The 288,358-nt window shown below is 45.0% G+C and overlaps 2 protein-coding genes and 1 long non-coding RNA gene across 11 annotated transcripts; 2 read left to right on the forward strand and 1 right to left on the reverse strand.

Moving 5' to 3' along the window:
- Window positions 1-18,220: 18,220 nt before the first annotated feature.
- On the forward strand, window positions 18,221-107,608 carry SLC45A3 (solute carrier family 45 member 3). Of its 3 annotated transcripts, none has more exons than XM_068269556.1 (5): window positions 18,221-18,384; window positions 90,058-90,348; window positions 93,290-94,102; window positions 94,293-94,558; window positions 98,355-107,608. In XM_068269556.1, exons 2-5 carry the CDS (start codon window positions 90,180-90,182, stop codon window positions 98,748-98,750), a joined length of 1,644 nt encoding a protein of 547 aa, XP_068125657.1. In that variant the 5' UTR covers window positions 18,221-18,384; window positions 90,058-90,179; the 3' UTR covers window positions 98,751-107,608. The 3 variants fall into 3 exon arrangements, with proteins under 3 accessions (XP_068125657.1, XP_068125658.1, XP_068125659.1); XM_068269557.1 differs by lacking the exon at window positions 18,221-18,384 and adding an exon at window positions 18,609-18,683; XM_068269558.1 differs by lacking the exon at window positions 18,221-18,384 and adding an exon at window positions 51,938-52,008.
- A 3,088-nt stretch (window positions 107,609-110,696) lies between these two features.
- LOC137546767 (Krueppel-like factor 15) lies at window positions 110,697-228,858 on the forward strand. 7 transcript variants are annotated; one of them, XM_068269561.1, is made up of 5 exons: window positions 110,703-110,775; window positions 141,304-141,547; window positions 143,908-143,948; window positions 224,591-225,639; window positions 228,466-228,858. In XM_068269561.1, exons 4-5 carry the CDS (start codon window positions 224,687-224,689, stop codon window positions 228,638-228,640), a joined length of 1,128 nt encoding a protein of 375 aa, XP_068125662.1. In that variant the 5' UTR covers window positions 110,703-110,775; window positions 141,304-141,547; window positions 143,908-143,948; window positions 224,591-224,686; the 3' UTR covers window positions 228,641-228,858. The 7 variants fall into 7 exon arrangements, with proteins under 7 accessions (XP_068125661.1, XP_068125662.1, XP_068125664.1 ...); XM_068269563.1 differs by lacking the exon at window positions 141,304-141,547; XM_068269559.1 differs by lacking the exons at window positions 141,304-141,547; window positions 143,908-143,948 and adding an exon at window positions 176,774-176,887.
- Window positions 228,859-237,420: 8,562 nt separating this feature from the next.
- LOC137546769 (uncharacterized) lies at window positions 237,421-245,720 on the reverse strand. Its single transcript, XR_011026361.1, has 3 exons — window positions 245,569-245,720; window positions 241,252-241,287; window positions 237,421-237,774 (listed from the first exon to the last, which is right to left on the reverse strand). It is a non-coding gene; the product is annotated as an uncharacterized lncRNA (long non-coding RNA).
- Between the last annotated feature and the right edge of the window lie 42,638 nt (window positions 245,721-288,358).

Raw genomic sequence — 288,358 nt, forward strand, 5'->3', positions numbered from 1 at the left:
CTGTGCGGATGGTGGAATAAAGGTAGAAGGTGGATTGAGGAACCCGCGTTGTGAAGATGTCCGGCGGCTGCAGTGGCAGAGGACGGCTACCGCAGGCAGGCCGTACCGGAACGCCAGAGACCCAACATGTTTCGCCGGTAGACTTCCGGCTTTCTCAAGGGGGCGTGTCAGTCATACTCATCAATGGGTGCACGCTTCCTATTCATACAGGTATTCGGCCAATCAGCTTTTATCGGTCACCCCGCCCAAACGCCCGCAAACAGCAGATGCCGTGCGAGCAGAAATGGGTAGGTGGCCAGACAGCGCTGGGCGGCGCATCAAATAAAGAAACAACGTATCAATAATAAACAAAGGTGGATGAGGCCTCCAAAATTTCGTCAAACCCAAACAAAGAGGAATGGGAAAGATGTTTATTAAAAAGAAAAATAAGGGTGACATAGAAACTATGTCACCTCCAGGGAAAGTTCCCTTCAACTATATAAATGAACACTCCGTGTATAAGAGCAGAGGCCAGTGGTGCATCCGGGGCCACAATGCTAGAGATGGAAAGAGAGGGGGAAAAAAGGGGAGTCAGGCTCCGGTCCCACACGGAGAAGAGGGCACAGTACAAGGGTGGCACCCCTCCGACAGAGCCGAGGGGAATGCCACACAACGCAGAGCGCAAGCGACCAAAACAACAGATTACTGAGGCAGGAAGGAGGCATAGCTCTGTGAGTCATTCAATCCCGGAGGAACAGTGGCCTTTAAGTCAAATATCCAGCGTGCCTCACGCTGGAGAACCAATCTGTCAAAATTCCCACCACGTATATTGGTGTGAATTCGATCCAGACCGATTACTCTCAGATCTTTATATCTACCCCCATGGACGGTCTTAAAGTGAGATGCAACTGGTGTCAGGGCTTCTAGTTTTTTACTTTTAATTTTGGTGATATGCTCATTGATACGTCTTCTAAGTTCCCTCTTGGTCTTGCCCACGTAGAAAGCCCCACATGGGCAGACCAAGAGGTAAACAACCAGGATAGTGTCACAATTCACGAAGTGGGAAAGGGTCCAGGACCTGCCATCAGGCAGTTCCACCACTCTTCCAACCTGCATGAACTGGCAGATAGTGCACCCTCCACATCTGTAGGTTCCAGTAACCTTGCAGTGTCTAGCCGTCTCTGTGGTGCCTGAGAAATGGCTATTAACGAGTAGGTCTCTCAAGGAGGGAGCCCTCCTACAAGAGACCATCGGAGAATCTGGGACCAAAGGACCTAATTTGGGATCATTTTTTAGGATGTACCAGTGACGCTTCAAAGCATCCATTATCAAGCCATGCTGGACGGTGAATCTGGTACAAAAGCGTACCTCGTTATTTGAGCGTTTGGAATGTTTTTGTGCCCCTATTAGGGCATCGCGGTCGGCGTGTGCTGCACGCTGATATGCTCGTCTCAGGTGGACATCACGATATCCCCTCTCCCTAAATCTGCGGCGTAGGTCCCTGGACTCCGTTTCAAATATTGCTTCCTCTGAGCAATTCCTACGCACCCTCAGATACTGTCCGGTGGGAACCCCCCTGACAGTATGCAAGGGGTGGAAGCTATCAGCTCTCAACAATGAATTGGTGGCCGTCTCCTTCCTATAAAGGGAAGTGGAGACGTAGCCACCAGCATCGATATAGATCCTCAGATCAAGAAAGGGGATAGACATGGTATCATCCTGAAACGTAAACCGTAGATTGTAATCATTATTGTTGAGACGACGTACAAATTCGACCAGCAGATCGCGCCCACCTGTCCAGAAAAGCAAGATGTCGTCGATGTACCTGTGCCACGACTCAATGTGGCACACGTACATCGACATGGACTCATCAGAGAAGATCTCACGTTCCCACACCCCCAGGTACAGGTTAGCATACGACGGGGCACAGGTGGTCCCCATCGCCGCGCCCTGCACCTGGAGGTAGTGGGTCCCATCAAAGACGAAAATGTTGTTAGAGAGTAAAAATTCCAACAATGACAACAAAAAACCGGTGTGAGCCGCACGCGAGATGCTCAATTCACTAAGAAAGGTGCCAGCGGCATTGATGCCTCGATCATGGGGGATACTCGAATAGAGGGCCTCCACGTCGAGGGCCACCAGTAATGTACCAACAGGGACCTGCAGACCGTTAACAATTTGAAGTAGGTGTAAAGTGTCTCTAACATACGATGGCAAAGTTTGTACATGCGGTTGTAAATGCCTGTCCAGATAAATACTGATTTTTTCCGTAAGTGAACCCCTGCCCGACACTATTGGGCGTCCAGGGGGTTTGGTTAACCGTTTATGTACCTTAGGTAAGGCATAAAATGTGGGGGTGATGGGTCTTGATACCTTTAAAAATTGACTAGTCTCCTCATTGATCACATTGCGATGTACTGCATCGTCAATAAGGGCTTCAAGGTCACCTTGGCATCTAGCGGCCCTCGACATGGGTACCCTCATGTAACATCGCCTATCCCCCAGGAGGTCCATACACATATCTCTGTAATCGGAATTGGTCATGACAACCACATTCCCCCCCTTTATCGGAGGGTTTGATTATCCACTCCTTTTGCTCTCTGAGCATATCAAGTGCCATAGCTTCCTGTTCGGACAAATTCGTCTTGAGGGGTGTCCCCACTCTGATCTTCAATAGATCCTCCTCAACAACCTGCATAAATGTCTTCAGACTTGGATTTAATGAGAATGGGGGAAACTTGACAGATCTATTCCTCAGACCCACGTCCGCCAGGTGCGGTAAATAGACAGGTGGAGCTGAACGTGCTCCCTCCGTCGTTTCCACACCGGGTAACGTGCGACTTTCAGGATTCATCTCCAATTCCTCAAGGATGGCGAGGGCTCGTAAATCGTCGTCCGTCCAGACCTCACCCGGGGGAACCGCTACGCGGTTCATTTCCTTGTTAGCAAACAAGGACTGTAGAAGAATCTTTCTGCCAAAGATATGAAAATCGGTGATAACCTCGAATCTGTCCATATTATGGGTCGGGCAAAAGCCCAGCCCCCTGGACAGAAGTGCGACCACCGTTGCAGGTAATTGGGTACCGGTTAGGTTGATAACCTGTAAAGGATTCAATTCCTGGGCAGAAACATCCCTTAAATCATGATCCATTTTCATATCCCCGGGTGAGTCTGTCCTAAAAAAGGAATAACAGAGGACGATGCAGAGTCCCCACCAACAGCGCCAGATCCCCGGGAGCCCCCCGAAACACCCGGCCCTTCTTCCTCCGGTGAAGTGCATGACTGACTATGTCTCCTCCTACTAGCCTGTTGAACAGGCTTCTTTTTCTTCTATTTCCTTTCTTTAGATCTGGATCTGGTGTTGTATCGCCCTGCACTGTTTTTGGCCGAGCCTGAACTTTGTGACTCCGCCCTACTTGACCCACTCACCGAGGAATCAGATTCCTCTGCTGCTGGCGGTTGTACTGGATCTTTAGCACCCGGTGGCCTAGGTCTACCAGGAAAAGGGCGTTTGATCCCCCACCTATAAGCAGTCCCAATTTTATATGCTGTCCTGTCCCTCAGAACTTTTTGATCACGAGCGACGACTAATTCCTTGTTAAATTTACTGATATGGCTCTCCAAATCAGAGCTGCGTTTTTTATACAGCGGATCTGCACTTAGATCCTTGAGGGACTCGGAAATGCGCACTATTTCACTTTCCGTAGATTCTAAATCTGATTCGTCAAGCTCATTCATGAGCGTTAGGCAAGTTTCCGCACAGGCCTCAAAATTTTGTTCCCACCTCTTTTTAAACTCGTCGTTTAAATTTTTCCTATGGGGGAACACCTAGAACCTAAGCCACAGAGGTGCAAAATGATCACTTAAATAAAGTTTATTATAACGGATATTCCACCAAATCCTGGACTTCTTCTCGTACAGTTTGGTGAGTTTACGAAAACCACTGTTTATTAATTGCTGTCCATCCCTTGAGCTCTGCGTCTTAGAACAGTCCCTCTCCACCTGCGAGACCAAAGCGTCCCACCGTAGCATTGTAACCTGGACCAATATGGATGCACCACTCCACTAAAAAGACAAGCTGATGGTCCCCTGGACTATGTGTCCAGATTAACCCTCAACAGCTGGGTATATATCCTCACGGGGACAAAGAGCTAGTCACAAATAATCACATATTGGGGTGTCTCCTCCAAAAATAAGAATCAAAGAATCATTAAGGATAAACTGGAGGAGGAGTACACTCCAAAAAACACAAGTATGCTAACTAGATTATAAACATATAAATTTTATTATTACATACCACAGTTAAAAAGGAAATGAATTCCACTAAAAGGTACTATGCCTGCAATGAGGTCGGCCGACCTTCAAACCCACCGCACACACCACACATCCTATCACACGCACCAGGGGTAATGAGTTGGAGTGATCACTCGATTGAAAGAACAGGAATTCCTGTGTCAAAGCTCACTACACCTTCAGTTCCTCTCAACAAAAATCAAAACAGTGTTCCTCATGGATAAGCACAGCCCCAGCAGTGATTAGTCGAGCAATGGCAATCCAAGCGATATAGCAGAAACAGGAGAGAGAGAGCAGGCTCCACTCGCAAGCCAGTTCAGAGTAACAGCATAAGCAGCATAATGCATGCATAGGAGTTGTGAACATACTCTACCGGCTCCACGGTGTCGGCGTCATGTAAATGTTCCAGCTTGACACACACGTGTATACTCCGGATAAACCAGGTAGAGCCGCTGTGGAACTGCCGGTGAAATGCCTCCTGGCCGATGGTACTGAGTTCGGGATTCGCCGTGCTGTGGCTTGAGATTGTATGAGTCCGACTGGTGCAGGTCCAAATATGCACGGTAAGGGGTCCACACTGTGCGGATGGTGGAATAAAGGTAGAAGGTGGATTGAGGAACCCGCGTTGTGAAGATGTCCGGCGGCTGCAGTGGCAGAGGACGGCTACCGCAGGCAGGCCGTACCGGAACGCCAGAGACCCGACATGTTTCGCCGGTAGACTTCCGGCTTTCTCAAGGGGGCGTGTCAGTCATACTCATCAATGGGTGCACGCTTCCTATTCATACAGGTATTCGGCCAATCAGCTTTTATCGGTCACCCCGCCCATACGCCCGCAAACAGCAGATGCCGTGCGAGCAGAAATGGGTAGGTGGCCAGACAGCGCTGGGCGGCGCATCAAATAAAGAAACAACGTATCAATAATAAACAAAGGTGGATGAGGCCTCCAAAATTTCGTCAAACCCAAACAAAGAGGAATGGGAAAGATGTTTATTAAAAAGAAAAATAAGGGTGACATAGAAACTATGTCACCTCCAGGGAAAGTTCCCTTCAACTATATAAATGAACACTCCGTGTATAAGAGCAGAGGCCAGTGGTGCATCCGGGGCCACAATGCTAGAGATGGAAAGAGAGGGGGAAAAAAGGGGAGCCAGGCTCCGGTCCCACACGGAGAAGAGGGCACAGTACAAGGGTGGCACCCCACCGACAGAGCCGAGGGGAATGCCACACAACGCAGAGCGCAAGCGACCAAAACAACAGATTACTGAGGCAGGAAGGAGGCATAGCTCTGTGAGTCATTCAATCCCGGAGGAACAGTGGCCTTTAAGTCAAATATCCAGCGTGCCTCACGCTGGAGAACCAATCTGTCAAAATCCCCACCACGTATATTGGTGTGAATTCGATCCAGACCGATTACTCTCAGATCTTTATATCTACCCCCATGGACGGTCTTAAAGTGAGATGCAACTGGTGTCAGGGCTTCTAGTTTTTTACTTTTAATTTTGGTGATATGCTCATTGATACGTCTTCTAAGTTCCCTCTTGGTCTTGCCCACGTAGAAAGCCCCACATGGGCAGACCAAGAGGTAAACAACCAGGATAGTGTCACAATTCACGAAGTGGGAAAGGGTCCAGGACCTGCCATCAGGCAGTTCTACCACTCTTCCAACCTGCATGAACTGGCAGATAGTGCACCTTCCACATCTGTAGGTTCCAGTAACCTTGCAGTGTCTAGCCGTCTCTGTGGTGCCTGAGAAATGGCTATTAACGAGTAGGTCTCTCAAGGAGGGAGCCCTCCTACAAGAGACCATCGGAGAATCTGGGACCAAAGGACCTAATTTGGGATCATTTTTTAGGATGTACCAGTGACGCTTCAAAGCATCCATTATCAAGCCATGCTGGACGGTGAATCTGGTACAAAAGCGTACCTCGTTATTTGAGCGTTTGGAATGTTTTTGTGCCCCTATTAGGGCATCGCGGTCGGCGTGTGCTGCACGCTGATATGCTCGTCTCAGGTGGACATCACGATATCCCCTCTCCCTAAATCTGCGGCGTAGGTCCCTGGACTCCGTTTCAAATATTGCTTCCTCTGAGCAATTCCTACGCACCCTCAGATACTGTCCGGTGGGAACCCCCCTGACAGTATGCAAGGGGTGGAAGCTATCAGCTCTCAACAATGAATTGGTGGCCGTCTCCTTCCTATAAAGGGAAGTGGAGACGTAGCCACCAGCATCGATAGAGATCCTCAGATCAAGAAAGGGGATAGACATGGTATCATCCTGAAACGTAAACCGTAGATTGTAATCATTATTGTTGAGACGACGTACAAATTCGACCAGCAGATCGCGCCCACCTGTCCAGAAAAGCAAGATGTCGTCGATGTACCTGTGCCACGACTCAATGTGGCACACGTACATCGACATGGACTCATCAGAGAAGATCTCACGTTCCCACACCCCCAGGTACAGGTTAGCATACGACGGGGCACAGGTGGTCCCCATCGCCGCGCCCTGCACCTGGAGGTAGTGGGTCCCATCAAAGACGAAAATGTTGTTAGAGAGTAAAAATTCCAACAATGACAACAAAAAACCGTTGTGAGCCGCACGCGAGATGCTCAATTCACTAAGAAAGGTGCCAGCGGCATTGATGCCTCGATCATGGGGGATACTCGAATAGAGGGCCTCCACGTCGAGGGCCACCAGTAATGTACCAACAGGGACCTGCAGACCGTTAACAACATTGTGTATGACCACTGTAAAGTGATTCTCAAGTATAAAAAAAAATTGCCCGCTTACTTCCCTTTGGCTTCTTCCAGCCCCCAAGTCTTCCTGGTCCCTTGCCATCATCCCGCACTCAGTCGTTCCTCCGCTGTCCGTCGACCACTGCACATGCGTGGTGCTGGCAACACATGTCCTCTGTCGCTCTCACGAGGCACATGCACGGTAGCAATTTTTGCTTACTTCGCAAGCGCAGAGTGCTCCTGGCCACAGGATCGCCATAGAAGACCCGCACCTTGGAGGGGGACACCGGAGGAATGACTGAGCGCGGGACCAGGAAGACTTCAGGGGGCTGGAAGAAGCCCCAAGTAAGTAAAGCTAGATTTCATTTCTTTCTTTTCTTTTTACTTTAGGTTTCCTTTAAGCAAAATTGGGGCAGATTCACTTTGAGACTGAAGTTTAAAATTGTGCTTGGTTTTCCCTATTGAGCAATTGAAAAAGGAAAAAACACAGAATTACCTCAGACTTTCTTTAAATACAAAACTTTATTTGGAAACTGACTTCTAAACACAGAAGTGTGGATTTCCTTAAAGAACAAGTGACACCCATGCTAACCTATAAATAAAAATTACATATAAATACTAGTTCTACTTGCATAACAGATGTATTGCACTGTCCATGTTATTATTCCTGTGAATTTTATAAAGGATAATACTATTCTCGGCAGTTTCCATCTTTGTTACCTATGACCTCCTGACATAATTTCCTCTCTCACTTTTTTTTTCCTCTTGCTAATTGTGTATTTGTTACCCGACCTCCTCCCAGAGTCTTCAGACACTCCCACTGAGTTCTATACTAGGAAGTGCACTGTCTTATGTCATTAGAAGGAGGGGGAACTAAATGGAGGAGGAAGAATATATTACAGATAAAAATACTCCTAGCATGTAACTGTTGGGCAATGGCAATTAAAGGGCCAGTGCTTCTAAGGTATGTGATAACTACAAACCATAACAGCAGAAAACGTTTTGAAAGTTTTGAATGCAGGATTAGCATCTCTATCACTTAATACACTCAGACCAGTTGCTGTTGAAATTTGATTTTTATGGTGACAATTCCACTTTAATAATAGGGTCCAAAAAAGGTCTATTGTGGTTAAGTCTCTTTGGAATAGTGATATATATTTCATATTAAGTAACACTCATTAAAATGTTTACAGTAAAAAAAATCATATTAATATACTTTTAGACTTGGCTGATATAGTTCATTATGTATGTTTATAAATGTCATCATGACCTTGCTTTTGTTATTTAGTAACAGGGAACATAAACTATGTTCACATCACCTATAAATATATGTATTACAAAAAAATAAAAATAAAATACTAACTTATAGAAAAGGTAAAAGAACAGAAAAAGAGTTAACTTAAAATAGTTATAGAAAAGTGAAAGTAGTCAGAAACTTTATTCCCAAACTTTAACACGCCTTGGAAACGCGTGCAGGTGGCAGATACGCACGACATCAGACATTGCATAGAGTGCAATGTCTGATGTTCACACTGCATGCGTTCCGGACCTGTGCGGTCCGGGAACGCATGCTGCACGTAGATTTTGCTAAAACGCGTGGCTGTCCCATTCACTTTTCAGTGATGGGATTAGCCACGCAACGCACACAAACGCGGATGGCCATGCGTTCGTACGCGTTGCGGTCCGCACGCGTTCCGCACGCATGGCCATCCACATTTGTGATCTGAACGGGCCCTAAGGGGCTTACAGTGGGCTACAACTGAGAATAAGCACACCGTTTCCAATTGGATCAAGAATTTATATATACTGTACTAGAATGACACTAATTATGGTATTGATACCAAGTTAAAGGCTCTCAAATTACAACTGACTGATCCTGAGTATTCACAATAACACTGGATAATAATTCACTAATCACTCAGTCATAGAGCCAGTATCTGATTATGCCAGTTTATGTACCGTATCATCCCTCTTAAATCACACAAAAACTCTTTACAAATAGATGGAAAAAGCTGAGATGTCATTGCTGGGACATACAGAAAAGAGTATTTCACTTTGTCATTTAAAGAGAAACTGTAACCAAGAATTGAACTTCATCCCAATCAGTAGCTGATACCCCCTTTCCCATGAGAAATCTTTTCCTTTTCTCAAACGGATCATCAGGGGGCGCTGTGTGGCTGATTTTGTGGTGAAACCCCTCCCACAGTGTGATGTCAGCGCCTCACAGCACTGAGGTACTGACATCACACTGTGGGAGCCTAGCATTGTGCACTAGCACAATGCACTAGCATTGTGGAGAAATAACAGCTGTTTCCAACTGCCAAAAAAGCAAGCAGCATCTCATTCCAGTGCCATCACCTTCCAGCAGTAAAAATGTCACCATGCGATAGATGTCTGAATGTAAATCAGGGAGAGGAAAGATTTACAATGAGCAAACAATGACTAAATCTATTATACATAATTATAGTAAAAATTAAGCACTTCTTTTATTACATTACTTTCACTGGAGTTCCTCTTTAACCACTTGACCACTAAAGGTTATGTTCCCTTATGTACCGACAGTTTTCACATTTCAGCCCCCCCCCCCCCCCCCCCCCATTCATTCGCCAATAACTTTATCACTACTTATCACACTTAAATGGGCTATGGGCCATTTACAATTCACTTTTTCACCTGAGTTTTCTCCTAGGAGATATTTTATCTTCAATTTAAATTAACTTCTTAGCACTTTGCAATGGAAAAAGTATCAAAAAAGTAGGTGAAAAAGTACTATCAAAATGCATTTATTTACAAGTTGTTAAATATCACCAAGAAAAAGACTCAGGTGAAAAAGTGAATTGCATTTGGCCCTATATCTTGTTTTTTGCCACCAGTTAGGGTTTTTATAGGTGATTTTTTTTTTACTAATTACTTCATTTTCTGTGCATTTTAAAGGGGAAAAAACTGAAAAAATACATGAATTATCCATCTTCAACCCCTATAGTTTTAAAATAAACAATGCTACTGTAGATAAATCCCACACATCTTATTTGCCTATTTGTCTTTGTTATCACAACATTGAAATGATGTTCCTAGTACAATGACGACAATACATTTGGAAATAAAGGTGTTTTTTTATTTTGTGTTGTTGGTTTTCTTATTGTACTCTATAAAAATAGTTACAAGCCCTAACTTAAAAAATAAACAATAACATACCCTTTATGTATTCTCTTTTAAATTCTGTCACTTTGGCTCTTTTTTTTTTTTTTTTTTGTGCGTGTGAAAATTGCCGTGCTAATTCTGTAATTCTGTATGTCTGGCTTGCCTAATCTGCTAAAAAAAAAAAAGATTGCATTGTGGATTTGCAGACAAATAACAGATTCCTTGCATACTAGGCAAATGTACACTGTTATGTTCCAATCAACAGAAAAATTATACTTCTGAGTGACTCTTCAGTCCATCAAGTCCCATCTTAGTTTAGTACAGTAACAGTGCTAACAGGAAAATTCAATTCCTTCTGAATTCGATGCATTGTAGTCTTCTTCTTGTAGGGGGGATATTAGATCTCACCTGTTCTTTTCAGGTGAAACCTGTTTAATAAAAATATAATAAAAATGGTCAATAACCACTTGTACAACAAGTTTACTAATGGTCAGTGGCTAAAATAGCTTTCTTTTCTGTAGTGAGTGACCTCTGTGCAGCTAAAATTAAATAGAACACTTCAGTTGTATACCTTTGATAAAGCTAAGATACTAAGCCAAAAGTATGTATGTTGTGACCCTCCTGGTAGGTGCTGATCATGGCTTTCTGCCCGCGAGGATGTATAATGGGCTGGAAAATATGTACTGACTGTGCAGGGTTATGACATTTTGTTCTTAAATACCATGCACACACGCATTTGCAGCAAGCAAAATGTGGAGAAATAAAGAGTTAATTTCCTTAGGTGATATACAGTATCGGTTACTCAACTCACCAGCACAAATCGTCTGCAGTACTCACAGTGGTGGAGACTTTGTGAGCTCTGCTCTGCTTAAAGTACACCTGTGAGTTTTAAAAAATAAAAAAAAAATCAGATACTTACCTTGGGTGGGGAAAGCCTCTGGATCCTAATAAGGCTTCCCCCGTCCTCCTCAGCCAGCCCGATCCAGCACTGACTCCCCTGAACAGTGCAGAGCAATTATATTTACATCGGCCTGCTTGCGCAGCCGCACTAGCAGCTTTTTGCTCGGGCTCTGGTGGAAATAGCTGAGCCTGAGTGAGTCCGTTTGCCTGTGCAGGACTGGCGACAATCGCCGATAAGTGGACTTTCCGGGCAGCTAGCACTGGATCCCCTCTGCTGAGGAAGATGAGGGAAGCATCTTTAGAATCCAGCAGCTTCCCCTTCCCGAGGGAAGAACCCCTAGGGGCACTTTTTTCCCTCATGTAAATTTTAAAGACTGGGTTCCACAACTACCTCAAGGTTAATGCACTTTCAATTACTGTGTTTAATATTTAATACAGATTTCATGGTATGTATATAGAGTGGGGTATGGTACTGTATTAGCTAAGCCTACTTTTAACATTGAGTCTCAAGCAACCAGAAAGCCCACTTATCTGGCATCAGCCAATGCCTGTCGGTGTCGGATAACTGAGACTCTGCTGTAGTATATTAACAGCTTCCTACATTTTCCTTATTGCATGCTAATCTAATGATGTCAATTGTCTTGTTCTTCTATTCAGTATACATGTAATGAAACACATCTTGTAATATTTATTTCCTGGGTTTTAATTAATTTAATAGTCTCGGCCTCCTTTGGAGGTTTTTACCAGTCTAGTTGTAGTCCCCTATAACAGGGCTTTTCAACCTTTTCACTAATTGTACCACTTTTATCGCCAGTACATTTTTAAGTACCACCACCAGTATTCCTGCACAGTAGAACGGACCCGATCGGGCTCGGTTGTTTCTAGAGCCACTTCTGCGTATGTGTGCATGTCGACAAGGAGCTCTTCAGGGGGTCCCAGCGCTGGATCCCTTCTACTGAGGAGGAAGGGGGAAGCCTCTTTAGGATCCAGAGCAATATAGGTAGCCTCCCACCACCACCAGAGAGCTGGGCAGTGACTCACAACACAATTTAGCCTCCCCTCACTCACTCTTCACTGTGCTGCTGCCCTTTGGAATAGTTCAGACCTCAGATCAGCAGTAACCCAGCTGCGGTAAAGAGACAGCCCGGCAAATGGTGCACGGTGATGGTGCGTATACATCAAATACAGGAAGTGGCCAGTAATATCTAGTCCAGGGGTAGGGAACCTATGGCTCGGGAGCCAGATGTGGCTCTTTTGATGGCTACATCTGGCTCACATACAAATCAGTAGGGGGCTGATTCACTAAGCTACACTGCTCAAGCAGCACAGCTTAGTGAGGCAGCGCAAGTACATTTTTCAAAGTAGGCACCCTACTGCTGTAGCATGCACTACTATCACTATTTACAAGTTTAAAATAAAAAAAATATAGAAATATTTCATCTTTACATTGATATTTAAAAAGTTTAGACCCTTAGGTAAATATTTACATGTTTGTTTTTTTTATTGTAATGTTTTTTTTTTTTATACTAAACATTTTATTTGGGTACTTTTGGGAGGGTGGGAGGTAAACAATAGATTTATAATGTAAATGTGTGTTAATTCTTGTTTTTTTTTTTTTCAGGTGTAGTATTACTTTTTGGCCACAAGATGGCGGCCATGAGTTTGTTTACATGACGTCACTCTAAGCGTACCACGAGCTTAGAGTGACGCATCGGGAAGGAGACGGCCAGAAAAAGCTCAGCTTCCGAGAGAAGCTGTCGCTTTTTCAGCGGGGGAGAGGAATCAGTGATCGGGCTCCATAGCCCGATACGTTGATTCCTTGGCTACCGAATCCGCGGCCGGGAGTGCGCGTGCACGCGCACGATCGGCCGCGGGGGCGCGCGGTAGCGCGCATGGTTCCTGGACGTAGAAACTACGTCCAGGAACCAAAATAGTACTAAAGAGAAAAGATACCCCTATACACAGCACCACTGCAGACCATATGTATCAATCAAAAAAATATTTTTATTAGACTATACTGCCCGTTCAGGAACCAAAATAGGTTAATCAATAAACTAGTTCACATTTAAATGTGAACCAGCGCTGCGTAATATGTCGGCGCTTTATATATAAATAAATGTGTTTTCACACGCAGAGAAAAAAAATGTCATCATGCAGATTAATTCTGCACATTGTGTGCATTTTCTCTATCAATTACTTTGTGAAAGTTGTGAAAAAAACTTGTGCGTTTTTATGCATTCAAATACACATGGTGTACAGAAAACGCATGCAGAAAAACGTGCACAGAAAATACACATTTACCATGTATATAGGTCAACTTTAAACCTTGGTCATCATTGTTGGCATATGCATATATAAAGAGGAACTCCAGTATAAATAATGTAATAAAAAAAGTGCTTCATTTTTACAATAATTATTTATAAATGATTTAGTCAGTGTTTGCCCATTGTAAAAGCTTTCCTCTCCCTGATTTACATTCTGACATTTATCATATGGTGACATTTTTACTACTGGGAGGTGATGTCAGTGGAAGGAGATGCTGCTTGTATTTTTGGCACTTGTAAACAGCTGTTATTTCCCACAATAAAACAAGGCTCCCACTGTGTGATGTCAGACCTATGGTCTTGACATCACACTGTGGGAGGGGTTTCACCACTATATCAGCCATACAGAACCCCCCAATGATCCGTTTGAGAAAAGGAAAATATTTCTCATGGGAAAGGGGATATCAGTTACTGATTGGGATGAAGTTCAATTCTTGGTTACGGTTTCTCTTTAAGATTACCGTCATAAACTAGCGGACTCCAATGCCTCAGTAAGTGCTCCCATTGGTGCAAATAAAATAAAAGTAAGAGAAAACATGAAAAGAAATTGAAATAAAACCAATGCAGCTCCACTCTTCCACCACTCCCCTCCTCCTGTTCAATATACAGTTTCTACGGGCTTCAAATCTGGTCTGTTCTAGCCTGCCTATTTTCAGGAATGCTTGCCAACCTATCTTGAACCATACAGGTAAATTAGCAGAGCAGTGCAGCTGAGTTTTTCCTGCTCCAGTGCTGCCTTGGTCCTCTCTACTATTTACAGAAGCAACGTACTATGCTGCAGCATACCTCTACTCCATTTGGCTCTGAATGCACATCACGTAAAGAGGGATAATCAGCCACAAAAATGTCATTTACCCAGTGCTCTGTGTTCATTGTACAGCCTGGAACCTCACCCTGCAGTGCAAACACTCCAATGTATTTAGAAATGTTTCTGCTGTAATAAAGCTTATCTCAGCCAGACTGTCTCTATTCTCACTATCGCCGAAGACAGTGAGAGAGGGAAGCTTGTTGTCTCCCCTACTACATTTCTGCTCCTCACTGATTGGCTGTTCAGTGTGAACAGAAATACAATCTATGCTGGCTGTGCTCACAAGCAAGCAGCTATGACAGAGATTCTAGGAGGAAAAAAAAAGAGTAAGTGAGGAAATTACATCAGTATTGGCTTCAGTGAGAGGGAACCAAGATGGCAAATTCTAGTAACAGAATTCTCTTTAATTACTATATAAATTTTACTTAGAAAGGAGAAGAGAAACGGGTACTGCTGCATAAAAGTCCCTTTATTGTGGCCGGGTTACACAGTGGTCTGCAGTGGGGGGAAGGGGTATGCCTGACAGCTGTTTCGCAGGTATATAACCTACTTCTTCAGAGGCTAAAATACATTTGCAAGACATTCCATATTTATAGAAAAAGCCATCACACTCACCATATCGTCGCAGCACCATAACCAGCTTGAAACGCATGCTAGCGCTCACCATTTCCTGTTCACGCCCCACTGCTTGTCTGCATAGCACGTGAGCGGCTCCAGCCAATCCGCGAGCTGCAAGTCTCCCTGCCTATCGGCTCACTGCTTAGTGCACGTCACTGGGGGACGATCTGTAGAGGAACCGGCAGCGTCAGATGGGTTGCCATAGAAACCAAGCTGCAACTCTAGTTGGCTACGCTGTGCGGATTAATCCCTTCATTCCTCCAGGAAAAGAGTACCTCCATAGATAGTGTTGGATATGCGGTATTCACCGCTAGTCCACTCACAATAGTCTTAGTCATTGGGACAATTCCATCTGGATGTCCGGGGCAATCCACATAATATAGGTGATCATTTGGCTGTACAAAAATGTATAAAAATACAAACATTAATACATCTTCCATGCTAAGCATATTACTGCATATTGCACAACATTATTGATCCAAAAAGGAAAAAAAAGGAAGTAATAGAAAGAAAAAGAGGAAAGTACATAAAAAGGACATACAACAAGAAGCAGTCATATTTACAGCTAAAGGAGAAGGAACGATATACATAGTTGCATTAATTATATTTGTTCAGGAAACAATGTAGTTCATTCCTGTCGTTCAATCCTAGCGGGCCACATGCTTTAGTGACCGAGATTATCCTCGCTTCCTGTTGTAGCAACATTTGTTCTCGGTTCCCTCCCCTCCGGAGCACTTCCACAGTGATAATGCCAGTGAATCTTAGGCAATTGGCGTTCCCATCATGCTTCTCCCTGACCCTAACGTGTCCCTAACGTAAAATTCACTGAAATCAAAACATGGACAGTACAATACATCTGTTATGTAAGTAGAGCAATTACTTATCTACATATAAATGTGTTGTTTTTTTCTTGGCATAGTATAGCTGATCCTGCTACTTTAAGAGGCATACAGCGCAGTTGTGGTGAACAGGAGAATGGACTGACCCAGCACTGAAGTGTATAACAGTTCTGCTGCAGTACTCTGTGGTATGGACAAGAAGGGCTCGTTCACACCTAGGGCGTTTTCGCCTATTTTTTAGCGCTGGCGATAAAAAAGCCCTAAAAACACTTGTGCAATGAATCCTTATGGGATAGCTCATATCAGCGCGTTTCGTCTGCTTTCCGCTCAGCAAAGCACTGCCTGTACCATTTTTAGGGCGAATCAATGACGCCAGCAATTTTTGATTTTTTGGGGCGTTTTTTTTCCTCCCTCCTGGCGCTTACCTGCGTGCTTCGATTTTGTATAAAGTGCTCTTGCAAGCGCTTTTGCAGAGCGATTCAGATTTTTCACTTCCTGACGTCAGTCGGGAAGTGAACTCTTTCACCCGAAAATTAAAGTACAATGTATTTATTCACGAAAGCACTGGGGAAATCACTATACAAAGCGCATTTTCAAGCGCTTTGCAATTTCCCTATACCTTCCATTGAGGCAAATCGCCCCAAAAATGGTACAGGCAACGCTTTGCTGAGCGGATTGGATCGGAAACGAACCGCCCAGATGTGAATACTCTCATAGGAAATCATTGCACAAGCGCTTTTAGGGTAATTTTGAAAATCGCCGGCGCTTAATATAACACAAAACATCCTAGGTGTAAACAAGCCCTGAGGGCTAGTTCACACTCTGTGCTTGGAGCGACGCTAACCCATGATTGCGTTCGGATCATGTTCGGATTTTAACTAAAATTTTGCGATTCTGCGTGATTTGCGCTTGTGATTTCCCCAGCGATCAGAGTGTGAACCAGTCCTATTAGTTATGGAGGGAGGGGAATGGTGTCTGCATTTGTGGTGTGTGTGTGTTGGTGGTATGTTTGTGTGTGTGTGTGTGTGTGTGTGTGTGTGTGTGTGTGTTGGGGGGTTGAGAAGTGAGAGGTATGACATTTTGTGGAGGATGGCTGTACTTGTTCACAGGGAATTGGTTTCCTAGGGAGCAGAATCCCAAGAAACTTTTCCATGGAGCCTGGGCCCAAGGTTTGTAGTTACACCTCTGCCCCAGTCATAGTCTACTACCCTTGCAATAGTCTAGGGACAATTTTGGAAAAAGACTGGGTGCAGATAGTGTGGCGGAGAAAAATCTAGTACTGCGAAGAAAGAGCGGTTGTTGCATTGGGGTACCAACTTACCTGCCTTGTAATCTTTTGGGGTGAGGGATGTGGCTTCAGCTGCCAATTGTCCTCCTTCCCAAAATGCCTCCTACAAGGTGGTGAGCGGGACTGTGGGAGGCCTGTTAGGCAATGTCCCTCTGACCACACTTCCTCTCACTCCTAGAGAAAGTGTGGTCAGAGTGACATGGTGGAAAAGTTGTGACTGATAGGCTATCGAGCTCCCAGGGCAATGGTGTATAAATTGTGCCCCTCCCCCAGTAGACTCAGCTCACTATTGCGATGCGGTAGCTAGAAGTGCCCCCCAGTTTTAGGTAGCCCCAAAATAACTAAGCAGAGGTGAACCCCCAGCCTGTATAAGTAGCCACAGGAGCCCCAGCATTAATTTGCCAGATGCAACCCCCCCCAGCAGTTGTCAGGGAGCCCACTTTGTACGTAACCAGGGAGCCCTAACTCCCATGTAGGTAGCCAGAGAGCCCCCATGTAGCCAGAGAGCCCCCTGTTTAGGTAGCCAAGGAGCTCCTCCGCCACCCTTTTAACCAGAGAGGACCCCTATATAGCCAGATACCCCATTAATACCCCATTAAGCCAGAGAACCCCTATAAAACCAGAGAGCCACCCATATAGCCAGAGAACCCCATTAAGCCAGAGAGCGAAGCAGGTGGTTTCGGTGCACGGCACTCACCAAAACCAGGTGCCCCATAGCAGCAATGTAATGCTGCACGGGGAGCGTAAGGGTAATTCGGGGCTCCGGCGGTTGGCAACCAATCGCATCATGTTTTTGTAAGCAGATTCTGTCAAATGCATCATTCAAAAAGCTTTGCAGCCACTGCGATTGCAATTTTCTAAAAATTGCTTTGCACCACTGTGTACAGTTCATCACAATTTTCATTATTTTCAAAAAGGCTTTGCGATTATAAAAATGCAGCGCAACGTAGCCAGTGTGCACAGACTTCTGCTGGAGACTCTGGAAGCGCCCCCCCCCCCCCCCCACCTCTGCCGCCATACCCCGGGAATGTCCTTGAGTGGTAACCGAAGTTAAAAAAAAATCTGGATATACAACTGAAAATAGCATAGTGCCAATATTTCAAGATATAACCACACATTTTTCCATACTGACAGGCCTCACCTGGCTGGAGCTGCATGCTACACTGCCTGTGCAAGGAAGTTTCTAAGCTTCGTGACAGACTGTCCACTGGAGACTGGTTTGTGGGGTGTGACCTGACTAACAGGAACAGCATGCATTCTAAGCTGGTGACATGGAATATGATTACTACTAGCTCTCTGCCTCCAAGCTCAGCCAGTGCTGTGAAGAGACATAACCCGTCCTACTACATGTGTAACTTGGCAAGAACTTAGTATGTGGGGGACTTGACTATCAGGGGGACGCTCTCCTGGGGAATTACAACTGGCAGCAAGCTCTGACGCCAGATCTACACATGCTGGGTAAGCCACACATCGCTTTATTTTACCTTTGCCTTTCAGCAGTACACAGTGCCATACATCGTACAGCAGCTCAGTGCAGTCATTATCATACTAGCACTCATGTGGCAGGTTAAACTTCTGGCAGTGACAGGCAGCCACAGTGACAGTCGCACCTCCGGGAGACAGGACAGCGGCAGCACACAGCGCAGGCGTCTCACTCACACATGTATAGTGTGGCAGGAGCAGATCTGCCTCGCAGGACACCTACAGGAAGCTGACACATACGAGGGCGACTTCCACAAGCCCATTAGTGAAACGAGGTGAGAAATGCTATACCTATAATATTAATACTGATCATCCGCATTCATCATTAGCCAAACTCGCGGCTTTGTTGCTCTATGTTGCCACTCTGGGGTCACTCTGATGGACAGTGCTAGAAACCCTGCTGTGTGTGATGCTGAGGAAGCTTAGCAGCGGATCAGCACCTCTGCACTGCACATCTGATACTGGAGACCTGGGATTATGTTCCATTCTTCAAATAATCAGATATCTGGCACAGCAGTCTCCTCTTCCTTGCAATTGAAGATTATTGGGCTGCTTGGTGGTGCTAAGCATGTCTGGTGAAATCTGAAACTGGAAGTACAAGTGAAGGCAACTTTGTTTCTTAAGTTTTGGATATGTTGAGGAAAACGTTTGAAATAGGTGTCAGTTTTTATTGATATATTTGTTCCCTTCGGTGAGATTATCTCTAGCCTCCTGTTCTAGATAGTTCCAATAGTGATAACATCTGTAATTTATACATTTAACAAAATGTTTGAAAGATACCAGCTAGAGAAGTATCAAAATCCTCCCACACTCCCTCACTGGCAAGCCAAATGATTGGAGGTTGAAGGCCCATACAGGTGTTGAATATTTATCACCCAATTCAATCATTGGTGCATGCGGCATATTGCTCTGGATTTATAAATCAGTGGCTTTCGGAAAGGCACGATACCTGTTTTTTTTTTATTTCTTATGCAGGAGTAACATGTGTATTAAATGGTAGTGCACAGCTTGGCTTACATTATTACGACAGAGCCCAATACATTGCAGAGCCAATGCGCAAATGTGAATGGGCCCATTGTGGCACTATTGCAGTATGCTGCTGTGCAATTATAACTGACGTAATAGTGCACCCCAACACACATAGGGGTCGATTTACTAAATCGAGATAACTGCTATCACAGCAGTTATCACGTGATCTGCCACGCGCAAACCTTTGCACGTTCAAAAGGTTACTCCGCGTGATAAGTGGAGGTTTGCGCGCGATCATGTGCGCTTTTCACGTGATCGCGCACAAACCTCCGCTTATCACGCGGAGTAACCTTTTGCAGATAGCAATTCACTAAAGCAGTTATGACGCTTTAGTGAATCGACCCCCTAGTGTGAATGCAGCCTTAAATAACATGGTGCTAGATTTTTACCTGACACAATTACAATTGATCATCGAAGGTGAAAAAAATATAGTATATTTAACTTATGAGGTAAATAGACAAGAGTGTATTCTTAAAGACAGTAGAATGACTTCTGCTTAGTAGGTTCTGCTAATTGTTAAGGGAGAACTCTAGATGAAAAAACAAACCAACCCCAAAACTCTGTTGAGAAAAAAACATCATACTATACCTCCCCTTCCCCAACCCCACACACAAAGGTTCCTTATGGTCTTGTTGTTCCTCCTCCCCTTTATTTCAATCCCATCTGCGTGTGAGTGTGTAATGGATGATCAATCACTATTCTTATGCATCTGATGTTCTTCAGTGGCCATTTACCCGGTGGCCATTAGCCAGTGGAACAAATGCCGTTAGAAGCAATTTTTCATGATTGTTCCAGGTGACAGTTTATCTCAAGTTTTTCCCAGATCAGAATACAAGTAAGTTGCATAAGTTGCTTGACTTTCTCCAGAGCATCCTATTATTTTCTATGGACTTGGCAGGACAAACAGGATATTTACTGCTGCAGTGACAGTTCGCTGAATAGAGTCAAAGGTCTCTGAAAGGGGGGCTCCTGTACTTACACTAGATCTTCTCTTTAAAGAACCATGTGAGGAAATTCTAGTGCATATAAATACCATTATATAGCAGTGGCCCTGTCAATTGAATCTTCTCCCATAGTATGTTCAGTGAGATGCTAATATTTTCACGTGGATGCAAAGTTTATGCATCTTGGAATCAAATGCAGCTCATTGGCATCTCAATGACCATCCTTAGTACATTTTTCTAAGAAAACACTCGCTCAAAGTGAAGTGTGGTCCGGTGTTAGTCGACGAGCAAACATGCAGACATAAGACCAACAAGTGTTGATTTGGGTAATACATTTAATGACTAATTGTACATGGTTTATTGCAGGTTTTCCAAACGTTAAGTTTCTCCTTCTGGCATTATACAGAACTGGGTCAGAAAGTTAAAGTTTCGAAATCTTGCATTCAAATGCTCAAAAACTGAAAAGAGGGGAAAAATGTTTTGGCAGTTTTTCAGAGCACTTTATAAGGGAATAATGTACTCTAAAATAAATTGCAATGACTAACCTAATTGAATGGACCGTTTTATTTAATGCATCCCAGATAACTCATTAAAATTCCAAAATGTCAGTTGACACCAGAACAGTAATTGTAAATAAAACTCCCAATGCTGCACATCTGATAAGTTCTGTAGAAAAGTTCCTGATATTGTAATGTACTTGTACTATGTTCACAGCAGTGCAGTATGGGAAATAATTTTGTGCAACCACTCCATCCAAAACTAAGAAGGGAAAAAAATGTGTTGGCAGAAATTGACCACAACAAAATACTCACATGTCTCTGGAATAGTAGTGGAATATTAGTGTTTCAAATATTAAAGCTTGCTCACTGTCATACTCCAGCTGGCACGGTTAACAAAACAGTGACGAGGATAATTTGGCTGCCTACATTCACCTCTATATTCTATTTCTCTCTATTTTTGCAGTACTAGTGCAGATTTTTTTCTCTGATCTTCCGGAATGAGAATTGTGAGTCACATGAAATGAATACTTAGGATGTATTTTTTCCACCTTCAGTAGCCTAAGCTTCTGTGTCCTGTAGTTAACCTATTATGCTCTGAAACATACAGTGTATATTGGGCTTTCTCCGAGGATTCCTTGAGCACATTGCAGGGGTTCCCTAGTGGGTCTCCCTCCAGTGTGACTGGCCCCAGTTGGTGGGGTGGAAAATACCTCCTTGCTTCCTCTATAAAAAGGGCTACATTGGGGATCACTATAATAAGGAGCGCAGTTATAAAAACAGTATGATAGGCAGTATAAAAAGAGCCCTATTATAGGGGCTCACTATAATTGTAGGAACTGTATGGGCTCATTTCCACTATAGCGAATCCGCATGCATTGTCAGCATGCGGATTCGCACAGCCATTACAAGTGGATGGGCCTGTTTACACTTGTGCGTTGTGCGGAGCGTTTTTGTTTTTCAGCAGAGCCGTCAGAATTCGCTTCCCGCACACTGCTAAGCGAATTGCATACAATGTATCTAATATGGAAATCGCATGTGATTTTGGCATGCGTTTTTACCCACGATTTCGCATGCGATTTCACATAGGAGGTGATGTGACATGGTTAAAATCGCCCACCTACTACCCTATGCGAAATCGCGGGAAAAAACGCATGCAAAATCGCACCCGCATGCGATTTCGTCTGCGGTGATTTCCCGGCGATTCCGCAACGCACAAGTGGAAATGCAGCCTAATAAGAAACACTGACACAGGCTACTATAATAAGGTGTATTATAGAGGAAGAACATTGAATTTTAAAGACTGCATCTCCTGCAAAATAAAATCCCCCCTCTCTCTCTCTGCTAATGCAGGGGTTCCCTGAGATCCAAAAATTATGTAAAGGGTTCCTCCAGGGTGAAAAGGTTAAAGGATACCCGAGGTAACATGACATGATGAAATAGACATGTGTATGTACAGTGTCAAACATACAAATAGCTAAGTTGTGTTCATTGTTCCTTTTTTTCTTTCTCTGACTGAAAGAGTTAAACATCAGGTATGTAAGTGGCAGTTCCTGTCTAAGTCAGGACTGGGTCAGACTATAGTGTGACCCTCACTGATAGGAAATTAGAACTATAAAATACTTTCCTAGCAGAAAATGGCTTCTGAGAGCAGGAAAGAGATAAAAAGGATCAATAGTTCATAGATTTTAGCTCTGGCATACTTCAATGAATGTGTCATTGAGCAAAAACAATAAAACAACAAAAACATAAAAAGTAGATTTAAATATAAAATAAATCCGTGGAATATCTTAAAAAGTCATTTTTAGGAGAAGGAGGATATTCTTTATTTCATTAGTTTATTTTCACCTCGGGTGCCCTTTAAGAAAGTGTGGCTTTATTTTAAAATATACTAGAAAATGATTCTCCATTGCCTAGATCAGTGTATTCTCAACATTGTTATTATGAAAGATGGTGTTTTTAGAATACCGCATTTTGTCAGTACCATCATCTCAAGAACCCTCAGCACACGTATATTTCTTTGCTTTCAACCCATTGAAAATGTATATTTCTAAGAGTACCCCATACTTTTGTATGAATGCTTTTAATTAACTTAAAGGTGGCCACTAACGGTCCAATTTCTAGCGAAAAATCGTTCGAGCGATCAGAAATTCTGATCGGATTGGTTGTAAATAATCTCCATTGGTGGACACAATCGATTATGAATGAGTGAAAAAAATGTTGTCCGAATGAATTTTCGTTGAATCAAAATTTGAATTTTCTTGTTGGTTGTGATAGGAAGCAAAGATTGGTTCGTTGATGGTGTAGTGAACAATATAAATATAAATATATATATATATATATATATATATATATATATATATATATATATATATATATATATATATATATATATAATATAATATAAATATATAAATATCACAATATTTCACTTCCGATCAGAATTTCTGATCACTCAAATGATTTTTCGCTAGAAATTGGACGGTTAGTGGCCAGCTTTAAGGCCCATATACTAATTTGTTTGTTTAAAATAGCGAATGTTTTAAAAATGTTTTATCTCACAATAAACTGTAATGAATTTAATGCAGTAAGTGCAAGTACTCTCTGAGCCCAACATAAGTACCCACTGGGCTAGTGTAGGTGTATGACGTTTTGTTCAGGTGGATACCAGCAAAATCTGTATCCTGCTAATTAAATATGTACATATGGAATGTTCACATAATTAAGTAGCAGGATGCAGAAAAAAAACAGATTAACGTTTCAGAGCTTCTGTTCAAGAACGACATGAATCAAGCCCAAATCCACCCGAACATCTATTCGGAGACTAATTTATGTGTATCTTGTGTCCAACTCATTCTATATATAAAATTGCCATGAAGGTGATGACATAATAATGCCCATGCTGCTGCCACCGCTATCTCTTCTGTGACCTGAAGGGAACTGTGGATTTTACACAAAATTAGAGTTGGGCCGAACGGCTCGCCTGCGAACGGTTCCATGCGAACTTCAGTGGTTCGCGTCCCGCAGGTGAACCTTTGCGGAAGTTCGGTTCGCCCCATAATGCACATGGAGGGTCAACTTTGACCCTCTACATCACAGTCAGCAGGCCCAGTGTAGCCAATTAGGCTACACTAGCCCCTGGAGCCCCACCCCCCTTATATAAGGCAGGCAGCGGCGGCCATTACGGTCACTCGTGTGCTGCCTGCGTTAGTGAGAGTAGGGCGAGCTGCTGCAGACTGTCTCTGAGGGAAAGATTAGTTAGGCTTAACTTGTTCCTGTCTGGCCACATACCTGTAAACCCACCACTGCATACCTGTGCTGTGAACCCACCACTGCATACCTGTGCTGTGAACCCACCACTGCATACCTGTGCTGTGAACCCACCACTGCATACCTGTGCTGTGAACCCACCACTGCATACCTGTGCTGTGAACCCACCACTGCATACCTGTGCTGTGAACCCACCACTGCATACCTGTTCAGTGAACCCACCACTGCATACCTGTGCTGTGAACCCACCACTGCATACCTGTTCAGTGAACCCGCCACTGCATACCTGTTCTGTTCAGTGGACCCGCCACTGTATACCTGTTCAGTGAACCCACCACTGCATACCTGTGCTGTGAACCCACCACTGCATACCTGTTCTGTGAACCCAACACTGCATACCTGTTCAGTGAACCCACCACTGCATACCTGTTGTGTTCAGTGAACCCGCCACTGCATACCTGTTCTGTGAACCCACCACTGCATACCTGTTCAGTGAACCCACCACTGCATACCTGTTCTGTTCAGTGAACCCGCCACTGTATACCTGTTCAGTGAACCCGCCACTGCATACCTGTTGTGTTCAGTGAACCCGCCACTGTATACCTGTACTGTTCAGTGAACCCGCCACTGCATACCTGTTCTGTGAACCCACCACTGCATACCTGTTCAGTGAACCCACCACTGCATACCTGTTCTGTTCAGTGAACCCGCACTGTATACCTGTTCAGTGAACCCGCCACTGCATACCTGTTGTGTTCAGTGAACCCGCCACTGTATACCTGTACTGTTTAGTGAACCCGCCACTGCATACCTGTTGTGTTCAGTGAACCCGCCACTGCATACCTGTTCTGTTCAGTGGACCCGCCACTGTATACCTGTTTAGTGAACCCGCCACTGCATACCTGTTGTGTTCAGTGAACCTGCCACTGCATACCTGTTCTGTGAACCCGCCACTGCATACCTGTTGTGTTCAGTGAACCCGCCACTGCATACCTGTTCTGTTCAGTGGACCCGCCACTGTATACCTGTTTAGTGAACCCGCCACTGCATACCTGTTGTGTTCAGTGAACCTGCCACTGCATACCTGTTCTGTGAACCCGCCACTGCATACCTGTTGTGTTCAGTGAACCCGCCACTGCATACCTGTTCTGTTCAGTGGACCCGCCACTGTATACCTGTTTAGTGAACCCGCCACTGCATACCTGTTGTGTTCAGTGAACCTGCCACTGCATACCTGTTCTGTGAACCTGCCACTGTATACCTGTTCTGTTCAGTGAACCCACCGCATCAGTGCGCATACCTGTGCAGTTAAATGAACCCACCTACCTACGTGAGTGCACGCAGTGTGATATACCACTCCGTGCATACCCGATATGGACAAAACAGGTAGAGGAAGAGGTAGTGCCAGAGCCAGAGGAAGGCCACCCGGCAGGTCTGCGCGAGGTCGTGTAAATGTAATTTCGTGTGGACCTGGCCCACAGTACAGTGCTCGGAAGAAGGCACGTCCCATCACGTCCCAAGATTGTCAGGACGTGGTTGAGTATTTAGCGACACAGAACACCTCATCTTGCTCAGCCACCAGCGCTACTACTAGCACCACTTCCGCTGCATTTGACACTTCGCAAGAATTATTTAGTGTTGAAATCACTGACGCACAGCCATTGTTGTTACAGCCAGATGAATTTTCACCAGCTCATATATTTGAGTTACCCGGCAACACTATGGATGTAACGTGTAAGGAGGATGAAGGACCTACTGATGGTGCATGTTTGGATTTGTCTGAGGCAAGCGAAGCTGGGCAGGATGATTACGATGATGACGATGATAGGGATCCTCTGTATGTTCCCAATAGAGGAAATGAAGAGGGGGACAGTTCAGAGGGGGAGTCAGAGAGTAGTAGGAGGAGAGAAGTTGCTGAAAGAAGCTGGGGCAGCTCTTCGTCAGAAACAGCTGGTGGCAGAGTCCGGCACCATGTATCGCCACCTATGTACAGCCAGCCAACTTGCCCTTCAGCATCAGCTGCTGAGGTCCCCATAGTGCCCACATCCCAGGGTGGCTCAGCGGTGTGGAAATTTTTTAATGTGTGTGCCTCAGATCGGACCAAAGCCATCTGTTCGCTCTGCCAACAAAAATTGAGCCGTGGAAAGGCCAACACTCACGTAGGGACAAGTGCCTTACGAAGGCACCTGGAGAAAAGGCACAAACAGCAATGGGATGGCCACCTGAGCAAAAGCAGCAGCAGCACACAAAAGCAAAGCCACCCTCCTTCTCCTTTTCCTCCTCCATCAGGTGCATTATCTGCTTCTGCCGCTTTCTCCCTTCCACCTTCACAGGCACCCTCCTCCACTCCGCCTCTGCCCTTGAGCGGTTCCTGCTCCTCTGCCCACAGCAGCAGTCAGGTGTCCGTGAAGGAAATGTTTGAGCGGAAGAAGCCAATTTCGGCCAGTCACCCCCTTGCCCGGCGTCTGACAGCTGGCGTGGCGGAACTGTTAGCTCGGCAGCTGTTACCATACCGGCTGGTGGACTCTGAGGCCTTCCGTAAATTTGTGGCCATCGGAACACCGCAGTGGAAGATGCCAAGCCGCACTTATTGTTTGAGAAAGGCCATACCCCAACTGCACCGTGAAGTTGAGAGGCAAGTGGTGTCATCTCTTGCGAAGAGCGTTGGGTCAAGGGTACACCTGACCACGGATGCCTGGTCTGCCAAGCACGGGCAGGGCCGCTACATTACGTACACAGCCCATTGGGTGAACCTGGTGGTGAACGATGGCAAGCAGGGCGCAGCGGACCAAATTGTGACACCTCCACGGCTTGCAGGCAGGCCTCCTGCCACCTCCTCTCCTCCTGCTACATGCTCTTCGCTGTCCTCCTCCTCCTTGGCTGAGTGGCAGTTCTCCTCTCCAGCTACACAGCCCCAGCTCCGCAGGGCCTATGCTGCATGCCAGGTAAGACGGTGTCACGCCATCTTAGACATGTCTTGTCTCAAAGCGGAGAGTCACACTGGAGCAGCTCTCCTGGCTGCTCTAAAGAAACAGGTGGATGAGTGGCTGACCCCGCACCACCTGGAGATAGGCAACGTGGTGTGCGACAACGGCAGCAATCTGCTTGCCGCTTTGCATATGGGGAAGCTGACACACATACCCTGCATGGCACATGTCATGAATCTAGTGGTTCAAAGATTTGTGGCAAACTACCCTGGCTTAGCGAATGTCCTGAAGCAGGCCAGGAAGTTCTGTGGGCATTTGAGGCGGTCTTACACAGCCATGGCACGCTTTGCGGAAATTCAGCGCAAAAACAACATGCCGGTGAGACGCCTCATTTGCGATAGCCCGACTCGCTGGAACTCGACCCTGCTCATGTTCTCCCGCCTGCTAGAACAGAAGAAAGCCGTGACCCACTACCTCTACAACTACAGTAGAATGAAACAGTCTGGGAAGATGGGGATGTTCTGGCCCGACAACTGGACACTGATGAAAAATGCATGCAGGCTCATGCGGCCGTTTGAGGAGGTGACCAACCTGGTGAGCCGCAGTGAGGGCACCATCAGCGACTTAATTCCCTACGCTTACTTCTTGGAGCGTGCTGTGCGTAGAGTGGCGGATGAAGCTGTGAATGAGCGTGACCAGGAACCGTTACGGCAGGAACAGGCATGGGACCAATTTTCATCAGACCCAGCTGTTTCCTCAACACCTGCGGCAGCACAGAGGGGGGAGGAGGAGGAAGAAGAGAAGTCGTGTGCAGAAGACGAGTCAGACTCAGAGGATGATGAGCAAGGTGTTTCTTTGGGGGAGGAGGAGGGGACAGCGGCAGGAGAACAACCGCAGCAGGCGTCGCAAGGGGCTTGTGCTGCTCAACCTTCCCGTGGTATTGTTCGCGGCTGGGGGGAGGAGGTTGACTTACCTGACGTCACTGAGGAAGAGCAAGAGGAGATGGAGGGTACTGGATCCGACTTTGTGCAGATGTCGTCTTTTATGCTGTCCTGCCTGTTGAGGGACCCCCGTATAAAAAACCTCAAGGGGAATGAGCTGTACTGGGTGGCCACACTACTAGACCCTCGGTACAGGCACAAAGTGGCGGACCTGTTACCAACTCACCGGAAGGTGGAAAGGATGCAGCACATGCAGAACCAGCTGTCAACTATGCTTTACAATGCCTTTAAGGGTGATGTGACAGCACAACGCCAGCAAGGTACCACTGCCACTAATCCTCCTCCCGTGTCCACGCAGTCAAAGACAGGACGCTCCAGCGATCTCATGGTGATGTCGGACATGCGGACGTTCTTTAGTCCAACGCCTCGTCGTAGCCCTTCCGGATCCACCCTCCACCAACGCCTGGAACGGCAGGTAGCCGACTACCTGGCCTTAAGTGTGGATGTAGACACTGCTGTGAACAGCGATGAGGAACCCTTGAACTACTGGGTGCGCAGGCTTGACCTGTGGCCAGAGCTGTCCCAATTTGCCATCCAACTTCTCTCCTGCCCTGCCGCAAGCGTCCTGTCAGAAAGGACCTTCAGCGCAGCTGGAGGCATTGTCACAGAGAAGAGAAGTCGCCTAAGTCACAAAAGTGTTAAGTACCTCACCTTTATCAAAATGAATGAGGCATGGATCCCGGAGGGCTGCTGCCCGCCCCAAGACTAAGTCAGTCCCCGCACACACAGCATCTCTGCCTGCACGCCGTGTGACTGGCTGCCTGGCCTGCCCCAAGAAGACTAAGTCGCTCCCAGTCCCTCCACACAGCATGTCTGCCTGCAGGCCGCTTGACTACCTTCTCCGCCACCACCAACAGGGTCCGGGACTCCAGGCGGATTGCTGAATTTTTTAGGCCGCTGCTAGCAGCGGCTGCTGTAATAATTTTTCTGGTGCGTGTACATGACTGCCTAATTTTTCTGGCTGCACTGCGGGCAGCTGCAACAACAAAAGAAAAGGCATGTACATGCGCCCATTCCCCTTCGTGATCATTACCTTGCCGTGGTGAAGGGGCTTGCGTATCACAATGAAGCAATGACCGGCGCCTAGATGAGTGTCTCGGGGGGCACACAAAAGATAATAAGGTCGTTGCTTCATTGTGGTCAGACCAAATTTGATCAGCTGGACAGTCACTGTTCTGTCATTCAGCTACATCAGCCAGGCGACCATATGGGCTGTAAAGCCACCAAAACCTGCACTCTTGCCATGGTGCGCACCAGTCCAGCACGGCCGTCACTACACAAACAGCTGTTTGCGGTGCGTTACACGGTGAGTTTGGTGTGTCAGTGTGAAGCAGTACCTTAATTACACTACCTGATTGATGTATACACATGCAAGATGTTTTAAAGCACTTTAGGCCTGTCATTTAGCATTCAATGTGATTTCTGCCCTTAAAACGCTGCTTTGCGTCAAATCCAGATTTTTCCTGGGGACTTTTGGCATGTATCCCACTCCGCCATGCCCCCCTCCAGGTGTTAGACCCCTTGAAACATCTTTTCCATCACTTTTGTGGCCAGCATAATTATTTTTTTTTTTTCAAAGTTCGCATCCCCATTGAAGTCTATTGCGGTTCGCGAACTTTAACGCGAACCGAACTTTCCGCGGAAGTTCGCGAACCAGGTTCGCGAACCTAAAATCGGAGGTTCGGCCCAACTCTACACAAAATACATTTCTTTAGGCCAAAGAGAGGTAGGATAACTTTGTGGGGCATAAGGAGTTGAGAGCTAGGTTTTATTTTGTTTGTTATGCCAGTAAATACAGTTTAAAACAGTTTTGTCAGTGTAAACATTAGAGAACAAATCTTGCTACAAATGTAGGGTTGAAATGAGCACATGCGTCAAGCCTATAGTAAAATACAAGAATAATAACCTTGTCGTACCTTTGATATACAGGATACGGAATAAGAACAATGTGAGTTTAGCTTCCAAGTGAAACATTAATTAACTTGATACAACAGCTAAATATATAGTAGAAATTGTTTAATTCAAAAGGAACTTCATTTGCTATATACAAGCACAAAGTTTACTTAAAGAGGGAGTTTACTGAACATAATTTAATGATTAAAATTGCTTATATTGCTTAAAATTAAATAAATATGGCAGCCACCATATACCTCTCACTTCAGTTGACCTTTAACCTCCCTGGCGGTGCATTTCTGTCTGGAATTATGACTCAAAAGCGGTACATTGTTTTCAAAAATTTTAGGCCTCCAATTCTCATAACTCACCAAAATATGGCAGAATAAAATCCTGGTAGACATTCTGCATATAAATAAAAGGCTAGAACACAAATTTGTTGAATTAATTACATTTATTAATGAACTTAAAAAAATTGTGAAACTGTACAAATAAGGCAGGCAGAGAGTAGTCAAAATCCAGGCAGTGGTCTGTGCAGGCGGCAGGCAGAGAGTAGTCAAAATTCAGGCAGTGGTTGGTGCAGGCGGCAGGCAGAGAGTAGTCAAAATCCAGGCAGAGGTCGGTGCAGGCTGTTATATTCTTTCTATATCACCTTGTGACTGTGAGATCACTTGACTCTCCACACAGCAAGCAGGAGATAGACTTTCTCAGGCTTCTTCAAGGTTTACGTTATTTATTCAAAAAACAGGAATACAGATAGACACAGTTCATCATATCCTAGCCACGCCAATCTTCATGTTGCGTTACAAGCTTCTTGATTAGACTTCCTGCTGAAGTCTAATCAGGTACCTTCTTCCTAACTACATTACACTAGACTACCTACAGTATGTACAGCATACATTATATGAGATTACTTATAGAATGAAAATAGAGGTTCCAGTCAGCCTTTAGGTCTAGTGGGAAGGTCAGAAGCAGAAGCAGAATGAGCTCTGATCGCCCACCTCGGTTTTAATACCGACTAGGAAAGAGTTAAATGTGACATTATATTCGCCCTCCCCTAGACCAGACTATTGGTTGGGCCACCTCGTGGTGTCATAATACCCACCCACTCGATTAATAGTCATTGAGGCATTTGACCTACATGCGGGAATGTGGATATTTACAAAACATGGCTGATGTTTATTGTTCTAGTGGCGGTACATGCCCAGGTCAGGGAGACCTGCGGCCTTGTCCATAGAACAGCTTCTTGGTATGTTCTAGTTCTGCTGACAGAACTGCAGATTTTCTCTCTAAGAGAAAATCCCCTTAAAGGGCAGGTCTGCTCATCAAGCCTTTTTGACTAACTCAGTCCAAATAACTGAGGCCTGCTTAAATTATAACAATCCCCCCTAAAAAGGCTTGACCCGCAGATCCCAGCTTCTGAACCCACCCGTACCTGGTTTCTTTTCTTTAGGTTTCACTTTTCGATGTTCGTGCTCACACAACTTCTCTGCTCTAGGCGGTTATCCCTGGAAGAGAGAGCAAGACCTCTTGGTCTTCCTGTAACCAGGCTCTCTGGGGAGAGTATAAGTCCCTCTATACCACATGCTCAGCATTTGCGTCACTTGCGTATCACTCACAAACTTGCATGACCACAGAAAAGTGAAACTTGTATGTTTGTTACTCAATGGAGCAGTGCCAGGTGCCTTCTAAAAGAGCGCCTTTATACAATCAACTCCATCACCGGTACTACTAAACCTATACCCGTAACCCTGTATATCCCTTAATTTGAAAATATTGGTTCATGAGATTGTTTATGAGGCACCAATCTCTCGACCGTGTTAATTTGTTTTACGTAATTTTAACACGCAACCTCACCTGGATCATGATGCCTAAAGTTGTCATCCCCATCCAGACGACCAGTGGATGTAGGAAGAACTTTTGAACTGCAGAGGCCCAGTCCGAGTGTCCCTGGAACATCACCGGAAACCTTTTCCACCAGGTCAGACTGGAACTCACCTGCTTATTTTTGTGTTCTACCTCGTTAAGATCACCTCTAACTTAGTGTACTGTTTGTTTAACCGTTGTAACAAAGTGTGGTCGTCTTGGATCAAACCCTGTTCCCCTTTGTCCCATGTCTTGTTATCTTTCAGGATGGGAACTTCACGTGAAACTTTGAACTTTAGAGTTCTCTTAACAATTTGAGAAACAGCGTCATCAAACCTGGATGACTGGATCCATATGGGATCTCCGCTCACCCAATATGTTTCCCTTGGAAACTCCCCCTTATCGGAACAATTATGAGAATATACCTTGAATGTATCATTAGACCTTATGTTAAAAAACCAAACCTTTCCTTCAGCCACCGGAACTATCGGTTGGGCTTCAGGGTGGATCTTTTGAATGGTAGTCTCGCATTCTGCGTTATTGAGCCTGCAGGCTTCTTCACTAAATTTGACTTGCCCCGGCAAACACAGGTACCTCTGTGAGAATTGCCTGCATGAGGACAACTCTACTCGTTTCACCTCCCCGTCTAGCACCCAAAAAGTTTGACCTCTCAGGTCATGGTGTAAGACATGTGTTGAGGTGGGAATTAAGGAAGTGGCGGTGCCTAAAGGAATGTTGCACCGTTTCCATTTGTTCACCCAAACATCTTGAAGCTTCCATGCACAAGATCCTTCTCCAGAAAAATCGATATACCTCCCCTTGTCCAATCTCAGTTGGACAGGATCTTTAAGCATCTCCCTGACAAAATATGTCCCCAACTGTCCTGATTGGACCTCCTCCCCCCTTATGTCCTGAGGCACACTATGTACCAGAGGTTGGGAAGACTGTACCCTCTGCAATCCTTCAATTAAGAGTACCTCTTCACTTACCAAACTAGCATGAGGATAAGCGGCTGCATATGGACTGTGTAATATCGTCCCCTGTGGTGACCCGTGGGGTGTGAATGGGGTTCCCTGTGTTGGCTTTCGCTCCCCCGGGACCGCTCTCCCCACCCTCTTGGTCACCTGGAAATGTGGCTTGATCTCGATTTTTACTTCTTGTTTCGAGAACCACAAACCCTCGGCTTTCCAGCCTTTACGTGTGTATAGTTGTTTCAGAGGCACTCTCTGTTGGTAGCTCCAGAGTGTGATGTTGTCCCCTGCGTCTCTCTGGTAGGAGAATTGACGCCTCCTGCTCGTTCCTCTCCCATCTGGAACCATCTCACTCTGCATAACCAAGACAGGGTACCCCTGAATCACACACTCCACCTTTTGCATGTACCCATTGTACTGCAATGTACCTTTTAACAAACCTTTGGATCGGTGCATCGATTCTTGGAGTGTGGCATTCAATAGCAGATTTACACTGCCATTCAATTCCCACTGCCCGCACACCTGACCTTTCAGACCTTTCACCCACATTGTGCCATGAAATGTGTTTTCTCCTGGCACAAGTGCTCTTTTCCTCCGTCCCTGCATGGTCCATCTGTGCCAAGCGGAGGGAGGTGTGAAAGGATTAGTACCTTTGTCACCAAACATTAACATGCTTGGGCCTTGCATTCTCATTAACCCCTTATTATACATGAGAATGTCCTCTCTTCGTTCTCCTAGGACGAAACGGCAACCTAGGATCACCATCAGCACGGTACTCTTCATTATAAAAGCACCACCTTGGGAAAGAAAAACATTAGCAATTTGCACTATGCTTTGCTCAGTCAGTTTTTTTAGACGTTTTCCGATCTCAGGAATCTCATGTTTTAGTCTCTTTCCGATCTCAGGAATCTCGTGTTTTAGTCTCTTTCCAATTTCAGGAATCTCGTGTTTTAGTCTCTTTCCAATTTCAGGAATCTCGTGTTTCTCCAAACTTAGATTGGCATCTGGAACCTTTCGCTTATCCGACTGACATCTCCATCTTTGCTGCCAGCACTGCAGCTGTCTCGAGTCCATATTGCCAAACTCCTGAAATCGAAATACAAACAAATCAATTCTTATTAATGATTTGGGATTCGCCCTGCGGCTTGTACTCTGTACACTTTAACTTGATCAATATATGCCGTAATTGATCTCGTTGCTTTATGGTTCTCATCTCATGAACTCTGTTTACTCTTTTTGGTAGATTGGAGTTAAACTTCACCCCCCTACCTCAGTACTATCCTCAGTACTTACCTGTTTAAAATATGCTCCCGCGGTCTTCACCTCTGGAAGCTCTCACCTCATTGCAGCTCCTTCCACATCCCCCCCTATCTGTCCATGCGCGGCCGTCGCATGCACAGATTACGGATGCCACACCTGTTGTTGCTTTGCAGGTGAGCCTGCAATGCTCTTACTCATTATCGCATTTACTTATCTAGAACTTCATCACGATACCTGCTCTGCTAGAAGCTCTGTGTGTTGTACCCTCTGATCAATGTTTGCCGTGCCACTACCTAAACTACAAAAAAATGACTGCCTCCCTGTAAGAAGGAGCACTTAACACTTAAACTACACAGGGTGCAGGGCTAAGCATACCAGCGTCACATGCCTGTATGCAGATCCCTGAATGCCCACGTGGTAGGTAGTCATATGGCAAACACCATACTGATACACTGTCCCTCTGTACATGGCAATTCTTTCATTTGTATAATTGCCCCATGAACTGCTGTCAGTTCTTGTTCTTTGTGCTACAATTGATAGGAGCTGGAAAAAACATATTTGACCAATCAGTGGACGAAAAAAAACGCACAAAAAACAGCCCCAGCCCAGCATAGACCTCTTAGTCAAGCTCTGGCCCTGTCCACGACAAAAAACGGAAAAAAACGTTACCGCTCTGCAGCAGCGGCGACGGAAACCCAGATTGGTCAACTCCCTTTTTTCCATCTCCGGCACCCCCTTGCTGCACTGTCCCCCCTTTTCTCTATTGGGAACTCATGCTGCAACACCCATTAAGGTGCCCCACTTACAGGAATAATCCCATAAGCAACTCAGTACAGACCCTTTCCTGATCTGCGCTGTTCCTTGTCTCCCTGCACCTAGCTGGGAAACAACTATCCGTGACCATGCCAGTCTCACAGCGACTGCTTGGTGCACGTATCCTGGCATTCCTTTTCATGGACCCAGGCTATGGGGAAATACTTTGAGATCCGAGACACTCAGTAGAATGTCTCTGTATTTCCACCCCCTCCCTTTTAGCTGCTCTGCCCGGAGCCGCGAGCACAGCCTGACGTGACGTGGATCCCCCAGCCCCTCCTCCCCCCTGCCATGACGTGTGGGAGCCATGACTCTTGGGGGCGGGCCCTCTCCACTGCCGCCATTTTGAGTACTGGACTGCCAGCTAAGATGGCTGCTATCAATCTCCCGTAGCAACCACTTAATCCTATACACATTAGGAAAGAAACAAAAGCAACAGAACAAACATGTTATGCATAGTTACACAGCATCTATACACAGTGCAGAAAATCAGCATTCCACCACATACATTCCTGGATGTCCGTAAAAACCTAAGGAGAAATCCCCCCCCCCCCCCGTCTCAGCTGCGATTCTAAATGCTATATGCCTTAGTATCACCCAGTGACGCGATGTGGAAATCTCTCTCTCTACATTCCAGACTTTTAACCCAGAACTACTAGTGCGCACTGTATAACTCTAAAACCACTTTAACTGTTACCATCCCAGCTAGAACTTCTTCTGAGACATTTATCAGCCGGAGCTCGCCACACAACCTAAAACAGATGCAGACATTGAAAAACATGTTAGCAGCACTGACTGGAAACGCGAGAAACTTGCAGAACATCTCACAAACAGAAAGAACGCGCCAGAGTACAGTCGCACTTCACCGATTATCTCAGCTGTAGCTATAACTTACTTTTACAGCGATCCAGAGGCATGGCTGTGCCTTCCTGTCTCCCCGAAGAAAAAAAAACATCCTTCTAAACCTCATGGCTCACACCTGTCTCACACTCGCTTTCCTCTTCTCTCCCCTTCCCTCTCCCCCTCATCCAATGCTAACAGACTGAACCACTGCTGGCTTCTCTCTGCCGCGGGGGACCCCCCCCCCCCCCCCACATCTGGCATCCTTCCCAGTCTCTGGACCGGGAGAGAAAAACAAAAACAAACCAGAGAAAAAAGAAAAAACGAAAGGAGAAAAAAAATAAAGCACGCAGCCTCCACGCTGCAATTAACACAGAATCTAACATATTAACAACTCCATTGTTATAACACCAAATACAACACAGATAACGCCATATAACAACGTAAATCATACATGCCTGATCTGCGGACTCTTCGCAATTCACCAGCTTCTCTGCAACTTCTCCGCGAAACTCAAATTGGACTCCGGAACGTCTGGGGGGGTGGGGGGCTCCCACATCCCCCCTAGCGGATCGATCTCTCGCAGCGAGTTGCCAGCTGGCCACAGAGGGTTCCGTCCGATCCAGGTTTAGGCTTGTAACTGTGTGCACATTCAGTTACCGTGTAACGTCCAAGAGTTTCGCCGCTGATTCCTCGAATTGCAGCCCGTGTGTGCTCGGCTCCCGCACACTCCCACACCGGCTTATCAGGTTGATAAGCTTTTCCAGTCCGCGTCTATTCCGCTTGTGTCGCTGTGGAATATCTTGAAACCTTCGGCCCCTGGCCCCTGTCTGCCTGTTTAGCTAGGCAGTGAAGGGTTTCAGCACCACTGTTTCCCGGGTTTCGGCACCACTGTTGTATTCTTTCTATATCACCTTGCTTCGACACCATTAACTTCTTACAGTTGCGTCTCACAGACTGTGAGATCACTTAACTCTCCACACAGCAAGCAGGAGATAGACTTTCTCAGGCTTCTTCAAGGTTTACGTTATTTATTCAAGAAACAGGAATACAGATAGACACAGTTCATCATATCCTAGCCACGCCAATCTTCGTGTTGCGTTACAAGCTTCTTGATTAGACTTCCTGCTGAAGTCTAATCAGGTACCTTCTTCCTAACTACGTTACACTAGACTACCTACAGTATGTACAGCATACATTATATGAGATTACATATAGAATGAAAATAGAGGTTCCAGTCAGCCTTTAGATCTAGTGGGAAGGTCAGAAGCAGAAGCAGAATGAGCTCTGATCGCCCACCTCGGTTTTAATACCGACTAGGAAAGAGTTAAATGTGACATCATATTCGCCCTCCCCTAGACCAGACTATTGGTTGGGCCACCTCGTGGTGTCATAATACCCACCCACTCGATTAATAGTCAATGAGGCATTTGACCTATATGCGGGAATGTGGATATTTACAAAACATGGCTGATGTTTATTGTTCTAGTGGCGGTACATGCCCAGGTCAGGGAGACCTGCGGCCTTGTCCATAGAACAGCTTCTTGGTATGTTCTAGTTCTGCTGACAGAACTGCAGATTTTCTCTCTAAGAGAAAATCCCCTTAAAGGGCAGGTCTGCTCATCAAGCCTTTTTGACTAACTCAGTCCAAATAACTGAGGCCTACTTAAATTATAACACAGGCAACAGTATATATACACACACACAGATATGTATATACATATGTGTATACATGTACAGTATATACATGTGTAAACATGTATATACATGTATATACATGTGTATACATGTATATACATGTGTATACATGTATATACATGTGTATACATATATATGTATATACATATAATAGGGCACATCTCTCTGGGTTTTTTTGCCCAGTGTCCACTTTAAAAATAAATCCCGCCCCCCGATGACGTCGCCGCTGGGTCCCCGGAACAAGAGCAGGGATAAGGGGATCCCAGCGGCCAGAGAAGCCGCAGCGAGCGGCATACAACTGGGGAGGGAGGCTGGAGTCGCGCTGAGCAGCGCCGATTGTGCGTGGGACTCCAGATCACTTGGATAACAATGGAATTCCTTACCCCGTCCTGAACTCGGGATTACCACTCTGAGCACATTTTTCCTACCCCGAGCTCAGGTCGGGGTTACCGCCAGGGAGGTTAAATAGAACCCGAGGCAGGTATTTGAAATCTTAAGAGACCACAGAGGCATATCCTGTGCATAATGACATGCCTCTGGGTCTCGCTATTGCCGCCTCTAGTCCCCCACCCCCGGGTCTCCTGTGCCCCCCTGTAAACAGCGCCCGGTTAGCGACAGTCTCCTTATTGCTGGCCGTCTATTTACCTTCTGTATGCCATTCAATGCGTGCTCCCCCACCTCTGACTCTGCCACTGCCCGCCTCCTGTGAGCTTCCTCCAATCTGAAGCTAAGCCGGGACCCAGGAAGTACCTCCCAGGTCACGGCTTAGCTTCCGATAATAACAAGGAAATGAGTCCTTGGGACTTTTCTGGCAACATACTAGACATCTGATTAAGATGTGGAGCTGCCAAAAAAAAATATTTATAAGTCACTTGCCAACAGCAAAAATATTATTTGTTCTTGATTAAGAAAATGGCTTTGCTCTGAAACAACAAGTATACAGCATGTTGCACAGGGATGCAAGAAAAACATTTCTCATTACCTCTCATTTGGTCATTCTGTTTTATCTTACTGATATCAGAGCATGAGTACCATTGTTAGTATTTTATATGTATAGACTTCTGTTCTCCCCCTACTATAGATATGCTGAGCAACCAGACTGGGCATTCCTGGGATTACTAGTATCTGCCATGTAGACATGCTGTATCCCCACAGATGGTGGGATCCTGTACAGATGCAAGGGGAAAAATATATTTAACTTCCTGCCTTGTTCAAACCAGGGCTGTGGAGTCGGAGTCGTGGAGTCAGAGTCGGAGCAATTTTGGGTGCCTGGAGTCGGAGTCGGGAAAAAATGCACCGACTCCTAATGAATTTGTAACTGTAATTAAAATAGAAAATATGATAAAATGTTCTATTTCTCAGATAATAGTCATTAAAAATAATGTATATATACAGTAATAGCTGTGCTCAGTCCACAAAAATGAAATAAACCAATCAAAATTAGTTACTTGAGCTGCTTCAATAAAGCAGTCCCCGTATTTTTAAAGTCAGATATACATATCTGATTGTGACTGTATATATGATATGTACACAGGAATCTCTTATATATACTAAATAACATCTATGCTGTAAGAATAAAGCCTGATGTGTAGCTGTGTCACTAATAGAGATGGTCAATGAGATGGAAATAATTCTGCATTGATGCTGATTTATGCAAATGTATGCACTCCCTTTGCTCATGAAATCAAATAATTTGATATGTTGTTAAAATTTGGTTTGGTGACTACAAATTAAAGGGTACCTGAGACAGATGAAAAGTAAAGTTTTTTTTATACATACCTGGGGCTTCCTCCAGCCCCCTTCAGGCCAATCAGTCCCTCACTGTCCTTCTCCACCACCTGGATCTTCTGCTATGAGTCCTGGTAATTCAGTCAGTCAGCGCAGTCCAGCCACATGCCGCTCCCACAGCCAGGAACATTCTGCACCTGCGCAATAGTGCTGCGCAGGTGTAGTACGCTTCCGGCGGCGGAGTGTGTGCATGCGCACTATGCCAGACTGGCTCAAGTACCTGGACTCATAGCAGAAGATGCAGGTGGCAGAGGAGGACAGCGAGGGACTGATTAGCCTGAAGGGGGCTGGAGGAAGCTCCAAGTATGTATAAAACTTTAATTTCATCTGTCTCAGGTTTACTTTGTTACACAGTAGTACTATACTCTACATATGCACTCCCCACAGAGCTGCAGGGAATCCACTGAGAATGTTGTGCACATTGAACAGAGAGGTGTTGTCTGTCACCCATAAACCTGGTTCAGATTGTGCATGAAGAATGTGTAATAGAGGAAGAATCTCCTCATTCCCCTGCAGAGCACCTGCACATCACTCTTACATGTACCCACACTTACATTGCCTAGGGCCTTATCCATGTTCAGATTGTGCATGAAGAATGTGTAATAGAGGAAGAATCGCCTCATTCACCTGCAGCGTACCTGCACATCACTCTTACATGTACCCACAGTTACATTGCCTAGGGCAGGGGTCGGCAACCCGCGGCTCCGGAGCCGCATGCGGCTCTTTTTCATCTTCGCCGCGGCTCCTAGGCGGCTCCGGTGTCAGTGGCTGTGGCGCGCGTGACGTGTGCTGTTGTCGCTGGCCGGCAGCCTGTCAGAGAGGCCGCCGGACCAGTGCAGTGCAGGGCTTCGGGCGGCCATTTTCCCGTAGCCCTGCAGGCATGACCTAGGAAGAGGATCGTGGGAGTTGCGCGATACAAGGTTGGGACCGGAGGGCGGGACAGGAGGAGATCGTGACAGGAGGTCTTCTGACTAGGTGAGTAAATGGGGTTTTTTTTCAGATCTTCTGAAGGATTGTGCATATGGGGGTCAGATCTGCTGAAGGATTGTGCATATGGGGGTCATATCTGCTAACGATTTGTGCATATGGGGGTCATATCTGCTAACGATTTGTGCATATGGGGTCATATCTGGTAACGATTTGTGCATATGGGGGTCATATCTGCTAACGATTTGTGCATATGGGGGTCATATCTGCTGAAGGATTGTGCATATGGGGGTCATATCTGCTAATGATTTGTGCATATGGGGGTCATATCTGCTAACGATTTGTGCATATGGGTTTCATATCTGCTAACGATTTGTGCATATGGGGGTCTAATCTGCTAACGATTTGTGCATATGGTTTTGCGGCTCCTAATTTTTTTCTCTTTTCGGAAACGGGTCCAAGTGGCTCTTTATGTCTTAAAGGTTGCAGACCCCTGGCCTAGGGCCTGATCCATGTTCAGATTGTACATGAATAATGTGTAATAGAGGAAGAATCCCCTCATTCCCCTGCAGAGTACCTGCACATCACTCTTACATACACCCACACTTACATTGCCTAGGGCCTGATAGATGTTCTTTGTTCCGGTATGTACCTTTTACAAGTACTCTTACCAAGGACTAGTTTTAGTCTAAAGGGAATAAATATAGTAGTCTACATATCCTTCTCACTTCAGTTGTCTTGTAAAATTCCTAAGCGTTGGCAGTTAAGAGACGAATTTCACGTTACATACTTTTAATCAACAAAATGTTAATATGCAAATTAGAGGAGTCGGAGTCGAGGAGTCGGAGTCGATGGAATCCTAAACTGAGGAGTCGGAGTTGGTGGATTTTTGGACCGACTCCACAGCCCTGGTTCAAACTAATAAACCAATGAGGCAGAGAGAGGAAGATTCTGGTTATTATAAACACCAAGCTATATCATTTTGCTTTTTTCCATCAAGTTTCCTATAAGTGCTATAGCAAATGCAGACTGAAGTTGGAAGAGGCATGCAGTGAAAAAAATAACTTCCTGTAGTAATCATATGTGGTTTACAGATTTTTGTATAAAAGTGGAGCTACCCTTTAAAATAAAGACCCATGTAAATGTTACTGGTAAAGCCTGAGGGTGCATACAAACATTAAATTTAGAATGGCCAATGATTGATCAATTTGACCACTTCCATGTATTAGAACCAACAGATTTTGAATACTAAGAATAGTTTGTGTAGCGGAGCTTTCATACCACATGGAAGTTAACAGTACAAGACAATGGTGGTTTACAGTTTATGGTGCGAACAAATCAATTACAGGTTTTTTCATAATGGTGGAAGATATGCATGCCCATTGCACAGCATTGTGAGACAAAAGGAAAAAGATAGCCCTGACCAATTGGCCGTACAGTCTAAAGGGTTAAGGGATAGTAAAATAGGCGAAGGGAAGCTGTGTATGAGGTGGTAAAGTGGTGGTCAGTTGCCAGGATGTCCTGAGAGGGAGAGTATGCTTGCCTGAAGAAGTGAGTTGTCAGGTTGCGCCTAAAAAGGGTAAGTGTGGGTGAGTGGTAGATGTGTTGAGGCATGGTGTCCCAGAACAGGGGAAAGGATCAAGAGAAGTTTTGGAGGTGGAAGTGAGAAGAGGTGACCAGGGAGAAAGACAGGAGAATATTGTTGGAGGATCAGAGATTGCATGTAGGATAGTATCTGGAAATAAGTTTATTTTGAATTGTATCCTTTGTGTAACTGGTAGCCAGTGAATGGACTGACAGAGGGGGATAGGGCTGGAGAAGCAGAGTTCATGCAGCAGAGTTCATGATAGACTGCAGCAGATGCAAATGGTTATCAGGTAGGCCACAGAGCAAAGAGCTGCAGTAGTTTAGATGTGAGATAATTAGAGCATGCCCAAGAAGTTTAGTAGCGTTCTGTGTGAGAAAAGGGCAGATGTAAGATATGTTTTTTTAGGTGGAGGCAACAAGAGGAGGACAGTTTGTCAATGTGGGGTTTAAAGGAGACACTCCTGTATTACACCTAGGCAGTGTGCCTGGGGGACAGGGGTGATTGAAGCACTATCAACAGAGATTGTGATGTTGGGCAGAGGCGTTGGTTTGTGGTGTGGATAAAAAAACAGTCGCTAATGCTGAAAATGCCTAAAGAGCTCACAACACAGTGGTGAGCTAACAAGATTAGCCACATAGTGGATATCATGTATGGCACCATATAAAGAACTGTGGCAAATGTTTTGGACATGAAAAAGTAGTCAGCAATTGGAGTTCTTTGAAAGTTGACTTTAGACCAGAAGAGGAAGCGAGAACATGCTTACTATGACTTTTAACCAAGAAAATAATTTTGAGGTTGTATCTCATCTCAAAGTAACAAAGCAAGGCCAGGATTTCTTCCGCCATGCAACAATGTTGCACTTAGAAACTCTCCATTTATAGCAGTAGAGTGTTGTACCGTTACAAGTTTTGAATAAGGATGATACCATTTCTTCTTGCATTTACTGGCCTTGTTTCCATCTGTGTGCTTCTGTCTGCTTTTCAGCAACATGTATCAATCTGTAACATTGATTTGCTGATAAAAAGTGGACAGAAGCGCATAGATGGAAACAAGGCTAGTAAATGCAGGAAGAAATGGTATCATTCTTATTCAAAACTTCTAGCTTTCACATAAATAAAGATGACATTTTGTCCGATGTGCAAAAATACTTCCCAGTGACAAACTTGATGCTTAAAATTTAGAACATAAAAGGTGAATCTTAATCCTGTTCAACAATGCAAATTAAAAGGTTCCTGACTCCTGAATTTATAATTACGTTACTTAAAGAGGCACTGGAGTGACATATGCCATAGTAGGAGAACAGAGGCGCCAAAAGGATAAAAGGAAGCTAAATGAGCTTAAAAACCAAATTCTTGGTAAATGGAGGAGGTAGTGGTGGACTTACCTCCTCCAAGTAGACACACAACGACTAGTTAAGACAGTCAATATATTTTATTTATGAACTCCAAATATGCAAAGACAGTCAATATATTTTATTAATGAACTCCAAATATGCAACGCGTTTCGCAGGTTTGATCCCGCTTCATCAGGCAATAACAACAGAGCAATAGCATATGTGGTCAGTAGAAGAGCCAGGCACCTCTGTCTTGGCTCTTCTACTGACCACATATGCTATTGCTCTGTTGTTATTGCCTGATGAAGCGGGATCAAACCTGCGAAACGCGTTGCATGTTTGGAGTTCATTAATAAAATATATTGACTGTCTTTACTACAGTCGTTGTGTGTCTACTTGGAGGAGGTAAGTCCACCACCTCCTCTATTTACCAAGAATTTGGTTTTTAAGCTCATTTAGCTTCCTTTTATCCTTTTGGCGCCTCTGTTCTCCTGCATAATATTGAGTCCACCCTGGGTGGAGAGTTGAACCCCCTTTTTCTCATCTACGGAGAGCGACTTCTTATTCCTGAGTGGGGTCGGGACAATCTCCCCACCTGCCTTTACAGTGGTTGCCTAATGGTAACCCTGGTTTGTGAGTATTAATATTTACTCTATCTAGTAACCATTTACCAGTACATATTACACTATTGGGGCTCTTGGTGTTCCTTGTTTTTATATGCTATAGTAGAATGTAGTAAATTATTCAGGATACCCACGTTTACATTAATTATCATGATTTCACCATCAGGAACACTTACTATATCTATATATTGCTGTATAATGTTATGTGTCCCTACCCTCCCAACTATGTCACAAACTAAACATTAGATATATAATATTCTCCTCCCAGATCATCTTGCGAGACCAGGTATTATTTCTACTGGCTTCAGAACTCTCAGTAGACAAACATTCCACAGAAATGCACCTGATAGCACTAAAGATGTTGCCACCTGTAATACATTTCAAGATGTAAATCAGGGAGAGGAAATGGTGAGGAACGGTTTTACAATGGGAAAACACTGACTAAATAATTTACTGCTGTAAATATAGTAAATTTTATTCATTACGTTATTTTCAGTATAATCCTTCTTTAAATTAAAAGTATACTTTAAAATAAGGTTATTTTGAAAAGAACTGTGAAATATCAAATAAAAACAAAACAATCATAAAATGTGTGAGGGATTTTAAACTAAATCTTTTGGTTTGCACAGCTATGTGCAGTAATGTATGAAATGGTAAACCTAAATACAATAGCTCTTTCAAGCCATTCCTTCAGTTAATGATCTTGATTGTGTACTGCATGCACTGTTGATTTCAATACAGCAAGACTTTTCAAACTGCTCTTGCATGTTCAAACGAATCCACACTGACTGCAATTTTCCCACAAATGTATGAAGAATTATCTGCAAACTTAAATATTGAGCAAGTCTTGGCAGCAAATAGGATGAGAGCGCACAGTGTCATAGAGGAAAGAGTTGCAGCAGCTTTCCATTCGCTTCAGTCAGCTTTTCAAGTCTTTGACTGGCTGGTTGTGTTTGCCAGGATCAGCCAATCACATACTAACAAAACTACTGACAACTGAGATTCAAATGGAAGATGTCATTCAGGATGGATACTTTGAGCATGACATCCAGAGTACTGTTTTGCAAACAATGTTTGGTTATGACGGTGGACGTGGGGGGATTTAGGGATTTATGTTTACACAGGACTTAAATATGTAAAATGTCAATTCACATATTTAATGCAAAAAAAGTGAACATATTTATAAAGATGGAATGAGGTCCATATGCTAGTGCTGTAAAGGATTGAATTGTTATGAAGGAATTACCGGTACCAATTTCTTCATAACAGGAATGAGGGAGTATTCTTCTTTTTGGTTGTATTATAATTTAATTTGTGGATCTCTAGTGCAAAGTGGAAGTTTGTTTGTCTTTGATATAAATATTTCTAGGTGCAATTGCTAACAGTTAAAGTTTTGCAAGCCTTTGGTACATGGTCTGATTGAATAAGTATACCATGCAGGTGCTAATGATTAACAAGATGGTATGGAGTTTACAATGCAATCATTATATCAAACAAAATCAGCTGTACGTTGGTCAGAGAACTCTAACAGCAGCAACAGCTCTCCTGAAAAGTTATTAGAAACCAAAACTCTGGCTGAACAAACACTCCTGATAATAGTTTAGCAATAAACATTTTAAAAGGTAATTTCTCTGTGTTTGTGCTGAATTAATGCTACACTGGCATTGCTGCTGTTTATACGTCAAGTTTACAATGTAACCTCTTAAATTGAAAATAAGAATATGAGACTCCAGTAAAGTTCTATTTACTATCACTACTAAACATACTTTATTATCACATAGGTTTATTTTCACTTCAGGTTAGCGTCAGGTTAGCTTTAAGGCATTTCCCAGTACAGTTTGTTGTTTTGATTATTCCAGTCCCCAAAAAACTGGGAAACAGAGAGCACAACAATTTCAGACCAGTGGCCCCAACCCCGACAATCATGAAGATCTTCTTGTCTTCCTGAAGGGTGCCACCGATGCTCTTTTTGACCAACACAATTCGCATACAGGGCGAATATGTCCGGCGAGGACACCAATAACGTCAGTCTGACGTACATCACGGAACACCTTGCCAGTTCCGATTCCTATGCCAGAATTCTGTCCCTGTTCTCCCTGTACACCAACAACTGTACCTCAACCACTGACTCCATTAAGGTCATTCAATTTGCAGATGACGCAATAATCATCTGCCTCATCAGCAGCAACAAAAAGCATGCTTACTGTAGCGAGATGGAGAGAATCTGCAACTGGTTCAGGGTCAATAAACTTTTCCTTAACACGGCAAAGATTGTCGAACTGATTGTGGATTTCAGGAAACACCCTTCCACCCTAAACCCAGTCCTCATTGGCAAGACCGAAGTCTCCAGGGTATCGTGCGGTCGGTTCATTGGTACAACCTTAAAGCGGAACTGTAGATTGCTAATAAACACAGTGTTTCACTTACCTGGGGCTTCCCCAAGCCCCCAGCAGCTGTCCTGTCCCGCGCCGCTCCTCAACAAGTCTCCATTCCCCCGCCGCCGCTCAGTCCCATACCTCGACTTGTAAGTCGATGCCAGTGCGGCTCTGGCCAAGCGTATCCTTCCTTTCATCGCGTTCCCCTCTGCAATAGCAGGGAACGCGAAGAAAGGATATGCGTGGCCAGAGCCGCCCAGGCGCAGTGGCCCGGCGGCGAAACCGAAACTAGCTGGCGGCGGGCGAACGGAGGCTCGTTGAGGAGCGGCATGGGAAAGGACGGCTGCTGGAGGCTTGGGGAATCCCCAGGGAGGTGAAACACTGTGTTTATTAGCAATCTACAGTTCCTCTTTAACTAACGACCTTAGATGGGGGCAGAGCACCACTAAAATTTAGAAGAGGGCACAGCAGAGGTTATTCTTTTTGCCAACTGAAAAAAATTCCCACGCGGCCTGCTGATCAGCTTTTAAATTGTTATTTTTGAATCCTCCCTCATCGTCTGGTATGCTGGGGCTACCGCAAGCGACAAATACAAACTCCATAGAGTAATTAGGGCTTTGGAAAAAATCATAGGCCCATCCCTGCCTCCTCTAGACCTCCTCCATAATGTCAGAATTAGAACGAGGGCCACCAGGATTTCGCACGACCCCACCCACCCAAGCAGTCAATTCTTTGAGCTCCTCCCATCAGGCCACCATTTCAGAGCTAACCCATCCAGAACCACCAGGCGCAGGAACACCTTCTTTCCCCAGGTGGTCCTCCTACTGAACTCTAGACCCCCCAGCCAGGTCATCCCTTCTGTGGCATTCAAGAGAGGGATTTACCCAGTAGTGACCCATTGTAATCACACTGACCACATACTTTTCCAAAAGTTCTCTTTTAAAATCAGGAAATAGGAATGCTTTTGTCTAAACATATATTCAGATGGTAAAATAAATTTGGACATTATTTTCCTACATTTAAAGAGACACTGAAGCGAAAAAAAATGATGATATTATGATTTGTATGTGTAGCACAGCTAAGAAATAAAACATTAAGATCAGATACATCAGTGTAATTGTTTCCAGTACAGGAAGAGAAACTCCAGTTGTTATCTCTAAGCAAACAAGCCATTAAGCTCTCCGACTAAGTTAGTCGTGGAGAGGGCTGTTATCTGACTTTTATTATTTCAACTGTTCCTGGACTATTTACTTTTCCTCTGCTAGAGGAGAGGTCATTACTTCACAGACTGCTCTGAAAGACTCATTTTGAATGCTGAGTGTTGTGTAATGTGCACATATTATAGAATGATGCAATGTTAGAAAAAACACTATATACCTGAAAATAAAAGTATGAGAATATTTTCTTTGCTGCTAATCTTCTAGTAATTATTCATAGTACACAACCAATTCACTATATCATATTTTTTTGTTCGCTTCAGTGTCTCTTTAAGAAGAATTTTCCAGAATTATAATACATTTTTTAAAACACATTTTATTAAGATATAAAAATTAGAGATCAGCAGGGCTGCCAGTCAACTGGTATTGTTTAAAAGGAGATGAATATGGCAGCCACCATATCCCTTTCACTTCAGGTTTCCTTTAAAAGGAAACGCTAGTTATTCCCTTCTGCTCTACCTCTGATCTTTGCTGCTGCTCTTCTCTGGATCCGTTGTCACCCAATGGCACCACAATAAAGATTCAGCTATGCTCTCTTCCAATATGGCTACTAGTCATGTCCCCTCTGGTACTTGACTTAATGGCAAGGTATGAGGTGTGGCTTTGATTGACAGCACAATTACCGACGTACCAGAGCAATGACCAGAAGAATTAGGAAAGACAGGTATTACTAGATGGAGGCCCTCAATGCAGACGTCACTGCTGGTGAGAGAGGATCTGGAAACAGAGAGGAGCAGCATCATAGGTTAAACTCCACTTAAAGTTTTATTTTAGTTGAGAATGGGTTGTTTCTGCCGTCAGTTATCCCAGTGAAATGAAGTCAGGTGGCAATACACAGTAAATACACAGAGACAGCAGTGGAAAACTTTTCCTGTACACACTGGCAGAGGTAAAAGAAGTGGAGAAACAAATGAGCAGATATCCAAAACCCTCTCTACTCTATCTTAATGTAAAAATGCTTTTTCTGGTGTTGTTCTCTTTGGCCTCTACTTTTAAAAAATATATGATTTGGGGGGAGTATTGTGAACATTTAAATCTGTAGCAATTAAATGTATGTGTGTTAAAATCTGAAAAACTGTCTCTGTGAAACAAAATGGTTAAATGGTCTCTAGCCACTTTAGGACCAAAGCAATTTTCACCTATCAAATGGTTAAATGGTCTCTAGCCACTTTAGGACCAAAGCAATTTTCACCTATCAACACTGCTCCCATTCATTAGCCAATAACTTAATTACTACTAATCACACCTAAATGATCTATATATTGTTTTTTTTTTTTCAGGACAAATTAGACTTTTAGTGTGTGATACTTTTGTGTAGTAAGTACCTTATTTTCAAAGCATTTAAAAGGGAAAAAAAATAGAAAAAACACACTATTTCTCCATTTGCATCCATTACTGCTTTACAATAAACAGTGCTAACTATAAGTTAAGCCCAAAAATGTTATTTGCTTATCCATCCTGGTTATAACGACGTTAAGATTATGTTCCTAGCATGATGTATGGTGACAATATTGTGTTTGGAAATAAAGGTGTGTTTTTCTGTTTTTCATTTTTTGCTTTCTCATTGTACACTATTGATGATTATAAGAACTTATTTGCAAAAAAATAATAGTAATATACCCTCATGGCATACATATTTTAACCAAGTTCCTAAGGTAACAATATATGTTTTTTTCTTTTATAGTCTGTCACTTTGTTTTCAATTTACAAGTCTTTTATGTTGGTACAGAATATGTGAAAATTGCCTTTGATTCAGTTTTTGACTAAAAAGAATACACAAGACATGGGCCTCAACCCTAAAACTTTCTAAACTCTATTCTACTACTTATCACGGTTAAAATGTTACCACATATGTCTCTTGTAGCTCTGCTAACATTTTTCAAGGTTTGATCATAATTTTGAAAATGACTTTTTTATGTTGGATTGAGTTTGTCCCTACCTACTTTTCATGTGACGTTGGTCCAAACTTTAAGACACACCAAAATGTATTCTACAACTCGTCACGGTTAAAATGTGCCTCATTTAGTGACAAACTGGTGGTGCACTCTCCACAACTACACTGTCAGTAGATATACATCCTGTGATTGTTAAAGAGGAACTCCAGTGAAAATAATGTAATAAAAAAAGTGCTTCATTTTTACAATAATTATGTATAAATGATTTAGTCAGTGTTTGCTCATTGTAAAATCTTTCCTCTCCCAGATTCACATTCTGACATGTATTACATGGTGACATTTTTACTGTGGGCAGGTTATGTAGCTGTTTCTAGCTGTTCTGGCTTTAACAGACAGCTGTATACAGCCATTTCCTGTCTGTGAACATTGTTACATTGTGGCAGTTTGCCCAGAGTACCGCGTACCAGAGCCTCTTGTGGGAGGGTTTTCAGCACAAAATCAGTCATACAGCGCCCCCTGATGGTCTGTTTGTGAAATGCAATAGATTTGTCATGTAAAAGGGGGTATCAGCTACTGATTGGGATAAAGTTAAATTCTTGGTCGGAGTTTCTCTTTAAGTGGTTAGAAATGAAATGGTTAAATTAGTCTGGGAGTTCAGTTAATTTTCTCGCTGGCAATAAGTTCACTGTGTACCTGATTAAAATGGCCGGTTATTTGTTGAGCTTTCCGGATATGCATAATTAAAACATTTTAATAACAGATCTGTTTACATGTGTTTTATTAGTTATAATTCACATATTAATGGGCTTTTGTTTAAAGTACATCAATCATCATTAATTAAAGGGCACCATCAGTGTTTTTTCCTCCTACAAGTGTTTTCCCTAGTGCCAGAATGTACTGTATAATGTATAAACAATTAACTTTTCACTATTGATCCTTTGTTCATCTAAAGGAGGTAGAAAACAGTAAACATTGGCACAATCGGTCAAAAACCCCTAAAAAAAATCCCTCACCACCTGGATATTTCTCAGGCACCCGCTGATGCTGCAGAGTATCCCCGCTGTCACCGCTGTCATCTTCCAGCAGCGCACTGCTCTCTACAAGCAAGTCCCCGCTGTCATCTTCCAGCAGCACCGTGCTGTCTACAAGCAAGTCCCCCGCTGTCATCTTCCAGCAGCACACTGCTCTCTACAAGCAAGTCCCCACTGTCATCTTCCAGCTGCGCACTGCTCTCTACAAGCAAGTCCCCGCTGTCATCTTCCAACAGTACACTGCTCTCTACAAGCAAGTCCCCGCTGTCATCTTCCAGCAGCGCACTGCTCTCTACAAGCAAGTCCCCGCTGTCATCTTCCAGCAGCGCACTGCTCTCTACAAGCAAGTCCCCGCTGTCATCTTCCAGCAGCGCATTGCTCTCTACAAGCAAGTCCCCGCTGTCATCTTCCAGCAGCGCACTGCTCTCTACAAGCAAGTCCCCGCTGTCATCTTCCAGCAGCGCACTGCTCTCTACAAGCAAGTCCCCGCTGTCATCTTCCAGCAGCGCACTGCTCTCTACAAGCAAGTCCCTGCTGTCATCTTCCAGCAGCGCACTGCTCTCTACAAGCAAGTCCCCGCTGTCATCTTCCAGCAGCGCACTGCTCTCTACAAGCAAGTCCCCGCTGTCATCTTCCAGCAGCGCACTGCTCTCTACAAGCAAGTCCCCACTGTCATCTTCCAGCGGCGCACTGCTCTCTACAAGCAAGTCCCCGCTGTCATCTTCCAGCGGCGCACTGCTCTCTACAAGCAAGTCCCTGCTGTCATCTTCCAGCAGCGCACTGCTCTCTACAAGCATGTCCCCGCTGTCATCTTCCAGCAGCGCACTGCTCTCTACAAGCAAGTCCCCGCTGTCATCTTCCAGCAGCGCACTGCTCTCTACAAGCAAGTCCCCGCTGTCATCTTCCAGCAGCGCACTGCTCTCTACAAGCAAGTCCCCGCTGTCATCTTCCAGCAGCGCACTGCTCTCTACAAGCAAGTCCCCGCTGTCATCTTCCAGCAGCGCACTGCTCTCTACAAGCAAGTCCCCGCTGTCATCTTCCAGCAGCGCACTGCTCTCTACAAGCAAGTCCCCGCTGTCATCTTCCAGCAGCGCACTGCTCTCTACAAGCAAGTCCCCGCTGTCATCTTCCAGCAGCGCACTGCTCTCTACAAGCAAGTCCCCGCTGTCATCTTCCAGCAGCGCACTGCTCTCTACAAGCAAGTCCCCGCTGTCATGCGGTTTAGAGTTTATTCCATGCTGCACATAGTGTCACTCTTTCCCATGCAGGTTCAGAACGGAGGCGGGCGGACATCACACACCGTGCTCCACGGTTGTGAGAGCCTCTGAGGGCAGAGCTCTGTATATGCAATCTATATGTGCGCTCATATTATCTGCGTTATTGCAAGGGTCATGGAACTGTGATGCAGCCTTTCAGAGCTTGATATATAACGCAGCAGCAGTGTCTATTTGTGCCGTTAGTCGCCCTTTATGATTGAAGTCCTGACGAGGACACATAAACATTGGAGTGACAATGGCCAATTTTGATTAGTGTGTGTGGCGTGGAAGGTTGTTTTACACAGCCGGCTGTGAGAGCGGGGGGCATGTTAGACACCGCCATAAGTATGTTTTTAAAGGGGATTTTTGTAGGTGTTTTTGACCGATTGTGCCAATAAAGTGATAATTGTTATCTGCAATCCTCATATTTTCAAGCTGTTTAAGATTAGGACTGATACAATTGTTTATCTCAGTTTATTTTCACTTCAGGTTTGCTTTAAAGTCCATCTCCAGGCACAGAAAAAAATATTGGTCTCTAGAGCTTTCTTTTGCTTTAAGGTATGAGAGTTCACGTTGATTGCCTTGTTTGGGTACACCACTTAAATTGTATGTTTATTTCTGTTCTTCACAATTTATCTTCACATCATTTTTCATAGTTTTATCCTCACTAGTCTCCAGATACCAACCCAATCGCAATCTCAGATCTGCACACAAGCTTCTTCTATCCTCTTCTACAATTACCTCCTCACATTCACGTGTACAAGACTTCTCACGTGCCTCACCCCTCCTCTGGAATGCCCTTCGACAACACATTCGCCACTCTCCCACCTTTGAAATTTTTAAACGCTCCCTCAAAACCCACCTTTTCCGACAAGCATATTCTCTAGCTTAGGCCATGCACCCACTAAATAACCTAATTGCGCACTGTCTGTACATATACTGTATACATCCCCACCTCTTGTTTCCACCCCATTCCTTTAGATTGTAAGCTCGCAAGGGCAGGGCTCTCATCCTTTTGTGTCATGGACTATTATTAATTTAATTGCTTGCACACTGTTAGACATTTATACATTTTAGTCATCATGTTAAATCAAATTGTAATCAGCAGTGCTGTATTTTGTATCAGTGTTCATATTTGATGTATATTATTGTCTGTATCATTATGTATCCCTTGTTTGTTTTCTTACATTGTACAGCGCCACGGAATATGTTGGTGCTTTATAAATTAATAATAATAATAATTCTCTACAACAGATGGACATAATCAAGGGACTGTTCAAAAACATTTTTTTTGTAATATTAATGAACAAAGCCCAGGTGATAGTAATCAGAGTTGTAATAGGATGCTCAGGAGCAGAGTATATTCTAATCTTACCGAACGGAATTAACTAAATAAGTATCTAGAGGGATTTGAAATATAAGCAAGTAGTTCTCCAGTTACACTCAGGTTTTACATGTTGGTCTGGTTCTTTAGAATAGGCAAGAAACTTTACACGACATACTGTGTTTTGTACATTATGTGTTTTAAATAAGGGAAATGAACAAGTCGTCCTTTCTGTGTCACTGTATTTAATGGCCATTTCCAGGATTTTTCTCACTAAGCCCTGTCCCCAATCCCAAAATACCTACTGGTATACATGGTTACATGGCACCAACACTGTACCCATTCTGATACATAAATATGTGGAACCAGTGCCTTTATAAATATAACCAGTTATCATCTGAAGGTCATCAAACTAAAAGCTCAACATTAACATTTCTCACATGTTTTAAGTCTCGCACACACTCTCAACAAAACTCCCTGATTGTCGCCTGACTTTAGTCTGTTTCAGACTGTTGGACTACAATCAGGCATGTGTACACGTGCAAATGACTTGACGAGCGACTGATAGCAGGCGGTTCAAACGATTTAACTGTCAGATCTATTCACACGACTGTTGGTCCGATATTGTGCAGTTGATGCGTGTGTAAAAGACGTTTAAACGACTAGTAAACTACTTGTTTTCAGTGTGTAGTCCGTCATTTTGCTTTCGTGCGCAGTATGTAAATGAGTTGGTCATTTATCTGTCTGGATGTGTGGACATAAAGGTCATGCAGTACGTCAGGTCGTGCAGTTCGTCAGCTCGTGTGGGTGGTCATGTGCGCGTTGTATGCTTGTTGAAGGTTTGTATGTAGCTTTAGGTTTTTCTGCTATGATTCATCTTTTTGTTTGTTTTACGTGCTTTTGTGTAGCTTGGAGTACTTTTATACCATTGGTTACACATTGTTATATGTTATCTTTGCTATATGTTTTTCTTTCTATATGTTTCTTTACTCTAGTAGTGTTTTAACCCCTTATACTACCCTTATAATGGCCTTTTATTGATGTATGGTTTGTATTATTAAAACTGATACTGGTACCAATTTTTTATTTTAAAATTTTTTGGTTGAAATTGGTGTAACCATGATACACACAAGTACTACTTCTGTATTGCCAAATGTGTGCTTATGACATTTGATAATATTTGAATGCTGTATATGTCCAGAGGATATCTGTCTGTTTTATGAACCAAATGCCAGACTGTGATATGTATTTTGATAGACCCTTTTGTATACTCATAAAACTCAGCTTATATTGGGTTGTATTCATGAAAGTCTGTTAAATTTTACATGGCACAGAAAGTACATGTAAAATGTAAGTGTTTAGTGTTAATAGCATTGGCGTAGTAGGCACCCAAGGCAAGGGTCACACTCTTTACAGGTGTGAAGTAGCAACATATGTGTTAAGTGTATAATGTGCATACACTATTTCCATAAGTCACGTACGCAGTTTACATAGCACTCATTTACGTTTGCATGCTCTATCAGTGTAACATGCCTTTTAATGGACTTTTGTGAGTACCCCCATTGTCTCTTGCCTTTGGTTTTCTTTCCTTTCTTCTTCCTCTGATGTTATTAGATGTTATTTGTTGAGGAGGACTTTTATACAATATGATCAGAGAAACAAACAATAAATGGGGTGGACTAGGAAGGGAGCCGCAGTTAAAAAGCAGATCTCATATGACTATGCTCACAAAGACTGCCAGATTACATCTGGCAATACAGACAGCACTACAGGGCGTATAGTACTAGTAGTAGACATAAGATAAGCAGGGCATCCAGGCAATCTGGCATGATTAAAAAAATATGACAGCCTCCATTTCTCTCCCAACCCAATGACCTCAATTCACTAACCTTAACTCTTGTCTTTAATAACTCTTCTGAGCTGTTTTAAGTTATCACCATGGTGATATAATTGTAATAACTGTAAAACAGCTCTGAAGAGTTATTAAAGACAGGAGTTAAGCTTAGTGAATTGAGGCCAATGTCCCTTAAAGAGACTCTGTAATCTTATTTCTTCTATCCTATAAGTTCCTATGCCTGTTCTAATGTGGTCTGTCGTACTGCAGCATTTTCTAGTTGCACTGTCTCTGTAATAAATCTTTTCTTCTCTCCTCTGTCGGCTCTGTCGGGCTGAGGCTGGAATGTGTGGAATGTGCAGCACTGCTTGTCATTGGCAGAAGCTTTACACACCCTCTCCAAGCTTTGCATGAGTCACACAGTAAGCTGTTCTCAGCGTATCATACTCCGGTTAGAAGCCATGTCATTTGTTTGTAAACACTGCCTAAAGCCCAAGCTACACGATACGATTCTTTGTACGATTCGATTACGATTCTATTTACGATCCGATTAAATCCAACATGTCCAATCGGGGTTCGATTCAATTCAATTCGATTTGCCATTGCAAAACAATGGCAAATCGAATCGAATCCCGATCGGACATGTCGGATTTAATTGGACCGTAAATAGAATCGTAATTGAATCGTACAAAGAATTGTATTGTGTAGATGGGGCTTTAAACTGTTAATTACAAGCCAGGATTGCAGCAGGGAGTGGCAGAAACAGCACAAAGGGGCCCAGGAGAACATAATGAATAGAATGGTATGCTTTTTATTGTAAGAATTTTAGAGTACAGATTCTCTTTAAAGCCCTGATTGACCACAGAATTTCTGCATACCTTCTGCACATTGTCTGGATTTGATAAATCTGTGTTTACTGGTTTTGGTACTGTGCAACATTGACTAGATCCCTTATATACCCACCAACTAATGTTATCACCAAATTAGAGTCAATGAAACTATGACAAATACATGAATTATCTGAAAAATGAAGTAATTCTTCTGCTAGTGACTCAAAAGAGCTCACAATCTAAGCTGTCTACTGCAGTCATATATCCCAATCATAGTCTAGATCCAACTCTGGGGGAAGCCTATTAACCTATCAGTATGTTCTTGGAATGTGGGAAGAATCTAGAATACTCAGAGAAATCCACATACAGTGATAAAATAAACACCATGGAGACAGTGACCTGGATGGGAATTAAATTTGGATTTTAGTGCTGCAAGACGAGACAAAGTCAGGGGCGTAGCAATAGACATAGCAGCCATAGCAACTGCTATGGAGCCCTGGAGAGGAAGGGGCCCAAGTGGTACTTGATGCGTTCACTTTGTTTCTCCACCCTCTGACTTTGTCTCACTGCCCATGGATTGTACATTGTATGGAAATGAAAATTTCCCAGTCAACTCACATCTATAGGTTTGGGGCTGGTGGCATTGCTCAAGAGTTCCTAGATCTGATGACCCCATAAACATTTTGCTATGAGGCCCCATAGTCTCTAGCTACGCCACTGGACAAAGTGCTCACTAAATCATTGTTTTCCTAACAGAACTGTCCATGTCAACTTTCCCACCTACTGTAGAAGGTAGGGGGGAGGTCACTAGCTTTCTCTGCATTTGTACCATGTCACATGTGTGAAACTGCTCTGCAACTTGTCATCATTAGAGACCAGTGAGATGCTAACATTTATTGAAGTATGTGTGTAGTTTAGAATGGGGTCAATCTAGATCAGCAGCAACTGCATTTTACTGACCTAGTTTCAAGCTGTTTGTAGTAAAGTGCAACAGTGTGTATCACCCTGAAAAATGAGCATCTCACTAATAATCTCTAGTCATGACTTATCTCTAGAGATAACATACCTGCATGAGTGGTAGAGGTTTCATACCCACTAAATAAGCAAATGGAGATTTTTAGCATCTCTGGCGAACATAATCGATGTTGGCAATTGCTCACAATGCAGGTCTATTGTTAGTTACACGTTACATCCTCTTGAGACCAGTATACATTCCTAGAAAGGGCCCATATGCAATTCACTTTTCCTCTGAGTTTTCTCCTGGAGATACATTTTCATCTTCTCTACAAAGTAACTTTACAGTACATTGCAGCTAAAAATGCACCCAAAAATGGGTAAAAAGGATATCAAACTTACTTTTGAGTATTATCTTGCTTGAATTTGAGTGTGAGAACTCATGTTAATCGATGGGCTAGTACACACTTAATATGTTGTTCGCGAGCAGAAAAAAAACTGACATTCTGCATGATGATTCTGCACATCTGGTCAGTTTTCTCTATTAACTACATCAGCTGCTGTGAAAAAACGCGCGCGTTTTCCTGCATAGAAACGCACTTGGTGTGCAGAAAAAGTATGCAGGAAAACGCGCGCAGAAAACTGAAAGACAAGTGTGTTCCCTGCCTAAATGAATAGGGACCATGGTGTGGTGAAAAGTCACAGCATGAGGTGGAAGATTTATTTCATTGACTTCATAATGTAGAGAAAAATTGTGAAGTTCAATAGAGATGTTGCTGGATTCTTAGGCCCCGTTCACACTTGAAATCACAAAACGCTAGGGATAACCGCTAGCGTTTTGCGGGAGTGATTTTTCCGCGATTATAATGGACAAAGTAGTGCTTTGGGAGCGATCGCGATTAGCGGTTCTATACATGCTAATCACGATCGCTCCAGAATTGCCACCAAAATGCATTTGCAATTATCACTAATTGCAAAACGCTGCCATAGGGTACAATAGGACTAGCGGTTTTAAAAACTGCTAGCGGTTTGCGGTTAGCAGGAATCGTGCGATTCCCGCTTAGGTGTGAACGAGCCCTTAGAAGTTAAAAGAAGTCAGTTGTTGATTGAAAAAAACAGGTCTTTTTAAACGGTAATGAGTTTTGGGTGGGCATCTTCCATAACTAAAAACTAGGGATGAGCGAGATCAATTTAGCAAAAAGCTAAATTATTCCCAAGTATGCGGGGGGCGCAGGCCATGCAGAGGGAGGTTAACTCACCTAAGCCGGCGCCTTTTGCCAGTGTACTCGACGCCGCTGTCCACCTTCTTCATACAGCCGTCTTTTAAATGCCAACTTTTGTGAAGGCGGAAGCATGAGATAGATGGAGAGCAGGCAGCGGCTTACAGTGCATCCAGAAAGTATTCACAGTGCATCACTTTTCCACATTTTGTTATGTTACAGCCTTACTCCAAAATGGATGAAATTATTTTTTACCTCAGAATTCTACACACAACACCCCATAATGACAATAACAATGTGAAAAGGCTTACTCAAGGTTTTGGCATATTTATTAAAAAGAAAAAAACTGAGAAATCACATGTACATAAGTATTCACAGCCTTTGCTCAATACTTTGTAGATGCACCTTTGGCAGCAATTATTGCCTGAAGTCTTTTTGAATATGATGCCACAAGCTTGGCACACCTATTCTTGGACAGTTTCGCCCATTCCTCTTTGCAGCACCTCTCAAGCGCCATCTCCAGAGATGTTCAATCAGATGTCTGCTGGACTTGCAATGCAATAATTGGCTTCAACCAGTCCCTGTAATTCTCCAAAAAGTTGGGTGACCTTACTATTAATTGATTCTCCTCCACTGCATGTAACCATTCTCCAGTCATTATACTGTATTGTTGTGGAGGCTGGAGTATAATAGGTACGGGAGCATCCACTCCAGCTCCACCTGCCTAAAACTGTCAGCGCAATGGGGACCAGCACAGATTTGCTGGAGCCATGGTTAGCAGAATAAGTCATTTGGACATGTGTTCAAGCCTGTAGATTATGAAAGTTTGCACACAGATTTTTTTTTCAACCTTACAACAGGTTTAATTAAAGTTTTGTATAAAGTACACTGCCTGTTTGTTTTAGCCATGAAATGATACTTCATATATGAGAGAAAGCAAAAGAAAACCGTCATTAGGGTATAACACACCTTCCCTGTGTCAACAGAGGGAGCTTTCAGGATGTAAATTCCTTTCTCTTTCTGTCCTTTCTTCTCTTTAACAGAAAACTTCTGTTAAACTGAAAAGATCCCTCCCTGTCTCACTTAGTACACAGATTCATCAGAATCATAATGCTCGGAACTCACGATGCAATTTCCCGCCCAATTGGCTGGAATCGAGCAATTATTTCCAACATGTCCGATCCGTTTTGGATCGAGAAAGGGATCGATTTTGAGAAATGATCACTGGAAAATCGATCCCTTTATCAGTCGGGAGCAGTTTAGACATGTACACATGCTACAACTTCCTGTCCGATCACCTGTCGTTCGGATGGGAAATTGCATTGTGTGTTCCCAGCATACAGTGGTGTGAAAAACTATTTGCCCCCTTCCTGATTTCTTATTCTTTTGCATGTTTGTCACACTTAAATGTTTCTGCTCATCAAAAACCGTTAACTATTAGTCAAAGATAACATAATTAAACACAAAATGCAGTTTTAAATGATGGTTTTTATTATTTAGTGAGAAAAAAAAACTCCAAATCTACATGGCCCTGTGTGAAAAAGTGATTGCCCCCCTTGTTAAAAAATAACTTAACTGTGGTTTATCACACCTGAGTTCAATTTCTGTAGTCACCCCCAGGCCTGATTACTGCCCCACCTGTTTCAATCAAGAAATCACTTAAATAGGAGCTATCTGACACAGAGAAGTAGACCAAAAGCACCTCAAAAGCTAGACATCATGCCAAGATCCAAAGAAATTCAGGAACAAATGAGAACAAAGTACTGCAATTGAGATCTATCGGTCTGGTAAAGGTTATAACGTCATTTTTAAAGCTTTAGGACTCCTGCGAACCACAGTGAGAGCCATTAGCCACAAATGGCAAAAACATGGAACAGTGATGAACCTTCCCAGGAGTGGCCGGCCGACCAAAATTACCCCAAGAGCGCAGAGAAAACTCATCCGAGAGGCCACAAAAGACCCCAGGATAACATCTAAAGAACTGCAGGCCTCACTTGCCTCAATTAAGGTCATTGTTCATGACTCCACCATAAGAAAGAGACTGGGCAAAAACGGTCTGCATGGCAGATATCCAAGGCGCAAACCACTTTTAAGCAAAAAGAACATTAAGGCTCGTCTCAATTTTGCTAAAAAAACATCTCAATGATTGGCAAGACTTTGGGGAAAATACCTTGTGGACCAACGAGACAAAAGTTGAACTTTTTGGAAGGTGCGTGTCCCGTTACATCTGGCCTAGAAGTAACACAGCATTTCAGCAAAAGAACATCATACCAACAGTAAAATATGGTGGTGGTAGTGTGATGGTCTGGGGTTGTTTTGCTGCTTCAGGACCTGGAAGGCTTGCTGTTATAGATGGAACCATGAATTCTACTGTCTACCAAAAAATCCTGAAGGAGAATGTCCGGCCATCTGTTTGTCAACTCAAGCTGAAGCGATCTTGGGTGCTGCAGCAGGACAATGACCCAAAACACACCAGCAAATCCACCTCTGAATGGCTGAAGAAAAACAAAATGAAGACTTTGGAGTAGCCTAGTCAAAGTCCTGACCTGAATCCTATTGAGATGTTGTGGCATGACCTTAAAAAGGCGGTTCATGCTAGAAAACCCTCAAATAAAGCTGAATTACAACAATTCTGCAAAGATGAGTGGGCCAAAATTCCTCCAGAGCACTGTAAAAGACTTGTTGCAAGTTATCGCAAACGCTTGATTGCAGTTATTGCTGCTAAGGGTGGCCCAACCAGTTATTAGGTTCAGGGGGCAATTTCTTTTTCACACAGGGCCGTGTAGGTTTTGAGTTATTTTTCTCACTAAATAATAAAAACCATCATATAAAACTGCATTTTGTGTTCAATTATGTTATCTTTGACTAATAGTTAACGGTTTTTGATGAGCAGAAACATTTAAGTGTGACAAACATGCAAAAGAATAAGAAATCAGGAAGGGGGCAAATAGTTTTTCACACCACTGTAAGGTGTTGGCTGTGTGGTACTCATCCTTCCTTGTAATGTTGGTGCTTGGGCATCTGAATGTTTGTGGCATGGTGGTTGTGTGCAGAATGATTAAGATACTCTGCTATTTTGTGATAACAACACTGTTTTGGAGCATCCCATCAATGTTAAATCCCCTTACTAACACCTAACCCTAACCTCCTCCCATAATGTTTGCCTCTCCTTCCTGATGCCTAACACTACCACCCCACTCCCAAACTCCTTCCTGATGTCTAACCCTAAACTCCTTGTTTAATATAAATCTTTTCCTCACACCTGCCTGAAAGGAAACCATAGACGTAAAACAATAAAGATTTTATAGTTACCCGGGGCTTCCTCCAGCCCCACAAGCATGTCTGAGTCCCTCGCCGTCCTCCTGCGGTCTGCTGTTCAGCTGGAATCGCAGACCTCCCACGCATGCACAGAGGAACCCAACTGACGTGACTGAACCAGTTACCAGGGCTGATTGCGGCTGAACAGCAGACCGCGGGAGGACGGCAAGGGACTCAGACACGCTTATGGGGCTGCTGGAAGCCCCTGGCACACTTTAACCTCTTACCTAGTGTTAACCCTTTCCTGAGCCAAACCCTAACCTTTCCATTGGCATTAGCTCCTTCTCGACACCTAATGTTACCTTCTAATGCTAACAACTAAAACTTAGCACTTCCTGCAGTTCTCTCACACTAACACCTTCACTGACATCAGGTAAATGCCAGGGAGCCTGAGGCTGTAGCAGTGGCAAGCCACGGACATTGGGGGTGTGTCGGGTGCCAGACAAGGTAGCAGCAAGTGGGTGCAGCCTATCTCACTGGGAGTGAAAGACAGCTCCACAGCACAAAACCTCACTCTCCATTGCCTGGCAGCTACGAGCAGCGCTTAGGCATATAACTATTACTTGCTTGAATGAGGCTTTCCTCGATTGGACATCGCTCAGGTGAAACCGTTAATTGAATTTAGCAATGTCAGATGATGAGAAGCTCACACACTGCAAGCTTGAATTGCATTTGGTCCATGTATTCACCAAGTGCACCTGTCTGTAGACATCTTTTCACTTTGACTCAGTGAGAGACATGAAAGACCACTGTGATGTATGCATCAGATTAATGTTCTGCAGCTAAATTAGTCTCTTCAGAATAGTGTATCTTCTTACTCGCTCACATCTGTTACCTGGAAATCTGTTGCATATCTAGTAGCTGTGAACTTTGCTTCATCAAACATGACGTCGATAAGGCATGAGAAAAATAGAGATGGGCGGGGAACATGAGTTCAATGAAAACATGGTCAAGCATCTAGATTTACATGTCAGGGATTATAAATAATTAGCAATTAATTTGGGCCTGTGCTGCATGGAAAGCTTTATGAGAGGAAACTCAAATATTATTTATAATCAAACAAACAATTTTTTTCTACAATTTTAATTTTGGATATTGTTATAGAAAAGTAAAGAGTTACGGCTATTGTTAAAGGCAGCATAAAAAATACAATTAAACATACATAACAGAGGGGCATGTTGACCTGGTCTGTTTCTTTCCCTGATCTGGGCTGCAACAGCACCAACACAAGACTGTGACAAATCTTTGGAATCTAAAGGCTGCAGCTTTATTTGTACAATTCATAAATCACTACAAACAATAATTAAGCATAATACTCTTTAGGTTAGATAGGGTTAGTGCAAATTACATCATAAAAGTCCCTGACAATGTCCCCCAATATTATGCAATCACAACAAAAAAAACACTGTATGCTACACAGAAGAACAAAAGAGATGTGTGCTCAGACCAGTCAACTCCTGACTAAATACTGGCTGCCTCAAGTCATCTGACTAATTAAAATGGCAAAGCGTATGCAAATTGCATTCGCCCACCAGAATATGCAGGATCTAACCTGTCCACCTAACTTCCTGCAGGAGTTGGCCCACGCAAAATTTTGCATCTCAACAGGGGTGCCGCGTGTAGTCCTCCTTGTACCCCCAAGAAATGAAGGGCAGCGCAGACACCCCCACAAGGCATCCACTGCCCGGGAGTGCTGCAACTGCCCCCCATGGGAGGGGGGAGCGGGAGAGCATGGCCAGCACCCCTCCAGACATGGCCTGTGCCCAGGGGGGACCACCCATGCTGCCCCCCCAAAGGATAGCTTCCCTACCTTTGCGAATTTACTTACCTGTGGTGCCATTTGCATGGTTTGGGAGCAAACACACCTAATGGTGAGGTGAGGGGGGGGGGGCGGGGCGCAGACAAGCCCCCCAAGCGCTGCCACCGCTGGGCAAGCCCATCCGCCCCCCGCCCCCCCCCCCCCACAACACCCCGTGAAGGAAGAAACACAATTGTATGCTACACAGAAGAAAAAAAGAGATGTGTGCTCAGACCAGTCAACTCCTGACTAAATACTGGCTGCCTCAAGTCATCTGACTAATTAAAATGGCAAAGCGTATGCAAATTGTATTCGCCCACCAGAATATGCAGGATCTAACCTGTCCACCTAACTTCCTGCAGGAGTTGGCCCACGCAAAATTTTGCATCTCAACAGGGGTGCCGCGTGTAGTCCTCCTTGTACCCCCAAGAAATGAAGGGCAGCGCAGACACCACCACAAGGCATCCACTGCCCGGGAGTGCTGCAACTGCCCCCCATGGGAGGGGGGAGCGAGAGAGCATGGCCAGCACCCCCCCAGACATGGCCTGTGCCCAGGGGGGACCACCCATGCTGCCCCCCCAAAGGATAGCTTCCCTACCTTTGCGAATTTACTTACCTGTGGTGCCATTTGCATGGTTTAGGAGCAAACACACCTAATGGTGAGGGGGGGGGGGGGGGGCGGGGCGCAGACAAGCCCCCCAAGCGCAGTACCAGCCTGTTTTCCTTGCTTGGTGGGAACACCAACTGCTTCCAAGCCGTGATGCGAGACCTTTTTGACCCATGCCCCCTCCCCTTCGCACCTTTACCTGGTTTGGCCTATCCAAACAGATTTGGCCCACAGACATGAATAGCATTTGCCACCTAAAACTTGGCAAAGCTATTCTTGGAGAAGATGTGATGTGGCCATATCGATGTGCCTAATTTTGGCATTATAAATAGGCCTCCAGCATTTTTTTTATTGTAAAAATGTAAGATAAGAATTTATATTTTGAGCATTCCTGTAATAGAAGAGTCCTCACTGCTAGAAACTTAAAGCGGATCCAAGATGAAAAACTAACTATAACAAGTAACTTGTCTATAGGTCTTATCTAAAGTTTAGATGGTTTACACAGCAAATCTAGCTGCAGTTTAAATAGAATATGATTATTTATTCCTGTTATACAATGACAGCAGCCATGTTGTTTGTAAACATTACACAGAGGCAGGCTTATCTGTATCTTGAGCCATCATCAGCCTAATCCCTTCTCCTCCTCCCTTCTCCCCTCTGCCTCTGAAATCAATGGCTAGTAACACTTCCCCCTGCTCCTGCCCAGACTGTGCTCCCATGAGCCCTTGCTACTGCCAAGGCTCTCTGAAAACCTGTGGCCGTGGCTTTTTTAGTTTATAGGAAATTAGAGTATTAAAACAAAAACAAAAAAGTATTTGGCTTGAGGAATGCCCTATAAACAATAGGAAAGGAACACAATTATGCAATGTGTAAAAATTCACCTCGGATCCACTTTAACATTTTATCAAGTATGACTTCTTCTTCCAGATTGTAGTTTTTTAACATGAAAAAGCACATATAGGTAAAAAGCTTTTTGCTTTAAACACGTACAGTATAACTTTGAGTGCCCTTTAAAAGAATCAAGTATACAGGAAAACATGCATGCTACGTTACAGCAGGCACCAAGAGGTGTTATGACCTACTTTTATGACCACACTCTGCTTTGTGTCCATGTGACCCTACAATTAATAAATGTAAATGTTGACCTTTCTTCTGGTGATTGTTTGTGTGGGTGCCTGTGACCCACATGACCATGCTACAACATTTAGTTGGTGATATTGCTATTTTGCATGAGGGCAGGGGACACTGTACAATTAGGAAGCTCATTTCTTCAAAGTAACTGTTGTTTTTTTGTATAAGTGTGTAGAGGTTTGTTTAACTATGCCCTGATGCACTGGGCTGAATGAAGTAACCTAAAACAATGAAACATTAAATGTCATTTAGTAACGCAAAATATTTTCAAGACTTTAAGGACAAGGATAGGATCAAGTTAACATGTATACTTGTAATAACTTGGGAAGCATATATTGCTGAGGAAGATTGACCCCAATGCATGAAACTTATGGGTTATCTCACCTTAGGCCTGATGCAGTATAATGCATAATAATAATCTTATGGTACGGAAAAAGGATTTGCAACCAGTCCCTCACATATCAGCATTCATTTTCTGCATGGGCATTAGATTTTTTAAATTCTATCTGTACCTTTAATTATTATGTCCCCCTTCAAATACCTTTAAGTTGGGTCAAACAACCCCCAAGGATCCCTCCCCTTATACTCATCAGGACCTCTGAAAGTTCCAACAATTATATCATGGTGTGGCTTCCACTCACGCCTGCTCCTGGAGGCAGACTGGAGTGTCACTGCAGAAACCCATCTTTCTGCTGTGTCATCTGGAAGGGGATGTCCAACTGGAAACATTTCATTTGGCCGCTGCACGACACGGAGAACTTGAACGCCGTGATAGGCCTTAATGTGAATTACGGCTATAGCAACGCTCACTGTGTAATTTGGGCACCAGCAATAACCGAAGCCTGAATTATGATTAAAATTGTGTCATTCTTGTGCCTGCAATAGCTGGAGCCCAGATTACATAAAGAAGTCTGGGACATTTGGGAATAGAGTTTCAGTACGGCAATATATGAAATAAGAACCATTAGTTCAGTGAGTGCTGTCACCCTCCGCCCAAATTTCCCCCGCCTTTTCACATGTACCCGTGGCTCTCACTCCCTTTGCTGCTGATTAAAAGGGAGGAATAGTTAGACCTCCCTCCAGTATACTGAGCAGTGAGATCAGCATTGATCAGAGCCATTGGGCAGCCTAGAACACCTTCAGGTCCATGGTACTGGGCTATGATTGTAGGAATGTTATTATTATTCCACTGTTGAGAACAATTTCTCCAATCACAGACCAATGGAAAGTCGCTATATATTAGTATGTGTAATAAAACAGAAGACCATTTGTAAAGAGTACTGGTTCATTCTGCAAAATGTTGAACTTTGTCTGCCTGTGCTCTGGCAGACAGATCATTTGTTCCTAACTGTAAGATTGGGAGTGCCCAGGACCTTTGCATTTCTTAAAGACTACCTCCAGTGTATTTTTAAATACAATGAAGAAGTGCGGAGCTCTGTGGCCATTCCAACCTGTGTTACCATGTCTTGCCCTTAGCTTAGTAGCCGTTGCCTGATAGGTGGCTGCCCAGCTGGGGGCATTAGAGGTGTGGAGGGGGTGTGCTAGGGCCATGTCCCTCTAATCTGAAAAAGTTGGAATGTATGCATCTGACGGTGTGTACAATGTCATTCAAACAACATCTTGTTATACTAGCTCCAAAACATGCATGCATATGTCGTGTAAAATTTCACTTCCGCATGTGCGTGCAGTATTTAAAAGGCTTTTAAAGCTGCAGGGCACTAAATTGTAAAAAAAATAGCCTAGTCACTTGGGGAGCCTGTCATCGTTAAGGGCCTGAGCCCACTAACACCGTTGTGCGCAGTTGTGTCCACTTTTCAGCAACACATCAATGTTACAGATGCCGAAAAGCGGACAGAAGCGGACACAACTGCATTAGTGGGCTCAGTGGTTAAATGATGTGTGTACAGACCCTAAGGGTACGCCCCTTTCCCAGTGTGTATCAGTTATTATTGTCTCCCTCTGTTAACCCTCCTGGCGGTTTGTCAAAATCCGCCAGGGGGCAGCAAAGCCATTTAAAAAAAAAATTCTTTCATGTAGCGAGACTGCGGCGCGACGGATAGCAGCGGATCGGCGGCAATTGGATTGCACACGCAGCTAGCAAAGTGCTAGCTGCGTGTAGCAAAAAAAAAATTATGCAAATCGGCACAGCGGGGCCTGAGCGGTGCCTTCCGGCGGCATAGCCCGAGCTCAGCTCGGGCTTACCGCCAGGAAGGTTAACAAAGATAAGCAACATGTTGAAAGTTAAGAGCTCTGCCAATTTATTATTCCTCAAACTAATTGTAAAACAAACGTTTGCCTTCTTAAAGAGAGTCTGAAGCCTTCTAAAAATGCTCTTTTTATTTCAGATTTATCTTGAGCAATATCAGCATAGCTAAAACATTGCATTCCTGCGGCAGAACAAAGTAATTAAACACCCCAAATACCGGGGTAAAATTCCACGACTTTCCAGTTTGTGGATTTTGCTGCCCAGGAAGGCAGAGCTTAGTGCTGTAGCTCTGCCTCCATTAGCATCAATCTCCGAGCGGATCTCCACCACTCCCCACCCCTCCCAGTGAAAGAAGACTGAGAGGGGCAGGGAGAGGCGGCGATCAGTGGGGATTGACGCGAGTAGAGGCAGAGCTACTGCACAAAGCTCTGCCTCTACCAGGAAGAGATCCCCACATTTTGCCCTGGGGATTTGGGGGTTTAATTACATTGTTGTAGCAGCATTTTAGCTATGCTGATATTGCTCAAGAAAACTGTCAAATAAAAAGAGCATGTTTAGAAGGCTTCAGACTCTCTTTAAAACATATTTGTGATTATTCAGGTTGGAGTGAGCATATGATGTTCACCATGAGCTTGCTGGGTAATCCGTTAAACTGATTGTATAATCTTTGCATCTGATAATCAAGCAGTCTGTTTATCTAGCTTTCTGTCTGACATTTACCCAAAAAAGTAGTTATAATGCTCAGGATTAAAAGGGTTTGAAAAGCATTCAAAAGTTTTATTGTTGATGTATTTTGATAAACAAGAAAAATGAGTAGGTATAAATCACAAATGCTATTGTTATTCAATGTCTAGTCCAATGAAACTTTGTGAAATTCTTTTGACATTAAGAATTGGCTGGATCACAGCAGGTTTTCCTTTCCACCTAATTACTTCTACCTGCAGTGTGAGGTAATCATATCCCTCAGCACAAGGCGATGCTTCACCTCCGCTCCTCGGTAAATATGAGATGTTTCATAGGTTATACATGAAGGAACAGAAGGCAAGATGTATTTCCCCTAGTTTAGAGTTTAGCTATAAATGTTCCCCAACCAGGAAGTCTTAGTAAAATATGTACCGTATATATTCCTCACAAAGCACATGATTACACATTTAAGGAAGGATACAATGTTGTGGTTAAATCCCTAGTCTGTGCAAGTTTTATAATTCAATTTCACAGAGATATAATCATATAAGAATGTGCATTTAAAATATTGTTAAAAGGCCCTGGAGGAGGGGGGGGGGGGGTATGAGAAATTAAAAGGGTGCTGCCACTGACAGCTTGCAGTTTAAACGTAACATTTTTTTTGTTTTATTTTTTTTGCTAAAAAATAATGTATTTTTGCTATATCATTTTGAATATACACTTTGTATTTTTGGGTATTTTCCATGAAAAAACATGCCTGAACTAGCTTTATGAGTCTTGGGTGACTATTGAATGTATTCATATACAATCTGTGCATTCAAAATATAACTAAAATCATTGTTCTGAACTCTCAAATGCTGACTAGACTGCACTGAAGTCAGCAGCGTTTCATCCAAACTTAGGGAACCTGATGTGGCTGAGGAAAGGCCTGTTTTACAGGCAATGCTGCTTCCTAAAATGCAGCCTAACTAGTAGTTTCTCAGGTGACCTATGACTTCAGGAACGTGTTAAAGGGAACGTACAGTGCAGTCTTTTATTTATTGCTTTAACACAGGCACACACAAAACAACTTTTCGGTTTTTTGTTGTTTTTTTTAAACTAAGAACACAAAGTAATAGAGATAAAAGTCAAATATTTTGGGTTCCACCTGATGATTTGGCTAGTAAATGTTTTAAACCAGAAAAAAAGTCTCAAATTACTGTTACAATGATGAAGTCTCAAATAATGCCAAAGCCATTGTCAGACTAGGGGCTTGATTCACAAAGCGGTGATAACTCAGTTATCACGCCTAAAAGACTTTAGGCGTGATAAGCTTTGCACTAGCAAAGTTATCACCGCTTTGTGCTCTAACTCGCGCGAAGCTACCGCGCGTACGTGCGCGCGCAAAGTCCCATAGGGCTTAATGGGAGCTTCGCGCGAAGCGCCGGGTGCTGCTTGCGCGCGCAAAACGTTGCGCGTGGAAAATTCGCGCGAGTTTCTTCTTATCATGCCTAAACTGAGTTTAGGCGTGATAAAGGGGTTTTCACTCGCGTGCAAACACTTTGCACCGCTTTGTGAATCAGGCCCTTAGTGTTTTTACCGATTACTAGGCCCACTGTTCACTATACAGCTATTCTTAAAGCGGACCTGAACTTAGAACTTCCTCTATGCTCAAAAACATACACATCAGCATAATAACCTTTAAAGAAAAACATTTCTTTGTTACAGCTGATAAAAATCCTGCAATACATCTTCAGTGTCTCTACTTCCTGATTTCATGGAAGTAGACATATTGTTAACATTCTGTGTTTACCAATTAGGTATCTGCCATGGCAGAGGAGATTCCTGAGCAGACACAGCTGAAGGTTCAAATTAAAACTTGTGTTTAGTCACAGGTGAGGGGGAATTAGACAGGCTAAACTCTCTAAATACATACAGGGTGCATTTCTCTATGTTTTTCTTCTGACCTGTGCAAGAGTTCAGGTCTGCTTTAACTTTCTAAAAGTGCCATAAAACAAATGCTTACATTTATTTTAAAATACTTTATTTTAATACAAATATGTTTGCTAGCGCTGGCCCACCCATATGCTTACTTACAAGCATATAACAAACGATTTCAGGTCAACAATCCCACATACAGGAGCTTCTTGACTGATCTGTCACTATGCAGAATGCTTGTATGCCCAGCAATCTCACATACAGGAGCTTCTTGACTGAGTTGTCACCATGCAGAAACATAAGATCTAAGATGGCGCCGGGTGCGGACGCCACGGCCACAGGGCTCCGGCCTTTTTTCTTCCTTCTTCCCTAATTCATCCCCACAGCTCTCACCAGCAACCTCTATCTGCGTGGTGAGATGCAGGGACCACAGGAGTGTGCGGCAGGCTACCATCGGCTGCCCGGGCTGCTCTGCTCTGCCGCGGGGACCGACTACAGGAGAGCACACCAGCTCGCAGGCACTGCAGACCTGGGCGAGAGGAGGGACGCGCGCTGACTCCACCAGCTCGGCCTCCGCATTCCGCGGGATGTGAAAGGGACCACTGTCGGCTTCCTCCACCACTGTCCCGGTCTGCAGCAGGCTGCCTGCCAGCCGGGAAACATCAGAGCCGAACGCCGCTGTCCCCCACGTGACCACCACCCACGTGCTTGCCAGCCTGAGGTCATCGGAGACCGCAGGACCAGGCACTGCGGGGCTCTTTGCCGCTGAGGAGATGCCCTCCTCCCGATGCTGCTGCTCGCAGGAGTTCCCGCACCATCGTCGCTCCTTCACCGTTGGCAGCTGCCACCCACGTGGTCCGGACAAAGATGGCTATTACCTCAGCATCGGGATCTCCGCCGTCGCCAGGGTTTGGAGCCAATGGAGCACACTGCAGGGCAGATCACAAGGACTCTACTGCCTAGGTGAGCCCCCCATGCTGGCTGCTCTCTCTGTCCTCTGGGCAAGCTGAACTTGCTGCCATTCCCTGCTCCACCACGCTGTTATCTGCTCCACCAAATCGGCCCGGGCTGCATGGCCCTATGCATGGCCCTTTGCAAACATCAGCCTCATGGCAGGGCCCGTGCACCCACCAGCTCCATCTCGCATCACTGCGGCAAGCCAGACAAACGGGATGCTTTCCAGCCACACCGCACTGCCCAAGGGGCCTCACTTTCATTGTTCTTCTTCCCTTTTCTCTCTCTAGCTATCCCCTCTCTCTTTCTCTATCCCCCCCAGCTTCCTCTCGACTTTCATGGACAACGGTAGCACCTGTCTAGTTGGGAGTGTGTCGCTGTGTAGCGTCCAGTGCCGAAAATGGCAGCGCTCATATCAGCTCTCAGGCTGCTCCTCCAGTCCCTCTTTTTTTTCTGTTCTTGCTATCAGTGTATGTCTTGCACTTGTATTACGTTAACTGTATGTGTATGCTGTAATGCTCTCTGTTTTTGTTTTTGTTTTGCTTTTATTGTTTATACGTATGTACCATGCTTAACTGTATACGACGCTCTGCTTAAGTGTACGCACAAACTGTAATGTTGTCCTATGTATTCTTGTCCCACGTCTACGTATGTACCATGCTTAACCGTGCTTTTCTTGTTTTTCATCAACGACCCTGTATACGCCAAAACCAATTCCGGGTACAATCCACCGTTGTACTTGGCGAAATAAATTCTGATTCTGATTCTGAGAATGCTTGTATGCCCAACAATCTCACATACAGGAGCTTCTTGACTGAGCCGAGCACTGTCACAATGCAGAATGCTTGTGTGTCCAACAATCTCACATACAGGAGCTTCTTGACTGAGCTGTCACCATGCAGAATGCTTGTATGCCCAACAATCTCACATACAGGAGCTTCTTGACTGAGCCAAGCACTGCCACCATGCAGAATGCTTGTATACCCAACAATCTCACATACAGGAGCTTCTTGACTGAGCTGTCACCATGCAGAATGCTTGTATGCCCAACAATCTCACATACAGGAGCTTCTTGACTGAGCCAAGCACTGCCACCATGCAGAATGCTTGTATACCCAACAATCTCACATACAGGAGCTTCTTGACTGAGCTGTCACCATGCAGAATGCTTGTATGCCCAACAATCTTGCATACAGGAGCTTCTTGACTGAGCCAAGCACTGCCACCATGCAGAATGCTTGTATACCCAACAATCTCACATACAGGAGCTTCTTGACTGAGCTGTCACCATGCAGAATGCTTGTATGCCCAACAATCTCACATACAGGAGCTTCTTGACTGAGCCAAGCACTGCCACCATGCAGAATGCTTGTATACCCAACAATCTCACATACAGGAGCTTCTTGACTGAGCTGTCACCATGCAGAATGCTTGTATGCCCAACAATCTCACATACAGGAGCTTCTTGACTGAGCCAAGCACTGCCACCATGCAGAATGCTTGTATACCCAACAATCTCACATACAGGAGCTTCTTGACTGAGCTGTCACCATGCAGAATGCTTGTATGCCCAACAATCTTGCATACAGTAGCTTCTTGACTGAGCCAAGCACTGTCACCATGCAGAATGCTTGTATGTCCAACAATCTCACATACAGGAGCTTCTTGACTGAGCCGAGCACTGTCACCACGCAGAATGCTTGTATGTCCAACAGGGATGCTCAAATTCGGATTCGGAAGATACCCGGATAGTTGCAATCCGGATATCTCCCAGTAATGCTGTGCGGGCTGGGCGGGGGGGGTCAAGCTTACCTCTCTGACGTCTTCTTCGCTCGTCCCTCGGCGCCTCCCATGATGCGGTCCACGCGGCGGTCACGTGACTACAAACACTTCCTCCTTCCGGGTTGAAGGAGGAAGCGTTTGTAGTCACGTGATGCGCGTGGACCGCATCGTGGGAGGCGCTGAGGGACAAGCGAAGAAGACGTCAGAGAGGTAAGCTTGACCCCCCCGCCCAGCCCGCACAGCATTACTGGGAGATATCCGGATTGCAACTATCCGGGTATCTTCCGAATCCGAATTTGAGCATCCCTAATGTCCAACAATCTCACATACAGGAGCTTCTTGACTGAGCCGAGCACTGTCACCATGCAGAATGCTTGTATGCCCAACAATCTCACATACAGGAGCTTCTTGACTGAGCCAAGCACTGTCACCATACAGAATGCTTGTATGCCCAACAATCTCACATACAGGAGCTTCTTGACTGAGCCAAGCACTGCCACCATACAGAATGCTTGTATGCCCAACAATCTCACATACAGGAGCTTCTTGACTGAGCCAAGCACTGCCACCATGCAGAATGCTTGTATGCCCAACAATCTCACATACAGGAGCTTCTTGACTGAGCCACGCACTGTCACCATGCAGAATGCTTGTATGTCCAACAATCTCACATACAGGAGCTTCTTGAAAGAGCCGAGCACTGTCACCATGCAGAATGCTTGTATGCCCAACAATCTCACATACAGGAGCTTCTTGACTGAGCCGAGCACTGTCACCATGCAGAATGCTTGTATGCCCAACAATCTCACATACAGGAGCTTCTTGATTGAGCCGAGCACTGTCACTATGCAGAATGCTTGTATGCCCAACAATCTCACATACAGGAGCTTCTTGACTGAGCCAAGCACTGCCACCATGCAGAATGCTTGTATGCCCAACAATCTCACATACAGGAGCTTCTTGACTGAGTCGAGCACTGTCACTATGCACAATGCTTGTATGCACAACAATCTCACATACAGGAGCTTCTTGACTGAGCCAAGCACTGCCACCATGCAGAATGCTTGTATGTCCAACAATCTCACATACAGGAGCTTCTTGACTGAGCCGAGCACTGTCACCATGCAGAATGCTTGTATGTCCAACAATCTCACATACAGGAGCTTCTTGACTGAGCCGAGCACTGTCACCATACAATATGCTTGTATGCCCAACAATCTCACATACAGGAGCTTCTTGACTGAGCCAAGCACTGCCACCATGCAGAATGCTTGTATGTCCAACAATCTCACACATAGAAGCTTCTTGACTGAGTCGAGCACTGTCACCATGCAGAATGCTTGTATGCCCAACAATCTCACATACAGGAGCTTCTTGACTGAGCCAAGCACTGTCACCATGCAGAATGCTTGTATGTCCAACAATCTCACATATAGGAGCTTCTTGACTGAGCCAAGCGCTGTCACCATGCAGAATGCTTGTATGTCCAACAATTTCACATACAGGAGCTTCTTGACTGAGCCGAGCACTGTCAACATGCAGAATGCTTGTATGTCCAACAATCTCACATATAGGAGCTTCTTGACTGAGCCGAGCACTGTCACCATGCAGAATGCTTGTATGTCTAACAATCTCACATACAGGAGCTTCTTGACTGAAAAAGCACTGTAACCAAACAGAATGCTTGTATGTCCAACAATCTCACATACAGGAGCTTTTTGAATGAGCCCAGCACTGTCACCATGCAGAATGCTTGTATGTCCAACAAACTCACATACTGGAGCTTCTTGACTGAGCTGTCACCATGCAGAATGCTTGTATACCCAACAATCTCACATACAGGAGCTTCTTGACTGAGCTAAGCACTGCCACCATGCAGAATGCTTGTATGCCCAACAATCTCACATACAGGAGCTTCTTGACTGAGCTGTTACCATGCAGAATGCTTGTATGCCCAACAATATCACATACAGGAGCTTCTTGTCTGAGCCGAGCACTGTCACTATGCAGAATTCTTGTATGCCCAACAATTTCACATACAGGAACTTCTTGACTGAGCCAAGCACTGTCACCATGCAGAATGCTTGTATGCCCAACAATCTCACATACAGGAGCTTCTTGACTGAGCCGAGCACTTTCACCACACAGAATGCTTGTATGCCCAACAATCTCACATACAGGAGCTTCTTGACTGAGCTGAGCACTGTCACCATGCAGAATGCTTGTATGTCCAAAAATCTCACATACAGGAGCTTCTTGACTGAGCTCAGCACTGTCACCATGCAGAATGCTTGTATGTCCAACAATCTCACATACAGGAGCTTCTTGACTGAGCCGAGCACTGTCATCATACAGAATGCTTGTATGTCCAACAATCTCACATACAGGAGCTTCTTGACTGAGCTGAGCACTGTCATCATGCAGAATGCTTGTATGTCCAACAATCTCACATACAGGAGCTTCTTGACTGAAAGAGCACTGTCACCAAACAGAATGCTTGTATGTCCAACAATCTCACATACAGGAGCTTCTTGACTGAGCTGAGCACTGTCACCATACAGAATGCTTGTATGTCCAACAATCTCACATACAGGAGCTTCATGACTGAGCTGAGCACTGTCGTCATGCAGAATGCTTGTATGTCCAACAATCTCACATACAGGAGCTTCTTGACTGAAAGAGCACTGTCACCAAACAGAATGCTTGTATGTCCAACAATCTCACATACAGGAGCTTCTTGACTGAGCCAAGCACTGTCATCATGCAGAATGCTTGTATGTCCAACAATCTCACATACAGGAGCTTCTTGACTGAAAGAGCACTGTCACCAAACAGAATGCTTGTATGTCCAACAATCTCACATACAGGAGCTTCTTGACTGAAAGAGCACTGTCACCAAACAGAATGCTTGTATGTCCAACAATCTCACATACAGGAGCTTCTTGACTGAGCTGAGCACTGTCATCATGCAGAATGCTTATATGTCCAACAATCTCACATACAGGAGCTTCTTGACTGAGCCGAGCACTGTCATCATGCAGAATGCTTGTATGTCCAACAATCTCACATACAGGAGCTTCTTGACTGAAAGAGCACTGTCACCAAACAGAATGCTTGTATGTCCAACAATCTCACATACAGGAGCTTCTTGACTGAGCCGAGCACTGTCACCATGCAGAATGCTTGTATGTCCAACAATCTAACATGCAGGAGCTTCTTGACTGAGCCAAGCACTGTCATCATGCAGAATGCTTGTATGTCCAACAATCTCACATACAGGAGCTTCTTGACTGAAAGAGCACTGTCACCAAATAGAATGCTTGTATGCCCAACAATCTCACATACAGGAGCTTCTTGACTGAGCCGAGCACTGTCACCATACAGAATGCTTGTATGTCCAACAATCTCACATACAGGAGCTTCTTGACTGAGCTGAGCACTGTCATCATGCAGAATGCTTGTATGTCCAACAATCTCACATACAGGCGCTTCTTGACTGAAAGAGCACTGTCACCAAACAGAATGCTTGTATGTCCAACAATCTCACATACAGGAGCTTCTTGACTGAGCCGAGCACTGTCACCATACAGAATGCTTGTATGTCCAACAATCTCACATACAGGAGCTTCTTGACTGAGGTGAGCACTGTCACAATGCAGAATGCTTGTGTGTCCAACAATCTCACATACAGGAGCTTCTTGACTGAGCTGAGCACTGTCACCATGCAGAATGCTTGTATGTCCAACAATCTCACATGCAGGAGCTTCTTGACTGAGCCAAGCACTGTCACCATGCAGAATGCTTGTATGTCCAACAATCTCACATACAGGAGCTTCTTGACTGAAAGAGCACTGTCACCAAATAGAATGCTTGTATGCCCAACAATCTCACATACAGGAGCTTCTTGACTGAGCCGAGCACTGTCACCATACAGAATGCTTGTATGTCCAACAATCTCACATACAGGAGCTTCTTGACTGAGCCAAGCACTGTCATCACGAGAATGCTTGTATGTCCAACAATCTCACATACAGGTACTTCTTGACTGAAAGAGCACTGTCACCAAACAGAATGCTTGTATGTCTAAAAATCTCACATACAGGAGCTTCTTGACTGAAAGAGCACTGTCACCAAACAGAATGCTTGTATGTCCAACAATCTCACATACAGGAGCTTCTTGACTGAGCTGAGCACTGTCATCATGCAGAATGCTTGTATGTCCAACAATCTCACATACAGGAGCTTCTTGACTGAAAGAGCACTGTCACCAAACAGAATGCTTGTATGTCCAACAATCTCACATACAGGAGCTTCCTGACTGAGCCGAGCACTGTCACCATACAGAATGCTTGTATGTCCAACAATCTCACATACAGGAGCTTCTTGACTGAGGTGAGCACTGTCATCATGCAGAATGCTTGTATGTCCAACAATCTCACATACAGGAGCTTCTTGACTGAAAGAGCACTGTCACCAAACAGAATGCTTGTATGTCCAACAATCTCACATACAGGAGCTTCTTGACTGAGCCGAGCACTGTCACCATGCAGAATGCTTGTATGCCCAACAATCTCACATACAGGAGCTTCTTGACTGAGCTGTCACCATGCAGAATGCTTGTATGTCCAACAATCTCACATATAGGAGCTTCTTGACTGAGCCGAGCACTGTCACCATGCAGAATGCTTGTATGTCCAACAATCTGACATGCAGGAGCTTCTTGACTGAGCCAAGCAGTGTCACCATGCAGAATGCTTGTATGTCCAACAATCTCACATATAGGAGCTTCTTGACTGAAAGAGCACTGTCACCAAACAGAATGCTTGTATGTCCAACAATCTTACATACAGGAGCTTCTTGAATGAAAGAGCACTGTCACCAAACAGAATGCTTGTATGTCCAACAATCTCACATACAGGAGCTTCTTGACTTAGCTGAGCACTGTCATCATGCAGAATGCTTGTATGTCCAACAATCTCACATACAGGAGCTTCTTGACTGAAAGAGCACTGTCACTAAACAGAATGCTTGTATGTCCAACAATCTCACATATAGGAGCTTCTTGACTGAGCTGAGCACTGTCATCATGCAGAATAATTGTGTGTCCAACAATTTCACATACAAGAGCTTCTTGACTGAGCCGAGCACTGTCACCATACAGAATGCTTGTATGTCCAACAATCTCACATACAGGAGCTTCTTGACTGAAAGAGCACTGTCACCAAACAGAATGCTTGTATGTCCAACAATCTCACATACAGGAGCTTCTTGACTGAGCCAAGCACTGTCATCATGCAGAATGCTTGTATGTCCAACAATCTCACATACAGGAGCTTCTTGACTGAAAGAGCACTGTCACCAAACAGAATGCTTGTATGTCCAACAATCTCACATACAGGAGCTTCTTGACTGAAAGAGCACTGTCACCAAACAGAATGCTTGTATGTCCAACAATCTCACATACAGGAGCTTCTTGACTGAGCTGAGCACTGTCATCATGCAGAATGCTTATATGCCCAACAATCTCATATACAGGAGCTTCTTGACTGAAAGAGCACTGTCACCAAACAGAAAGCTTGTATGTCCAACAATCTCACATACAGGAGCTTTTTGACTGAGGTGAGCACTGTCATCATGCAGAATGCTTGTATGTCCAACAATCTCACATACAGGAGCTTCTTGACTGAAAGAGCACTGTCACCAAACAGAATGCTTGTATGTCCAACAATCTCACATACAGGAGCTTCTTGACTGAGCCGAGCACTGTCACCATACAGAATGCGTGTATGTCCAACAATCTCACATACAGGAGCTTCTTGACTGAGCTGAGCACTGTCATCATGCAGAATGCTTGTATGTCCAACAATCTCACATACTGGAGCTTCTTGACTGAAAGAGCACTGTCACCAAACAGAATGCTTGTATGTCCAACAATCTCACATACAGGAGCTTCTTGACTGAGCCGAGCACTGTCATCATACAGAATGCTTGTATGTCCAACAATCTCACATACAGGAGCTTCTTGACTGAGCTGAGCACTGTCACAATGCAGAATGCTTGTGTGTCCAACAATCTCGCATACAGGAGCTTCTTGACTGAGCTGAGCACTGTCACCATGCAGAATGCTTGTATGTCCAACAATTTCACATATAGGAGCTTCTTGACTGAGCCGAGCACTGTCACCATGCAGAATGCTTGTATGTCCAACAATCTCACATGCAGGAGCTTCTTGACTGAGCCAAGCACTGTCACCATGCAGAATGCTTGTATGTCCAACAATCTCACATACAGGAGCATCTTGACTGAAAGAGCACTGTCACCAAATAGAATGCTTGTATGTCCAACAATCTCACATACAGGAGCTTCTTGACTGAGCCGAGCACTGTCACCATACAGAATGCTTGTATGTCCAACAATCTCACATACAGGAGCTTCTTGACTGAGCCAAGCACTGTCATCACGAGAATGCTTGTATGTCCAACAATCTCACATACAGGAGTTTCTTGACTGAAAGAGCACTGTCACCAAACAGAATGCTTGTATGTCCAACAATCTCACATACAGGAGCTTCTTGACTGAAAGAGCACTGTCACCAAACAGAATGCTTGTATGTCCAACAATCTCACATACAGGAGCTTCTTGACTGAGCTGAGCACTGTCATCATGCAGAATGCTTGTATGTCCAACAATCTCACATACAGGAGCTTCTTGACTGAGCTGTCACCACGCAGAATGCTTGTATGTCCAACAATCTCACATACAGGAGCTTCTTGACTGAAAGAGCACTGTCACCAAACAGAATGCTTGTATGTCCAACAATCTCACATACAGGAGCTTCCTGACTGAGCCGAGCACTGTCACCATACAGAATGCTTGTACGTCCAACAATCTCACATACAGGAGCTTCTTGACTGAGCTGAGCACTGTCATCATGCAGAATGCTTGTATGTCCAACAATTTCACATCCAGGAGCTTCTTGACTGAAAGAGCACTGTCACCAAACAGAATGCTTGTATGTCCAACAATCTCACATACAGGAGCTTCTTGACTGAACTGAGTACTGTCACCATACAGAAAGCTTGAATGCCCAACAATCTCACATACAGGAGCTTCTTGACTGAGCTGTCACCATGCAGAATGCTTGTATGTCCAACAATCTCACATGCAGGAGCTTCTTGACTGAGCCGAGCACTGTCACCATGCAGAATGCTTGCATGTCCAACAATCTCACATGCAGGAGCTTCTTGACTGAGCCGAGCACTGTCACCATGCAGAATGCTTGTATGTCCAAAAATCTCACATGCAGGAGCTTCTTGACTGAGCCAAGCACTGTCACCATGCAGAATGCTTGTATGTCCAACAATCTCACATATAGGAGCCGTTTGACTGAGCCGAGCACTGTTATCATGCAGAATACTTGTGTGTCCAACAATCTCACATACAGGAGCTTCTTGACTGAGCTGTCACCATGCAGAATGCTTGTATGCCCAACAATCTCACATACAGGAACTTCTTGACTGAGCCAAGCACTGCCACCATGCAGAATGCTTGTATGTCCAACAATCTCACATACAGGAGCTTCTTGACTGAGCCGAGCACTGTCACCATGCAAAATTCTTGTATGCCCAACAATCTCACATACAGGAGCTTCTTGACTGAGCCGAGCACTGTCACCATGCAGAATGCTTGTATGTCCAACAATCTCACATACAGGAGCTTCTTGACTGAGCCAAGCACTGCCACCATGCAGAATGATTGTATGCCCAACAATCTCACATACAGGAGCTTCTTGACTGAGCCGAGCACTGTCATCATGCAGAATGCTTGTATGTCCAACAATCTCACATACAGGAGTTTCTTGACTGAGAGAGCACTGTCACCAAACAGAATGCTTGTATGCCCAACAATCTCACATACAGGAGCTTCTTGACTGAGCCGAGCACTGTCATCATACAGAATGCTTGTATGTCCAACAATCTCACATACAGGAGCTTCTTGACTGAGCCGAGCACTGTCACCAAACAGAATGCTTGTATGTCCAACAATCTCACATACAGGAGCTTCTTGACTGAGAGAGCACTGTCACCAAACAGAATGCTTGTATGCCCAACAATCTCACATACAGGAGCTTCTTGACTGAGCCAAGCACTGTCACCATACAGAATGCTTGTATGTCCAACAATCTCACATACAGGAGCTTCTTGACTGAGCCGAGCACTGTCATCATACAGAATGCTTGTATGTCCAACAATCTCACATACAGGAGCTTCTTCCGTTTTGCGATTTTGAATAGTATATGCTGCAGTTTTTCTTTTGTCTTGATAGCATCCAGGAAAAATCGGAATCGCAAATCGGATTTGTAGTGTGCAGGGGACCTTAATGTTACCGTCTTGAGTAAATGATCGTATTTTTGATCAAATTCTTTAGGATTCTTTTACATTAAAACAGAGAAGCTTATGGGCCCAATCGATCGTGAATGATCGTAATATCTATCTTTTCTTTAAAGAAATGATTGTTCGGCTTGGCAGATTTTTTCATAAATGTGATCATAACTAGTGAAGATATTATTGCATGCTGCATTCATTAGTGGTATGGATTGATTAAATAAAATATTTTCTTCCAATCTGAATTATCTTATTTAAAATATTGATAGTTCACTAAAAATTGTTCTAATAATGGGCAACTTAAAGGACAACTGACATGAAAGACATATGGAGGTTGCCATATTCATTTCCTTTTAAACAATACCAGATGCCTGGTAGCCCTGCTGAACTATTTGGCTACGGTAGTGTCTGAGTCACACTAGGAACAAGAATGCAGCTAATCTTGTCAGATCTGACAATAAAGTCAGAAACATTTGATCTGATATATGCTTGTTCAGGGTATATTATTTGAGGCAGAGGATCAGCAGGAGAGACAGGCACCTGTATTGCTTAAAGGGAACTAAATATGGCCGCCTCCATATCCATCTCGCTTCAGTTGTCCTTTAAATGAGCAGAACAGTGAAAGAGAAAATTGTTGTTTATGTCTATGGTTACCTTTGGACAACACAGTTTGGAATAATGTTGGCAGGGGGGCTCTTGCAGTGGGAAGTTTTCTAATGATAATTTTGTATATGAATGTAGCAGAACTGTCTATGACATGAGGGCCTCATAAAGCTTGATGAACGCAGACCAAATACTGGCCATATCTTTTGTACAAAATCCACCTTTGTTCGTCAACTGGTAATTTACCTTCTCATAACTGTAAAAGTATTATGACGCATTGACATTTCCTGATAAGTTTTCCTACGCATGTCAGTATGACAGGGGTGTGCCTTACGAGTTTAGGGTAGGGAAGAGTTAAATAAACAGAGGTGGAGCAGTTCAAGTGCTACAGTCCGTGGAGGAACACAAATATACAACATTCTGACTTTTTGCATTGCGGTTTGAGTGATAAAGAATTCTGCAAACACAGTTATTTATATTGAGCTAAGTATATGACGAATCTGTGCTGTAGTCGTCAAACAGCCTCCTCTCCAGCTAAGAGCTAGCAGAAATGACCAGGACAAGTGTACCTGGAAGAGGAATGCAGAAATACCTGCTGCTCTTAAAGAATGGAGTAATGCACACTCCCCTTTCAGTTTCAGGTGCTTTGTCATATACACCCAAAGAAACTGGCAGATGACTTGCCTGAGCCTTTCTGTAGTGCATGGCCAGGAGTATATTGAAGCTAAGATAAGCTGTTGTAAACTCTGCAATCCTATGATCCAAAGTAACAAACTAATCATGCTAGACAAGATATTTACTTTTCTGTCATGCTGGAAAATCAATGTGATGTTTCTCAGTATTGAAAAGTGAAAAGTTTTTATACTTCTGAGCTGTTATTATTGCTTTTTCTTCATACAGATGAGAAAACAGCAGTAATATGTAATACAATGATATTATACTGTACATTTATTGGAACTGAAAGGTATATAGAGGGAGCCAGTGTTTCAACTGTACTCTGACTCCACCATCTGCCTCCTTCATCTTAGGGCTGGTTCACACTGCCAGAGCTTTTTAACCACTTGATGACCCACCCTTTACCCCCCCTTAAGGACCAGCGCTGGTTTGATTGATCTGTGCTGGGTGGGCTCTGCAGCCCCCAGCACAGATCAGGGTGCAGGCAGGGAGATCAGATTGCCCCCCTTTTTTTCCCCCTATGGGGATGATGTGCTGGGGGGGTCTGATCTCTCCTGCCTGCTGTGGGTGGCGGGGGGGGGGCACCTCAAAGCCCCCCTCCGCGGCGAAATTCCCCCTCCCTCTCCTACCTGCTGCCTCCCCCTGGTGTTCCGGGCTGCACAGGACGCTATCCGTCCTGTGCAGCCAGTGACAGGATGTGGTCTGTCACATGGCGGCGATCCCCGGCCGCTGATTGGCCGGGGATCGCCGATCTGCCTTACGGCGCTGCTGCGTAGCAGCGCCGTACAAATGTAAACAAAGCGGATTATTTCCGCTTGTGTTTACATCTAGCCTGCGAGCCGCCATCGGCGGCCCGCAGGCTATTCACAGAGCCCCCCGCCGTGATTTGACAGGAAGCAGCCGCTCGTACGAGCGGCTGCTTCCTGATTAATTAGGCTGCAGCTGGCGACGCAGTACTGCGTCGCTGGTCCTGCAGCTGCCACTTTGCCGACGCACGTTATGAGTGTGCGGTCGGCAAGTGGTTAAAGAGAGTCTGAAGCCAATTAAATTACCTCTTTTTCTAGTGCAGTTAACTTAAGCATTAAGATCAAAGCTGATTTGCTGTATTCCCATGGCAGAACGATGTATTTATCCCCCCAATATCCACGACTTTTCAGGTCATAGATTTGCTGCCCGGGAGAGGCAGAGTTTTGCTCTGTAGCTCTGCCTCCAGTTCAGTCAATCTCCGCCGATCTCCACCTCTCCCCGTCCTTCTCAGTGAAAGAAGACTGAGAGGGGCACGGAGAGGCGGAGATCGGTGGAGATTGACTGGAGCAGAGGCAAAGCTACTGCGCAAAGCTCTGCCTCTTCCAGGATGCTATCGCAGAATTTTGCAACTGGGATTTTGTGGGGGATAAATACCTCGTTCTGCCAGGGGAATGCAGCGAATCAGCTTTGATCTTAATGCTTAAGTTAACTGTACTAGAAAAATAGGTAGTTTAATTGGCTTCAGACTCTGTTTAAAGGAGTTCTTTCGCGAAAAAAGTAGGCAGTTAAAAAATGTGACAGATGACAGGTTTTGGGCCAGTTCATCTTTTTAAGGGGGGTTCTCAGGGCTTTCTTTGTTTTCAACAGCATTTCCTGAACAACAGTTGCAAAGTCTAACTGACATAATAGTGTGCAAGTGATTAGGGAGGCCGGCTGGTATCTTGCTATTTTGGCAGTTAAACTGTTGTTCAGGAAATGCTGTTGAAAACAAAGAAAGCCCTGAGAATCCCCCTTAAAAAGATGGACTGGCCCAAAACCTGTCATCTGTCACATTTTTTAACTGCCTACTTTTTTTGCGAAAGAACCCCTTTAAGTGCTAGTGATTTGAAAAGCTCTTGCTGATGTACTGCAATGGGTGATTTTTATAAAATCACATGGCTCAGCTGTGCACACACACATAGCATTACATTAGCAAGAGCTTTTCAAATCACAAGCGCTTAGAAAAAGCTCTTGCAGTGTATACCAGCCCTCAAAGTGAACCAAAGCTTGGGTACAGAAACAAATGCTTATCTAAGGAGTGGGAAGCCTCTGGATTCCATAGATGTTCCCTTTGGCGTCCTCCACCGCTTGCTGGGACCCTCCTGCTGATCAGGGTCGCACATTTTCACTGGCAAGGCAACTATAGTGGCAAAATTGGCTTTGGCTAAACACATTTATTTTTTTCACATAGTTTTTAGCACAGGTTTTTCATCTTGGCTATATTTGTGGCTGAGGTACAAAATCTTGACTGACCAATTTAGATTTTTTTGTCTACTTTTTATTTCCCCTGTGCTATAGCAGTAATATAATCTCTTTTTTTAACTGACCAATAATGTTTTCTAAGGTATTTCCTGCAAAAAAAAGTGGTAACTCTGTTATGTACAAGATAATAAGATTCAAGCTAAGGTTCATTTCTAGTTGGAAACAGCTGGAATAATTGGGTGGTTAAGTTACTATTAGAGTATATTTGTGTTGTCCTATGAAAGCTTTTTCTATTCCAAAATAGAATTAGCTTGAAAGTAATGTAAAACTTAACGTGGAACCCTGTGGTGACCGGGTGACTATGTGGCTAACTCTTATAGTGCAGCACTAGAGTTTGCATACTAGTCAGAACATACCGTAATCTGCATGCAGTTTGTATCTTCTTCACTTGTTTGCATGGGCTTCCTTCAGGAACTCCTTTTTATTCCTACTATACTGCTAGGTTTGGGGTAATTTCACATTGAATCAGTTGCAATGTGCATGCAGCAACGCAAAGGATTTCAAAAATAGTTTCTTCCAGCAAGACGCGCTTTGCAAGGCATGGTACCATTTGTAACACAGACGCAACGTGCGCGGTGTCTGGTAGTGCACTGCTCAGCTGGCATTGTGATTACGCAATCTGATGCACCAAGAGAGTAACACACAGATGTGAATGAACTCGTGGGGACATTGCAACACATTGCTGTGCAATTATACTGTAACTAGTGTTATAATGCAACACGGATGGTGTGAACTTCTCCCTCAGTATGTGTCCTAGGCTTTTATCTAATTCAGCCTTTCTCCTAAGTCTTCTCCTAGGCGATAATGTTTAATATTCTCTTTAAAATAACTTTTCAGCACTCTGTAATTTTAAAAGTACCAAAAGTAGGCAAAAAAGTGCTATGAAAATTATTTGTAATAGTATTTGCTTGCTTGGTGGTGGCTTAAAAAGTATTTCATTGATAAGGTGTTAAAATATCACCTAGGAGAAAACATTGCAGAAAAACATAGCCTCCCTAACAGTATTCCCGACCCAGGCTTGGGCTGCAAAAAACGAGCAAGCGGTAATCCCGAGTGTGGGTCGGGGCAACCGCCAGGCAGGTTACTGGGCAGAGCCCAGTGGAGCGGCACTTTATTCTTACTTTACTGGGACCCAACCAGTCTCCTCACAGACACATGACAACAGACGGTGATCATGCCATGGGGATAGAGTGCCACCCAAACGAAGAAATGCAGCGTTGGATCCTTGGGAGGTGAGAAATATGCAGAGGCTGCCTGAACTGATGGGGCCGGTTCTCTGGCAATCTAATTAGTTCTGAATTTAGTGTCTAAAAGCTAAAAAATGGCTTCTTTAGTCCCTAAAATCCAGAATTAAGCAGAATACCATGGAGGTTAAGTGAATATGGGTCCTAGACTGCTATGGGGGCATTGTATTGTGAGCCTCTCTGAGGTACAGTTAATTACATAAATTATTCACTGCACTAACAGTGCTGCAGTACAAATACATAATAACAATAGTAAATGCAGATAAAATGCTCTAGAATAGAAAATCTCCATAGTGTGTAACAGTATGGACTATGAAAAGTGGCTCAAAATAAAAAAGGTTGGGTACAGCAAAATAGCATGGATGTATAAAAGAATATGTGCTCAGACGTAGAGCAGAAGTAGCTACCAATCACTGTGACTTCAGATATGTGTTCACAAGACATTCTTGTACCAACACAGCTCTAATAATTTGTGTAATTTCAAAACTGCTTGCTCTTTTTTCACCTCTGTTTATGGGAAGTGAACTGAAAAATATGCACTGTAAGTGGTTTTGTACACAAATGTGAGCTAAAGTCACCCACACACAGACACGCACAGTAACTTCTTGATTCAACCTATGACAAGAGGTTAGAGCCGATTCATCCACTCGTATTTCTGAGATTTTTGTTCTGTTTCTGAAGTTGAACGCTGTGTATTAAAGCTTTTGCTTGAAAAATAACCTGAAGTTAGAAGAATATGGGACCATCTGGACCTTTTAAAATGAATGCGAAGGAAAACACCTCCGGGAGACTTGGGCGCAGGATACAGCCGATATACGGCTTATTCTGCTGCTGCACAAGTCCCTGCGGCGTTAAAGAGAACCTGTACTGAGTAAAATTATTTAAAATAAACACATGAGGTAACTTCAATTGAACATTACATAGTTATCTTGCCATCAGTTCCTCTCAGAAGCTCACCATTTTCTTTTGACAATGATCCCTTCCAGTTCTGACAACATTTTGTCAGAACTGAAATATATCAGTTGCTGTCAGTTACAGCTGAGAGGAGAGCTGATGTGTCCATGTTTCCCTATGGCTCAAGTAGCGATGTTACAGTTTAACTGTGTGCTGACCAGGAAGCTGTTATGGGGTAACGGCCATTTTCAAAATGGAGGACAGAGAATTCCCTTGATCACAGTGGGCAAACAGGACGCAGGAGAGGAGAAAGAGATTGAGGAGTAGACTACATGGGAGGTACGTATGACCTGTGTATGTTGCTTTTCACTTTTAATTTTCAGTTCAGGTTTTCTTTAAATACTATTCCCCCTCTAGGTCCACGTGGATGGTAGGGAATGATGTAAATTGGCTGCTAGCTAAGGGACTCTGTTTAGGGTGAAGAGGCAGAGGGGGAGAAATGGGCCCATGCAGAGGGCACTTTGGGGGGGGGGGTGAATTGGTTCACCTCTCCAGTATCCACTGAAGACACACGTACCCCAGCTTCCTCCTAGGCCTCCTGGTTTCCAGGGCTCCAGCTGCAATGCCTGGGGGTTATACCCAGAGCAACAAGGCTAGTGGCTGAATAATGGAAAAGGCTGCACAGGTTTGCAAGAATAAGCGCTGCCCTAGCAATAGCAAGCATTCAGACAGGTGCATGACCGGACTCTAGATTGGAGCGTAACTGGTAGCAACCGCAACTCACAGTCACGTCCACAGAAGCAGAGCAAGCAGGTTAACAATCAGTCACCAGCAAGCATCCACACAGGCAAAACTACAGGAGAGAACATAACTAATAGCAACTGCAGCCTATAGTTACATTCCCAGAAACTAGAGTAGCAGGAATACTACCAGTCACTAACATGGTGATGGCAGAATCCAAGCCATCAGGATAGTGGACTTCACTGACCCACCGCGGATGCAGCGAACGTCCATCAGGCATGGAAACAAGGCAATAAACAATAATACTGAAAAATAACAAACGGCTCAACTAACGGATAAATATATATTAGCAAGTCTGCATATATATTTATCAAGAAACTTGCTAAAGCACAAGTAATAAGGTTGCATAGAACTACAATAACAGATCTATACAGAGTAACAAAGTGCCCAGCGTACTGACCGCTATGTCGGGCGGGTTCTAAAATGGGAGGCAGACTTTTATGTGGACCTCAGCCAATCAGTGCAGGCATGCAAATTCCCACACAGCTGAATGGTAATCACTCAATCCTGAGCTGGTCTGATCTGCTAGCTGACTCTGAATGCAAAGGACTTTCATAAGAAATACATGCAGTATTATGTAACAACATGCATGTAGGAAATCCAGGGCTATCCGGCCGCAGCTCAGCTGCAGCAAGCAATAGTTGGAATGATGACAGCATCTTAAGCTGCCCTGAACTGCAGAGCGATCGCAAATGACAATGAGACTCATTGCGAATGCACAACCGAATGCAAGCAGACAAGTCAAAACTGCCCAGTTGCAGCTCCACTGTAAGCGACAGAACACGCTACAGAAGAGATCCTGACACCAGCACAGTCTGTGAGGCCCCTATCACACCTAAAAGAGCAAAACACCGGCTGCGGGAGTAATTTTTCCGCGATTAACGTGGAAAAATCACTGGACACTGCATCGATTTTTCCGCAATCAGGATTAGCGCTTCTATAGCACTACACGCGATTGCCGGGAAATCACCTGAAAATGGTGCAGGCTACACGTTTGCGTTTGGCGATTTGCATCAATCGCCGGTGATTTACGCAAATCACCCAAGTGAGAACAGGCCCATAGGGTATTATTGCACTAGCGCTTTAAAAAGCGCTAGCGCTTGAGAGTTTTGCCGAAATCACCTGCAAAACGCTCTAGTGTGAATGGGCTCTTAGCCTGTGATGCTTATGCAATGACAGCACTGGCAAAACAGAGGTAGAACACTTGGGAGGAAGAAGATGGGTCGTGTGGATCCTGGAGAGATTAGTTACGTCACCCCTCCGCTGTACACTCTAGTTAGTTGACCTCTCTCGCTGGTGGCCAGAGCCAAGCATCACTGACCAGATCACTCCTGTTACACACTACCAGTCACGTGTATCCACGGTCAGTGGAAAGCGGCCTTACACATGCTGAGTTGAGGTGCCAACCGACTGAGGCTTAGACCCGTGCCCACTCACAAACGAGATAACATTGCCAAAGTACCAGCATAGAGGCCCATCAAACTCACCACCAAGCCCAAGTATATTAGCAGCCATTTGCCCCCTTTATAGACCATCAATCAAGGCATGGTGAGGTATAAGGTTATACTAGCTCCACGCACAGTCTGTTGAGTTTGCGAGGTGCTTTGGCATAGATATCATATATATGTCCTGCATTCACCTTTTATTTCCGATGAACTTTGTTTGGCCAGGTGCCAGTTTCTCATACCAATATAGGATCGTGTCCTGTTGATTTCAACTTGTGTTGCATAACCATGTGGGATATCTGGAGGATACTTACCCCAGTTTCAACTTCATGTCTAAACATTGTTTCTTTGTCGGCCATACATTGTGCAGTTAACTGGATTGCAGAGACTTTATTAGGTTGTTTGGTGTCTGTGTGGTGATTAAAGGAGTGTTTATTGTTAAAAGCTGGCCAGCTACAGTATATACACCGAGGGCTCTGCTGCTTGCACAATTTTAATATGTTTTAATTGTGCTATATTAATACAGGTTTATACAGATTTGACAGTTATACAAGAGACCATATTGGGGTGCCCTCTCTGGCTACCTATAGTGGGAGTGAAGTGGCTGAGGTGGAAGATATGGGCCCATGAAGAGTGCACAGCGGAGCATTCATGTGGTCCTTTTTTAAGCTGCATACATTTGCCTAGAATTAGCATAAAAATGTGCATCAAACCAGAGTTATTTGCACCCCATTAACCATCCCATTCATGACATAAAAGATGATGATCTCCTTGTGAAGGAACTTTTGGTGATTGGTAGGTTGGAAAGGGCACTATTTCTAACATACAGTACTGGGTCTCTTCTAGATGTTCCTGCTGATTCTAACAGATAGTTAGAGACTTTTCCATGCACACAACAGGGATTGGAACAACTAGCTGATCAGTAGAATTCTTGGGAGTGATAAAATCTGGGTAATTCTCACCCAAGATACTCCTCAAACTGCAATAAACCACTACATTTTAGAATCAATGAGCTAAGGATCCTAACCTGAACACAGTTTACACACACACATATACACACACACACACACACACACACACACACACACACACACACACACACACCACACCACACCACACCACCCCCGACAAAAAAACAATGAAAAAAATCTTAAAACTCCTGCAGTATTGCACATTTTCTCAGACAGCAAAATGTGTTGTCTCTCATCAAAATGGACTCTGCACTGGACCTGCAGCAAATCCACAACAGAGACAATATATTGGTTGCCATAAATGCATGTTTTAGCAGGGATGGTTCTAAGTAAAATGGGGTCCTGGGCAAAAAATGAAAATAGGGCCCTTTATATTTTCATACTGTACTTTACTTGCAGTTCTGGCCTTTATAGTCCCTGACTTCTCAAAATATGTTTTGGGCCGTGGTCATTTGCCCAGTTCGACCCTATGCAAGCAGTAGCCCTGTCTGTGAATTAGCATAAGGCATATACTGTATATGAAAGGGTCCTAAACGAATGTGCTGAAAGCTACAAACCAGAAAAGCAAGGCACTTAATATTTGACAGTGACCAGAACACTGTTGTTTCAGGTTTGTGAATCCAGCCATAGTAAGGTTAGGTAAACATAACTAGCTTTTCCTCACTCATCTCAGTCCCCACTACTGAATGTCACTGTGGAGTTCTTCTTTAAGTATTGTAGGTGTCTGCACTGTCTTAGTAATACTCTATCTTCTATTTTCCAGGTGATGATGCCAATAATTAACATAGGCTATAATAAATCGTGCAGATTTGCAGTCTTGCGTTATGTGTGGGACAGAACCAGTGAAGATTTAAATTGTAACTCCTCCCGACTGTTGACGTCATAATGCAGAAAGCTGGATTTAGGGACCACTTGCAGAGTCCCAGAGCACAACTTATTTTGGTGAACTCCCTTACATGTGGCCTGGAGATTTGTTTGGCAGCTGCAATCACCTTTGTGCCGCCTTTGCTACTGGAGGCTGGAGTGAAGGAAGAGTTCATGACCATGGTGCTAGGTAGGTAAACCAGATATGCTATGCACAGCTAATATTTCACAATAAAACATCAAGCAGTTTAGGAGTGTATTTCCATGGGTGAAGGAAGAAGTGTGTGTATTGTCACTGCATATGGTCAATGAGATGCTAATAATGCTGGCTTGCATGGAAATGTAGTGCCCCTATGCATCCTCTGAAAATGAGCCTATGGGGTGTTTGCAATAAACGGTATTAAAGGGGCAGTAGGACGAAAAATTGTAACATTTAAAATATGTGCAAACATAGACAAATAAGAAGTATGTTTTTTCCAGAGTAAAATGAGCCATAAATTACTTCTCTCCTATGGTGCTGTCACTTACAGTAGGCAGTAGAAATCTGACATAAATGACAGGTTTTGGACCAGTCCATCTCTTCATAGGGGATTCTCAGCAAGGCTTTTATTCTTTATAAAGATATTCCCTAAAAAGGATTTATACAAAGATGCTGGCCAGCTTCCCTGCTCCCTACACAGTTTTTTGGCAACGGGACAGAGCAACTGCCATTCACTAAGTGCTTTTGAAAATAAATATATCCATGAGAATCCCCTATAAAGAGATGGACTAGTCCAAAACCTGTCACATCTGTCAGATTTCTACAACCTACTGTAAGTGACAGCAACATAGGAGAAAAGTAATTTATGGCTCATTTCACTCTGGAAAAAATGTACTTCTTATTTGTATATGTTTGTACATATTTTAAATTTTACAGTTTTTCGCCCTTTAATTTAAGCAGAATTACATGCGCAAAGCTTTATGCATGATGAGTAGAGCGTAATGCATTGCATGTAATATATTCCATTCTGTGCAACTCATTAGGCCTGATGCTATTCCAGGTGATAAGTAGCTTGCAGATGCGAGCTACTTATCACCTTGCCATCGCACGAGGATTACTGGCAAATCCTATTGCCAGTTTCACTCGTGCGATGGCCGACCGTTAAGGAGCATTACTCAGGCGAAAGCCTGAGCGATGCTCCCTATTACTGGGCGATGGGGAGCGAGGTTTACCCTGTGGTGCTGTCCATCAGCACCACGGCCTCGCTCCCCACACATGCGCACAACCCGCCGAACATCCGCCGCCATCTTCCGCCGCTGCATCTGGGGGTCTCCTTTAATAAGGAGACCCCCAGAGCTCCCCACCGGCCGCCGCTCGTCTCCGCAACCCCCCACAAAGCTACAAATTGCTTAAATTCCTTACCGCCGCTTTACACCCGTCGGCCGCCGCATCTCGCCGCAAGTCCCCGCTGTGTAATTACAGTGTACGAGTTACTGTAATTACACTCACTAATAACAGAGTCCCGGCAAAGCATCTTTGAATCAGCCGCCGGGGCTTCCCATTGGTTCACAGGCTGGACCAATGAAAATGGCTCAGCCTGTGAACCAATGGGGAGCCCCGGCGGCTGATTCAAAGATGCTTTGCCGGGACTCTGTTGTTAGTGAGTGTAATTACAGTAACTCGTACACTGTAATTACACAGCGGGGACTTGCGGCGAGATGCGGCGGCCGACGGGTGTAAAGCGGCGGTAAGGAATTTAAGCAATTTGTAGCTTTGTAACTTTGTGGGGGTTTGCGGAGACGAGCGGTGGCCAGCAGGGAGCTCTGGGGGTCTCCTTATTAAAGGAGACCCCCTAGATGCAGTGGCGATGTCGTGCGTCAGCATGTTTAGACCTGCTTTTAGCAGGTCTAAGCTAACGCTCATGTCTGCCAGGAAGCATCGCTTCCCGGAGGCATGCAAAGTGTAATAGGATAGGGTGTAAGGAACTTGCTGGGCGATAATATCGCCCAAGCGAGTTCTTTTAGCACCCTGCCTAGGGCTAAATGCAATTGGATCAGGAGACTTTATAGTCGCCTGATTATCGGACTCACCAGCGTTTAACACTGGCGAGTCTGATAATTGCATCAGGCCCATTATGCGTTAAGACTTAAAGGGAACCTAAACTGAGGAGGATATGGATTTTTCCTTTTAAAATAATACCAGTTGCCTGACTCTCCTGCTGATCCGGTGTCTCTAATACATTTAGCCACAGCCCCTCAACAAGCATGCAGATCAGGTGCTCTGACTGAAGTCAGACTGGATTAGCTGCATGCATGTTTCAGGTGTGTGATTCAGCCACTATTACAGCAAAAGAGATCAGCAGGACTGCCAGGCAACTGGTATTGTTTAAAAGGAAACATTCATATCCCTCTCAGTTCAGGTTCCCTTTAATGCACGTTATTCTGCTTCATGCAGTTTAGTGCATATGCTCCTAACTGTCTTATTGTCCAAACAAAGCCTCCGAGTTTCAATATGAGTGAATGGTTCACTCATCTGCTGCTTGAAAATGAAAAAGAGAATAACTTATGAGGCAATTCAAACTACTGAATAGGGCAGATGTCTGATACACCAAAAAGCTTGGTACACCAATTTTGATTGGCCAATCAGTGGTCAATTTTACCACTTCCATGTAGCATGAGGGCCAACAGATTTTAAATAGTATTAACAGATTGTGCAGGTAAGTTCTCATACTATATGGAAGTCGTAAAATTGGCCAATCCAAATTGGATGTGTGTACGCACCCTAAAGTTGCACACTAACAGTCCAATTTTCATCGAAGAATTGCCCATGCGATCAGATAAATGTAATCTGTTGGTGGGTTGTGAGGGCAAGTGAGTCATTTGGGAAACTTTGGCCAAGGCTTTCGTTTGGTTTAAAAAAGACATCGGACCATAAAATTCTACCAAAAACAATTACCGTATGAGGTGGCAAAGCAAAAATAATTCATAGGAAAATAATTTCGGTGTTTCTAGCACTTAATTTGGATTAATCCTTTAACTCAAATAATGTTAAATCCATTTCATAAGTTTGCTACACAGTTACAATATATTATTTATTTCATTTTTTTATTAGTGACTTGTGTTTGTGATGATCATCATTTTTTTCTTTACAGGTATTGGCCCTATTCTCGGTCTTTTATTTGTACACATAATTGGCTCGGCCAGTGATCGTTGGAACAGCAAATTTGGTCGGCGGCGGCCCTTCATCTGGCTTTTAAGTCTTGGAGTCTTGTTAAGTCTCATTATTATTCCATATGCCAGACATTTGGCCAGTTTGACAGGTCACCATCATGCAGGCTTGGAAGTGGCCTTCCTTGTGTTTGGCATTGGGCTTCTGGACTCTTGTGGACAGGTTTGTTTCACTCCTTTGGAAGCCCTGTTATCTGACCTTTTCCCAGAAGGAGAGGCCTGCAGGAAAGCATTCTCAGTGTATGCATTAACAGTTGGATTGGGTGCATGTGTTGGTTATTTATTACCCTCTGTGGACTGGAGTGGCAGCTGGCTGGCACGGCTGTTAGGACAAGAACAATGCCTTTTTTTACTTCTTATTATTATATTCTGTGGATGTGTCTTTGCAACATTCTTCGTTGTTGAAGAGGTCAGAATAAATTCTGGACCAATAGATATTACTTTGGAGCACACAGGATCGTGGAATTGCCTGAGGATGTGCCAATTTTCATCTCTGCCATCTAAGTTCTGGCGAATGGTTCTATTACTCAGAAGTGTACGTGCGTTGGGGTCACAATTCAGAACATTTTGTTATAGGGTGCCCATCACTCTGTGGCGTCTATTTCTTGCACAGCTATGTTCCTGGATGGCCCTTATGACATTTACACTATTTTACACTGACTTTGTTGGGGAAGGACTCTATCAAGGTGTGCCATTAGCTGAACCAGGAACAGAAGCCAGACTTCGATATGATGAAGGTAAATAACATTTTATGATGGATATAAAGAGAAGATGCCGCCACAAAGTACCTTTGTTGAACTCTGTTCTCATCCGTTTCTGCTTAAAGTGTTATTGCCTCATGTAAACATACAGTACATGTCAATCCCCCTTGCTTTGTTGCACTAGCTTACAATGTGTAATCATTTTTGTTTGTATATTATCTACTAGGAGTGAGGATGGGAAGCCTGGGCCTCTTTCTACAGTCTGTGACTTCAATAGCCCTTTCATGCTTTATGGATCAGTTGGTTAAGGCATTTGGAACACGATCTGTCTACCTGGCTGCCGTATGTTGCCTCCCTATTGCTGCTGTGATTTCCTGCTTCACCAGTAATGTTATAATGGTAACGGCATCAGCTGCTATTACAGGCATCCCATTCTCTGTGCTTCAGATCCTGCCATACACCCTCACATCACTGTATCACCATAACCGTCAGGTAAGTCAAACGAGTTCTTACACCGATCTCTACAGTAGTCTAATTTTACCTTTTAGGGATCAATATGAATTGACTTGCTTAGGAATCCTGAGGCCATACAAATTATACAGTGAGCAATACAACCTGTATGATCATCATTTGTTATGACAAGCCACAAGGAGCTAAGTGTACCTGAAGTGGATATAATATGCCTAAAACAAAGTATCCAGTAGCAAAGTGGCTATACTTTTAGTTTCAGTATCTGACTGCAGATCCTCATTAACCTTTTGGGAACCACGTGTAGTAAATCTTACTCTGCACTTGTGGCTGTCTAAGTCTTATGCGGCGTAGGACTTACGCCACCTGCCATTTCCACTCCCAACGCGATCGTGCACACCCGAAAGGGGAGATTAAGCTGTCATATGACAGCTGACATCTCCCCACAGTGATCAGGAGCCATCGCGATTAGCTCCTGATCATGTGATTACTACAATGGCCGGCAGATCGTAGTGATCACTATTGGCAGTGGCGGTCTGAGGGGAAGAAGGACGGGGATTCAACTTCCTGACGTTCCCCCGGCGATTGTCGCTCGCCTCTGCTCTGGCCGTCATCAAGCCACGACCCGGAACTTAACGGCAGTGCGAGCGAGGATGCTGGCCAGAGCGGAGTGGGCTAGAGCTGTTCATCAGTGGGGCCTGGAAGGAGAGTGAAGGCTGCTTACAATACGGCAGACACCAGGCTATACTGTGGATACCATGCCTAGCTAGGTATACTGGGGATATGGCTGCCTGACCCCCCCCCATATGCGCCCCCCCCGCATGTAAAATGGCCTGGTCCTTAAGGGGTGTTAGGCAGCCGGTTCCCAAAGGGTTATTATAGTAGAATAATCCCATCTGGCAAGTTCTGGAAAAACCTGTCTGATTACAGCACTCACCCAGGTTTGTATCTGTCAGTGCACTTGAGTATATATTGTGTTGTCATGGCATTAGTTGGGTGCTGGATGGTACCGGGGCATGAGATGGGCATCAGGTGGTGCCGTGGCGTGAGTTGGGAGCCAGTTGGTGTTGCTACTAAAAATATTGGTACTTTACATTACTGATATTTTACTATGCACTTACCATTCTCATTCGAACCCTCCTCTCATAGTTGCTAAAACCAACCCCCCCATCTAATACTTAACACTAACCCCCCTCCAGGTGCCTAACACTAACCTCCCACTTTTGTGCCCAAAACGACTGCTATTGTAGCCTATTGTCTACAACATAGACAATCGGCTCCAGTATTCCTCCCCTACCTAAAATCCAATCGGCTATTTCTGTAGCCAGTTACAAGGGCTACATTGGAGGCCCAACTCACTGTCTAGGCACCTGATTACAGATACTTTGTGCAGGCATCTATCGAATGCATGCCGATCCCCGCACCCAATTCACCCGATTTGTTCAACTTTGCCTGGAGCTTACTAGAGAACATTACTTCACTATACTCACTGAGATTGGCAAATGGATACCAGTGACTGCAAGTACAGTCACTTTACTATAGTGATAAACAGTGGCTAAGCAATAGAGGGTGCAGAGGTTGTGACCACATCGGGGCAGCTATGCTAGTAATGAACACCTCTATATGTGCTTTGCATAGTAGTAATCCTTAACTAACTGTTTCCTTACTCTGATTACACCTCTTTGATACTGCAGCTCTCCTTGATAGATTTTGGGGCTTCATATCAATCGAGTGCTTGAGGTCCCATGTAAAACTCTCACCAGGGCCCCAAGCTCCTTAGTTACGCCACTGGTGATAAACAAAACATTCAGTGAAATATTGTGCTTTGATTTAAGTATTTTACAGCATAAATTATAAAAAATAATTGTATTTATTTTTTATGAATATGGAATTCTCCTTTAAAGTGAACCTAAAGCCACAAAAAAAAAAAAAAAATGAGATGAACTCACCTGGGGCTTCCCTCCGCCCCCTGCAGCCGATCGGTGCCCTCGCAGCTCCGCTCCGATGCCTCTGCACCCGAAGGCATGGGAACGCGAGTGATTGTTTGCGTTCCCAGCCTGTATATCGCCCCCTATGCCGCTATTGCGGCCAGGAAGCTGAGCCCCTAAGGCAGCTATTTATTTTTGAGTTTTTGTTTTATTTTTATTTTGTTTTTTAATTTGGGGGGGGGGGTTTAGGGGGGGCTTTGGTAATGAAAGTCATTCATTTTATTAGTGTTGGTTAAGTATGTATGTGTCTGTAGGTGTAATTTTACTTTTTGGCCACAAGATGGCACTGGTGAGCATTTTCCGATATAGGAAATGTTCGCTTTTTTTTTTTGTACATTTAAATACTATGTGACGGCTTCCTGTTTTATGAATGGATGTTCGCGGTCACGTCCATTCACTCCAGGCATTGCGATTGGGTAGAGGACCGTTCGGTCCTCTTCCCCAATCGCTCATCGCGAAAACGGCGGCGGTTGCGGCGCGCACACGTGCGGAGCAGACATATTAAACATATTAAAACGTCATGTTGCCATTAACAGGGTAATGCATGACGTTTTAATGTTACAATGCCGTTAAATGGCTATAAAACACACCCTCTAACAATGTGACTTAAGCCTGGTACACACCATGCAATTTGCCATCAGATAGATGGGTCGATAGAAAATTTCCCGACTGATCCGATCGGATTTGAGATCATTTTTCTGATACATTTTCTGATAACTTCTATGCAAATCGATCAGAAAAATGATTGGAAATCAGATCTGACCTGTCGGAAATTATCTATTCGACCCATCTATCTGACGGGAAATTGCATGGTGTGTACCAGGCTTAAAAGATTGATATATATATATATATATATATATATATATATATATATATATATATATATATACATATATATATATATATATATATATATATATATATACACACACACAGAGGGAGATACTGGTTGCTTGGCAGTTGGAAATTATTTCCCACAATGCAACAAGGTTCACTGAAAGAAAACTGTCATGACTATGGTCATGACATCACATTGATGGAAGGGGTTTCACCACAATATCAGCCACACTAACCCGCTTGACGATCTATTTAACAAAAGGAAAATATTTGTTGTGGGAAAGGGGGTATCATCTACTGATTGGGATGAAGTATAATCCTTGGCTATAGTTCCTCTTTAAATAGTTTTACCTACTGTCTCACTTTTGCTGAATTTGATTTTGCCTTTGCCTTTTTCTTACTTTACTCTTTGATACCTTGTTTAGACTGTCTGATCACCTATCACTGGCTCCCACTTCATCTGACCCTGTCCTGCTCTACCTTCAGTTGCTGAATTCCGCTGCTCTAATCCCACTTACCTCTCCATTCCTTATTGGGCATTTATGGGGCTGCAAACAGTTATCTGTCAGCAGTGGAACATCCTTACCATGACAAGCCCTAGAGAAGACCTGAGAGATACTTAGACTCTGCACCTCAAATTACAGAGTACCAGTTACAGAGGCTGGCTCCTGTCCATACCCTCCAGGTGAGTTTCCCAGTGCCAGCTCCTGACATTTCCAGGCTAGAGCCAGCTCCTGACATTTCTATTGGTTGTGCATCTTCCCATTTCTAAAGTGCAGGAATGAGGTGTGGCATGTGACTCAGGTGTGGCATGTCATCAGTTAATAATGTAAAACTTACAAAATTGTATATTAAATAATAAATGGTTTAATTGGAAGCTTGGAATAAGCAATCATACTGTATATGCATAAAACAGCAAAATAACATTCCCCACTGTATAAAGAAAAAATTTAATAAGAAGTTTAAGGTACAAACATTTTTGTTTTGTCTAACAGGTGTTTCTCCCCAAATATAAGGACGTGGCAGAGGAGGAAATCCAAGAAAAAGAGAGAAAGCCTGGATTTGTGAAAGAGACACTGAACAGCAATAATGTGGCTCTGTTTCCATCACATTCTTCATCCTTGTGTCTTGGTCCTTCATGTGACGGGTCTATTACCACTGGGGAACCAACTGCACCAATCAATGGAATCTGTCTGGACATGGCCATCCTTGACAGTGCTTTCCTTCTGTCACAGGTGGTACCATCCCTTGCCATGGGTATTATTGTTCAAATAACACACACAGTCACAGCCTATGTTGCCTCAGCTGCAACATTTGGATTCATAGCTATATATTTCTCTAGTAAGGTAGTATTTGAGAAAAGCGATATGATGAAATCAACTCCTTTGTAACTGGACCACTGAAGGCGATTTAAGTTCCTTGATATATGAAATGTATAATATTTAAGGTGTAAATGAAGTTTAGAAATGTACTTGAAGGCCCTCTTTAAAGGGTAATCAGTGTTGTTTCAGAACATGGATATTTTACTTTTCACAACTTCTGTTGAATTATTGAGCCATTAGGAGTACTTCTGCAGATTTGACCCGTTGATTTTATGAAAAGCCCTTTTTCAGAGCTAACCAATGGGAAGCAAGGACACACCTTTGAAAATATTGCTTTTAACTTGGGCAGTAAGTGGAGAGGATGGCCGCATCTTCTTGGTGGTGCAGAAAAACTAGAATATTTCAATGCTTCAAGGACACCTTCAGAAGCTGAAATAACAGATCCTTCTAGCTACTTGTTGCTTGGGGTAATACAAAGATGCAGTTTACCTGGAAACTTTTATTCTCATTAAAAAGGGACTGTAGCTTTGAATGGTAAGTGTAAAGCCCTGAGGTACACAGTATTGTTCATGTTTCTATCACAGTTGCAATTTATAATGACAGTTTGGTGGATTCCTTATTCTGCTTTGAATATTTTTGGACAGTGTTGTCTATTTGCATTCAAGAATAAGGTAACACCACTCACAACTCAAAAACCATACAAATGGTTCAGCCAGACCAGCAGCATATATCACAGAAGGAAGTCCACTCACCAGGAAGTTCAATGCTGGGTACACACGATGAGATTTCCCGCTCGATTTGCGGATCGATTCGATTATTTCAAACATGTTCGATTGGATTTCGATCGTTTTTTCCGTCGATTTTGCATACCCATCATGAAAAAACTGATCGAAATCCAATCGAACATGTTTGAAATAATCGAATCGATCCGTTCGATCCCGGGAATCGAACGTGAAATCTCATCGTGTGTACCCAGCATAACAGTCTAATCTTTATTTTAAAAGGAACCTACAGTGAAAGTAATGTTCAGTTTAACTTACCTAGGGCCTTTTCCAGCCCTGTGTAGTCGTTCTGGTCCCTCGCTATCATTCAGCTCTGTTCCATTCAGCCACGTTGCCCCTCTGAAAGCTGGCCAACTGTGCATGCGCCAAACATAATATCATCAAAAAGTGGAAACCTTATGTGTGGTTTGTAAACTGCTGAGGGATGTTCTGTAGAGCTGTACAACCTGACAACACAAGCTAAACTCTACCAGTTAGAGAGTACATAGATGATGAGGAAGCCAAAATTATTTCTGCAAAGTGGGTGCTCAACCTTTTTTTAAATAACAATACTTGGCAATGTGTAGACTTTTGCATTATAAAAAATGCAAAGCCAATACAATGGGAAGTCATAACCATAATGTGACACTGTGCTTACTAAAATACTTATAAACATGCAAAGTTAATCCTTTCTTGGAAGACAACCTTGGCCCATATGCTATTAACTTTTCTCCTAGGAGATATTTTTTCATCTTCTGTACAAAGTAACTTTTCAGCGTTTTGCAATTGAAAAAGTACATGAGGAAACATCAAACTAATTTTAAGTATTTGCCAGCTTGATGATGGCTTTAATGTGTTTCATTGAGGACGGAGTTGTAAAAATATCTTCTAGCTGAAAACTCAGGAGGAAAGTTAATTGAATAAGGCCCTTGATGAGACACCATTCAAACCTAGCTAGACATCCTTCACCTACAGTTCAGTGTTACACCACAACTTACAGCCAATTCATTGGTCACTGTAAAAATATAACAGGAATTACATTTTATTTACATCCAATTGATTTTTAGTAGTTTTAAGAAGAATGGAGAAGGGTTTAGAACATGACATTCTCCCTTGTCTCCAGAACAAGGACCCAGATGAAATGATGAAATGTCCTTCAACTGCAGCACAGTCCACAATACAGACACTTCCTTTTGCTAGGTGAATAAAGGCTCACATGTAAATGTATATATATATCTTTTAGGTCTGTCTTAAGAAGTCTTAAGAAGTGAAAAAGTTATTACTGTATCAGTAACAACATTACTGTATACAGTGCTTTCCTATGGAGCCACAAATCACACATGCGTTTTTGTAAAAAAAAAATAATAATCTGATAATGCATTTTTTTATTTTGTTGAAAAGGAAGATTTATTAAGAAAGCGAAATGGAAAGGCATGAAAATTGCACTCAAAGCACAAAACAAAAAAACTTAAATAAGGGAAAGTAAATGTCAGAAATCCATGGTTTTCTGTACAGACAAGTGTGTTCCCAGCATAAGGGGTGAAAAGCCTCAAACTCAAAGGACTACTGACACATAAATTATCCCATACAACTGATCCGATCGTCTGCTGATTGAAAATGATCTCTGCTGCAGACTGATCGGTCAGTTAATCACAGATTGGGCAATCAATCATAATGATCGACTTTCCAAAAGATTGCCCATGGAGTGGCTTGTGTGTACAAGATTAAAGTGCTCTTATTATTTAGCATTTTAGAAAGAGATTTGAACGGATAAGTTGGTTCCTTTATATTTGATTTCTGATCTTTGTTCAAGTAGGATTACACATACGAAGAAAGGAAATCTAAAATTGCACTGACAGATGGACATGTTGGCTTACATTGCTATAACAAATTAATATTTCTTCAGATAATAACTGTAGCTTCTAGCTAAACATTTTTTTTGCTAATTTATCTAGTCATGATGGACTTTGTCAGTCTTCTGTGCACAGGGAATAATTTTTGTTATCTATTAATAATAACTGTGTTATACAGCTTGTTAGATACAGGAGAGTGGGGGCTTCTAGCAGCTCTGTATGATTTACAGTCTAGAAATCAAGGGACCTGCCATCAGACTCAGTGCCAAGGAGCATATTAGTATCCCAAGTTTCTCTCCATAGCAGGCTATGCATGGCAGCTGGGAGCGTTCTGTGCATTTCAGAAAGAACAGCGACCACACATGCGCAGAACGCTTATGGCCATGGCTGCCCTGCAGCACAACAGAGGGAGGACAAAGGAACTGAGTGGCCACTTAGATTATGGGGGCTTAGCTTTAGCTGAGGTGTGCTTTACACGGCTTATTAATAACAAGAGTAAATGATGGACTTACCATGCATTCACAATTATAAAATTCGCCATATTTTTAGTTTCAAGAGGTTTTTATTGACAATTAGTCAGTTTAACAAAATTCTTGTAATCAAAATACAGATAGAATCTGTTAACAGTCATCACTGAGAGAGACACAGAATGAAAAAGGATGTTGATACAGGGGTATAGTTCAACCAATATAGTGTTAGTACTTTACAACCTCACTTTCACAGTACACTACCCACATATACAGGAGTATCATCAAGGAGTAGAAGCCAGCGATCCTTATTCCACATTATCTTAAGAGATCTAAGGTTGCCATGTCTTCATCTACACCTCCATTGTAGCAATGATCATCATCAATAGGCTCTCAGATAGGATGATATCATTCACCATATTTTAAAGCACCTTAATCATTACAATTCTTCAATATATTATTAATCCATGCCATTCAAAAAAAATGTTTTCAGGTGTGTTTTTTTTCCAATGTTAAATGTGAGTTTTGTGACATTTGCTGTATTTTTATAGAGTACCAAATTTTAAAGCTCAGTTTAACCCAAAATTTTAACATGGCAAATTCTAAAAGCAACCATGTTCATTATTAATTTTAAGTGTTACATTTGGAACTGAAGTTTTCCACTTCAAGACCGTGTGCTAAGCTGTGTTTTGCTGCACCTGTGCACTGCCAATATAGCCTGGAGATTTATCCACTTTGTTAGTTTCGACTAAGCCCCTGGTTAACATTGTGCGATTCACCGCGATCGCGTCCGTGATTCGGCAGCCCAAATCTCATGATTTGCCGCGATTCAGATCGATTTGCGCTTGTGATTCCCGTTCAATAGAACGAGAATCACAGAGCAATCACCCCCAATTTGTGATTAAACCACATCGCAACCGCTGCAGTGTGAATGTATCCATAGGGATACATTGTAGCAGCACTTTGCTGATCGCCGGCGATCAGCAAAGCGCTGAAAAATCGCCTCAATGTGAACCAGCCCTTACAAATGCTCACCACCTACTTTCTGTGATCTGCAAATTCCTGCCTCATCATGCAGACACATGGCTTATAGTGTAATGCAGGAAATCTAGGAAATGTAGACTGTCTGCTGTTTTTCTTCCTACTTTGGGTGTCACATGGTCAGCTGGTTACACCTGATTGACCTGCCCAGCAGCTGTATCCAAAAGAGACGGGACAAGAGGGACAAGAACTGTACTGCACTGGGAAGCACATTTGTGCCATAAAACAAATATTCTGTCCTCCACTGTGGTTCTGTACACTGTTTAGTAACTAGTGTTGGAGTTCAAATCTGGGATTCTTCACTCAGAAACCCAGGTTACGCCATATACCGCACTTCACCATCGTGCTTCATGTAACTCTGAGGTTTTCTCCTTCTGACTGAAGGGGGAAATATCGGAGTCATGTGAAATGCGATGTGGTCCGCAACCACGTGACCCTCTCTACTAGCTTTGGTGTTGAAGTGCAGTATACAGTGTAATTCAGGTTTCCAAATTAAGAAACCCAGATTCGAACACCACCGTTAATTGTCACTTATTATCCTGACTGCTATTAAAATTCGCCGTGCTTGATTTTGAGTTTAGTTAGACTTTAAAATTATTATAAGTTCTGCTGATAAAAATGATGTCACAAAACACAGAATATCTGCCTTCTTAATTACCCATTACATCACCACAGATTTGTCACCAATTCACCTACATTTTCCCATGATTAGAGATGGCCTGAACGGTTCGCCGTCAAACGGTTTCAGGCGAACTTCCGGTGGTTCGCGTTCGCCATGTAAGGTGAACTTTTCCGGAAGTTCGGTTCTCCCCCACAGTGCACCATTAGGGTCAACTTTGACCCTCTACATCACAGTCAGCAGGCACATTGTAGCCAATTAGACTACACTCCTGGAGCCCCACCCCCCTTATAAAAGGCAGGCAGCGCTGGCCATTGCACTCACTCGTGTGCCTGCATTAATTAGTGAAGGGACAGCTGCTGGCAGACTCTCATAGGGAAAGATTAGTTAGGCTCTTGTAGGCTTGTTAGCTTGCTCCTGGCTGATTGTTATTGCTAAAATAGCACCCCTCAACATCTCTTTTGAGAGCTAATGTTCTTCTGATGTGTTTTTTTTGTGTTGCCCACTGACACTGACATTATACAGCCCTATCTGTTGCAGCTGGACCTTGGTAATTGCTATTACTGTGCCAGCCAGGCCCTGCCTAACTATCTATACTGGGACACCTATCTATGCCTACCTAACTACTGGGGCACCTACTTACCTATACGGGGACACCTACCGATGCCTACCTACCTACCTATACTAGGGCACCTACCTATGCCTATCTACCTATACTGGGACACCTACCTACCTATACTGGGGCACCTACCTATGCCTACCTACATACAAGAAGATAATAAGGTTGTTGCTTCATTGTGGACAGGCCAAATTTGATCAGCTGGATAGTCACTGTTGTTCTATCATTGAGCTACCACAGCCCGCCGACCATATGGGCTTGAAAACCGCCACGGCCTGCACTCTCGCCATGGTGCGCACCAGTCCAGCACGGCCGTCACTACGCAAACAGCTGTTTGTGGTGCGTTTGGTGTGTCAGTGTGAAGCAGTACTCTAATTACACTCCCTGATTGATGTATACACATGCAAGATGTTTTAAAGCACTTTAGGCCTGCAATTTAGCATTCAATGTGATTTCTGCCCTTAAAACGCTGCTTTGCGTCAAATCCAGATTTTTCCCCGGGACTTTTGGCGTCTATCCCACTCATCCATGCAAAAACTCAGATGTTAGACCCCTTGAAACATCTTTTTCATCACTTTTGTGGCCAGCATAAGTGTTTCTATTTTTCAAAGTTCGCCTCCCCATTGAAGTCTATTGCGGTTCGCGAAAGTTCGCGCGAACCGAACCTTTCGCGGAAGTTCGGGAACCGAAAATCAGAGGTTCGGGCCATCTCTACCCATGATACCTTTATTAGCACTGACCATTTGCTCTGTGCAGCTCCAATGGCTTTAGATGGCCGATTGGCCCTGATGTTCTCAATCTTATAAATTGTCTCCTCCAGGATGGAAGATGAGACAATAACAGCATTTCAATATTTGTTGGTATATACTAGACCCTATGGAGACATTCATAGATGCTACAAGCCTGCTACCTAAGGGAACAATGAAAGATAAGTAATGCCAAATAACATTGTACGTATACCATTTCTTAACTTATGACTTTTTTCAGTGTGCTTTTTTATCCATTGATACAGCAATAAAATATTCTACAGATTTTCACACGCAACAATCACACCTGCACCATACACAAATGTGTGATCAAAATGATTTGATGGAAGCTGAATAACTTTCAGGAATGGTGTGCTAGCACATAGCCACTCATCTGGGTTTTAATCAAGCTTGCTTGGTTTGTGGTTAGAATCTGCAGCATGGACTCCAAACAGGCTGAATCTGCAATCTAGTTATCTCAACACTTGAGAACTGCCAGGCACATTGCTCTCTGTGTCCATGCATGAAACCAGATTATCTGACATAAAAGCACAAAAAAACTGAAAAGCATCTATGCAGAAAATGGCTATGCAGGCCATCTAGAGATGTAGTGAAAAGAGAACCTCCATTAGTAAACATCACTGTGATCATTTCATTTTTCAGTAAAATATTAGTTTGAAAATGCATCACTTTGCAGGGTATTTAAGTTAAAATGATGGAGATATATTTGTGTATATTGTAAATTGTGTTGAACGATGTATTTGTGTATGTTTGAATTTTTGGATATGATGTGTGACTAAACACCAGGGATTATGGGGTTATTGGGCATATTTTATTTGTGTAGAGATAAGCCCGTATGAGAAACTTTGAAGTATGATTTTTTTTAACAAATTGACAGGTCACTGGGATAAATCTGGCTACATGTATTACAAGGTCTTGGTTTCACTTTAGACAAAATAGGCATATGACTACAGGAGCTACAGTTGGATTCTCTTACCTAGAGGCATATTTATTGAATAGATGTTTGTTCCCAGGAGCCCCTTATGCACCACTACATCATCCAATGAAGTTTCTCTCACGACAAGTATTGCTGCTACCCCTACCACCTAGGACTGCTTCATACCTAATTACAGGGGAGTTTCAACACACTGGGCATATTTATATTCAAACATGGGAGGGCTGCTATAGGGATTTAGTAGGAATTAATAATGAAAACGTTGGGGACAATTCATAAACAACCAAGCAACCCATCAAATCTGCTGACCATGATCCACTGCTAGCATTTATTAGTTTAAAAAAAAGCTTTTCATGTGTCTCAAATCTTCATTGGATATGGATTGAAATACCTTTAGGCTGGCTTCACACCACAGAATGTCGGTGCGGCAGCCGCACCCCCAAAGAGAGGCCTCCGGGGATTACCGCGTTAGTTTGTGGTAATCCCTGACTGGCATCAGGCCAAACAGGAAGTGATGCTCACTTCCTGTTCAGCAATTGATGGCATGTGCGGAAGCATATTTCTAAAATATGCTTCCGCGATGTAGATAACTGCAGCGGGATTTTAAAATGTACGCGTGCTACCATAGACTTACATGACTCCCGGACCGACACGAGGCGCACAGTAACGTAGGTATTGAAGCGCGTTAGTAGGGCACCTCCGGCACAGCGTACAGCAATGTGGGGAGTGTGAACTCCCCTATATATTAACAGGCTGCTGTGGAGTGTGATACATTTAGCGCACCGCCTCAGTGTGAAAGGGCCCTGAGAAGATTCTCAATAGGTCCTTATGGGAACAGTGGACACGTAAGTGTCTACACAATGAATCAGTGGATAAATATGGAATCACCGAGGACAAGCGAGTCTTAATAGAGAAATGAGGTGGTCAACAAGTTGCTAATAATCCTGCCTTGCATGCAAATCATATGAAGCTCGGAATTGGGCCAATCCAAATCTTCAGGAAGTGCATTTGATTGGTCCAATTCTAAGCTACACACAATGTGCAATCTGTATGCAAGAAGAAATATTAGTATCTCATTGACCATCTCTAACAGGTAATCACTTCAGAGTGCAGTTTATTTGTTTGGGTTGGTGAATTTTTCAGCAGATGTAATATTAAATGCTTTATATATTAAGTATTAAGATCATTTGTCTAGAAATATTGATAGGGAAACGCCTGTAATAGCTAAAATTGAAAAGTTAAATATGTTGTATCAAGGGTGAAGGCTGGGTGAATGTAGGGTCCTCCTCTCTATAAATTGGGCCCTTCATGTTTTCAAAGTTTGGAGGTATTCAAAATTGTATGTGCAGTTCTTTCTTGTCAAACACTGTATCCATTTGTGTGTAAGTGTCCTTGTGTCTTCAACAATCAATGTAAACAATATGCAAAAGAAAACTACTGTACCACTAAATAGAGTACATAGTAAATGGTTTATTAATGCTGCAGGAATAACATTTTCATTGCATAATACATTATGCAGTTTCCATTTGTTTATATGCAATGGCTACAATACATAAAACACTTAGTTACATTCTGTTGATATGAACCAAAAGGTGTCTCTTTATTCTAAGAATCATTTATGCTTTTTATGTTTATCAAATTTACACTTTTGTCTACAGGAATATTGTAGGCTGAATTTTATGTATGACAAATATGTACTGTATATTGACATACGTTGTGGAAGACATTTCTTAATTTGTACTGCCACACAGTTCTATGTCACTGCAACTTATTAGTCTCTCAGCTACGTTTGTCTTGTTCAGGGTTTCATTTTGCTTTTGTATAAATTATTTATTTTCCAGGAAACAGTAATATATACAAAGGAATAAAGGATACTAGTAATTGTTTTGTGTTCAGTTATTTCAGCAACATGCTAAAATGGTCAATGACAATTACAAGCCTTGTAAACCTCCTGTAAGAAACACTGGGGCTTATTCACAACGTTTTTCTGTTGAATTATCTCACTTATTTTAACTCATAATTTATCTCTCCTTAAATTAACTAATAATTTATTTCTCCTTATCTAACTTAACTCATGATTTATCTCTCCTTATCTGTTTATCTCATGCATTATCTCTCCTTAACTGCATTAATTCATGATTTATCTCTCCTTATCTGTTAATGCATGAGATAATATCTCCTTAAAGGGAACCTTAACCGTGGTAAAAAAAAAAAAAGTTTCACTTACCTGGGGCTTTCCCAAGCCTCCTGCAGCCGTCCTATGCCCTCGCAGCTCCTCCAGTGTCCTCTGGTCCCCCGTCGCGGCTTAGTTTCGTTTTCGGCCGACTGCCAGTCGTCCTCCTGCAACACGTCCTATTCTTCCGCATTTCCCGACTTAAAGTGCTGTAAAGCGCGTCCATGCAACGAATGCCCGCGCTTTACGGCACTTTATGTCGGGGAATGCGGAAGAATAGGACGCGTGGCAGTCGGCCGAAAACGAAACTAAGTGGCGGCGGGAGACCGGAGGACACTGGAGGAGCTGCGCGGGCACAGGACAGCTGCAGGAGGCTTGTGAAAGCCCCAGGTAAGTGAAACTTTTTTTTACCACGGTTAAGGTTCCCTTTAAGGTAGCCATACATCTTGCTATTTTGATTCAATCAACAAAGTGATCAACTTTATTGAGGAATCAACTTCAGTATAGTTGATCGAAAGTCGATCGACTAGTGCCCCACACACTACAAGCGATTCCTATACGATTCACCTTCACTAATCAATCTGACCAATGTTGTGTCTCCATGCTCTGAATGCAAAAATCGATCAAATGATATGTGAACAGTAGCCGATTCCTGTGCAATCAACCAATATCTTGCATACTGCTCAATCGACAGCTGGTCGATTCGACATTATCTGTGGTAAAACCGGAATAACAGAGGCGCCAGCAAGGATAAAATAATTAAAATCCGCTTAAAAGGAGGGAGGCAGGTGGACAACCCCCCTCAGGTACAAAATGACCGGACAATATGCCGTTATAATAACACAAACATTTATTAGGAAATCTCCAGGTGTGTAACGCATTTCACGGGGCAATATCCCGCTTCATCAGGCAATCAGTTTGGAGAAACACAGCAATGGTTACTCAATAGGAGAAGCGCCTCTGTGATTCGACATGATATCAGCCACTTTTGATCGATTGGGAATTCTGGAACACACTCGATTCCTTCTCGATTCGATAAAATTATCAAATCGAATGGTCGATTGTACTGCAAAATCGCTAGATGTATGGGCACCTTACAGTTAAAAAGAAACCGTAACCCAGAATTGACCTTCATCCCAATCAGTAGCTGATACCCCCTTTCCCACAAGAAATCTTTACCTTTTCTCAAATGGTGCATTGTGGGAAATAACAGCTGTTTTCAACTGCCAATTAGCAAGCAGCAGCTACTTCCACAGACATCACCTGCCAGCAGTAAAAATGCCGCCATATGCTAAATTTCAGAATGAAAATCAGGGAAGCTATATTCACAGTGGGACATTATTGTCCTGCTTTAATAAAGTCACATAACGCATGTTACCGCATTGCACTATTAACCCTATGTGACGTTCACAGTGCGAAGTTAAAGTCGTGTGGTAAATGTTGCATTTATTGTAAAGCATTGCTGCAGTGCGTTACCTCTAAACGCAGACATTAACAGATACAGGGAAGCATACTTTTCATTGCCTGTATGTTTTATTATTATTATTATTGTATTTATAAAGCGCCAACATATTACGCAGCATGTATCTACTGTATGCGACGGTGACACAGCGTTAACTTGCGTTGCAACTTTTTTGGTGCTTTGTATTATAATTTTGCGTTGCGATCTTAACGTCGCATCATAACGCAACATCCTACCGTGAATCTAGCCGGAGAGGAAATATTTTACAATGGACAAACACTGACTCATTCATTTATACATAATTATTGTAAAAATTAAGCACTTTCTTTCATTACGTTATTTTCACTGGAGTTCCTTTTTAAAGGTGAAAAGTAAGCTTTGTGAATCAACCCCATTGGTAAAATGGACGCAGGGCTTTAGGGCTCTTTCTGTCCCAGGCACAATGAACCTCCCCTTCCATATACTGTATATACACACACATACTCTACTGAGAGTAGGAGTGGTGAAGCAGCAGACTAGGATTACTCTACAGAGGACATTAGAAAGTTACAAGCCATCACAGAGCTACTGCAAAAGTTAGAATAAACAGTTTTTGCGACTACCAGGAATAGAATTTCATTTATACAGAAGGTGTAGTATTATGTCCTGTACACAAGAAGGAGCCCCAGCCATTCGCCTGGACAGCCTATGTCCAGAAATGGGCATAACCTAAAATTTATGGTATGGCATGGTTTCACTCACTGTCCTTAAAGGGACCCTGAGCTCACGCTAAAAACGCAATTTGGACTTAGCTGGGGCTTCCTCCAGCCCCCCGCAGCCTGCGAGGTCCCCCGGTGTCATCCTGGCTCCACTCCCGGTCCCGCTGGTGGCTTCATCAATCGGCGACTTTGGCCTGAAGTCGACCATATGCGCCCCTACTGTGCACGCTACGTGTCATCACGCAGGCCGACATAAAAGTCCTGTGCATGTGCGGTTCTCTAAGACTGAACCGCGCTATCTGGCGTGATGACACCGACACGTCGCTAGGGTTTGCTACACAACATAGGAATCGCGGTAGGCAATTTCCACTACCGTGATTGCCGCTGAGCGATTTTTGCCGTGATTTTGTTATGCAGTGCATTGCACAGCAAAATCGCAATCGCCGGGAAAAATTAGGACTGCTGAATCACAATCGCTAGCGTTTAGCGCAAACGCTAGCGATTGCTAGTGGAAATGGGCCCTTACTACTGGCAGACTTTTTTTTTATAGATATACTATGCACAGAGGAAGATACTGGTAGCTTGGCAGTTGGAAACAGCCGTTCTTTCCCACAATGCAATGAGGCTCCCATAGTGTGGTGGAGGGGTTTAACCACAATATCAGCCATACAGACATCCCTGATAATCTGTTCGAGAAAAGGTAAAGATTGTTCAATGGAAAGGGGGTATCAGCTACTGATTGGGATGATGTTCAATCCTTGGTTACAGTTCCTCTTTAACCACTTGAGGACCCACCCTTTACCCCCCCTTAAGGACCAGCGCTGTTTGATGGGATCTGTGCTGGGTGGGCTCTGCAGCCCCCAGCACAGATCAGAGGGCACACAGAGCGATCAGATCGCCCCCCTTTTTTCCCCCCTATGGGGATGATGTGCAGGGGGGGTCTGATCGCTCCTGCCTGCAGGCATTTAGCGGGGGGGGCACCTCAAAGCCCCCCTCCGCGGCGAAATTCCCCCCTCCCTCTCCTACCTGTCCCCTCCCCGGTGATCCGGGCTGCACAGGACGCTATCCGTCCTGTGCAGCCAGTGACAGGATGTCCCCTGTCGGCGATCCCCGGCCGCTGATTGGCCGGGGATCGCCGATCTGCCTTATGGCGCTGCTGCGCAGCAGCGCCGTACAATGTAAACAAAGTGGATTATTTCCGCTTGTGTTTACATTTAGCCTGCGAGCTGCCATCGGCGGCCCGCAAGCTATTCACGGAGCGGCGAGCGGCTGCTTCCTGATTAATCAGCCTGCAGCTGGCGACGCAGTACTGCGTCGCTGGTCCTGCAGCTGCCACTTTGCCGACGCACGGTATAAGCGTGCGGTCGACAAGTGGTTAAGGGCCCGTTCAGATCACAAATGCAGATGGCCATGCGTGCGGAACACGTGCGGACCACAACGCGTACGAACGCACGCCATCCGCGTTTGTGTGCGTTGCGTGGCTGATCCGATCACTGAAAAGTGAATGGGTCAGTCGCGCGTTTTGTCAAAATCTGCGTGCAGTCCTGTGCGGTCCGGGAACGCATGCAGTGTGAACATCAGACAGCGCACTATATGCACTGTCTGATGTCGTGCGTGTTGGCCTCCTGCACCCGTTTCCAAAACGCGGCTGGAAACGCGTGCAGTCTGAACAGACCCTAAATGAGGCTTCAGTTCTGCATTTTTGGTTAGGTGGTGGAAAAGATAATGTGAATACATTTGTTTATAAGAAGGCCTAATCTAGGCTCATGTTTTTAATGCATATTGTGTGGAATATATCATCATTTTAAGTGCACAAGTTTTGTGCATCAAAAATGAATTATATTGGCATTATTAATTTCTCATATATGCAGTATGTAAAAATTGCACAGAAATAACTTGCGTTTGAGCTTAAAGGGAACCTGAGATGAGAAGTTGTGCTCCCTTCCTTGGGAGTGTACTGCACAAGTGGAGAATGCTCCCAGCTGCAGAATCGAGACAGGAGAGCGCGCCTGGTCAGGCTGCGCATGCACAATGAAGTGCGACTCAGACAGGCTTCTGAGCTGAATTGCAAGTGACAAGAGTCACTCGGTGAGACGGCAAGAAAGGCCGCAATAGCAGTATAGGGGGTGCTATTGTAGCTGGGAACGCGAAGAATCACTCGCTTTCCCAGCCTGACGGCTGGTGACGGCGAAACTGGTAGTAGGCGCCGGCGGGTCCAGGAGCATCAGAGTGACTCTACGTGGGCACCAATCAGCTGCAGGGGGCTGAGGGAAGCCCCAGGTGAGTAAAACTCATTTTTTATTTTTGACTTAAGGTTACCTTTAAGGGGGCTTAAAGGAATCATCAGGGGAAAAAACAAAAATCTGCTTTACTCACCTGGGGCTTTCTCCAGCCCCTTGCAGCCGCTCTCCACCGCCGTCCTGGGGTCCCCGTACGGTGCGAGGCCAACCTCGAGGTCATCCTTACTGCGCCTGCGTCAAGCGCCGCTGTCAATCACTGCCACATTGTCCGCGGCTTACTGCGCAGGCGCACGAGGCAAGTATGGTGCCTGAGACACTTCTCGTGTAAGAAGTAATTAATGAAAGTAATTAAGAAGTCATTCATGAAAGCTTTCTCTCTGGCTGGCTTAAAGAGGAACTGTAACGTGAAAACGTCCCCTGGGGGGTACTCACCTCGGGTGGGGGAAGCCTCAGGATCCTAATGAGGCTTCCCACGCCGTCCTCTGTCCCTCGGGGGTCTCGCTGCAGCCCTCTGTACAGCGGTGACGTCATTATTTACCTTCTTGGCTCCAGCGCAGGCGCTCTGACAGCTGTCGGCTCCGAAGTAGGCGGAAATACCCGACCGCCGTCGGGTACGCTCTACTGCGCAGGCGCAAGTCTCCGGCGCCTGCGCAGTAGAGCGGACCCGACTGAGATCGGGTATTTCCGTCTACTTCGGAGCCGACAGCAGCCACAGCGCCCCCGCTGGAGCCAGCAAAGGTAAATATTGAAGTCACAGTCGGGTCTGTCGCCGGCTGTTCGGAGGGCTGCAGCGAGACCCCCGTGGGACAGAGGACGGCGTGGGAAGCCTCATTAGGATCCTGAGGCTTCCCCCCACCCAAGGTGAGTACCCCCCAGGGGCGTTTTTTAATGTTACAGAGTCTCTTTAACGATTTTAGACTTACATGCATGCAGCAGGTGTTTAGTGGTAACGCACAGCAGAGCTGTGCTGTGGTCATGTAAAATAGGCAAGTTGGGACCAAGAGAATAAATAATAATAAAAAAACAGCATGACCCTTCCCACTTAACCCATTTCGGACTGCACGGCTTTGGCCGTTTAAAATGTACCCATGGCAATGTAACATGATAAGATAAACGGGCATATGTAGAGGGCAAAACATAATAATAACAAGGCTATTTTACTTGTTTATTTTGCTGCCTGAAAGATTTTTGGGCATGGAAGCGACTTGTCTTGTTGGTACCTTCTTGGGAATATAGTAAACCTCACTGAAGATAAGCAAAGTGCAGCCATAAAAGTTTTCCTGACAGAATGCAACTTCTGAGGGCAGGGGAGATTAAAAAAAAAAAAAAAAAGGTCAATAGTTAATGTATTTTCACTCAGGGACACTTAATAGGCTGCCACTGAGCAGAGACACCAAAATATTTAAAGCTAGTTTGTAAATGTTTAAATATAAAATAAAACCATGGAATATCTTAAAGTAGGAGGATAAATACAATGGTTTATTTCATCAGTTTATTTTCACCTCAAGTTCACTTTAAGGACTAGAGCTTTTTTTCATTTTGCCATTCTTGATCACTTTGATTGGCTCACAGTGATCACCTGGTAATGAGCCAATGAAATTAGCTCCTTACCAAATCTCACATCTTTGCCAAGTGTTGCAGTCTTTTATGTTGCTTGAAGTGAGTCTGAAGGAGGTCCATCCTCTTCCACTCAACTAACTTCCTTATTTATATACTGTATTTCTATGGGTAATGTGGCTGAAAAATGCAGCCAAGTCTATAAACAGAGGAATACCTGGCAGCAGGAAGTTAGTTGAGCAGATGAACATGAGAAGAATGGACCTTTATCTAAAACACAGGGAGAAGCATTCCTGCCATGGCCTCCTCTCCCAGCAACTTCCTGCTATGGCCTACAGCTACCTCTCCTGGCAGTGTCCTGGCCAGTGTCCTGCCATTCTCATGGTAGCCTTCTGCCACACTCCTCTTCCAGCAGCCTCCTCTTACTACCACGTCTCGTGCTCCTCTTCATGCACTTTTGCATGACTGGCTCCAGCCTACTGCACTCCTCTTCATGCACTTGTGCATGACTGGCTATGTCCCGCTGCATAGGTACAGACATATTCAGGTGCAGTGTGGCCACACCTATGCAGTAGGCCAGAGCTAGTCATGCCTGAGTACAGCCATGCTTATGCATGAAGAGGAGTGTGGTCTCGATATTCAGGAGGGTCCTAGGGAGCCACGGTGGTCGGAAAGACATGGGAAGCCCCTGGAGGATCCATGGGGTACGTATCTATTTTCTGACCTGAGGTTCACCTTGGGTTCACTTTAAAGAGGTACTGTACTGACACATAAAATACAGTACATTCAGGTAATTTTCCTGGATTCCTAATTAGAAACACTTCCTATATCTATATATTGCTGTGTATTGAATATAACCCTGCTGTCCATGTGAAGTTTAGCCTAGGCTGATTAGCTATGTGGAATTCTCCCCCAGAGTATTCTGGGAGACCAGGAGAGAAGTGTACCACTAATGGATCTTATAGTGGCAGATATTTACTGAAGAGTAGGGGAATGTGGGTGCATGTGGAAGACAGTTTGGCAATTATAACAGGAAGGTGGTCAGGCAGTGATGCTGCTGATGGGAATAATTGAGAGGTGCTGGTACTCTGAGGGGGTTCTGCAGGAGTATAGTTTAATAGCATTCAGAGTCAGAGTGAGTGTCTGTGGTGGGAGGTGAATGTAATTGTAGTGGGAACCAAGCAGCCAGTACCAGCCCAACAACACTAGGTCAGACTGACAGAACAGCACGGGCCCAGCAATAGGCCATAGAAACAGGCTGGGTAGCAAAACCAGACACTGGACCCATTTCCATTAGACCCGAATTTGCAACGTTTTACCACATGCGAGTTGGACAAGGAAATCTTTACACATATGCAATTAACAGGCTTGCCGTCTGAGTCACATGCGGGTGCAATTCGAATGGGATGCTGCACCTCATCATAACATGCATTCACATCCATGTAGCCTTGCATGGCGCAGTTATAGTGATATGCCTGTGGCTTCACAAAACCGGAAGCAGTAGATTTGGGCGCATGAGACAAGTGGACAAAAAGGGCGCCCCATTCACTTCCATTATAAATATCGTTTAATGGGCGCTGAACAGGGAAAAAAAGGCGCCGGAGATTATTAACGTTTTAACAAACGGCGCCCGGAGATTTTTAAGGATTTATAACGGCGCCCTGAGATTTTTAAGGATTTATAACTATGTTTGTGATGATTTAAGTTTACAAAATGAGCCCGTGACAAATAACGTTTATGAAGATACTAAATCACTATTTCTAAAACATTTCTAAAACATTATTATCCACCCAAAAAAGTAATTTACATTTTTTTCTTTACATTTTTTATTTATTAATGTCTGTAAAACATTATTATCCATAGGGGGTTTTAGGTTTAGGCACCAACAGGGGGGTCTTAGGTTTAGGCACCAACTGGGGGGTCTTAGGTTTAGGCACCAACAGGGGGGTCTTAGGTTTAGGCACCAACTGGGGGGTCTTAGGTTTAGGCACCAACAGGGGGGTCTTAGGTTTAGGCACCAACAGGGGGGTCTTAGGTTTAGGCACCAACAGGGGGTCTAGGGGTTAGGGATAGGTACAGGGAGGGTTTTTAATAAACGTAAATATAAGTTTCACTTTACAAACAGGGAAGATTAACGTTTTAAGAATTGCCGATCTCATACACATTATTTAGTGATTTATAAATTCTTAAAACACTATTTATAAACAAAATTCTACACAATATTTCTATAAACGATATTTCTATTTATCGTTTATACCACGCGCCCTTTTTTCCCGACGCCCTTTTCGTACGTACGCCACAAAACCACGGGTGCCACATCAGATTTGGAAACAGACATCACCCGAGTGGAAGTGGGCCCCAAATCACATAAGCTGGCCCCCCATGGTGAGCAAAAGCTTTCTAACAAGAAAAACACACATTTACTGCTAAGTATGGCACTAACATATAGATTTTTTTGGAAAAATATACAGAAGGGAAAAATAAGTATTTCTAATGGTGTCATAGACATTAAATTCACACCCGTAACAGCCAAAGAAATCCATGCATATAAAGAAATTCAAACTCCACAAATTAAGTAAAAAAAAAAAAAAAAAAAAAAAAAAGAATGACACGGAATAAGAGGTGCTGTAACGATTGGGTGCTGCAACTCAGACGTCTGATTATTTGTGCTCTGCAGAACCACAAATAATACAGACGATATACCTGATTATGTGGTGATCTGCAGTATCACCAATAATACAAGTATAGCTAGCAGAGTGTAAGGTTTGGTGCAACAGTATAGACTTCTCCAGTGGAGCTGGAGAGTCCAACAACAGAAATATAAACAATAGACCTTTACCAGAGGAGCTGGTAAAGTATAAGCAAAAGAGAGAGTAAGGGCTTGTTTCCACTGTTGCGACGCGATTTCGGCCGCATTCCGACGCTTGTAAAAACGCATGCGGATGTGTTTCCACATGCGTTTTTACCCGCGATTTCGCCTGCGATTTCGCATGGCAGGGTGCCATGCGAAATTAACCATGACACTGCCAGGGCTAAATAAAATTGAAAAAGGTGCGAAATCGCACGCGAAATCGCGGGTAAAAACGCATGTAACAAACGCATGCGTTTTTACTATTAAATACATTAGCGGCGATTCGCACGGATTCCCGACGCAGGCGAAATCGTTGGCTCTTTTGTGCGTTTTTTTCACGCTGAAAAAAACGCACCTCAACAACGCTACAGTGGAAACAGGCCCATCCACTTGTATTACATGTGCGGATCTGCATGCGTTGGACGCATGCAGATTCGCGATAGTGGAAACGAGCCCTAAAAGCAGTTTGGGTAAACCTTACCAGAGGAGCTGGTAAGGTACTAACAGCACAAGTGACGGAGTAGTTTAGCTAGCCCTTACCAGAGGAGCTGGCAAGGTACTATCAGTCACTGGAGCTATATACTAACTCTGAACCTCACCAGAGTAACTGGTGGGTACTAACTGGAATCAGCGCTAGCCCTCACCAGAGGATCTGGTGGGTCCTAGTTACAACAGAACGAGATAGTTTGGCAACACCTTACCAGTGGAGCTGGCAAGGTACTATCCGTGATAAGACAGTATAATTAACAAGACTTTACCAGAGGAGCTGGTAAAGTACTATCAGACACGGTAACTGTATAGTTTAACAAAACCTTACCAGAGGAGCTGGCAAGGGACTATCAGAAACAAGAGTCACCTCACCAGAGGAGCTGATGGGCATATATAAACACCTCACCAGTGGCAAGGGCCCACTCGTGAGAGGAGTGGTCAGACAGGCAAGGTTCGGCAACAGAGAGGTAATATCAGTACAGAACGATAGGCAAGAGAATATTAGATAATCAGGCAGAAGTTCAGCAACAAGGATCAGATAGGCGGAAGTACAGAATCAGTAGGCAAATGCGAGGTCAGAGTATAGCCAGAATCATACACAAGTAATCAATAACAATATCACAATTCCTAGTCTGGTGTGAAGTCCTTGGTTTCAACACCTGGGAACTAGTCTAAGGTCTGAGCGCTAACACAAAGTATTCACGACAGCTGACAGTTTGCGAATGGTGAACGAAGGCTTTATGAAGCAGAGGAAGACTCTCAGCCGCGCCCATCTCGGAACAGCCAATCCGAGCAGCGAGAGTCACCTCTGACGTCAGCCGACCGGCAGGTCAGCTGACGTGCCTTCTCCCAGCATAAAGGTCCTGTGAGACAGCGACCCTATGAGCAGATGACAATACCGTTCCCGGCGTGCTAGATGCCGACGGAACGGATGAGGTCTGAGAAGAGGAAGCAAAGGCGGCTGCGGATACACCCTGCGTGACCCCAGCTGCCATTCCTACAGATGTTACAGGTGCAAAAAGGTAAGGAAAGCCAATAACCCAACCGAAATCCATCAGCATTTGGAATACAATTTGGTCTCCTATCTGTGCAAATTAATACCAATTGGCTTTGTTATAACTGATGGCCTATATAAAGGCTTCTCATTACTAAGTTCTGGGCTTCAAAACCTTCAACTATACACTCTTCACACAAGAATCCTCTATAATAATCCCCGTGTCCCTACATCCTCCTTTGTCCGTGTCCGTGCATTTGGCTTACCGCGCACGCACAGCACGTGGGCGGACGTTAAGACTGCAGGGCGGGGCCAGGGGGCGGGCGTGTGCGCAGGTACGCGTCACAGCCATGCGTGCTGACCTGCGGACGATGCGGCGGTGACAGGGGCGGGGGGTTGTGAGGGGAGAGGCCTAGCACCCGTCATTGTCGGCCTTAGGTCTAGTATATCATAATCATTATCCAGACATATATGCACAAGTGCCTCCCCATATGTTAACTGTCTAAGAACTTGCTGCATTCTCTGCTCCCTTTTATCGTAAGGATACCGGAGCCAAAGTAAATACGAAAAACGGGGGGTGCTGGCATGTATTCGGAGCCGTCATAATGCCCACCGCTCCCCCGTTCTCTTTTCTGGGCCTCTGATTCTCCTAATTGCCCTATGTCACCCTCTTCCAGGTCGCCTGTGTCAGGCATCACTGCACCTGCGCTGGTCTGGCTTCGCGCATCCTACGGCGCACGACCGTGAGCACTCTGCGCATGGCATAATTGTTACATGATGCGCAGAGCACCCCGCCTGCGGTCGTGCACTGTAGGACACGTGCTGCGGGCCAGCGCAGGTGCAGTGATGTCCGACTCCGGCAACCCAGAAGAGGGTGCCAGAGAGAAATTAGAAGGATCAGATGGGCAGAAAGGAGAACAGGAGAGTAGTGACAAGACAAATAACATTTACTGGTATATTGCGCTTTTCTCCTGCTGGACTCAAAGCGCCAGAGCTGCAGCCACTAGGACACGCTCTATAGGCAGTAGCAGTGTTAGGGAGACTTGCTTAAGGTCTCCTACTGAATAGGTGCTGGCTTACTGAACAGGCAGAGCCGAGATTCGAACCCTGGTCTCCTGTGTCAGAGGCCATTACAGCATCCAGCCCAGCAGGGGGCATCAGGACGGCTCCCCATACATGCCTGCTCCCCGTTTCTCCTATTTACTTCAGCTCTGGAATCCTTTAAGGGGAAGATAGACGAGAAGTAAAATCACAATTTTGTCAGGGCAGAATGAACTACTGAATCTACACCAAGCTCCATGTGACCATGCTAATGACTGGATTTCCTCAGAGCTTGATGTTGAAACAAGGTGAAGGCTCAGGAGACCTCTAGGCACACAGCCCTGATGGTGGGTGCTGCTGGAGGGAGTCATAGAAAGGAGACTCTGTGATGGGGCTGAAGAGAGATCCAGTCAGAGAGGTAACTGGTGAAACTCACTCCGCTAGGGACTCTGCCTATTGGGGCGGGGTGGTGGCTAGTGATGTCGCAAACCTGACATTTTTGGTTCACGTACACGAATTTGCCTCAAATGTTCACAAACCACCATAGACTTCAATGGGCAGGCGAAATCTAAAACCTAGAGGTACTGTTTATGGCCACAAAAGTGATGGGAAAGTTGTATAAAGGGGCCTAACACCTGGACCGTGGCATGCTGGAGGGGAATCCATGGCAAAAGTCCCATGAAACATTACGTAGTTGACCCACAGTCGTGTGTTAATCTCTAAAGGGTAGAAATCATATTACTTTCCTAAATTGGTGGAATAAAGTGCTTTAAAAAAGTCTGGTGTGTGTACACGTTGATCAGATAGTGTGAGGGTTAGGCCTGGTTTACACTGACAGATGAAACACCACATTTATCGCACCGCAAACAACCGCAAAGAGCTTTAGTGATAGCGTCAGATGAGCGAATTATTGTTTTTACTAGTTTACACCTCCAGGAAGTAAATGTGAGTCCTCTCGGCAGGAATCTTTGTGTAGTGGTGATGGTCACTGCGCTTGAGCGCACGTTTGTGGGAGTGCAGGCGATCGTGGTTTTCCAGCTCCTATGATCGGGTTAAGGAGGATCAGAGGAGGATGAGGATGTTTTAGCAAGGTTTATTTCATGATTAGACTATTGCAACCGTTTAGCCCTGTTAAAGTCTATTATGAACTCTGCTGCACGACTCATCCACCTCTCCTACCGCTTCTCCAGCCCAACCCCCCTCTGTCAATCCCTTCACTGACTGCCAGTTACACAAAGGATACAATTTAAAATCCTTTCTCTTACCTACAAATCTCTCCACAACCTAGCTCCTTCCTATCTAAATCAACTTATTTCCAGATATCATCCTACACACAATCTCCGCTCTACTAACAATATCCTTCTGTCTTCTTCCCTGGTCATCTCTTCTCATTCCCGCTTTTAAGACTTCTGTTGATCATCTCCCCTCCTCTGGAACACGCTCCCTCAACACATCCGCCACTCACCCACACTTACTCTTTTCAGGCGCAGTCTGAAAAATCACCTCTTCAGGCAAGCATATCCTCTCTCCTACCTAGGACACTTTGCCCACTGACCACCATTTCTACCACCCCATAAACAGCTTCCCTCTACCTATTGTCCTATACCTTAAACCTTTAGACTGTAAGGTCTTTTGGCCAGGGCTCTCAACCCCTTTTGTCTCACAATGCTGTGTAATAGTTGTACATACCTCTCACCCCTGTGTAAAATATGTAGTTGAAATTGGACAAAAGTGACAGGTTTTGGACTAGTCCATCTCTTTATAGAGGGATCTCTTTATCTCATCTCAGGGATATATTTATTTTCAAAAGAACTTAGTGAATGGGAGTTGCTCAGTCCAACTGCCAAAAAACTGTGTAGGGAGCAGGGAAGCTGGCCAGCATCATTGTTTAAATCCTTTTTAGGAAATATCTTTATAAAGAATGAAAGCCTGGCTGAGAATCCCCTATGAAGAGATTGACTAGTCCAAAACCTGTCACTTCTGTCGGATTTTTACTGCCTACTGTAAGTGACAGCATTATAGGAGAAAAGTAATTTATGGCTCATTTTGCTCTGGAAGAAACGTACTTCTTATTTGTAGGTTTGCACATATTTTAAATTTTACAGTTTTTCGCTGTAGTGCCACTTTAACTGTTGTATGGTTTATTTTGTATTGTTATACTCTGTATGCTGTTGTACAGCACTATGGAAGATATATAAATCAATAATAATAATAATATTATACATATGTGATGTGTCACAGAGATCTGAGTGTTTGACATGATGTGTCACGACTTCAAAAAGATTGAGAACCACTATCGTAAATTGTAGCAGGCACGTGGGTGTGGTGACTAGTGGGTGGGCCCAGGCCTGATGATGTATGAGAGGCCCCAAAATGTCTGATGGCGACCCAGACTGGAGGCACATCTGGATATCTATACAGGTGAGGGGGGTTAATCTGGCTATCCATAGTGGGGAGGGGGCTACCCAATACTGGGGCACATCTGGCTACTTATGCTGTGAAGGGGGACTACCTAATCCTGGTGGCACATCTGGCTACCTATACTTGGGAGAGGGCTACCTAATACTGGTGCTGGAGAACCTTGTCTCAGTCTTGCTTGACATTGAAGGACACTGCTCTATATTAAAAATAATTAGTTAACAGAAAGCACTGGCTGCAAGTGCAGTCAGGAATTTACAGAGTCATATTTAGTTTAATTACTTTTGTCTCACAACAGGGTCCCTTTAACTGGTTTCCTGCCATTACCACTTTACTAATATAATATCCTGTGGCCAAAAAATTATTTATACTAATAATGGTACTGCTACAACTTTACCACTAAATGTCTCTCTCATACAAACCTCAAATTCACAGTTCCAATAGCATAAATACATCCTTACCATGTTGCTAGTCTTCTTTTATATTTAATAAGCAATGGGAAATATCAGTCCATCTTAAAACCTACTAAAAACTAAAATTACACAGTTAATAGTGCACTCTCTATTTCAGCACAGTAGTATACAGTGGAGGAAATAATTATTTGACCCCTCACTGATTTTGTACGTTTGTCCAATGACAAAGAAATGAAAAGTCTCAGAACAGTATCATTTCAATGGTAGGTTTATTTTAACAGTGGCAGATAGCACATCAAAAGGAAAATCGAAAAAATAACCTTAAATAAAAGATAGCAACTGATTTGCATTTCATTGAGTGAAATAAGTTTTTGAACCCTCTAACAATAAAAGACTTAATACTTAGTGGAAAAACCCTAGTTTGCAAGCACAGAGGTCAAACGTCTCTTGTAATTGATGACCAAGTTTGCACACATTTTAGGAGGAATGTTGGTCCACTCCTCTTTGCAGATCATCTCTAAATCCCTAAGGTTTCGAGGCTGTCTCTGTGCAACTCTGAGCTTGAGCTCCCTCCATAGGTTTTCTATTGGATTAAGGTCCGGAGACTGACTAGGCCACTCCATGACCTTAATGTGCTTCTTCTTGAGCCACTCCTTTGTTGCCTTTGCTGTATGTTTTGGGTCATTGTCGTGCTGGAACACCCATCCACGACCCATTTTCAGTTTCCTGGCAGAGGGAAGGAGGTTGTCGTTCAGGATTTCACGATACATGGCTCCGTCCATTTTCCCGTTAATGCGATTAAGTTGTCCTGTGCCCTTAGCAGAAAAACACCCCCAAAGCAAAATGTTTCCACCCCCATGCTTGACGGTGGGGACGGTGTTTTGGGGGTCATAGGCAGCATTTTTCTTCCTCCAAACACAGCAAGTTGAGTTAATGCCAAAAAGCTCTATTTTGGTCTCATCAGACCACAGCACCTTCTCCCAGTCACTCACAGAATCATTCAGGTGTTTATTGGCAAACTTCAGATGGGCCTGCACATGTGCCTTCTTGAGCAGGGGGACCTTGCGAGCCCTGCAGGATTTTAATCCATTGCAGTGTAATGTGTTTCCAATGGTTTTCTTGGTGACTGTGGTCCCTGCTAATTTGAGGTCATTCACTAACTCCTCCCGTGTAGTTCTAGGATGCTTTTTCACCTTTCTCAGAACCATTGACACCCCACGAGGTGAGATCTTGCGTGGAGCCCCAGAGCAAGGTCGATTGATGGTCATTTTGTGCTCCTTCCATTTTCGAACAATCGCACCAACAGTTGTCACCTTCTCTCCCAGCTTCTTGCTAATGGTTTTGTAGCCCATTCCAGCCTTGTGCAGGTCTACAATTTTGTCTCTGACATCCTTGGACAGCTCTTTGGTCTTTCCCATGTTGGAGAGTTTGGAGTCTGCTTGATTGATTGATTCTGTGGACAGGTGTCTTTTATACAGGTGACTAGTTAAGACAGGTGTCCTTAACCACTTGCCGACCGCACGCTTATACCGTGCGTCGGCAAAGTGGCAGCTGCAGGACCAGCGACGCAGTACTGCGTCGCCGGCTGCAGCCTGATTAACGAGCGATCGCGCGGCTACAGCCGCGCGATCGCTACGTCACACTCTTCGGCCCCCATGTGACTTCAGCCCGCCGGCCAATCAGCAGCGCCGGCGGGCTGTAAAAATTCAAATTGGCCTATAGAATGAGTATAATACAGTTTGTTTACGTAACAAACTGTATTATACTGCCTGCCTCCCGCTGGTGGTCACACTTAGCGATCGACCACCAGCGAGGAGAGCAGGCACAGTAAGAGTGCACACACAGACACTTTAGGAGCCCCACAGACCCCCCGATCACCCGCAGCACCCATCAGACACCCCCCTGTACCCCCCTGCAGCCCGCAGATCAGACCTAACCACCCCCCATATCACCCATCAATAAATCCCTGTCACCACCTGTCACTTCTATCCATCAGAGCAGACCCCCAACTACCCCTTAGGGGTATCTGATCACCCCCACACCTCCAGATCTCCCCCCGACCCCCCCCCCCCCCCTGTATACTGAACCTATCTATCTCCCCTGCATCTGTCTATCTCCCCAGTGATCAGCTGCCAATCACCTATCAGTCACCTGTCAATCATCCCTTGTCACCACCTGTCACTGCCCCCCATTAGATCAGACCCCCAACTGCCCCTTAGGGGTATCTGATCACCCCCACCCCTTCAGATCTCCCCCCCCCCCCCGTATACTGCATCTATCTTCCCTGTAATTGCCCGCTGATCAGCTGTCAATCACCTATCCGTCACCTGTCAATCATCCCTTGTCACCACCTGCCACTGCCCCCCATCAGATCAGACCCCCAACTGCCCATTAGGGGCTTCTGATCACCCACCCACCCTTTCAGATCCCTCCGAGACACCCCCCCCTGATCACATCAGCAGTCCATTGTTTACATCTGTTTTTCCCTGTAAACACCCACTTATCACCCGTCAATAACCCATCTATCACCACCTGTCACTCCTATCCATCAGATTAGACCCCCAACTACCCCTTAGGGGTATCTGATCACCCCCCACCCCTTCCGATCCTCCCCACACCGTCCTAGTTCATTGATTGCGTATATTCTCCCCCCTGCCATTGTGTATCTTATCTCCTGTCTGTAAGGCTTGATTGTGCTTTGTTTGGCTACAATTGTCTCAATTGCACTGTGATTGGCATCGATTGTCGTGTGATTGGCTTCGATTGTCACGTAATTGGGCTTCGATTGTCGCGTGATTGGCTTCAATTGCCCGTAATTGGTTTTGATTGTGCCAATTGCCCACTGATTGGCTGTTTTGCCCTGTGATTAGCATTGATTGTCGTGTGATTGGCTTCAATTGTCACGTAATTGGTTTTTGATTGTCACGTTATTGGATTCAATTGGTCCGTGATTGGCTTTGATTGCGCCGATTGCTGTAGTTGTGTTGTAATTGTCTCGTGATTGTTTTTGATTATTTGTGATTGCTCTCTGATCCCCAACCCCCCCCCCCCCCCCCCCCTCACCATCACCATCACTATCACTATCCTAGTGATCTAAAAACTTTTTTAGTATCACTAGTGGTAACAAACAGTTAGGCCAGTTATCTAAGCAAAAGGGTTGTTAGTGTCAGTTAGTGCTCAGCCCACTGCACCACAGTCACTAATTAGCGTCATCACTGTCGCTAATCAGCATTGGTACTATATAGTATCTGTAAGTGATTATTAGTGATCACAGTCAGATCTATATTAGGGTCTCTAGGATCCACAAAAAAACGCAGTGTTTGCCCGATCAGACCTGATCGTTCGCCTGCACTGCGTTCAGCCCGCCCCACCGCAGTGACAGAAATTTCTTTTTTCTGATCACTGCAAAAAACACTGTACACAAGCTGTGGCACTGTAAACATCAGTTTTGATTTTTTTTATCTAAACTCAGTGACCACAGCTTTCTACCTCTCAAGTACTCCCTTTCGCTAGGTAGGTGCTCTTTTCCTGGGTAGTCTCAGAGGAATACCTCCTAAATTTAGCAGGCCACCATGGCAAAAAAGAGGTTTTCCAATGAAGACATCTACAGGTACATGGACCAGTCGGATGAGGATGATTGGGTCGACTTATTCGACGAATCTTCGGGTTCAGAGTACAGCAGTGGCTCTCAGACCGATAGTTCCGATGACGAGGTTGAGGTCCCGGCTAGAGCCAGGCGTACCACACCCCATGTCACTGGACTGCAGGTGGCGGAAGATCAGTCTCAAGGGCAGCAGAGTGGCGCTGATCTGATTTTTCTTGGTGAGGCATGCACCAGCAGCGCAGCATCTCCTGGGCCTATCAACACCAGTACTTCCGCAGAAGACCCTGATGAAGTGGCGGACACCATCCTGGAAGTAGAAACTGGTTCGGTGGTACGTAAATTAAGATCCGATCCGCAGCCACCAAGTAGACGGGCCCGTACTCCCATTGGTTTTCCAGAGGTGCTGGCAAACCCTGATTGGCATTCCCCTGATCCCGCCGCACCCATACTGCCCCCTTTCACCGCCCAGTCTGGAGTCCAGGTGGAGACAGTTGAACTAGGATCGGCCCTAGACTTTTTTGAACTGTTCCTCACCCAGGATCTCCTTGACTTAATTGTGGCTGAGACCAACCTATATGCCACACAATTTATAACCGCCCATCCGAAAAGCTGCCACGCCCAGCCTTTTCGGTGGAAACCACTCCAAGTTTCCGAACTTCAAATTTTTTTGGGCCTTCTCCTCAACATGGGTATTACTAAAAAATGTATTGCGCTCTTATTGGTCTACACGCCAAATACATAACATGCCCGTGTTCTCTGCTGCCATGTCCAGGACGCGATTTGAGATCATCCTGCGCTTCCTGCATTTCAATGACAACGACACCTGTCATGAAAGAGACCACCCAGCTTATGACCGGCTCCACAAAATTCGGCCCCTCATAGACCACCTGTCATCCACATTTGCAGATGCTTATACCCCTGAACAGAACATCTGTGTAGATGAGTCCCTCGTACATTTTACCGGGCGCCTTGGCATTAAACAGTACATCCCAAGCAAGCGCGCCCGGTATGGGGTGAAACTGTATAAGCTCTGTGATAGGGCCACAGGCTATACATCTCGTTTTAGGGTCTATGAGGGAAAAGACTCAAAATTGGAGCCGGTCGGATGTCCTGACTACCTGGGGAGCAGTGGAAAGATTGTGTGGGACTTGGTGTCACCCTTGTTCCAGAAGGGGTACCATCTTTATGTGGACAACTTTTACACAAGTGTGGCCCTCTTTCAGCACTTAAAGTTAGAAGGAATCCGATGCTGTGGCACCGTGCGGCCTAGTCGCCGGGGCTTCCCCCAACAGCTCGTTAACACCAGACTTCAACGGGGGGAGAGGGCCGCCTTGTGTACCGATGACTTGCTCTCGGTGAAATGGAAGGACAAGAGGGACGTTTACCTTCTGTCTACCATTCACACAGACACGACAGTACAAATTACACGGGCAACAGAGGTCATTGAAAAGCCCCTCGCCGTCCACAGCTATAATGCCAACATGGGAGGGGTGGACTTCAATGACCAGATGTTAGGGCCCTATTTAATTTCCCGGAAAACCAGACGCTGGTATAAGAAAGTGTCTGTGTATTTAATTCAATTGGCGATGTACAACAGCTTTGTTCTCTACAGTAAGGCTGGGAGAACTGGATCTTTCCTTCAATTCCAGGAAGACATTGTTTCGGCACTCCTCTATCCAGAAGGTGACAGAGCCCAACCCCCAAATGCAACTAGCCGGCTGCATGGAAGGCATTACGCCTACCCGATTCCCAGTACCCCAACTCAACGCAACCCCAGAAAAAGATGTCGTGTCTGCAGCAAGGCTGGAATAAGGCGTGACACCCCCGTTTACTGTCCCCGCTGTCCTGACCAGCCTGGCCTATGCCTAGGGGAGTGTTATGAGAGGTACCACGAGAAGGCACACTTTTAGAACCTAGGGAACTACAGACACAGCAGTAGGCACACAAGGGTCTCTCAGTGCTATTTCACACTGGCGCGATGCGTTAGGGCAAATTGCCTAGCAAAAGTCACACTTTGCGGTCCCCCCCTACGCCGGAAGTGCTTGACTTAACGCTAGTGCATGCCTACGTTACTGCGTGGCTTCTGCGGCAATTTGGGTCGGCCCGGAAGTCATGTTAGTCTACGGCGACGCAGTTAATTACTAGGCCGAATGCTACTCTTGTGGTATTCCCTGAAGATCTATTTTGGGCGAGACGGTGCGGCGGGCTCGACCGACCGGATAGGCCAGTATGCAGTGTGAACCCAAACATCAGGTTTTGAGAGATCCAAATACACTGGCCTGCCAGAAACCTCTCCTTTCACTTGGGACAGAATGCATAATGTACTTCGCCACATATCTGTGCGATTTGCACTTTGCACATTGACCCATGGGGGAGGAGAAGTTTATCCTCAGCTCGCAGGTAAAAAAAAACAAAAAAAAAACAGGTAAGCAAAAAAGTTAATATTTGGTTACCAATGTTATTGTTTGGTTTGAACATATTTAATAAAGTTTAAAAAGTTAATGTTATTGAAGTGCTTTGCTGCTTGCTTGCTTTTTTTTTTTTTTTCTTCTTCTCTCTTTTTTTCCAACCGACCAATCAGCTGCAGCACTGATGATGCATCCTGACAGAAGCATTGCGCTTCTGTCAGGTTACACAAAATCGGTGCATGCAGCGCTGTAGGACGAGATTTCTCCTCCACAGTAAAAAAGATACGTTTGCCGAGGCATATGGGCCAAGGTGTGGTGTTGGGGATTCATATGCTTTGGCAAGCACTTTGTATCAAAAAAGAACTCAAGCAATGATTTCTCCATTCACATCGATCAATGTGGATGAATAAATCAGGATTGCCTGGGCATACGAGCTGGTGGGTTTGGATTTTTGGGGTGGCAGCTCCTATGTCCAGGCGGACGCCTTCCCCTCCTTTTTGTTTTGTTTTTTTCGTTTTTCTTCTCTCTTTTTTCTATCCAGACCGACCGACCGACCGACCGACCGACCGACCAATCAGCTGCAGCACTGATGGTGCATCCTGACAGAAGCATTGCGCTTCTGTCAGGTTACACAAAATCGGTGCATGCAGCGCTGTAGGACGAGATTTCTCCTCCACAGTATAAAAGATACGTTTGCCGAGGCATATGGGCCAAGGTGTGGTGTTGGGGATTCATATGCTTTGGCAAGCACTTTGTATCAAAAAAGAACTCAAGCAATGATTTCTCTATTCACATCGATCAATGTGGATGAATAAATCAGGATTGCCTGGGCATACGAGCTGGTGGGTTTGGATTTTTGGGGTGGCAGCTCCTATGTCCAGGCGGACGCCTTCCCCTCCTTTTTGTTTTGTTTTTTTCGTTTTTCTTCTCTCTTTTTTCTATCCAGACCGACCGACCGACCAATCAGCTGCAGCACTGATGGTGCATCCTGACAGAAGCATTGCGCTTCTGTCAGGTTACACAAAATCAGTGCATGCAGCGCTGTAGGACGAGATTTCTCCTCCACAGTAAAAAAGATACGTTTGCCGAGGCATATGGGCCAAGGTGTGGTGTTGGGGATTCATATGCTTTGGCAAGCACTTTGTATCAAAAAAGAACTCAAGCAATGATTTCTCCATTCACATCGATCAATGTGGATGAATAAATCAGGATTGCCTGGGCATACGAGCTGGTGGGTTTGGATTTTTGGGGTGGCAGCTCCTATGTCCAGGCGGACGCCTTCCCCTCCTTTTTGTTTAGTTTTTTTCGTTTTTCTTCTCTCTTTTTTCTATCCAGACCGACCGACCGACCGACCGACCAATCAGCTGCAGCACTGATGGTGCATCCTGACAGAAGCATTGCGCTTCTGTCAGGTTACACAAAATCAGTGCATGCAGCGCTGTAGGACGAGATTTCTCCTCCACAGTAAAAAAGATACGTTTGCCGAGGCATATGGGCCAAGGTGTGGTGTTGGGGATTCATATGCTTTGGCAAGCACTTTGTATCAAAAAAGAACTCAAGCAATGATTTCTCCATTCACATCGATCAATGTGGATGAATAAATCAGGATTGCCTGGGCATACGAGCTGGTGGGTTTGGATTTTTGGGGTGGCAGCTCCTATGTCCAGGCGGACGCCTTCCCCTCCTTTTTGTTTAGTTTTTTTCGTTTTTCTTCTCTCTTTTTTCTATCCAGACCGACCGACCGACCGACCGACCAATCAGCTGCAGCACTGATGGTGCATCCTGACAGAAGCATTGCGCTTCTGTCAGGTTACACAAAATCGGTGCATGCAGCGCTGTAGGACGAGATTTCTCCTCCACAGTAAAAAAGATACGTTTGCCGAGGCATATGGGCCAAGGTGTGGTGTTGGGGATTCATATGCTTTGGCAAGCACTTTGTATCAAAAAAGAACTCAAGCAATGATTTCTCCATTCACATCGATCAATGTGGATGAATAAATCAGGATTGCCTGGGCATACGAGCTGGTGGGTTTGGATTTTTGGGGTGGCAGCTCCTATGTCTCTCTTTCTTTTCTTTTTGTTTCACATTTTTTGGCAGATATTTGTTCATCCACATTGATCGATGCGAATGAAGGGATGTTTGCCGTTCATTTTTCCTTTCAGCCCAGAATGCACTACCTGTATGCCCAATATAAGGAGTATAGCAGAAATACTGGCCATACATGTAATGATTGCAGAGGCCCTAAAATGCCAGGACAGACCCCACAAATGACCCCATTTTGGAAAGAGGACACCCCAAAGTATTCCGTGAGGTGCATGGTGAGTTCATAAAAGATTTTGTTTTTTGTCACAAGTTAGCATAAATTGTTGTTTTTTGTTTTTTTTCACAAAGTATCCTTTTCTGCTAACTTGTGACAAAAAAGATTTTTTTTTATAAACTCACCATGCCCCTCATGGAATACTTTGTGGTGTCTTATTTTTAAAATGGGGTCATTTGTGGGGTTTGTTAACTGTCCTGTCATGGGGGGGGGGGGCTAAATTGTGAGCACCCCTGTAAAGCCCAAAGGTAGTCATTGCACGTTGGGCCCCTTAGCGCAGTTAGGCTGCAAAAAAGTGCCACACGTGCTATCGCCGTACCCGGGAGAAGTAGACCAATGTGTTTTAGGGTGTATTTTTACACATACCCATGATGGGTAGAAGAAATCACTCTGTAAATGACAATTTTTTGATTTTTTTTACACACATTTGTCCATTTACAGAGATATTTCTCCCACCCAATATGGGTATGTGTAAAAATACACCCCAAAACACATTGTACTACTTCTCCCGAGTACGGCAATACCACATGTGTGGCACTTTTTTGCACCCTAACTGCGCTAAGGGGCCCAGAGTCCAATGAGTACCGTTAGCATTTCACAGGTCATTTTGAGAAATTTGGTTTCAAGACTACTCCTCACGGTTTAGGGCCCCTAAAATGCCAGAGCAGTATAGGAACCCCACAAATGACCCCATTTTAGAAAGAAGACACCCCAAGGTACTCAATTAGGAGTATGGTGAGTTCATAGAAGATTTTACTTTTTGTCACAAGTTAGCGGAAAATGATTGTTATTGGGTTTTTTTACCAAGTGTCATTTTCCGCTAACTTGTGACAAAAAATAAAATCTTCTATGAACTCACCATACTCCTAACGGAATACCTTGGGATGTCCTCTTTGTAAAATGGGGTCATTTGTGGGGTTCCTATACTGCTCTGGCATTTTAGGGGCCCTAAACCGTGAGGAGTAGTCTTGAAACCAAATTTCTCAAAATGACCTGTGAAATGGTAACGGTACTCATTGGACTCTGGGCCCCTTAGCGCAGTTAGGGTGCAAAAAAGTGCCACATATGTGGTATCGCTGTACTCGGGAGAAGTAGTACAATGTGTTTTGGGGTGTATTTTTACACATACCCATATTGGGTGGGAGAAATATCTCTGTAAATGGACAATTGTGTGTAAAGAAATCAAAAAATTGTCATTTACAGAGATATTTCTCCCACCCAATATGGGTATGTGTAAAAATACACCCCAAAACACATTGTACTACTTCTCCTGAGTACGGCGATACCACATGTGTGGCCCTTTTTTGCACCCTAACTGCGCTAAGGGGCCCAGAGTCCAATGAGTACCTTTAGCATTTCACAGGTCATTTTGAAACATTTGGTTTCAAGACTACTCCTCACGGTTTAGGGCCCCTAAAATGCCAGAGCAGTATAGGAACCCCACAAATGACCCCATTTTAGAAAGAAGACACCCCAAGGTACTCAATTAGGAGTATGGTGAGTTCATAGAAGATTTAGCTTTTTGTCACAAGTTAGCGGAAAATGATTTTTATTGGGTTTTTTTTACCAAGTGTCATTTTCCACTAACTTGTGACAAAAAAAAAATCTTCTATGAACTCACCATACTCCTAACGGAATACCTTAGGATGTCCTCTTTGTCAAATGGGGTCATTTGTGGGGTTCCTATACTGTCCTGGCATTTTAGGGGCCCTAAACCGTGAGGAGTAGTCTTGAAACCAAACTTCTCAAAATGACCTGTGAAATGCTAACGGTACTCATTGGACTCTGGGCCCCTTAGCGCAGTTAGGATGCAAAAAAGTGCCACACATGTGGTACCGCCGTACTCAGGAGAAGTAGTATTATGTGTTTTGGGGTGTATTTTTACACATACCCATATTGGGTGGGAGAAATATCTCTGTAAATTGACAATTGTGTGTAAAGAAATCAAAAAATTGTCATTTACAGAGGTATTTCTCCCACCCAATATGGGTATGTGTAAAAATACACCCCAAAACACATTGTACTACTTCTCCCGAGTACGCCGATACCACATGTGTGGCACTTTTTTGCACCCTAACTGCGCTAAGGGGCCCAGAGTCCAATGAGTACCTTTAGCATTTCACAGGTCATTTTGAAACATTTGGTTTCAAGACTACTCCTCACGGTTTAGGGCCCCTAAAATGCCAGAGCAGTATAGGAACCCCACAAATGACCCCATTTTACAAAGAGGACATCCCAAGGTATTCCGTTAGGAGTATGGTGAGTTCATAGAAGATTTTATTTTTTGCCACAAGTTAGCGGAAAATGACACTTGGTAAAAAAAAACAATAACAATCATTTTCCGCTAACTTGTGACAAAAAGTAAAATCTTCTATGAACTCACCATACTCCTAATTGAGTACCTTGGGGTGTCTTCTTTCTAAAATGGGGTCATTTGTGGGGTTCCTATACTGCCCTGGCATTTTAGGGGCCCTAAACCGTGAGGAGTAGTCTTGAAACCAAATTTCTCAAAATGACCTGTGAAATGCTAACGGTACTCATTGGACTCTGGGCCCCTTAGCGCAGTTAGGATGCAAAAAAGTGCCACACGTGGTACCGCCGTACTCAGGAGAAGTAGTATTATGTGTTTTGGGGTGTATTTTTACACATACCCATATTGGGTGGGAGAAATATCTCTGTAAATTGACAATTGTGTGTAAAGAAATCAAAAAATTGTCATTTACAGAGATATTTCTCCCACCCAATATGGGTATGTGTAAAAATACACCCCAAAACACATTGTACTACTTCTCCCGAGTACGGCGATACCACATGTGTGGCACTTTTTTGCACCCTAACTGCGCTAAGGGGCCCAGAGTCCAATGAGTACCTTTAGCATTTCACAGGTCATTTTGAAACATTTGGTTTCAAGACTACTCCTCACGGTTTAGGGCCCCTAAAATGCCAGAGCAGTATAGGAACCCCACAAATGACCCCATTTTACAAAGAGGACATCCCAAGGTATTCCGTTAGGAGTATGGTGAGTTCATAGAAGATTTTATTTTTTGTCACAAGTTAGCGGAAAATGACACTTGGTAAAAAAACTTAATAACAATCATTTTCCGCTAACTTGTGACAAAAAGTAAAATCTTCTATGAACTCACCATACTCCTAATTGAGTACCTTGGGGTGTCTTCTTTGTAAAATGGGGTCATTTGTGGGGTTCCTATACTGCCCTGGCATTTTAGGGGCCCTAAACCGTGAGGAGTAGTCTTGAAACCAAATGTCTCAAAATGACCTGTGAAATCCTAAAGGTACTCATTGGACTTTGGGCCCCTTAGCGCAGTTAGGGTGCAAAAAAGTGCCACACATGTGGTATCGCCGTACTCAGGAGAAGTAGTACAATGTGTTTTGGGGTGTATTTTTATACATACCCATGCTGAGTGGGAGAAATAACTCTGTAAATGGACAATTGTGTGTAAAAAAAATCAAAAAATTGTCATTTGCAGAGATATTTCTCCCACCCAGCATGGGTATGTGTAAAAATACACCCCAAAACACATTGTACTACTTCTCCCGAGTATAGCGATACCATATGTGTGAATGCCAGGGCAGTATAGGAACCCCACAAATGACCCCATTTTACAAAGAAGACACCCCAAGGTACTCAATTAGGAGTATGGTGAGTTCATAGAAGATTTTACTTTTTGTCACAAGTTAGCGGAAAATGATTGTTATTAAGTTTTTTTACCAAGTGTCATTTTCCGCTAACTTGTGACAAAAAATAAAATCTTCTATGAACTCACCATACTCCTAATTGAGTACCTTGGGGTGTCTTCTTTCTAAAATGGGGTCATTTGTGGGGTTCCTATACTGCCCTGGCATTTTAGGGGCCCTAAACCGTGAGGAGTAGTCTTGAAACCAAATTTCTCAAAATGACCTGTGAAATGCTAACGGTACTCATTGGACTCTGGGCCCCTTAGCGCAGTTAGGATGCAAAAAAGTGCCACACGTGGTACCGCCGTACTCAGGAGAAGTAGTATTATGTGTTTTGGGGTGTATTTTTACACATACCCATATTGGGTGGGAGAAATATCTCTGTAAATTGACAATTGTGTGTAAAGAAATCAAAAAATTGTCATTTACAGAGATATTTCTCCCACCCAATATGGGTATGTGTAAAAATACACCCCAAAACACATTGTACTACTTCTCCCGAGTACGGCGATACCACATGTGTGGCACTTTTTTGCACCCTAACTGCGCTAAGGGGCCCAGAGTCCAATGAGTACCTTTAGCATTTCACAGGTCATTTTGAAACATTTGGTTTCAAGACTACTCCTCACGGTTTAGGGCCCCTAAAATGCCAGAGCAGTATAGGAACCCCACAAATGACCCCATTTTACAAAGAGGACATCCCAAGGTATTCCGTTAGGAGTATGGTGAGTTCATAGAAGATTTTATTTTTTGTCACAAGTTAGCGGAAAATGACACTTGGTAAAAAAACTTAATAACAATCATTTTCCGCTAACTTGTGACAAAAAGTAAAATCTTCTATGAACTCACCATACTCCTAATTGAGTACCTTGGGGTGTCTTCTTTGTAAAATGGGGTCATTTGTGGGGTTCCTATACTGCCCTGGCATTTTAGGGGCCCTAAACCGTGAGGAGTAGTCTTGAAACCAAATGTCTCAAAATGACCTGTGGAATCCTAAAGGTACTCATTGGACTTTGGGCCCCTTAGCGCAGTTAGGGTGCAAAAAAGTGCCACACATGTGGTATCGCCGTACTCAGGAGAAGTAGTACAATGTGTTTTGGGGTGTATTTTTATACATACCCATGCTGAGTGGGAGAAATAACTCTGTAAATGGACAATTGTGTGTAAAAAAAATCAAAAAATTGTCATTTGCAGAGATATTTCTCCCACCCAGCATGGGTATGTGTAAAAATACACCCCAAAACACATTGTACTACTTCTCCCGAGTATAGCGATACCATATGTGTGACACTTTTTTGCAGCCAAACTGCGCTAAGAGGCCCACAGTGCAATGACTACTTTTAGGCTTTACAGGGGTGCTTACAATTCCGCACCCCCCAAAATGCCAGGACAGTAAACACACCCCATAAATGACCCCATTTTGAAAAATAGACACTTCAAGGTATTCATTGAGGGGCATGTTGAGTCCATGGCAGATTTCATTTTTTTTTGTTACAAGTTAGCAGAAATGGAAACCTTTTTTTTTTTTTTTTTTTTTGTGACAAACTGTCATTTTCCGCTAACTTGTGACAAAAAATAAAATCTTCTATGAACTCACTATGCCTCTCAGTGAATACTTTGGGATGTCTTCTTTCCAAAATGGGGTTATTTGTGGGGTATTTATACTATCCTGGAATTTTAGCACCTCATGAAACATGACAGGTAGTCAGGAAAGTCAGAGATGCTTAAAAATGGGAAAATTCACTTTTTGCACCATAGTTTGTAAACGCTATAACTTTTACCCAAACCAATAAATATACACTGAATGGGTTTTTTTTCATCAAAAACATGTTTGTCCACATTTTTCGCGCTGCATGTATACAGAAATTTTACTTTATTTGAAAAATGTCAGCACAGAAAGTTAAAAAAATCATTTTTTTGCCAAAATTCATGTCTTTTTTGATGAATATAATAAAAAGTAAAACTCGCAGCAGCAATCAAATAGCATCAAAAGAAAGCTGTATTAGTGAGAAGAAAAGGAGCCAAAATTCATTTAGGTGGTAGGTTGTATGAGCGAGCAATAAACCGTTAAAGCTGCAGTGGTCTGAATGGAAAAAACAGCGCTGGTCCTTAAGGGGGGGTAAAGGCTGAGTCCTCAAGTGGTTAATGAGGGTGACTAATTGAGTAGAAGTGTCTAACCACTCTGTGGGAGCCAGAACTCTTAATGGTTGGTAGGGGTTTAAAAACTTATTTCACTCAATGAAATGCAAATCAGTTGCTATCTTTTATTTAAGGTTATTTTTTCGATTTTCCTTTTGATGTGCTATCTGCCACTGTTAAAATAAACCTACCATTGAAATGATACTGTTCTGAGACTTCATTTCTTTGTCATTGGACAAACTTACAAAATCAGTGAGGGGTCAAATAATTATTTCCTCCACTGTATCTGAAGCTGGCATCAGCAGTATCTCACTGTTCAGCAGAGCCGGATTAAGGCAAAATGGTGCCCTAAGCAAAGTAGCAGATCTGGGCCCCCTCCCTGCAGGGAGGGAGGAAAAGAGGAGAGAAATGCGGCTGTGGCAGCATAAAGTTTGCCCAGCCCTGGTCTAGAGGCCTTCCTTCAGGACAAGTTCATCACCACATATTTTATCAATTGCATCATAGCCATAACTGTTGAGGTGTACAAAGGTGAAGAGTACAAAGAGGTGTGTATAGCCTACAGTCAAGCATGTTGGTGGGAGTGTCATGGTTTGAGGCTGCATGACTGCGGCCAGCACTGGGGAGCTACAGTTCATTGAGGAAACCATAAAATGCCAACATGTTCTGTGACATATTGAAGCAGAGCACCATCTACTTGTTTTCAGACACTGGGCTGAAGGGCAGTTTTCCAACATTATAACGGCCTCAAACTCACCTCCAAGACATCAATTGCAGGAGGTCCTTAAACCAAAGGTACAATGGTTGGGCAGGAGTAGAGTTGGGCCGAACCTCCGATTTTAGGTTCGCGAACCTGGTTCGCGAACTTCCGCGGAAGGTTCGGTTCGCGTTAAAGTTCGCGAACCGCAATAGACTTCAATGGGGATGCGAACTTTGAAAAAAAACAATAATTATGCTGGCCACAAAAGTGATGGAAAAGATGTTTCAAGGGGTCTAACACCTGGAAGGGGGCATGGCGGAGTGGGATACATGCCAAAAGTCCCGGGGAAAAATCTGGATTTGACGCAAAGCAGCGTTTTAAGGGCAGAAATCACATTGAATGCTAAATGACAGGCCTAAAGCGCTTTCAAACATCTTGCATGTGTATACATCAATCAGGTAGTGTAATTAAGGTACTGCTTCACACTGACACACCAAACTCACCGTGTAACGCACCGCAAACAGCTGTTTGTGTAGTGACGGCCGTGCTGGACTGGTGCGCACCATGGCGAGAGTGCAGGTTTTGGTGGCTTTACAGCCCATATGGTCGCCTGGCTGATGTAGCTGAATGACAGAACAGTGACTGTCCAGCTGATCAAATTTGGTCTGACCACAATGAGGCAACGACCTTATTATCGTGGGTGTGCCCCCCGAGACACTCATCTAGGCGCCGGTCATTGCTTCATTGTGATACGCAAGCCCCTTCACCACGGCAAGGTAATGATCACGAAGGGGAATGGGCGCATGTACATGCCTTTTCTTTTGTTGTTGCAGCTGCCCGCAGTGCAGCCAGAAAAATTAGGCAGTCATGTTCACGCACCAGAAAAATTATTACAGCGGCCGCTGCTAGCAGCGGCCTAAAAAATTCAGCAATCCGCCTGGAGTCCCGGACCCTGTTGGTGGTGGCGGAGAAGGTAGTCAAGCGGCCTGCGGGCAGACATGCTGTGTGGAGGGACTGGGAGCGACTTAGTCTTCTTGGGGCAGGCCAGGCAGCCAGTCACACGGCGTGCAGGCAGAGATGCTGCGAGTGCGGGGACTGACTTAGTCTTGGGGCGGGCAGCAGCCCTCCGGGATCCATGCCTCATTCATTTTGATAAAGGTGAGGTACTTAACACTTTTGTGACTTAGGCGACTTCTCTTCTCTGTGACAATGCCTCCAGCTGCGCTGAAGGTCCTTTCTGACAGGACGCTTGCGGCAGGGCAGGAGAGAAGTTGGATGGCAAATTGGGACAGCTCTGGCCACAGGTCAAGCCTGCGCACCCAGTAGTTCAAGGGTTCCTCATCGCTGTTCACAGCAGTGTCTACATCCACACTTAAGGCCAGGTAGTCGGCTACCTGCCGTTCCAGGCGTTGGTGGTGGGTGGATCCGGAAGGGCTACGGCGAGGCGTTGGACTAAAGAACGTCCGCATGTCCGACATCACCATGAGATCGCTGGAGCGTCCTGTCTTTGACTGCGTGGACACGGGAGGAGGATTAGTGGCAGTGGTACCTTGCTGGCGTTGTGCCGTCACATCACCCTTAAAGGCATTGTAAAGCATAGTTGACAGCTGGTTCTGCATGTGCTGCATCCTTTCCACCTTCCGGTGAGTTGGTAACAGGTCCGCCACTTTGTGCCTGTACCGAGGGTCTAGTAGTGTGGCCACCCAGTACAGCTCATTCCCCTTGAGGTTTTTTATACGGGGGTCCCTCAACAGGCAGGACAGCATAAAAGACGACATCTGCACAAAGTCGGATCCAGTACCCTCCATCTCCTCTTGCTCTTCCTCAGTGACGTCAGGTAAGTCAACCTCCTCCCCCCAGCCGCGAACAATACCACGGGAAGGTTGAGCAGCACAAGCCCCTTGCGATGCCTGCTGAGGTTGTTCTCCTGCCGCTGTCCCCTCCTCCTCCTCCTCCTCCCCCAAAGAAACACCTTGCTCATCATCCTCTGAGTCTGACTCGTCTTCTGCACACGACTTCTCTTCTTCCTCCTCCTCCCCCCTCTGTGCTGCCGCAGGTGTTGAGGAAACAGCTGGGTCTGATGAAAATTGGTCCCATGCCTGTTCCTGCCGTAACGGTTCCTGGTCACGCTCATTCACAGCTTCATCCGCCACTCTACGCACAGCACGCTCCAAGAAGTAAGCGCAGGGAATTAAGTCGCTGATGGTGCCCTCACTGCAGCTCACCAGGTTGGTCACCTCCTCAAACGGCCGCATGAGCCTGCATGCATTTTCCATCAGTGTCCAGTTGTCGGGCCAGAACATCCCCATCTTCCCAGACTGTTTCATTCTACTGTAGTTGTAGAGGTAGTGGGTCACGGCTTTCTTCTGTTCTAGCAGACGGGAGAACATGAGCAGGGTCGAGTTCCAGCGAGTCGGGCTATCGCAAATGAGGCGTCTCACCAGCATGTTGTTTTTGCGCTGAATTTCCGCAAAGCGTGCCATGGCTGTGTAAGACCGCCTCAAATGCCCACAGAACTTCCTGGCCTGCTTCAGGACATTCGCTAAGCCAGGGTACTTTGCCACAAATCTTTGAACCACTAGATTCATGACATGTGCCATGCAGGGTATGTGTGTCAGCTTCCCCATATGCAAAGCGGCAAGCAGATTACTGCCGTTGTCGCACACCACGTTGCCTATCTCCAGGTGGTGCGGGGTCAGCCACTCATCCACCTGTTTCTTAAGAGCAGCCAGGAGAGCTGCTCCAGTGTGACTCTCCGCTTTGAGACAAGACATGTCTAAGATGGCGTGACACCGTCTTACCTGGCATGCAGCATAGGCCCTGCGGAGCTGGGGCTGTGTAGCTGGAGAGGAGAACTGCCACTCAGCCAAGGAGGAGGAGGACAGCGAAGAGCATGTAGCAGGAGGAGAGGAGGTGGCAGGAGGCCTGCCTGCAAGCCGTGGAGGTGTCACAATTTGGTCCGCTGCGCCCTGCTTGCCATCGTTCACCACCAGGTTCACCCAATGGGCTGTGTAGGTAATGTAGCGGCCCTGCCCGTGCTTGGCAGACCAGGCATCCGTGGTCAGGTGTACCCTTGACCCAACGCTCTTCGCAAGAGATGACACCACTTGCCTCTCAACTTCACGGTGCAGTTGGGGTATGGCCTTTCTCGAAAAATAAGTGCGGCCTGGCATCTTCCACTGCGGTGTTCCGATGGCCACAAATTTACGGAAGGCCTCAGAGTCCACCAGCCGGTATGGTAACAGCTGCCGAGCTAACAGTTCCGCCACGCCAGCTGTCAGACGCCAGGCAAGGGGGTGACTGGCCGAAATTGGCTTCTTCCGCTCAAACATTTCCTTCACGGACACCTGACTGCTGCTGTGGGCAGAGGAGCAGGAACCGCTCAAGGGCAGAGGCGGAGTGGAGGAGGGTGCCTGTGAAGGTGGAAGGGAGAAAGCGGCAGAAGCAGATAATGCACCTGATGGAGGAGGAAGAGGAGAAGGAGGGTGGCTTTGCTTTTGTGTGCTGCTGCTGCTTTTGCTCAGGTGGCCATCCCATTGCTGTTTGTGCCTTTTCTCCAGGTGCCTTCGTAAGGCACTTGTCCCTACGTGAGTGTTGGCCTTTCCACGGCTCAATTTTTGTTGGCAGAGCGAACAGATGGCTTTGGTCCGATCTGAGGCACACACATTAAAAAATTTCCACACCGCTGAGCCACCCTGGGATGTGGGCACTATGGGGACCTCAGCAGCTGATGCTGAAGGGCAAGTTGGCTGGCTGTACATAGGTGGCGATACATGGTGCCGGACTCTGCCACCAGCTGTTTCTGACGAAGAGCTGCCCCAGCTTCTTTCAGCAACTTCTCTCCTCCTACTACTCTCTGACTCCCCCTCTGAACTGTCCCCCTCTTCATCTCCTCTATTGGGAACATACAGAGGATCCCTATTACCGTCATCATCGTAGTCATCCTGCCCAGCTTCGCTTGCCTCAGACAAATCCAAACTTGCACCATCAGTAGGTCCTTCATCCTCCTGACACGTTACATCCATAGTGTTGCCGCGTAACTCAGACATATGAGCTGGTGAAAATTCATCTGGCTGTAACACAATGGCTGTGCATCAGTGATTTCACCACTAAATAATTCTTGCGAAGTGTCAAATGCAGCGGAAGTGGTGCTAGTACGACACCAAAAGAAAGCAAGAGACGGCACACAAATGGCTGCAATATTCTGCTGTATTAGGAATAAGGTACACTACATGTTACGGATATAAAATCCTTCCTCAGGTGTATAACAGCAAATAAAAGTACAAACAGTGTTATATACATTCAGGGTAAGCCACCACACCCACTGTGGCTAACTCCACCCGTTGCAATTAACCCACTGTAGGCTGGAGACCGAGAGGGAAACCACCAGGCGGCAGAGGCAGACCAAAGGGGAGGCCTAGAAACTGGGACACCGCAGATTCCATGACGGATTCCGACTCGCAGCAGGATTTTCAAGAGGCCCGCGTCCCCATCACAGGGGGCGCGTCAGGCGGGGCAGGACAACGCGGCGGCAGCTCAGGTCCCAGCAGGAGGAACCAACAACAGCAGAGGGACTTTTACGACCTGCGGAAGAGAAATTGAGTGAGGTGAGCAACATTATTAATATCTCTTCCCACGAACTTGACCCTGCTGAACTGTCTGTTTTAGAGAAAGGTTTAGGATTTGTACCTACCCATGGGGACTCATTGTTTGACTGGGAGGTTGATCTGTTTAAATTTACTAGAAGGCTCAGACTTAAGGCACATTTTAAAGATGTGTGCAGTGACAATACAGCTGAGAGTAGAATATCTAGGTACCTACAGAGATCCAACTGGACGCCTGATGAGCAGTTTCCAGCCATTGATCTTTTTGAGAAGATCGTTAAGAGGGAGATCAAACAAAAGTGGGACAGTAGCAGATATATACACTCCAACCTCACCTATGTTCAAAAGCAGGCCTTGAAAAGATTAAGCGATAACCCCAAAATAATCATCACTAAAGCGGATAAGGGGGGAGCCACTGTGGTTCAGGATGTACAAGACTACCTACGTGAAGGGTTCGGCCAAGTGCAGAACGAATCACATTACGTGAAATGTGATGGAGATCCTACAACCATAATTAAAGGAAAAGTTGATTTGTTGTTAAGTTCTGCCGTTGAAGATGGCGTAATTGACAGCAGTACAGCAAGGGGTCTTACAGTGGATCACCCAGTTATCCCTCTATTATATCTGTTACCTAAGGTTCACAAGCAGCTGCATGACCCTCCTGGACGTCCCATTGTGGCCAGTAGGGGGTCAGTCCTATATCCACTGGCGGGGTTTCTTGATACCTACTTGCAACCGATCGTGGCATCTTTCCCACATTGCCTTAAGGACACCACAGATCTGCTGGTTAGGCTAGATAGAATGGTCGAGGTACCTAAAGATTTATTGTTTTGCAGCCTAGACATACAAAGTCTTTTTACAGCGATCCCACAGGATGAGGTTATAACTGTCATTGAAGATAGGCTGCTGGAGACCAGCCTGTCTAATGGTTTAGTATATTTTTTATTGGACATTCTTGAGTTGACACTTAAGTCCAATTATTTCAGATTTCATGATGACATGTATCTGCAGAGACAGGGAGCAAGCATGGGATCGCCTGCAGCACCTTCGATAGCTAATATTTTTGTGGAATCGCTTGAGCAGTCTATGTTTTTAAAGAATCCTGTGTATGGAAAGCATATTGTGCAATATTTTCGTTTTGTTGATGATATTTTGTTTCTGTGGAAGGGCCCTGAGGAATTGCTCCGTAAGATGGTGGGCGAAGCTAACCAGGCGCATCCCACTATTAAATTCACAGTGGAGACACCTGCTGAGAGTGTGAACTTTTTGGATGTCTCCATTAAGGCATCAGAAGGTCGGCTGGTAACTAAACTATACCGTAAGCCCACTGATCGCAACAATTTGTTGCGGTATGATAGCCATCATCACGGTCATGTGGTTAGGGCCATTCCAAGGGGGCAATTCCTCAGGGCAAGACGCATTTGCACTAACAATGAAGACTACTGTCGGGCTAGTCATTCGATAGGTCTCAAGTTCACACAGAAGGGGTACGATAGTGCAAGAATCGAAAAGGTCAAACAAGAAGTTTTGGCTATAGACAGGTCCACCTTACTGCAGAGTTCCACTAGAAGGAAGGGGACTAAGGGGATTCCTTTTGTCACTAGTTTGGGCAAGAACACCGAATTGATTAAACAGTCCATCCGTAGGTTTTGGCCCCTGTTGAGTGCAGATAAGGAGTTAGGACCTCTCTTTAAAGAGGAGCCCGTGTTTGCCATTAGGAGGGGCAAAACAATTCAAGATAGTGTGAGACACACAGACACGGCCACGACAGTGAGTGAGGTGAGCATGGGTAAAGCGGGGACGTACCCGTGCCTCAATTGCAATGTATGCAATGGCATTATTAAAGGAGAAGCCGTCTGTCACCCCCATACAGGACGTAGGATAAGGATTAGGGGGAGACACTATTGTTCTACACCCTGGGTGGTCTACGGGCTCAAATGCCCTTGTGGGCTAATGTATGTGGGTGAGACCACGAGGCCGGTCAGGACGAGAATACAGGAACACAAGAGAGCCATTACCAGATATGCGGAGGGTGAACGCAAAAGTTATGACACCTCAGTTGCGAGGCACTTTGACGCTATGAGGCATGGTGCGGCGCAGCTGAGGTGGTGCGTTCTGGAAGCCATGAATCCATCCAGCAGGGGAGGAGACATGGAAAAAAGATTGAAACAAAAGGAATCAAGGTGGATCCACATGCTTGATGTGGTGGCCCCGAGAGGCATGAACGAGAGGTTACCTCTCAAATGTTTTTTATAATGCTAAAATCATGTTGCTATGTGCAGAGTCTGGTTCCAATAGGATGTGCGTTGTTCTTAATGTTAGAGATATCTATACATGTTGTTGATTGTATGTCCTTTTTTTAGGTGGTTAGTGGCAGTCCACAGCAGGAAGTGCCTGGAACACGGTCAGTCTTGTTTTGTTATTTATTGGTAGCCAGTTTGGAGTGCCATATGACCGTGAAGATGTGGTGTATTGGTGGACATTGTTTATTGATGGATATTAAACTACAATGGGTTAATTGCAACGGGTGGAGTTAGCCACAGTGGGTGTGGTGGCTTACCCTGAATGTATATAACACTGTTTGTACTTTTATTTGCTGTTATACACCTGAGGAAGGATTTTATATCCGTAACATGTAGTGTACCTTATTCCTAATACAGCAGAATATTGCAGCCATTTGTGTGCCGTCTCTTGCTTTCTTTTGGTGTCGCCCTGAAGCCGTGGGAGCAATCCGGCTGAGACAAGGCACCGGCCAGATTTTAGGTCCAGTCGACCTAGCACACAGTTCTCCACGCATCTACTATCGGTGGATTAGAAGTGGTGCTAGTAGTAGCGCTGGTGGCTGAGCAAGATGAGGTGTTCTGTGTCGCTAAATACTCAACCACGTCCTGACAATCTTGGGAGGTGATGGGACGTGCCTTCTTCCGAGCACTGTACTGTGGGCCAGGTCCACACGAAATTACATTTACACGACCTCGCGCAGACCTGCCGGGTGGCCTTCCTCTGGCTCTGGCACTACCTCTTCCTCTACCTGTTTTCTCCATATCGGGTATGCACGGAGTGGTATATCACACTGCGTGCACTCACGTAGGTAGGTGGGTTCACTTAACTGCACAGGTATGCACACTGATGCGGTGGGTTCACTGAACAGAACAGGTATACAGTGGCGGGTTCACAGAACAGAACAGGTATGCAGTGGCAGGTTCACTGAACACAACAGGTATGCAGTGGCAGGTTCACTAAACAGAACAGGTATACAGTGGCGGGTCCACTGAACAGAACAGGTATGCAGTGGCGGGTTCACTAAACAGAACAGGTATACAGTGGCGGGTTCACAGAACAGGTATGCAGTGGCAGGTTCACTGAACACAACAGGTATGCAGTGGCGGGTTCACTGAACACAACAGGTATGCAGTGGCGGGTTCACTGAACAGGGATACAGTGGCGGGTCCACTGAACAGAACAGGTATGCAGTGGCGGGTTCACTAAACAGAACAGGTATACAGTGGCGGGTTCACTGAACAGGTATACAGTGGCGGGTCCACTGAACAGAACAGGTATGCAGTGGCGGGTTCACTGAACAGGTATACAGTGGCGGGTCCACTGAACAGAACAGGTATGCAGTGGCGGGTTCACTAAACAGAACAGGTATACAGTGGCGGGTTCACAGAACAGGTATGCAGTGGCAGGTTCACTGAACACAACAGGTATGCAGTGGCGGGTTCACTGAACAGGTATACAGTGGCGGGTCCACTGAACAGAACAGGTATGCAGTGGCGGGTTCACTAAACAGAACAGGTATACAGTGGCGGGTCCACTGAACAGAACAGGTATGCAGTGGTGGGTTCACTAAACAGAACAGGTATACAGTGGCGGGTTCACTAAACAGAACAGGTATACAGTGGCGGGTCCACTGAACAGAACAGGTATGCAGTGGCGGGTTCACTAAACAGAACAGGTATACAGTGGCGGGTTCACTAAACAGAACAGGTATACAGTGGCGGGTTCACAGAACAGGTATGCAGTGGCAGGTTTACTGAACACAACAGGTATGCAGTGGCGGGTTCACTGAACACAACAGGTATGCAGTGGCGGGTTCACTGAACAGGTATACAGTGGCGGGTCCACTGAACAGAACAGGTATGCAGTGGCGGGTTCACTAAACAGAACAGGTATACAGTGGCGGGTTCACTAAACAGAACAGGTATACAGTGGCAGGTTCACAGAACAGGTATGCAGTGGCAGGTTCACTGAACACAACAGGTATGCAGTGGCGGGTTCACTGAACAGGTATACAGTGGCGGGTCCACTGAACAGAACAGGTATGCAGTGGCGGGTTCACTAAACAGAACAGGTATACAGTGGCGGGTTCACAGAACAGGTATGCAGTGGCAGGTTCACTGAACACAACAGGTATGCAGTGGCGGGTTCACTGAACAGGTATACAGTGGCGGGTCCACTGAACAGAACAGGTATGCAGTGGCGGGTTCACTGAACAGGTATACAGTGGCCGGTCCACTGAACAGAACAGGTATGCAGTGGCGGGTTCACTGAACAGGTATACAGTGGCGGGTCCACTGAACAGAACAGGTATGCAGTGGCGGGTTCACTGAACAGGTATACAGTGGCGGGTCCACTGAACAGAACAGGTATGCAGTGGCGGGTTCACTGAACAGGTATGCAGTGGTGGGTTCACAGAACAGGTATGTAGTGGTGGGTTCACAGCACAGGTATGCAGTGGTGGGTTCAATGAACAGGTATACAGTGGCGGGTCCACTGAACAGAACAGGTATGCAGTGGCAGGTTCACTGAACAGGTATGCAGTGGTGGGTTCACAGCACAGGTATGCAGTGGTGGGTTCACAGAACAGGTATGCAGTGGTGGGGTCACAGCACAGGTGTGCAGTGGTGGGTTCAATGAACAGGTATACAGTGGCGGGTCCACTGAACAGAACAGGTATGCAGTGGCAGGTTCACTGAACAGGTATGCAGTGGTGGGTTCACAGCACAGGTATGCAGTGGTGGGTTCACTGAACAGGTATGCAGTGGTGGGTTCACAGCACAGGTATGCAGTGGTGGGTTCACAGCACAGGTATGCAGTGGTGGGTTCACAGCACAGGTATGCAGTGGTGGGTTCACAGCACAGGTATGCAGTGGTGGGTTCACAGCACAGGTATGCAGTGGTGGGTTCACAGAACAGGTATGCAGCTAGACAGGAACAAGTTAAGCCTAACTAATCTTTCCCTGAGAGACAGTCTGCAGCAGCTCGCCCTACTCTCACTAACGCAGGCAGCACACGAGTGACCGTAATGGCCGCCGCTGCCTGCCTTATATCAGGGGGGGTGGGGCTCCAGGGGCTAGTGTAGCCTAATTGGCTACACTGGGCCTGCTGACTGTGATGTAGAGGGTCAAAGTTGACCCTCCATGTGCATTATGGGGCGAACCGAACTTCCGCAAAGGTTCGCCTGCGGGACGCGAACGCGAACCACCGAAGTTCGCGTGGAACCGTTCGCAGGCAAACCGTTCGGCCCAACTCTAGGCAGGAGATGCCTAAGATGGATAAAAGGTTTTAAAATATATAAAAGTATGTAAAAGGGTATAAGAATTTGCTTACCTAGTGAACAAGATCTAAAAACTTTATTTGCAAATGCAACAAGCTAGAGGCTGTCAGAGCTCCTCAATACTGTGGTACAGGCACAGTTTTAATGTGAAAAAAAAAGAAAAAAAAAAAAAAGTGCTGAGACCCATGAAACACATTGGCGCTAGTGCAAATGTTTTTATTCCTGAATACCAGTCTAGATATTGTTCAACAGGTAAGCACATTTTCACTTTTTACATATTTTAAAACATCTTATCTATCTTGGGTGCCTCCTACCCAACCATCATATCAATACTATTCTCCTTTGGAGGGACGAGACCAGTTTTTTTCCTAGAGAGAGTGACTACTCCATAACTAAGTGCAGGATGGGTGTTGTTCCCCAAATGCACTAAAAGTGGTTGCCTTATTGCAACCCGGGTTTGCGAGTACTTCTATTATCAATTCGTAATTATCTACTTGCAAAAGTATACTACACTATATTGGGCTCCTGCCCTTGTGTCTACCCTTTTCCCCCCTCAAGGTCCACTTGATCCACCCCATATGTCAAACCAAAGGTGGAGGAGCGCAAGATCTGTAACATCCACCAGATTCGTCATGGAGGAGTGGAAGAGGCTTCCAATGGCAACCTGTGAAGCTCTAGTGAACTCCATGCCCAAGAGAGCAATACTGGAAAATAATACTGAGCACACAAAATATTGACATTTTAGGCACAATTTTGACATTCTCGACTTAGGGATGTACTCACTTTTGTTGCTAACAATTTAGACATCAACCACTTAAGCCCGAAGGGTTGAAATTTTTTTACATCCGAGCAACTTTCACCCCCCATTCATTTGCCAATAACTTTATCACTACTCATCACAATTAATTGATCTATATCTTGTTTTTTCCGCCACCAATTAGGCTTTCTGTGGGTGGTACATTTTGCTAAGAGCCACTTTACTGTAAATGCATTTTAACAGGAAGAATAAGAAAAAAATGGAAAAAAATTATTATTTCTCAGTTTTCAGCCATTATAGTTTTAAAATAATACATGCCTCCATAATTAAAACTCACGTATTGTATTTGCCCATATACCCCGGGTATTTCACCGTTAAAATTATATCCCTATCACAATGTATGGCGACAATATTTTATTTGGAAATAAAGGTGCATTTTTTCCATTTTGCGTCCATCACTGTTTAGAAGCCCATAATTTATTAAATCATATTGATATACTCCTTTGACATGCATATTTAAAAAGTTCAGACCCTTAGGTAACTATTTATGGTTTTTTGTTTTTTTATTATTGTAATTTTTTTTTTTTTTTTTTAATTTAAACTTGTATGTGGGTATTTTTTGGTGTGGGAGGTAAACAGGTTTTTTTTTAATATATTTATATGTTTATTTTTAAAACTTTTTTTTCTTTGGGTGTAATTTGCTATTTGGCCACAAGATGGCCAGAATCAAAAAGTCCTGGGAGCGATCGATCTCGCTCCCAGGCAGAAGAAAGGAGACCAGAGCTCAGAAAAGCCGCAGCGTCTGAAAAGACGCTGTCGGCTTTTCTCCGGGGGGGTCCGATCAGCGAAAGGGATTTATAATCCCTTTCACTGATCGGTGGGCTAGCGGCCAGCAGCAGGGGCGCGAACAGGGGGGCCGCGGGAGTGCGCGCAGCCCAACTGGACGAGAAATCTCATCCAGTTGGGCTTAAGTGGTTAAAGAGACTCCGTAACAAAAATTGCATCCTGTTTTTTATCATCCTACAAGTTCCAAAAGCTATTCTAATGTGTTCTAGCTTACTGCAGCACTTTCCACTATCACAGTCTCTGTAATAAATCAATGTATCTTTCCCCTGTCAGGCTTGTCAGCCTGTGTCTGGAAGGCTGCCAAGTTCTTCAATGTTGTGGTTCTGCTATGAACTCCCCCTTCCAGGCCCCTCTATGCACACTGCCTGTGTGTTATTTAGGATTAGAGCAGCTTCTCTCTTCTCTCTTATCTTTTACAAGCTGGATAAATCGTCCTCTGAGCTGGCTGGGCTTTCACATACTGAGGAGTTACAGACAAGGGCAAAGCTGTTTGCAGGAAGAAAAGAGCAGCCTGAAACTTCAGTGCATGAGAACAGGGGGAAAGAAACACACAAATGATCTCTTGAGATTCAAAAGGAAGGGTGTATACAGCCTGCTTGTGTATGGATGTATTTTCTATGTGTGGACATACTGTACATCAACCTACTTCCTGTTTTGGTGGCCATTTTGTTTATTTATAAACAAACTTTTAAAAACTGTTTTTAACCACTTTTAATGCGGCGAGGAGCGGCAAAATTGTGACAGAGGGGAATAGGAGATGTCCCCTAATGCACTGGCATGTTTACTTTTGTGCGATTTTAACAATACAGATTCTCTTTAATGACTGTGAGTTTATTTTGATGGAACAGCAAATTTACACGGTTATAAATGCTGTACACTGACTACTTTACATCGTATCCAAGTGTCATATCTACATTGCTGTACCATGAAAAGATATAACAAAAAATAAAATAAAATGAGAGGTGTACTCACTCCCTGCCCGCGTCCCTTCCGTTCAATCAGCGAGGAGGGAAGGGACCGGAGCTATGTAGGAGGTGGAGAGCAGCGAGAGTGACACTTACAGTGGTAAACAGCCGACTGCGACATGCTGTGTGTCGACAGCATGGCTGGGTGATTTATGGGGGCATAGCAGAGCGCAGGGGGGGCTTAGGAGGATCGGTATAGCCACAGAGGCTGGGCAGTACATGCAGACCCAGCCTCTGTGTGCGGATAGCATTGTTAGAACCCACCTCGTGTTCTCTTTAAAGCTAAATGTGTTTATAATGGATACTGTATTCTTTATTCTAGAGATCAAAAGACATTTATGCAGGGCTGTGAAAAAATGGAGCAGTAAAAATTACTGTTTATGCAAATAAAATATATAGTGTTTGTGTGTTTTCCCTTGTAGCTTTGTTGTTGGCCTTTGCTAAATTTTCCATGGTGCCAAAAAGTGTAGAAGGTGGGACCCAGTACTGCCCCGTGTGTTTACATAACAGAAGGAATATATTGTGGGCATAATGCAGAATAAACCCTGTAGTACTGTATGCTCATGAGCATAAATGATTCCTCTGCCCGCTGGGTGTCCAGAGGGTAGACGCTGTGACTGTGTGAGGTGGAGAAGATTTTCTGAACTTCCCGGAGACACTGACAGATGAGTTGTACCCTAAGCCCTAGCTACTGCGCACCGCTCTGCATATGGGGAGGGTAGAGAGCCAACCTAAGCCTGGTGGGGGGCACACCTAGCAATCTATATTTGGAGGGAGGAGGGCTATCTAATCATGGGGAGCACATCTAAATATCTATACTGGGCACATCTTGCTATCCTTACCTATACTGGGGGACTACCTAATCCAGGGGGGGGCACATCTAGCTACCTATACTATAGGGGGGGGTGATATTCCATCAGTGAGGGGTCAGGAGGCCCCAAGTTATTTTTGCCTCGGGCCCCATTGAAGCTAGAACCAACCCTGGCCCGGCCCGTGGGAGAAATGCGCCAGACAAACATAACACAAAAGTAGGGGGTGTTGGAACACAAGGAAGTTTGTGGCCACTGGAAGTAGATGCAAATACCAGTAGTGAGCAGTATTCAGCGGGATAGGCCAGAGTGAACAGAGCTACTGTACGGAGCTTAACCACTTGCCGACCAAGGGCGTTGCGTCCTTTCGGCATGCCGGGGGAGCGATCGCGTCATTGATGACGCGCGCTTCCCCCGGCGACTGGCTCCGCCCACCCGCGACAACCCGCCGGCCGTTCGGAAGCGCCGGTGGGTTGTTAACCCCGCGATCGCCGCTACAAAGTGTATAATACACTTTGTAATGTTTACAAAGTGTATTAACAATGCAACCGGGTCGGCACCACCAAGGAGACCTCCAGCAGTTTGAGAAAGGGCTACACAGCCCGAAACAGCGTCTGTCACTGCTTTCATGGAATAATAAAAGAGCTATATACTACCTTGGTGGTGCCAACCCGGTTGCATTGTTGATCACAGAGGGCCCCAAGAGGTACTGGGGCAGGGGTCTAGGCACACCTTCCTTTTCATTGGTGCTCCTACCGTTTGAAGTTCTGGATACAAAGTGTATTATACAGGCTGCCTCCTGCCCTGGTGGTCCCAGTGTCCGAGGGACCACCAGGGCAGGCTGCAGCCACCCTAGTCTGCACCCAAGCACACTGATTTCGCCCCCCCCCTGCCCCCTGATCGCCCACAGCACCCCTCAGACCCCCCCTGCCCACCCCACAGACCCCTGTTTACACCCAATCACCCCCCTAATCACCCATCAATCACTCCCTGTCACTATCTATCAACGCTATTTTTTTTATTTGGTCCCTAACTGCACCCTGGGGACTCCTGATCACCCCCCCACCCCTCAGATTCTCCCCAGACCCCCCCACCCAGTGTACTGTATGCATCTATCCCCCCTGATCACCTGTCAATCACCTGTCAATCACCCCCTGTCACTGCCACCCATCAATCAGCCCCTAACCTGCCCCTTGCGGGCAATCTGATCACCCACCCACACCAATAGATCGCCCGCAGATCCGACATCAGATCACCTCCCAAGTGCAGTGTTTACATCTGTTCTCTACCCTAAACACCCACTAATTACCCATCAATCACCCCCTATCACCACCTGTCACTGTTACCTATCAGATCAGACCCTAATCTTCCCCTTGCGGGCACCCAATTACCCGCCCACACGCTCAGATTGCCCTCAGACCCCCCCTTATCAATTCGCCAGTGCATTAATTACATCTGTTCTTCCCTGTAATAACCCACTGATCACCTGTCAATCACCTGCCAATCACCTATCACCCATCAATCACCCCCTGTCACCCCCTGTCACTGCCACCCATCAATCAGCCCCTAACCTGCCCCTTGCGGGCAATCTGATCACCCACCCACACCATTAGATCTCCCGCAAACCCACAGTCAGATCACCTCCCAAGTGTATTGTTTACATCTGTTCTCTTCTCTAAACACTCACTAATTACCCATCAATCACCCCCTATCACCACCTGTCACTGTTACCTATCAGATCAGACCCCTACCTGCCCCTAGGGCACCCAATCACCCGCCCACACCCTCAGACCCCAGCCCTGATCACCTCGCCAGTGCTTTGCTTGCATCTATTCCCCCCACTAATCACACCTTGAGACACCCATCAATGACCTCCTGTCACCACCTGTCACCCCCTAGCACACCTACCCATCAGATCAGGCCCTAATTTGCCCCGTGTGGGCTCCTGATCACTCGGCCAAACCCTCAGATCCCCTTCCGATCACCTCCCCAGTGCATTGATTGCATCTATTTTCCCCTCTAACCACCCCCTGAGACACCCATCAATCACCTCCTGTCACCCCCCTAGCACTCCTATCCATCAGATCAGGCCACCCTGCTTATGACCGGTTCCACAAAATTTGCCCCCTCATAGACCACCTGTCATCAAAATTTGCAGATGCTTATACCCCTGAACAGTCCTTTTGAGAAATTTGGTTTCCAGACTACTCACGGTTTTGGGCCCGTAAAATGCCAGGGCAGTATAGGAACCCCACAAGTGACCCCTTTTTAGAAAAAATACACCCCAAGGTATTCTGTTAGGTGTATGATGAGTTCATAGAAGATTTTATATTTTTGGCACAAGTTAGCGGAAATTGATTTTTATTGTTTTTTCACAAAGTGTCATTTTTCACTAACTTGTGACAAAAAAATTAAATCTTCTATGAACTCACCATACACCTAACGGAATACCTTGGGGTGTCTTCTTTCTAAAATGGGGTCACTTGTGGGGTTCCTATACTGCCCTGGCATTTTAGGGGCCCTAAACCGTGAGGAGTAGTCTAGAAAACAAATGCTTTAAAATGACCTGTCAATAGGACGTTGGGCCCCTTAGCACACCTAGGCTGCAAAAAAGTGCCACACATGTGGTATTGCCGTACTCAGGAGAAGTAGTATAATGTGTTTTGGGGGGTATTTTTACACATACCCATGCTGAGTGGGAGAAATATCTCTGTAAATGGACAATTGTGTGTAAAAAAAATAAAAAAAATTGTCATTTACAGAGATATTTCTCCCACCCAGCATGGGTATGTGTAAAAATACAACCCAAAACACATTATACTACTTCTCCTGAGTACGGCAATACCACATGTGTGGCACTTTTTTGCAGCCTAACTGTGCTAAGGGGCCCAAAGTCCAATGAGCACCTTTAGGCTTTACAGGGGTGCTTACAATTTAGCACCCCCCAAAATGCCAGTACAGTAAACAAACCCCACAAATGACCCCATTTTGGAAAGTAGACCCTTCAAGGTATTCAGAGAGGAGCATAGTGAGTCCGTGGCAGATTTCATTTTTTTTTGTCGCAAGTTAGAAGAGATGGAAACTTTTTTCCATTTTTTTTTGTCACAAAGTGTCATTTTCCGCTAACTTGTGACAAAAAATAAATTCTTCTATGAACTCACCATGCCTCTCAGTGAATACTTTGGGATGTCTTCTTTCCAAAATAGGGTCATTTGGGGGGTATTTATACTATCCTGGAATTTTAGCACCTCATGAAACATGACAGGTGGTCATAAAAGTCAGTGATGCTCCAAAATGGGAAAATTCACTTTTGGCACCATAGTTTGTAAACGCTATAACTTTTACCCAATCCAATAAATAAATATACACTGAATGTTTTTTTTTTTTTTATTAACCTCCCTGGCGGTTATTTTTTTTTTTTGTTTGTTTTTGTTTCATGTATAGCTACCAGAGTGGTAGCTACATGAAACACCACTAGAGGGCGCATGTGTCCCTCTAGAGCGTTCGTCGCCGGCACTAATAGCAAACAGGGGAGCGCATATATAACGCGTTCTCCTGTTTGGCTTCTCCTGTCGCCATGGCGACGATCGGGATGACGTCATGGATGTCAGCCGACGTCCGGAGCATCCGATCCGGCCCATAGCGCTGCCCGGAACTCATTGGTCCGGGCAGCGCAGGGCTCTGGCGGGGGCCCTCTTTCGCCGCTGCGTGCGGCCGATCGCCGCAGAGCGGCGGTGATCAAGCTGTGCGCGCGGCTAGCAAAGTGCTGGCTGCGCGCACAGCACTTTGAATGGGGCGAATCGCCCCAGTACAGCCTGAGAAATCCTCCTGCGCGGCATAGCCCGAGCTCAGCTCGGGCTTACCGCCAGGGAGGTTAAAGACATGTAGCAGAATAAATTTCGCGCTCAAATGTATAGGAAATTTTACTTTATTTGAAAAATGTCAGCACAGAAAGTTAAAAAAGTCATTTTTTTTGACAAAATTCATGTCTATTTTGATGAATATACTAAAAACTAAAAATCGCAGCAGCAAACAAATAGCACCAAAAGAAAGCTGTATTAGTGACAAGAAAAGGAGGTAAAATTCATTTAGGTGGTAGGTTGTATGACCGAGCAATAAACCGTGAAAGCTGCAGTGGTCTGAATGGAGAAAAAGGCTCTGGTCCTTAAGGGGTAGAAAGACTGTGGTCCTCAAGTGGTTAAAGTAATGATTTTAGGTATACAAGGAGATTATGCCCCCTCGCTCTCAGCACCCCTGGTGACAGCGAGGGCCGGAACCAGTCAGGTTGAAAGCAGGCATTGTTTCACAGAGTGAGACGTGTGTTTAGGACCACTGGAGTGGGAAACTGCTTCTGCCAAGGGTCCTAAATGGTTTAGGACCCGCAGAGATAAGAGACTTACACAATTTTTACTTGGATGATTTTAAACCAATAAACTAAAAGATTGCTTGGCACGGAGGGAGACCCTTCTTTTTGTTTGCATCTTCCCACATGTGAGAACCTGTGAGACTCAGGGCCCTTTCCCACCGGGGCAGTGCAGTATTTTTACCACACCCCACCACCAGGTATTGAAAGTCTATGGAGACTTTCATACTTTGAGGTTACGGCGGGGTGCAATGGAAGTAGTTTTCGCCGCATCTCCGACGCAGGTCCAGAACTTCGTTACTGCGTGGCTTCTGCTTCGAGTTGCGACGATCTGCAACGGCCCAGAAGTCATGTTAGACTATGGTGATGCGGGGTAATTTAAAAAATGACTGATGGGACATCATGGTGCACATGCACGGAAGTGTATTTTTACAATACGCTTCCGTGCACTTCCGCATAACCCAAAAGCAGGAAGTGACAGCAAGCACGCATCACTTCTTGCACGCACCCAATGCCAGATGGGGAATACTGCGTAGTAATGTAGCATTCCCTGAAGGCCTGTTTCTGCGGTGCAGTGCAAGCGATGCACAGCATTGCAGGTTTATACTCTGAAACCAGCCTGAAGGTGATAACAAGGGAGAGGAAAACACCCAGCAGCAGAGGAAGCATTTATGCTCATGAGGATACAGCGCTACAGGGTTTATTCTGCATTGTGTTGTCTGTGTTTATGATGGAGTCTACCTTTTGGCAGCTTGTCTAAGCACTTTCCAAGGCATTGGGTGCCTGGGCTCACATTTTGTGTGATATATTGTTGGCATAGGACACACACACACACACACACACACACACACACACACACACACACACACACACACACACACACACACACACACACACACACACACACACACACACACACACACACACACACACACACACACACACACACACACACATATATCCAGGCACATCACCTCTAGTTGGGACATTTAAATAAGGTATTAACCACTTGAGGACCACAGTCTTTTCGCCCCTTAAGGACCAGAGCCTTTTTCTCCATTCAGACCACTTCAGCTTTCACGGTTTATTGCTCGGTCTTACAACCTACCACCTAAATGAATTTTATCTCCTTATCTTGTCACTAATACAGCTTTCTTTTGGTGCTATTTGATTGCTGCTGCGAGTTTTACTTTTTATTATATTCATCAAAAAAGAAATGAATTTTGTTCAAAAAAATGACTAACTTTCTGTGCTGACATTTTTCAAATAAAGTAAAATTTCCTATACATTTGAGCGCGAAAGTTATTCTGCTACATGTCTTTGATTAAAAAACAAAACCATTTAGTGTATATTTATTGGATTGGGTAAAAGTTATAGCGTTTACAGACTATGGTGCCAAAAGTGAATTTTCCCATTTTGAAGCATCTCTGCCTTTTCTAACCACCTGACATGTTTCATGAGGTGCTAAAATTCCAGGATAGTATAAATACCCCCCAAATGACCCCATTTTGGAAAGAAGACATTCCAAAGTATTCAGTGAGAGGCATGGTGAGTTCATAGAAGATTTTATTTTTTGTCACAAGTTAGCGGAAAATGACACTTTGTGACAAAAAAAAAAGTTTCCATTTCTTCTAACTTGTGGGGTTCCTATACTGCCCAGGCATTTTAGGGGCCCTAAACCGTGAGGAGTAGTCTGGAAACCAAATGCCGCAAAATGACCCTTGAAATCCTAAAGGTACTCATTGGACTTTGGGCCCCTTAGCGCAGTTAGGGTGCAAAAAAGTGCCACACATGTGGTATCGCCGTACTCAGGAGTAGTATAATGTGTTTTGTGGTGTATTTTTACATATAACCATGCTGGGTGGGAGAAATATCGCTGTAAATGACACATTTTTGATTTTTTTTTGAACACAATTGTCCATTTACAGAGAGATTTCTCCCACCCAGCATGGGTATGTGTAAAAATACACCACAAAACACATTATACTACGTCTCCTGAGTACGGCGATACAACGTGTGACACTTTTTTGCAGCCTAGGTGCGCTAAGGGGCCCAACGTCCTATTCACAGGTCATTTTGAGGCATTTGTTTTCTAGACTACTCCTCACGGTTTAGGGCCCCTAAAATGCCAGGGCAGTATAGGATCCCCACAAGTGACCCCATTTTAGAAAGAAGACACCCCAAGGTATTCAGTTTTATGGTGAGTTCATTGATTTTTTGTCACAAGTTAGTGAAAAATGACACTTTGTGAAAAAAACAATAAAAATCAATTTCCGCTAACTGTTGACAAAAAATAAAATCTTCTATGAACTCGTCATACACCTAACAGAATACCTTGGGGTGTATTTTTTCTAAAAAGGGGTCACTTGTGGGGTTCCTATACTGCCCTGGCATTTTACGGGCCCAAAACCGTGAGTAGTCTGGAAACCAAATTTCTCAAAAGGACTGTTCAGGGGTATAAGCATCTGCAAATTTTGATGACAGGTGGTCTATGAGGGGGCAAATTTTGTGGAACCGGTCATAAGCAGGGTGGCCTCTTAGATGACAGGTTGTATTGGGCCTGATCTGATGGATAGGAGTGCTAGGGGGGTGACAGGAGGTGATTGATGGGTGTCTCAGGGGGTGGTTAGAGGGGAAAATAGATGCAATCAATGCACTGGGGAGGTGATCGGAAGGGGGTCTGAGGGGGGTCTGAGGGTTTGGCCGAGTGATCAAGAGCCCACACGGGGCAAATTAGGGCCTGATCTGATGGGTAGGTGTGCTAGAGGGTGACAGGTGGTGACAGGAGGTGATTGATGGGTGTCTCAAGGTGTGATTAGAGGGGGGAAATAGATGCAAGCAATGCACTGGCGAGGTGATCAGGGCTGGGGTCTGAGGGCGTTCTGAGGGTGTGGGCGGGTGATTGGGTGCCCTAGGGGGAGATAGGGGTCTAATCTGATGGCTAGCAGTGACAGGGGCTGATTGATGGGTGATCAGTGGGTGATTAGATGGCAGAACAGATGTAAACAATGCACTTTGAAGGTGATCTGAGGGTAGGTCTGGGGCAATCTGATGGTGTGGGTGGGTGATCAGATTGCCCGCAAGGGGCAGGTTAGGGGCTGATTGATGGGTGGCAGTGACAGGGGGTGATTGATGGGTGGCAGTGACAGGGGGTGATTGATGGGTGATTGACAGGTGATCAGTGGGTTATTACAGGGAAGAACAGATGTAAATAATGCACTGTCGAATTGATAAGGGGGGGTCTGAGGGCAATCTGAGCGTGTGGGTGGGTGATTGGGTGCCCGCAAGGGGCAGATTAGGGTCTGATCTGATGGGTAACAGTGAAAGGTGGTGATAGGGGGTGATTGATGGGTGATTGATGGGTAATTAGTGGGTGTTTAGGGTAGAGAACAGATGTAAACACTGCACTTGGGAGGTGATCTGATGTCAGATCTGCGGGCGATCTATTGGTGTGGGTGGGTGATCAGATTGCCCGCAAGGGGCAGGTTAGGGGCTGATTGATGGGTGGCAGTGACAGGGGGTGATTGGCAGGTGATCACGGGGGATAGATGCATATAGTACACAGGGGGGGGGGGGGGTGATCAAAAAATAGCAGTGACAGAAAGTGACAGGGAGTGATTGATGGGTGATTAGGGGGGTGATTGGGTGCTAACAGTGGTCGGGGGGGGGGGGTCTGAGGGGTGCTGTGGGCGATCAGGGGGCAGGGGGGGGGGAATCAGTGTGCTTGGGTGCAGTTTAGGGTGGCTGCAGCCTGCCCTGGTGGTCCCTCGGACACTGGGACCACCAGGGCAGGAGGCAGCCAGTATAATAGGCTTTGTATACATTACAAAGCCTATTATACACTGTACGTGCGGCGATCTGGGTGCTAGTAACCCGCCGGCGCTTCCGAACAGCCGGCGGGTTACAGCGTGAGGGGGGCGGAGCCAGTCGCCGGCGGCTGATCGCGTCACGAATGACGCGATCGCCGCATAACCACGCCTGCTGCCGCCTCCACCGATGGGCGTATTGCGGTCGTTTAGGCCCAGTATTTGCCGCCGCCCATCGGCTGGGGGCGGTCGGCAAGTGGTTAAGGAAAGGGAGGAGCTGAAGGGGGTGTGTCCAGAAAAATAGCAAAAAAAAAAAATTAACCCTTTGCACACTCGCATGCAAATGTTTAAACAAATGCATTCACAAATTCACTCATCCAGGCACCACTGTTATCCTTACAGCTAAGTCAAAAGACGGGGTCTTAGTTCACAAAAGATTGCATTCTCTTGCTTAGTCACCTACACAGCACAGAAGTACACAGGTAATCGTAGGTGTCATGATTCTGGCCCTGTAACATGCATAGTGCAGACTTTTTTTTATTGTTACTTTCCCTTGTGGCCAGGGTTTTGATCCAGTTCACTCCCTCCTTCCTGGTCGGTGTTTTTTGTCAGCACGCACACAGCTTATGCTGGTGTATGTGCATGGTGCGCATGGATACATTACGTTAGCTCCCTTGTGCAATTGGTATGATACACTTTCTGTCCCAGGAGAGGACGTCAGGATGTATGCTCCTAATCCCTAGATAGGTTTGAATATTTGCATGTCTACAATATGCATGTTACAGGGCCAGAATTAAGACACCTACGATTACCTGGGTACTTCTGCGCAGTGCAGGTGACTAAGCAAGAGAATGCATCAGTGTTGCCAACCGTCAGTAAATTTACTGACAGTCAGTAAAAAAGTCATCAAATCTGGGCTGTCAGTAAAGTCCATGAAAATATTTGTGGCGTCAGTAAAAAAACCCTCTCTCTTTCTTAGAAGATCACTGCACTTACTGCTTATCAGTTCACGTATCACTTTTGAACGTACACTGCTCTAGCTAAAGGTGGCCATACATCTGTAGACTTGGTGGCCGATCTACCATCAGATAAGACAATTATTATTGATATTATAAAAATCAGTGCCATCAAGAGCATGCCTAGTTGACAATCAAACCAATTTCAGGCTGAAATTCGGTTGCATGCAGGGCCGGCCTTAGGTTTCACAGCGCCCTGAGCGAAACCTGATTTCCCCCCCCCCCCCTTCATCCTCTTCCCACGTGCATATACACACAAACGCACGCACGTATACACACACACACAGGCCCATATGCAATTCTCCCTCTCTCCTGAGATATCTCCTAGGGCAGTGGTTCCCAACCTTTTTCATGTCATGACACATCACGCCAAATGCTCAGATCTCCGTGACACGTCACATATGTATAATAGGAAAAATACTATTAATAAACCACCCATGGATGGAAAGAGTGCATTATCCTGAATACACTTAAAAATGAAGGCTAGAACCTTTCAGGAATATTAATAAAAACAATTAGTGGGACAGTTAGCCGCCCCCCCCCATTTAGAATGATAGCACAGCACCGGCGATTTGCACCACGCGTTATAGCCACAGTTAGAGATGTCGCGAACCTCCGATTTTCGGTTCGCAAACCGGGTTCGCGAACTTCCGCGGAAGGTTCGGTTCGCGGAAAAGTTTGCGAACCGCAATAGACTTCAATGGGGAGGCGAACTTTGAAAAATAGAAAAAATTATGCTGGCCACAAAAGTGATGGAAAAGATGTTTCAAGGGGTCTAACACCTTGGCGGAGTGGGATACATGCCAAAAGTCCCGGGGAAAAATCTGGATGTGATGCAAAGCAGTGTTTTAAGGGCAGAAATCGCATTGAATGCTAAATTGCAGGCCTAACGTGCTTTAAAACATCTTGCATGTGTATACATCAATCAGGGAGTGTAATTAGAGTACTGCTTCACACTGACACACCAAACTCACTGTGTAACGCACCGCAAACAGCTGTTTGTGTAGTGACGGCCATGCTGGACTACTGCGCAAGATGGCGAGATTGCTCTTCCTCACTCAGTGATGTCAGGTAATGTGTGACTTCCTTCTCAACTTTCCATGGCATTGTTAAAAAGCTTACGTTTTGTTTTTAAATTACATATTCTACTTGCTGTGTACTTGTTCAGTACCGCTACAATGAGAACCCTGTGGAGGCGGGTAAGTCTGCCATTGTGACCCCGGGTAATGGCCGGGGAATGAGGGGTTTGAATCCGGTGTGGAGCCTGAGCAACGGCTACCACTACACATCCAAGGAGGGCAGCGGGCAGGCATGCATGCACGCCCGCCCGCCCCGAGGTAGTGACCAAAAATAACAATACAGGAGGAGGACTTTCGAGGCCCTGCTGTGTATTTGAAATGAATGTACTTTAAATCCTTTAACGAGAACCAGTTATGGCGGGCAAAGATGACACCACATTCCTTTCACGAGAATCATATGGAGGCGGGCAAGTCTGCCATTTGTGACCCCGGGTAATGGCCGGGGAATGAGGGATGGAATCCGGTGGGGAGCCTGAAAAACGGCTACCACTACACATCCAAGGAGGGAGGCAGGCAGGCATGCACGCCCGCCCGCCCCGAGGTAGTGACCAAAAACAACAATACAGGAGGCGGACTTTCGAGGCCCTGCTGTGTATTTGAAATGAATTAACTTTAAATCCTTTAACGGGAATCCGTTATGGAGGGCAAGTCTGCCATTGTCACCGCGGGGAATGAAGGTTGGATTCCGGCCCGAAGTGGGAGCCTGCTGAGACCCATGCTGTAGCTGCCCTGACCGTGCTTTGCAGACCAGACATCTGTGGTCAGATGGACCCTTGAGCCAGCGGAAGACAAACCAAGTCGAAAGCATTTGCCAAGAATGTTTTACGGAGGGCAAGTTTTTTTGCCCTTTTTTTAAATTTTTTGAAAATGATAGATGGTTGTATTTTTAAATTGTTTGAAAGTTTAGATGGTTGTATTTTTAAATTGTTTGAAAGTTTAGATGGTTGTATTTTTAAATTGTTTAAAAGTGTATCCATTCAAGTGCAAGTTATGCACTGACTGCCAGGTATAATGTGCAGTCACAGATGCAGTGAAAGGTATGCAGTGACTGCAAACAGCCGTTTGTGTAGTGACGGCCATGCTGGACTGGTGCGCACCATGACGAGAGTGCAGGTGATGGTGGCTTTTCAGCCCATATGCTCGCCCGGCTGATGTAGCTGAATGACAGAACAGTGACTGTCCAGCTGATCAAATTTGGTCTGACCACAATGAAGCAACAACCTTATTATCTTTTGTGTGCCACCCCCACCCGAGACACTCAAATAGCCGGCGGTCATTGCTTCATTGTGATGCGCAAGCCCCTTCACCGCGGCAAGGTAATGATCACGAAGGGGGATGGGCACATGTACACGCACCAGAAAAATTAGTGTAGCGGCCGCTGCTAGCAGCAGCCTTAAAAATTCAGGAATCCGCCTAGAGTCCTGGACCCTGTTGGTAGTGGCGGAGAAGGCAGTCAAGCGGCCTGCAGGCAGAAAAGGTGTGTGTGGGGACTGACTTAGTCTTCGGTCATGCAGTAGCCCTCCGTGATCCATTCCTCATTCATTTTGATAAAGGTCAGGTACTGAACACTGTCGTGACTTAGGCGACTTCTCTTCTCAGTAACTATGCCTCCAGCTGCACTGAAGGTCCTTTCGGACAGGACGCTTGCGGCAGGGCAAGAGAGAAGTTGTATGGCAAATTGGGACAGCTCTGGCCACAGGTCAAGCCTGCGCAACCAGTAGTCCAAGGGTTCATCGTCGCTTTTCGCAGAGTCTACATCCACACTCAAGGCCAGGTAGTCGGCTACCTGCCGCTCCAGGCGTTGTTGGAGGGTGGATCCGGAAGGATTATGGCAAGGAGTTGGACTAAAGAATGTCCGCATGTCCGACATCACCCTGAGATCGCTGGAGCGTCCTGTCCTTGCTTGCGTGGACTTGGGAGGAGGAGGGTTACTGCCAGTGGTACCTTGATTGCGTTTTGCAGCCACATCACCCTTAAATGCATTGTAAAGCATCATCGACAGCTTGTTCTGCAAGTGCTGCATCCTTTCCGCCTTATGTTGAGTTGCTAACAGGTCCGACACTTTGTGCCTGTACCGAGGGTCTAGTAGCGTGGCCACCCAGTACAGGTCATTCGTCTTGAGTTTTTTGATACAGGGGTCCCTCAACAGGCTGGACAACATGAAAGAGGACATCTGCACAAAGCTAGATGCAGATGTACTCTCCATCTCCTCTTGCTCTTCCTCAGTGACGGGACGCAACTCCTCTTCCTCCCCCCAGCCACGAACAATACCGTCGGAACGTGGAGCAGCAGAAGCCCCCTGTGATGGCTGCCGCGGTTGTTCTCCTTCCGCCGCCTCTTCCTCCTCCACAGAAACACCTTCCTCATCATCACCGTCATCAGAGTCTGACTCCTCTCCTTCCCCACACGACTCCTCTTCTTTCTCCTCCTCCCCCCTCTGTGCTGCCGCCGGTGTTGTGGAAACATCGGGTTCGTGTGTAAATGGCTCCCACGACTCCTGCTGCCCTAACTCTTCTTGTTCACGCTCCTCCACAGCTGTATCCACCACTCACGGCACGCTCCAGGAAGTAGGCGTAGGGGATCAAGTCGCTGATGGTGCCCTCATCGCGACTCACCAGTTTGGTCACCTCCTCAAAGGGCTCCATGACCCTGCATGCATTTCGCATCAGTGTCCAGTTGTTGGGCCACAACATCCCCATCCTCCCAGATTGTGTCCTTGTACTGTAATGATACAGGTACTGGGTGACGGCTTTCTCCTGGTCTAGCAGGCAAGAGAACATCAGCAGGGTGGAATTCCAGCGAGTCGGGCTATCGCAAATCAGGCGTCTCACCGGCAAGTTGATTCTACGCTGAATCTCCGTAAAGCATGCCATGGCCTTGTAAGAGCGCCTGAAATGCCCACACAACTTCCTGGCCTGCTTCAGGACGTCCTCTAAGCCTGGGTACTTGGACACAAATCTTTGCATGACCAGATTAGGCACATGTGCCATGCAGGGTATGTGTGTCAGCTTTCCCAAGTTCAACGCAGCAATGAGATTGCTGCCGTTGTCACACACTACGTTGCCGATCTCAAGCTTGTGCGGGGTCAGCCATTGCTCCACCTGTTTGTTAAGAGCAGCCAGGAGAGCTGCTCCAGTGTGACTCTCCGCTTTCAGGCAAGACATGTCTAACACTGCATGATACCGTCGCACCTGGCATGCAGCATAGGCCCTGGGGTGCTGGGGCTGTGTAGCTGGAGAGAAGATGGCGGCACCAGCCAAGGAGGAGGATGACGACAGCGAAGCGGTGATAGCAGGTGGAGAGGAGGTGGCTGGAGGCCTGCATGCAAGCCGTGGAGGTGTGACAAGTCGGTCCTCTGCGCAGCCACGTACTCCCTGCTTGCTGCCATCGGTCACCAGGTTGACCCAATGGGCTGTGTATGTAATGTAGTGGCCCTGCCCGTGCTTGGCAGACCAGGCATCCGTGGTCAGGTGGACCCTTGACCCAACGCTGTGTGCCAGAGATGACACTACTTGCCTCTCAGCTGCACGGTACAGTTTGGGTATGGCCTTTTGTGAAAAATAATTGCGGCCTGGTATCTTCCACTGCGGTGTACCAATGGCCACAAACTTACGGAAAGCCTCCGACTCCACCAGCTTGTATGGTAATAGCTGGCGAGCTAATAGTTCCGCCACGCCAGCTGTCAGACGCCGGGCAAGAGGGTGACTGGCAGACATTTGCTTCTTACGCTCAAATACTTCCTTCACGGACAGCTGGGTACTGCTGTGGGCAGAGGAGAAGGAACCGCTGAAGGGAAGAGGCGGTGTGGAGGAGGGTGGCTGTGAAGGTGCAAGGGAGAAAGTGGATGAAGACGATGCACCTGAAAGAGGAAGAGGAGAAGGAGGGTGGCTTGTCTTTTGAGGGGTGCTGCTTTTCCTCTTGCCATAGCTGTTTGTGCCTTCTCTCCAGGTGCCTTTCGTAAGGCACTTGTCCCTACGTGAGAGTTGGCCTTTCCACGGCTCAATTTTTGCTGGCAGAGACAACAGATGGCTTTGCTCCGATCTGAGACACACACACGTTAAAAAATTTCCAAACCGCTGAGCCCCCCTGGGCTGATGGCGCTACGGTGGCATCAGCAGCTGACGTTGAAGGGCATGTTGGCTGTCTGGCCATAGCTGGCGATACATGGCGCCGGACACTGCCCACAGCTGTTTCTGAGGACGAGTTCCCTCTGCTTCTATCATGGAGTCGTCTCCTCCTAATCCACTCTGACTACTCCTCTGACCTGTCCCCCTGGTCATCTCCTCTACCGGGAACATATTTGGTATCCGTATAATCGTCATCATAATCCTCCTGGCCAGCTGCGCTTTCCTCAGAAACCTCCTCAACTGCACCAACTTCAGGTAGTCCATCATCCACATCCACACACGTTACGTCCATACTATCGCCACCTAACTTAGACGTAGGAGGTGGTGTACCTGCGCCTTCTTCTTGTTGTTGCAGTAGTGGCTGTGAATCGGTGATTTCACCACCACCACCAAATAACTCCTGCGAAGTGTCAAATGCAGCGGATGTGGTGCTTGTTGTAGCGCTGGTGGCTGCGGGAGATGAGGTGTTCTGTGTTAAATACTCAATCACCTCCTCACGATTTTGGGAAGTGATGGCACGTGCCTTCTTCTGAGCACTGTATTTTGGGGCAGGTCCGCACGAAATCACAGCAACACCACCTCGCACAGACCTGCCGGTGCCTGGTGGCCTTCCTCTGGGTCTGCCTCTACCTCTTCCTCTACCTGGTTTGTCCATTTTGTCCATCTCGGGGGGATGCTAGGTATATGCAGTGAGCTGGGTTTACTCAACACAACAGGTAGTTATGTGCACTGATGAGGTGGGTTAAGTAAACGCAACAGGTAGTAGGTATATGCAGTGAGCTGGGTTCACTCAACACAACAGGTAGTAGGTATATGCAGTGAGCTGGGTTCACTCAACACAACAGGTAGTTATGTGCAGTGATGAGGTGGGTTAAGTAAAAACAGGTAGTAGGTATATGCAGTGAGCTGGGTTCACTCAACCCAACAGGTAGTAGGTATATGCAGTGAGCTGGGTTCACTCAACACAACAGGTAGTAGGTATATGCAGTGAGCTGGGTTCACTCAACACAACAGGTAGTAGGTATATGCAGTGAGCTGGGTTCACTCAACACTACAGGTAGTTATGTGCAGTGATGAGGTGGGTTAAGTAAACACAACAGGTAGTAGGTATATGCAGTGAGCTGGGTTCACTCAACACAACAGGTAGTTATGTGCAGTGATGAGGTGGGTTAAGTAAACACAACAGGTAGTAGGTATATGCAGTGAGCTGGGTTCACTCAACACAACAGGTAGTAGGTATATGCAGTGAGCTGGGTTCACTCAACACTACAGGTAGTAGGTATATGCAGTGAGCTGGGTTCACTCAACACAACAGGTAGTAGGTATATGCAGTGAGCTGGGTTCACTCAACACAACAGGTAGTAGGTATATGCAGTGAGCTGGGTTCACTCAACACAACAGGTAGTAGGTATATGCAGTGAGCTGGGTTCACTCAACACTACAGGTAGTTATGTGCAGTGATGAGGTGGGTTAAGTAAACACAACAGGTAGTAGGTATATGCAGTGAGCTGGGTTCACTCAACACAAAGCTAGGTATATGCAGTGATGAGGTAGGTTAAGTAAACACAACAGGTACTGGGTATATGCAGTACTGGGTAGTACAATGTGCAGCTCCCTGTCACACACACAGGCAGTCAGTCACTGAATGTGCTGGGCTGCTGGCAGTGGCACACACACACTATCAATTAGCAAGGCTGTGCATGCAACAAAAGTGTCAGTTTGACACACAGTAAAAAAAAAAAAAAAGTACAGGATGAGCTCTGACAAGAGCTAGGGTGCTATAAAGCAATAACAATCAGCCAGGAGCAAACTAAGCAGCCAAGAACCTAACTAATCTGTCCCTAGAAGAACAAGTCTGCAGCAGCTGTCCCTTTCCTCTCACTAGCAGGCACACGAATGAGTGTAATGGCCGCCGGACCCTGCCTTATATAAGGGGGGGGGGGTGGGGCTCCAGGGCTTACTGTAGCCTGAATGGCTACAATGTGCCTGCTGACTGTGATGCAGAGGGTCAAAGTTGACTCTCATAGTGCATTATGGGGCGAATCGAACTTCCGGAAAAGTTCGCCTGGCGCAGGCAAACGCGAACCCCCAATGTTCGCCTGGAACCGTTCGCCGGCGAACCGTTCGCTACATCTCTAGCCACAGTGCACCCCCCCCCCCAAAAAAAAAAAAAAAAAACACGCCCTCAGACTCAGCATAAGTAGATAGCCAGGTATAGGTGCCCCCAATATAGGATCTCATGTGTAGTGCCCTCGATATAGATTGCCAAGCATAGGTGCCCCCAGTATAGGAAGTCAGTTGAAGGTCTCCATCCCCCCCCATAGGTAGCCAGGTGTAGGTGCCTCCAGTATAGGTAGCCAGGTGTAGGTACCCCCAGTATAGGTAGCCAGCTATATGTGCCCCCAGTATAGGAAATCAGGTGTAGGTATCCTCAGTATAGGCAACCAGCTATAAGCGCTATATATATATATATATATTAGATAGATAGATAGATAGATAGATAGATAGATAGAGAGAGAGAGAGATTTAGGGCCTGATTCACAAAGCGGTGCTAACAGTTAGCACCCTGGTGAAAAGCCCTTTATCATGCCTAAACTCAGTTTAGGCATGATAAGTTTAGGTGTGATAAGTTTAAGTACCAACTGCGTTAGCACCGCAGTGCACAGCTGATCAAAAGTTTTACGCTAGCAAAGTCTGGTGCACTTCGTATATAGTTTAATGGCGCTGCTTTGCGTGCGGGACTTTGCAAGCGATGTAAACGTATCTAAACTTATCATGCCTAAACTTATCACACCTAAACTTATCATGCCTAAACTTATCACACCTAAACTGGCTTTTCACCAGAGTGGTGCAATGGTTATCATGCCTAAAGTCTCTAACTGGGTTAGCACCGCTTTGTGAATCGAGCCCTTAGTATCCATGTTTTAGAATGGAAAGTATACAGGAATAAAAAAGTCTTTCCCCTCCTGGACAATACTCTACTGCTACTTCCTGTACATTGTATTGTATTGTATTGTATTGTGTGTATTTAAACCAGGGAGCAGCTGCAGTAATTGCAGCTTGTGGTGTTTCGTGACCTGATCGCTATCTGCCTTGATTCCTGAACCCTGTTGATGACCCTGGCTTGTATGACTATCCGATCTGTTGCCGACCTCTGCTCCATCCGACTTCCCGCTCTGGTACCGACTTTGGCTTGTCTGAGGATCCGCTCTGTTACTGACCTATGCTGTGTCCGAGTTCCTGATCTGCTGTCAACCCCTGCTACGCTAACTGACCGAGAGCTGTGCTGGAGACCACCCGGTTATTCATTAAGACTCCCTGGTGTTGGTTCAGCCTGCCACCCGTTCCTTCATCAGAGATATACTTCATCAGCATCTGAAGTACACGGATCATTATCCGCATCTCCGGCTCTCTTGCCATTCGCTGCCTTGCGCTTCCTGTTCCAACCTCAGGGGTAATTGGCAGTGACCTGCAAGAGAAGCTGTCCTCCACGTCTTGGTATCCGAAGATTCAGGTACGTGAGTTCAACTAACCTGACAGAATACTACAGCCACAAAATGGATACTGCGGAGGTTTCCGCTCAGTCAACTTTGTGCAATCAAGTTGCAGCACTCACAGACTTCATTAAGCAATTACAAACCGGATACAATCATCTAGAAGGTCGTCTGGATTCTCTTGCTTCCATCGCTTCAACTCCTCCAGCAAATCCTCCTCCTGCACCAGTAGTTCCAGCCCCACCTGCTGCAACTCCATTGCTACTTCCTGCACCTGAGCCATGTGTTCCGTTACCTGAACGTTTTTCTGGTGACTGATCGTGCCAAATACAGAGCTTTTAAAAATGCCTGCCAGCTGTTCTTCTCTTTACAACCCAAAACATTTGCGAGTGAAGAAACTCAAGTAAGATTTGTTATCTCACTATTATTAGAGGAACCTCAGGCTTGGGCTCATAATCTCATGGAACGGAAAGATCCTGCTCTGATCTCAGTAGCTGAGTTTTTCAAAGCCATGTCAACCCTATATGATGATCCCCAGAAATAAATCACAGCAGAGTCTACCTTAAGACATATTCGCCAGGGCCTTAGGCCTGTTGAGGAATACATGGCAGAATTTCGCCGCTGGTCTATAGATACTACATGGAACGACTCTGCCCTTCGCTATCAGTATCGTATGGGACTTTCCGAGAGTTTAAGGGATGAGATAGCTTGGGTTGGAATACCAGAGACATTAGAAGGCCTGATTCAATTATCAATTCAAATAGACCGAAGATTCCATGAACGTCAACTTGAAAAAGCGGGATTTTCCCGTCCACCCTGGTTCTCTTCTGCCAGTACCAATCCAACTAGTTCTCCCACCCAAACCTATCAAGGTGCGTCTGCCGATTCCAGTGAGCCAATGCAGTTAGGAATGATGCGTCCATCCCTCTCTCCTGATGAAAGAAACCGTTGCAGAAAGGAAAATCTCTGCATGTACTGTGGAAATCCTGGACACTATGTGAGATCATGCCCTGTGAAATCATCAGGTAAGAAAACAACTTCACCAAGTGAACTCTATGTTCCTGTTTCTGGCAGTGATAATAATTTCACTCTATTACCTTACAGTTCCCAGGAGGGATCGTTAAAACATCTGCCATCTTGGACTCTGGTGCTTGCAGTTGTTTTCTTGACTGCAGTTTTGCCGCCTCTCATCAAATCCCTCTTCAGCACCGTTCCTCTCCGCTACATATCCATCTTGCAGATGGTTCATCAATTAGTTCCGGACCAGTTACATTCTAAACCATTCCGATCCTCTCTACCCTACAAACAGCATTCCGAATGACTAAAGTTTGATGTTGTCTCCTCACCAATATATCCTGTTATTTTGGGACTGCCTTGGTTTAAAGCACACAATCCAGTTATCAACTGGTCCACCAAACAAGTTACCTTTTCTTCAGACTATTGTCATAGACACTGCATCCAATCTAACAGTCCGAATCCAGTCAATGTTTTGTTAAATGTCTCAGATATCTCAGCTCTTGTTCCAATCAGTTATCACGAATATCTGGATGTGTTCGATAAACAGAAAGCAGAGCAGCTACCTCCTCATCGTCCATACGATTGTCCAATCTATTTACTCCCAGGATCTCCAATTCCGTATGGTCGTACCTTTTCTCTTTCTGAACCTGAGGAAAAAGCATTAAAAGATTATATTACTGAAAATCTAGCCAAGGGATTCATCCATCCTTCTTCGTCTCCGGCAGGTGCTGGGATTTTTTTTGTTGAAAAGAAAGACAAAACTCTCAGACCATGTATAGATTACAGAGACTTGAATAAAATCACGGTCAAGAACCGCTATCCGTTACCTTTGATGTCAGATCTTTTTCAGAAATTGCGGGAAGCGAAAAATTTTTCAAAACTCGATCTACAAGGAGCATATAATCTTATACGAATCCGGGCAGGTGAGGAGTGGAAGACAGCCTTCAGGTCAAAATGTTGACACTTTGAATATCTGGTTATGCCGTTCGGCTTATGTAATGCTCCTGCCACTTTTCAGCATTTTATGAATGATGTCCTCAAAGACTTCATCGATTATTTCGTCATTGTTTACTTAGATGATATTCTGATCTTTTCTGATAATTTGGAGAATCATCGAAATCAAGTAATACAGGTTTTGGAATGATTACGTCTGCACAAGTTATACGTCAAGGCAGAAAAGTGTGAATTCGAGAAGCATAGTATTCAGTTCCTAGGCCTTGTCATTTCCTCGCAGTGTATCGCAATGGATCCACAGAAAGTTCAGGCAGTTCTGGACTGGCGTCCTCCAAGTGACAAGAAAGGTGTGCAAAGATTTGTAGGGTTTGCAAACTTCTACAGGAAATTTATTAAAGGAGTCTCAGCTATTATCCTTCCTATCACACAGCTCACCCGTCAACAAATAAAGTTTGTATGGTCTGTAGAAGCATAACAAGCATTTGAAAAATTAAAAGTGCCTTTCACATCGGCACCCATCCTTAAACATCCAGATCCATTACTACCATATATCCTGGAAGTTGATGCATCCGAATCAGCAGTGGGAGCACTTCTCTCACAGAGGCAGGGAGCAAAATCATTGTTACATCCTGTTGCATTCTTTACCAAGAAATTAAGTGAGTCTGAAAGGAATTATGACGTTGCAGACCGGGAACTACTGGCGATCAAGGAAGCCTTAGAAGAATGGAGGTATTTGTTAGAGGGAGCAAGTCAACCAATAATGATATATACGGATCATAAGAACCTAGAGTATTTAAAGACTGCTAAAAGGCTGAATCTTTGGCAGGCAAGATGGGCACTTTTTTTTTTCCCGGTTCAATTGCCACATCACTTTCCGTCCTGGTCCAAAGAATGTAAAGGCTGATGCCTTATCTCGCATGTTCTTGGAAGACTCAACCTCAGAAACCTGATACAATTCTCAACTTTTTGTTAATACAAGCAGACTTGATTGGGAGACTTAAGGTAGCCATACACTGGTCGATTTGCCATCAGATTCGACCAACAGATAGATCCCTCTCTGATCGAATCTGATCAGAGAGGGATCGTATGGCTACCTTTACTGCAAACAGATTGTGAACCGATTTCAGCCTGAAACCGTTCACAATCTGTTGTGGTGGTGGTGCTGCCGCCGCTCCCCCCCTGCCCGCATACATTACCTGCTCCGCCGGCGCGACTCCAGTCCCCAGGTCTCCGCTGTCTTCTCCGCTCTGGTCTCCAGGTCCGGAATGCTTTACTTCTTTCTGCCCGGCAGGAAGTTTAAACAGTAGAGCGCCCTCTACTGTTTAAACTTCCTGCCGGGCAGGAGGAACTGAAGCATGCCGGAGACCAGAGCGGAGAAGAAGCAGCGGTGACAGCGGGGGCAGTCGCGCCGGCGGAGCAGGTAATGTATTGCCTCTCTATTGCGTCGGGCACTCGAACGCCGATAGCAACGCGCTCCCTACCCGCGGGCGATCGACGGTAATTTTCCACACGGAGCGATTGACGGGATCGGATGAAATGGATTGAAATTCGGCGTGTAGCGCAAACGATTGGCAGCAGATTCGATCCCAGTGATTGAATCTGCTGTCGAAACGGCGGCAAATCGGGCCAGTGTATGGCCAGCTTTAAGGCTGAATCAGCATCTTCGCCAGAAGTGGGAAGATTTATACTTAAAGATTGACTGTATTTCTTCCAGAATAAAATATTTGTTCCCAAGAAATGTTGTGTGGAAATACTTCAGACCTTGCATGATCATCCATTAGCAGGACATTTTGGGGTAAGGAAGACTGTGGAATTAATCAAGAGATCATTCTGGTGGCCTGGAAGGATTCCTGACTGCAAGAATTATGTGGATACCTGTGTTACTTGTAACCGAAGTAAAACCTCACAAAATAAGCCTTGGGGTTTATTGAATCCGTTCCCTATTCCAGAGAGACTCTGGAGTTCTATATCTATGGACTTTATTGTAGAATTACCACCATCTGAAGGGTTCACAACTATCTCTTCGTAGTAGTTGATCGATTATCCAAAATGGCCCATTTCATTCCTATGAAGGGTACTCCATCTGCTTTGTCCACAGCTAATACGTTTATCAAAGACATTGTTAAATTACATGGAGTTCCTGGTGACATTATCTCAGATAGGGGAGTACAGTTCACTTCAAGATTTTGGAAATAATTATGCAAAGCCTTAAATATTAACTTCAGTATTCATCAGCTTATCATCCACAAACCAATCGACAAACAGAACGTACTAATCAATCTCTGGAACAATATCTCCGCTGCTTTTCATCATTTGTACAGGACAATTGAGCTTCTCTCCTTCCTCTTGCAGAGTTTGCGTATAACAATTCGGTTCACTCTTCCACCAACCAAGCACCGTTCTTCTCCAATTATGGGTTTCATCCAACTTTTCTACCAGATATGATTATTGAATCCACAGTACCCGCAGTTGAAGACAAGAGGAGGTTTTGGGAAGAGAATAATAAACTGTTACAAGATACCATGGCTCCGGCCCAGGAAAGATTTAAAGGGGAACTGAAGAGAGAGGTATATGGAGGCTGTCATGTTTATTTCCTTTTAAAGAGACTCTGTAACAAATTTTTCAGCCTTAGTTCTTCTATCCTATAAGTTCCTATGCCTGTTCTAATCTGCTCTGGCTTACTGCAGTCTTTCCTAACTGCACTGTCTCTGTAATAAATCAATGTATCTTTCCTCTGTCCTGTTTGTCGGGCTAAGGATTGATTGTGTGGAATGTGCAGGGCTGCTTGTGATTGGTAGAAGCGATACACACCCTCTGCAGGCCCCCTGCACACTGTGAATGACTCATACACTATGCTTAGCTGAGCCTATTAGAAGCTGGTTAGTTTGTTTGTAAACACTGCCTAAAACTGTTAATTACAAGCCAGGATTGCAGCAGAGAGTGGCAGAAACAGCACAGAGGGGCACAGGAGAAAATAATGAATAGAATGGTATGCTTTTTATTGTAAGAATATTAGAGTACAGATTCTCTTTAATCAATACCAGTTGCCTGGCAGCCCTGCTGGTCTATTTCTCTGCAGTAGTATCTGATTAAAACCAGAAACAAGCATGCAGCTAGTCTTGTCAGATCAGACTTATAAGTCTGATCCACTGAAACACCTGATCTGCTGCATGCTTGTTCAGGGGCTATGGCTAATAGTATTAGAGGCAGAGGATCAGCAGGGCTGCCAGGCAACTGGTATTGTCTAAAAGGAAATAAACATGACAGCCTCCATATACCTCTCTCTTCAGTTCCCCTTTAAGCATTATGCAGACATTCACAGAAGAGGAGATCTAAAGTTGTAGGTGGGGGATCTAATTTGGCTGGCAACCAAGAATTTGAAACTGCCCTGTCCATCCAAGAAGTTAGGACCAAAATGTATTGGTCCTTTTCCTGTGAAGAGAAGTATTAACCCTGTAACTTTTGAACTGTCGCTACCTAAGAAATATAGGATTCATCCTGTATTCCATGTATCCTTATTGAAACCAGCACTGAATAACCAGTTTCCGGATCGTCAGGAGGATCCACCACCACCAATAATAGTTGATGAGCAAGAGGAGTATGAGGTAGAAGCAATACTGGATTCTAGGAGAAGAGGCAACAAGACTCAGTACCTTATTAAGTGGAAAGGATATGGTCCAGAGGACAACACTTGGGAACCAGCCTCTGAGGTACACGCCAAGAGACTAGTTAAGAACTTTCATCTGCGGTACCCAGGTAAACCAGCCCCAAGGGGCATCCGGAAGCTGCCCTTAAGGGGGGGGCACTGTCACGGTCACTAACCTTGGTCTGGCGGCGGCAGGTACACACGGGGGTCCAGCGCGTGCGTGCATGTGTTGACATGCTCTCGTTCCGGGGGGTGTGTTGATGCGCCTCGCGTCCGCTGACGCATGCGTACGGGGGTCCGCGTTGGACGCGGATTCTTTGTGCGCGTGTGCTAGAGTGACGTGTAGCACGTCGCGTCCACTAGCGCATGCGTATGATGGTCCGCGTTGGAGGCGGATCTTTGTGCGCGTGCGCTGGCGTGGCGCGTAAGTACGTACGCGCATGCATACACCATTTTGGCGCCTAGAGGCCTATTTAAACCAGGGAGCAGCACTCACAACTTGCTGTAGTATTGCAGCTTGTGTTGTTTCGTGACCTGATCGCTATCTGCCCTGATTCCTGAACCCTGTTGATGACCCTGGCTTGAATGACTATCCGATCTGTTGCCGACCTCTGCTCCATCCGACTTCCCGCTCTGGTACCGACTTTGGCTTGTCGGAGGATCCGCTCTGTTACTGACCTATGCTGTGTCCGAGTTCCTGATCTGTCAACCCCTGCTACGCTAACTGACCGAGAGCTGTGCTGGAGACAACCCGTTTATTCATTAAGACTCCCTGGTGTTGGTTCATCCTGCCACCCGTTCCTTCATCAGAGATATACTTCATCAGCCACTGAAGTACACGGATCATCATCCGCATCTCCGGCTCTCCTGCCATTCGCTGCCTTGCGCTTCCTGTTCCAACCTCTGGGGCAATTGGCAGTGACCTGCAAGAGAAGCTGTCCTCCACGTCTCGGTATCCGAAGATTCAGGTACGTTAGTTCAACTAACCTGACAGACTGGAGGCATTGTCACAGTAAGTCGCAGGGAGAAGGCCCCCTATATGCTACTACAAAGCCTCAGGCTTTCATGTGTGTCCCTTGGAGGTATGTCCAATTAAATTACAGGGAAGAGGCAGAAAAAAGACCTGCACAAATTTCCAGCTTGTACCCCTTAGGCCGCTTTTAAACTTAACCTGCAGTCTTAAATATATTGGTTGTGCGGCACGCATGTGCAGAACTAAATTAATACAATGGGGAAACCTGGGAGTCCCAGTGATACTTCCTGTCCAGCATGGAATACGTCAGTGGGCAAAGGGCGTGGGGGGGGGGGGGGGGTTGGTGTTGTCAGCGTTAAGCATATGACTGTGTCAGCACACTCTGCAGCAATAAATTACATTGTCTGCATTGCGATTTGGCAGAGAATCAGACCGCAAATGCAATGGCCAACTGTAGAACCAGCCTAAATCTTACCCCTACTGGCAACAGCCAGTCACTGAGGTTTGTTGGCGAAATATCCTTTTGCCCTATTTTTGGGAAACGTATTTTTCTATGAGAGGAACCCCTCTGTACCCCAGAGGACACAGTAAAACCCACTAAAGGAACTATTTTATTATTTCTAAACCGGTTTGAGTCTAATGTTTTCCTTTTAGAAGGCTGTTCTAACACTGTATCTGGATCTGGATCAGGACTTAAAAGAAGGTCCCTTTTAAAATAGATATCACAGAATCCAGTTGTAGCAGAGGAATCTCCTCCAATTGAACCAGACAGCTGTTCTGATTGTATTAGCCAAGGCTGAAAATCTTGCAGCCTCGTAAACAGATTCTGTTGACACATCCACAACAATGGCGACTGATTCAGTGCCTGAGGAAAAAGGTCCGTACACACGCAGGACTGGAGGCAACGACGGGTCCGTCGTCACCTCCCGCTGGGTGGGCGTTCCAGTGACAGTCTGGTGTGTGTACAGTCTGTCTGCAGACTGATACGGCTGTTTCTGAGCGATCCGCCCGACTGTACACACGCCGGACTGACGCTGGAATGCCCACCCAGTGGGAGGTGATGACGGACCCGTCGTTGCCTCCAGTCCGGTGTGTGTACAGACCTAAAGATGCTAAAATCACCTCTCTACAAATATCTGACCTAAAAAGGACAATCGCGAAAAAAATGTTCAAGTTTAAAATACATACATGCATACATGCCAAAAAGTGTGATAACCAGGGCTGTGGAGTATAAGCAATTTTTGGGGGTACCTGGAGTTGGAGTCAGGAAAAATAAATGCATCGACTCCGACTCCTGATCAATTTAAATTGTAATTCAAAGAAAAAAGTATGATAAAATGTTCTATTTCTCAGATAATAAACATCATAAATAAGTTATACGGTATATACAGTAATAGCAGTGCTAAGTCCACAAAAATGATATAAACCAATCAAAAAATAAGTTGTTTGTGCTGCTGCAGTAAAGCAGTCACTGTATTTTTAAATCATATATACATCTTATTGTGACTGTATAGTTGTGCTGATAAGTTTATATACCCTGGCAGAATTTATAATTTTGGAACCATTTTTCAAAGAACACGAATCATAACACAAAAACGTCTCTTTTACTAATGGTTAGTGGTTGGCTGAAGCCATTTATTGTCAAACGACTGTGTTTACTCTTTTTCAATCAAAAAAAAACTACTCAAATAACACTGATCAAAAGTATATATATTTATTAGTTCTTAATACCGTACCATGTATTGCCCCTTTATCATCAATCACAGCTTGAAGTCTTTTGTGGTAGTTGTGGATGAGGCTCTTTATCTTTTTCTCAGATGGTAGAGCTGCCCATTCTTCCTGCCAAAAAGCCTCCAGTTCCGGAAACTCTTGGCCTGTCTTGCATGAACTGCACATTTGAGGTCTCCCCAGAGTGGCTCAATGATATGGAGGTCAGTAGACTGAGATAGCCACTTCAGAAACTTCACTTTTTTACCTTTCAATTTTTATTGAAGTTTTCATGAGAAAATACAAAATATAAACAATAAGATAAACAAGGTACAGTTAACAAGAGCAAGTGTCACACTCTAATAGTAATATATAGACATATCACAAGTAAAAACAATATGGAATAAGGTTATTTAAAGAGACATTTGAGATTGGCTTGTGAATCATATTATAGCTGTGTATATTAGAGCTATATAGACTAAAGATTGAGCATCTTAAAACTTAAAGGGATACTGTAGGGGGGTCGGAGGAAAATGAGTTGAACTTACCCGGGGCTTCTAATGGTCCCCCGCAGGCATCCTGTGCCCGCGCAGCCGCTCACTGATGCTCCGGCCCCGCCTCCAGTTCACTTCTGTAATTTCTGACTTTAAAGTCAGAAAACCCCTGCGCCTGCGTTGCTGTGTCCTCGTTCCCGCTGATGTCACCAGGAGTGTATAGCACAAGCCCAGTATGGTCTGTGCCTGCGCAGTAGGCTCCTGGTGACATCAGGGGAAGTGAGGACACGGCAACGCAGGCACAGGGGTTTTCTGACTTTAAAGTCAGAAATTACAGAAGTGAACCGGAGGCGGGGCCGGAGCATCAGTGAGCGGCTGCGCGGGCACAGGATGCCTGCGGGGGACCATTAGAAGCCCCGGGTAAGTTCAACTCATTTTCCCCCGACCCCCCTACAGTATCCCTTTAAACAAAAAAACGTTACTGAAACCAGTGTTCTGGAAATAATATTCTGTAAATCGTGTTTATTACCTCCAATGGATTAGGTTAGGCCAGTGGTTCTTAAACTTTTTTAAGTGAGGGCGCCCTTGATAGCTTTGAAATTTTTTCAAGGCACCCCTCGGCAAAAACTACCAAAATACTGTTATGACCCTTAATACGTAGCACCCCCTCCAAGTAGCTAGTGATGCCTATTAGGCAGAATCCACCTCTAAGTAGTCAGTGACCCCCTCCCCCATTATGCAGTCCCCTGAAACCACAAAAGGATAAGAGTCAACCTTGTAGACCACAAAGACATTTCCCCACATGGGGACTGCAGTAAGTAACAGGATTAAAGGTTAACTGGCAGGTAATGCAGCTGGTTGCATTACCTGATGACACTGTACAAAGGATGGGGATGCATGCCGAGGCACCCCTGGGAGGTGCTCAAGGCGCACCAGGGTGCCGCGGCACCCAGTTTCAGAACCCCTGGGTTAGGCTGATGCTAAAGGCCCATCCTGACATTAGGGACATTTTAATGATAAGACTCACCTGGTTATACCTCTGATTCTATATTCCATATTTAAAGGGAACCTAAACTGAGAAGGATATGGATTTTTCCTTTTAAAATAATACCAGTTACCTGACTCTGTTGCTGATCCTGTGTCTCTAATACTTTTAGCCACAACCCCTCAACAAGCATGAAGATCAGGTACTCTGACTGAAGTCAGACTGGATTAGCTGCATGCTTGTTTCAGGGTTGTGATTCAGCCACCACTACAGCCAAAGAGATCAGCAGGACTGCCAGGCAACTGGTATTGTTTAAATGGAAACCTCCATATCACTCTCAGTTTAGTTTCCCTTTAAATTTAGGTGGGCTTGTTTAACTATATGCTCGATTGTGGGAGGGGAGCTTTCTTTCAAATTAGCAGAACCTTCACTTTCTTTTGCAGTAGCCAGACAGGTCAACTTGGCCTTGTGTTCCGGATCATTGTCATGTTGGAATGTCTAAGTAGGTTTCTTGCTCAGCTTCCTGGCTGATGAGTGCAAATGTTCCTTCAGTATTTTTTAATAACTTACTGCATTCATATTGCCATAAATTCTGACAAATTTCCTGTCTTGTAGCTATGAGAAAACGCGGAAAAGCCGCCATGTGTGCTGAAAGCAAGGCGGCCGATTCCGCGTCCAACGCGGCGGTTTGCACGCGTAGGCACGCATCTGGTAGTTTGGTAGAACGCGGAAAAGCCACCGCATGTTCTAATAGCAAAGCGGCTGTTCCCGCGTCCAAAAGTGGCTGGGTCCGTTAGTCCACATAGATGGATGGAGAGCTACGCGCGCGGGCCAGAAGTCAGGACCTTTATACCAGCAGGGAAGTGTCAGCTGATCAGGACGATCAGCTGATTCCTGCTGGACACATTATTGGCTGAGTAGCTCGGGCGGGGCAGATGAGTCCTGCAACTATATATTCTGCTTGCTTGTCAGTTGCTGGTTGTCTGCCATTGCAAATGCTTTATGTGTTAGCACACAGACCTCAGTCAGATCCCACAGTGTGTTAGAACCAGGAGGACCTGGGAATTCACACGGAGCTAGATTATTCTCGCATTGTATGTTATGCTTTAGACCAGTTCCAGGGTGTTGTGACTACGGACCTCACACCCAAGACTAGGATATTGTGTCAGTTCTATGTTATGCTTTAGACCAGTTCCAGGGTGTTGTGACTACAGACCTCACACTCAAGCTTAGGAAACTGTCTCTATGTTATGTCATGTATGCTAGTTCCAGGGTGCTGTAACTACTTTCCTCACACCCAAGACTAGCACTGTGTATCTTTATTACTTTAGCCCGCCACTAGGGTGTAGAGAGCCAGGATCTCTCATCCAGTAGGGCAAGTTGGTTCACTTAGCAGCAGGGCTTCCTGCAACCTAGCCCAGGCCCCTCTCCTAGGGAGCCATTGGGCTTATAGGGATTCACCCACAGTCCAGGGTGAATTCCCTTCATCTTCCTACCACCAGTTCCTCTGGTGGTTCTCACTCAAAGTGTTACTGTTACACCAAACACTCAGGTGTCCAGAGGTTAGTCATACCTGGATTATTAGTGATTCTGCAGATCATTCATAATCTGGTGTATATCTGCATTACTGGGGAATCTGCAGTTCACCAATAATCAGATTCTCTCTGCGTGTTGACACCAATCATTACAGTAGCTCACAAATCCTCAAAACATCAGCGACAAACCACGTCTCACACTAGGAATGGTACACCTTTCATCTTAGGCTTTGTTGACTTCTCTCCAAATGTAACGTTTATGGTTGTGTCTCATCACTCCAAATTACTTTGTGCCAGAAGGTTTGAGGCTTGTGTCTGTGCTGTTTAGCATAGTATTGTAAGCAGGAAACTTTGTGGCATTTGCATAGTAATGGCTTTCTACTGGCAAATAGAGATGGCCCGAACGGTTCCCGGCGAACTTCCAGTGGTTCGCGCTTGCAGAGAACCGCAAACTTTTTTCCGGAAGTTTGGTTTGCCCCCATAATGCACCATTAGGGTCAACTTTGACCCTTTACATCACAGTCAGCAGGCACATTGTAGCTAATCAGGCTACACTCCCTCCTGGAGCTACTCCCCCCTTTTAAAAGGCAGGCACCGCCGGCCATTTTACTCACTTGTGTGCCTGAAGTAAATAGAGAAGGGACAGCTGCTGCAGACTCTCATAGGGAAAAATTAGTTTGGCTCTTGTAGGCTTGTTAGCTTGCTCCTTGCTGATTCTTATTGCTAAAATAGCACCCCACAACAGCTCTTTTGAGAGCTAATCTTGTTCTTGTGATCTATTTTTTTTATGTGTGTCCCACTGACACTTGTGTTGCATAGACAGCCTTGATAATTCATACTGTGTGTGTGCCATTGCCAGGCCCAGCACAATCAGTAGTCACCTGTCACTACCTGTGTATGTGACAGGTGCACATTGTAATACCCATTACTGCATATACCTACCTACCTGTTGTTCACAGTACACCCACCCACCTACGTGAGTTGAGCGCACACAGTGTCACTGTGCCTGTCCGCTACCCGTCTGTGTGTGAAGGGTGCACATTGTAATACTCATCACTGCATATACCTACCTGTTGTGTTCAGTGCACCCACCTACCTACATGAGTGCACGCAGTGTGATATACCACTCCGTGCAGACCTGTTAACTGCACACTGCATTAGTCAAGTCGGTGCATACCTTTCACCTCACCCCCCCCCCCCCCCCCCGATATGGACACAGTGGACAAAACAGGCAGAGGTAGAGGCAGACCCAAAGGATGGCCACCTGGCAGGTCTGTGCGAGGTCGTGTTGATGTGATTTCGTGTGGCCCTGGCCCAAAGTACAGTGCTCAGAAGAAGGCACGTCCAATCAACTCCCAAGATTTTTCAGGAAGTGGTTGACTATTTAACACAGAACACCATCTTCCGCAGCCACCAGCGCTACTACAAGCACCACATCCATTGCATTTGACACTTCGCAGGAGTTAATTGGTGGGGAATTAACTGATTCACAGCCATTATTGTTACAACCAGATGAAGGCGCTAAGCAAGTTACACCACCTCATATGTCCGAGTTAGGACGGAACATGTGAGGAGGAGAAGGAGGAGGAGGAGAAGGAGGAGGAGGAGGAGGAGGAGGAGGAGGAGGAGGAGGAGGAGGATGATGATGATGAAGTACCTGCTGTTGGTGCAGTTTATGGGGTGTCTGAGGCAAGCAAAGCCGGGCAGGATGATTAGGAGGATTATGATGATACGGCTCCCACATGGGTTCCTAACAGACAAGATGGCCAAGGGGACAGTTCAGAGGGGGAGTCAGAGGGGAGTAGGAGGAGACGAGTTCCTGAAAGAAGCAGGGGGAGCTCATCATCAGAAACAGCTGGTGGCAGTGTCCGGCGCAATGTATCACCACCTGTGTACAGCCAGCCAACATGCCCTTCAACGTCAGCTGCTGATGCCACCATAGTGCCATCACCTCAGGGGGGCTCAGCGGTTTGGAATTTTTTTAATGTGTCTGCCTCAGATTGGAGCAATGCCATCGGTTCTCTCTGCCTCCAAAAATTGAGCCGTGGAAAGGCCAGCACTTATGTAGGGACAAGTGCCAACTGCAATGGGAAGAGCACCTGAGCAAAAGCAGCACACAAAAGAAAAGCCACCCTCCTTCTCCCCTTCCTCCTTCAGTTGCAGCATCTTCAGCCGCTTTTTCTCTTGCACCTTCACAGCCACCCTCCTCCACTCCGCCTTTGCCCTTGAGCGGTTCCTGCTCCTCATCCAACAGGAGCCAGGTGTACGTGAAGGAAATCTTTGAGCGGAAAAAGCCAATTTCTGCCAGTCACCCCCTTGCCCGGCGTCTGACAGCTGGTGTGGCGGAACTGTTAGCTCTCCAGCTGTTACCACACAAGCTGGTGGACTCTGAGGCCTTCCGTAAATGTGTGGCCATTGAGACACTGCAGTGGAAGATACCAGGCCACAATTATTTTTCTAAAAAGGCGATACCAAAACTGTACCATGAAGTTGAGAGGCAAGTGGTGTCATCTCTGGCACACAGCGTTGGGTCAAGGGTCCACCTGACCACGGATGCCTGATCTGCCAAGCATGGTCAGGGCAGGTACATTACTTACAGAGCCCATTGGGTCAACCTGGTGACCGATGGCATGCAGGGAGTACGTGGCTGTGCAGCAGACCAACTTGTGACACCTCCACGGCTTGCAGGCAGGCCTCCTGCCACCTCCTCTCCTGCTACATCCTCTTCGTTGTCCTCCTCAGCTGAGTGGCAGTTCAACTCTACTGGTGCTGCGATCTCCTCTCCAGCTACACAGCCCCATCTCCCCAGGGCCTATGCTGTGTGCCAGGTACGACGGTGTCACGCCATATTAGACATGTCTTGCCTCAAAGCGGAGAGTCACACTGGACCAGCTCTTCTGGCTGCTCTTAACAGGTGGATCAGTGGCTGACCCCGCACCAGCTGGAGATCAGCAACGTGGTGTGTGACAATGGCAGCAATCTTATTTCCACGTTGAATTTGGGAAAGCAGACACATGTACCCTACCTGGCACTTGTGCTGAATCTAGTCATTCAAAGATTTGTGTCAAAGTACCCAGGCTTAGAGGACGTCCTGAAGCAGGCCAGGAAGTTGTGTGGGCATTTCAGGCGGTCTTATACGGCCATGGCATGCTTTGCAGATATTTAGCGGAGAAACAACTTGCTGGTGAGACGCTAGATATGTGATAGCCCAACTCGCTGAAATTCAACCCTGGTCATGTTCTCTCGCCTGCTAGAACAGGAGAAAGCCGTCACCCAGTACCTGTACAATTACAGTAGAAGGACACAATCTGGGGAGATAGGGATGTTCTGGCCCCCGAACTGGACACTGATGCGAAATGCATGCAGGCTCATGCGGCCGTTTGAGGAGGTGACCAACCTGGTGAGTCGCAGTGAAGGCACCATCAGCGACTTGATCCCATACGCTTACTTCCTGGAGCGTGCCGGGCGTAGAGTGGTGGATCAAGCTGTGGAGGAGCGTGAAGAGGAACAGTTACAGCAGGAACAGTTGTGGGAGCAACTTACATCAGAATCAGAGGTTTCCTCAACACCTGCGGCAGCATAGAGGGGGGAGGAGGAGGAAGAGTCGTGTGGGGAAGAGGAGTCAGACTCGGATGATGAGGAAGGTGTTTCTTTGGAGGAGGAGGCAGCAGTAGAAGAACAACCTCAGCAGGCGTCGCAGGGGGCTTGTGCTGCTCGACGTTCCCGTGGTATTGTTCGTGGCTGGGGGGAGGAGGACCTGACGTCACTGAGAAAGAGCAAGAAGATCAATAATAGAAGATAGCAGAGTGAGTGCACACCTATGCCTTAAAACATCCTTATACCTTGCATACACAGCGGTGCAACATCCAGATGGAAACCAGCTAAATATCATTACTTGCAAACAAGAGAAGAAAGGAATATCCAGGAGCAACTTCGCCAATCCAATTTTCATAAAAAGTCCAATCTTTAATGAAAAACTTCCATAAAAAACCATCAGAGGGTAAAAGACAAAAAAGCAGCAATACTTATCATTGTGAGGTAGTGCAGGAGGTGCAGAGGCTGGTCGACGATCGTTTCTCCCCACTATGAGGGCTTTCTCGAGACCGTATGACCCCCTAAGCCTGTCACCACTCGTATATACTGAAAGCCACGCCCCCAGATAGCCCCTTGACCAATGGCAACAAGTCCCTGTATCAGGCTCACCTGTAACACCTGCGGTGAGTAATCATCCATTGACCCCCTACACGAAACTTCCTGTGCGTCCGCCCGCACGTGTCGGCATATGCTTTCTCATAATGGAATGCATACACTTCCGCCTACTTATGTGGAGCTCCGTAGCGCTGTATTCAATGACGCGTTTGCGTCTCCGTACGTGACTACGTAAGCCCTCAACGGGACTGTCGCCATCTTGTGGGGAATTTCAAAATTACTCTAACTTTCAGTATATACGAGTGGTGACAGGCTTAGGGGGTCATACGGTCTCGAGAAAGCCCTCATAGTGGGGCGAAACGATCGTCGACCAGCCTCTGCACCTCCTGCACTACCTCACAATGATAAGTATTGCTGCTTTTTTGTCTTTTACCCTCTGGTGGTTTTTTATGGAAGTTTTTCATTAAAGATTGGACTTTTTATGAAAATTGAAAGAGCAAGAAGAGATGGATAGTACGTCTGCATCCAACTTTGTGCAGATGTCGTCTTTCATGCTGTCCAGCCTGTTGAGGGACCCCCGTATAAAAAAACTCAAGCGGAATGAACTGTACTGGGTGGCCACGCTACTAGACCTTCGGTATAGGCACAAAGAGCCGGACATGTTACCAACTTACCAGAAGGCAGAAAGGATGCAGCACATGCAGAACAAGCTGGCAACTATGCTTTACAATGCGTTTAAGGGTGATGTCACAGCACAACGGAATAAAGGTACCACTGCCAGTAATCCTTCTCCCATGTCAATGCAGGCAAGGACAGGACGCTCCAGCGGTCTCATGGTGATGTCGGACATGCGGACCACCCTCCACCCACGCCTGGACCGGCAGGTAGGCGACTACCTGGCCTTAAGTGTGGATGTAGACACTGTGAGCAGCGATGAACCCTTGGACTACTGGGTGCGCAGGCTTGACCTGTGGCCAGAGCTGTCCCAATTTGCCATCCAACTTCTGTCTTGCCCTGCCTCAAGCATCCTGTCAGAAAGGACCTTCAGCGCAGCTGGAGGCATTGTCACTGAGAAGAGAAGTTGCCTAAGTCACAAAAGTGTTCAGTACCCCACCTTTATCAAAATGAATGAGGCATGGATCCCAGAGGGCTACCAAGTCAGTCTCCACACACACAGCATCTCTGCCTGCACGCCCTGTGACTGGCTGCCAGCCCCAAGACTAAGTCGCTCCCCACACAGCATCTCTGCCTGCAGGTCGGTTGACTGCCTTCTCCGCCACCACCAACAGGGTCCAGGACTCCAGGCGGATTCCTGAATTTTTAAGGCTGCTGCTAGCAGCGGCCGCTATAATAATTTCTCTGGTGCGTGTACATGCCTGCCTAATTTTTCTAGCTGCACTGCAGCTGCAACAACAAAACAAAAGGCATGTACATGTGTCAATTCCCCTTTGTGATTGTTACCTTGCCACAGTGAAGGGGCTTGCATATCACAATGAAGCAATGGCCGCCGGCTAGATGAGTGTCTCAGGGGGTGGCACACCAAAGATAATAAGGTCGTTGCTTCATTGTGGACAGGTCAAATTTGATCAGCTGGACAGTCACTGTTGTTCTATCATTGAGCTACCACAGCCCGGCGACCATATGGGCTTGAAAACCGCCACGACCTGCATTCTGGCCATGGTGCGCACCAGTCCAGCATGGCCGTCACTACACAAACAGATGTTTGCGGTGCGTGACACAGTGAGTTTGGTGTGTCAGTGTGAAGCAGTACTCTAATTACACACTCCCTGATTGATGTGTGCACATGCAAGATGTTTTAAAGCACTTTAGGCCTGCAATTTAGCATTCAATGTGATTTCTGCCCTTAAAACGCTGTTTTGCTTTTGGCGTGTATCCCACTCCGCCATGCCCCCCTTCAGGTGTTAGACCCCTTGAAACATCTTTTCCATCACTTTTGTGGCCAGCATACATTTTTGTAGTTTTCAAAGTTCGCCTCCCCATTGAAGTCTATTGCGGTTCATGAACGTTCACGCGAACCGAACTTTTGTGGGAGGTTCGTTAACCGAAAATCGGAGGTTTGGGCCATCTCTAGTGGCAAATTATTTATGGGTCTTTCCTTGCATCACGAACAATTTTTCTGGCAGTTGTGGCTGAAACGATAGTTGGTCTACCTGACTGAGCTTCGCAGCACGTCCTGATGAAGCTCCGGTGGGTGGGGCGAAGCGCGTAGACGTCACGCTAAGCACGATTCTATTCAGGGAGCCGCCGGCTATCTCAGCCACGCCGCCGCCATCTTATGCACAGAGGCCTCCAGGCTTTTGGGACTGTCGATCCGCCACATTTCGCGGCAACACTTACAACTACTCTCCGCAGCCCATACACCGGACCCAGATAAGTGCTTATGCCTGACATATGTTAATGCATTATATAGCGATCAGCAGACATGCAAGCTGGGGAGTACCATACGCCATTTCTTGCTACTAATATCGTGCAGTATACTGGGTTATTTGCACAACGCCATCCCTACTGCCAGAGCACTAAGTGACTGATACCACATCTGATACTTGCAATACAGCACGCTCTTCTCCTCGCATTGGAGGGACTTTTTGTCACGCCCCATAGACTGTTCTATAGAGGCAACGCGGCCTACACTGCTCGCGTTGTGACACCAATGGCAGTACTTTAAGCAAGAAGATATACTAGCACGCCCTGAACCTAGGGTGGACTGTGGATGCAATTTATAGCTGGCTGGTCTCCAGAAGGTTTTACAATTACCCAGGCTTATTGCTAAGGATACTGTCACCTTCCTATCGTGCTCTACATGAGATACTATAGCATATGTTGCCGGTGTTCTTTACTTTGCTTGGAACTATATGCCACTTCATTTCCATGCCACCTCAGCATTGCTGGAACCAAGTGTTTACATTTACAACAAACTGAACTTTGTTGTTTCAGCTGTTTCTATGGATCCATATAATTGCGGGTCACTATAATTGGCATCTTTAAAGTATTATTCCTCTGTGTATTTTGGCGCAATTGATACAGTTAGTTGCGGCTGGCGGATCTTCTGTATATATTGAATGGTGTTGATATTCAATCACATTGATTACACTCATCTAGCCTCTGTGAGTGGTTATAGCCAATATTATGCTTACTGTTATGGCTTCCTCGCATGGGATGTATAGGTGTATGCAATAGAAAATATGGCATTATTGTAACCTATCTTTTAGATCATATTGGTCACGTCTATCTACCCTCTGTGAGTGGTTAAGCCATTACCTAACTTACTATATTTTTTGGCTTCCTCCCAGAGGCTTGGATGAGGTGTTTACCATATATGTGCAATACTGATGGGTGTTGTAATGATTTATGAGATGACTTATGTATGCATTATCCCTAATTTTGCACTAACACCATTCGATTGATGTAACCCTGACTGTCTTCTGACATATACAGCACTACGTATTGTATTTTCAGTACAAACATTAGTGTCAAGCGATCGCTTGACATATGTTCTCACAATTGTGGGTGTATGGGTTTTATTGAATTTGTAATAAAATTGTGCAATTTTTTGAGCAGCATATACTGGTTTGGCTCTCTTCTCCTTTTTGCTAATGTTTGTTGTTTACCAGTGCTGGTACCTGCACATAAAATCATGCACATAATATTCCTTAACTAGTTATTTTTTCTCAACACAGGTTTTCTATAAGTCAGGCTGAGATCTAACAGCTTAATAGTATTGCTGATAATGGGCTTCCATTATGTATTTAAAGAGACCCAGAGATGAGAGAGTCGCTGTATTTTTTACTTACCCGAGGCTTCCTCCAGCCCCATAAGCATGGATGTGTCCCTCGCCGTCCTCCTCAGCGCCGCCATTCAGACGCAGTCTTTCCCTCAGTGACGTAAGCGCGGGACTTCTGTGCATGCGCGGACCCTTCTGCGCAAGTTTAGAAGGCCTCAGCTGATGTCACTCAGTCAGACTGAGTAACACAACAAATTGAGAGCAAACTGCCCACAATAAACAAACAGAGATAAAGCCATAAAGCCAGAAAAAAAAAAAAGTGTCCATCTTAGGCTACCATAGGTAATAACCAAGCCACCAGAGCCATTGTAGCAATATATAACAAATTTATTAAAGGACGTATACCAATAGAAATTTAAAATTAATTAAAACAATGCAGCGCACAGGTTACACAGTAACCAAAGTAATTCAAATAGCAGGTAACACTATAAGTATGGGTTCCATATACTGCATATGCTGGCGAAAAAACATGTGTGCATATATCTCAACCTTCTGCAATGAAATGAAAAAAAAACACCTTGCGTATGAAAGATTCCAATAAAGTCTTACCCAATCCTGCAAATACTGCTTCACGGCTACCTGGGGTACAGGTAGCAGTGAACCAGTATTTTCAGGATTGGGTAAGACTTTATTGGAATCTTTCATACGCAAGATGGTTTTTTCATTTAATTGCAGAAGGTTGAGATATATGCACACGTTTTTTCGCCAGCATATGCAGTATATGGAGCCCATACTGAGGCCTGGAACCCACTACAAATCGCAAAACGCTATCGCAATCGTTAGTGTTTTTATTCAGAGTTTTGCAAGCGATTTCATGAGCGTTTTCCGGCGCTTTTGGGAGAGATTTTAAAAAGTGTAAGCTTTTTGCCAGCGATTGTGTAGCGATTTGCGATCTTAATTCTGATTGGTCCTTTCAATGTATCAGAATTTTATTACAGCTTGCAATCGCACTCAAATCGCTATGTGTAGCGATTCATGAGTGATTTACCAGCGCTTCAATACATTACATTGAAGCGCAAAAGCTCCCAAAATGCTGCATGTCCTGCGATTGCGATTTTGCTAATCGCAATCGCTACTTTGGGATTTGTTACATTTATTTACATTGGCAGAGCGTTTAGGGAAAGCGCTAGCGATTTAAAGCACTCCCTAAATGCTCAAAAAAAAGAAAAAAAAATTTGTTCTAGTGTGTTCCAGCCCTTATAGTGTTACCTGCTATTTGAATTACTTTGGTTTGAACTATGTAACCTGTGCGCTGCATTGTTTTAATTGCTATTGGGATAAGTCCATTAATAAATTTGTTATATATATTGGTACAATGGCTCTGGTGGCTTGGTTATTACCTATGGTAGCCTAAGATGGACACTTTTTTCTATATACGAGTAACTCAGTCAGACTGAGCCGCTTACCGGGACTTCGCTGCGGCTGATCGGCAGCACTGAGGAGGATGGCAAGGGACACATCCATGCTTATGGGGCTGGAGGAAGCCCAGGGTAAGTAAAAATACAGCGATTCTCTCATCTCTGGGTCTCTTTAAACTTTGTCCCTCACTCTGGTGTGGAAGTGCCCTCCTTCATCCCTTTAAAGAGAACCAGAAAGGACGTAAGTAAAGCTAATATACATACCTGGGGCTTCCTCCAGCCCCATACGCACGGATCGCTACCATGCCGCCGTCCACCGCTTCCTGTTTCCACCGGTACCGGGTCTCGTAGTTTCGGCCAGTCGGCGGCAGCACGCGGTCAATTGTCCGCATCACAGGGGCTCCCTCCATACCCGTACGCGTGCGGCGCCATACTGCGCAGCCGCATGTGTAAGGGTATGGAGGGAGCCCCTGTGCATGCGGACATTTGGCCGCGTCCGCCGGAAGTAACGGGACCCGGTACCGCCGATAAAGGAAGCGGAGGACGGCGGCGTGGGAGCGATCCAGGCTTATGGGGCTGGAAGAAGCCCCAGGTATGTATACAATCTTGTTTCATTTTCCCTCTATGGCCGTCTCTGGTTCCCTTTAAGCTGGAAATACACCATGAGTTTTTTCAGCAGATAGATGGCTCAATAGATAATTTCTGATCTGATTTTAATCATTTTTCTCATTGATTTTCTTATAGAAGTGAATGAAAATCATTCGGAAAACAAACAGAAAATCGATCGGCCAGTAAATCTGCCAAAACAACTCATCGAGTATTCCCACCATTACACCTATCTCTCACTTTGCTATGCTGGCAAAGATTAGAGTTGGCATTGCTTCCTTATTTGTTATTGTTGGTGAGTGACTGCTGGTCTGCTATGGGAGGTGTTTGATGCTTTTGTTCAGAGGGAGGCTGGAATCTGTGGGCCTTGGGTGCTAAAAAGTACAAATCTTGCCCTGATTTTGTGCATATGGGGAAGCATATTATATATGTGGGGGTAATTGCTGCTTTTCATATGTGGAGATGGCTGCAAATGTAATACTATTGTTAACCAAGAGGTATACAAGTTATATTTGTAGGTAGAAGGGAAAACTTCGAAAAGTGGAGCAATTTTAATTTTGTCATTTTTGTGTAGGGGTTCCCTGAGATCAAAAAAAAATAAAATGTTCTAGAGGTTCCTCAACTTTAAAAAAGGTTGAGAAAGGCTGGATTAGATTGTGAGCTCCTCTGAGGGATAGTTAGGGCTTGTTCACACATAGGGCGTTTTGCGTTTTTTTTTTTTAAACGCTAGCGATTTTAGAAATTGCTGTAAAACACTTGTGCAATGATTCCCTATGAGAGTGTTCACATCTGAGCGGTTCGTTTCCGATCCGCTCAGCAAAGCGCTGCCTGTACCATTTTTAGGGCGATTTTGCTACAATGGAAGGTATAGGAAAAACGCTCACAAAATTGCTCTGTGCAGCAATTCTGCTCGCGCTTTTAAGAATAAATACATTGTATTTATTATTTTCTGGGTCAAAGAGTTCACTTCCTGACTTGCGTCATGAAGGTAAAAAACAAATCGCTCTGAAAAAGCGCTTAGAAAAATCGTAGTGCACAGTTAAGCGCCAGGAGAGGGGGAAAAAAAATCACTCACAAAATTTCAAAATGCTGGCCTCAGCGATCGCGATTTTAGATGTGAACAAAGCCTCAGTGACAACAATATGTACTCTGTAAAGAGCTGCTATGTCATCACTGTATATATACCAAATAATATTATTAATATCTCTCCCCCCCCCCCCCCAAAGGAAAAAAAAAAAGTGTAGGGGAAAATAAGCAATGTTTTTCTGTTAAGTACTTTGCATAATTCCATTACTTTTATGGATCAGTTTCTTCAATCTGCTTACCGCAACACAAAGGGCTCTTGATTCACAATCAATTTCCGCATACGGAAATGCACTTGCATAAATTTCCGACTGAAATAAGACCATCTTGACATACACAAAATTTTACGCCTGATCATTTACCGCATGTGCAAAATTGTGCACATTATTTACCCACATGCGTAAAAAGTGCGGCAAAAGTTGGTAATTCCCGCAAAAAAACCCCGAAATTCACAAACAAAAAGGGGTGCATTATTTCTGACTTAAGTACCGATTTTTTATCACCTACTATTACTTGGTGATATATTTTGCTTCCAATTGACTTAAAGAGGAACTCCAGTGAAAATAATGTAAAAAAGTGCTTCATTTTTACAATAATTAGGTACAAATGATTTAGTCAGTGTTTGCTCATTGTAAAATCTTTCCTCTCCCCGATTTACATTCTGACATGTATCACATGGTAACATTTTTACTGTGGGCAGGTTATGTAGCTGCTGCTAGCTGTTTTGGCCGTTAGAGACAGCTGTAAGCAGCTATTTCCTGTCTGTGAACATTGTGGCAGTTTGCCAGGAGCACCGTGGTCCTCGGAGCTTCTTGTGGGAGGGGTTTCACCACAATATCAGTTATACAGCGCCCCCTGATGGTCTGTTTGTGAAAAGCAATATATGTCTCATGTAAAAGGGGTATCAGCTACTGATTGGGATAAAGTTAAATTATTGGTTGGAGTTCCTCTTTAAATGTAGTCTGGAGCCTTGAGCACTGGGTTTGCTGGACTTTAATATTTTTTTTTACAAGTTTTTGTATGTGCCACTTTTTTATTTTTACGCATGGTTTCCCCATGGTAACTATGTAATTACACGTTTCCCCAATTTTTTTTATGCATTGTTCCCGCATGCCGAAAAGGTACTTTTCCGTTAGCCGGGCGCATCCGTCAGGTGGCGCTAATTACTATTCCCCCTCCAGGCCGACATGGATAGGGCTCTATTCTCAAAGACTTCCCGCATGCGGTAAAGCACATGCGGAAAGTTTGCGACCAAAATACCGTCAAGTTGAAATTCTCAAAATGTTCCGCATGTTTTTTCCGCATGTGGAAAAAGTGCGGTAAAAGTGCGGGATTCATGCGGAAAAATTTCCGCAAAAGTCGGTATTTTCCGCAATAAAAAAATCAATTCTCAAAAATGTTCAGGCGCATCATTTCGTCGTTATTTACCGATTTTTTATCACCTACAAATAGTAGGTGATATATTCCGCATCCCATTGACTTTAATGAAGTGTGGAGGCTTAAAGAGACTCTGTAACAACAAAAACCTCCCCTGGGGGGTACTCACCTCGGGTGGGGGAAGCCTCCTGGTCCTAATGAGGCTTCCCACACCGTCCTCTGTCCCACGGGGGTCTCGCTGCAGCCCTCCGAACAGCCGGCGACAGAGCCGACTGTAGCTTCAATATTTACCTTTGCTGGCTCCATCGGGGGCGCTGTGGCTGCTTTCGGCACGGAAATAGACGGAAATACCCGATCTCCGTCGGGTCCGCTCTACTGCGCAGGCGCCGGTAACTTGCGCCTGCGCAGTAGAGCAGACCCGACGGCAATCGGGCTGCAGCGAGACCCCTGACGGATGGAGGACGGCGTGGGAAGCCTCATTAGGATCCGGAGGCTTCCCCCACCCGAGGTGAGTACCCCCCAGGGGACGTTTTGTCGTTACAGTTCCTCTTAAAGGGCTGTGCTTGGTGGACTTTAATTTTTTTTTTTTTAAACACTTTTTTATGCGACCTTTTTACCCCATGATTCCCGCATGAATAATGGCTGTTTCCGCATCTTTTTTCCCGCATACGGAAAACATTAGTGAATGTGGAAAAAATGCGGAGTTTACCGCTGACGGAAATATAGCGGTAAAATTTTGCGGTGTTTTTGCCTGTTAGTGAATAGAGCCCAATAGGGGAAGATGCAACTCTGGTGGAGTTTTGTCGCCACCTACAGGATGCGCCCGGCTAACGGAAAAGAACCGCCGAAAATTTTACTGCATGTGGAAAAAATGCGGAAATTATCACTGGCGGTAATATAGCGGTCAAAAATCTCTTACCGCATGTGTGATTGTGAATAGAGCCCAATGTCCCAAGATGCACAGTTTATCCAGATGCCTATACAGATCACCGATGAGGTGGATGCTAATGGAATCAATGAAAGCTACTTCAATATTTTATACTGCTGCTTGTTATAGCAATAGGAAATAATAGGATTAAAGATTCAGGCAGAATTACAAACATGGCAGAAGAGCCAACTCTTCCCAAAGAAGTACTGTTCGTGACTTCACTGCGGAGATTTCTAGTCACTTCCTTAGCCAACAGCAGCTGTGATGAAGAAACAACATTAGAGAAGTCTCGTCAGCCTGAAAACAAGCGGCACCCAGAACTCAAAACAAACCACTATTTCTCGTGGCAAGTAGTAGAAGTTCTAAGTTCCGGGTGCGCTAAGCTTGCCAGGCAACATTGCAGGCTGATGATAACACTATGCGATGACGGAGGACAGCACCACACGCACAATAGCTGCGCACTCCTCCCCCACCGTCATGCGGCGTGGAGCCCAGGGCTGTTTCGTTATGAGCGACGTGACACGTTGAATCAATGGAATACGCACCAACCTTTTCCTACAAATCCGCGACAACAGCGCTTGAACTGGTGACAAGCCACTAGCGTTTCAGCGCCACTTCCAGAGTGACGTCACAATGCAGGCCAACGTCGAGCCCTTTTAACACGAGGACCAATCAGAGCCCAAGCTTGCAGCCGAGCCCCCATCGCTAGCAGCCAATGAGAGTTCAGCTCTGGTGATCGAGCCTCCCCCAGTCATGTGAGTGTTGAATGCCAGCATGGAAGACATGAGCTGCGGCAGCGCCATGCGGGCCCAGGGGTAACACGGGGGACTTCTCTGTCCTGCAGGTGATTGGCTAGAATCTAGCACTTATTGTTACACTTTGATGCAGTGTACGCGTGTACGTTTCCGGACGCGTCTTTTATTCTGCAAAAGTTTGCTTGGCGAGCTGAAAGTTGACGTGTTGACATTTTCCATAGAGCATGCAGCTCCGTGTCCACGCCCACTCTACCATCGTGCTGAAGTGGGAGCATGCTCGCAGATCAATACATTTCACGATTGTCCGATGTGTGGACTGTACTCCAGCACAGCTGCTCCAGCGAGGACGCACGATCTATTATATTTACATGGCTTTACGAATAACCTTAGATATTCCGATCTGTTTATTATTGTGGTCAGAGCTGGTAGGCCTAAGCTTTTTTTTTTCAGTAATGTATATTTTACCGAGCTGACCTTACAAGGTGTTTGAGTTTCCTGGCTGAACTGTCATGCGGGAAGAGGATGTGGGTGTGTCGTGACTTGCTGTATTCAGATGTGTTGTAAGCTCGTATGCTAATTAGCTCAGAAATAAAAACCGACCATATTTTCTGAAATATTGATAACATTCCAAGAGGAGAATACAGATGTAAGCCACAATGATTAACTTGTTTTGTTAAAAGCTACATGCACTGTGATGTGAAGCTGTGTTGTGTATTCCTGTTAGGGATGTAAGTCAATGGTCAAGATGAAAAGAGGACTACCCAATCTTGTTTCATGTGGGATTTTCTTGAATTAAAAAAGCATTGCCTGATTCTTGGAATTTGTCAACAATACTCGTGGTCATGTAAAGTAAATAAATGCTTGATTTAAGCGTGTCAGTCTAGACTATGTACATTACAGAGAAGTTTGGTGGAAGTAGGGCTGGTGTTCACCAGAGCGGTTCTGGGGCGTTTTTTTTTAAAACGCTTGCGGGGGGAAAATGCTTGGCTAATGAAAGTGAATGGGCTGGTGCACACCAGAGCGGCTTGTTTTTTCCACAAACGCGAACTCGGGGGGCTGCAGCATTTTTTAGATTTCTGAGGCGTTTCTGCCTCAATGTTAAAGTATAGGAAAGTGGAAAACCGCTCTGAAAAACGCTAGATCAGAGCAGTTTTCCAGGTGTTTTTGTTACAGAAGCTGTTCAGTAACAGCTTTACTGTAACAATATATGAAATCTGCTGCACAAAAAACGCTCCAAAAAAATGCTAGGCATGTTTACAGAAAACCTCTCTAAACATGCCTAGAATCGCTCTGAAATCTGCTTCAAAAACCTCTAGCGTTTTGCTGGAGGTTTTTGGTGTGCACTGGGCCTGAAAGGCCCTGCAAGGCTGCAAAGTAGTGCACTATTGTGCAAGCCTTGGCCCGGATGCACGCATCCTTGATCACTCTCCCATTGCAGGTCCCGGGCATGTACACTATGTATAGTCCCAGAGTGCGCATGTGAAGCTAGGGAACAAAAACACATAATTGCCTAAGAAGAAGGTAGCCTCTGGATCCTATAGAGGCGTCCTCTGTTCCCCCCCCGTTGCTGCGTGTGGACCCACCAAAGATTACCATAAGGGCTTATTGGTAATTTGATCAGTGCCGCACTCCGCTTCAAGCACGAGCATGGCTGCTCCTGTGCAGTAAGCCAAAGCTGATCGGGACGATCAGCAGGAGGGCAGCGGCAGAGCATCAGAGGACAGTGTTGAAAGTATCTGGGGGATCCAAAGGCTTACCTCTACACAGGTGAGTATGTTTATGAACCCAGGCTTCGACTTTGGTTCCCTTTAAAGCAGGGCTGTGGAGTCGAAGCCGAGGAGTCAGATCAATTTTGGGTACCCGGAGTCAGAGTTGGAGTCGTGGTTTCATAAGCTGAGGAGTCAGTCGTCTGATTTTTGTACAAAATCCACAGCCCTGTTAAGTATTAGACTAAGGAGTCGGAGTCGAGGAGTTGCAGCCATTTTGGGTACCCAGAGTCGTGGTTTCATAAACTGAGGAGTCGGAGTCGGAAGACTTTTGTACCGACTCCACAGCCCTGCTTTAAAGTGAAGACTCAGTGCAGTGGTCCATTTAGTAAAAAATGGCCTGGTCACTAGGGGGGTTTAACACCGTGGTTCTCATCTCAGGTACACTTTAAAAGGTGTCCATCTTTCATCTCTGAGTGTTGGGGAGATGTCATTCTACAGTCTTTCTAAAAAAAAAAATGGCTGAGGAGTGTCAGTTTGCTGCCAGTTACAGGTGAGTGCGTGTGTTGAATATGAGTGAGAGCAGAGGCACACTGCAGAGCGCTTTTGGATCTGATTCATTTTAAAGTGGACCTGAACTCTTGCACAGGACAGAAGGAAAACCAAGAAAAATGCACCCTGTATGTATTTAGAGAGTATAGCCTAAAGGTGGCCATACACTGGTCGATGTGCCATTAGATCGACCAGCTGACCGATCCCTATCTGATCGAATCTGATCAGATAGGGATCGTATGGCTGCCTTTACTGCAAACAGATTGTGAATCGATTTCAGCCTGAAACCGATCACAATCTGTTCAGCTGCTCCTGCCGCCTGTCCCCCCCCCCCCCCGTATACATTACCTGAGGCTGGCTCCCGGGCGTCTTCTCCGCGCTGCACCGCACCGCTGTTCTTGCTCCATCCCGGCGCTTCCTGTGTTACTCCGTGACCAGGAAGTTCAAATAGAGCGCCCTCTATTTCAACTTCCTGGTCACCGGAGTGACACAGGAAGTATAAGCGTACACTGGGACATGCGGAAATGCGGTGCAGCGAGGAGAAGAGGACCCCGGAGCCAGCTTCAGGTAATGTATACATGCTCGAATCAGGCCCGAATCGTACGCCGCAAGCGACGCGCTCCTACCGCCGGGCGATCGAGGGTAATTTCCCGCACGGCGCGATCGACGGACCGATCCGATTTCGGGAGGAAATCGGATCGGCGGGTGCGTTTACCGCAAGCGATTGGCAGCAGATTCGATCCCAGGATCAAATCTGCTGTCGAAACGGCCGTGAATCGAGCCAGTGTATGGCCTGCTTAATTCCCTCTCATCTGTGATTAATCACAAGTTGTAATTTGATCACCCTGCTGTTTCAGCTGACTGCCATGGCAGAGCAACTTATTTGTAAACACAGGATGTTAAACAATATGTCTGCTTCCATGAAAGGAGGAAATTGACACACTGCAGATTTATTGCAGGATTTATATCCGCTTTAACAAATATTTTTCTTTAAAGGTTTTTATGTTGCTGCGTATCTTTGCATATGACCATGTCGTCTCTCTCTGCTGCAGAGTCATATGATTGTCATATTTGTGGGGTGCGGCAGGAGTTTTGCAACCACACCGCAATGCAAAGAATAGATGTTGAACTGGCCTAAATCTTTCAAGTTTCTTCCTATTGGGCTGTAATCTTTTTGTTATTGAATTTAGTGTTTTGTCCACATAAGCAAAATCACTTTGCTTTGAGCTAAATCTGAGTAACCATGCATTTTGGGGTTTCTAAAAGATATTTTATTAAAGACATGCAAAATAATACAACATTTCAAGGATAACTATACATTTAATCAACATTGAGGCTTCTTTTACACTGCAGATCATGATTTGCAATTCCGATTTGTGATTTTCACTGGATGCTAGCAACTCAAGAAGGGAAAACGCAGCATGCAGGACTTTTTAATATCGCATCACAATCTGAATTGGAATCGCATAAAGTGTAAATGAGCCCTGAATCTATAGCTGTTTTTTTTATGCCTATTAAATAAGATTTTTCTATTGCATCACTTTTTACCACTATTTTACTTGTAAATTTGTTGAGTCATGTCGTCCTTAAGAGTCCAGTCTTATCTTTTTTCAGCTGTTCCAATAATAGAACAGACTTATGTCATGTAATATATCCAGTACTGTAAGGGGAGTTATGTACAGTAAACAGCTGGGGAGCTCACATGAATGAGAGGTAGCCTGGTAGTTGGGAACATTGCTATGATATAGATAGATAGATAGATAGATAGATAGATAGATAGATAGATAGATAGATAGATAGATATTCTTCTAAAAAAAAAATAGCATATTGTGATAAAGTTCATTATTTTCTGTAATGTACTGATAAACATTAGACTTTCATATATTTTAGATTCATTACACACAACTGAAGTAGTTCAAGCCTTTTATTGTTTTAATATTGATGATTTTGGCATACATCTCACGAAAACCCAAAATTCCTATCTCAAAAAATTAGACTATTTCATCTGACCAATAAAAGAAAAGTGTTTTTAAAACAAAAAAAAAATCAATCAACCTTCAAATAATTATGTTCAGTTATGCACTCAATACTTGGTCGGAAATCCTTTTGCAGAAATGACTGCTTCAATGCGGCGTGGCATGGAGGCAATCAGCCTGTGGCACTGCTCAGGTGTTATGGAGGCCCAGGATGCTTCAATAGCGGCCTTAAGCTCATCCAGAGTGTTGGGTCTTGCGTCTCTCAACTTTCTCTTCACAATATCCCACAGATTCTCTATGGGGTTCAGGTCAGGAGAGTTGGCAGGCCAATTGAGCACAGTAATACCATGGTCAGTAAACCATTTACCAGTGGATTTGGCACTGTAAGCAGATGCCAGGTCGTGCTGAAAAAATGAAATCTTCATCTCCATAAAGCTTTTCAGCAGATGGAAGCATGAACCAACTTTTGAACCAGAAACAGCGGCAGAAGCGTCTGACCTGGGCTACAGAGAAGCAGCACTGGACTGTTGCTCAGTGGTCCAAAGTACTTTTTTCGAATGAAAGCAATTTGTACATGTCATTCGGAAATCAAGGTGCCAGAATCTGGAGGAAGACTGGGGAGAGGGAAATGCCAAAATGCCTGAAGTCCAGTGTCAAGTACCCACAGTCAGTGATGGTCTGGGGTGCCATGTCAGCTGCTGGTGTTTGTCCACTCTGTTTTATCAAGGGCAGGGTCAATGCAGCTAGCTATCAGGAGGTTTTGAAGCACTTCATGCTTCCATCTGCTGAAAAGCTTTATGGAGATGATTTCATTTTTCATCACGATCTGGCACCTGCTCACAGTGCCAAAAACGCGGGTAAATGGTTTACTGACCATGGTATCACTGTGCTCAATTGGCCTGCCAACTCTCCTGACCTGAACCCCATAGAGAATCTGTGGGATATTGTGAAGAGAAAGTTGAGAGACGCAAGACCCAACACTGGATGAGCTTAGGCCGCTATCGAAGCATCCTGGGCCTCCATAACACCTGAGCAGTGCCACAGGCTGATTGCCTACATGCCACGCCACATTGAAGCAATCATTTCTGCAAAAGGATTCCCGACCAAGTATTGAGTGCATAACTGAACATAATTATTTGAAGGTTGACTTTTTTTTGTTTTTAAAACACTTTTTTCTTTTATTGGTCGGATGAAATATGCTAAATTTTTGAGATAGGAATTTTGGGTTTTCATGAGCTGTATGCCAAAATCATCAATATTAAAACAATAAAAGGTTTGAACTACTTCAGTTGTGTGTAATGAGTCTAAAATATATGAAAGTCTAATGTTTATCAGTACATTACAGAAAATAATGAACTTTATCACAATATGCTAATTTTTTGAGAAGATCCTGTATATATGTCTACCTCCTCAGCTCAGCACTAGTGATACTAGATCAGGCATGGGCAAACTTGGCCCTCCAGCTGTTAAGGAACTACAAGTCCCACAGTGCAGTGCAGGAGTCTTGCAGCCACAGTCATGACTCATAAAGGCAGATGTATTGTGGGACTTGTAGTTCCTTTAACAGCTGGAGGGCCAAGTTTGCCCATGCCTGTACTAGATGGATGAAGACCTTTTTAAAGGTGATTTTCTCAGTTGCCACTTATAGCTCAAATTCATACTGTGCACGCAAGCAAAACAGACTGCACGATATGGCTGCATTCAAAATAAGTGCAAGTTGTTCAAACAACTTACATACACATGGCCAACTGCACGCTATCACGCCAATAGTTGTGTTGGGCAAACTGCCTGTTATCAGTTGCTCGTCTAGTCATTTGTCACGTGTACACACGCCCAACTATCTTCCAACAGACCAAATTTCGACGATAGTTGGGCATAAAAGTTGCATGTGCATACAAGCCTTAAGGAGCATGCTCTCTGTTTTGTGGCAGACCCATGTAAATCCCATCACTGGTAAAACTAATTTTGAACCTCCGGATGCATTGTATCGTTGTGCACTTGCACAGGACACTCTAGAACAATGCCATGTCATAATCCCTTTGGAAAAGAAGCAGGCGGTTTACTTCTGGCAAACAGAAGGAGCGATCAGTGTGGCAGGGTGGAAGAGGGGAAGGATAAAGGTGCTGCTCTTGGTATCCACCTCGGTGGCAAAAGTATCTGTGTTTGAGACAAGAAGAGACAGAGCGCACTCAGGGGAACAGTACAGCAGTAGATTGGGTGAATTCAAAATAATCTCACCTCTAGATTCAATTATAAATGTATTTATTTTTAAAAGGACTAATCAGGGTTGAGGTTAGAAGGGACTAATCAGGATTGAGAGCTAATCAGGGTTGAGGTTAAAAAGCATGGGCTAGGTTTTGGAGAGCTATGTCATCAATATGCAAATGAGTGGCTCCCATGAGTCTAAATGTGCAGTATATCAATATTTGAGCTGCAGCTTTGGCAGAGGAAGTGAGTTTAACCACTTGCCGACCGCACGCTTATACCGTGCGTCAGCAAAGTGGCAGCTGCAGGACCAGCGACGCAGTACTGCGTCGCCAGCTGCAGGCTAATTAATCAGGAAGCAGCCGCTCGCGCGAGCTTCCTGTCAATTCACGGCGGGGGGCTCCGTGAATAGCCTGCGGGCCGCCGATGGCGGCTCGTAGGCTAAATGTAAACACAAGTGGAAATAATCCGCTTTGTTTACATTTGTACGGTGCTGCTGCGCAGCAGCGCCGTAAGGCAGATCGGCGATCCCCGGCCAATCAGCGGCCGGGGATTGCCTTTATGTGACAGGGGACGTCCTGGATAGCGTCCTGTGCAGCCTCGATCGCCGGGGGGGGCAGCAGGTAGGAGAGGGAGGGGGGAATTTCGCCGCGGAGGGGGGCTTTGAGGTGCCCCCCCCCCCCCGCAACACCCAGCAGGCAGAAGAGATCAGACCCCCCCAGCACATCATCCCCATAGGGGGGAAAAAAGGGGGGCAATCTGATCTCTCTGCCTGCTACCTGATCTGTGCTGGGGGCTGCAGAGCCCACCCAGCACAGATCAGTAAAAACAGCGCTGGTCCTTAAGGGGGGGTAAAGGGTGGGTCATCAAGTGGTTAAAATACATTTCTGTTGGCAGATAAAATACTTGAAGATTGTGGGTTCAAAATTAGATCTTGTGTAAAATTTGTATGAATTATGGGGGTCGCCCTAATATGCAAGCATATTATAGAGTATGGGTGCATAAGAGCTTCTAACCATTTATAACCATTTGGCAGTAGAGATGGGAAGTCCGGATCTTTTCTATGATTCGGATGATTCGAATCGGATCATTGAAAAGAACCGTATCTTTGATCCAAATCTCGAATCATTTTATTAGGGGAGCATTCGGGGTTGAAATAACTAGCAGGACAGGACTTTCCCTGCAGTGGACAGAGAAGGGGAGAAGATAGACAGACAGAGAAGGGCAGGGAGTGGACAGAGAAGGGAGGAGGTGGATGAAGAGGGATTAGCAGGGAGCAGAATTTATTTTTTTGCACACAATACCCACATGTTGCAATCCTATGCTTTACATATCTTTCACCTATATGTTCATCTGTATACTTTGAATGACTCACCCACTACAAAGCCATGCTGCACAATGAAGACTAAGCAAAGCCATGTGCATTGAAAGTAGTGGTCAGCTCTATACTCCCTCCAACCCCCGATCCACAGGTCATAACAAGAGTCCAGATAAAACACACCACAGCCAAGAGCAAAGATGACTATGTGGAAAAATGGAGGAGTGAAATAAAACAGTCACAAAAGGTAGCCATATACCAGTCTCTACAAAGAGAATATAAAATGGCCCCATACATGGAAAAGCTCCAAAACTCCCAAGATGAATGCAAACATCTCACAGTGAAAAAAAGCATTCCCCAAAGCATTCCCAGAAGTTAAGTGCAGCTGTTTAGAGCAGAATGCAGGAGGATCATATTGCACTGCAATCACAGTGCCTGCACTGTTATTCTAGCCCAGCACGCTGTCTGCAAAGTTACTGAGCTGTGCTTCTGAGCCAAACGTTTCCCATTTGTTCACTATGCACAACTACGGAACAGACAGCCTAAAATGAGCAGCACATTACAGCCAGTACGTGTGCTCTACACATATCTGGCAGTGGCACCCATGTCCCCTCTCTCATCTACCTGTCCCTGTGCAAGGCTGGCTCCCCTCCAACTGAGCGATCCTTCTCTGCTCTGCTTCCAGGACCCCCCTGCCCGCTGAGAGGGGGGGCGTGCTGCTCCTGACTCCACCCCCTTTGTGAACTGAATCGTTCATTTTGATGATTCAGATGATTCAACTCACAAAAGAGATTCGAATCAAAGATCCGAATTGTTCATGATCCGGACAACACTATTTGGCAGTGCTGTACAAACAGCAACAGTGAAAATGCCAGAACAAGCAAGGCTTAAGGTGCATATACACATCAGACTATAGTCTTTGGAAACTGAAAGATCACAGACCAATCTTACCACCCTTCATGTAGTATGAGAGCCATACCTACACAGTCTTATCTATGGAGCTGAACTCCACATCAGAAAAAAAATATTTGCAAGATGCTGCACACACAGATGCTGTGCAGACACAAAAGATCAGTATCTGCAAAAGATCTGTTCCTGCCAAAAATCCATTCCTGCAAATTGCAATGATAGTCTATGAGATCTGCAGATCATCATACACACATGATTTAACTGACATTCATCTGCAGATCAGATCCACCAGGATGGATTTTCAGATCTGATGATTGCTTGATCTGCAGATGAATGTCAGTTAAATCATGTGTGTATGATGATCTGCAGATCTCATAGACTATCATTGCAATTTGTAGGAATGGATTTTTGGCAGGAACAGATCTTTTGCAGATACTGATCTTTTGTGTCTGTACAGCATCTGTGTGTGCAGCATCTTGCAAAGATTTTTTCTGATGTGGAGTTCAGCTCCATAGAATAGGCTGTGTAGAGTATGGCTCTCATACTACATGAAGGGTGGTAAGATTGGTCTGTGATCTTTCAGTTTCAAAAGACTATGGTCTGATGTGTGTATGTGGCCTTAGACAACAAAACACAATAAATACTAGGGGACTGGAAAACCACATAAAAAAAAAATATACATCCATATCTTAAAACAGAACTTGGTTTACATTTATAAAAGCAAAATCAGTGGGCGTCAGAAATCTTGCAAAATACTCTCTTCAAGTCTGAAAAAATGTGGGACTTGATTACTAAAATAACCCATGGATAATAAATAGTCAATGCAAATATCTGCCCACAAGATAAAAAAAAAGTGAAGAATTACAAAATATCACTAAACAACCTTTTGATAAATATTGTAGATAATTAATAAAAATGGAAATAATTATACACACACACCCACCCCGTTCACTATTATTTATGATCTGTTCAATAATGGTCAATTTCATTGTTGTTTTTTAACCTCAACCCTGATTGGCTCTCAATCCTAATTGGTCCCTCCTAACCTCAACCCTGATTAGTCCTTTAAAAAAAAAAAAGCTTCTTCTAATTGAACAGGAAATTATGTATTTAACTGTCTTGCAAACACCATTGTAACTCTTTGCCTGATGAAAGGAGGACTTGGTCTCCTGAAACGTGTTGCAATATATTTTAACCTCCCCAGCGTTCAATTTTCCCAGGATTTCTGTGCAAACAGTGATAACATTTATTTTTAAAGCTTTTTTTTCCTGTAACTTGCCAAAATGTGTCAAGCAAGGGTCTAGTATACAGTGCAGGAGAGTATTGATGTGTATGCATATTTATACTGTTCACAGCATGTTTTTTTGAACGGACATTTCTGTCCATACCGCTAGGGAGGTTAATAAACCTCAATCAACACTATACGGCAGCCGCCGTTTCGTCTTTCCTACACGCATTGCTGCATTACAATTAGCCCACCACTCCAACTGCTCGTGAACTGCCTGTGCAAGACTCATGGAGCAGTGTGGAGCTTTGCTGTGACATCCCTCACTCCTGGAGCTGATGCTTTGAAATCCACCACAATCTGTTTGTGCAATCGCATATAGCGGACTCGCACACAGACAGGGTGTACAACCTCAGAGCCGCTCGCTGCCTGCCAACAACTATCAGAGCGAAGCAGGAATCCAGCTGCCTCTGTGCCTGATCCCTGGCTAGAGGGATAAAAGCCTACATGCTGGCTACTCCTGTACAGGTTTGCCAGCAACTTCTAGAGGTGAGATTATTCTGAATTCACCCAATCTACTGCTGTACTGTTCCCCTGAGTGCGCTCTGTCTCTTCTTGTCTCAAACACAGATGTCATAATCTCTTGCCACAGGACATATTGCATCAGCAGGTCATTATGTTGAAGACATGCTACATTGTGATAGCATACAAACATGATGTACAGTATCTTGCAGAAGTGAATAAACCTCTTCCATTTTTCATGGGACAGCTCTGAATTTATGACAGTGATACAATGTAAGTTAGGCAGTGTAAAGCTTGTATAAGGGGTATACAGCTGGTATAACAGTGTAAGGATGCCTGTACATCACTCGGTATTGCGGTCCAATCGACCTTTCGATTGGATAATTTATTGAATTAGAACCGAATTGGTGCCGTAACATGCTGTCCAGTTGATCTTTCGATCACTTTCCGTCCAAAATCAGTTGCATGGATCGATACGAAATGTCAGAAAAATCTGGGTCACAGAGGCTAAAACGGGTGCACGGAGGTGACAGCATTTGATATTTTGTGACAATCAACAAATCCCTGGCTGGTGTGCCACCCCCCCCCCCCCCATGTCCTCCCCATGCCTGTGCTCTGTGTCCTCCGATGTCCACTCTCAGCACAAGCACCTGTAGCACGTGACGCCGGGGGAGGCCAGGAGTTGTGCCAGCGACCTGAACGGAGAGGGATGGGGAAGGCTGCCATATTTATTACCTTTTAAACAATACCAATTACCTGCCAATCCTGCTTATCTCTTTGGCTGCAGTGGAGTCTGAATCAAACACCTGAGACAAGCATGCAGCTAATCTAGTCTGACTTTTGTCAGAACATCTGATCAATATGATTTTTCAGGATCTATGGCTAAAAGTATTAAAGACAGAGGCAAGGAAATAAAATGGCAACCTCCATATCTCTCTTGGTTCAGGTTCCTTTAGGCCCCTTGCACACTGCGTCACTGTTCCCCATTGCTTCCCTGCCATGAGGGCCATGCAAGTCTATGGAGACTTGCACTCTAAACGTGATGCGACGCGTTGCGTCTGAAGTATCCCAATTGCCGCAAAGGCGCATATGGGTAGAATGATGGGAATCCCAGTGATAACATTTGGTGTGCAAGCAGCCTAAAAGCAGGGCTTCCAAACCCTGTCCTCAAGTACCAACAACAGTGCATGTTTTGTGGTGCAAGTGGGGTAATTTAGTGTCTCTGCAGAGATGATTATCTACCTCTGCACATTTCCACAAAACATATACTGTTGGTGGTACCTAAGGACAAGTTTGGGAAGCCCTGCTTTAAAGCATGGGGTTATACTTTACATTTGGTGCACCCAGCAAGCAGCGCCAGCAGGATGAATTTGCTAAGCAATGTGTGGCTTGGCAATAGATCCCCCTCAGATTCGATCAGAGAGGGATCTATGTAATGGTCAGTCTATAGCCATATAGCGGATAATGTATGACCATCTTAAATTTGCTGTCTCGTGAAAATAACTGAACTCACGGGCCCATATGCAATTCACGTTTTCTCCTGAGTTTTCTCAGAGGAGATTATTTTTAGTTCTTTTATTTAAAATAACTTTTCAGCACTTTGCAACTGAAAAAGTACCAAAAAGGAGGTGAAAAATGTACTATCAAAATTATTTTGAGTACTAGCTGATGGCCCAGTGTTGCCTGGGTATGTATTTGGCTGGTGTTGGCTCCGCCCACTTTTTCTAACCGTAACACACAAATTACTCAATTACTCAATGACCTAGTTTGTGAGCTTTGCGGTCTTTGCCATCAGTAATTTGCATTGAAATGAAACAAATCTGATTTGCTGTGGCTCCACCCCCTTTTCTGAATTATACCCCAGTCACCTAATGACCAACTGTACCAGGTTTGAGGCTTGTACCATTAACTGTGCAAAAATGACAGCAATGAAAGAAGAACTCCAGTGAAAATGTAATTAAAAAAGTGCTTCATTTTTACAATAATTATGTATAATGATTGTCAATATTTGCCAATTGTAAAAGCTTTCCTCTCCCTTATTTACATTCTGACATTTATCACATGGTGAAATTTTACTGCTGGCAGGTGATGTCACTGGAAGTAGCTGGTGCTTGCTTTTTTGGCAGTTGGAAACAGCTGTAAACAGCTATTTCCCACAATGCAACGAGGTTGACAGACAGGAAACTGCCAGGACCATGGTCCTCACAGTTTCCTGTGGGAGGGGTTTCACTACAATATCAGCCATACAGAGCCCCCTGATGATCCTTTTGTGAAAAGGAATAGATTTCTCATGTAAAAGGGGGGTATCGGCTACTGATTGGGATGAAGTTCAATTCTTGGTCACAGTTTCTCTTTAAATATTCCCCTTGAAAATCAATAGGTGAATTTCGATTGGCTTTTGTAGGCTCCAGCCACTTTTCTGAATATTAATCCCAGTCACCCAGTGACCAACTGTGCGATGTTTGAGAACCCTACCATTAACAGTGTAAGAATGGCTGCAGTTTACATTTTCCCAGTGAAATGTGTATTTGTCTCCGCCCACTTTTTAATTATGGGGATAAAAAGTATCCTATATGTTATTTCAGGTAATGTACTATGTGTGCCAAATTTCATTCAAATCCATGCAGCCATTGTTGCCTGATCGAGTAACAAACATCCAAACTTTTGTATTTATAATATTAGTGAGATTTTCTTGCTTGCTGGTGTTTTGAAGAACATTTTATTGACAAGCCTGAAAATGTCACCTAGGAGAAAACTCAGGAGAAAAAGTTAATTGCATATGCGGCACAGTCTTTAATGTCTAAACCATTATGTGCAATTCGGATGTGAACTAGTGCGATGTGAAAAACTGCAAGAGGAAACCAAATTATTTTGGTATCAGACAAACAAAAAAACCCCCCCAAAAAAACTAAACTCTTTCAGTGGAAACTATCCCATTGAAATTGGTGTCAGTTCCTTTGCGAATTTACATGTTGCATCCCAGTGGAAACAGGCTCTAAAGCCTTGTTCACATTAGAGGCGTTCTTGTAAATTTTTAAGCGCGGACGATTTACAAAATGGCCCTGAAAGCGCTTGTGCAATGATTCTCTTTGAGAGAGTTCATGACAATCCTATGATAGAAATAACTCTTGCTTGTGATTACATATATGATCTCTTCACTACCAGGCTGTGTATCATGTGACAAACACTAGAAGCCTCTAGTATTCACATAATGTATATGCCACAGTGCCCCTAGTGTTTGACCTCTTGCGTTTAGACATGTGACACACAGCACCCCGAGAGTGAAGAGACATGGGGAAGCCCCATTGGTGGAGAGATGAAGTACACCAGCAGACAGGTGAGAGTAGCTCTGCTGCCCCTACACTCTGCCCAGTCTTGGGATGGAGGACTCGGTGACCTGGGTACTTGGCAGGCAGTGTGCACAGATTTCTCAATACTGAAATTTTTCATGCTGAAATATATTAATAATCTGTGCAGTGTGTGGAGGGGTTCAGTCAGATAATGATCTGGGCGGGATCTATGTGTTGGCCAAATGGGCTAGTGTATGACCACCTTTATTGTATCAAGGCCTACTCAAGCCCTGTCCACACGCTTGATTAAAGTCGGCTGAGACGGACGATAATGACCGCCTCAGCTAATAATTCGTTGTGTGTACAGTAACCTCCAACTTCTGCCCTACATGTCTGCACCACTCCATCGGTCCTTCGCCTCCCCATATAGCAGCACAACCTGTCATCAGCTGTTCAGCTGACTCATTAGTCTCGCTGCTTGATGCAGTCAACAGATCCAGGCACCTTTTCACATTACAAAGGAAATGGAACTAGGAACATAATTTAGATGTTATAATAACTGGGACAAATGGGCAAATGTGTGGGGGGTTTATCTACAATAGCACATTTTATTTTAAACTAGTCCTTGGTAAGTGTACTTGAAAAAGGTACAGACCGGAACAAAGAACATCTATCAGGCCCTAGGCAATGTAACTGTGGGTACATGTAAGAGTGATGTGCAGGTACTCTGCAGGAGAATGAGGCGATTCTTCCTCTATTACACATTCTTCATGCACAATCTGAACCAGTTTGATGGGTGATAAACACCTCTGTGTTCAATGTGCACAACATTCTCAGTGGATTCCCTGCAGCTCTGTGGAGAGTGCATATGTAGAGTATAGTACACCTGTTTAACAAAGTAAACCTGAGACAGATGAAATAAAATTTTATACATACCTGGGGCTTCCTCCAGCCCCCTTCAGGCTTATCAGTCCCTCGCTGTCCTCCTCCGCCACCTGGATCTTCTGCTATGAGTCCAGGTACTTGAGCCAGTCTGACGTAGTGCGCATGTACACACTCCGCCGCCGGGAGCGTACTACACCTGCGCAGCACTATTGTGCAGGTGCAGAATGCTCTTGGCTGTAGGAGCAGCAGTTGGCCAGACTGACTGAATTACCGGGACTCATAGCAGAAGATCCAGGTGGTGGAGGAGGACAGCGAGGGACTGATTGGCCTGAAGGGGGCTGGGGGAATCCCCAGGTATGTTACATAGTTACATATAGTTACATAGTTATTTTGGTTGAAAAAAGACATACGTCCATCGAGTTCAACCAGTACAAAGTACAACTCCAGCCTGCTCCCTCACATATCCCTGTTGATCCAGAGGAAGGCGAAAAAAACCCTTACAAGGCACGGTCCAATTAGCCCCAAAAGGGAAAAAAATTCCTTCCCGACTCCAGATGGCAATCAGATAAAATCCCTGGATCAACATCATTAGGCATTACCTAGTAATTGTAGCCATGGATGTCATTCAACGCAAGGAAAGCATCTAAGCCCCCTTTAAATGCAGGTATAGAGTTTGCCATAACGACTTCCTGTGGCAATGCATTCCACATCTTAATCACTCTTACTGTAAAGAACACTTTCCTAAATAAATGGCTAAAACGTTTTTCCTCCATGCGCAGATCATGTCCTCTAGTCCTTTGAGAAGGCCTAGGGACAAAAAGCTCATCCGCCAAGCTATTATATTGCCCTCTGATGTATTTATACATGTTAATTAGATCTCCTCTAAGGCGTCTTTTCTCTAGACTAAATAAACCCAGTTTATCTAACCTTTCTTGGTAAGTGAGACCTTCCATCCCACGTATCAATTTTGTTGCTCGTCTCTGCACCTGCTCTAAAACTGCAATATCTTTTTTGTAATGTGGTGCCCAGAACTGAATTCCATATTCCAGATGTGGCCTTACTAGAGAGTTAAACAGGGGCAATATTATGCTAGCATCTCGAGTTTTTATTTCCCTTTTAATGCATCCCAAAATTTTGTTAGCTTTAGCTGCAGCGGCTTGGCATTGAGTACTATTATTTAACTTGTTGTCGATGAGTACTCCTAAGTCCTTCTCCAAGTTTGATGTCCCCAACTGTATCCCATCTATTTTGTATGGTGTTAGACCATTGGTACGACCAAAATGCATGACTTTACATTTGTCAACATTGAATTTCATCTGCCATTTATGTGCCCATATAGCCATCCTATCCAGATCCTGTTGCAATATAACACTATCTTCCTTAGAGTTGATGATTCTGCACAATTTTGTATCATCTGCAAAAATAGCAACGTTGCTCACTACTGCATCCACTAGGTCATTAATAAATAAATTGAAGAGCACTGGACCCAGTACAGACCCCTGTGGGACCCCACTGCTAACAGTCTCCCATTTTGAGTATGATCCATTGACCACAACTCTTTGTTTTCTGTCCATTAGCCAGTTCCCTATCCAAGCACACAGACTCTTCCCCAGTCCTTGCATCCTCAACTTTTGCACCAGACTTTTGTGGGGAACAGTGTCGAAGGCCTTAGCAAAGTCCAAGTATATCACATCTACAGCATTCCCAATATCCATATTAGCATTCACTACCTCATAAAAGCTGAGCATGTTAGTCAAACAGGACCTGTCTTTAGTAAACCCATGTTGATGCTGAGAAATAAGATTATTTTCTACTATGAAGTCATGTATAGTATCTCTTAGTAACCCCTCAAATAGTTTGCATACAACTGATGTTAAGCTTACAGGTCTATAATTTCCTGGATCAGATTTTTTGCCCTTCTTAAATAATGGGAAAACGTGGGCTGTACGCCAATCCACTGGGACTCTGCCAGTTGAAAGAGAGTCACAAAAGATAAGATAAAGGGGTTTATCTATAACTGAACTTAATTCCCTTAGGACCCGAGGATGCATGCCATCCGGGCCAGGTGCCTTGTCTATTTTTAATTTATTTAGTCTTGCCTTTACTTCTTCCTGCGTTAAGTATTTAATATTACAGTTAGAAGATTGAGACTCTTCCGCCTCTGTAATTTGCAACAGTGCTGTTACCTTTGTAAAGACAGAAGCAAAGAAAGCATTTAATAACTCTGCCTTACCTTGGTCATCCACCATTGAGTTTCCACCTTCATCCTTTAGGAGTCCTATACAGTCAACCTTTCTTTTTTTTAGAGTTGATGTACTTGTAAAACTTTTTTGGGTTAGATTTGATATCCCTAGCGATTTGATTTTCAGCTTCGATCTTTGCCAGCCTAATTTATTTTTTACAATTTTTATTGCACTCCTTATAATTGCTGAGTGCAGCCTCGGTCCCCTCCTGTTTTAGGACCCTATAGGCATTCTTTTTCCCCTTCATTTTATCTCTAACCTTTCTATTCATCCATAGAGGCCTTTTTTATTCCTAGACATTTTGTTTCCATATGGGATATACATACTACAATATTGATTGAGAATACGTTTAAAAGCTTGCCATTTCCCTTCAGTGTCCTCCCCTTGTAGTACATTATCCCAGTTCACCAAACTTAGTGCCTGCCTAATTTGATTGAACTTTGCTTTTCTAAAATTCATAGTTTTAGTGGTCCCGCTGCCCCGTGGCCTATCAGTCACCAGATCAAACGTTATCATGTTGTGATCACTATTTCCCAAATGTTCTTGAACCTGCACATTTGATACATTATCTGGTCTATTCGAAATGATCAGATCCAGTAACGCATTCCCCCTAGTTGGTTCCGTTACCATTTGAGTCAAGTAATTGTCCTGTAGTGCTGCCAGAAATCTGCTGCTTTTACCAGAATGGGTAGCCTCAATACCCCAGTCAATGTCTGGAAAGTTGAAGTCGCCCATAACTGACCTCATTTTTACTTGCAGCTTTTTCAATTTGCTGTAGTAATTGCAGTTCTGCAGCTTCATTAATATGAGGTGGTCTGTAGCATACCCCAATAAGCAATTGGCAACTTTTATTTCCACCATGAATATTTACCCAAACGGACTCCACATCTTCGCAATCTTCCTCCACCAAAGAGACAAACCCCTCCACCTTTTTTCCCTGTTCTATCCCTCCTGAACACATTGTATCCTTTTAAATTAGCTATCCAGTCATCGCTTTCATCCATCCATGTCTCGGTTATTCCCACAATGTCATAGCCTTTGTCATTAAGGGCCCTTTTCCACCTGCAATCGCTAGCGTTCACGCTGAACGCTAGTGATTGCTGAATCGCAAAACCGGCGATTCCCCCGACGTTTGCGGCCGCGATTTTGCTATGCTATGCACTGCATAGCAAAATCGCGGCAAATATCGCTCCGCCGCGCGTTCGCGTTCCCGTAAAAAGCGAATCGCGGTAGTGGAAATGACCTACCGCGATTCCTATGTTAAAAAGCAAACCGTAGCGATTGTAAAATCGCTAGCGGTTTGCGTTTTTCCGATTCAGCCAGCGCAAACGCGCTGGTGGAAAAGGGCCCTCAGAATGAACTCTAGTTCGTCTATTTTATTTGCAAGGCTCCGAGCATTGGTTATCATGCACTTTATATCTTTACCACCACATTTACCAATTTTGTTTACCTGAAATGGGCTACTTGAAGTTTTACCAACCTCCTTAATCTTTACACTGTCCCCACCCCCCATAATGTTAGGCTCCCACTGTCTTTTTACCTTATCTTGTCTATATGTTGAGACTTTATCCTCCCTCCTCCCCCCAGATCCTAGTTTAAAATCTCCTCCAACCGTTTAGCCATCTTCTCCCCCAATGCAGCTGCACCCTGTATAAAACTTTTCTTTTTATCCGTCTCAGGTATCCTTTAATTCGTAGTCGCCAAACCAAATTTTAAGAACATATAGTGAATATAGTGTTGTTCACCTATCAGGTAACTTATTTTGTTGCATTATGTGCTGGGTTATATAGCCCCCATCGCTCCCCTATTTTTTTCAAATTTTAAGAACATATCAAATTATTTGATTTCATGAACAAAGTGCATACATTTGCATAAATCAGCATAAACGCAGATTTATTTCCATCTCATTGACCATCTCTATTAGTGACACGGCTACACATCAGGCTTTATTCTTACAGCATAAATGTTATTTAGTATATATGAGTTTCCTGTGTACACATGATATATACAGTCACAATCAGATATGTATATATGACTTTAAAAATACGGGGACTGCTTTATTGAAGCAGCACAAGTAACTAATTTTGATTGGTTTATTTCATTTTTGTGGACTAAGCACAGCTATTACTGTATATATAAATGATTTATGATGACTATTATCTGAGAAATAGAACATTTTATCATATTCTCTATTTTAATCACAGTTTAAATTCATTACGAGTCGGAGTCAGTGCATTTTTTCCTGACTCTGACTCCAGGAACCCAAAATTGCGCCCTCCCCGACTCCGACTCCACATCCCTAGTGAAAATTGCTCTAGTTTTCAAGGGGGGGGGGGGGGGGGAACTGTGGTTGGGAAGTGGTTAAAGGTATTACTTTGCAGCAAGATACATGGAAATCCTATTATTTTTTTTATTTTTTTTACATGCTATCATTCTTCCTAACCCCCCCCCCCCCACACACACACACACCCCATGCTTCCATCCATTTCTTCCCCCATCCTCAGCAGTGCAGTGCCGCCATGTCTCCAAAGACGGCCGAAGCTCTTTGGTAACATCCGCCTGCATTGCCGTGGCCCGCCCCCAGCTCAGCAACCACCAATTGGGCTGTGGCTGCTGATCTGGATGTGGGCTGTGACAGGCAATTTGAGAAAAAAAAACCTCATCTGGGCCAAACTCTGAGGGGACAGCAGAAGGTGAAGAGGTGCCCAATGTATATAAAACACTTTAAAATCAATAAAATGAAAATGATTCAGGTGGCTTACCTCATAGACGACAAACTCACTTTAGGTAAGGGAGTTTAATAGATTATTAAGCACAGGCTATCAAGCTATTACCTAAAGTGAGTTTGTCGTCTGAGGTAAGCCACCTCAATCTTTTTCATTTTATTGATTTTAAAGTGTTTTATATACATTGGGCGCCTCTTCACCTTCTGCTGTACCCCACTCCCCCCGCCCGTCAAGGAGGGGGGCCTTGCGCACCTATTCTAGGTGCGCAGGTTCTTTTGCAAAGAGAGCGATCGAGTCCAGGACTGTTGGCAGACCTGAATGGAGTCAGGTTTAATACACTCCACATGCCTGAAGTGGTTGGTTGCCCCCTGTGCAACCCACCTTTTGTGAGTACCCTTTTTTAGAAGTAATTTTTAATATGCCATACTCGTGATATACTGCACCATTTGGGCTCCCGTTTGTCTGTGTTTTTTCCCTCCATTACTGTACAAACTCTGAGGGGAGGTGGGGCAATCACCTGCCTCAGGACAGGTACTGTATTTTGCGGTCTATAAGACGCACTCCCCCCCCCCCCCCCCCCCCAAAAAAAAGTGTGTGCGTGTGGTACACTGCGGGTGAGTTGGGCGCGCGAGGAGAGCCGAATGACTGCTCTCCCTGCTGCCGCAAAACTCCCTGGCGGTGTTAAATATTATTCCCCCTCCGAGTCGCAACTCAGAGGGAGGTGTAGTTCGAGTTCCAGCGGGAGCCCCGAATTACATTGCTGCTATGGGGTGTCTGGTTTTTGGCATTGTGTGATGAAAACAACTGCTTGGGGGGGGGGGGGGGGGAAGGATGATGTCTGTGCGTCTTAGTCTGAATATATGGCATATGGACTAATGTTCTACTTATTAGCTACCCTACTGCGCCGCTCCTAACTCCTTATTTCCACCTTTTGCATATGCCCACCTTGTGACTTGCTACTACAGCACCTTTCACATTACAATTGCAATGTGCTTTGCCACTGACAGCAGATGCCAGAGAGGCAGGTGACTCCTAAGTTGAGCACAGCCAATTACAGGCTGTGCTCAGTTGACAATAGGATGGGACTTGGGTTGGTGAGAGGTGATCGAGCATGCTAGAGCTGAAAGCCGCATGCAGGGAACCTGGGCTCATTGCTTGCTGTACACGTGAGCTCTTCTACCATTGCACCATGGCTTGTAAAAGCCTTGAATCTGAAAGAGAGCACACGTTCTCACTGTGGCTCACGCCAAACTCAAACAGCGGCAGCCGGAGGAGGGGGTTATGTGGCTTACATTTGGCTCATACGTGTTTACTGTAGTGAAGTCACTGCCCTGCTTGCCTGCTTATTCTCCACAAGCCCCTTGCCTTGGTTCCTCCAGGTCTGCTAGTGTACTGACGTTACAGGGAGCTGGCGTTGCCACACTAGCGGAGACTCTCCTTCCTTACTAGCACTGCCAGCCTTACGAGGTTGCTGTACCTCAACTGTGGAGGTGACTTTGAACATTCATCTTTGGAATGGTGAGATGCCAGGTGCCAGCCCATTATCTAATATTTACTTGTCACAATGTTCAATGTGCTAAGGCTGCAACTGCACTGCTTTCTATTGCACTTGCTCCTGCCTGCCATTGATGCTTTGCACCTGCTTACATTCCATGGCTGGACCTGTGCTTATGGACTGCTGGAACTTTTGATATGGTTCTCCTTCTCTGCATGGTTGGAACTATTTGTGTAACATATATGGAATATCTACTCACATCTAGTGGTATGATCAGAGGTGGCAGGGCATAGTGTTATAATAGTGAATTGTTATAATAGTGATAAGATTTAAATCTGACTTTGTATGTGAGTTTTTGCTGCCTTGAAACTAAGCCTGTCAAGCCCAGTTGCTGCTGTAGGATAGTTAGTGTAGCATATATCCCAACTACACTAACCACTGCTGCCCCACCTTAGATGGAGAGAGCTTGGGGGAGAAACACTACAAGACGCTCCTGCACCATGGATGCACCAGGTTAGTATATACAGTAGGATTGCGAAAGTTTGGGCAACCTTGTTAATTGATTTTCCTTTATAAAACATTGGTTGTTACGATACAAAATGTCAGTTAAATACTGTATATCATATAGGAGACACACACAGTGATGTTTGAGAAGTTAAATGAAGTTTATTGGAATTACAGAAAGTGTGCAATAATTGTTTAAAATTAGACCGGTGCATACATTTGGGCACTGTTGTCATTTTATTAATTCCAAAACCTTTAGAACTAATTATTGAAACTCAAATTGGCTTGGTAAGCTCAGTAACCCCTGACCTACATACACAGGTGAATCCAAATATGAGAAAGTATTGAGGGGCGTCAATTGTAAGTTTCCTTCCTCTTTTAATTTTCTCTGAAGAGTAGTAACATGTGGGTCTCAAAATAACTCTCAAATAACCTGAAGACAAAGATTGTTCACCATCATGGCTTAGGGGAAGGATACAGAAAGCTGCCTCAGAGATTTCAGCTGTCAGTTTCCACAGTTCAGAACATATTAAAGAAATGGAAAACCGCAGGCTCAGTTCAAGTTAAGGCTTGAAGTGGCAGATCAAGAAAAATCTTGGATAAACAGAAGCGACAAATGGTGAAATCAATAGATATCAACAGACAAACAACTGGGGTTTTCTTGGAAACAAATGTTCTCTATTTATTCTTCATTCATAAAGTCTTCAAATTGCGGACATGTCGTATGGATACAAATTCAAAGTTCCAAATCACATATAAGGCTGTCTGACACGTGTTTCATGGCCAAAAGCCGCTTCCTCAGAGGCGCACTGTATACAAACATCCAATAGACCAAAGTCAAAAGATACCGCAATCTGTATATTATAAAGAAAAGACTCTCAGCGTCGATTCCATGAGTCCATGAAACTGAGCCCGTCAAGCCCAGTTGCTGCTGTAGGATAGTTAGTGTAGCACACTTCCCAACTACACTAACCACTGCTGCCCCACCTTGGATGGAGACAGCTTGGGGGAGAAACTCTACAAGACGCTCCTTCCCAAAATCCACTAAGGCATTCATGCAGAGAAACAAGTACAACGTTCTGGAATGGCCATCTCAGTCCCCAGACCTGAATTTAATTGAAAATCTGTGGTGTGAGTTAGAGAGCTGTCCATGCTTGGAAGCCATCAAACTTCAATGAACTAGAGATGTTTTGTAAAGAGGAATGGTCCAAAATACCTTCAACCAGAATCCAGACTCTCATTGGAACCTACAGGAAGCATTTAGAGGCTGTAATTTCTGCAAAAGGAGGATTTACTAAATATTGATTTCATTTCGCACCTGCCTAATTTTGTTTAAACAATTATTGCACACTTTCTGTAAATCCAATAAACTTCATTTGACTTCTCAAATATCACTGTGTGTGTCTCCTATATGACATATTTAACTGACATTGTTTTTTATCGTAACCGCCAACTATTTATACAGGATAATCCTGACAATTAACTAGGTTGCCCAAACTTTTGCATCCCACTGTATTTCCCCCCCCCCCCCCCCCCCCTGGTTTTTGTCCTCTAAACCTAGGTACGTCTTATCAGGAGCGTCTTATAGTTTAAAAAATATGGTAAGTATTTTACCCTAACACCCCCCCACTCCTCCTTCCCCAATCCTCCATCATTGAGACAGAGCCTGTGATTTTTGACCCTAAGCACTCTTTATTATGTTTGTTACCTACTTGAGTGTGTTGGTGTGTGCTTAGTGTTTGCTTGAGAAGCTCTCAGGCCTGGTGCACACCAAAAACTGCTAGCAGATCCGCAAAATGCTATCAGATTTTGAAACGCTTTTTCTTTTTCTGTAGCGTTTCAGCTAGCATTTTGCGGTTTTGTGAAGCGTTTTTGGTGTAGTAGATTTCATGCATTGTTACAGTAAAGCTGTTACTGAACAGCTACTGTAACAAAAAACGCCTGGCAAACCGCTCTGAAGTGCCGTTTTTCAGAGCAGTTTGCGTTTTTCCTATACTTAACATTGAGGCAGAAACGCATCCGCAATCCAAAATCTGCAGCAGCCCGGGAGTATGCGTTTCTTCAAAACGCCTCCCGCTCTGGTGTGCACCAGCCTATTGAAATACATTACCCTAGCGGATCCGCACCCGCAAGCGGATCGCAAACCGCAGCAGAACCGCTCTGGTGTGCACTAGGCCTTAAAGGACTTCCGAGGCCAAAATTAATAAAATCACACTGTACCTTTTTATTATCATAATCCACGGAGGACGTCCTGCCCGTCCTCCGCTCCTTTCCGCCATCAATGCAGGTTTTTCCGTTTCCCTATGGCTTGGCCCGACCCCACCGAAGGGGTCGCATCGATTCCACCTGTAAGATGGCCGCCGCCATGCTCCGCGGCTGCGCAGTACGCTTTGCCGCCAGCGCGACTGCGCAGCCTATTGCCCTACACTTGGGGAGCATGCCGGGACCTAATACGTGGCGGAAGGCGGGCAATAGGCTGCGCAGTCGCGCTAGCGGCAAAGCGTACTGCGCAGCCGCAGAGCATGGCGGCGGCCATCTTACAGGTGGAATCGATGCGACCCGTTCGGTGGGGTCGGGCCAAGCCATAGGGGAACGGAAAATCCTGCATTGATGGCGGGACGGAGCGGAGGACGGGCAGGACGTCCTCCGTGGATTCTGATAATAAAAAGGTACAGTGTGATTTTATTAAATTTGGCCTCGGAAGTCCTTTAATGCACATTTGGGTGCTCAGTGAGATGCTCTTGATTTGCATTTGGCAATTCCCTGAGTTGCACTTGATTTAGATTTTAGTGGTATGCTTGATGAGCTCTGGAGTAGCGTCCCATACTGTGGTGTTTGCTTTAGTTGCACTTGGGGTTCATATTTGAATGAACTTATTTTGCGTTTCTGGTGTTGTATTTTTAAAGAGAATGCGAGGTGAAGCTCGGGTTCAGAAACAAATACCTAAGGAGACGGAAGCCTCTGCATCCTATTGAGGCTTCCCTCTGCATCGTTTGCCACTCACCTGGGCCCTCCTGCTGATTGAGGCCACGCTCCTATGCTGGCAAGAGCACTGCCATGTCTGCACAATAATATGTCTGCGCAAGCAGCATGCTTGCTTGAATAGGAGCGTGGCACGATCAGATTACCAACAAAACCTTGTCGTGTTCAGGTTGGAGGGTCCGCGCTTGGCAACGCGAGCAGAGGACATCATGGGAAACTTAATTAGGTAAGAGAGCTCTGATGAAGAGGGGCGTATCCCTCTATCTTCTATCACACAGCAGCGATGTCGCTGGAAGCAGCGAGAAGCACGCTCACCAGCTTGGAACACAACACTTCCGGGACCGCAGCTGGGATTGCGAACACTGAAGTCACTTGGTCCAATTCTGCGTCTGTGAACCGCAAGCCCTCTTGCCTCTCCCCGCTCAGTCATGTGGACAGAACGAGCGGGGGATTGCGGCAGAACTGTATCGAGACCAGCCATCCTGCTGACAGGTGGGTCAGGTATGCATAAGGTTACCCACTGGCAACAACTTGCTCACATTCAAAACAGTCTAGCACAGAGGTTCCCACACTTTTTCGGCTTGTGAGCTACTTTAAATATTAGCAAGTCAAAATGATCTACCTATGTACAATTTTAGAAGCATGATTGTATATACAGAATTGAAAATGTAGTGTGGTCGGAATCTACCATCCTCCGAGATCTACCGGTAGATCGCAATCTATTCAATGGGGTGGTCTAGCACCTCTGTTGGCTACTTCTACTGCACACAGCATTGCTATATACATAGCTGCATGAGCTTTATTGACCAGCATCACGCTTCTTACTGCCTGGATACGATTAACCATTGAACTCTGGTATTCTTGAGCAGTGGATTGAAGATTTGTATGTATAGATAGATATATATATATATATATATATATATATATATATATATATATATATATATATATATATATATATATATATATATATATATATATATATATATATATTTTGATATTGCCTTTTAGTATGGATTCTTCATTTTTGGAGTGGACATTGTTTAAAAGTGGAGAAATACTGATCTTTTACTGAGTCTAACTTTTTACTTTTTTGCCCAAACAACTCACTGCAGTGAGTGAGGTGAGTGAGTGTGCATGTTGTGCATGCATTTGGTGGCATATAGTTTTAAAGGAAACCAGAAACGTAATAAAATAAACGTTTTATACATGCCTGGGGCTTCCTCCAGCCCCCTCCACATCGATCGCTCCCACGCTGCTGTCCTCAGCCTTCTCTGTTGCCGGCACCAGGTCCCATAACTTCTGCCAGTCTGACGCAAGAGAAGTGCGCTCTCTATGTATCTTTTCAGCAGCTTCCGGAGAGATATGTATAGGGGGCGCACTTCTCTTGCGCAGACTGGCCGCGACTGGAGGGAGTTTACAGTACCTGGTACCAGCGATAGAGAAGGCTGAGGACCGCGTGAGAGCGATCCGTGTGCATGGGGCTGGAGGAAGCCCCAGGTATGCATAAAACTTTTTTTAGTTTTATTACGTCTCTGTTACACTTTAATGGGGACAGTTGTTATTTTGGCTTCTGATCAATGTTTTTTTCATTTTATGCTATATGTAATAGGTTCTGAATAAAAAAAATTGTTTGTACTTTTATAAAATTAGCGCTGTGCATATAAATGTATTGCTTTTATATACTTACTAATTCCCGTGTGTTGTTTATGGTTCCCTGGAACTTAGTGTAGCACCATCCGGCACCTTGTGGCCAAGAAGAAAAAATATGTGTGTGTATATGTCTATCTATCTATCTATCTATATCTATCTATCCCCTTACACTCCTACCCTGTAGTTATCAAAATAAAACAGAACATAGTTACCTCATGGACTTTTTAATATGTATGCCATGAGGGTATATTACTGTTATTTTTGCAATTAAGGGCTTATAATTTAATGACTGACACAAAACTGAAAAAATACACCTTTTTATTTCCAGATAAAATATTATTGCCTTACATTGTACTAGAGACAAAATTGAAACTTTTTAATAAGCGGTACAAATGGGCAAATAAAACGTGTGGGTTTTCTCTATCGTAGCACATTTCATTTTAAAACTATAATGGCTAAAAACTGAGAAATACTGTTTTTTTTGTTTTTGTTTTTTTTTTTTCCAATTTTTTTTTTTTTAATTATTCCCATTTTTTTTTATTATTTTCTTTTTAAAATGCATATAAAATCAAATAATTCTTAGCAAAAAGTACCACCCAAAGAAAGCCTAACTTTTGGTGAAAAAACTATATAGCGATCCTTTCGGTGTGATAAGTAATAATAAAGGTATTGGCAAATGAATGGGAGGAGTGTGAGGTTAAAAGTGCTCTGGTTTTTAACCAGTTTACATCCTGACTACAGTATATTCACGTCATAGCAAGTGGCTCCTGAAAGCCACCTGACGTGAATATAAGTCACTTTGATTTAATGAGCACAGCGGGCGTGCTAGCACGCTCCTGGGCTCATTAACCCCCCTCCCCCTAACTACTCTATACCGACATCCCTGCCAGGGTGTTCGATCTCTCCTCCACCTGCCCGATCCCCTGTAATTACCCCCCTCCCCCCTCCATGCTGCGATTGGGCTGGGCAGGGCAGGGCAGAATTAAAATGTAACAATCTTTACCTGACCTTGTTTCAGCGCCGATCGCGATCCTCTCCCTGCAGTCCCGCTGTCAGCCTCACTATGCTGAATGAATCGGGTCCCGGCTTGATGACGTCATCAAGCCGGGACCCGATCCGGGCAGCATAGTAAGGCTGACAGCGGGACTACAGGGAGAGGATCGCAATCGGCGCTGGAACAAGGTCAGGTGAGAGCTTGTGACTTCTAACACTTCCCTACGCCTATCTCTGCAGGAGGGGGCAGACTCGGGAGACACCTGGCACGTGGGTTTTGTTTTAAAGGGCCACACACCTAGTTATCCCCGTGGTGGGGGCACACAGTTCCATGGGGAACACAGCAATCCATGGGGGAGGGATACAGGGGCATAAACCAGGCTATCTGGGGGGGGGATAGAAATACATATATCCAGGCACATCGCCTCTAGTTAGGACATTAAATAAATTATTAGGGAAAGGGAGGTGCTGAAGGGGGTGTGGCTAGAAAACAGCAAAAATCAATTAACCCTTCGCACTCTCACATGCAAATGTTCAAACAAATGCATTCACAGATTGGATGAGTGAATCTGTGAATGCATTTGTTTGAACATTTGCATGTGAGAGTGCGAAGGGTTAATTGATTTTATCTGGGGGGGGGGGGGGAGGGGGAATTAAAAACCACACCTGGCCAACTATGGGGGGGGGGGGAGGGGATAAATGGCAACATCAGGCTAACTCAGGTGGGGGTATACAGAGGCACATCTGGCTACCTGGGGCTCAGGAGGGGTACATCTAGCCAACTATGGGGGGGGGGGGGGGATATACAGGAACACATCTGGCTAACTAGGGGTGGTGGGGGGATACAAAAGAGCCACATAATTGCAGGTAAAGCCAGGGATACAAAATGGAAAAAAAGCACCTTTATTTTCAAATCATATATTGTCGCCATACATTGTACTAGGATTATAATTTAAATGTTATAATAACCAGGACAAACGGGCATATCAAATGTATGGGTTAAATCTACAGTAGCTCTTATTATTTTAAAACTATAATAGCTTAAAACTGAGAAATAATAACTTTTTTACATTTTTCTCCCGTTATTCCCTTTAAAATGCTTATAAAGTGAAATAATTCTTAGCAAAAAGTATCGCCCAAAGGAAGCCTAATTGGTGGCAAAAAAAACAAGGTATAGATCATTTATGTGTGATAAGTATTGATAAAGTTATTGGCTAATGAACGTGAGGAGTGTGAAATGCAGAAAATTGCTCTGGTTTTTAAGGAGGAATAACCCAGGGACGCGAAGTGGTTAAGGTGGAAAAAAAAACCCCTGTGATTAGGAAGTGGTTAAAGCACGCCTGTAGTCGGAGGAATATGGAGGCTAGCATTTTTATTTTGTTTTAAATAATGTAAATTGCCTGGCTGTCTTGCTAATCACCTGTTTCTAATGCTTCATACACACTTGAGATAAGTCTTTGGAAAAGGCAAGATCACAGACCACTTTTACCCCATTCCATGTAGTATGAGAGCCATACTCTACACAGTCTAGTCTATGGAGCTGCACTCACCATCAGCTAAAATCTTTGCAAGATGCTGCACACACAGATGCCCGTACACGCTCAAAAGATCATTATCTGCAAAAGATCTGTTCCTGCAAAAGATCCTTTCCTGCAAAATGCATTCATAGTCTGAGATCTGCAGATCATCATACACACCTTGTTTAACAGACTTCATCTGCATATCTGGCAATCATCTGCAGATCTGAAAATCCATCCTGGTGGATCTGATCTGCAGATGATTGTCTGTTAAGGCTCATACACACATCAGACCATAGTCTTTGGAAAATGAAAGATCACAGACCAATTTTACCCCCTTCCATGTAGTATGAGAGCCATACCTACACAGTCTATTCTATGGAGCTGAACTCCCCATCAGACAGAAATCTTTGCAAGATGCTGCAAACAAAGATGCTGTAGACATTCAAAAGATCAGTATCTGCAAAAGATCTGTTCCTGCCAAAGATTCGTTCCTGCAAATTGCATTCATAGTCTATGAGATCTGCAGATCATCATACACACCTTGTTTAACAGACATTTATCTGCAGATCAGATCCACCAGGATGGATTTTCAGATCTGCAGATGATTGTCAGTTAAACAAGGTGTGTATGATGATCTGCAGATCTCATAGACTATGAATGCAATTTGCAGGAACGGATCTTTGGCAGGAACAGATCTTTTGCAGATACTGATCTTTTGTGTCTGTACAGCATCTGTGTGTTCAGCATCTTGCAAAGATTTTTTTCTGATGGGGAGTTCAGCTCCATAGAAAAGACTGTGAAGGTATGGCTCTCATACTACATGAAGGGTGGTAAGATTGGTCTGTGATCTTTCATTTTCAAAAGACTATGGTCTGATGTGTGTATGTGGCCTTAAACTAGGTGTGTATGCTTCTACTTTAGGTCTACTTTAATTACACTTTAATATTAAGTTTACCTAGCAGTTTTAAGGGTCTGGTCTTTATTTGGTTTTCAAGCTCCTCTAAAGCTGAATACTCACCTCTAGACCCGGGAAGATGGATTCCAGCGATGCCCCACGATGATGAGCGCTTCCCAATTTATCTTTTTTGCAGTGGGTATACGTGATGGTACATGACTGGCTTGAACGAGAGTTCAAGCGATCCCGATACTTTGTCCGGGAGCTGTTGGGGATCTTAACCACTTGATGACCCACCCTTTACCCCCCCTTAAGGACCAGCGCTGTTTTGAGTGATCTGTGCTGGGTGGGCTCTGCAGCCCCCAGCACAGATCAGGGTGCAGGCAGGGAGATCAGATTGCCCCCCTTTTTTCCCCCCTATGGGGATGATGTGCTGGGGGGGTCTGATCTCTCCTTCCTGCTGTGGGTGGCGGGGGGGGGGCACCTCAAAGCCCCCCTCCGCGGCGAAATTCCCCCCTCCCTCTCCTACCTGGTCATCCCCGGGGATCGGGGCTGCACAGGACGCTATCCGTCCTGTGCAGCCAGTGACAGGACGTCCCCTGTCACATGGCGGCGATCCCCGGCCGCTGATTGGCCGGGGATCGCCGATCTGCCTTACGGCGCTGCTGCGCAGCAGCGCCGTACAATGTAAACAAAGCGGATTATTTCCGCTTGTGTTTACATTCAGCCATCGAGCCGCCATCGGCGGCCCGCAGGCTATTCACGGAGCCCCCCGCCGTGATTTGACAGGAAGCAGCCGCTCGCACGAGCGGCTGCTTCCTGATTAATTAAGCTGCAGCTGGCGACGCAATACTGCGTCGCTGGTCCTGCAGCTGCCACTTTGCCGACGCACGGTATAAGCGTGCGGTCGGCAAGTGGTTAAAGATCCGATCTGCCGTGACGATCGCTAAGCGTCTGCAGAATCGCACAACTGTACCTACGTCGCAAGACCGCGGAAACTATCACTGAAAAAAAGTCACGGGTTGTCGGGAAAAATTGACGGAAAAATCGCCTAGTTGGTATGGGCCTTAAGGTTTAGGTTCCATTTTTGCTAGTGAATAGATTACCACTTGACCACATCTGGCAAATGGTAGCTCCTACTGTGCTCCCAAAACTGAGATAACTGGCTTACTCTGTTTTTCTAGTTTTATGACCTAACACAATTTTCTTCAAAGCTACCCATGATGATATCTGATTTAGTTCTTGTCTCTTTTCAGATCTTTGAAGTCATCCTGTTTAAGCACACTTTCATAATTATTCAGCTACTTCTCTACCACATCACAGAGGAAGAAGAAGATCACTGTGGTGCAACCATGGTTTCTTTAAATTGCAGTGAGTCTCTTTCGGCCTCTGATCTTCTGTCTAGTGCTGCTTCCCCTTGTGGACAGAACATGACGGTGCCACAGTCTGGTGAGGTATCATCATTGCTGACTCTTCTAGAGAATGACGCCAGTCCTTCTCCATCACTGGCAGACCAATTTAACAGCACTATAGTGCCTCCTGAGGAGGGTGTTAAAGAAGGTGGTAGCTTTGAGGAAGTAGAAGGAGTTGTTCTGTCAAAGTTGGTGAAAGCAGTAGAGGATCCGAAGGAGGCTACTCCACTAACACAATTAAAACTCCCAGACTTTTCTGCTCTAATTTCTGGGGATTTCTCTCCTACACTAGAAGAAATTGAGGAGTTTTTGAAAGAAAACATGGATTTAATCAGAGAAGAACTAGCTGATAAACAGCCCATATCCAGTGCATGGCTACAGAGCTGCATGGCAAATGAGCAGACTCAAGCAACAGATCCAGCTCAGCCAACTGAGGATGTGCCAACCCCAGTGACTCCAGATGCCTCCGCCAGTTCACCTTCTGCCACAGGCAGCATCCCAGTCATTCTTCAGATCCAGCCTGTATCTGTGCCTGGCACTGCCTCTCTGACCCAGAGCTCTACTGGTGTACGTCTTACACAACTGGTCATCAGTGTGCAAGGCCAAAGTCTGGCTCTGGCTCCAGTCCCAGGACCTGCTTCACCTGGGGACCAAAAGTATGTTAGAATTGCTCCATTGCCAGTGACAGTACGACCTTTAACCCTAGGAGGAGTGTTTGTGAGTGAAGGACCGCAGAAGATACAAAAGGGAGCGCCAGCTGTGATCCGGGTTCATAAATGCAGTCACCCTGGATGTAACAAAATGTACACCAAAAGTTCACATCTGAAGGCACACTTCCGGCGACACACAGGAGAGAAGCCGTATGTTTGCACGTGGCCAGAATGTGGCTGGAGGTAAAGAAATATACTGGGCCTGATCCATTTCACTCTTTATCCGAAGTTTTCTCCCAAGAGATAATTGCTCTCTGCAATTGAGAAAGTACCAAAAATAAGGTGAAAAAGTACAGGTAGCCCCTGGTTAATGAACAAACACTGTGCCATCTCTGTCCCCTGTAACTCCTCTGTGCCTCCAGCCCCCCCCCCCCCCCACTGTGTCACCTCTGTCCCTGGCTTCCATCAGTGTCCCCCTCTGCCACCTTTGCCTCCACTGTGTCCCTCTGTACCACTCTGTGCCTCCTGTCCTAGTTATGATCATAATGTGCTAATTTAGCTTATGCAAATTTTCACGTAAAATATTTAAATTACTATCATCACAATTACTATCACCACTAAACATCACAATTTTGAAATTGAATTGATTTCACGTAATCTACACAAACTTCCAGAGGGTCCCAGTGCTGGATCACAAGTTTGCTTTAAAATGTGTATGTAGATCTTGGAACAATATAGTATAATGTCCCACCTCAAAATTTAATTTGACCAAGTTTACATGTTTTTCTTGGAATTGTTTAAAATTGATTTTCTCAAAAACTGCAAGGGCTTTTTGAAAAAAAAAATATACATATATAGTTTATTTTATTTTTGTTTACTTTTTTTTGTGCCATTCGTATCAGGTCTTTTGTAAGTCCCAGGACTACCTGTACTGTCAACAATTTTCAGAGTATTTTCTTGCTTGCTGGTGGCTTAGAAGGCATTTTTGATATAAAAATATCACTTAGGAGAAAACTTATGAGGAAAAAAAATAAATTGGATCAGGCCCATTGTCTTTAAAGGAAACCTGAACTGATAGATATGGAGACTGCCATTATTTATTTCCTTTTAACCAATACCGGCTGCCTGGCTGTCCTGCTGGGTCTCTGGCTGCAGAAGTGTCTGAATTAAAATGAAATGTATTCATTAATTGTCATGTCATGCAGGATATCTACACTACAATGCAGTGAGTTTCGTTTACAAGCACTGCAGGCAGAAAGTAAGGGAACTGTGGAAAAAAAGTTCACTTGTGGTCTAGTTTTTCTAGTATCACTTTCCTTCTAATTTAAAATATATCAGAGCTGACACAAATTTTAAAAATGGGGGGGGGGGGCAGGCATGTACCGGATTGTGAACCACTCGCCCCGTTCTCCTCCGCTCCCCCTCCACTCTCAGCTGTGGACAGAGAGGTGGAAGCTGATATCAGTTAGAAGAGGGCAGGAAACAGCCAGCTAGGGATCGTCAATGAGATGCAAATAACTTTGAACTGATGCATGATTATGCAAATTTTGTATGCAAAGTTATACAGCATGAAAATCAATCAAATTTCATTTATCCATTTCAAGCTGTATAAATTTGCATATTAAAATGTGCATACTATTGCATCAACTTGAAATTATTTGCATCTTATTGACAATCCCTACAGCCAGCCAATCACAGTTTAGTTGCTTCTTCACTAACCTGTCAGAAACAGCTGATTTACTTACGCAGATCAGCTGTTTAGAAAATATTTGTTTTGTTTTTTTTATACACAAGCTCTATGGAGAAATGTATCATGTCCCTATTCAACAACGAATGGTGGGGATAATGGAATAGCATAATAAGTGCCCTATTACCGTATATACTCGCATACAAGCCGAATTTTTGACCCCCAAAAAGGGGGTCAAAAGTTGGGGGGTCGGCTTGTATGCGAGTCTCTATTGTGGTGGTGGTGGTCCGCGGCGCCCCCCGCCCGCTCGCTCCCTCCCGCTCGCTCCCTCCCTCCGCGGCCGCCGCTGCTATTACCTCTTCAGCCGGCGGCCGCTTCCTCTACTGCGGGTGCCCCTCTCGCTCTGCTCGCCGTGTATCACAGCAGCGCGCCCGGCGCTGCTGCTGTGACGAGGCAGCAGAGAGCGGTTCCCCTGGTAACGGCGTCGCCGTTACCAGGGAAACCGCTCTCTCCTGCCTCGTCACAGCAGCAGCGCCGGGCGCGCTGCTGTGATACACGGCGAGCAGAGCGAGAGGGGCACCCGCAGTAGAGGAAGCGGCCGCCGGCTGAAGATGTAATAGCAGCGGCGGCCGCGAAGGGAGCTGCGGGCGGCGGGCGGACGGGGGATCTGGCTAAACTGGACACTTTACTGGCTATACTGGGCAGTTTACTAGCTATACTGGGCACTATACTGGCTAAACTGGGCACTATACTGGCTAAACTGGGCACTATACTGGCTAAACTGGGCACTATACTGGCTAAACTGGGCACTATACTTGCTATACTGGACACTTTACTGGCTATACTGGGCAGTTTACTAGCTATACTGGGCATTATACTGGTATATGGAATGGTATAGAACTTTGGATTTTCCCACAGACTGTGACAGTTTGTGAAGGGTATGAATCATTTTGGGGTGGACACTGTAGAAGTTTGCTTTGCACTGAAAGGCTACAGCAGGGTCACATGGACCGAAATCGCTGTAGACTTTACAGAGCAAGTCAACGGTGAAAGGGAGGGATATCTGGGTAGAGTGGACATTTGCAAATGAAAGCATTATCTGGATCCAGGTTTGTGAGAAAAGCTTAGATTGGTTTTGTTTGCTATGAAGTTCCTGACCTTGGAAAGATTTTAAATGTCTTGAGCTTTTAAAAAAAATGTATAGTAGGGTTTGGCAAAAGTGTGGTGGGGTTTTTTTTGTTTGTTTTTATATATTAATACAAATGAAAGTGCAATATAAAATTGCAACAAAAGTGTAAATGGCACCACAAGTAATGGTGGTTTGGCTTTTAGGGTACTCGTTTTCTAAGTGGTTGATCTCCTTTCTCTTGCCTTGTGTGCAGATTTTCTCGCTCTGATGAGCTCTCACGCCACAAGAGGTCCCATTCTGGTGTGAAGCCATACCAGTGCACGGTGTGTGATAAGAAGTTTGCCCGCAGTGACCATCTGTCTAAACACATGAAGATACATCGCGGCCAACGAGTCGGAGGATGTAGGACACCACGAATCAGCACTTAACACAATATATCTTCAGTTTATTTCAACTGAATGGCCATTGTGAAATATTTGCTGCTTCCAGTATAACGTGTCCTCTGTCTTTGGATATAAACTGAAAGAAGATTTGCAATAACAGACCAAGGAGCGGAGCATTTTTCATCAACTTGTGATTAGTGAGGCGTGGTAAAAGGTTACCACACAATGTGCTTTCTGACAATGAGTAAATCGTTTCCAGGACAGAGGCTTTTGCAAAGAATCCTTGTGAATGTTGCTCTACCTCTCATTTGCTGACTGTTACCTAGTCTCCGAGATTTTGTTCGGTCACTCCTTACTGTTAAATGAAACAATTGACAATTGTATACCATACTATTTACATCTAGAATTATGTACATAGTATACAGTCTGTTGCTTTACTAGCAAGCTTGTGTTTGTTTACACAAATCTAACTAGGCCACTACTACTCTTGTGAAAAAAGCTGTGCATATTTAATGTATCCGTACGGAGGTCTGTCATCTGTACGATTTCATAAGGGAAAATAGTTTTTGCATACTCGAGGGCACTTAGACAAATCTGCATGAATACTATAAAACACGTGGGATTATTGTACACAAATGTATATGTATGAGGCTATAAATGTGTAAAGTTACACACACTTCTGTACCACACATACTGGTGGCTGTTACAAATGAAATATATCCAAACTATACAAAGTTAACACTAAAGGCAAATTGTGGTTGTTTTACACAAAGTACAGGGCCTTAAATAAATGCCAAATGAGGAACAATTTTAACGCAGGACTACAATCACCACACATACTGTGTCTGGTGTGAATGCCTTTCACATCTTGTAGTATCAGAAATAAAACATTGCAAAAAAAATACAGTTTTAAAACAGGAATCTTCTTTGTGTTGTGGTCACATGATACATCTGCCACAACATAAGTTGAAGGAGATACTCGGCATCTAGTCTGTGTAGACACTGGCTGTTTCCTGTAGGCATATAGGCACAATCATGTGACTTTAGCCCAGGGAAATAAAAGTTAGGCTTTATAGCATAAAATAACCATTATGTTATGTATGGTATGCTGCAGAGAATGCAGAGCATTTATTTCAAACACAGTATATCTGGTATCTGTAGTTCTGCTTTACAGCTTGTTGGTATAGGTCATTCTAGTTTGTGCATAGTCATTGCACTTTAATTAAATAACTCTGCATAAGATATGCAATATAAATATTATTTTTTATGTTTAATAAAAGAGCAGCTAACATGGTGTTCGGCTACATTGAACCAAGTGATTGGAGGCTAGGGGGAGTCTCATCATTTGAAGAACTCGCACTGTATATGTACTGTAAACTATTTAATTTGCCTGCAGCTCCCTCTAGAGTTCTAACATTCACAGGCAGCTGGAGTAGGACTACAATAATTAAAGTGCAACTATGGGCATCTGCAGACATTCTTTTTGGGGGGAGGGACAAAATCGTCTGTTCACAAAAACATGTCTGATTGATAATGTTGACCTACCAGCAGTGTGTCCCCCTCTCCTTGACGTAATATCATAAATACCAAACAGACATATGATACATAAGATATTTTCCACAGTAACCACTTCTTTAATACATTTAAGCAGAAATATCCCCCACACAATGCAGCAGGACTGTGGTGGGGATGAGATTGTGAGCTCTTCTGAGGACAGTCAGTGACATGACTGTGCTCTGTAAAGTGTTACCGAAGATTCCACTGATATATAAATGCATAATAATATGGCAGGACATAAGAATATGATAGGATTATAATGGACACCTATAAATATCTAATGCTGTTAATGATGCAGTAAAATATACATATATTTATATGGCGAATGCCAGATACAATAAGTCAGGGCATTGAAATTGCATGCAAATCATTTACATTTAATATAAAGTGACTTAATATGGAATCATCAAATCATGTGGCAAGCAATTAGTCAACTAACACAATTATTTCAATTAATGAGGAGAAATCTAGAATCAGTATGTGAGAGGTGGGAAGGATTGTCCCTAATAAAGTGCCTGTGCTTAAAAAAAAAGTTGCAGAAAACAGGCCAAAAGGGATGCCTAAAGTGTTAATGCTGTGCGAATCTACCGATATCACAAGTGAACAAAAATATGTGGGATACGGAAGACCCATAGGACTAGACTGTGGAAAAGAAGGAAACTGACAGTGTCCAAGGCAGACTCTTCATTTCCCGGTAGAAGTTTAGGACTGATCAGTGTGACTCTGCACAGCTCGGGTACCCCAGCCAGCTTCCTATTGGTATTTCGTGGCACCAGCCCTACCCTCTTCGGAGACGTAGTGTAGGGGCAGATACACACTGAACTGCAGTCTGCAGTGAAACTCCATAGGCCAGGGGGGTCAACTCCCCCCCCTCCTGCGGACACCCATCAGTGCAACTACAGTTACTTGTTGTTAGTTATGGATATTATCCTTTACTGTACAGTGTTTTAGCGTTTGGTGCCCAAGAATCTGATGGAGATCTGCATAAATGTACTTGTTCCTAATTCTGCCAGCCACTAGAAGTTACTGCTTTGGGTATCGACAGCAGGCTTCACATTCAGTATTATTGAGAGCCTGCTATCTGTGCACACAACTGTAGCCTGTAGTAGCTGAAGAGCGCATGGGAAAGCTTAATTGAACTCCTCTTGGCTGCTAGGTCCAATAAATAAATAGGTCCAGTGTTGTTAAGGTCTGAGCTTATCTTTAATAGGTGCCCTTGTTACGTTCTAAAAAAATGCCAGTGTCTATAGCCAGCCACGTTTAAGTCCTTTAATTTTACAGCATTGTTCAGCCACAGAAGCTTAAGATAAGAATGGTATTGTGCCCAGTTATTTTACTGTAATCTTAAGCCGCATCTACATGCGTAGATGCGGCGGCGATGTTACTTATCAATTGAACCGCTGATGCGGCTCGATTGATAAGATCCGACAGGACGGATCTTCCCACCGCCGATTCCCTGCTTGCTCCCCGCGAAAAGACAATGGCAGGGAATCGAGCGGAAGAAAAGCGGCGCCGGCGGGGACGAGCGGGGAATCGAATCCGGGGACGCGGCGGGCACGCGGAAGAGGTGATCCGGCGGCTAATCGAGCCGCCGGATCGGAGCCTCATCTACCCGTGTAGATGAGGCTTTAGGGTTGGTGTCAGGGTTTTGTTTCGATTAGTTAGTAAAGTGGTTAAAGTTTATGCAAGGTGTCATCACCAGATTAGGTTTTGGGTTGAAGTGTAAATGTAACAGTTGCACAGTAACTACAGTATAATCTTGTTATAATAAACTCTGGTACAGTAAACTACCTCTCCAGGTCCCAGCCAGTCTGCATTATAAAGGTGCGTACACATGCACTACAGCAGCCAACGACTGGTCCGTCGGCACCTCCCGCTGGGCGGACTTTCAGCAGACTGTAGTGCGAGTGTACGCACTGTCGGCGGACTGATAAGGCTGTTCCTGAACGATCCGCTCGGCGGATCGTTCAGGAACCACCTTATCAGTCCGCCGACGGTGCGTACACACGCACTACAGTCTGCTGAAAACCGGCTCAGCGGGAGGTGCTGACAGACCCGTCATTGGCTGCTGTAGTGCGTGTGTACGCACCTTAAGTCTATGGGAGTAACACCTGGTATAGTAAACCCGGATTTAATAACATTTCTGTTTTTTGGCCCCTACATTATGCTGACTCTAGATATAGTAAAAAGTGGGTGGTGCATCTGTCATATGTCACTGTGAAACTATCTTCAGGCAAAGTGCTGCAAGTCTCGCCCGCGGAGGTATGGAGCCACTCGCTTTCAGTGACTGTTGCAATTTTTTATGTTCCCTGGATAACGTACCAGCAATATGTCCAGCCTGTCTATGCTGCCCTAAGGTATACTTAACTTTGTAGTTCACCAAATGGGCAGGTGCTTGCACTGTACCTCCAATGGGAGGACAGATTCGCTCCTTTACAGCAGAGAATGTACTAGGGAATGCTGGCCATTTATTGGTCAATTTTCTGATATAGCAAACTTCTGATATAGCATACCACTTTTCCCTATCCCTTGGAGTTTACTATAATGAGATTATACTTATATGTTTGCTTAAAATGGGGCATTCATTGACAGCGTAATGCATCTTAATTATGATATGTATTTCAGATCGCTTTGTGTGAAAACATTTTACCCCTTAAATCAAGATATATAAAAACAGATTCCAATCCTACGTCAGAATTTTTTAAAATTAACTCTATGGACCCTGCCTTTCTGCTATAGCTAAATTGAAATACTGATTTATAGAATGCTGTAAATATGGTAACTTGGATGGCATGTGACAGTTGCTGTACTTTGGCTATTTAAAATTCTGGCCCCACCCCTGCTGCATGGAGTTGTGGGAGGGGAGGTGTGGCTGAGCTGACACCACACCTCCCAGTTAGAATGCACCTGGACAGCCTGGCACTTAAACACTTTGCATAGGGGGTCAATAAGGGGTGTCCTGGGGAGTAGGGGATGGGGTAGACATTGGATGGGACAGCTGAGTTTGCCGATGAGAGCTGTCCCATCATTTGGGAACATACAGGAGCAACTCTGGTCATACAACTGCTGATGCTCATATGTTTATTAAGAGATTCAGAGTATTTTTTTTTATTAATATTACTTTCATACCTGTAATGGGGGGCAGGGAATATTTGTTGTAAACCTGTGACAATCATTTAATGTAGTATTTACAATTCTAATCATAAATTTTAACCGCATACAATTTTTTTTAAATTATTTAATATACCTATAATTTTGGACTGAGTCTGTTCTGTAAATAGTAGAATTCCATGGTGACTATTTTAATATTCATTGTTTTTTTTTTTTTTAAATCCCATTAATTTTAATGACAACCTGAAGTGAAAGGAATACAAAATGTGGCATGTTGACTCCTTTTTAAAGAATACTATCTTCCTGACCATTGTGCTGATCATCTGCACTCGAATATACAGTTTATTCCATAAATATTTGGACAGAGACAACTTTTTTCTAATTTTGGTTCTGTACATTACCACAATGCATTTTAAATGAAACAACTTGGATGCAGTTGAAGTGCAGACTTTGTAGCTTAAATCCAGTGGGGTGAACAAAACGACTGCATAAAAATATGTTTTCATTTGTCCAAAGAATTTGTTTTTCCAGAACTGTGCTGGCTTTTTTAGATGTTGTTTAGCAAAGTCCAATCTAGCCTTTCTATTCTTGAGACCTATAAGTAGACTCCTACCTTCCAGTGCACCCTCTGTACTGTATGTACTTTCATGCAGTCTTCTCTTTACAGTAGACTTGGATATTGATATGCCTACCCCCTGAAGAGTGTTGTCCACTTGGTTGGCTGTTGTAAAGGGGTTTCTCTTCACCATGGAAATGATTTTGTGACCATCCAACACTGTTGTCTTCCATGGATGTCCAGGTCTTTTTACGTTGCTGAGTTGAGTGCTTGCTTTCTTTCTCCGGATGTACAAAACTGTAGATTTTGCCACTTGTAATAGTATAGCAATTTCTCGGATGTTTTTTTTTTTTTTTTTTCTGTTTGCAGCTTAAGGATGGCTTCCTTCACCCTCATGGAAAACTCCTTTGAGCTGGGTTGTCAACAGCAAAATCTTCCACATGCAAACATCACACCTCAAATCAACTCCAGGCCTTTTATCTGCTTAATTGATAATGATATAATGACTGACTTGCCTACACCTGCACCTGAAATGGCCTTTGATTCAATTGTCCAATTACTTTTGAGTCTCCGAAATGAAGTAATTGTGATTAAAAAATGTTTCAGTTTCCTCACATTTTTATGCAATCATTTTGTTAACCCCACTGAATTAAAGCTGTAAGTCTGCACTTCAACTGCATCTTAGTTGTTTCATTTAAAATTCATTGGGGTAATGTACATAACCAAAATTAGAAAAAAGTTGTTTCTGTTCAAATATTTATGGACCTAACTGTGGTGTGGCTTAAGCCTTGTAAACACACTAGATGATTCTTGGTAGGGGCTGACTCGACTGCCCCCCTCAGTCAAGAATAAAACGTGTACAGTAGCCTCCAATCCCTCTTGTTGTGTCTGCAAGAGAAGTTTGGAAGATCATCTCAGCTGAGCACAAGCAAGGGAATTGTTCTCCTCACCCTGCCACTCTGTGCCACTCCATCATGCGCCACGCCATTGATCCTCCTCCCCCCCCCCCCTTCATCGGAGCAAATCGTGTCCCCAAACTGTTGCCTGAGGGATCACGTCCTGATCCCAGTGGGCGACAGCCCTTGTATGTGTGTGCAGAGTCACAGCTTTACTGTCTCAAAACCAGCATGCACATGAGTGTTCTAACTGCACTAGAAGTATGCTTGTTGCAGGACAGGTGTGTAACTTGGGTAACAATTAATTCATATCGAGAGCTGCAAGGCAAATGGCTTTTTTAAACGCCTAGTTCAGGAACAACACAGTTCTGATCCTGTCCAGAGGAAAAGATAACGGATATGTACTTACCTGAGGCTTTCTCCAGCCCACTGTAGTCCATCTGCTAGTCTGCCGTCCTTCTGGCCCCCTTCGTTCTCTCACAGACTGGCCCAGTTGTAGGCCACCGTACATGCGTGGTCCTGGCCACGAGCACACCCAATACCACTACCATAGGTGGCAGCGTTCTGTGCATATGGAGTTTTCTAAGACTAACTGTACTCGTGTAGAACGCTCCTGGGGACAGGAGCGCATTTGGGGGCACATGCAGTGACCCATCTGGATTGCAGAAACCACTCCTGGAGAATAGAGGTATTTGGGAGGATGGCGACTGAGCAGAGGGAATACGGGGGGCTGGAGGATGTCTCGGGTGAGTATAAATCCTTGTGTATTCTTTATCTCTGGTTTCCTTTAAAATGTAGCAGCAATATGTAGCCTTTGTATGTTTCATCTAACATTCCTTTTAAACAAATCTGGTCCAAAATCGTAGAACCATGAGGCGAGTCAAACATTGTGAAAAGTTAAATTGGGTAAACAATCATTATTTCCCTAGTCATAGATCGATCATATTATCACCTCTGATGCTAGTTTTGTACTGGATAATGCAGTGCACTTCTTTTCTCTTTTCGCACGCTGCTCAGCTCTGTGTGCTCCTACCTACTCTCTATCGACACAAGAACCGCCTTTCCTGATCATTTCCTTTTGGGGGGGGGGGGGGGGGGGAATTGATCGACATGCACCCAGGTTTTTAATCAGTATTCATTCAAGTTGGCTCAAACATTTATCGACATGCTGCTTAGTTTTTGCCTGAATACAGCAACATCTTGCTGTGGACTTTTGTAATCTTATCCAACCTTTTCTGCTGTGCACTACACAATCAAGCCATTCAAACTGTATTAGTAGAGCTTCTGGACTTGGGGATTTTATGAATGGTCCATTGCCTGAGTTACATGTGAGGGGTATGGGTGGAAATAGTATGCAGTTAAGTTTGCATGACTAAGCCAAAGCATCTACCTGCTGTACGGGGGTTGGTTTAGACTGCCTAGTAGAGATTTTTGTGTACTGAAACTTTTTTGCATTCTTGCTGAAGCTAAATAGGGGTGATTTTGTTTGATTTACATCATGGGGTCCACTTAGGGCTCAGTGTATTTATGTATCTTTAAGGAACTGAAAATTGTGTACAGAATCCCACCTTCTAATGTTTTCATACAAATATACTGGGAGCTATCCCTTACATGATATGATACTTACTTCCGTTAGACTGTGCTACATCACTTGCAGCCTGCACATCTGTGATGAACTAGTTTTACTGGGTAATTACTCTATGTTCAGTACTGGAGGGTGTTGCAACACAGCAATAAAATGTAGCACTTATTGTTAATATATAATATTGTTTGTAAAGGCAGCATTTGGCCATTAAATTGTATCTAATGTCAGCCATTGTTTATAAATGTACAAATCCTTTGTCAAAATTTTAGTCAATGATATGATCAACCAATTTTCCATACTACTAGGACAATCTAAGATCAAATGTCAATTACATAATTTTTTTTATTCTTTAAATTTCAAAGGAGTTCAGTAAACTAGTAAGCAATACACAGTCAAAAGGGGCAAAAGCAGTGCAAAAAAGAACAATGCAAAATCGAAGTAGCAATGCAACATTCATGATTCATATTAAGGTGCACCTGAACTCGAGATGTCTGTATTAAATAAACTATCTGTTTGTGTTCTCTGCTGAAGCATGATTAACTACATCAACTGTTGTCTCTGTGAAGTCTCTTTCCTCTGATATCCCCCTCCTCCTCATTTGTTTAGTTGCCTCTGACTTTTTTTTTTTACATAAGTATGAGTCTCCATAAAGCAAATGTACAAACATTGTTACATAGCAATGTAAGCATTAAACAAATATACTGCAAACAATGTTTGCATAGTATAAACAGTAGTCACTAGTTTCTGGCTGGAGCCAATCAAATTTAATAAAACAGATAGAAGAGAGAGAAGTAGTACAGATAAAGGGGGAAAAAGAAATAGAAGTAGATGCAGAAAGGAGACAAAGAGCCTGGGCTTTGAGCTCACTTGCACTACCGGTAATTATGTATCTATACTGAGTGGGTAACGGCAAGAGTCAGTGAATTGTGTAGGATGTGGGCATGGGCTCTCCTTTATGATTCAGGTACTGGCAATAATAATTCATCCAAAGTAGCTTTATCTGTGAGTGAATCTCTTATATACAGCATGCCCAATTTGAGATATATTTCTTTAATCTATTTTGCGAGGAGTGTATTAATTCTTCCATTTGCTTTATATGGTTAAATGATTTTATTAGTTCAGGGAGTTGAGGAGTAGTAATTTACGTCTCGTTATAATTTGTCTAGCAGCCACCAGAATATGTCTGAGAAAAGATCTCTTCACTTTGGCTATTGAACCCTTTTTGTGACCATATGTAATTCTACACACCAGAGGTGTCTGTCAGTCACTGCTTCTTTCACCTGTTGCATAGGCTTGTCCATGGCCTCTGCCGTCCTCTTCTTCTTTTGCCCTCAGTTTTTTCCATGCATCAAAGATTTCTCCAAAAGATTCCGGTCTTCTCATTATGTGACCAGATATTCCCACTGCTTGCTAAATAATTCACTGTAGTCCATAGCAGTTAACTCTCTGAACCTGTTCCCATCCATCCTGCCTCCTTCAAATGTAAGCATTCTTCGTTCAGAGAAGCTTAAACCTTGTACATACGCTAGACTGTTCTTGGTTAGTGCTGTCTTATCTTAGAATCTGGCATGTGTACAGGTGCCCTACAAGCTCGTTTAATGGTGACAGTTGGTGTCAGTCCATTGTTCCCCTCTTTACCCGACTCACAGAGGCTGCCCCTTTGTTCCTAGATACAGAAAGCATTGCTTGGCTATTATAGCCTTGCGATGTCACCCACAGGATCAAGTTCAATCCTGGTGGGTGACACAAAGGGGAAATTTGTGTGTATCTATCTACCTTTTAGAGGCAGAAATTAACTGTTAAAGGTCCGTACACACGCCGGACTTTAGGCAACGACGGGTCCGTCGTTGCCTCCCGCTGGGTGGGCGTGCCAGCGACAGTCCGGCGTGTGTACGCTCTGTCGTCAGACTGATACGGCTGTTTCTGAGCGATCTGCCGGGCGGATCGTTTAGAAACAGCCGTATCAGTCTGACGACAGAGCGTACACACGCCGGACTGTCGCTGGCACGCCACCCAGCGGGAGGCAACGACGGACCCATCGTTGCCTAAAGTCCGGCGTGTGTACGCTGCTTAAGAGTCAGGCAATTCCAATACATTTGCAGAATTTTAAGAAACATGCCAGTCTCTATAGAACAGACACTGCACATTCTGCAGCTCTGGTAAGCCATTCTGTGCATTGTAAAACCATATTTAGGTATGTGGAATAGATGAGATCAAGTAAAGAAAAAAACACTCCTGAAGTCTCTGACCCCTTTCATCACTATTTAAAATGTCCTGGAATTTAAAGCATCTGAAGTGAGAAATTTGATTCAGGTTTCATACTTAAGTAGAGGGAAAGCTGTGGATACCTTAGTCTTCCCTGTCCTTGGTACTTCCCATCATCCCCAGTTGAATTTATTCTTCCTCCTAGGTTTTCGACACTCCTGAGGCAGCGTTCCTGAGTATTTCCGAAGACGAGCGTATCTGTACTGTGCATAGACGAGTTCAGACTCGCACTTGCACAGTACAGATCCACTCGTCTTTGAAACCACTCGGGAATGACAAATGATCCCAGATGCTTGGTTGTTTGTGTATCGTAATGAATATGGAGTGCTTTGTCTCGCTCAATACTGTCTGAGCAAAAGGTACATGTTTTCTATGTATGACATTGATCCATGCACAGATAAAGCATTAAATTTTTGTATAGTTCCAAAGGCTGGCTGAGAAGTGCTACAAGACCTAGGAGGACGTGTTACTTTAACCGGGGATGTCCCTGGAATGACGGGAGCAGGAAGCTACCTCCAGAGCCTTCCCTCTACATAGGTATGTATGAAACCTGAAGGGGGTTTCCTCACTTCAGATTCCTTTTAAGCCTGGTCTACACGGAGCGATCCGGCGGCTCGATTAGCCGCCGAATCGACTCTTCCGCATCCCCCGCGTCTCCGCTCGTCCGCGTCGGATTCGATAACCCCTCGTCCCCGCCGGCGCCGCTTATCTTCCGCTCGATTCCCCGCTATTGTCCTCTCGCGGGGAATCGGCCTCGGCGAGATCGGACCTGTCGAATCCTATCAATCGAGCCGCATCAGCCGCATGTGTGATTCAGCCACCACTGTAGCCAAAGAGATTAGCAGGACTGCCAGGCAACTGGTATTGTTTAAAGGACTTACGAGGCCAATTTTAGAAAAAAAAATAAAAGTTAGATACTTGCATCAATTTGTAAGGCACAGAGCACGCCGTCCGCGCCCTTCATGCCGTTCTGCCGGGTCCCCGCCGCTCAATGGCCCCCCGACCGCACAGCCCAGGTCAGGCTCTCCAGCCTGCACAAAGATGGCTAGCCGCGGCTGCGCATTCCGCATAGCCGCGGGTGTGGCTGCGCAGCTCTAGAGCCAACCCCCTGATCCATGTAACAGGCTGTTTCCTGTAGCGTGGATTGGAGGGTTGGCCTTAGAGCTGCGCAGCCGCGGCCAGCTCCGGCGGCCATCTTTGTGCAGGCTGGAGAGCCTAACCCGGGCCGTGCGGTTGGGGGCCGTTAGGGGGGCTATTGAGCGGCGGGGACCCAGCGGAACGGCGCGGACGGCGTCCTCCGTGCCTTACAAATTGATGCAGGTATCTTTTTTTTTTTTTTTTTTTTCTAAAATTGGCCTCGTAAGTCCTTTAAAAGGAAACCTCCATATCCCTCTCAGTTAAGGTTCCCTTTAAGTGTGTGTTGTTTTTATTCACTATCCACTTACGATGAACATTTGTTAAATATAAGCCTTGTAAACTATTAGCATGTAAGATGCACAAACAGCTAGAGGTGTCTGTATGTATCCTCAGATACCCTGACTTTTTTCTGTCCACAAGTTATCCATAGGGTTAAGCGAGACAGTTTTGTAAGAAACTAAGCTGTATCTGCTCATGTCTGAGGAGGGAGCTGCAACAGAGAGGGTTAATTGCCTCTTGCAGCTGCACTTCATCCTCCTGATACTTCCTCACAGTGGAAGTCTGGCTGTGAAGGAGGAAGTATCTGGAGGATGGACTGTAGCATACAGCGCAGTTGCAAAAGGCAGTCCTACAGGTAAAGTAACCCTCTCTGCTACAGCACCCTCCTTGTACACGAGCAGACACAGTTTTGCTTTTCACAAAACTGTTTGCTCATCCCTAGTTATCAGCTGCAGCTGTTTTGAACATGCGCTAGTGAGAAAGCAAACTTGCCTAGAACTATGGAGTCCCAGCCAACGTGACAGGTATGTACAGGTGCATGCAGCCATCGTTCTGGACGGTGAGCTATTTCTCCTAGTCTGAAACCACCCATCCGTTGTCTCTCAATCAGGCTGTATTGTTTCTGGTACAGTCAGTAAAACATCTCATACTACTAAGGCCTCTTTTAGACAGGCAGTTGAAAACCGTGAATTCACCCCCGTCAACTGTTTTTGTGCACCAGCTGGCTACTTGCTAGCACTCGGAACTGGTGGCTGACGGGAGCATCCCTCTAGAGTCACACCTGAGCACAGCCTAAGCCGTGCTCAGACACGACATGTTGTGGTTTTCTATTGCAGAGTAACACCACCTCACGCTGACACGCATGGTGTTACATTCGGCTGCATTTAAATTGCACTTGAATGGCGCTTGTGTGTGTGGTAAATGCTGAAGAAGATCGCAGTTCACCTGACTAAAGGGGCCTAATTCCTTTTTGCACTTGCACTTTTTATTTTCATAGTAACAGACAGTTACAGTCCTTTGGTTAAAGTTCGGATTATCTCTTGAAGGCTAGGATACATTAAAACCTTTTTCTCAATAAGTGATTTTCAGTAACCTATGGCAACTGCCAGACATTGCAGTTCAAAATAAATACCATAGATATCATTGGTTGCTCTATTATTAAAGTTACTACAGTGTTATCAAAGGCCAGTTAATAATTCCACTAAGATTTTGTTTCACGGGACTTAACCAAAGTGTAATGTCAGCAATCTATACATGAAAAAGCACTTACTGTTTATGGTTCACCTGGTATTTTACAGTTCTACATCTGTAAAAGAATTTTAAAAGATTTAAAGCAGTGCATCCTTCTCATGATGTCACAGCTATCAAAGATGGTAAATGAAAATATAGGTTTGCGTCTGACTGACTGAAGTGATCTATATCTCTGAAAGGGAGATCTGACAAGGTGGAAGTATACCTGCATAGTGCACTCTAGTTGCACAGATCCTTTTCTGCATCCTTATGCTTGGTACACACCATGCAATTTCCCATCAGATAGACTGGTTGAAGTGATTATTTCTGGCAGGTCAGATCTGGTTTCTGATCATTTTTCCAATCACTTCTATACAAAATCGATCAATAAAAACAATTGGGCCGGTCAGAGATAATTGGCATTAGCCCCTTCTTTACTCTACAATTCCCCCTGCCAGCCATAAGTAATATGCACACCGTAGATGTTTGATGATCCTTTATGATTATTTCAGGTGACAGTCTATTGTCTCTAGTAATGCGGGGCAGCTTATTCTTTAGCAGTATGATGAGCATGTCTGTGCTGTGGTTGTTGGCAAATTGTTACCCAGAATAATCATGACTGATTGAAAGTGTAAGACCCCTTTCAGACTGGTAGCTGACCGGCGGAGAATTCACCACGTCAGCTGCTCTCCTGCACTGGCAGGCACTTGATAGCACTTTGCACCAATGCTGGATGGGCGCTTGAACATAGACGTTCATTCAAAGCCTGCATGTAGTGAGTTAGGATAACACAATCCATTACAGAGATGTGAACAGGCCAAAAGAATTGTATGGACAGTGAGTTGACATGCAGACTAAGGGCTGGTGCACACCGAGCGGGTTTTTCGGCGTTTGCAGCTGCTTGCGGCTGCGGATACGCTTGGTCAATGTATCTCAATGGGGTGGTTCACACCAGAGCGGGAGGCGTTTTGCTGAAACGCATACTCCCGGGGTGAGGCATTTTTTGGGTTGCGGAGGCGTTTCTGCCTCCAATGTAAAGTATAGGAAAAACGCAAACCGCTCTGAAAAACAGCAGTTCAGAGCGGATTTGCAGGCGTTTTTGTTACAGAAGCTGTTCAGTAACAGCTTTACTGTAACAATATATGAAATCTACTACACCAAAAACGCTTCCCAAAACCGCAAAATGCTAGCTGAAACGCTACAGAAAAATAAGAAAAAGCGTTTCAAAATCTAGCATTTTGTGGATCTGCTAGCGGGTTTTGGTGTGCCCCAGGCCTTATTCTGCAATGCAACTGATGCAGTGTGAAAAGACCCTAAGATATGTACATAGCTTAAAGGGAACCTGAAGTGAGAGGTATATGAAGGCTGCCATATTTATTTCATTTTTAAGCAATACCAATTGCCTGGCAATCCTACTGATCCTCTGCCAATGTTTCAGAGCAATTTTGTGATAAATTTTGCTTTAATAAGTACCTCAAATCTATTGCAAAATCGAATGCAATCTGATTGGACCGGTTGGAAATTATCTAATAGATCTGTCTAATACATCCGATCTGACAGAAAATTGTACCATGTTAATGAGGCTTAATACTATTAGCCATAGACCCTGAACAAGCATGCAGCAGATCAGGCATTTCTGACATTTGTCAAATCTGACAAGATTAGCTGCATGCTTGTTTCAGGTGTGATGTGTGATGTGATTCAGACACTACTGCAGCCGTATATCAGCCGTATATCAGCAGGGCTGTCAGGCAACTGGTATTGCTTAAAAGGAAATAAATATGGCAGCTTTCATATCCCTGTCACTTCAGGTGTCCTTTCAGATTTTATTTTTTTTTTTGTAAAGGTCAAGGAATTGGCCTAAAAGAGCTCTTTCTTATTCCACATGCTTGTTCCTTTTCACATGTATGCCAAATGCTTGCTGTGCTGGCAAGATGTACAGTAGAAGGGACAGCTTGTAAACCAGCACCCTGATTAATGGACTGATCCTTGTGTACTGTCATATTGGTTTGACTGGTACAGTAGGTAAATGCCTGTAGACACAATGGATATGGATCTGTGCAGCAGCTTTATGTACACAATGGGCTGCATTTGCCTTGTCCTATCTTCTTCAAGAAGCAAAGTTCATAACTCTATATAGTTATCTGTTACAAAGACTTGTAATACATGAAACTGCAGTTATCCTTTATAGCATGAAAGGCATAATGACAGAGAAGTCTGTGTCTATTTTTTTTTTTCTTTTTTTTTTTTTTTCCCCCAGACTCAGCGCACGTATAATCTCAACTATTCGTGTAACAGCTTATTTTCCGCACACTTGACCTGAGAGGTGCTTTCATCATAGTTTGTAATTCAGTATACCTTTCTCTAAAGTTAATTAATCTTTATTTATACCTTTATAATGCAGTGGAAAGAACACCTCCCCATCCCTTCACTAGTATATCCAGCTCCATTCCTCCATCTAACATACTCCTCACTCCTACACATTCCCACACACATCTACTGCATTCATCACATCATAACCGTCTCCACTATTGTACAACATATCCATCTCTCCTCTCTCATCTAACATCCTTTGCACTTGTACCTTCAACTCCCACTCACATCTACCACATTCATTACTCATTCCCTGTCTTATACGTGCCTCCTCCCCCCCCCCCCCCCATCTCTACCAAGGGTATACCTCAGATCACTATGATCAATTAATTAAACCCTGCCCCTCTAAGTGGACTCCTCCAAATTTTTAACCAGATGGTTCCACAAGTTTTCCCCACAATCATACAATGTGTTCATCTTGTTAATCCATTCAATCAATATTGGTGGAGTAGAGCCTTTCCAGCCAAAGCTATCATAGATTTGGCTACAACTGTTCCAATTTCTTTTATAAGACAGCAACCTATGCTGTCATATCTATCAGCAAAACTGAGGATAGCTTCCGATGCTGTTAGCTTAAAACAACCTTTCAACAAGGTACTTGAAAAATCTATTTCCTGCCAAAAAGATTTAATAACAGGGCAGGACCACCACATGTGCGTAGCTGTACCCCCTCCCTGGCCACATCTCCAACATTTAGCCCCACTCTGAAAATATTGATAACGTATAGGTGTTAAATACCATCTAGTGATAGCCTTGAACTGGACAAGCTGTAGCCCAGGATCCTGGACTTTCCAACTGTTTAACCAAATTGTGGACCATTTTAGGATCAAGCTCCCTCTCCCATTTGGTACAGTAGGAAGAGAAGAAGAGAAGGTCTGTGTCTAGTTCAGTAACTTATATATCCGTTTCTGAACTTAAGAAAAGAAGTAAACCTATTATGTTAGACATCTAAACAATATTTTAAGCTTCATTTTAATTTTGAACATACTGTGAGTAAAAAATTATCTTGGCCTTAAAATCTCCATCGAGATGGGAAGAGAAGGAAATCTACCAAACCCGTAGCCGCTAGCTGCCAATCAGCCGTGCAACTATGAGTTTTCCGCTATTTCTGTTGCTAGGTTTCTTTCCTGGATCCATGGAGATGTCTATACTCAGTATGTGAAGTACAGTTAAGCTCTTAATTTACCTTGCTTTCCAAAGCAAAATATCATGTGTATATAAAAAAGGCTATTTGACTGAAGTTGGTCTTTAATTTGCAAATGCATTTTAATAAATGGTACATGTATATAAAATTGATAATTATGTCTCTTGCAATAGTAACCTACTACACTCTGATACTACTAATATGTACAATACTATATGTACAATACAAGTACTGCAGCAATTCTTCGATTCTGTTTTCCAAGAATGCTCTCATGGTGGCTCAGACAATGTTGCAAACTGTGGCCTTTCTGTTTGTGTTTACCCACTATTACCACTTTAGTCACTGGCCCACATGCCATTAACTTTTTTTCTTCTGAGTTTTCTCATAGGAGATACGTTTTCGTCTTCTGTTTTAGAATGGCTTTTCAGCACTTTGCAATTGAAAAAGTACCAAAAAATAGGTGGAAAAGTACTATCAACACTATTTAAGTATTTTCTTCCTTGCTGGGGATTTAAAAGACATTTTATTGACACGTTTGAAAATATAATTTGGGAGAAAACTCAGGAGAAAAAAAAAAAAACAATTGCCTATGGGCCAATGTCTTGTTAATGTTGCATGTAGTCTGACATCTTTATTACCACTGGCTATTGTAAATCCATACCCATTGTAGCCTTTGGGCAGCAAAACTGTTTCACAATCATTTAAAATGTCATGTTATGTTTGAATTCTGAACATTGTACAGTTATTTTTATATTCCTGTCTTACAAAAACAGCCTGTTTTAGAGGTTTAATAAACATTACATTTTCAGGAGCATTTACTTGGCAAAATAAATGATGTACCTTGTAGACTATCTCTTTGCCAAGCTGTGTGTGTTTCTTTTCCATGGCAGTTCCCAGGCGTGCCTTCGTGTAGCCTTTTACTGCTGTCCTGTATTTCCAGCCATGTTCACACGTGTCATCATCTCCATTTATGTCACATCACTAGCCGTGCAGCACCTGTGGATACATTTCTGATATGTTTCAGTCTTGCAGAGTACAGCAATTACTCCTTCCCTTTGTGAGCTGTGATGTGTATTGCCTTCTGATATGCTATTTTCCTTCCATAAAAGCGCTGTAGCTTTCCTCTGTGTTACACACAGCGAGTCTGCCTCTACTGTAATTTGTAGGATTGAAAAACATTTTAGAACCCACCTGCAGCCTCTGCAAAACATGAAAGGCAATGGCACCGACACATAGAGGCAGTGGCGTAGCTAAGGAGCTGTGGGCCCCGATGCAAGTTTTACAATGGGGCCCCCCAGGCACTCTATACATAACAATTGATACGGCGCACCAAAACCTGCCAATGGCAACTACAGTGTCAGAGGTGCAAGAAGGGGATGGAGAAGAGCTTGTTAATGTTTACCACTACTCAATGTATATATAGAAGTGATTATTATGAGCACAGGACCAATAGAGAGCTAATACTGTAGTTGAGGGAGGGCCCTGCGGGGCCCCTCTGGCCCAAGGGCCCCGATGCGGTCGCTACCGCTGCACCCCCTATTGCTACGCCCCTGCATAGAGGTGAAAAGTAAAGTATGTACGGGGTGAAATAGTATTTTATTAGTATGCCTGCTTGCTTCTTTAAAATGACACGATGTAAAATTCGTTTGTTTTTGTATACTGCTCTAACCCCCCCCCCCCCTATTTTCCCACATACAAGGAGTTAGGCCTCAATCACCCCCCCAAAAAAAAATCACAATTCGGCAACACAAAATTGCAATCCCTCGTTTTAAGTTGGTGAATGTGAACAGGCCTTAAACTTTGTACTGAATGGACCTGATCATCCTTATTACTATGTAAATAAACCGATATTTGCCCTGCTTTCTCTTAGGGCCTGTACACACTGCTGCACTTGTGCTGTGCTTTTAAAATTACATGCGTTTTTTAATTGCAAGGTCTTTTGGAAAATCATGAAGACCTGTTTACCCTGGTGCAATGCAATTTTCTATTTTCATAAAGGCTTTGCGATTTAAAAATCGCATGCGATTTTACAAATGCAGCACAAGCGTAGCAATGTGTACAGGCCCTTTATGAAGTATTTTATGGAGAATTGGATAAGAATGTGAAGGACAAGGGGAGGAAGTCTTTTCCTGGTTAAGCTATGTACATACACTGTTATCTGAATTTTTTTTTTCTTTTCAGGTGATAAGGATGGAAGGCTAGATTCACAGTGGGACATTGCGGTTTAATGCGAAGTTAAAGTTGCAATGCAAACTTACGAGCCAAAAAAGTCGCAATGCAGCGTTACCGTTGCATATAGCAGATGCAGTAGAGCATACAGGCAATGAAAAGTATGCCTCTAAGTTATTACTGAGCATGTGCAAACAGTCTAACGCAGCTAATAACGTGTATAACGCACTGCATGCAGTACTTTCACTTAACGTACAGCGTTAGACACCAACGCAACGTGTGCACTGTGAACAGGGCATTGATTTTTCATTGCAGTGAGTTATTCTGCGTTAAATTATGTTTTAACGTGTGACTTTAATGTCCCACTGTGAACTTAGCCGAAGGGTGATTTGGGGAGGTATGTGGACTACACATTTAGTCTCAGTGAGAACTACAGTAGAATAGTGGGTTGGGCAAGATGTATTCAACAGAAAATAAAAATAAAAAGTCTGCGCTTATGGAAAACAGATATCGTTACGTGGAGCGCACTGATAAATGGCGATCTGTAAGTAGCCTAAAAATCAATATGCATAAAAGTTCAGAAGCGCTCACGGCTCAAACACCTCACAAAGGTCAGTTTATCAAAGAGTCACCATCCAGAAGTCATGGATACCCGACTGGACTTCCCAGAACTGTAACCGAATTCCTTTGTAGCTTGGCCAACATGTCACATAGAATGTAAAGAGAAAGGGCACATAGCGTAATCCAACACTCAAAAATCGCCCATCACCAATCAAAGTGAACTTAAATTCCACCTCGTACAGGATCACACTCCCCCCAATGCTCCCGCACTCACCCAGTCAGCCTCCAACTAATCCGGAGGTCTGGATATAAGGCATAGACAGGGGATATGGTAAAGCTCACTTCCACTCACGAAGTAATCTAAGACTTAAAAAGCGCCAAATAGTGTAAAACCTTTTTAATACTTTTAAAATATGAGAAGATTGCACTCACAAGCGTAGAAGATCATAAAGCGTATTGTACATGCGTGGTCCACGGTCCCGGGTAGCCGCTCACACACATGCTGCCTCAGACCCTTTCAACCTGCTACTTCCTCGTAGTGCCAGTCACGTGACGTAGCTCCGCCCTATGCATTTCGTCAGGGAACTGACTCATCAGGGGCATACGTCACACAGAGCACACAGGCTTCTATAGTCCCACACACCGCCCACATTCCCAAAACCCGCCTCATATTAAAATCAGGTCCTCCGCAGGCGTCTAAGTGAACGCTCACCCATAAGACATACAATGCGGAAAATAAACTATCCGTACAATGCAAATGTTCATACAATGCGGAAAAGCATATAAAACATATAACATACAATGCGGAAAGCAGTATTTATATAATGCGGAAATAGATATACATACATTTTTTTAAAACATGATCATACTATTGATATAAAAATTTATATGCAAATGTTATTATACTTAAGTTTAAGCACCAAAACAGCAGCTAAACTATGTAGCCAGATCCCTTCACGAATAAACTCAGATGAATGTCAAAATACATTACCCATACACGTGACTAGATCGCAACCAATCACCAGATGACAATATAGTCAGAAAAAACCTCAGCTTACCGGTGCGTATAAAAGGGGATACTAACCGTACACCAGATAGTGCCGACGTTTATAGACGTGGATCGGGGGAATGGGGAACTGTCCACATACTAGCTAGCTGTTGTTTATAAAACAGTTAATGTCCAGGTCAACATTTAATCCAACAGGACTTGCAGTGTCTAAATTAAAGATCCATTTAGTTTCTTTTTTTGAGAGTTCTCTAACTCTATTGCATCCCCTCCAGTTAGGTACCAGTTTTTCCACTGCGCAAAAATGCATCGCGCTTGGATCACACTGGTGCTTTTATATAAATACCGCTTTCCGCATTGTATGTTATATGTTTTATATGCTTTTCCGCATAGTATGAACATTCGCATTGTACGGATAGTTTCTTTTCCGCATTGTATGTCTTATGGGTGAGCGTTCACTTAGACGCCTGCGGAGGACCTGATTTTAATATGAGGCGGGTTTTGGGAATGTGGGCGGTGTGTGGGACTATAGAAGCCGGTGTGCTCTGTGTGACGTATGCCCCTGATGAGTCAGTTCCCTGACGAAATGCACAGGGCGGAGCTACGTCACGTGACTGGCACTACGAGGAAGTAGCAGGTTGAAAGGGTCTGAGGCAGCGTGTGTGAGCGGCTACCCGGGACCGTGGACCACGCATGTACAATACGCTTTATGATCTTCTACGCTTGTGAGTGCAATCTTCTCATATTTTAAAAGTATTAAAAAGGTTTCACACTATTTGGCGCTTTTTAAGTCTTAAGGCTCATACACACATCAGACCATAGTCTTTTGAAAATGAAAGATCACAGATCTGTTTTACCCCCTTCCATGTAGTATGAGAGCCATACTCTACACAGTCTATTCTATGGAGCTGAACTCCCCATCAGAAAAAAAACTTTGCAAGATGCTGCACACACAGATGCTGTACAGACACAAAAGATCTGTAGCTGCAAAAGATCTGTTCCTGCCAAAAATCCAACCCTGCAAATTGCAATGATAGTCTATGAGAACTGCAGATCATCGTACACACATGATTTAACTGACATTCATCTGCAGATCAGATCCACCAGGTTGGATTTTCAGATCTGCAGATCTGTCAGTTAAATCATGTGTGTATGATGATCTGCAGATCTCATAGACTATCATTGCAATTTGCAGGGTTGGATTTTTGGCAGGAACAGATCTTTTGCAGCTACTGATCTTTTGTGTCTGTACAGCATCTGTGTGTGCAGCATCTTGCAAAGTTTTTTTTCTGATGGGGAGTTCAGCTCCATAGAATAGACTGTGTAGGTATGGCTCTCATACTACATGGAAGGGGGTAAAACTGGTCTGTGATCTTTCATTTTCCAAAGACCATGGTCTGATGTGTGTATGCACCCTTAGATTACTTTGTGAGTGGAAGTGAGCTTTACCATATCCCCTGTCTATGCCTTATATCCAGACCTCCGGATTAGTTGGAGGCTGACTGGGTGAGTGCGGGAGCATTGGGGGAAGTGTGATCCTGCACGAGGTGGAATTTAAGTTCACTTTGATTGGTGATGGGCAATTTTTGAGTGTTGGATTACGCTATGTGCCCTTTCTCTTTACATTCTATGTGACGTGTTGGCCAAGCTACAAAGGAATTCGGTTACAGTTCTGGGAAGTCCAGTCGGGTATCCATGATTTCTGGATCTATTCAACGCTTGGGCCCCTATCCCACAATCACATTTTCAGATGTGTTTTCGGCAATGCGATCTGATCTACAGGGAGATACAAAGTGCATAGTTTGCGCAGATTCCATCCATGTGTTGCAATTCACCGCTTGAATGCATTGCAACTTCCATCCATTATAATGAATGAAAATCACAACCGCTTTGGGAAGAATTGCTTTGAAATGCAAATACCCTGCGTTTTGATGGCACTTGCGTCCCTGCAGCATGAAAGTGGGAAAGGGTCCTTAGGCTGGAGTTATACCGAGCATGTTGCATAGGCCCATGATAATGATAGGTGAGCTGCAATGGAGACTAGACAGACGTTCATACAAAGCGTGCATGCAGCGAGTTAGAATAACGTGATCTGTTACTGTGAACAGCCCCACAGGATTGTATGGGCAGTGAATTGACATGCAGAATTATTCTGTGTGAAAAGACCATATGTTGCTGAAGGGGAGGCCAAGAATACTAAAGAACACTTGGGCCCTTTCACTTTTTTTCCCTATGTCTTCTACTAGGTGATATTTTCACACCTTGCCAATAAAATGCATTACCACCAGCAAGCAAGAAAATACTCAAAATAATTTTGATAGTACTTTTTTTTCACCTACTTTTTGGTACTTTCAATTACAACATTCTGAAAAGTTATTTTAAATAGAAAATGAAAAAATAGCTCCTAGTAGAAAACTCACAAGAAAGAAGTGAATTGAGTGCCTTGTACTCGCAACCAAGACAATTGTGCAACTAATGTATACATGTTGCTATTACAGGCCCCCTAGTGGCCGGACCGCTCAGTGCCTTCCAATGTATTTCAACCCACGATGAGGTGGAACCGTTGGAAGTTTGGCAGCAGACAGACTAGAAGGGAGCTAGCGAGTTACAGTAACACAAATTACACACTATTTCAGGGTACAAAACTGCCACCACCTCTGCAGAAAGGCAGAGGAACTACTCTAACTGATTCTAAGACCTGTGAATAAAAACAGTTAAAACACACCCTGTTTTATCTATCTGGCTATTCGGACAGTAGTAGCGACTCTTCAGTAAGCTAGGATTCATTCTGTGTGGCTGAATAGTAGGCGTAGCTGAGAAATAAGTGACTTTTTAGAAGTCTTTTATTAATAAATACAATATAAACAATTAATATATACAGAAAATCATTAAAATCAACAATTAAAGAGAAAAGTAACCCACTGTAAAAAATAAAAGGGAAATAAATAAACGACTACTTAGGTTCCGATGGAATACGTCAGTTTTAGGAAAAAACAAGTTAAGTTCCTCTGTTTCAGATCAAAGTACCAGTAGCATGCTCACTTCACGTTGTTAAAATGGAGGACTAGGGAGGAGTCCCTATCGAGTTCTTTTGAATGACCCACATTTTTGGATGGGGTCTCAGGTTCAGTCCCTTGGCTAACCTTTTGGGTGGGACGTTTTCGTCCACAAAAATATGACATTTTCATATTCCAGCTCACGCTTCCTGCACACAAATAACAACCACGGATTCATAGTCCTCAGAATATGACAATTCTTATGATATCAAACTTGGTTAGTGTCACATGTTCTGGCACAAATCAGCTGAATACCTTGGTGGCTGGGTATGTCAGTGGCACCAATTTAAAATTAAAATATTCACCAGATCCGGACCAGCAGAATGATATATTTTTCATACCTCTCATATAAACGGTATTCCTTAAACAAGCAGAAATCATATACTCCATGTATTCTCAATGTTGAGACTGAGTTCTCAATGTTGAGTTGAGTTCAGTCATGACTGCCAGAGACCAGCTCCTGAATAGGCCCCCTGCTGTGGGATTCCTGCCTTCTAAAGTAGTTTAGGCCAAATTGTACTGAATCACACTTAGCTGAGGGATAAGTTTCTTTGAAACAGGTAATTGAATGCAAACACTGGCTTCACTGGAGAACAAATTAATCCCCATGAAAAGAAAACTGCTTCAGCTACAAAAGGGCATAGACCCCAAGGCTCGGCAGTCTGCCATACCTAAACATACAATTTTGATTGTCCCGTTTACTAACAATTAGTCCAGAAACCAGGGGTGAGCCTGGGGTGCCTGGCACCTGGGTGCAAGATTTTCTCTGGCGCCTATGGGAGTGGTTAAATTAACCACGCCCAACCACATAACCACACCCATGTCCTGCCATGTTACTGACAAATACCTAAAAATTTACTGACAAAAGATTTTTACTGACAAAATTTCCCCACTAAATGCACATAAGAGACAGCGTTTCACCAGTAAATGCACGTAATGACAGACAGCTTTTCACCAGTAAATGCACATAAGAGACAGTTTTTTTCACAAGTAAATGCACATAACAAGAGACCACTTTTCACCAGTAAATGCACATAAGAGACCGCTTTTCACCAGTAAATGCACATAAGAGACCGCTTTTCACCAGTAAATGCACATAACAAGAGACAGCTTTTCACCAGTAAATGCACATAACAAGAGACAGCTTTTCAACAGTAAATGCACATAACAAGAGACCGCTTTTCACCAGTAAATGCACTTAACAAGAGACCGCTTTTCACCAGTAAATGCACTTAACAAGAGACCGCTTTTCACCAGTAAATGCACTTAACAAGAGACCGCTTTTCACCAGTAAATGCACATAATGACAAACAGCCAGTGTCCCCAGTATATGGAGCCAGGGGGTATATGTACCCAGTAGATGGAGCCAGGGGGTATATGTGCCCAGTAGATGGAGCCAGGGGGTATATGTGCCCAGTAGATGGAGCCAGGGGGTATATGTGCCCAGTAGATGGAGCCAGGGGGTATATGATCCCAGTAGATGGAGCCAGGGGGTATATGTGCCCAGTAGATGGAGCCAGGGGGTATATGTGCCCAGTAGATGGAGCCAGGGGGTATATGTGCCCAGTAGATGGAGCCAGGGGGTATATGTGCCCAGTAGATGTAGCCAGGGGGTATATGTGCCCAGTAGATGTAGCCAGGGGGTATATGTGCCCAGTAGATGTAGCCAGGGGGTATATGTGCCCAGTAGATGTAGCCAGGGGGTATATGTAATGTGCCCAGTAGATGTAGCCAGGGGTTATATGTGCTCAGAAGATGTAGTGACAGGGACCCCCTTTAGTGAGTGAGTGAGTGACAGTCCCCCCCCCCTAGCCGCCGCCGCTCCTCCCCCCTCACCTTGCAGCAGCGTAAGACCTCGATCAGCGGGCGACCCGACCAGTAAGAGGGCGCCGGACGCACCCGCTCTATATGCGGAAGTGATGTCACTTCCGCATATCAGTGCGGCGTGCTAGGTCCTAGCGCCCGCACTACTGGTTGCCGCCTGATCGAGGTCTGACGCGGCGCCAGTGCACCTGCTGCGGGAGGGAGGGAGAGAGGCAGAGCGGCGGCCACAGGGGGAGAGCGACGCCGGACGGCGCCTCTCAGAGGCAGGCGCCTGGGTGCCTTGCACCCGCAGCACCCGCCCAGGCTCGGCCCTGCAGAAAACTGATCCGGATGGCCAGGGGCGCCTCTAGCCATGTTGGCACTCCAGGCGAGAAAATCTGTTGCGCCCCCCCACCCCCATGGCGCCCTTCCATGAAAATAATCGTAATGCGGCAGTGTTTCACCAGAAAATAAACGTAATGTAAGGCTGCAGAAGTGAGCTTACGGGCTGTGGGCCAGTGAACTGACGCGGCGTCTATTTGATGCCGCAAGCCTGTTCACCACCTAGGGACACAACATCTGGCGGAGGGTGACCTGGTCGGCCTGGCACCCTCTACAATCGGTCAGAAGGAGGCACAAAGGGGGACAGAAGGAGGCAGAGAAGGGACAGAGGAAGGCGCAGGGGACAGCGGTGGCACATGGGGACTGAAGAGGCACATGGAGACCGAAGGAGGCACAGAGGGATACAGAAGGAGGCACAGGAGGACAGAAGGAGGCACAGGAGGACAGAAGGAGGCAGAGTGGGACTAAAGGAGTAACGGGGGCAGAGGTAGCACAAGGGGACAAATAAAGGCAAAGGGGACATTAGGAGGAACAGGGGGACAGAAGGAGGCACAAAGGGCACAGAAGGAGGCAGAGATGGCACAAAGGAAGAAAGAAGGATGCACAAGGCACAGAGGTGTCAGCTGCCTGCAACTTACGCTAAGTAGATTCAACAGAAACAAGTAATAGAACAGCCACAGGGGTGTGGCTTAATCTTGGGTGGGGCTTAATTTGGGGGTGGGGCTTAATTCTGCAACATGGCGCCCCCTAGGACCAATGGCACTCCAGGCAATGGCCTGTACTGCCTATGCCTAGAGGCGCCCCTGCGGATGGCGTTTTCTCACGGCTCTTCCGTGACAGTAGCTTCACATGTTTCAACTCCATATATTGGCAAGCTGTATGGACATTAATATCTATCTAAAGTGAGAGGACTCCGGAGGGTGCCATTGCTTTAGCCTAATGAAAGTGTGACTTCCCTGAGTGCTGTGCTGCTCCTAAAACATTAACACTTTCTGAACAACTGACCCAGAAAAAAGGTCTGATTCTACTGACAGAATGCTTGTTACAGATGTGTGACTCCAGCCAAATGATCAGCATGATTGCCAGACAATTGGATCCCCCCCTCCCTTCTTTAATAAAGAAAATATAGATGGAAGCCTCCATACTCTAGTCACTTCAGGTTTCCTCTAAAGCATTGTTCCCCAACCCTGTCCTCATGGGCCACCAAGAGTCAGAGTTTTGTGGAAATTCACAAAGCTAATCAGCACTGCTGGGACACTAATTGCCCCGCCTGTGGATATGTGCAGACTGCTGCTACTTTACCATCAGTCCAAAGGTGCATAAACATCTTTTGATTTTATGTCACCCGTCAGAGATCAGGACAAGATTCCTCCTAGGGTAACATAACTGGCTGGCCTTTACAGACACGTCAGCTGTGTGGCTGATGATGCATTCTGTTGCTATCGGGGACGGAGGGACGAAGAAGCAGCGTGTGTGTGACATCACATGGAGGGCAGGAAAGCGGCCCAGACAATGCGATCGATGGTCACGGGGGTGAGTTGATCCGCCGGGTGAATCACTCTGGTCGGTGGCCGCTGTATAAACGCCTGACTATTGGCTCAGGAGGTCGTTATGGGCCTCAGGGGTGTGTACAGGCCTTAATCTAGAGGTGCAGTTTATAATGAGATGCCTGTATGACAAAACGGGGCTAAATTAAAAAATGCAAGTGTATTGCATTTTGACCAGGACCCCATATTCAATACACATAAGTATAATTACACTTTAAAAAAAAAAGTACACATTCAACGGAGGGTTAAGATTGGACCACTGTGAAAAGTGAATTATCTGCTCATTTCTGCTCTAGAGCCTTGACTTTCTTGTAAATCTAGTTTTTCATGAGTTTGTTTTGGTGCACCAATAACGTTATCACTACTTATCACAACAAAATGATCTATATCTTGTTTTTTCTGCCACCAATTAGGCTTGACTTGACTTCTTATCAGTCTTATCAGCTCTTTGAACAATAGCAAAATAATTTTTTAGGTGTTTCAACTTGTTTCACACCAAAAGTTGTGAAAGCATAAAAGACTGGTGTTGAGCATGTGTATGGGGCTTAAAAATTATTGTTTCTAAATGCATTTTAACGGGGAAAAAATAGAAAAAATCATTATTTCTCAGTTTTTGGCCATTATAGTTTTAAAATACATGCTACCATAATTAAAACCCACATATTTTATTTTCCCATTTGTTCCGGTTAGTAAGCTGTTTAACCACTTGAGGACTACAGTGTTAAACCCCCCTAAAGACCAGGGCAATTATTGCTAAAATGGCCACTGCAGCTTTAAGGCCAAGATGCAGGGCCGCACAACACAGCACACAAGTGATTCCCCCCCCCCTTTTCCCCCCACCAACAGAGCTCTGATGGGGTCTGATTGCTCCACAGTTGTTTGTTTTTTATAAATATTTATTTCATTTCTTTTTGAATAAATTTGCCTTTTTTTATTTCATTTCCCCTGCTCCCTCCCCCGCCAGCCAATCAGCATAATCAACTGTCATAGGCTTCAGCCTATGACAACCAATGACTCCCCGGCCTCAGGATCGCAGCACTGTACACGGAGACTGAAGAGGGGCGGAGCACCGCCCCCCAAGCAGGAGATGCGCACGCAGCCTGAGCGCGATCTCCTGCAAAATGCAGCCCCAGGACTTGACGCCAATTGGCATTACGTGGTCCTGGGGCTGCCCCCGCGACCATACCCATTGGCGTGGGGCGGTCGTTAAGTAGTTAAATTATGTCCCTATCACACCGTATGACGAGAATATTTTATATGGAAAAAAAGGTGCATTTTTTCAGTTTTGCATCCATCACTATTTACAAGCCCATGATTTAAAAAATAACAGTAATATACACTCTTGACATACATATTAAATAAACGTTTAGTCCCTAAGGTATGTTTTTTTTTGTTTTTTTTTGCAAAAAATTTTTGGGGTACCTTGGGAACTCACTCTGGGAGGAAAGGAGTTAATCAAATGTAATTGTGGGTCTGTTTATAAAAATAAATGTGTGTAGGTGTAATTTTACTATCTGGCCACTAGATGTCCTCAATCTTTTTTTTTTTAAGCGTACTATTACGCTTACGGGAACTGTTCAACCAACATTGTGACACTTTTTTTTTCAGAATGATCCCATTCATTGATCTCTGGGCTTATGTGGCGAGGCATACCCCACGTGGGTGCGAGCGCATGAGCGAGCGGGATCGCGCACAGCAGTGATTGCAGCGGAATACTTATATCTATGTCCCTGAAGCTTAGAATACGTTTTTAGGGGCGTAGATATACTATACTGAAAACAATAAGTGGTTAAAAGGAGTCTGAAGCAATTTTTTTTTTAACAGATACCTAAGGAGAGGGAGGGCTCTGGGTCCTACAGAGCCTTCCATTCCTCTCCTGGTCCCCTTGTTCCACCGCTGGCTCCCCTGTAAGCAGTCTCCGACTGAAGGGGCAGAGACTGCTCTCTGCCGCTGTAGTAGGCTTCGGAAGTCTTTGGGAGCCTAAGTGTTCACGAAGATGGGCAAGCCGTCCTGCGTATGTGCGAGCATGCTCTCTCACAAACTCGTGCATGCGCAGTGAGGAGCTGCCTGTCTTCTGGAACACTCCGTCTCCTGAAGATTTCCGAAGCCTCCTGCTGCAGGAGGTTTAAATGGAGGAGCCTGCAGTGGAGCGAGGGCACCAGGAGAGGAATGAGAAGACTCTATAGGACCCAGGGCCATAGCTCTCCTTAGGACAATTTTTTTTTTTTTTATAAATCGCTTCAGACTCTTTTTAATATAAATATACCTAATTATATGGAAATAAGCATATAACTAATACAGTAAGGGCTCAAACCCACTAGAGCGATTTTGTGAGCGTTTAGGGAGTGATTCAAAATGCTAGATTTCCCTAAATGCTCAGCTAATGTTAATGAATGGGCCAAATTCCACTGGAGCAATTGCAATTATCAAAATCGCTTACACAGGACATGCAGCATGGTTGGCAATCGCTGGCAAAAAAAATGACACTTTTTAAAAACGCTACCAAAATCGCCAGCAATTGCTCATGAAATGGCTTACAAACCGCTCATTAAAAAAGACTGCAATTGCAATTACCGGTAGCGTTTTGTAGTAGATTCCAGGCCTAAAAGATGATTCCCTTATGTCTGTCTTGTTTCTAGTCACCAGTGAATGAAAGGAACGTGCAAAGCTTTTAGGCGTGATAACTCAGTTATCACCCTTTCGTGAATCAAGCCCCATGTATGATGAGAAGTCACTGGGAGCAGTGAGAAAGATATGGGCAGCTGGTTATGCTGGATACCTATACAAGATTCACTTTCAGCAACCTGACCCTCCCAACTGTGTACACACACATCACACCACCTAGTTTCTCCTTATAGCTGCACTCCAGAATGAGGACCATAGTTAATCATTAGTGTGCATATGCTCCTGCACATACCTGAATCTATGGTGTTTAATACACAAATACATTGGTTACTACAAATGCACTGGTTCTTGATTTTTCATCAGTGATTCTTTGACATCTGAATTTATTAAATTCTTCTTCCATGAATTTATTAAAGAAAACATTGCATTTGTTTCTGTAATATACTCTGGGTTCAGCTTTTATTGCACACCGAATTCAATTCACAAAACATTACCACATGCGGTAAGGAATAAAATAACAGGTTTAACAGAACAGTTTGTCAAATATCAATTCACAAAGGCTTTTCCGCATGGAAAACAACTGACCAGTAAGGGCCCATTCACACTTGCTAAACGCAAAACGCTAGCGCTTTTGCTGGCGTTTTGCTCAGGCGATTTTCTGCGTTGAACACAAAAAAACCGCCATTCACACTTGCCGATTTTTTTTAGCAATCGCTTTAGCGCTTCTATAGCACTGAAATGCGATTGCCAGAAAATCGCCTGAAAATGGTGCAGGCTACATGTTTGCGTTTGGTGATTTGCGTTAATCGCCGGCGATTAACACAAATCGTCCAAGTGAGAACGGGCCCATAGGGTATTATTGCACTAGTGCTTTAAAAAGCGCTAGCGCTTGAGAGTTTTGCAGAAATCGCTGGCAAACCGCTCTGGTGTGAATGGGCTCTAAGGTAAATTACCAGTAAATAAGTGACTTGTGAGGTAAATACCTGATAAATAACAATTCAGAAAGGATAACACGTGGTAAGACAAGAAAGCTGTTTGTTATCTTATCTACAGGCTGGTGATAAAGTATCCAACAGCCATTTGTGACGTTACAGTAGGCTGTTAAGGTGCGTACACGCATCGGACTGACACAAGCTACAAGTCGTCAGACCCGCCCGGGGGGGGCTGGTCTGACGACTGGTAGCTTGTGTCAGTCCGACGTGTGTACGCACCTTCAGGGCATATTCATACTGGGGAGCTTTCTGAGTGATTTCCACAGCGCTGGCGATCGCTAGTGCTTTAAAAAGCACTAGTGTAATGTATAGTAAGCAAACCTGAACTGAAAATTAAAAGTCAAAATAAACGCACAAGTCATTTTTACCTCCCATGTAGTCTACTAATCTATCTCTTTCTCCTCTTCTGCGTCCTGTTTGTCTACAGTGATCAAGGGAATTCTCCGTCCTCCATTTTAAAAATGGCCATTACCCCATAACAGCTTCCTGGTCAGCACACTGTTAAACTGTAATATCGTCCATATGAGCCATCGGAAACATGGACATTGTCATTCAAACCTGACGTCACAGACCCTACTCCACAAATAAACGCATGCTTAGCTGAGCTTCAGGAGTGGATGAATAATAATTGGCTAAAACTTAATGCCGAGAACAACAAACCAAACTTGCAGAGGGTGTCTTCAAACACAGTATCAAAAATTTATTATAACATCATGAACAACCATCATAACATACCCTTCTCCCCCCTTAAAAACACGGCCGTGTTTTCCAAAACGTCAGCTGACTCCATACACACAACCTCAGCACATTTCAAACAGCCTCAGTTTCCGAGACTGTACTTCCTATCTCATAGACTTTGACTAACAGTCCCAGACCTCGAAACAAACTTGCTATGCAGTGAACTTGTCATGGTAGTAACAAAGTCCCAGTAGAACTTATCGTGCAGAGGATTCAGGGATGAAACTAAAGCAGCAGCTTTCCATTCACCATAGATTTTATAAGCCTTCAGTTGTAGATATTGGCATTAGGTAGGTTATTGCACCAGCATCAGAATCAGTGGCTGCCTGACACTCAGGCTAAACCACTAACCTGTGCAATCTCCATCAGGCCTTCCCGACCACACACAACGACGGCAGTCTCTCTGCCCGTTTCTTCAGAGTCAAGCATACACAGCTAGTTCATATGGTGTCATTACACCACGGCTCTGATTGCAGACTAAATTGCACAGTCACATGGAAAGCATGCCAAACAGAGCGGACATACAAAAGCGTTTTGCACAATGTTGCCCACGGGCTCTCACCACCGCTGGCTGATGTGTCCTGAAACGCCTTGTTGTTCTGTATGAGGCATTGACTCCCAGCTCCGCTGCTCAAAAGTTCATTTATCGGGGACATTCACTTGCAGAGACGCCAGGCTTTGCAATTGGCGTGCAGAGCGCACCGGTGTTCTGGTCAGCTGATCGTGACGGCCGTGTCACGTGACATGTTTCGCTCAGCTAGACTCTGAGCTTTCTCAAACGCTGGTCAGGATTGGCCGCAGCCTCTTTCATTATATAGTCACGTGTTTTGTGCTTGTCCTATTAAAATTCAAACCTATTCTACCTAGTAACAAATGATGCAGCAGTGGGACTATTTCTCATCAAATCACAGCCATTCTTTAACTATTTCAAAGCTTACTACTGTTCTGGCTCTTCTCAGAGCAAAATTACCGATGATATTGGCCCCACACACTCATTTCACCACATCATTACACTCCTCCATGTACTCATTGGTAGTCAAATCGGAGGCGATGTCAGGCCAACCACTTCATTCAGAGATTTCAACTGTAACCAGGTAAAGCCGCACACGCAGTGCACCCGACTTTTAATATGTCACAGGGTCACTCCCGTGTGCCGTCCACCCCAATCACAGGAACCCATAGAACAGGGGATACACCTGACCTCCACATCTGTTGCCCATGATATGACGCCCAGGGACCCACCAAGGCGCGAGGGCTGCCCAGCCATTTTTAGACACACCGCAGCACCCCCTACACCAAAGCGGTCCCCAGTTTACACTCAAGATCACTTTGGCAAAAATGGAACCAGGGACATATCAGTATTTAAACCTCTAGGTACAAGTGTATGCAATCTGAATATCCATCTAATTTCCATTTGTTTAAGTAATCTCTCATGATCGCCACCCCTGGATGACAGGTTCATTTTATAGAACCCCTTAAATTTAATTTTCTCAGGATCACTGTCATGAAACTTCAAAAAATGTTCCCCCAGTGGTGAACCAATTGTAGCATTCTTGACATTGCTGACATGTTCTTGAATGCGAGACTTCAAGATACGCGTTGTTTCTCCAATATACTTAAGTCCGCATGGACACATGATCATATATAGTACAAACTTACTGTTGCAGTTTATAAATGACCGTATGTTAAATTCATGTCTTGAGTCAGCATCAGAAAATGAATCCACCCTTTCGACCAAATGGCACACACTGCAATCTGAACAAGGGTAAATCCCATTAGGGCGTCGAGATTCACCCAACCACATTGTCGTGGGCAACGCCACTTTGGGTTGGTAGTCAGAACGCACCAGAAGGTCACGCAAATTTGGTGCCCTTCTAGCCGTCATTTTGGGGTAATCACCTACCAAACGGGCTATATTAGGGTCCAGCTGCAACAGGTGCCAATGCCGCGATAGGATGCCTCTCAACTGATTCCAATGTGTGCCATACCTTGTAATGAGTCGGATCGAGTCATCCTTGTTTTTGACCAGACTTTTTTCTTTCCGTTTAATCAAGGTTTCTCTCGATATAGACTCTGCTTTAGACCTGGCCTCATACAGCAGTTGATCATCATAACCTCTTTGGCGAAATCTTTCTGTCATAGCCTCAGCCTCATGAGAAAAATCACCCTCTCTTGTACAGTTCCTGCGGATGCGCAGGAATTGGCCCACAGGAATACCACGAATCTGAGTCTGTGGGTGAAAACTGGAGGCATGTAATAGCATATTGCCAGCTGTTGGCTTTCTATATGTACAGGTAGAAATGCCCATGTCATCCTTTCTGATCATCAAGTCCAAGAAACTAATTTCCTTACTATCTACCACATGGGTGAGGGAGATATTACGATCATTCATATTAAGGTGGTCCAGGAAGACCGCAAGGTCTCCTCGCGACCCCCGCCACACCAGGAAGACGTCATCAATAAAACGAATCCAGCAGGCGGCGTGAGCCCCAAAAGCCGCATTGCTGTACACCTCGCTCCGCTCCCAGAGGCCGAGGTGCAGACATGCATATGCAGGGGCACACGCCGCCCCCATCGACGTCCCCCTGATCTGGCGGTAGAACTTTCCACCGAACCTAAAACAGTTTCTGGTCAAAACTATCTCCAAAAGTTCAAGTATAAATTGTTTCCTGTCATTTTGCATTTGTTCCACCTCAGTGAGGAAAAATTCAATTGCCGCTATGCCAACATGATGTGGTATGGACGTGTATTTTGAACTCAATTCATCCCATACCACGCTACTTAACAAGGGGTTGACCTTTTGTCCTACAGCAGTGGGAGATCATTTTGAGGTCTATAAAGATCTTAGACTTTTTCTACGTAAAGTAGTGTTAAAAGCTATGTGGTCAAGGGATTCTGGAGTTGAGGCTCAGAACCCCCATGATGTTCCCCCAAGTAACTTGACTATGTCAGACACAGTGAAGGATAGACAAGCTCTAATCGATTTAGAATCTCTGTTGGATGATAATTGCATACAGGAAACTCAGGATGGAGATCAGAGCATAAAATTTACTAAAGTCAAAAAGAAATCTATGTACTTCCCCTCACTTTCTATAAACCCCTATATACGTACCTTTTGTGGAGCTGTTGAACAAGATCTCAGAACGATCAATTGGCAGACCCAAGTAAAAAATAATCTCTCTGATGCAGAACAACACGCTTTGGCCGATCTCAAGGAAATGGAAAAAGTGGTACTTAGACCTAGTGACAAAGGGGGTGACTTAGTACTCTGGGGTGAGAATCTGTACATGGAGGAAGCCCAAAGGCAATTGGATGACCCGGAGGTGTATTTGAGACTGAGATTCAATCCATTCCCTGACATTGTAAAATCATTGAATCGGAAATTAGATCTGGCATTCTCGACAGGAGTGATTAGTTCCAATGAATGGGCGTATATGAAGGTGACCTCTTATCGGATACCCATATTGTATCTAATTCCTAAGATACATAAAAGCCTTGAACATCCCCCCGGAAGACCCATCGTGTCTGCGGTGGAGGGACCTCTCGAAAATGTGTGCAGATTTTTGGACCAAGTGTTCAAGCCACTAGTTGAGAGACTTCCCTCCTTTGCTCGCGACACTGGTGAGGTTTTGACTCTTCTTGATGGATTTCAGGTTTTACCCAACGACTTGTTAGTGGGTATCGATGTTGAGGCCCTATACACGTCCATACCACATCATGTTGGCATAGCGGCAATTGAATTTTTCCTCACTGAGGTGGAACAAATGCAAAATGACAGGAAACAATTTATACTTGAACTTTTGGAGATAGTTTTGACCAGAAACTGTTTTAGGTTCGGTGGAAAGTTCTACCGCCAGATCAGGGGGACGTCGATGGGGGCGGCGTGTGCCCCTGCATATGCATGTCTGCACCTCGGCCTCTGGGAGCGGAGCGAGGTGTACAGCAATGCGGCTTTTGGGGCTCACGCCGCCTGCTGGATTCGTTTTATTGATGACGTCTTCCTGGTGTGGCGGGGGTCGCGAGGAGACCTTGCGGTCTTCCTGGACCACCTTAATATGAATGATCGTAATATCTCCCTCACCCATGTGGTAGATAGTAAGGAAATTAGTTTCTTGGACTTGATGATCAGAAAGGATGACATGGGCATTTCTACCTGTACATATAGAAAGCCAACAGCTGGCAATATGCTATTACATGCCTCCAGTTTTCACCCACAGACTCAGATTCGTGGTATTCCTGTGGGCCAATTCCTGAGCATCCGCAGGAACTGTACAAGAGAGGGTGATTTTTCTCATGAGGCTGAGGCTATGACAGAAAGATTTCGCCAAAGAGGTTATGATGATCAACTGCTGTATGAGGCCAGGTCTAAAGCAGAGTCTATATCGAGAGAAACCTTGATTAAACGGAAAGAAAAAAGTCTGGTCAAAAACAAGGATGACTCGATCCGACTCATTACAAGGTATGGCACACATTGGAATCAGTTGAGAGGCATCCTATCGCGGCATTGGCACCTGTTGCAGCTGGACCCTAATATAGCCCGTTTGGTAGGTGATTACCCCAAAATGACGGCTAGAAGGGCACCAAATTTGCGTGACCTTCTGGTGCGTTCTGACTACCAACCCAAAGTGGCGTTGCCCACGACAATGTGGTTGGGTGAATCTCGACGCCCTAATGGGATGTACCCTTGTTCAGATTGCAGTGTGTGCCATTTGGTCGAAAGGGTGGATTCATTTTCTGATGCTGACTCAAGACATGAATTTAACATACGGTCATTTATAAACTGCAACAGTAAGTTTGTACTATATATGATCATGTGTCCATGCGGACTTAAGTATATTGGAGAAACAACGCGTATCTTGAAGTCTCGCATTCAAGAACATGTCAGCAATGTCAAGAATGCTACAATTGGTTCACCACTGGGGGAACATTTTTTGAAGTTTCATGACAGTGATCCTGAGAAAATTAAATTTAAGGGGTTCTATAAAATGAACCTGTCATCCAGGGGTGGCGATCATGAGAGATTACTTAAACAAATGGAAATTAGATGGATATTCAGATTGCATACACTTGTACCTAGAGGTTTAAATACTGATATGTCCCTGGTTCCATTTTTGCCAAAGTGATCTTGAGTGTAAACTGGGGACCGCTTTGGTGTAGGGGGTGCTGCGGTGTGTCTAAAAATGGCTGGGCAGCCCTCGCGCCTTGGTGGGTCCCTGGGCGTCATATCATGGGCAACAGATGTGGAGGTCAGGTGTATCCCCTGTTCTATGGGTTCCTGTGATTGGGGTGGACGGCACACGGGAGTGACCCTGTGACATATTAAAAGTCGGGTGCACTGCGTGTGCGGCTTTACCTGGTTACAGTTGAAATCTCTGAATGAAGTGGTTGGCCTGACATCGCCTCCGATTTGACTACCAATGAGTACATGGAGGAGTGTAATGATGTGGTGAAATGAGTGTGTGGGGCCAATATCATCGGTAATTTTGCTCTGAGAAGAGCCAGAACAGTAGTAAGCTTTGAAATAGTTAAAGAATGGCTGTGATTTGATGAGAAATAGTCCCACTGCTGCATCATTTGTTACTAGGTAGAATAGGTTTGAATTTTAATAGGACAAGCACAAAACACGTGACTATATAATGAAAGAGGCTGCGGCCAATCCTGACCAGCGTTTGAGAAAGCTCAGAGTCTAGCTGAGCGAAACATGTCACGTGACACGGCCGTCACGATCAGCTGACCAGAACACCGGTGCGCTCTGCACGCCAATTGCAAAGCCTGGCGTCTCTGCAAGTGAATGTCCCCGATAAATGAACTTTTGAGCAGCGGAGCTGGGAGTCAATGCCTCATACAGAACAACAAGGCGTTTCAGGACACATCAGCCAGCGGTGGTGAGAGCCCGTGGGCAACATTGTGCAAAACGCTTTTGTATGTCCGCTCTGTTTGGCATGCTTTCCATGTGACTGTGCAATTTAGTCTGCAATCAGAGCCGTGGTGTAATGACACCATATGAACTAGCTGTGTATGCTTGACTCTGAAGAAACGGGCAGAGAGACTGCCGTCGTTGTGTGTGGTCGGGAAGGCCTGATGGAGATTGCACAGGTTAGTGGTTTAGCCTGAGTGTCAGGCAGCCACTGATTCTGATGCTGGTGCAATAACCTACCTAATGCCAATATCTACAACTGAAGGCTTATAAAATCTATGGTGAATGGAAAGCTGCTGCTTTAGTTTCATCCCTGAATCCTCTGCACGATAAGTTCTACTGGGACTTTGTTACTACCATGACAAGTTCACTGCATAGCAAGTTTGTTTCGAGGTCTGGGACTGTTAGTCAAAGTCTATGAGATAGGAAGTACAGTCTCGGAAACTGAGGCTGTTTGAAATGTGCTGAGGTTGTGTGTATGGAGTCAGCTGACGTTTTGGAAAACACGGCCGTGTTTTTAAGGGGGGAGAAGGGTATGTTATGATGGTTGTTCATGATGTTATAATAAATTTTTGATACTGTGTTTGAAGACACCCTCTGCAAGTTTGGTTTGTTGTTCTCGGAGTTGTGTGACATTGGGTGGCTCCCCTTAGGGGTCAGTGATTATATAGGCTCTAGCGCTCCCCAATCGAATCTTCTACTAAAACTTAATGCTGACAAAACTGAGGTTCTTGTTATCGAGGGCCAGGGCTAAACAGCAAAGCAGCCCCAGTCTCAACCAACACCGCTAAGGATAGGGAGCTCAGACCTGAACAACTCAGACTGTGTGCGCAGCCTGGGAGTACTGATTGATGGGAAATTAAGCTTCAGGAATCAAATCTCAGCTGTTGTGAAACATTCCTTCTTTCACCTAAGGAATATTGCAAGGATTAAACACCTAATTCCTTCAGAGGATCTTCCAACCCTAGTTCCAGGAGCCCCAACCGTCCCGTTTTCGCCAGGACCGTCACGGGTTGGGGGAGGGGTCCCGCTGTCCCGGGATAGCCCCCCTTGTGTCCCGGCAGGCAGCAGAGGAGGCAGCGGAGGAAAAAAAAGGATCGAGGCGCCAGCCGCGGCTGTGGTGTGTGTTATGCGGGTCTGGGTTAAGCTTGTCCCCCCTCCCTCCGAATGTGCCCCCCAGTGTCCCCCTGTATGGCGAGATACGAGCGCAGCAGAGCGGCAGTCTTACCATCTTCCTCGCGTACGGGCATCTCTTGCTTCCATCTACTTCCTGTGACGTCACAGGAAGCAGGAAGCGGAGAAGACGAGATGCCCATATGCGACGAGGAATGGTAAGACTGCCGCTCTGCTGCGCTCGTATCTCGCCATACAGGGGGAAACATTCGGAGGGAGGGGGGACAAGCTTATCCCAAACCCGCATCCCACACACCGCATCCGCGGCTGGTGCCTCGATCCTTATTTTTACCTCCACACCCAGGGGTGAGCACCCTCACCCTTCTCCCCACCAGTCAGATATATATATATATATATATATATATATATATATATATATTTTTTGACTAGGGGTGTGTCAGGGGGTGTGGTTGGGGCGTGGTTGGGGGCGTGGCTTAAGTGTCCCGGTTTCTCATCTCAAAAAGTTGGGAGGTATGCTAGTTCATGCCTTCGTCACATCAAGGTTAGACTACTGCAACGTCCTCTACACAGGCCTGCATAAGAAAGACTTACGCCGCTTGCAGTTAGTACAGAATGCCGCCGCAAGGCTGTTAACGAGCCAACCCCGCCATTGCCACATAACACCAACCCTGAGCTCACTCCACTGGCTACCGATAAAATGGAGAATTCTGTTTAAGATTGGCTTACTGACATTCAAATCCTTGCACAATCTGGGCCCTGGATACCTGAAGGACTTGTTGCAACTGCATCACACACCCCACAATCTTGGATCAAAAGGACGTAACACCTTGGTCACCCCCAGAGTTCACCTCAAAACCTTTGGAGACAGAGCCTTTTGTCATGCTGCCCCTACACTTTGGAACTCCCTGCCACACCCAATCAGGACAGCTCCATCCCTGGAAGCATTTAAGTCTAAACTGAAAATCTACCTCTTCAGTCTGGCGTTCATGAACATCTGACTATCTCCTCTGTAACACAACCCAGCCTGCAACCCTGTATTAATCTGAGACACAGCTATGCGCTTTGAGTCCTATGGGAGAAAAGCGCTTTACAAATGTTATTGTATTAAATGTTATTGTATTACCTTGCTCATCAGTTGTCCTCTCAGTTATAACTGACAGCAGCTGATATATAACTGACAGCAACTGTCAGTTCTGACAAAATCTTGCCAGAACTGGAAGGAATTGTTGTAAGAAGAAAATGGTGAGCATCAAATATTAATTTGCAGGTACATTGTGTTTATTTAAAGGGGAACTGAAGAGAGAGGTATATGGAGGCTGTCCTGTTTATTTCCTTTTAATCAATACCAGTTGCCTGGCAGCCCTGCTGGTCTATTTCTCTGCAGTAGTATCTGATTAAAACCAGAAACAAGCATGCAGCTAGTCTTGTCAGATCAGACGTATAAGTCTGAACCACTGAAACACCTGATCTGCTGCATGCTTGTTCAGGGGCTATAACTAATAGTATTAGAGGCAGAGGATCAGCAGGGCTGCCAGGCAACTGGTATTGTCTAAAAGGAAATAAACATGACAGCCTCCATATACCTCTCTCTTCAGTTCCCCTTTAAATAATTGTACTTGGTTCAGGTTAACTTTAACTACTTCCCGACCGCCGTATAGACAAATGGCGGCCGGGAAGCAGACGCCGCAAGGACCGCCGTATTGACAAATGGCGGCGGTCCTTGTTTGGGCATGGGCGGAGCGATCGCGTCATCCGTGACGCGATCCTCCGCCTCCGCCTGTCGCCGCTCACTCGCCGCAACATCCCGCCGGCCATACGGAAGCGCCGGCGGGATGTTAACCCGACGATCGCCGCATACAAAGTGTATAATACACTTTGTAATGTTTACAAAGTGTATTATACAGGCTGCCTCCTGCCCTGGTGGTCCCAGTGTCCGAGGGACCACCAGGGCAGGCTGCAGCCACCCTAGTCTGCACCAAGCACACTGATTTTCTCCCCCCCCCGCCCCAGATCGCCCACAGCACCCATCAGACCCCCCCCCTGCCCACCCCCCAGACCCCTGTTTGCACCCAATCACCCCCCTAATCACCCATCAATCACTCCCTGTCACTATCTGTCAACGCTATTTTTTTTTATACCCCCCCCTGCCCCCTGCTCCCTCCTGATCACCCCCCCACCCCCCAGATTCTCCCCAGACCCCCCCCCAGACCCCCCCCCCATGCACTGTATGCATCTATCCCCCCTGATCACCTGTCAATCACCTGTCAATCACCTGTCAATCACCCATCAATCACCCATCAATCACCCCCTGTCACTGCCACCCATCAATCAGCCCCTAACCTGCCCCTTGCGGGCAATCTGATCACCCCCCCACACCAATAGATCGCCCGCAGATCCGACATCAGATCACCTCCCAAATCCATTGTTTACATCTATTCTCTCCTCTAAACACACACTAATTACCCATCAATCACCCATCAATCACCCCCTATCACCACCTGTCACTTTTACCTATCAGATCAGACCCTAATCTGCCCCTTGCGGGCACCCAATCACCCGCCCACACGCTCAGATTGCCCTCAGACCCCCCCTTATCAATTCACCAGTGCATTCATTACATCTGTTCTTCCCTGTAATAACCCACTGATCACCTGTCAATCACCTATCACCCATCAATCACCCCCTGTCACTGCCACCCATCAATCAGCCCCTAACCTGCCCCTTGCGGGCAATCTGATCACCCACCCACACCATTAGATCGCCCGCAAACCCGCTGTCAGATTACCTCCCAAATGTATTGTTTACATCTGTTATCTTCTCTAAACACCCACTAATTACCCATCAATCACCCATCAATCACCCCCTATCACTGTTACCTATCAGATCAGACCCTAATCTGCCCCTTGCGGGCACCCAATCACCCGCCTACATGCTCAGATTACCCTCAGACCCCCCCCCTTATCAATTCGCCAGGGCATTATTTACATCTATCCTTCCCTGTAATAACCCACTGATCACCTGTCAATCACCTGCCAATCACCTATCACCCATCAATCACCCCCTGTCACCCCCTGTCACTGCCACCCAACAATCAGCCCCTAACCTGCCCCTTGCGGGCAATCTGATTACCCACCCACACCAATAGATCGCCCGCAGATCCGACATCAGATCACCACCCAAGCGCAGCGTTTACTCTCATCTAAACACCCACTAATTACCCATCAATCACCCATCAATCACCCCCTATCACCACCTGTCACTGTTACCCATCAGATCAGACCCTAATCTGCCCCTTGCGGGCACCCAATCACCCGCCTACACGCTCAGATTACCCTCAGACCCCCCCTTATCAATTCGCCAGTGCAATATTTACATCTGTTCTCCCCTGTAATAACCCACTGATTACCTGTCAATCACCTGTCAATCACCTATCAATCACCCATCAATCACCCCCTGTCACTGCCACCCATCAATCACCCCCTGTCACTGCCACCCATCAATCACCCGCTGTCACTGCCACCCATCAATCAGCCCCTAACCTGCCCTTTGCGGGCAATCTGATCACCCACCCACACCAATAGATCGCTCGCAGATCCGACGTCCGATCACCTCCCAAGTGCAGTGTTTACATCTGTTCTCTACCCTAAACACCCACTAATTACCCATCAATCACCCCCTGTCACTGCTACCTATCAGATTAGACCCCTATCTGCCCCTAGGGCACTCAATCACCCGCCCACACCCTCAGAATGCCCTCAGACCCCAGCCCTGATCACCTTGCCAGTGCATTGCTTGCATCTATTCCCCCCTCTAATCACACCTTGAGACACCCATCAATCACCTCCTGTCACCCCCTAGCACACCTACCCATCAGATCAGGCCCTAATTTGCCCCGTGTGGGCTCCTGATCACTCGGCCAAACCCTCAGATCCCCCTCAGACCCCCTTCCGATCACCTCCCCAGTGCATTGATTGCATCTATTTTCCCCTCTAACCACCCCCTGAGACACCCATCAATCACCTCCTGTCACCCCCCTAGCACTCCTATCCATCAGATCAGGCCCAATACAACTTGTCATCTAAAAGGCCACCCTGCTTATGACCGGTTCCACAAAATTCGCCCCCTCATAGACCACCTGTCATCAAAATTTGCAGATGCTTATACCCCTGAACAGTCATTTTGAGACATTTGGTTTCCAGACTACTCACGGTTTTGGGCCCGTAAAATGCCAGGGCGGTATAGGAACCCCACAAGTGTCCCCATTTTAGAAAAAAAGACACCCCAAGGTATTCTGTTAGGTGTATGACGAGTTCATAGAATATTTTATTTTTTGTCAAAAGTTAGCGGAAATTGATTTTTATTGTTTTTTTTCCACAAAGTGTCACTTTCCGCTAACTTTTGACAAAAAAATAAAATCTTCTATGAACTCGTCATACACCTAACAGAATACCTTGGGGTGTCTTCTTTCTAAAATGGGGTCACTTGTGGGGTTCCTATACTGCCCTGGCATTTTAGGGGCCCTAAACCGCGAGGAGTAGTCTAGAAAACAAATGCCTCAAAATGACCTGTGAATAGGACGTTGGGCCCCTTAGCGCACCTAGGCTGCAAAAAAGTGTCACACATGTGGTACCGCCGTACTCAGGAAAAGTAGTATAATGTGTTTTGGGGTGTATTTTTACACATACCCATGCTGGGTGGGAGAAATTTCTATGTAAATGGACAATTGTGTGTAAAAAAAATCAAACAATTGTCATTTACAGAGATATTTCTCCCACTTAGCATGGGTATGTGTAAAAATACACCCCAAAACGCATTATACTACTTCTCCTGAGTACGGCGGTACCACATGTGTGGCACTTTTTTACACCCTAAGTACGCTAAGGGGCCCAAAGTCCAATGAGTACCTTTAGGATTTCACAGGTCATTTTGAGAAATTTCGTTTCAAGACTACTCCTCACGGTTTAGGGCCCCTAAAATGCCAGGGCAGTATAGGAACCCCACAAATGACCCCATTTTAGAAAGAAGACACCCCAAGGTATTCCGTTAGTAGTATGGCGAGTTCATAGAAGATTTTATTTTTTGTCACAAGTTAGCGGAAATTGATTTTAATTGTGTTTTTTCACAAAGTGTCATTTTCCGCTAACTTTTGACAAAAAATAAAATCTTCTATGAACTCACCATACTCCTAATGGAATACCTTGGGGTGTCTTCTTTCTAAAATAGGGTCATTTGTGGGGTTCCTATACTGCCCTGGCATTTTAGGGGCCCTAAACCGTGAGGAGTAGTCTTGAAACGAAATTTCTCAAAATGACCTGTGAAATCCTAAAGGTACTCATTGGACTTTGGACCCTTTAGCGCAGTTAGGGTGCAAAAAAGTGCCACACATGTGGTATCGCCGTACTCAGGAGAAGTAGTATAATGTGTTTTGTGGTGTATTTTTACACATACCCATGCTGAGTGGGAGAAAGATCTCTGTAAATGGACAATTGTGTGTAAAACAAATTAACAAATTGTCATTTACAGAGATATTTCTCCCACCCAGCATGGGTATGTGTAAAAATACACCCCAAAACACATTATACTACTTCTCCTGAGTACGGCAATACCACATGTGTGGCACTTTTTTGCAGCCTAACTGCGCTAAGGGGTCCAAAGTCCAATGAGCACCTTTAGGCTTTACAGGGGTGCTTACAATTTAGCACCCCCCAAAATGTCAGGACAGTAAACACACCCCACAAATGACCCCATTTTGGAAAGTAGACCCTTCAAGGTATTCAGAGAGGGGCATGGTGAGTCCGTGGCAGATTTCATTTTTTTATGTCGCAAGTTAGAAGAAATGGAAACTTTTTTTTTTTTTTTTTTTTTCTCACAAAGTGTCATTTTCCGCTTACTTGTGACAAAAAATAATATCTTCTATGAACTCACTATGCCTCTCAGTGAATACTTTGGGATGTCTTCTTTCCAAAATGGGGTCATTTGGGGGGTATTTATACTATCCTGGAATTCTAGCCCCTCATGAAACATGACAGGGGGTCAGAAAAGTCAGAGATGCTTGAAAATGGGAAAATTCACTTTTTGCACCATAGTTTGTAAACGCTATAACTTTTACCCAAACCAATAAATATACACTGAATGGGTTTTTTTTAATCAAAAACATGTTTGTCCACATTTTTCGCGCTGCATGTATACAGAAATTTTACTTTATTTGAAAAATGTCAGCACAGAAAGTTAAAAAAAATCTTTTTTTTGCCAAAATTCATGTCTTTTTTGATGAATATAATAAAAAGTAAAAATCGCAGGAGCAATCAAATAGCAGCAAAAGAAAGCTTTATTAGTGACAAGAAAAGGAGCCAAAATTCATTTACGTGGTAGGTTGTATGAGCGAGCAATAAACCGTGAAAGCTGCAGTGGTCTGAATGGAAAAAGAAAGCCCTAGATCCTCAAGTGGTTAACATTAGTTTACATCTATCCAGTGAATTCAACTTAAAAAAAAAAAAAAAAAAAAAAAAAACTTTACAAAAACTTCAGTTCACTATGCAAAAGAGCTTCTCTGAGCTCTTTGACCCACTGGGTCAAATACAGTCCTGTTTGCTGAAGCACTTAAAAAGCAAAGAACCAGTGAGAGACAACTTGAGATAAGGTTTTTACTGCAGGAAAGTACCGGTACAAAGGGTCATTATTTCTGCTTTGTTTTATAGTTTAAAAGAAAGACTGTCAGAATGATGCAGTGTTATTAAAAAAAGCTATGTAACTGGAAATAAAAGTATGCGACTCTTCTCTCAAAAGAGACGCAAACACCTGACAAAGTGGTGCTATTTCAGGCCACTCTGTTTCACCCGTGCTGCTAACCACTGTATCCATTACCCGGCTGATAATAGAGATGTGTGCTCGCTGCTCCCCCCTACAGGCTACCTATACTGGTGGCACCTATATAGACCTGGCTACCTATAGTGGGTGCACTTATAGTTAGTTAACCTACACTGGAGGCGCCTATAGCCTGCTATCTATTCTGGTGGAACCTATCGATCTGGCTACCTATACTGGAGGCACCTATAACTTGCTATCTATACTGGGGGCACATATAGACCTGGCTACTGATGCTGGGGACACCTATAGCTACCTAACTTATACTGGAGGCACCTATAGCTAGCTAACCTATACTGGGGGCACCTATAGCTAGCTAACCTATACTGGGGGCACCGATAACTGGCTATCTATACTGGGGACATCTACAACTGGCTTAAAATGCTACCTGATAGTGCTGTGGAAGGGATACATGTGGCTACCTAATGCTGATATCTGAAGACACAATGGCTAGTACACATGGCTATCTGGGGACCCAGAGCTACTTAATTTTTTTTACCTAAAGGAAGATGGCCACTTCCCTTTTGTATCTGGGCACACTGAGCTACTTAATTCTTTTGTCTGGAGGTACATGGCTACTTAATTCTGGCATATGGGTGCACATGGGTACCCTATTCCCGTATCTGGAGGCACATTGATTCTTAGGGCTGGTGCACACCAAGAGCGCTTGAGCACTTTTCAAATCGCTTGGCTAATGTAACCCTATGAGGGTGATCCTGCAGCAGCTTTATGATTTTTTTTTTTAAATCGCAAATGTGCTGCATGTAGCATTTTTTGGAGTGATTCAGTTTGAATAAATATGCAAAAATGCTCATTCATTAAAAAATCGCTTTGCAAAATCACAAAGCACTAAGTGCTAGTGACTCCAATAGCAATTTTTGTGCGCACTAGCCCTAAATTTGCCTGGGGCCATAACTGGGCTTAATCTGACTCTGCCTGACTGGCTCACCCTGCAAGTGTGTGATATATGCGCACACCCGCGTTTCCAAATACGGTGGAATGCAGTCCAGCTGCAGGTTTAGGGTTTTTTTTTTGTGAATGCTAGTGCATGTCACAACAACAGCATTGCCCAAGAGAATTCAATAAACCTGATTAAAGAGAATCTGTATTGTTAAAATCACACAATAGTAAACATACCAGTGCGTTAGGGGACATCTCCTATTACCCTCTGTCACAATTTCGCCGCTCCCGCCGCATTAAAAGTGGTTAAAAACAGTTTTAAAAAGTTTGTTTATAAACAAACAAAATGGCCACCAAAACAGGAAGTAGGTTGATGTACAGTATGTCCACACATAGAAAATACATCTATACACAAGCAGGCTGTATACAGCCTTCCTTTTAAATCTCAAGAGATCATTTGTGTGTTTCTTTCCCCCATGCACTGAAGTTTCAGGCTGCTCTTTTCTTCCTGCAAACAGCTTTGCCCTTGTCTGTAATTCCTCAGTATGTGAAAGCCTAGCCAGCTCAGAGGACGATTTATCCAGCTTATAAAAGATAAGAGAGAAGAGAGAAGCTGCTCTAATCCTAAATAATACACAGACAGTGTGCAGAGAGGGGCCAGGAGGGGGGAGTTCATAGCAGAACCACAACACTGAAGAACTTGGCAGCCTTCCAGACACAGGCTGACAAGTCTGACAAGAGAAAGATACGTTGATTTATTACAGAGACTGTGATAGTAGAAAGTGCTGCAGTAAGCCAGAACACATTAGAATAGCTTTTGGAACTTTTAGGATGATAAAAAACAGGATGCAATTTTTGTTACGGAGTCTCTTTAAGGCCCAATCAGGTGAGTAGGCACAAGAAATGCTGGTCTGAGGGAAAAATAAACTGTGACAATGAGGTGGTATAGGTTAGAACCTTGGGTAGACACTCAGGAGATCTGCTTCCCTACTATTATCTAATGGGCTTTTTCTAGTGTTTAAATTGCTTGCCATGATAGAAGAGTTTATATCTTAGCTAAACAGGGTCCAAATCAACATAATGGGGGTTTAAGGCCTCTTTTCCACAAACATCTGACAGGCTGTGAATTCATAATTATTGGAAGGGTTATATTTGGGTTCAGTGAGTTTGGGCCAGTGTACCGGTATATGGCCTGGTAATAATATGCGTATCCGTCAAAAACTTAATTAGAGAAAAAAAAAATTCTATGTAAACTATCAATTTCTTATTTTTGCCCGCAAAACTAATTGATGCAGGTTGTGATCTTCCTGTTCATTAGAATGGGGTAGGGCTGTTTCTGGACAAAATGGCCAGAAACACAGCCCTGACAATGCACCTGCTGTGTAACATGGAAGACTGATATAAAGTCTTTCCTGCCTGATTGAAAAGAACTGCTGTCTGAACTTGGCAGTCTATTTTTATATTTTATGAGCAGAGATATTATATATGTGTCATTGCAAGATAAAGTGTTAATTACAGTAACATAAGGGTAACACAAAATAGCACATTTCATAGAACATATCACACGGCAGACTAAGAAAGTTCCCATAACTCCTTGGATCAGAAAGTGCTACTTCACGTTAATAACAGCATGTTATTACGCAGGGGCGTCGCTAGCCCTATTTTGGGGTGGCATGTGCCCCCAATCTGTCCTGGGGTGCCACGGATCTCAGCGGCTCCCTCCAGCCGCCGCGTCAGCGGCGTCACTCAGACCTCAGGATCAGGCGGCGAGCCGGCAACCAATCGTGTGGGCGCTAGGACCCAGCACCCGCACTGATATGCGGAAGTTAGTAACACAGATATACACCTCATGAGATATATTCCTCTATTTAGTATTGTGCCCCTAGGTTTTCAATGAGAACATCAAAAAACACCAAAAGAAAAAGGGAAAACCTATCTGAGCCATGAATAATATCACCAGGATAATCTGAATCTCAATAATTCAATTCCATAATCTTTATTAGCAAACAGACAAAATTTATAAAAACAATTAAAATCAATCTCCTGGTACGTGTCAAAGATAATTGACACTATCCACCTCTGGAATACAATAGAACAAATCACACTAAAATAGTATACAATTCATAGGGCAGGGGCCACATATAGTGTGTTATTGTGCAAATGTCAATCTATACAAAAAATAAAGTGCTACTGTGCATACAAAATTACAATAAATTTTATAAATAAGTACATATATATTATACATTCTTTTACAACGGAACACTGATCAAATACAGTACTGTTACAAATTAGGCAATGCTGCCATCTATTATTTGAAAGACGCTGGTGCTGTTCCAGAGTGATCCCATAGCAAAATTTCTTCATTCTTTTATTGAATATCAATCTTATTCTGGTATCTTCTTATCATTAGTGTTGGGCCGAACGGTTCGCCTGCGAACGGTTCCATGCGAACTTCAGTGGTTCGCGTTCGCGTCCCGCAGGCGAACCTTTGCGGAAGTTCGGTTCGCCCCATAATGCACATGGAGGGTCAACTTTGACCCTCTACATCACAGTCAGCAGGCCCAGTGTAGCCAATTAGGCTACACTAGCCCCTGGAGCCCCACCCCCCCTTATATAAGGCAGGCAGCGGCGGCCATTACGGTCACTCGTGTGCTGCCTGCGTTAGTGAGAGTAGGGCGAGCTGCTGCAGACTGTCTCTCAGGGAAAGATTAGTTAGGCTTAACTTGTTCCTGTCTGGCTGCATACCTGTGCTGTGAACCCACCACTGCATACCTGTGCTGTGAACCCACCACTGCATACCTGTGCTGTGAACCCACCACTGCATACCTGTGCTGTGAACCCACCACTGCATACCTGTGCTGTGAACCCACCACTGCATACCTGTGCTGTGAACCCACCACTGCATACCTGTGCTGTGAACCCACCACTGCATACCTGTTCTGTTCAGTGGACCCGCCACTGTATACCTGTTCATTGAACCCACCACTGCATACCTGTGCTGTGAACCCACCACTGCATATCTGTTCTGTGAACCCACCACTGCATACCTGTTCAGTGAACCTGCCACTGCATACCTGTTCTGTTCAGTGAACCCGCCACTGCATACCTGTTCTGTTCAGTGGACCCGCCACTGTATACCTGTGCTGTGAACCCACCACTGCATACCTGTTCTGTTCAGTGGACCCGCCACTGTATACCTGTTCATTGAACCCACCACTGCATACCTGTGCTGTGAACCCACCACTGCATACCTGTTCTGTGAACCCACCACTGCATACTTGTTCTGTTTAGTGAACCCGCCACTGCATACCTGTTCTGTTCAGTGGACCCGCAACTGTATACCTGTTCAGTGAACCCGCCACTGCATACCTGTTGTGTTCAGTGGACCCGCCACTGCATACCTGTTCTGTGAACCCGCCACTGTATACCTGTTCTGTTTAGTGAACCCGCCACTGCATACCTGTTCTGTTCAGTGGACCCGCCACTGTATACCTGTTCAGTGAACCCGCCACTGCATACCTGTTCTGTTCAGTGGACCTGCCACTGCATACCTGTTCAGTGAACCCGCCACTGCATACCTGTTGTGTTCAGTGAACCTGCCACTGCATACCTGTTCTGTTCAGTGGACCCGCCACTGTATACCTGTGCTGTGAACCCACCACTGCATACCTGTTCTGTTCAGTGGACCCGCCACTGTATACCTGTTCAGTGAACCCGCCACTGCATACCTGTTGTGTTCAGTGAACCTGCCACTGCATACCTGTTCTGTTCAGTGGACCCGCCACTGTATACCTGTGCTGTGAACCCACCACTGCATACCTGTTCTGTCCAGTGGACCCGCCACTGTATACCTGTTCATTGAACCCACCACTGCATACCTGTGCTGTGAACCCACCACTGCATACCTGTTCTGTGAACCCACCACTGCATACTTGTTCTGTTTAGTGAACCCGCCACTGCATACCTGTTCTGTTCAGTGGACCCGCCACTGTATACCTGTTCAGTGAACCCGCCACTGCATACCTGTTGTGTTCAGTGGACCCGCCACTGCATACCTGTTCTGTGAACCCGCCACTGTATACCTGTTCTGTTTAGTGAACCCGCCACTGCATACCTGTTCTGTTCAGTGGACCCGCCACTGTATACCTGTTCAGTGAACCCGCCACTGCATACCTGTTCTGTTCAGTGGACCTGCCACTGCATACCTGTTCAGTGAACCCGCCACTGCATACCTGTTGTGTTCAGTGAACCTGCCACTGCATACCTGTTCTGTTCAGTGGACCCGCCACTGTATACCTGTGCTGTGAACCCACCACTGCATACCTGTTCTGTTCAGTGGACCCGCCACTGTATACCTGTTCAGTGAACCCGCCACTGCATACCTGTTGTGTTCAGTGAACCTGCCACTGCATACCTGTTCTGTTCAGTGGACCCGCCACTGTATACCTGTGCTGTGAACCCACCACTGTATACCTGTTCTGTTTAGTGAACCCGCCACTGCATACCTGTTCTGTTCAGTGGACCTGCCACTGCATACCTGTTCTGTGAACCCGCCACTGTATACCTGTTCTGTTCAGTGGACCTGCCACTGCATACCTGTTCAGTGAACCCGCCACTGCATACCTGTTGTGTTCAGTGAACCTGCCACTGCATACCTGTTCTGTTCAGTGGACCCGCCACTGTATACCTGTGCTGTGAACCCACCACTGCATACCTGTTCTGTTCAGTGGACCCGCCACTGTATACCTGTTCAGTGAACCCGCCACTGCATACCTGTTGTGTTCAGTGAACCTGCCACTGCATACCTGTTCTGTTCAGTGGACCCGCCACTGTATACCTGTGCTGTGAACCCACCACTGTATACCTGTTCTGTTTAGTGAACCCGCCACTGCATACCTGTTCTGTTCAGTGGACCTGCCACTGCATACCTGTTCTGTGAACCCGCCACTGTATACCTGTTCTGTTTAGTGAACCCACCACTGCATACCTGTGCTGTGAACCCACCACTGCATACCTGTTCTGTTCAGTGGACCCGCCACTGTATACCTGTTCAGTGAACCCGCCACTGCATACCTGTTGTGTTCAGTGAACCTGCCACTGCATACCTGTTCTGTTCAGTGGACCCGCCACTGTATACCTGTGCTGTGAACCCACCACTGTATACCTGTTCTGTTTAGTGAACCCGCCACTGCATACCTGTTCTGTTCAGTGGACCTGCCACTGCATACCTGTTCTGTGAACCCGCCACTGTATACCTGTTCTGTTCAGTGGACCTGCCACTGCATACCTGTTCTGTGAACCCGCCACTGTATACCTGTTCTGTTCAGTGGACCCGCCACTGCATACCTGTTCAGTGAACCCGCCACTGCATACCTGTTGTGTTCAGTGAACCTGCCACTGCATACCTGTTCTGTTCAGTGGACCCGCCACTGTATACCTGTTCAGTGAACCCGCCACTGCATACCTGTTCTGTTCAGTGGACCTGCCACTGCATACCTGTTCAGTGAACCCGCCACTGCATACCTGTTGTGTTCAGTGAACCTGCCACTGCATACCTGTTCTGTTCAGTGGACCCGCCACTGTATACCTGTGCTGTGAACCCACCACTGCATACCTGTTCTGTTCAGTGGACCCGCCACTGTATACCTGTTCAGTGAACCCGCCACTGCATACCTGTTGTGTTCAGTGAACCTGCCACTGCATACCTGTTCTGTTCAGTGGACCCGCCACTGTATACCTGTGCTGTGAACCCACCACTGTATACCTGTTCTGTTTAGTGAACCCGCCACTGCATACCTGTTCTGTTCAGTGGACCTGCCACTGCATACCTGTTCTGTGAACCCGCCACTGTATACCTGTTCTGTTCAGTGGACCTGCCACTGCATACCTGTTCAGTGAACCCGCCACTGCATACCTGTTGTGTTCAGTGAACCTGCCACTGCATACCTGTTCTGTTCAGTGGACCCGCCACTGCATACCTGTGCTGTGAACCCACCACTGCATACCTGTTCTGTTCAGTGGACCCGCCACTGTATACCTGTTCAGTGAACCCGCCACTGCATACCTGTTGTGTTCAGTGAACCTGCCACTGCATACCTGTTCTGTTCAGTGGACCCGCCACTGTATACCTGTGCTGTGAACCCACCACTGTATACCTGTTCTGTTTAGTGAACCCGCCACTGCATACCTGTTCTGTTCAGTGGACCTGCCACTGCATACCTGTTCTGTGAACCCGCCACTGTATACCTGTTCTGTTTAGTGAACCCACCACTGCATACCTGTGCTGTGAACCCACCACTGCATACCTGTTCTGTTCAGTGGACCCGCCACTGTATACCTGTTCAGTGAACCCGCCACTGCATACCTGTTGTGTTCAGTGAACCTGCCACTGCATACCTGTTGTGTTCAGTGGACCCGCCACTGCATACCTGTTCAGTGAACCCACCGCATCAGTGCGCATACCTGTGCAGTTAAGTGAACCCACCTACCTACGTGAGTGCACACAGTGTGATATACCACTCCGTGCATACCCGATATGGACAAAACAGGTAGAGGAAGAGGTAGTGCCAGAGCCAGAGGAAGGCCACCCGGCAGGTCTGCGCGAGGTTGTGTAAATGTAATTTCGTGTGGACCTGGCCCACAGTACAGTGCTCGGAAGAAGGCACGTCCCATCACCTCCCAAGATTGTCAGGACGTGGTTAAGTATTTAGCGACACAGAACACCTCATCTTGCTCAGCCACCAGCGCTACTACTAGCACCACTTCCGCTGCATTTGACACTTTGCAAAAATTATTTAGTGGTGAAATCACTGATGCACAGCCATTGTTGTTACAGCCAGATGAATTTTCACCAGCTCATATGTCTGAGTTGCGCGGCAACATTATGGATGTAACGTGTAAGGAGGATGAAGGACCTACTGATGGTGCAAGTTTGGATTTGTCTGAGGCAAGCGAAGCTGGGCAGGATGATTACGATGATGACGATAATAAGGATACTCTGTATGTTCCCAGAGGAGATGAAGAGGGGGACAGTTCAGAGGGGGAGTCAGAGAGTAGTAGGAGGAGAGAAGTTGCTGAAAGAAGCTGGGGCAGCTCTTCGTCAGAAACAGCTGGTGGCAGTGTCCGGCACCATGTATCGCCACCTATGTACAGCCAGCCGACTTGCCCTTCAGCATCAGCTGCTGAGGTCCCCATAGTGCCCACATCCCAGGGTGGCTCAGCGGTGTGGAAATTTTTTAATGTGTGTGCCTCAGATCGGACCAAAGCCATCTGTTCGCTCTGCCAACAAAAATTGAGCCGTGGAAAGGCCAACACTCACGTAGGGACAAGTGCCTTACGAAGGCACCTGGAGAAAAGGCACAAACAGCAATGGGATGGCCACCTGAGCAAAAGCAGCAGCAGCACACAAAAGCAAAGCCACCCTCCTTCTCCTCTTCCTCCTCCATCAGGTGCATTATCTGCTTCTGCCGCTTTCTCCCTTGCACCTTCACAGGCACCCTCCTCCACTCCGCCTCTGCCCTTGAGCGGTTCCTGCTCCTCTGCCCACAGCAGCAGTCAGGTGTCCGTGAAGGAAATGTTTGAGCGGAAGAAGCCAATTTCGGCTAGTCACCCCCTTGCCCGGCGTCTGACAGCTGGCGTGGCGGAACTGTTAGCTCGGCAGCTGTTACCATACCGGCTGGTGGACTCTGAGGCCTTCCGTAAATTTGTGGCCATCGGAACACCGCAGTGGAAGATGCCAGGCCGCACTTATTTTTCGAGAAAGGCCATACCCCAACTGCACCGTGAAGTTGAGAGGCAAGTGGTGTCATCTCTTGCGAAGAGCGTTGGGTCAAGGGTACACCTGACCACGGATGCCTGGTCTGCCAAGCACGGGCAGGGCCGCTACATTACCTACACAGCCCATTGGGTGAACCTGGTGGTGAACGATGGCAAGCAGGGCGCAGCGGACCAAATTGTGACACCTCCACGGCTTGCAGGCAGGCCTCCTGCCACCTCCTCTCCTCCTGCTACATGCTCTTCGCTGTCCTCCTCCTCCTTGGCTGAGTGGCAGTTCTCCTCTCCAGCTACACAGCCCCAGCTCCGCAGGGCCTATGCTGCATGCCAGGTACGATGCTGTCACGCCATCTTAGACATGTCTTGTCTCAAAGCGGAGAGTCACACTGGAGCAGCTCTCCTGGCTGCTCTTAAGAAACAGGTGGATGAGTGGCTGACCCCACACCACCTGGAGATAGGCAACGTGGTGTGCGACAACGGCAGCAATCTGCTTGCCGCTTTGCATATGGGGAAGCTGACACACATACCCTGCATGGCACATGTCATGAATCTAGTGGTTCAAAGATTTGTGGCAAAGTACCCTGGCTTAGCGAATGTCCTGAAGCAGGCCAGGAAGTTCTGTGGGCATTTAAGGCGGTCTTACACAGCCATGGCACGCTTTGCGGAAATTCAGCGCAAAAACAACATGCCGGTGAGACGCCTCATTTGCGATAGCCCGACTCGCTGGAACTCGACCCTGCTCATGTTCTCCCGCCTGCTAGAACAGAAGAAAGCCGTGACCCACTACCTCTACAACTACAGTAGAATGAAACAGTCTGGGAAGATGGGGATGTTCTGGCCCGACAACTGGACACTGATGGAAAATGCATGCAGGCTCATGCGGCCGTTTGAGGAGGTGACCAACCTGGTGAGCCGCAGTGAGGGCACCATCAGCGACTTAATTCCCTACGCTTACTTCTTGGAGCGTGCTGTGCGTAGAGTGGCGGATGAAGCTGTGAATGAGCGTGACCAGGAACCGTTACGGCAGGAACAGGCATGGGACCAATTTTCATCAGACCCAGCTGTTTCCTCAACACCTGCGGCAGCACAGAGGGGGGAGGAGGAGGAAGAAGAGAAGTCGTGTGCAGAAGATGAGTCAGACTCAGAGGATGATGAGCAAGGTGTTTCTTTGGGGGAGGAGGAGGAGGAGGGGACAGCGGCAGGAGAACAACCTCAGCAGGCATCGCAAGGGGCTTGTGCTGCTCAACCTTCCCGTGGTATTCTTCGCGGCTGGGGGGAGGAGGTTGACTTACCTGACGTCACTGAGGAAGAGCAAGAGGAGATGGAGGGTACTGGATCCGACTTTGTGCAGATGTCGTCTTTTATGCTGTCCTGCCTGTTGAGGGACCCCCGTATAAAAAACCTCAAGGGGAATGAGCTGTACTGGGTGGCCACACTACTAGACCCTCGGTACAGGCACAAAGTGGCGGACCTGTTACCAACTCACCGGAAGGTGGAAAGGATGCAGCACATGCAGAACCAGCTGTCAACTATGCTTTACAATGCCTTTAAGGGTGATGTGACGGCACAACGCCAGCAAGGTACCACTGCCACTAATCCTCCTCCCGTGTCCACGCAGTCAAAGACAGGACGCTCCAGCGATCTCATGGTGATGTCGGACATGCGGACCTTCTTTAGTCCAACGCCTCGCCGTAGCCCTTCCGGATCCACCCTCCACCAACGCCTGGAACGGCAGGTAGCCGACTACCTGGCCTTAAGTGTGGATGTAGACACTGCTGTGAACAGCGATGAGGAACCCTTGAACTACTGGGTGCGCAGGCTTGACCTGTGGCCAGAGCTGTCCCAATTTGCCATCCAACTTCTCTCCTGCCCTGCCGCAAGCGTCCTGTCAGAAAGGACCTTCAGCGCAGCTGGAGGCATTGTCACAGAGAAGAGAAGTCGCCTAAGTCACAAAAGTGTTAAGTACCTCACCTTTATCAAAATGAATGAGGCATGGATCCCGGAGGGCTGCTGCCCGCCCCAAGACTAAGTCAGTCCCCGCACACACAGCATCTCTGCCTGCACGCCGTGTGACTGGCTGCCTGGCCTGCCCCAAGAAGACTAAGTCGCTCCCAGTCCCTCCACACAGCATGTCTGCCTGCAGGCCGCTTGACTACCTTCTCCGCCACCACCAACAGGGTCCGGGACTCCAGGCGGATTGCTGAATTTTTTAGGCCGCTGCTAGCAGCGGCCGCTGTAATAATTTTTCTGGTGCGTGTACATGACTGCCTAATTTTTCTGGCTGCACTGCGGGCAGCTGCAACAACAAAAGAAAAGGCATGTACATGCGCCCATTCCCCTTCGTGATCATTACCTTGCCGTGGTGAAGGGGCTTGCGTATCACAATGAAGCAATGACCGGCGCCTAGATGAGTGTCTCGGGGGGCACACCCACGATAATAAGGTCGTTGCCTCATTGTGGTCAGACCAAATTTGATCAGCTGGACAGTTACTGTTCTGTCATTCAGCTACATCAGCCAGGCGACCATATGGGCTGTAAAGCCACCAAAACCTGCACTCTCGCCATGGTGCGCACCAGTCCAGCACGGCCGTCACTACACAAACAGCTGTTTGCGGTGCGTTACACGGTGAGTTTGGTGTGTCAGTGTGAAGCAGTACCTTAATTACACTACCTGATTGATGTATACACATGCAAGATGTTTGAAAGCACTTTAGGCCTGTCATTTAGCATTCAATGTGATTTCTGCCCTTAAAACGCTGCTTTGCGTCAAATCCAGATTTTTCCCGGGGACTTTTGGCATGTATCCCACTCCGCCATGCCCCCCTCCAGGTGTTAGACCCCTTGGAACATCTTTTCCATCACTTTTGTGGCCAGCATAATTATTTTTTTTTTCAAAGTTCGCATCCCCATTGAAGTCTATTGCGGTTCGCGAACTTTAACGCGAACCGAACCTTCCGCGGAAGTTCGCGAACCAGGTTCGCGAACCTAAAATCGGAGGTTCGGCCCTACTCTACTTATCATCTGTGTATTTCCTTTTGCAAAGGTTAGTACATACTATGGCAGGGACCCCGAGAAAAATGTGTAGAATTTTTGGAAAGGCTCAATAACAACAATCTGAATATTAAACTTACATACGATATTTCAGGACAAACAGTGGACTTTTTGGATTTACGGATATCTAGGGGAGAACAAGACCTCTTACAGACAAATATTTATCGGAAACCTACATCTACCAACAGTCTCTTGGATTTCAGGTCATATCATACACACAACTTGAAAACAAACAGATTGTCCTTATGTAAAAGATACTAAGTTGGCGCTCAGGACAATAGTACAAATGATTTTAATAAAAGCAATAGGGTGATACAATGGATCTACGATAGGTACCCTTTACACAATTATAGATATGATTAGTGCAACATACACACTCTCACAGTCACACCCACTGCCCTGCTGCAGCAGAAAAATCTAAAAATACATAAAATAAAAATCTAAAAACGAGAACTTCAAGTGTTATGAAGTGAAGAAGGATAATCCTCCTATAAAAACGGAAGAGATCTATAACCACAATGGTGAGTAGCTTGATGAATCCTAATGGTTAGTAAGACTCATTAGTAGATGAGTGCCACAGACTGTATTAAGCCAAATGATGGATGACACAATAATTGCAGAAAGTCTATGGATACTTGCGTGGTTTTGCAGTGGCAAGGACAAGATGTTTCCAACTCACAGCCTCCGTAAGTGTTCCTCCGTGTTGCGTTGGAGCCGCTCGATCCTGTCAGCCCCGGCCGGCGACTAGACAGGAGAGACTGGAGCCTGCTGCTGGATGTTGAATGCTGCAGGGTCGGGCAAGCTCACCCGGTGTGGTGTCTGATTTAGCTACTTCGTCTGATTTAGCTACCTGTAGCTAAATCAGACAGCACAGTGTGTCTGGAAAAGCTACCCTGTCTGAAATAGCTACCATGGCAAAAAACAAACCCTGTGTATATGCTGCACAATGTTGTTTGCCCTTGAGTGGGGGGGTCGGGGTAGGACAAGTGCCCCCGGGCGCTAGGTCCCCAAGGGCGCCCATTGGGGATTTTACACCCCCCCTGGCCGCCTGCTAAATTCCCCCCCCCCCCCCCCCCCGGGGCCGTCCACGCTGCCAGGCAGGAGCAGCCCGGCTTCAGACCTCCGACCAGTCGGCGACCACTATGCGGGCGCTAGGACCTAGCGGATACCGCACTGATATGCGGAAGTGACATCACTTCCGCATATACAGCGTGGTGTTCACCGAGATTGGTGCGCCCGCTCTAACTGGTCGCCGGCTGATACTGAGGTCTGAAGCTGGGCTGTCCCTGTCACTATCTAACCTGGGGGGTCCATGTCACTAACCTGGGGGGTGCCTGTCACTATCTAAACTGGGGGTGCCTATCACTATTTAAATGGGGAGTGCCTGTCACTACCTGAACTGGGGGTCATGTCACTACACACACTGGGGATCACCAGTCACTAACTGAACTGGGAGCTCCTGTCACTACCTAAACTGGGGGCTCCTGTCACTACCTAAACTGAGGGGCTCCTGGCGCTACCTAAACTAGGGGGCATCTCTCACTACCTAAACTATCTAGGCCAGCCAGCCCAGCATCACCACCAGCCAACCAGCCCAGAATCACTGGCAAAAAGGCCACAGCATCACCACCAGTCAGGGTAGCATTTACTTCAACCAGCCAAGCACAGCCACAGCATCACCGCCAGCCAGCCCAGCCACAGCATCACCGCCAGCCAGCCCAGCCACAGCATCACCGCCAGCCAGCCCAGCCACAGCATCACCGCCAGCCAGCCCAGCCACAGCATCACCACCAGTCAGGCCACAGCATCACTGCCAGGCCTTTCAGCCCACAGATCATCCCCAATCCAGACAAAAATAGTATTGCCAGCCAGGTGAGGAGAATTCAGAAGCCAGGTGAGAGGTGTCTACTATATTAAGGGGGCATTCTGCCCATTTATGTGAAATGCTGTCTATTTATGTGCCTCATGACTGCTGAATTTGATTTGTTGGGGGACTCATGGTTACTGGATTTGTCTTGTTGGGGGACTCATGGTTACTGGATTTGTCTTGCTGGGGGCCTCATGATTGCTATATTTGTCTTGTTGGGGGCCTCATGATTTGTTGGGGGCCTCAAGATTGCTGAATATGTCTTGTTGGGGGCCTCATGATTTGTTGGGGGCCTCAAGATTGCTGAATTTGTCTTGTTGGGGGCCTCATGATTGCTAACTGCGAGACTATAGGAAAAGCTGAATCATCATCATATGAGACAATAGTATTAAACCTACTTTTTTTTTAGCTTTTTAAAACAGAAAATAAAACTGGGGGGTTCTAAAAAAAAAATACATTTTCAGGAATAGGATGGATGAAATGGTTTATCTTCACAGTTTATTTTCAACTTGGATTTTCCATAATGTTCATGTATGAGTTAAAATGTTTGTATTTAGTTTAAATTGCTGTTGGCACTTTGCGATAGATAAGTGACTTTTCGCCACCACTGTCCTGATCTAATGTCCCACCATTGCTAAGTTCATGTAAACTTGTCTCCACTCGTGACCACACCCACATTTTGGTCTATGACCACACACATTTTTCGCTAAGTGCGCCGCGCAACGTAGCCCCAATTAGGGGGGGGGGGGGGCTGACTGGATAATCAGCACCGGGTGCCAAATATGCTAGGTACGCCACTGGCTGCAGTGTCTTTTTTTTTTTCTTTAATCTATACATTTATTTTATCGATCCCACACACATGCGCAGAGAGTGCCCGGCAACGGGAGCGCGATCTAGGACGCGCTCCGCCGGGCCAGCGCAGGCGTACTACTCCGGGTCATTGCGACCCGGAAGTAGTAAGAGGCCCAGAGAGGTCCAGAGAGGTTCGGCAGCCGAACTGTTCGGCCAACACAGCCGAACTGTTCGCCCAACACTAATACTGAGGGAGTATGCTTGGAAGAACAAAGAGAAATCGAGAGCCCAATATGGTGTAGTATTGTTAAGTTGGTTGTGGTTTAAAACAAAAAAATCTTAGATATACTCACAAACATGGGTTACCCATAGGCAACCACTTCAAGTGCAGGTAGGGAGTATTATAACCTGACCCCACTCAGGTTTTTAAGATGTCGTTCTCTGTAGATAGGAAACGGGGTAGCACCCCTCCACCGAGGGTGGAATCAAGATT

This window comes from Hyperolius riggenbachi, chromosome 2 (assembly GCF_040937935.1).
Source record: "Hyperolius riggenbachi isolate aHypRig1 chromosome 2, aHypRig1.pri, whole genome shotgun sequence".
NCBI lineage: Eukaryota > Metazoa > Chordata > Amphibia > Anura > Hyperoliidae > Hyperolius > Hyperolius riggenbachi.

Bases quoted from the DNA above. Each gene is read 5' to 3' on its own strand.
- SLC45A3 (XM_068269556.1), top strand. From the start codon at position 90,180: ATGCAGAAAGCTGGATTTAGGGACCACTTGCAGAGTCCCAGAGCACAA. The intron at 94,103-94,292 runs GTAAATAACATT...ATTATCTACTAG, and splicing joins CAGACTTCGATATGATGAAG to GAGTGAGGATGGGAAGCCTG. The intron at 94,559-98,354 runs GTAAGTCAAACG...TTTGTCTAACAG, and splicing joins TGTATCACCATAACCGTCAG to GTGTTTCTCCCCAAATATAA.
- LOC137546767 (XM_068269559.1), top strand. From the start codon at position 176,774: ATGGTAGAGCTGCCCATTCTTCCTGCCAAAAAGCCTCCAGTTCCGGAA. The intron at 176,888-224,590 runs GTCAGTAGACTG...GTCTCTTTTCAG, and splicing joins AGTGGCTCAATGATATGGAG to ATCTTTGAAGTCATCCTGTT. The intron at 225,640-228,465 runs GTAAAGAAATAT...CCTTGTGTGCAG, and splicing joins TGGCCAGAATGTGGCTGGAG to ATTTTCTCGCTCTGATGAGC.